Source organism: Vicugna pacos, chromosome 22 (genome assembly GCF_048564905.1).
Source record: "Vicugna pacos chromosome 22, VicPac4, whole genome shotgun sequence".
NCBI classification, from domain to species: domain Eukaryota; kingdom Metazoa; phylum Chordata; class Mammalia; order Artiodactyla; family Camelidae; genus Vicugna; species Vicugna pacos.
Genome location: NC_133008.1, coordinates 26295044 through 26549561, shown reverse-complemented (window position 1 = coordinate 26549561; position 254518 = coordinate 26295044). Strand labels below are relative to the sequence as shown.

At 51.3% G+C, this 254518-nt stretch overlaps 9 protein-coding genes, 3 long non-coding RNA genes and 1 other non-coding gene across 40 annotated transcripts; 5 read left to right on the top strand and 8 right to left on the bottom strand.

The window, feature by feature from the left end:
* Nucleotides 1-23883: 23883 nt before the first annotated feature.
* On the bottom strand, nt 23884-25627 carry TIMM29 (translocase of inner mitochondrial membrane 29). Its single transcript, XM_072947719.1, has 2 exons — nt 25480-25627; nt 23884-25404 (listed from the first exon to the last, which is right to left on the bottom strand). Exons 1-2 carry the CDS (start codon nt 25571-25573, stop codon nt 24716-24718), a joined length of 783 nt encoding a protein of 260 aa, XP_072803820.1. The 5' UTR covers nt 25574-25627; the 3' UTR covers nt 23884-24715.
* Nucleotides 25628-25695: 68 nt separating this feature from the next.
* On the top strand, nt 25696-30982 carry YIPF2 (Yip1 domain family member 2). 6 transcript variants are annotated; one of them, XM_072947715.1, is made up of 10 exons: nt 25696-25810; nt 25961-26016; nt 26408-26562; nt 26645-26725; nt 27722-27809; nt 29074-29190; nt 29275-29441; nt 29520-29702; nt 29790-29917; nt 30012-30982. In XM_072947715.1, exons 2-9 carry the CDS (start codon nt 25986-25988, stop codon nt 29898-29900), a joined length of 933 nt encoding a protein of 310 aa, XP_072803816.1. In that variant the 5' UTR covers nt 25696-25810; nt 25961-25985; the 3' UTR covers nt 29901-29917; nt 30012-30982. The 6 variants fall into 6 exon arrangements, with proteins under 6 accessions (XP_072803816.1, XP_006206553.1, XP_015096531.1 ...); XM_006206491.4 differs by having other exon boundaries at nt 25698-25810; nt 26411-26562; XM_015241045.3 differs by lacking the exon at nt 25696-25810 and having other exon boundaries at nt 25817-26016; nt 26411-26562.
* CARM1 (coactivator associated arginine methyltransferase 1) lies at nt 30377-68186 on the bottom strand. Of its 4 annotated transcripts, none has more exons than XM_072947711.1 (16): nt 67838-68186; nt 45583-45708; nt 43551-43657; nt 42500-42604; nt 40188-40298; nt 38929-39106; nt 37292-37382; nt 37025-37106; nt 33524-33609; nt 33250-33339; nt 32634-32771; nt 32455-32544; nt 32215-32378; nt 32036-32140; nt 31736-31804; nt 30377-31609 (listed from the first exon to the last, which is right to left on the bottom strand). In XM_072947711.1, exons 1-16 carry the CDS (start codon nt 68055-68057, stop codon nt 31467-31469), a joined length of 1905 nt encoding a protein of 634 aa, XP_072803812.1. In that variant the 5' UTR covers nt 68058-68186; the 3' UTR covers nt 30377-31466. The 4 variants fall into 4 exon arrangements, with proteins under 4 accessions (XP_072803812.1, XP_031545654.2, XP_072803813.1 ...); XM_031689794.2 differs by having other exon boundaries at nt 32036-32113; nt 32266-32378; nt 67838-68185; XM_072947712.1 differs by lacking the exon at nt 31736-31804.
* Nucleotides 68187-69526: 1340 nt separating this feature from the next.
* On the bottom strand, nt 69527-84688 carry C22H19orf38 (chromosome 22 C19orf38 homolog). The gene is made up of 9 exons (XM_015241043.3): nt 84661-84688; nt 79532-79640; nt 79047-79147; nt 77731-78039; nt 75679-75771; nt 74904-74931; nt 74110-74153; nt 72966-73000; nt 69527-70147 (listed from the first exon to the last, which is right to left on the bottom strand). Exons 3-9 carry the CDS (start codon nt 79075-79077, stop codon nt 70001-70003), a joined length of 687 nt encoding a protein of 228 aa, XP_015096529.1. The 5' UTR covers nt 79078-79147; nt 79532-79640; nt 84661-84688; the 3' UTR covers nt 69527-70000.
* Nucleotides 84689-87585: 2897 nt separating this feature from the next.
* Nucleotides 87586-90466, top strand: TMED1 (transmembrane p24 trafficking protein 1). Of its 2 annotated transcripts, none has more exons than XM_015241042.3 (4): nt 87586-87864; nt 88595-88692; nt 88886-89015; nt 89438-90466. In XM_015241042.3, exons 1-4 carry the CDS (start codon nt 87682-87684, stop codon nt 89654-89656), a joined length of 630 nt encoding a protein of 209 aa, XP_015096528.1. In that variant the 5' UTR covers nt 87586-87681; the 3' UTR covers nt 89657-90466. The 2 variants fall into 2 exon arrangements, with proteins under 2 accessions (XP_015096528.1, XP_006206349.1); XM_006206287.4 differs by having other exon boundaries at nt 87591-87864; nt 88832-89015.
* DNM2 (dynamin 2) lies at nt 90216-172904 on the bottom strand. 8 transcript variants are annotated; one of them, XM_072947709.1, is made up of 21 exons: nt 172544-172903; nt 144082-144155; nt 133705-133854; nt 132133-132336; nt 130201-130299; nt 126715-126875; nt 123733-123875; nt 119242-119377; nt 117785-117852; nt 117020-117158; nt 114577-114663; nt 112919-112989; nt 109617-109668; nt 108690-108701; nt 104853-104966; nt 99455-99564; nt 96820-96931; nt 96111-96275; nt 93859-94091; nt 92568-92822; nt 90216-90602 (listed from the first exon to the last, which is right to left on the bottom strand). In XM_072947709.1, the coding sequence occupies exons 1-21, from the start codon at nt 172702-172704 to the stop codon at nt 90563-90565; spliced, it is 2586 nt and encodes an 861-aa protein (XP_072803810.1). In that variant the 5' UTR covers nt 172705-172903; the 3' UTR covers nt 90216-90562. The 8 variants fall into 8 exon arrangements, with proteins under 8 accessions (XP_072803810.1, XP_072803806.1, XP_072803805.1 ...); XM_072947705.1 differs by lacking the exons at nt 90216-90602; nt 117020-117158 and adding exons at nt 91084-91980; nt 115655-115793 and having other exon boundaries at nt 172544-172904; XM_072947704.1 differs by lacking the exon at nt 90216-90602 and adding an exon at nt 91084-91980.
* On the top strand, nt 101832-109087 carry LOC140688470 (uncharacterized). The gene is made up of 3 exons (XR_012063195.1): nt 101832-102146; nt 107681-107821; nt 108991-109087. It is a non-coding gene; the product is annotated as an uncharacterized lncRNA (long non-coding RNA).
* Nucleotides 123319-123391, bottom strand: TRNAD-AUC (transfer RNA aspartic acid (anticodon AUC)). Its single transcript has one exon. It is a non-coding gene; the product is annotated as a tRNA-Asp (tRNA).
* Nucleotides 133851-134725, top strand: LOC140688469 (uncharacterized). Its single transcript, XR_012063194.1, has 2 exons — nt 133851-134012; nt 134256-134725. It is a non-coding gene; the product is annotated as an uncharacterized lncRNA (long non-coding RNA).
* Nucleotides 172905-175086: 2182 nt separating the features above from the next.
* QTRT1 (queuine tRNA-ribosyltransferase catalytic subunit 1) lies at nt 175087-185211 on the bottom strand. Of its 2 annotated transcripts, XM_072947691.1 has the most exons (10): nt 184796-185208; nt 184508-184576; nt 184274-184412; nt 178950-179028; nt 178737-178852; nt 176087-176225; nt 175764-175839; nt 175562-175671; nt 175386-175473; nt 175087-175299 (listed from the first exon to the last, which is right to left on the bottom strand). In XM_072947691.1, exons 1-10 carry the CDS (start codon nt 185036-185038, stop codon nt 175147-175149), a joined length of 1212 nt encoding a protein of 403 aa, XP_072803792.1. In that variant the 5' UTR covers nt 185039-185208; the 3' UTR covers nt 175087-175146. The 2 variants fall into 2 exon arrangements, with proteins under 2 accessions (XP_072803792.1, XP_072803793.1); XM_072947692.1 differs by lacking the exons at nt 178737-178852; nt 178950-179028 and having other exon boundaries at nt 184796-185211.
* An 8488-nt stretch (nt 185212-193699) lies between these two features.
* Nucleotides 193700-219299, bottom strand: ILF3 (interleukin enhancer binding factor 3). Of its 8 annotated transcripts, none has more exons than XM_072947695.1 (21): nt 219165-219299; nt 214949-215047; nt 209317-209520; nt 208513-208742; nt 208188-208365; nt 206089-206236; nt 204560-204651; nt 204079-204174; nt 203335-203446; nt 202817-202914; nt 202136-202247; nt 201923-202033; nt 201367-201566; nt 200866-201033; nt 200319-200456; nt 200065-200241; nt 199814-199967; nt 199614-199667; nt 195883-196248; nt 195008-195136; nt 193700-194401 (listed from the first exon to the last, which is right to left on the bottom strand). In XM_072947695.1, exons 3-21 carry the CDS (start codon nt 209317-209319, stop codon nt 194265-194267), a joined length of 2703 nt encoding a protein of 900 aa, XP_072803796.1. In that variant the 5' UTR covers nt 209320-209520; nt 214949-215047; nt 219165-219299; the 3' UTR covers nt 193700-194264. The 8 variants fall into 8 exon arrangements, with proteins under 8 accessions (XP_072803796.1, XP_072803795.1, XP_072803794.1 ...); XM_072947694.1 differs by having other exon boundaries at nt 209317-209414; nt 214996-215047; XM_072947693.1 differs by lacking the exon at nt 214949-215047 and having other exon boundaries at nt 209317-209414; nt 219165-219207.
* A 157-nt stretch (nt 219300-219456) lies between these two features.
* LOC140688468 (uncharacterized) lies at nt 219457-221035 on the top strand. The gene is made up of 2 exons (XR_012063193.1): nt 219457-220681; nt 220759-221035. It is a non-coding gene; the product is annotated as an uncharacterized lncRNA (long non-coding RNA).
* A 6469-nt stretch (nt 221036-227504) lies between these two features.
* Nucleotides 227505-253929, bottom strand: SLC44A2 (solute carrier family 44 member 2 (CTL2 blood group)). Of its 4 annotated transcripts, none has more exons than XM_072947689.1 (22): nt 253801-253929; nt 239954-240002; nt 237209-237282; nt 237003-237087; nt 236356-236440; nt 236015-236125; nt 235866-235926; nt 235637-235760; nt 235436-235519; nt 235230-235342; nt 233753-233884; nt 233562-233661; nt 233384-233476; nt 233130-233214; nt 232278-232540; nt 232098-232192; nt 231346-231449; nt 231166-231239; nt 231010-231080; nt 230762-230850; nt 229580-229664; nt 227505-229111 (listed from the first exon to the last, which is right to left on the bottom strand). In XM_072947689.1, exons 1-22 carry the CDS (start codon nt 253829-253831, stop codon nt 228990-228992), a joined length of 2130 nt encoding a protein of 709 aa, XP_072803790.1. In that variant the 5' UTR covers nt 253832-253929; the 3' UTR covers nt 227505-228989. The 4 variants fall into 4 exon arrangements, with proteins under 4 accessions (XP_072803790.1, XP_072803791.1, XP_072803789.1 ...); XM_072947690.1 differs by having other exon boundaries at nt 227505-228732; XM_072947688.1 differs by lacking the exon at nt 253801-253929 and adding an exon at nt 240431-240646.
* Between the last annotated feature and the right edge of the window lie 589 nt (nt 253930-254518).

Below are 254518 nucleotides of genomic sequence, written 5' to 3'. Positions count from 1 at the left end.
AGGCAGGAGGCGGGCGGGAGGGCTTGGCCGAGGATAAGCAGAGCCGGCTCCTGGGCCAAGGGCGTACCTGGGAACCGCTTTCATCCCTGGTCAGGGGATGGCGGTACCTGTTCGACAAAGCTTGGCGGGCACCGGCCGTAGCTGCCTTTTCTGCAAAACCTACCTATTAATTAACTTACTGATTAGTTTAGCAAACTGAGCCCCAGCCGCAGGTGCTGCGGCACCGGACAAAGATCTCAACCTCTGTGGTGCTCACGGTGTAGTGGGGGAGGCAGGCGAGAGGCAAGAGAACTAAGTAAAATACACTTTGTTGAAATGGAGACATGGAGGGTCGTGAAAATGTTAAATGAGGCAGCTTGGGAAGGCCTCGCTGCGAAGACCTTTGAGTCAGGACGTGAGAGCAGTGAGGGAGATAGCCTTGTCCAAGTGTGAAGGGCAGGAGCCTCTAGACGGCCTCGTCTCTGTTTTGAAGATATCTGCAGCCCAACCTCATTAAGTCTTGCAACCGGACAAACGCTCCTCCAGGTTAAGCCCTGCAACCTGTGACTGTCCCTATCTCTGCTTTTCTCAGGCTTGCTCTACTTCATTTTTCAAGTCTCAACTGACTCACCACCTCCACCAGCCTTGCCTCCCTTGATCATTGCCTCCTTTAACTTTCCTTCACATTTCTTCGGTACCGTACCTCTTTATTATTGTCTGTCTCCCCAGCTCAAGTTAAATGACACAATATTGTCAATTTTAGTCCCTAGTGAATACCAAACATCTAATGTGGTTTCCCTCTCTGCCACATGCTAGATATTTAAGAAAAAAAATTTTTAATTAAAAGAATACTAGAGACTGTCCGTTGAGTGTGTATCATACCTGCATCAGATCTTTGGATTTTTCTAAGCCCAAGGTGAGTCCCTTGCAGCATAGAGCAGCAGGTGAGATCTCAGGCTGAAGTCAAAAAAACCTGGATTGAAAACCTGGCTCCATTGTTAGTAGCTGGGGGATGCCAGGAAGGGTTTTTGGACTCATCTACATTTCCCTTTCTTCACCTGTAAAATGGAAGCCAACAACAGCACTCACCTCCACAGGCTGGTTACGAGGAATCCGTGAAAGCAGGCCACCTGGGACTTCCCAGAAGCTTAGCTCCTGATGTTGGGTAGTGTATAGTAAATGGGCAAGTGGGGTCTGAACTTTGGTCTCTCTCATTCATTCAAGTAGTATTTCTTAAGCGCCCTCAACATGCTAAACACTGAACTGATCATAGGCCTGCAGTGATGCACGGAGCAAGCAGGGTTCTGGGCCATGGAGCAAACAGTCTAGCTGACTCCCATGTTGATCACACTGATACAAGGTAGGAGAACCTAAGTGCAGTGGAAGAAAAGCCCAGGGTACAATGAGGTCATAACATGGGGCCTTCCTGGGATTGAGGAGTCAGACCTCTCCGAGGAAGAGGCGTGTATGCCAAGACCCAAAGGAGAAGGGCACTAGATGGAGAAGACAGGATGTGCCAAGTCCCTGAAGAGGCAAACAGCGTGGGAACAGATGACCGCCGTGTGGCTGTGAGGAGGAGGTCAGTGGCGGCAGGGCGACGGTGAGAATCTGGAGCTTTTTCTGGAGCACAGTGGGAAGCAGCTGAAGGCCTTTAATCAGGAGAATCCAGCTGCTCTGGCTGCAGGATGGAGATGGCTGGTGGGGCAAGGAGAGAAAGTGGGGAGTCCTTTTCAGCCATTGCACTGGAGAGCAGTGGAGAGGGTGGGGCTTGCACTAGAGGGAAGGCAGTGCAGGTGGAGAGAGATGGAGGTAGAGTGGATAGAAATGAAAGAAGTGAACCTGAGAGGTGAGGAAGGAGGGCCCAGTGTAAATGCCAGCTTTCTCTGCAGCCAGGACACTGGGGACATGGACAGTCTGGCAAGGAAGGATCAAGAGTCCTGTTTTAAGGACAAGATGTCTTTAGAAAGGCAGCTATGCTAACCACTGTGTCACCAACACAACAAGATGTCTTTAAGGAGCAATCGTATAGACCAGTGGTTTATGGCTGTCCATACACTGAAATCCCAGATTAAGTAAAACTGATGCCTTTAACAGCTATACTTCTGTCTGTGATACACCATGAGTTAATTTTTGTATACGGGATGAGATAAGATGGAAGTTCATTGTTTTGCATAGGGACATGCAGTTGTTCTGGACTGTCTGCTTCCTCATTGAACTGCTTTGACACTTTTGCCAAAAATCAGTTGACTGAGACAGAAAGTGTGAGTCTGTTTCTGAACTCTGTATTCTGTACTTTGATCAATACGCCTCCCCTTGTGCTAAGACCACACTGTTTTGATGATTGTGGCTTTGTAGTAAGTCTTGAAAGCGGGTAGTTCTTCAACTTTGTTCTTTTTTTAAGTTGTTTTGGTTACTCTAGATCCTTTGCATTTCTGTGTAAATTTTAGAATCAGCTTATTAATTTCTACCAGAAACCACGATGGGCTTTTGAGTGGGATTGCACTGAATCTGTAGACCAATTTGGGGAAAGATGCCATCTTAACATGGCATCTTAACAATATTAAATCTTTGAATCCAGGAACATGGTGTATCTCTCTGTTTATTTAGGTCTTCTCTACTGTCCATTGAACTTGTTCTTTTCAGGCCTCTGCTACTCCACTGTCCCTGTTGGAGTCACAGGGACCTGTGTGTTGCTGAAGGCAGGAGACAGTTCTCCACCTTCCTGGCCTGTTTGCCACAATTGACACCTTCCCTCCTTAGAGCAGTCTCCACACCGCTTCCAGGGCGCCACACACTCCTGGGTTTCTTCCCACCTCATCTTCGGCTCCTTTGTGGCTTCCTCCTCTTAACACTGATCTCAGACCTTGGTCCCCTGTCTCTTTCACCCCCTTGGCTTCTGGTCTTGCAACCTTAAGAAGTCATCTACATCCTAGGTATCTACCCAGAAGAACTGAAAACAGGAACTTGAACAAATACTTGTAAATAAATGTTCATTGTCCTGCACTGTTAGTAATACCCAAAAGGTGGAAACAGTCCAAAAATCCATAAGCAGATGAGTGGATAAACAAACTGTTGTATGTACATTTGATGGAATGCTTAGCCATAAAAGAGAGCAAAGTCCTAAGATGTGCTACAAAGTGGATAAGCCTCGAAACATGCTAAGTAAATGAAGTCAGACTCAAAAGGTCAGGCGTCGTGTGAGTCTATTTATTTAAAATGTCCCAGACAGGCAAATCCATACAGACAAGGCAGGTTGCCGGGGCTGAGGGCCGGAAGGGAGGAACTGCGTGAAAGGGTTTTATTTGGAGATAATCAAAGTATTTTAGAACTAGAGGGAGATGATGCTGACACAATGTCGTGAATGTGCTGAATATGAGTAAATTGTTCATTTTTAAATGTTTAATTTTCTATAATATGAATCTCATGTAATTTTTTTTAATCTACGTGCTAATGGTTTCCAAATGTTTATCTCCTATCTGGACCTTACCCAGAAAACTGCATATGAGACACCACCATCTGAATATTTAATAGGAGTTAAAGTTTCAGTCCCACCCTCTTATGCTAAAAACCTTCCAGTGACTCCCATCTTGCCAAAAATAAAAGGGAAAGACTATCAAGACAGACTGGAAGACAAGTTTATACTATAGCACAGGGAACTATATTCAATATCTTGTAACTTATGGTGAAAAAGAATATGAAAACAAATATATGTTCATGTATGCCTGAAGCATTATGCTGTACACCAGAAATTGGCACAACATTGTAAACTGACCATACTTCAATATATATGTGTGTGTGTGTATACAAAAAAAAAAAAAACCAGGAAGGAAGTATTTGAAAAGACATCTGATAAAAGATTGTTATCCAAGCATACGAAGAACTCATACAACTCCACAATGGGAAAATGAACAACTGAATTACAAGCACAAAAACCTAAACAGACACCTAACCAAAGATGGCAAATAAGCATATGAAAAAATGTTCAGCATGATATGTCATTAGGGAGTTGCAAATTAATACAGCAATGATATACCACTACACACCTATTAAAATGGGAGAAATCCAAAACGCTGAAAATACCAGGTGCTGATGAGAATGCAGAACAACAGGAACTCTCATTCATCGCTGGTGAATGCGAAATGGCTCAGCCAGGTGTCCGTCAGTGGATAACTGTGTAAACAAAACATGGGGTAGCCATTCGATGGAACATTATTCAGCCTTAAAAAGGAAGGAAAGTCTGACACGCTCCAATGTGGATGAACCTTGAGGACATGACGCTGAGTGAAATAAGCCAGACCCCAAAGGACAAATACCATATGGTGCCACTTACATGACTTGTCAAGAATAGGCAAATTATAATAGAGGTAGGAAGTGAGTAGAGGTTACCAGGGCCTGGGGCGGGGGGGGAACGGGGAGTGAGTGTTTAATATGGACAGAGTTTCAGTTTGGGAAGACGAAAAGGTTTTGAAGATGGATGATGGTGATGTTTGCACAACAGTGTGGATGAACTGAATGCCCCTAATCTATACACTTAAAATGATAAAAATTTTTGTTATGTATATTTTACCACAATTTTTAAAAGTGGAGAAAAAACATGTTACCTCTGGGGAAAGCTGAGAAAATGTATGAGGAATCTCTATTATTTTTTTTTTACAATTGCACGTGAATCAGCAAAGATCTTGATAAAATTTTCCCTTTTAAAAACTGAAATCAATATGCAGATAACCAGTCGATCCAACAGTATTGTCTGCTTTGGCTGCTGTAGGAGCCTGCTGTGTCTACGGTACTGTGTCTCCTTCAGATTTTTTTTTTAACACAATTGTGAAGATCTTAAATTTTCCGTGTGATAGAAATTCTCATAAACATGCTAACGTGAGGTTAAACGAAGCAGAGCTGCAATCGCATTTTCTTCGACGTGTTTAAGCTGCCACCCAGGGAAACCAGTGAGACGCTTAGGGTGATGTTTACGAGGAAAATGGGCTCGAGGCCTGCCGTATTCCTTTGGCTCTTCAGTCTCTCCCGCTCTTGTGCAAGTGTGTGTGTGTAATCACACGTCCTGTGGCCCTTCTGGGTCCTGGCCGCTGGAGAACCAGCAGGAGCAGGAGTGAGATCGGTCAGTGCCCGATCAGGACGAGGGGACCGTCTAAAATATGTCACCCTCTGTGAAGGCGTAGGAACAACACACAACATTCTGCAGAACTCACTACCCACCCCCTTTTATGCCACGAGCTGTATGTCTCAAATGCTTATTTAGCTTGACCCGGCTTTCGGCGCTTATACGAATTGGGGCAAATGAGTAGATGAGCAGATTGGAGAGGATGCAAGTCCCTATCAGTGCTCTCATAAGAAACGTTGGGTCCCTTCTCTGTTATATCATACCTCAGTTGCTAGAAGAAAATTAAAAGGAAGGCCGTCTTCCCTGCTGGGATCCACAGTCACGCTGGGTGGCAAGATAATTCAGTACAAATGACTTAATCCCTCATTTGGTTTATTTACCTGTGCTGTGCAACTTCTCCGCCCCTGTGGGCGTTATGTTCTAGATAAATGCACAGAGACTGAACATTAGCGTGTGTGCTGAATTGCCAAGGGGGCTCAAGCCTGGAGAATTTTCTGGAGGTTCTGAGACCCTATGGGGTGGAACCCTGGAATTTTTTAAATAAAATGCCCAACATGAGTCTTACCGTCAGTGATTTCAGTGGGGCAAATCCACGGATTCCACCTGCTTACCCAACCTGCTTGCTCATACAAAAGGTGAGGGTGTCTCCAACAAGTAATTCACAACTAGTGTGGCCATGCGATTCATTTAAAATGACCATCTTTTTAACTCTAGATTTAAATGTGTACTGGAAAACACATTTTTAATGTGTTTCTCAGAATCCTCTGGAGGGCCTGTTAACATGCCGGCCGCTGGGCCCAGCCCACGGAGCATCTGATTCAGCAGTTCCAGGGCAGAGCCTGAGAACCTGCATTGCCAGGCCCCCAGGTAACGCTGTGTTTGGTGATGAAATCCTCGCGCTAACCTAGCAAGATTCAGGCCGTTGTCATCCTGGTGCCCTTTTCACAAGTGAGGCAGCTGAGCCCAGAGGTTTAGAAGCTTGTTGTGGGTCACACATCAGGGGTAGGGGGTTAGGGACGGCAGGCCCTCTCCAAGCACAGCTCTGTCTGGTCCCTGGGAGGAGCCACCATCCAGGAAGGCAGACTCCTACACCCTTTGGGGCCGAATGCATGTATTACCCGTTTACTTTAAATGCACCCTTGAGTGGCTCAGAATGAGGCCCTGACTTTGTCAAGTGGCCCACAAGGCCCTGCCTCCTCCAGCCTCCTCGATGGTGGTCCTTTCTCTACCTGCTTCGAAACAGCAGCTATATACACTTAACTGGAGGCCCCTTTTTGTCCTTTGTCCCTTTCTGGTCTCCTGGCATTTGCACACCATTCCGCAGCCTGCATGCTCGCGCTCTGCCTCCCTCCTTGGCTTCCTACACAAGGACTGGGCTTAGATTTAGCTTCTACCCCGCCCCAAATGGTTAGACACCCTTCCTCTGTTGGAAGAAATAGGGACATTTAGGGGGGAAGGGAATCCTTTTTCAAAAGTATTGAACGGATGAGCTTAGCAAGCCAAAGGGTGTTTAATATTAATTAAAGATATGAATATTAGCAACAATAGCTAACTCTTGTATCGCAATTCCTGGGTGCCAACTGCTATTCTAAGCCATGAATATGTAAATTTAAATGTAACGGAAATGCCAGTTGGTACAACCACTTTGGAAGACAGTTTGGCAGTTCTTACAAAACTGAACACACTCCTATCATCCAGCTCCTAGGTATTTACCAAAATGTATTAAAACCTGAAGTCCACACAAAAACCTGCACGTAAGTGTTTCGAGCCACTTTATTCATAATTGTCAAAACTTAGAAGCAACCAAGATGTCCCTCAATAAATGAATAGAGGAACAAACTGTGGTAAATCCAGACAGTGGAATATTAGCACTATAAAGAAACAAGATCAAACCACAGAAAGACATGGAGGAAACTTAAATGCATATTTCTGAGTGCAAGAAGTCAAACTTTAATGGCTACATCCTGTGTGATTCTAACTATATGACATTGTGGAAAAGATGAAACTGGAGATAGTAAAAGGAGACACACCCCCTCCTCCCAGGTTTAGAGTGGGAGGCAGGAAGAGGTAGAGCACAGAGGACTTTTAGAGCAGTGAAACCATTCTGTGGGATACAGTCAAGATGGATAGGTGTCATTATACATTGGTCCAAGCCCACAGAATGTGCAACACAGAGTGTGGCCCTTCATGTAAACTGTGGACTCTGGGTGATGGTGGTGTGTCAGTGTAAGTGTATCATTTGCAACAAGTATACCAGGCTGGTGGGGGATGTGGACAGTGGAGGAGGCTATGCATGTTGCGGGTAAGGGGTCTATGGAATATCTCTGTACCTTCTGCTCAATTTTGCTGTAAGCTTAAAACTGCCCTAAAAAATAAAGCCTGCTTTAAAAAATAGAATATACAAAAACATGAGTGAACCCTAATGTAAACTGTAGAATTTAGTTAATAATAATGTATCAGTATTGATTCTATTGTAACAAATATCAATTATAACCAATGTTAATTGTAACAAATGTTCCACATCAATGCAAAATGTTAATAATTAGGGAAATTGGAAACTCTGGGGCAGAGGGCTGATGGGGAGAGATTTGTGGGAATTCTGTACTATTTGCTCAGTTTTTCATAAACCTAAAACTGCTCCAAAAAAATAAAGTCTATTTATTTTAAAACCTATATGTCCATGTCTGGAGGGAACTAGTATTTAATGCTAATCTACTGTTATAAAGTATTCTACATTTATATGACTTCAGAGGCTCATATAGAAAAGGACACCCTTCCTCCGTTGTCCCACATCCAGTTCCAACACCACAGGGGAGGCAGATTTGCATATTTATTTGTCTATTCTGTAGATTTCCAATGTTTGGAATCCTGTTTAAGGTTTTAGGCTGCCTTCAATACTTTTGAAATACAGATATTTCCTATTTTTAACCCCCTTCCAGGTTCCGACCACCAAAAACTGTCTCCAGACTTGACCAGATGTCCCTTGGAGGGCAAAATCATCCCCCATTGAGAAGCACTGATTTAGGGACCTGATTTAGGGTAGCATCTAAACATCTTTTACATTCTCTTGTTCACGAGAGGATCACAGCAGAAGTGATCGTCCCCCAGCCCCAGGGTTTGTACAGACACACACATGTCACCAGTGGAGCCTGCAGCGGGGCATGAGTGGGAAAGAGCCAGCTGGCTGTCCCGCCCGGCCCCTCTCCATCCACCTCCTCCCTTTCTTCCACTGACCTCATTCTGCAGTGCAAATTATGCCTGGGAGTGGCATCTGCGAGACTGTGGCAGAACAGGTTGTCCAACCCTGAACTGGAGAAACGAAACCCATCTCTGCCCAAGCCAGTGTTTCTTGAACAGGGTCCAAGCAGAAGCACCTGTCAGCAGGGGGACCTTGGGAAAGGCGCTGTGGGGTGGGTCCTCCGTGGCTCTGCTTCTGCTAGGGAAGCGCTTCACTGTCCTGGGTTCATCTGGGTCTTACTTATCCCTGGGGCTGCTCACCAGGTGTTCTAATGACTTTATAAACCTGAGACACACCTCCAGGAAGGCAGGAAGCACCTCTTAAAAATTGAGAGTAACTACCACCCCACACTAGTAGGATGGCTACAAGCAAAAATAATAATAGTAAAAACAAGTATTGGCAAGGATGTGGAGAAGTTGGAACTCTGGTGCCTGTGGGTAGGAATGTAAAAGGGTGCAGATGCTGTGGAAAATAGTGGGGAGATCCCTTAAAGATTTTGAAAATAGAACTACCATGTGATCCAGCAAATCCCACTTCTGGGTATATATCCAAAAGAACTGAGAGCAGGACTCAAACAGATGTCTGTACACCCATGTTCAAAGGAGCATTATTCATAATAGCCAAGATGTGGAAACAACCCTAGCGTCCATCATCAGATGTATGTGTTCCATCCATTCAGTGAAATTTTTTTTTCTCACTTCAAAAACCAGAATGTTATAACTGGCATAAGCATTTCCATTGCATCAAAAACAACAAAATACCTAGAAATAAACGTAACCAAGGAGGTTACCTATACTCTGAAAACTGTAAAACATTGATGAAGGAAATTGAAGATGATACAAAGAAATCGAAAGATATCTTGAGCTCTTGGATTGGAAGAATCAACATTATCAAAATGGCCGTACTGCCCAAAGCAATCCACAGAGCCAACGCAGCCCCTGTCAGAGTACTCGCGACATTCTTCACAGAACTAGAACAAACAATTCTGAAATTTATATGGAACCCTAAAAGACCCCGAATTGCCAAAGCATTATTTTGTAGGTCTTTTTTTTCTTTCTTTCTTCTTTTTTTCTCTTTTCTTATGGTTCGATGACTAGAGCAGTCCCTTTAACATTAGTTGTAAAGCTGATTTGGTGGTGCTGAATTCTTTTTGCTTTTTTCTGTGAAGTGTTTGATTTCGTCATCAAATCTGAACCAGAGCCTTGCTGGATAGAGTATTCTTGGTTGTAAGTTTTCCCCTTTCATCACTTTAAATATATCGTGCCACTCCTTTCTGACCTGTAGAGTTTTTTGCTGAAAAATCAGGTGATACCGTATGGGAGGTCCCTTGTATGTTATTTGTTGCTTTTCTCTTGCTAATTTTAATATTTTCTCCTTATCCTTAATTTTTGTCAATTTGATTACTGTGTGCCTTGGTGTGTTCATCTTTGGGCTGATCCTGTGTGGAACTGTCTGCACTTTCTGGACTTGGGTGACTGTTTCCTTTCCCAAGTTGGGGAAGTTTTCGGTTAGTATCTCTTCAAGAATTTTCTCAGATCCTCTCTCTCTCTCTCCTCTTTCTGGGACCTCTATAATGCAAATATTAGAGCTCTTCATGTTGTCCCAGAGTTCTCTTAAACTATCCTCATTTCTTTTCATTCTTTTTTCTGTTCTGCAGTAGTGATTTCCACTAATCTGTCTTCTAGCTCATTGATCCATTCTTCTGCCTCATTTAATCTATTCTTGGTTCCTTCTAGTGTGTTATTCATTTCAGTGATTTTATTCTTTGGCTCTGTTTGGGTATTCTTTATATTTTCCAACTCTTTGCTAAAAACTTCACTCTGTGCATCTATTCTCCTCTTGAGTTCTCTGAACATCTTCACTATCATTACTCCAAACTCTTTCTCAGATAAATTGCCTATCTCCTCATCACTTATTTCTTCTTCTGGGAATTTATCTCTTGCCTTGGCCTGGAAGATATTCCTCTGCTGCCTCATATTGTCTGTTTTTCTATTTGTATTTTTATGGAGGTTAGTCATGTTTCTCAACTTGCAGAGGTAGCCCTCTGTGGGCGATGTCCTATGCGTCCCAGTGATACACTCTCTTGTCCCCCAAGGGCCAGGATCCACCTGGTCCCGGTGTAGAGTCTGGCCTGTGTGTGTGGACTCCTTCCACAGGCTTTGGGATTATTGTTTTCTTATTTCTGGTATCTGCCTCCTGGTGGATGAGGCTGGACTAGAGGCTTATGCAAGTGTACTGGCAGGAGGAGCTGGTGCCTGCCCACTACTGGGTGAAACTTGGTCCTGGACCTCTGGTGGGCAGGGCCATGTCTAAAGGTGTTTTGTGGCTCAGGACGTCTGCTGATGGGTGGGGCTGTGTTCCCACCCAATGTGTTGTTTGGTCTGAGGCTTCTCAGCCCTTAAGCCTACAGGCTGTTGGGTGGGGCTGGGTCTCAGTGATAACAATCCAGTCAAGATGTCAGCCTCCAGGAGAGCTCTTGCAGATGAACACTTCCGGGGTGTCCACCACCAGCTTTTATGTCCCCTGGGTGAGCCACAGATGTCCCCTACCTCTCCAGGAGACCCTCCAAAACCAGCAGGCAGCCCTGGCCCTGGATCCTATGAAATCACTGCCTTGGACCTGGCACATGCGAGATTCTGTGTGCACTTCCCAAGAGAGTGAAGTCTCTGTTTCCCCATCCCATGAGGCTCCTAGAGTTAAGCCCCGCTAGTCTTCAAAACCAGATGTCCTGGGGTCTCTTCCTCCTCCCAATGCTGGAACCCCAGGCTGGGGGGCTGATGTGGGGCTCGGAACTCTCACTCTTGTGGGAGGGCCTCTGTGACTTAATTATTCTTCAGCTTGTGGGTCGCCCACCTGGGGGATATGGGGCCCGATTATATCGTGAGCACGCCCCTCCTACCATCCTGCTGTGGTTGTGTCTTTATGTTTCCAGTTGAAGATCTTTTTTTCTAGTTCCAGTCTTTTTTTCCCCCATGATTGTTTAGCAGTCAGTTGTGGTTTTTCCATACAGCAGAATATTATTCAGCCTTAAAAAGGAAGGACATTCTGACTCATGCTACACCGTGAACGATGTTATATTTGTCTTTTGCGTCCACATGGTATACGAGGTCCCTAGAGTAGTCAGGTGCAGAAAGTCAGAAAGTAGGGTGGTGGGTGCCAGGGGTGGGGGAAGAGGAGTTAGTGTTTAACAAGGGCATAGTTTCTGTTTTGGAAGACAAAGTGACTTCTGGAGATGGATGGTGGTGATGGCTACACAACAGTGTGAATGTGCTTAATGCCACAGACTGTAACCTTAAAAATGGTTAAGATGGTCAATTTTATGTTCTGCATCCTTTACATCAATTTTTTTAAAGCTCATAAGCAGTAATAAATCCAAGCCATACAGCTAACGTCTGATGAGTGGATGCAGCCGAGGTCCTTGGGACCCACACCAGGTGGCTGAGCAACTCTGTGCAGAATCTCCAAAGGCGAAGCCTCAGCCGGAGATAATGAAGACTTGACGTTGCTGGGTTATCCAGGCTCCCTGGGGAACCCTGGAGTCGGTGTTCACCGGCTGGAGATGATGACCTCTGTGTTTATGGAAGGCGCATGCGGGCCCCCATCATGATGCTCGCTACCTGCCCATCTGAGATCGGTGCTGCAGCTCACACCACGGGATGGAAATACGAAAGCACCAGCCCGGCCCTGAGTCACTGTGCAGGTGTGTTAATTACCGCCAGGGGACCTTGCTGATGAGAGCTGGAGGAAGGAAAGCTAGTTTTCCTTTTAACAATCATCTGCTGTCCCTTTGATGTGCTGTTATCAGACACCGCCAAGTTGCCTGCTGTGTCATCCCAGACTCCCCAAAGTCCTGGCCTTAGGTTTTTTCCCCTCCATTTTTAAAACTTCCAAAAGAATAAAGTGGAAGAAGCCATGGATTCTATTTCTAGGGCAAGGTGAAGAGAGCATTTCTTGCCATCAGAGCTTCTGGAATCTTCTTAGGCTGGAAGGACTGGGCCAGTGTCTGTACTGAGCTCAGCTGAAATCCTGAGCATGACTCTCAAGGCCCTCTGCCCTCACCTCCGCCAGTTCCCACCACTCACTCACCCCAGCCACACTGGCCTCCTCACTGTTCCCCCAGCCTGCCAGGTACAATCCTGCCACAGGGCCTTTGCACCTGCTGACTTTATGCCTGGAACCTTCTTTCCCCAGATATCTGCACTGCTCCTCCCTCAGTTCCTTCAGACCTTTGCTCCAATCTCAACGTCTCTGACTGCCTACTTAGGGTTGCAGCCCCTCCCTCAGCAGTCAGCTTTCCCGGTCCTCCCTTCTCCACAGCACTTACTGCTTTCTTTCTCTGGTTTCCTTATTTACTATGTCAATAGTGTATTCACTGTGCCAACAGTCCATCTCCCTGTCGCTTGTGCCCTGCGCAGTAGCACTTGAGCCCCGAGAGAGCGGGGGCCTCCGTGTTCATCAGTGTGTCCCGTGTGTCTGTAATAGTGCCTGGTGTGTAGTAGGTGCTTAGAAAACACCAGTCAAATAAACGAATTCACCTGAGTCCTGAACCTGTGGGGGTCTGATGCTATCTCTAGGTGGGGAGTGGGGAGCAATGTGGATCTTATCCTTAAAAATGTGGTTGTGCATTTTGACCTGCCCACATTCCCCCCTCCACCCAGGGGCTAACACAGAGGCTGCCTTCGGTTTCACCCCCATCAGAGCAGTCCCGGGGCTGGGGCAGCTTCCCAGATGGCATCTGTCAAAAGCTATAAAAGCATATGCTACCCACGGCCCTCTGGGACATGTGATGGCAGAAGGGGCGAGCAACAGAACAAAAGCCTGGGGAGAGGAAATGAGGTTGGAATCAAAATGGCACACTAGGAAAAAAATCAAACACCAAAGAAGGCAATAAGGGAGGAATTAAAAACACGAAACATGCAGGTCATATAGAAAAAATAGCCCAACGCATCTCTCTGCAGTGTTTCTGCAGCATTGACCATGGCAAGACCCTGGAGATTCTAACATCGAGAAGTCTCCATTGTCCTCAGGGATGTGTTATCCACCAGGCATCTGCGACAGTTCACAGAGATTTTTGCCAACCTGCAAAGCACACCCAAGTTTCAGTGTTCAGAGTTTTACTGGGGTTTCATTACATAAGAATCTTTGACTGAATGCTTACCTGATGGAATCATTGCCCACATGGCTGAATCTCCAGCCCTCCTGCCCACTCTCACCCCAACTCCTGGAGGTCAGGCTGAAATCACATGTCTAATTATATGGTTGGTCTTTCTGGCATGGACAGCCGCCACCCTGAGTCATCGAGTTAGCATAAACAATCACGTGTGTTCCGAGGGGCCCACCAAGAAGAGCCACCACACTGCTGTCACTTGTGGGATCCCCAGGGTATACAGGTTACCTCTCGGGAGCTAGGACAGAGGCCAGGGCTCTCTTTGGTATCTTCACTATACAATGTTACGCTTCAGTTTAAAATTTATTAAGATAATAACTCCATATCTAGACCAATTGAAATAAAACTGTGGAACATCAAAAACAAGGAGGCAGCCTTAGGATCAGCCAGGGTAGCAACAACGACAGAGAAGCAACATCTGAGGCCAGAAGACAATGAATCATATCTTCAACGAATAAATAAATTTTTAATTTTAAAAAACCAAAGTCCATCTTGGCCCTGAGAACAATTTTAAAGAACATAGTCAAAGGAAGACATTTTCATTCAAATAAAAGCTGAGAGAGTGCCACCAGCAGCCCTTCAAGGGTGTTCTTCAAGCAGAACAAAAAGTGATCCGATACTATATGTAAAATAAACAAGATCCTACCTTGTAGCACAGGGAACTATACTTGATATCCTGTAACAAACCATAACAGAAAAGAGTATGAAAAAGCATATATATATATATAACCGGATTACTTTGCTGTACAGTAGAAACTAACACAATATTGTAAATCAATTATACATCAATTTTTAAAAAAAACTTAAAAAGTGATACAAGAGGAAAGGGTGGAGAACCAAGAAGGAATGTTGAGAGAGAAAGAAAGGAAGGAAGGGAGGGAGGGAGGAAGGAAGAAAGAAAGAAAGAGAAAAAAGAAAGAAAGGAAGGAAGGAAGAAAGAAAAGAAAGAAAGAAAGAAAGGAAGAAAAGTGGTAATTATGGATAAATCTAAATGCTTGTTGAGTTTGGAATACTAGTAATAGTGCAGTGTATTTTTGAAGTTGAAAATAAAGTTTAGAACAACTTTTTCTTAAGTAGTATGGTGGCCAGAGTTGAGCAGAGGTTTCTCCAGCCTAGGAGACAGACCAGGTCTCTGATGTCTAGGTTGGAGACATGACACGAGAAACCTGAATGCACAAATCACTCTATGATCTTCTTGCAGCAAGGCAGAGGGTGTGGCATGAAGCCGAAGCCTGGGAAGGTGTCCTTTGCTAAGATGATGCTTCAGGTGGCACCTGAAGAAGGACTTCATGCCTTAAGGCAAAGGGCAGGACCAGTGGGAGCTGGGGAGAGAGAGCCAGCCTCTCAGCACAGCTGGGTTGTGGGAAAATTAAGAGCTTCCTGGGTATCGCATGTCAGAAGTGGTTTTGCAGCTCACCCTCTGCCCTGCCCAGCAGCTGAATTCATGTATCTGGGTGCACTGGGCTGGCTCCATTTGCATTCTGAGCCCAGCCCAGGTGTGTGCAGGGAAGTTTGCTGGGGTTTTTTGGTTTTTTTGGTTTTTTAGAAGAAAGAAGTTATGTTTCAGCACAGAAGACAGATAGGAACTAACTTGAACAAACCTGTCATCTGAACAAAACAGGTGGCAGGGGATTAAATAATTTTGCTTACTTTTCTGACGCCTCAAAATAATTTCGAATTTAAAAATATTTTCTCAACAGCACTAATCATCAGGGGACTGCAAATTAAAACCACAGTGAGAGACCACTTCATACGCATTCGGTTGTGGAAAAATTAAAGCGCTTTTGCATTGCAGGTGGGACTGTGAAATAGTGATGACAACCACTGTGGAAAACGGTAGGCAGTTCCTCAAAAAATGAAAAATAGAATGACCATATGATCCAGCAATGCCACTTCTGGGTATTTACCTAAAAGAATTAAAGCAGGGACTTGAACAGGTATGTGCCCACCCATATCTGAAGCATCGTTAATTCACAGTGGCCAAAAGATGGGAGCAACTCAATGGCCCATTGATGGACAAATGGATACAGAAAATGTGGTCCATCCATACAATGGAATATTATTCAGCTTTAAAAAGGAAGGAAATTCAATAGATTTTTTTTTTTAAAGTTTCTGCTGTATAGCACTGGGGACTATGCTCAGTATCTTCTAGTAACCTTTAAAGAAAAAAATATGAAAACAAATATATGTATGTATATGCATGACTGGAACATTGTGCTGTGCATCAGAAATTGACACACTGTAACTGACAGTACTTCAATTAAAAAAAAAAGGAGGAGGAAATTCTGACACATTCTCCAACATGGATGAACCTTGAGGACATCATACTAAGCAAAATAAGCCAGACACAGAAGGACAAAGACTACATGATTCCACTTATATGAGGTCCCCAGAAGGGTAAGATTCACGGAGACAGAAAGTAGGATGGGGGGGGCGCCAGGGGCTGGGGGAGGGGGAGTTAGTGCTCAATGGGGACAGAGTTTCATTTTGGGAAGATGGAAAAAGTTATGGGGATGAATGGGAGTGATGGCTATACAGCAATGTAAATGTGTTTAATGCTGCTGAAATTGACCCTCAAAATGGGTAAGATGGTAAATTTATGTTATCTGTACTTTATCCTACTAAAACTAAAAAATTGGTTTCACAGGAGTTTCCAGACTAGGACACTGGTGTGATATTATTATTAACTTAAGGTTTCACACTTCTAGTCTCCTGGACGCTCCGTTTAACTCCCTAACCACTTAACATTTAAGTAGTTGTCTTCTCAGTAGCCATTTCAGGGCACCAGCTTCTAGCTCTCCCACAGCAAAGCAAGAGAAGAGTGGTCTTATGCAGGTAGCTCTGGGTGTGAGGGTTGCAGGGAGAAGCCACCAGGTTGAGTATTTAATCCGTCTACACCCTGAACAAAAGATGCCTCCTTCCCGCGGCGTCTCAGACTCGCACCGGGAGAGATGGAGCTGGTAAACTGCTGGAAGTGACGTGGCTGTGGGGCCAGCATGTTCTGTCCCTGCCGTCACTCTTCTTTATTAGCTCCCCAACCCACGCTTCCATCTATCTCCACCACGAGTAAAACAAAACAAACCCTGCAAATCTGAAGAAGGCAAAGCTGGCGTGCAAATACGCAGCACAGAAGGCTTCATCCAGAGTCTGGTGAACTCCAGAGTCTCTTCCAAGCAAAAATTCCCTACCTAGAGGTTGCTGACCACAAATATCAAAGGGCAGATGGGAACAATCATGAGGGAGAGCCAGCATCTGCACTGCAGGAGCCGGTTCTTTGAAACCTCTCTTCATCAGATGGGGTGCTGGCTCCTGGAGGGTCCTTTCCCACGATTTGAGCTGCCAGGCCAGATCCTGCCAGGAATCGCCAGCTCCAAGCCAAGGCAACAGCTCATCCCTGCCGTCAGCCTTAGCCCTGCTCCTTTTGGGTAACTCTGCCATCACTCCATTTTCAACAATTTCATATCCCTGATTTTTAAAAAATTGTGTTAAACATCTATAACATAAAATTTACCATCTCAACCATTTTTAAGTGTACAGTTTTTCAGTATATTCAGTATATTCACAATGTTGTGCAGCCGATCCCCAGAACATTTTCATCTTGCAAAAGTGAAACTCTGCCACCATTAAATGCTAACTCCCTAGCCCCCATCGTCCTACTTTCTGTCTCCATGAATCTGACTGCTCTGGGGACCTCAAGCAATTGGAAACATACAGTATTTGTCCTTTTGTGAATGGCTCATTTGCTCATATCAGCAAGTTGTTCCCAAGGTTCATCCATGTTGGGGCCTGTGTTTGAACTTCTCTTCTTTTTAAGGCTGAATAATATTCCATTCCAAAACACATTTCGCTTGCCCAGTTGTTTGCTGATGGATACTGGGGTTGCTTCCGGTGTTGTACATTTGATGGGTTTTGACAAATATGACTCATCGTGATGGTATTGCTGGGGAGTTGCTAGGTTCTTCTGGCTGGTCTAAGAATTAGACTGACATGAGGCAGATGAACAGGAGGAAATCAAGCAAAGTTTGATAACGCATACACACAGGAGAGACCCAGGAAAACTGACTCACTCGCCAAAAGTATTTTAACTGTAGTAGCTTTTATAAAACTCTGGAAAGGTAAGTCTTACAGGATTATTTCAACACCCAAACGGCTGTTTATGGAAACGTCAGGAGGCTTTCCATAGCGCTGTTCCCTCAGCAAGGCCACCGTTAGCTCCCTCCTGAACTCTGGGAGATGTTATTTACCAAAATTTGGTTTACATTTAGCTTTTCAGGGACATATGACCTGAAAAGAAGTATCCAATATGATGCTGCCTGGCTCTCCTTCATTGTCCTCCTCACGTGTAAGTGATCAGAATTGGGTCCACTTGCAAATACAGTTGACACTTGAACAACATGGCTTTGAACCGCTCAGGTTCACTGCTACACAGATTTTTTTTTCAGTAGTAAATACTACAGTACTACACGAGCCGAGGTTGATTTAATCCGAGGATGCAGAACATCGAATACGTGGGAACCACAGATAGGGAGAGCTGACTATAAATTATACTTGATTTTTTAAAATTTTATTTTTTATTGAAGTGTAGTGGATTGACAATGTTAGTTTCAGGTGTACAGCCAAGTGATTTGGTTATACGTATACATCTATATACATATATTTTCAGATTATTTTCCATTATAGCTTATCACAAGAAATTAAATGTAGTTCCCTGTGCTATACAGTAGGACCTTGTTTATATGCAATTTTTGACTTCATGGAGGGTTGGAGCTCCTAACCCCCTCATTGTTCAAAGGTCAACTGGTATTCTTTTTTTCCTTTTCCATTATAGTTTATTACAAGATATCAAATATAGTTCCTTATGCTATACAGTAGGACTTTGTTGTTTATCTATTGTATATGTAGTACTTTGTATCTGCTAATATCAAACTCCTAATTCCTTCCCCTACTTTCCCCTTTGGTAACCACAAGTTCGTTTCTTATGTCTGTGAATCTCTTTCTGTTTTGTAAATAAATTCTTTGTATCAATTTTCTAGATTCCACATATACATTATATCATATGATGTTTGTTTTTGTCTTACTTCACTTAGTATGATCATCTCTAGGTCCATCCATGTTGCTGCAAATGGTATTATTTCATTCTTTTTATGGCTGAGTAGTATTCCATTGTATATATACACCAAGTCTTCTTTATCCAGTCATCTGTCTATGGACATTTAGGTTGCTTTCAACTGTATTCTTTTTTCTTTTAATTTTTTTCAGGGAAGTAATTAGGTTTATTTGTTCTTTTTATTTATTTCTTGGTGGAGGTACTAGGGATTGAACCCATGCTAGGCAGGCACTCTACCACTGAGCTATATCCTTCTCCCATCAGCTGTATCCTTAGCATGCTCTCCTGCAACCTCCTCCAGGTGCTCACCCTGTGAGCATTTCCTTACTCTCAGCTGGCTGTTACCTTATCGATCTGGTGGTGTTGATGATCAACTAAATCTCTGTTGTACATGTATTTTTGTTTTCTTTGAATTTTTGCTTTATTTGACGTTGTTTGAACATGTTTTGAAGCTTTTAATAAAAGGCATTATGTCATGTGCAATGACTGTCAACTTGCTTTTAACTTGCCCTGTTATGGTTGAGTCTGGTGTAGACAGGCACGAGGATATGGTTCATTCCTTCTCACTGCCGTAGGGTATCTGCTGTGGCCTGAGTGTGTCCCCCCAGATTCATAAGTTGAAATCCTCACCCCCAGAGGTGATGTTATCAGGTAGCGGGGCCTTTGGAAGGAGTTCAAGTCATAGCATGGAGCCTTCATGAATGGGATTTAGTGCCTTTTAAAGATGCTCCAGACCAAAAAAAAATTTTAATTAAAAAATAAAAAATAAATTTAAAAAGCAAACAAAATATAAAAGAAATAAAAAAGATAAAAATAAAAAATAAAAAAGAGAAAATAACAACAACAACAACAAAACAAAAAACCAGACACTCCAGAGAGCTGCCTTGTCCTTTCCACCAGGTGAGGACACAGCGAGAAGGTCTGCAGCCCCGGAGCCAGTGCTCGCCCAGCCCTGCCAGAACTGTGAGCAATGCATTGCTGTTGGTAAACCAGCCAGTCTGTGACACTCTGTCTGGCAGCCCAAGTGAACTAAGACCGCAGCCCAGCATCTGGTCACACCACACTTCATCTGATTCCCACTGATGGAGACAGAATCATTTTCTTTGGACAGTCTTGAGTGCCTCCAGGCGGACCTGGAGCGCCTCTGGGAGACTCGGACGCATGCTCATGGCAGTTGCAGATGTGCCCACCCCAGGAGCCATCCTTGCATCGCTCTGCACTATTGTCTGATGTTCTCCCTGGCAGCTGCACCAGTTCACCCTCCCCACCACTGTGAGACCTCCCTTTTCTCCACCGCATTACTGATAATTGGTATCGTCAAGCTTTAAAATTTTTGCCCATCTGATGGAAAACTGGCATTTTTGTTGGGATTCCCTTCCTACTTTTCCAAGCTGACTCAGGTCAGCATGACTGCCCAGGTGAGACTAAGAGTAAACCATAAGTGTTCCACTTAACTAGCGCCATTGCCTCATCCAGGGACTCACGCGGTGCTAGGAACTGAGACCTCCAAGAGCCTATCAACAGCCTCTCAAATGCTTAAAGAATACAAATATTAATCACCGAACAAGCTTTTTGAAAAAAAAATCTGATTATCTACTTAGCATTCCTTATTATATCCTATCCAATGATATCTTATTATTGGGGTATCTACCAAGTAACTTACTTGGATAGATTTTTTTTATTCCATTTAACTTTACTTCCTGTATTGTTAAAAAACAAAAATATATATTTAAAAGGCTCTAGGGGAGTGGGGATGTAGCACAGTGGTAGAGCGAATGCTTAGCATGCACAAGGTCCTGAGTTGAATCCCCAGTACCTACATTAAAATAAATAAATAAATCTAAGTACCTCCCCCTAAAAATAAACAAACAAACCCAAACATCCATCTTTGGATGAACGAATAAACAAAATGTGGTCCATCCATACAGCCATTCCTTTACATGGTTGAGTGGAATCTTATTCAGCCACGTAAAGGAATGAAGCCCTGACACACTTCGACATAGATCAACCTTGAAAACATGATGCTCAGTAAAAGAAGTCAGACCCAAAAAGTCATATGTTGTACGATTCCATTTATATGAAATATCCAGAATTGGTAAATCCATAGAGACAGCAGATTGATGGTTGACAGAGGCTGGATGGAAGGCGGTACTGGGTGATATTATTTTGGGGTGATAAAAATGTTCTGGAACTAGACAGATGTGGTGGTCTAAACACCGTTGTGTCGTATACCTTAAAATGGCTAAGTTGATGTGAATTTCACCTCAATAAAAACACCAGCAAACAAACAAGCCAACGGACATGCAATTTTACCCTGGCTGTGTTTCCCTTCGTCAAAGTGAGTTGCGTAAGAGAAAAAGGGGTTGGGGGAGGGAATGTCTAAGGCATCTCTGACAGTGGATCCAAGAATTTCTGGGTGCATCCTCATATGTGTACAGGCCCTGTGGGAGCTTCTACTTCCCCTGACTCTAGTCTAGCTCCTGGCTGCGTGCCCCTCAGGTCTCACCTGCCCCAGAGGCGGCCGTCGTCATGGGTGTCACTCGTTTGTACTAATGACTGGCCATTTGTATCAGCCATTCCGTTCAGGTCTGCAGCAGCATTGAAGCCGCCCTCCGGAAAACCTCAGAAGGGCACATCCGGGGCTTCTCACACAAATGGTGGTGAGTTCTCCAGAAACTCCAGCTGGTGGGTTATATGCAGCAATGACAGCATCCGTGGGATGCCTATGTCTCATCAGCTCCAAGTAAGATTGCAAGAACTGAAGCACCAGGCTCCATTTTTTCAGCCCCTGATAATATGATTGAGTCAAGTGTTGATCAAAAATGATAAAACCATTGGATGGAAAGCCGACAGGAAACCTAACAGGGAAGGGCCCAGTCTTGGGCAGTGGGACAACCAGACATAGTGTGCCTCTCTGTGTGCCGCGGTGGTAAGTCCGAGCACCCACTGGGCAGGAACCTGCTGGAACAGTTAAAGGTGATTTTAATCAACCTCTTGAGTAGTGGTTCTCAGACTTGGTTGGTTATTGGCATCACCTAGGAAGATTAAAAACCTATGGTTGCCCGGGACCCAGCCCAGGAATTGACTTAATGGTCTGGAGAGTTAATATTCCCCAGGGGGAGCCAGTGTTGAGTTGATTCTGAGTTAAGAGCTGATCACAAGAACTGCGGGGGATAAGGAACAAACTGGATGACACAGCAAGCTGGCAAATCCAGGAGGGGGGGCACACTTCGAGACGACTGAAGCCATTTTTCAAACAGGTCAAAGGTATGTGTGTGTGGGAACTTCTCTAGATTTAAAAGGGAATTAAAAGACATAGTCACCAAATACAATGTGTGGATCTGGTTTGGAGCTGGGCTCAAACAAATGAAAGTGTCCAAAGACATTTTGAGACCATCAGGGAGATGTGATCATGGACTGGCATCAGTTTAAGATGAGCTAATGCCGTCAGGGCAGAGCAAGTCTGGAAATGCCCACCGTGCACACCAGGTGATGTGACTGGAAGGACAGCTGCAGGGCCAGGACTAGGGTGAGGGGCCCAGGGCACAGGACTTAAGGAGGTGCTTCCTCTCAGCGACAGACTCTGCACTTGCTCAACCCCAAGTCTGCGTGCCTCCTTAAATCCTGTGCCCTAGTCCAGGTCCTAGTACCTTGGGGACCTCCACACAACTTCCAGAAAACTAGGGAATTCACAAGCTTCCAGGGTCAACCGGGCAATCCTGCCCCTCCCTGCTGGAAGGAACGGTCTCCGCTCACAAGGTAGATGCAAGTTCCAGGGATGGAGGTGGCCTCGGCGTGCAGCCCTGGCGTCGGCCACCATCTACTTGTCATCTCTAAAGAGCAGTAAACAGAGAGGTGTGCTGACTGCACTGCCTCCACTTCACCGAACAAAAGCTGGGTTCTGCGATTCCCATCCGGGCAGAGCCGGGAGGAGCCCGTAAGAGCGAGCCGGCTTCTCTGAGCCAAGCCTCTGCCGCCCTCTGCTGGCCGCTCTCAGTACAGCAGCCGGCACTGAGGACAGACCTGGAGGCCAACTCCCAGACTGGCTTAGAAATGATTAAAGCTCATTCATGATAAATTTTAAGGAAAAGAGAAAACTGGAAAATGTTCATGTTAGTCAGGTGTCTTTTGGCTCCAGGCTCTGTCGGGCCTCCCTTTACTGAGCACTGGCCTGGGACAGCCTGCTGGGCGGCAGGTGAGACTGAGGAGCCCGGGTCCCTTCACTGCCCAGGTGGAACAGGGCATGCATGTAGCTCTGGCATCTTCCCTGCTCAGCCACACCGTGCAGTTCAAGTGCCTGCTGGGTACCAAGTGCTTTCTGGTGGCTTCTGATTTTTCTAACAACCCTGAGCAGATTCCACTCCTGTTTACAGATAAGAAACTTGGTAACCACAAGTTTGTTTTCTATGTCTGTGAGTCTGCTTCTGTTTTGTAAGTTCATTTGTATCCTTTTTTAAGATTCCACATATAAGTGGTATCATATATTTATCCTTGTCTGATTTACTTCACTTAGTATGATAATCTCTAGGTCCAAACATGTTGCTGCAAATGGTATTATTTCATTCTTTTTTAAGGCTGAATAATATTCCCTTGTGTGTGTGTGTGTGTGTGTGTGTGTGTGTGTGTGTGTGTGTGTGTGTGTGCGTGTGTGCTTGCGTGCACGCACACACACACACACACCCACCCCCCAGCTGCAAGTCAGAAGTGGTACTTAATAACTGACTCAATGACAATGTGCAGTTCACTTTTAATACTTCTGATCACGGTGAGGAACAAGTCTCATTGTGATGCCAGTGCCTCATAAACCTTTCCCTGCAGTTGGTTAATCTCTCTTGAACAGAGATTTAGGTCCAGAGCCTTCAGCAGGTAACAGTATAGGACCATAATTTACTATCAGTTTGTTTTCATTGCATTATATATGTATGTATGTATGTATGTATATATGTATGTCTTATTTGTGGCCAGTGATAGCAGTATTTAATTTCTGCCAGGATGTTGTTAGGGTCAAAGAGAGTACTTTGATAGATGAGTTTCAGGATTAAGTCACAGCGTTGGGAATTACAGTTTGAATCATGATCCTGCTGCAGCTTTGGAAAAATAATGTATTTTCCCTTTTTCCTTTGTAAAATGGAGATACTAACATAAAATGTTCCCCTGCCCCCAAAATAAGGATATAAAAATTACCATGTGTCTAACTCACCCCACAGTATGAATGGAAGGTCCAAGTACCAAAACTTCAGAGCGAAACAGATAACCATAACGTCACAACAAAGATGGTTGTTTCAACTCCTGGTTTATTAGCTAGCCACAGGCCACCTAGGTGACAGAGGTAGCCTCATTCCTCTAATACTTTAGTTTTAAAAATATGACTTCTATAACCCAGCTATGTACACCAACATATTCCTTTCCATGGGATTGTGTATTTTCAGGGTTACTGAAGTATAACATCACCAGAAGCTAAGATTTCATACTGATTTCTAGGTCAGAAAATGCTTTATCCCTCCAAGTCACTTTAACATCACTATCAATACACATATGGTAAAAAGCAGGTTGTTTTTGCAAAAAACTTTCCTGTAAAATCCAGTCATACAATTGTCAATCTCCTGGTTTGTATTGCTTATATAGACCATTACCATTTGGGGGAAGCTGGGTGAAGGCTACCAGCATGCCTCTATTATTCTTCCAGTTTCTGCAACTACAATTATTCCAACATTTTAAAAGATGTTACTCGTGGAAATAGAGGATCAACATTTCAAGTTCTTAGGAGAGCTTGGAAATCACCCAGTAACTGTGATACCTCAGTTGGAAACCGTGAAGCCCAGAGAGGAAGGCTTATTTACGCAGAAGGCTCATTACCAGCTCTGGCAGTGATAAACATTACAGGGCATATCGCTCTGCTTTCCCCAACTCCTAGACCAAGGAGGCGCTGCATTAGCGGTTGGCTTACAAGGAATAGATGAGAGGGAGGCCCCCAACTCTGTGAAAACCCAGGGAGAGAACTCCACACATAATTTATGTCAATCACTCTGCATCTGAGGCTCGCTCACACCAATTGCACAATCCCAGGCGAACATTCTGTCGGGTCTCAGAGCCGTTCCCCACCAGGTTTCATCTCGCGACCTCTGATTTCAGCATCGAGTCGGCCTGGCTCAGGGCGAGCTGGTCCTTCTTCTCCTTCTGTAACATCTGCTCCTCCCACAGCGCCTGGTCCACCTGATCGTCGGTGAGCACCACAGGCTTGTATTTCTCGTCGAAGAGCCGCTCATTGGCCTCCGAGTGCAGCTGATGCGGCCCGACGACGCGCAGATGTACCGGCAGGTAGAGGAACTCGTCGTCGTTGATGTCGCAGTCGCGCATCCGGGCCCCCAGAACCCACCAGCGGCCCACGAAGCCCACGTCCAGGATCCGACCCGGGAAGTCGGTCCAGCGGGGCTGCAGGTAGCGGCAGCGGGCCTGGTAGAGGCTGGTTTGGGCGTCGAAGGGCGCCTCGTACACAAGCGAGAAGAGGCCCAGGCTTACGTGGCGCAGGCAGCCTCGACCCCGCAGCCACAGCAGCCGCTGCACGTGCGCTTCCGAGTCGCGGTTGCGTGTGGCGGGAGCCAGCAGCAGAAGGGTCCCCGACGCGTCGAGCAGCGCCTCCTCGAAGGCCGCCTCGCTCGGCGCCAAGGCGCAGCAGGCCGCCGCGCCACCCAGCAGCCCCACGTAGACCGCCGCCCGCCCAGGCCGGGCCCGTGCCGCTGCCGCCGCGTCCCCGCAGGCCTCGGCGTAGTCCCGGAGCAGCGCCCGGGACCAGGCACCTGAGGGGAGAGAAGCGCGATGGGAGCAGCATAAGGCTTCGGCCACCCACCCCGTCGCTTCCCGCCGCTACTCACCTAACCGCGCCCACACGCCAGGCTTTGCCGCCGCAGCATCAACCGCCTCTTCCCGGCTTCGGGACCAAAATCTCTTCAGAGCGGCCGCAGCCATCCTCTTCCGGCTTGGTGTCCTCTCTCCGAAGAGAAACGCCAGGTGTGCGAAATAAAAGGCCCGGGGAGTCCCTTCTGGGCAAACGCCAGCATTGCCGGAAGTGGTTTCCCATCGGAACGGGATAGAAGACGGACCCACGCCGGATGTTGCTGTCTGGTCCGAGGGGGTTGTATGTAACGGGTAGGCGGGTCGCGCAGGCGCAGAGAGGCCGCGCCACGCCGGTTGAAGTAGCCTCAGGTGAAGGGGGCGGGGGTACACCTGTGGGGCAAGAACGGCGAGTTCACGCCGTGCTGGGTGTGGATCCGCCTCGGGGCTGAGAGCTAGCCTCCAGGAGGGCCGCCTAGTGGGGTTGCGGGTGGGCCTGATTGGCCTCTGTCCTCGGAGCAGGATGCAGTGACGCCCCTGAGCGACCATGGCAGCGGCGGATGAGCTGGCCTTCCACGGTGAGTGCAGCCGCGACCTGGCCCGACTCCTCTTACCTACACTGGCCAGAACCTCCCATCCAGGTTCCAACTCAGATCTAACCCGAACCTCGGTCAGCTGTGAGCCCTGCCCCAGGCATGAAACGCACCCCTAACTCGAGTCCCGCACCAGCCCTTAACTCAGACCTCTAACCCGAGCCTGTACCTCGTCCCAGAACCAGCCCTCAATTGCGGTCCCGTATTAGGAATGAGGGAACACACCTCCTTACCACTCTCCAAAACTGAGGAAGCTGTGCCCTGTGACCACTGAAGTGGTCACGGTTAGTCTTGGCTCCCAGCTGAGCGGTGGGCAAAACCAAATTGTCTTGACACTTCCCCCCCAAGTACACCTGTGCCTCGTACTCCTTCTCAGCAGAGTTTGAGGAAGCCACTAATCTGCTGGCCCAGACCCCAGATGCGGCCATCACCAGAAGTGATCAGCTGACCCCCCAGGGTCACGTGGCTGTGGTCATGGACTCAGGTGGCAGCTATGGAGCTGACGACGAGGTGGAGAGTGACAAGGCCGCGGTGAGTCCCATGAGTCTCGTGCCCCGCCTCTTGTCTAGCCCCCACCGCCCCCTACCCCCCACTGAAAGCACCCTCTGTGCAGCTCCTACAGGAGGAGAAGCAGCAGCCTGGTTTCTGGACCTTTGGCTACTACCAGAGCTTCTTTGACGTGGATACCTCACAGGTGATGCTGGGAAAGGTGTTGGGATGGGGTTTGGAGTCACACTTGGGGTTCAGCCACTTGTCACTGAGCACTTCCTGCGCACCAGGCCCTGAGCAAGTGCTGGCAGTACACTGGCAGGAGGACAAGAACTCCCTGGGCTGGTAGAGGTCACCGTGGCATACTGCAAGGATTATGACATGACTGAGACTCTTGGGAACACAGGGGACCCACAAGACATGGTGGATTAGGGAAAGGCCTCCTGGAGGAGATGAGGAATTTGCTGAGACTTCACAGAGAAGGTAGACTGGGGCAGGCAGAGTGGAGCCTAAGTGTGTTCCAGGCCCAGGGAAGAGCACACACAGAGGACCAAAGGTGAGAGAAGAGGCACAAACTTCTGCAGAGGCTGTCACTCAGTCTGGAGAGTGAGGTGGGGCACAGACAGAGAGAAGCCAGATCACCAAGGGCTTCATGGGCTATGTTGAGGAGTCTGGGTTTTATCCTAAGGGTGCTGGGGAGTCATGGAAGGGTTTAGAGCAGGAGAGGATTGAGGAGCATTGAACGTGGATCAGAGGCCCCAGGCTAGGGTGAAAGATGAGGGGAGGGTAAACTAGGGCTGCAGAGTAGAGGTCGTGCTGGGAGATGTGGGAAGAATGAATGCCCAGGAACTGTTGACTGTCCTTATTGGGGTGGGGGAAGAGACGAAAAAGGGGACTCTAGGGCAACCAAGCTGAGAGGAGGGGGAAGCAAAGAAGGTGGCAGGCTCAGAAGTGTCCTTCAGAGTGGTGGGACACCGGGATACTGAGTGGGGGCTGGCCAGGGGAAGGGGCTCCAGGCCATGGGAATAGCCCATCAAAAACCCAGAGGGGAGAGAGGGAGGAGTCCTTCCTAGCAGAGGGGGAAGAGAGGAGGTGGAGGCCAGCAGGGAAGGAGCATCTAAGAAGCTAGACCCCTTTCCCTTGTGGGTGGTCAGGAGCCCCAAGCAGGCTTCCATCCTCGGCCCCGGCCTTCCCCCTCCAGGTCCTGGACCGGATCAAAGGCTCGCTGCTGCCCCGGCCCGGCCACAACTTTGTACGACACCATCTGCGGAATCGGCCAGACCTGTATGGTAAGTGAGGGTGTGCGTTCAGTTCATTCGATTCTTCATTCAACAAGTGTGGACTGAGTGCCAGGGTCTGGTATACAACTGAGAACAAAGCAGCGTCACTCCTGGAGAATGTGAAACTCAACACTCCATTCAGGGAGAAAGAGCCAAAAAAGGCTGTGGAGGGCGATGGGGCTGGGATGAATGGCAGAGGGTTTGGACGGTGAGTTGCCATGGGTTGGTCATGGGGGGCCCTGCTGAGGAGGGGAGGGAATGAGCTGGTTGGTGTGGGGTCGGGGCGGGGAGCCCTAGGGGAAGAACACTATGGAAGCGCTCAAAACCCTGTGGCAGAAACACACCTGAACTGCAGAGCAGCACTGTCACTGGACAGTACTGAGCTGCCTGGAGGCCAGAGGTGACAGGACAGACCACACAGGCCTCTAATACTTTCATGAGAAGGGACGCTAGTTGAGAGCCCTGAGGTGCTCGGGCCTGTAGCGGGTGAGGGCAGAAGCTGGGAGACTAGGGAGGAGGAAGCTGCCATGGCCCAGGCACAGGATGATGGGGCCTGGCCTTGGAGGGGAGAGAGGTGTGGTTGAAGTCTGGCATGTGTCATAGATGGAGCCCACAGGATTTGCTGACACACTAGATGTGGGCTGGGGGCACAAGAGACAAGGATGCTCCCGAGTGTTCTGTCTGCACTGCAAGGAGGGAGCCACTAGTTATTAAAGGGACAACCCGGGCTGATTCTAGGGGAGAGAGGGGGTGGGGTGGGGTGGAGACGCCCACATGGAAATGTTGAAGTTAAACCCCAGGCTCATGGCAGAGGCCCGGACCTGAGACATTGGGGGTCATCAGCACAGAGGTGGCAGAAGACTCAGAAGTGGGACAAAATCACACAAAGGGTGACCACAGGGAGAGGGCTAAGGATGGGGCCCTGGCTGGCTGCCCACCGTTTAAGAATCTGGGAGTTAAAAAGGTTGAGCTGCTGCTGTTGAGACAAAAGCAAGAGCAGAAAATTCGGGAACCACATGGAGAGCGTTTCCAGAAGGAGGGGGTTTCAGCTACAACAAAGGCTGTTGAGAGGCCAAGAAAGATGAGGTCTGAGCACCAGCTCTGGATTCAGCCACCAGGTGGTCACTGGTGTGATGCCAGCTTGATGAGTTGGGTCAATGGAGCGCTGGGGGTGGAGGCGGCCTGGGGCTTGGGAAGCAGCTGGGACAAGATGGGACAAGACACCTGTCCTAGGAGCTCCCGCCCTGGGACCCTGACCACACACCGCCCGCAGGTCCCTTCTGGATCTGTGCCACACTGGCCTTTGTCTTGGCCATCACCGGCAACCTGACCCTGGTGCTGGCCCAGAGGAGGGACCCGTCCATCCACTACAGCCCCCAGTTCCACAAAGGTAGGCAAGTGGGCAAGGCCTGGTGCCTGGCAGGGCTGGGGGTGCTGTGGGGCCCTGGGGGTGATGCCCTGCTTTGCCCGACAGTGACCGTGGCCGGCATCACCATCTACTGCTACGCGTGGCTGGTGCCACTGGCGCTGTGGGGCTTCCTGCGGTGGCGCAGGGGCGTCCGGGAGCGTGTGGGGCCTTATACCTTCCTGGAGACTGTGTGCGTCTACGGCTACTCCCTCTTTGTCTTCATTCCCACCGTGGTGAGTGGGGCCTGGGGACGGGTGGGCCCCAGGGACCGCGGAGATGGCCTGGTAGCCAGCTGCCTGTGTCGCCCCCAGGTCCTGTGGCTGATTCCTGTCCCATGGCTGCAGTGGCTCTTTGGGGCCCTGGCCCTGGCCCTGTCAGCTGCTGGCCTGGTGTTCACCCTGTGGCCTGTGGTCCGTGAGGACACTAGGCTGGCGGCCACGGTGCTGCTCTCCACCGTGGTGCTGCTCCACACCCTCCTGGCCATGGGCTGTAAGGTAGGGGTCCGGGGGGTCCTGGGCTGGGCCTTGGGGTCAGGGGCTGGCTCTCTGGCTCAGACACTGACCTCAGGGGTCTCTGTTCAGTTTTACTTCTTCCAGCCGCTGCCTCTGGAGCACGTGGCGCCTCCCCACCAGGCCATGTCTCAGCCCCCAAACACCCTGCCACCCACGCTGCCAAGGTCCATGGCAACCTAGGATGGCTGGAGCCACAGGTGAGGAAGTGTTTCCAGCTGTGGCTGAGGGGGTCTCCGTCCCCCTCCAAGATTAGAAGTCATGGGGCCACTCCTAGGAGTTTCTCTCTTTCAGGCCCAACGTGAGGGGACGCCTCCGCCTGTCCTGCCCCCGAGATGGTGATTGAAGTCTCCCCTGAAACCTCAACATCATTCTGCTACTTTCCAGACTTTTCTTACAAAGCAAACACTTTTATTTTCTATGCAAAGGTGATTCAGAGAATTTATATAAAGGCGGGAGAGGGGCAGCACAGGGAGCTTCCGGGGCGGCCATCACCCCATGGGCCGTCTGCCAGGGCGGGTGGCAAAGGGGCCACCCCAGCCTCGGCTGGGCTTGCTCTTTCCGGAGTTAGTGGGCCCTGGGCCTAGCCTGAGCTCCGCCACGTCCGAGTCTGGGGTGTTAGAAATGGGGAGTGGAAGAAAATTGCCTGTGCTGAAACATACATTTCCTTCTTTATTTTGTTTTTTTCCTTTTCCTTTTTTTTTTTTGGAGAGGTCCCTGCAAGGCCCCTTCCCAGGCTGGGGAGGGACCAAAATGCCATCATGGTATTAGGGACTGGAGCATCTACAAATACTGAAGGGGATACACAGGCCTAACATTAGCTACGAGGAGAAAGGACGCCTTCCATGACAGACCCTTGAGGTTTCTGCGTCTGCCCCAAGTGGCTGACGGTGACCCTTCCCTCCAGGCCCAGGGCCCATGGGGCCACCTGTTCTAGCTCTTGGTGCGGGTTGGGGAGGGAGCCCTGCAGGGGCTCAGGGACAGGACAGCAGCAAGACGCAGGGGCCGAGGACGGAGGGCCTTCCCGACAGCCGGGTGGGTTGTACATTCAAGTGTGAGGTGAACCCTTTGGTGGGAGGGGGCCGAGGGGCTTCAGAGGCCCGGCCCCACCCCATCCTGAAGACTCGGCAGGGCCGCCCCTCACCACTGAGCCTCTGAGTGGGGGAGAGGGGCTGCTGGCTCGGCCCGGCCGGCCTGATTTCTCAGAGGGTCTGTGGATTGACACTGGTTCTTTTTGTAAAAAAATAAAATTAAAAAAAGCAGCATGTCACGCCCATTGTGACCAAGGCCTGGTAGTTGAAGGGGAGGCCCCGCCCAGCCCAGACGGCCTGCCCACTGGAGACAGGCAATGGGGGCGGCCCAGGGGATGGGCGGGGCGGCAGCTGCCCACCTCCCTCGGGCCATGCCTGCAGCTGTCAGGCTCAGACACGCCTGTTACAGAAGATGTCAAACCCAGGTCAGGGTGGAGAGGGCAGGAGGGGGCAACAGGGCTCCCACGACATGATCGTGTGTAAAATATGGCAGCGACACGCGCTCAGGGCCAAGACTGGGGGGAGGGCAGTGGGGTGGGGGCGGCGGCGGCAACGTTGTGTAAAAAAGTGTTCAAGTTCCCATAGCAAAGAGGGCTGTGACCGGGTGTTTGGGCTTCTCCAGCACAGGGGTGAGAGCCGCCTGGGTGGAGGGGTGGGGTGGGCAGGGTCTTCATTTGGTTTCCTGGTGCTGTCAGTCCGTCCCCGCCGGGGGGGGGGCCTAGCTCCCGTAGTGCATGGTGTTGGTCGGGATGGACATGGGCGAGGCCATCGAGATGGCGGGGCCGCCCATGGTGAACTGGCTGTTGACCGCGTAGTGGGCACTGGAGCTGCCGCCGCTGCTGCCCTGAGCGCCAGAGGACCCTGTGGGGCAAGGCGCGGGCACTGAGGGGCCGGCTCTGCCCTCGCCCGCCCAGACCCAGGCAGAGTCAGAGAGAGAGAGCGCGGCGGCGCACACCCTGGGACCCTGCTCCCTGCGCCCGCCGTTACCTTGGACAATCCCCGTGCTCATTATGGAGCCCATCCGAGAGTGGGTGTGATTGACAATCCCCGTGTTGGCTGCGCAGCAAGAGGGAGGAAGGAAGGAAGGGAGACGGCGTCACCGCCCCCAGCCTGCCCGGCCGCGTGCCCGGCGTGGTGGGCGCTCAGACCCAGGCGTGGGGAGGAGGGTGCGGCGGCGACGGCAGAGCGAGGCAGAGAGAAAGGGAACGGAGGTCCTCAGCCCCGGGAAGAGGAAGAGGTGGTGCTGGAGAAGGACTGAGCCCCACCGCGCCGCCCACCTGCACTCACCTAAAGGGATCAGGTTGTTGTGGCCCACGCTGGAGCCACCAGCGATAACACTGCTCAGGTCGTAGGCGGTCGGCATCCCTGTGCCAGGGAGGGAGATGTCAGGGGCAGGGGACAGTGTCCTGTGCAGGGGTTGGAGGGGCCTGGGCCACCAGCGTTTGCCCAGGGAGCACTGGCAGGGGTGACCAGGAGGTGGCCCCGCCACCCGCCCCGCCCGCGTGGGGCCAGCTCACCAGCCACGGCCATCCCGCTGCTGAGGTTGTACGTGCTGCCGGTGTTCCACATGTTCTCCGAGGGGGACGTGTAGTGGGAGCCGGGCGGGGGCGAGGGCGTCGTGCCTGTGTATCTGCAGCAGAGACAGACCTGTGGGCAGGGCTGTGGGCCAGGATCGTGCCCCTGCACAGGCCCCGGGCCCATCCTACCTGAAGAAAGGGTTTTTTAGGTCCAGGAGGTTACTGGATTTGGAGCCCGTCTGGTCTACCTGGGCCACAATACTGATGTCGTAGCTCTGTCTGCAGAGAAGGCAGGGAGCGGCTGCCCTGAGCTGGCTGCAGGGATGGACAGACCCCTGCCTCCCCCAGCCCCGGGTGGCAGCTCACACCTTTTGTTGGCAATAAGCAGACATGTCCCTGAGAGCGTGTCCCCGGCCTTGGCGAACAGCGGTGACTGGAACAGGCACCGGACCTGGTACCAGTGGGTCAGGGGCTCCGTCGGGGCCGTGGACAGCCACACGGTCATTCTGCCAAGCAGGGACAGGCGTCCACTTGACTGGGCTGGGGCCCCCAGCATGTGCACCTTGAGCTCTCCCCAGGCATCTGCCCCCTTCCCCCCGGCGGACCCCTGGGGCTCTGGAGCCAAGACAGGCTGGCTGCCCGGGAAGTCTCAGGCACACACCTGAATGCACCCCACACACACAGACACACACACACGCAGCACCACAGCCATGGGCACCCACTCACCCTGACATACATGCTAAGAGACACAGATCAGGTCCATGAAGAATAGTCACTCAGAACACGGGAGATAACCCCCCACCAAGAGTCTCCTGCTTGAAGGCCAGCTCCCACTGCCTTTTGGAAGGGACAGTGGAGCCTGGAGGAGTCGTGTCCTGCCCTCCCAGCCCCCAATTTGTCATCTAAGCCAGCCAGGCCCAGGAGCCTCACCCGCAGGCAACCTTTGGGGCCTGGGGCAGGGGCTACATGCCCTGCTGCACTCACATGGAGCCGATGAAAGCAACGTCAAACCAGAAGGCCAGACCGTGAACTAGCCCAGAATGCAGCATGTGGAATTTGAATGGGATTTCTATCCTGGAAGGCAAAGGGCAGCGATTACAAGGGGAGCTGAATAGGCGCTGCCAGGACAGAAGAGGGGTGTCCGGTGTAGCGTGTTGGGTCCCTGCCTGCCCTCCCTGTGGCGCTGCCTGAGGGAACCGGCTGCAGCCCCACACTTGGCGGAGTCAGGTTCAGGGGGACAGGACGTGGGTGCAGGTACCTGTGCAAATCTCCTTCTTTGGCTTCTAAGAAGTTCACCGTGTACTTGACAGACTTGGCCATCAGGATCCGGATGTCAAATGTGTCCTGGGAGAGATCACAGCTGTGAGCTGGCTTCAGCCAGGGAGGCAGCAAGGAAGGGGAGAGCCCTGCCCCTCTTCCTCAGTCTGGCCGTGGCCTCTAGGCATTCAGCTAAAGGCAATTAGGTGGCAGCTCTCAAAATGACAACCACTCATCTGCATTGAAGACTTGGCGGTTCCACTTCTGGGTTTTAACCTACAGATAAATGTGTGCACGTACAAACTTACACACGTAATTACAGATTGCCTATAGTAGTGACACATGGGAAACCGTCAAATTAAACCAACAATGGTCCATCAATAAAAGACTGTATATGAAAAAAAAAAAAAAGAGGATGTTTATGAACAGATGGGGAAAGATCTCCAAGATAAATTGTTAAGCAAGTTCACAAAAAAAGCAACTTAGAGAACACTGTGCTGACGTCCACTCCCAGCTATGATGGAGATTTTGCATCAGACTAACGCTCCTGCCAAAAACTACACAAGCTGAATAGAAATAAAGGGGGAAAACCCAGTTGTTTGAAAGCCCTGGAGAGCAACCACAGCAGCCACAGCTCTGGGGCCAAGATCCTGGAGGGAGATGCTTTTTGGCCTGTGTCTTTGCTCCTGGGGTGGGGCCTTTCAGCGGCTTCCCTGGGTGGGGAAAGCAAAATGGGGGCTCAGGGTTATCAGGAAGGCAGCTAGGACCAAGGGGCCAAGATGCTAAAGAAAAGGGAGATGTGGAAATACAAGGCGGACGTTCTACACGTGCCATTTGCCAGTTCCTGAGCTGCATGTGGGATGGGAGTTAGGGAAACCAAGCAGAAAGCCATTTCTATGTGATTAAAAAGCTAAAGAAAGGTTCAGCAGCACACTGGTGCTGGGACGCTGGTACCGCTGAAGACTATGCCCTAAAGCAGCGGTTCTCAAAACCTGGTCCTTTCCAGAACACCCTCAAGGTCAAAATTAGTCTCACAGTAACATGAGATGTTTTCTGCCCTTTTCGTTTGTTTATTCACCGGTGATATTACAGGAATCCAACTGTCTTCTATTAAGCTAGACATTCAAGAGATTTGCAAATTAAAAATGATGCTATTCTTGCTGAAAAGTTTTGGAAAATAGTTTTCTTTTTAAAAATATTTATGTTAAAATGTAATGGGTTTATTATCTTTAAATTACCTGTAAGTGTGTATTTTCAAATTTCTTGGGTTTAGTTTTTAATACCAATAGATATTGATGGTGTATCAATCAATATAATGCACATGAACAAAAGTTCTTTGGGATCCTACATGTTCGAGAATGTAAAGGGGTCCTGAGACCAAAATGTTTGAGAACCACTGCCTTACAGGGAAGCCAGGAAATACACCAGCCAAGCAGAGTCTGAAATGCAGCCTCCAAATATCTCAAACGCCTCACTGGACCAACATGATCTGTCCTTATGGCTAATTGCCTGAAGAAACACAAATCCCTGGAAAGAAAAACAACATTCAGGGCCTCTATAATTTTCCATCCTGGTATTCAATGACCAGGCACACCAAGAAACAGGACCAAAGAGCCAAAACCAAGAATAAAGAACAGAAATACACTTAGCGCTTATCCAGACACTAAAAGTGATCCGAGACTTATAATTAATATGTTCAAGAAAAAAGGTGAAAAGATTTCACAGAGAACTGAAAAAAAAAAAGCAAAATGAAATTCTAGAACTGAAATTAAGAATTAGAAAATTGGAGGTGGGTATTGAATGAAGGCAGTCAAGAAGTACTACAAACTTCTAGTTATAAATACTAGGGATGTAATGTACAACCTGATAAATATAATTAACCCTGCTGTGTATTATATATGAAAGTTGGCAGAGTAAATCCTAAGAGTTCTCATCACAAATTTTTTTCAAAAAAAACCAATTCTGATTAGACATAGCATAGAGGATTGGAATTGAGAGACAGATCAGGAGAAAACATGAAAATTATGCAATTGGGAGGGAAAAGGACAAAACATACAGAAAAGAGTATAAGAATCATGTGAGACGTGGTGAAAAGGTCTAATGTGCACATAATCAGAGTCCCAAAGGAAGAAAGAAAACGGGGAGGAGGTACTGCTTAAAGAGATGCTGCCCTAGAGCCTCACGGAACTAGTGAAAGACAATCGAGAGGGGGAAGCCAGTAATACATACTTTAGTAAAACAGCAGATGGAAAGAACAGAGTTAAAAGGAAACAACACTCAGGATAAACAGAAAAATAGCAAGATGCTAGACTTATAGCCATAAAGACCAGTAATTACATTAAACATAAATGGTCTACATATCCTAATTAAAAGATAAAAAAACTGTCAATCTGGTTAAAAAACAAAACCCAAATATATGCTGTTTACATGAGATAAACCTTAAGTAATAAGGTCATAAAATGGCTGAAAGTAGAAGGATGGAAAAATATGCATCATACACAGATTAACCAAAGAAAGCTAATGTAGATAAAATGTTATCAGAAAAAAACAGACTTTAAGGCAAGAAGTACTACTAGAGATAAAAAATAGACACTTTTGCTAGGGACAAAAGGCTCAATCCAACAGGAAGATATAAAAATAATCCTAAAACGGTACGCATCTGGTAATAATGTCAAAAAATACAAGGCAAAAACTATCAGAACTAAATGGAAAAATAAATCTACAATCAGCTATAGGAAAAGCAGAAAAAAAAAAGTAGAGTCAGAGAAGACGGTAAATAAATGTCACCTAAGTTACATTAACATAACAGTGTACTCAGGTGATTAGTATACATTTTTCTCAAGCACACATGGAATATAAACCACATACTGGGCATAAAGCAACCCTCAACAGATTTCAAAGGACTGAAATCATGCAGTGTATGTTCTCTGAGCACAGAGACGGTGAGACAGAACAATATATTGATTATGCTTACTTCGAGAGAGAAAAGTTTAAAAAATATACATAGATATTTGTATATGCACATTTAAGCATAAGGCTTCTAGAAAGGCACACAGCAAAGGCTGTCTGCCTACAGGAAAGAGAACTGTGTAGCGGGAGACAGAACTGGGGATGCTTTTCACTTTTCTCCTTTTTTGGTTTTTGAACCAAGGGTCTATACATCAGTTCTAAAATCTCAATGATTAAAATCAATCAAATAAAATCAGTTTACCAAGGATCAGTTCATCTAATAACAGTCCACAGGTTATATATATATAAATAAGTACTGCGTGCTTAACGTGTGCTTAGCACTCTACATGCACTGCCAGTTTATTCCCAGCATCCCTGTGTGAGAGCTCCGAGCAGGGGCAGCTCAAGAGAGACCAGAGGGCGGCAGTGGCTCCCCTATCGCTGCACAGCTTGCATAAAGCCTGACAGGAAAGCCCATGCCCCACTCCTGTCACCCCAGGGGAGGGCCGTGGCCAGTGCTAACTGCAGTAGTGCCCTTGGGGCCCCCACTCACCACCACAGGCTGCCGGAAATACTCATCCACCGCAGCACCTCGGAGGGCTGACAGGTCCACTCCATGGAAGGATGGCTGGTACCTGCAGAGAGTCCCCCCCCCACCCCCAGGGCAAGGTCAGCAGCAGCAGGAGACAGGTGGGGCAGCCTGCCTTCTCACCCAGCGGGCCCTCGTCCAGCCCGAGTCTTTCAGATCCTACTGAGGATGAGGAAGGAGAGAGAGGTGGGGCCAGCCCTGAGAAGGCAGGACACCCAGGGGCACACTCACCAGAAGTTGGCCTTGGTGAACTGCTCCATGTAGAGCTGTTCATCCGTGAAGGGTGCGAGGTGGACATCACCAATGGTGGGGAACATGTTTCCTGGGAGTGGGGGCAGGGAGGGGTGCTGGGTCAGGGTAGGACATCCAGCAGGGCCTGGCAGAGCCTCTAAAGGGCCCCAGGACCCCAACTCTCAGCCTCCCCGGCCTCTCATTCATTCATTCACTCATTCATGCAACACAGGTACGGAGCGCCTACATTGCCTGTGGCAGCAACACCTGACGGGCACAGTCTCACTAAACCTGGGTAGACAGCCGGCTGGGAGGCAGGAGGGCAGGGCAGGGTCCTCCCTCCATGCGACTCAAGGAACAGGCAGATGGGTCAGAGCCAGCGGCAAGGAGAGCCTGGGCTCAGGAGGCCCCGCCTACTCTGGGGAGGCTAGGGCCCCAAGTCACCTGGCCTCCAGATGTGGGCCTCCCTCCCTCCCTCCTTTAATTCGAGGCGGGGGGTCCCTGAGGCGCTAGGAATCTGCCTTTTCAAGCCTTCCTTCAGCTGCAGCCACTGGGGTGGGGGCAGGGAGGTGCTCACTGGGCCAGAGGCCACAAGCCAGGCCGCCTGCCCAGGAGGAGCTGCAGGCCCCCTGGAGCACCCAGGCAAGTGTCCCCAGCCCTGAAGGCACCTCAAGTCGTGGGCTAGGGGGAGGGTTCCCTTTAATCTCCCCAAAGAGTTTCCTGAGATGGAAGGAAGCCACAGTCACGCAGGCTGGGGGGATAGTCAGCCCCAGGATGCAGCCGTGCAGGCAGCCTGCCCAGTGGGGCAAGCGAGCAGCTGCCCACCGGAGCCCGACTCCCGTCTGTCCTTCCGTCCCATAAGGAGGAGCCCACGCTCTGCTGGGGCTGCCACCCTGGCTGGCCTGGCCCCCCAACAGGGCAGAACAGAAGGAAAGCAGGTCTCAGACAACCCTCTGGGCAGCCTGGCTTCCCACTCTCACCTGGGATGCAGGACACCTCCCAGAGCAGACCTCGAGGCCGGTCTCCCCACAGCCCGACCCTTCCCTGCCCTCCTTCGGGTGTCACCTGGCCAGGCCCTCTTGAACCAGACCCCAGTGACACAGATGGGCAAGTGTAAACAGTGACCCAGTGACCCAGAAGCACAGACTGGCAGTACAGTGACACAGACAGGAGGCCACAGACACCCTCCAATGCACAAGATGCCCCACCCTGCCTCCCTGGCTGAGGAGCACAGGGGCCTCTCAGGCTGAGGGCAAGATCTACACTGCTAGGAGTGAAGATGACAGGTCAGCTCCTGCACCGACCACATCCCAGCTGGACACTGTCCCCCACTGGGCACTAAACGGCAGAGGCAGCCCAAAGGCTCTCTGCAGGCCTGAGGGGACCCTTCCATGCCCTGGCTGAGCAAGCTGGCCAGGTGGATGTCTGGCCTTGTTTGGGGCCCAGCCAGCTGGGGTCGGGTTGGGTGGGGAGCAGGGGTGAAGGCCTGCCACTGCTCCGGGAGCTGAATCCCAACTGTGCCCACTGGGCGGCAGGCAGGGGCTCTCCAAAGGGGCCCCAGTGGGCGCACCGTGGCCTCCAGGCCCAGGGAACCCCGCCCAGGCGGCAGTGGCCTGTGCACCGGCAGGGACACTCACCTCCAGGCCTCAGGTACTTCTTGGCGTGGAGGTAGCTCTCGAGCATGCGCTCATTGAAGAGCATGTAGCCCATGGGCTCCGAGATGATGATGTCCACCTGCTCAGGCAGCGAGACCTCCTCCACCTTCCCAGGGATGACCACGATGCGGTCGGTGAGGTTGTTACTTTTCACCAAGACCTAGGGGCAAGCGAGCCACTGGGGTCATGGGGGGGTCCTCCCAGGGGCAGGCCTCCATCCACACTGGGCCACCAAATTCCCCTCCACCTCCTTTGTCAGCATCCTAACTATGGCCGTGATCAGCCACGGCCCGCTAGGAGCTCACTGCGGCCCCAGCTCCCTCTCAGGGTCTTCCCTCCTGTGGCTCCCCAGCCCCTGATGTCACCATGGGGGTGAGGACAAGTAGGCTTTGCTACAGCCACCAAAGTCAAACTTGGACACACCTTCCAACCCAGTGAGTCCAGTGCTAGGAATGTGCCCTACAGACGTAATCGCGCACAGGAGAGGGGACACGTGTACGGGGCCTTTGGGGCAGCATTCACTTGTGCTGCAGAGACTGAGAAGCAGCCTAAGTGGCTATTGCAGCCTGTGCCTGCAATAGTCCGTCCAGGTAAAGGGATGCTCTGTAGCAGCTAGAAAGGGTGAGAAAGCTCTTTACAAGATGACACCAGTATATCCCAGACAAAAGGGCAAGTCACGGTGCAAGGTGGTGACTGTACGTTCACGGAGGGGCTGGCGGGGTGGATGGCCGAGGCAGTTGGGAGCCAGGGGTGGGGGACGGAAGCACCCTCACGCTTTACCCTTTGTAATTTTAGGTTTTAAACTTTGTGAATGAAGGCTTTGGTGCAAAAAAAAGCATCAACTAACAAAATGAAATCCTGTTGTTATCTACCTGTCAAGTGGGGCTCAGAGAGGTGGGCTGCGCGCCTGCTTGCCCAGGGCCGAGATCCCACCCTGTTCGCTGTGACTGCACACAGCCCCTGAAGCATGAGGCTTTCAGTCTCTGAAGACCCCAAACCGCCCCTGAGCCTGGCGGGCAACCACCAGTCATGGAAGGGAGATCACCTAGGCCTGACAAGCCCCTCCCCTGAAACCACTCAGTTTTGGGGACGAGAGACCAAAGTAGAGAGTGACATCTCCAGTCTCCCCGGATGCCGGGGTCAGGTCTCCAAGGGGCTCCCCACAGGGCTGGCCTCCCCAGGTTGGAGCAGGCCCAGAGCTGGGGGACGAAGACAGGCGGGGTTCCCAGAGGGCCACTGACCTCGGCATGCTGGGCCATGGTGCTGGCCTCCACCGCGTAGATCTTCCTTGCTCCAGCTTGGGCGGCGAAAAACGACAGGATCCCGGAGCCACAGCCAACATCAAGAACGATCTGAGGGAGGAGGGGAGGTGAGAACAAGAGGGTGAAGTGGCGGCAGTCATGATGGACCCACGTGTCACGGGCACTCACTCACTGAAGACCCACCCACTGAGCACGCTCTGGGCTCTGCTCCCCCTCGACATGGCCAGCCGCCCACAGGCTGCCCTCTGGGAGCCCCCTGGAGCATGTGGGTGCCCCGCAGGGTTTCTATCGGAAGGTGGTAGAAGGGGACTTCCAAGGACAGCTAGGATGTGAAGACCAGTACACACTCTCAGATCTGATTCAAGAAGGAAAGGTTGGGGCCGTCTATGCAGCATGTGGGAACTCATGTTCATGAGGTAAGGACACCTCCGAGTCCCACAGCACAACTCCTGAGATGCAGGGCCACCCGGCCAGGCCCACAGAACGGGCAGGAGGTGAGCAGCCCCCGACCCCAGGTCGGGCATCCCTGCAACCTTGGAGGAGCCCCAAGGAAAGCTCCTACTCGGCCCCAACACTGCGGCCCATGGGCCTCTGGATCAGCTGGGCCGAGGTCCTCCCCAGACACCAGCACGGAGCTGAGAGGTGTCCTTCCAGGGCCTCTGCAGCCCTCATGGGGAGGAAGGGGCTGGTGGCAGCACCTCCCGACTGCGTGCTGAGCCCCACCTGCGGAAGCAGCCAGTGGCTCAGCTGGGCCAGGTGAGCAGCGCAATCCCTGGGACCAGCCAGTTGCCCACTCAAGGGCTGCTGGCGCCCACGGCTCAGGCTCTTGAAGAGTCCAGGCTACTGTGTGGTAGATGGTCCCACATTCTGGATTCGTCTGGTTGTTTCCACAGGAGTGGTATCAGGATAAGCGTTTCTGGCAGTGGCATGCCCGCGCTAAAGGAGACCTGCTCGGGGTGCAGTGGCGGGCACAGGGGCAGCGGGGCACCGGTGCTGTCGGGTGGGAGGGTCTTGGGTGCCTCTCAGAGTTCCAGATGAACCAGGACATGGATCTGTGTCCCAGGAGAGCTCGAAGGGGCTTTGCTGAAGGAACGTGGGCTTCCTGGGCCACAGGTGCTGCCCCAGCACGGCCCACGCCAGCCGCCAGGGCACAGGGATGGCCTGGCATGAGCAGGACTCCTCCCAGGCTGCAGGGCTCAGGCCCTGCACCCAGGGGCTCAGTGACCCGAGGGGATTCTCAGCAATGCTGCAGGGGTGTGACCGAGGCACTGGACAAGGCATTCCAGGTGGATCACGTGGAAAGTCCCTAGGATATGTCCAGAAAACCACAAGCTTCTACTTGGTTAAAAAGGGAAAACAAACTCTAGGCCACAGGAAGAGCAGGGAAGAAACTTTCACCTCTGAATATATAAATTCTGGACTGCTTGGTCTCTTTTTAACCGGGAGTATACAGTTGAGCCTTGAACAACTCAGAGGCTAGGGACACCAACTCCCTACCCAATAGGAAATCCCCATATACATCTGGACAGCTGGCCCTCTATACCCGTGGGTCCTCGTCCACAGATTCGCCAGCTGTGGGTTGTGCAGCGCTGTAGGACGCATCTACCGAGAACAGTCTGCGGATCAGTGGACCAGTGTGATTCAAACCCAGGCTGTTCAAGGGTCACTGAATGCTACTTGGTAATAGTAAGAAAATTTTAAAAGAAATTGGAGAAGTAACCAGGTTACACTCCATCCATGTAACAAAAGTGCATCCTAAGACATAACATTATGTGGGGGAAAGTATTCTGCAGGAAGAGAATACAGAATACAGTCCTATTTTGTATATATATATTCAGAAAAAGATTAAATATGAAATAACCCTAAAATATATACATACTGATATACACATGAAGAGTAATTTGTTTCTTATTCTTTCTTGGGGGGAAGGTAATTAGGCTTTTATTTACTTATTTTTTAATGGAGGTGCTGGGGATTGAACCCAGGACCTTGTGCGTGCTAGGTGTGCTCTACCACGGAGATATTCCACTCTCCCCCGCGTGGGAAATAATTTGGAAGAGACCTTTACTGTTGGCAGTGGTCGTTTTGGAGGGAAATGAAAGAGGCCTTTTGAGCCTATCTTATCCACACTGGGCTTTTACAAAAAATAGATTTTGCTTTTGTAATCCAAAAATATTCAAGACAAAAATCAATGAGCAAAGGAAAAAAAAATTAGAACCAAAGCAGTGACACGGGCACGGAGCTGGGGGGGAAGGGAGGGTGGCAGGGCGGATGCGTGAGGCCCGGCTCACCTTGTCCTTGAAGTCTGTGTGGTTCTGCAGGATGGCGCGCTGGTAGGTGCCCGTCCGCACGTAGTCCTGCATCATGTTCTGCTGCTGGGACAGGTAGCCATAAAACTGGAACAGAGACAGACCAATGGCACAGGGCACGCGGCGCACAGATGGCCGAGGCCCTGGTGGACCCTGCGACAAGAGGGGCCCCTTCGGGTGGAGATCTCCCCGGGGAGGCCGCACCCCTCTGCCGGCCTGGACTCCATGGCCAGCTGCTCCGGGAAAGGGAGCGGGAAGCTAGAGGAGGCATCCCCCAGAAGGGACACCACCACCATCACATCACGGTGGCCAAAGGACACAGCTGGATGATGCCTTGACCTGGAAGCCACCCAGGAGAACTCAAGATATGCCACAGGCGGAGTTCTGGGATCGAGGGCCACCTGCCCCAGCTTAGGGGCCCCAAAGAAGCAGAGAAGCAGATCGAAGAGAACCCTAGAACTCAGAGCGCCAGCGGGTGAGGTGCTGCGGGGTCTCTCTGTAAGACAACAGGCGATCAGGAGGCAGCGTGGCACCTGGGCAGGGGCACAGGCTTTGGCATCAGGCAGACCTGGCTTCCCATCTTGGCTCTGTTGCAAAATAGCTGTGTGACTTGGAGCAAGTCACTTAACCTCTCTGAGCCTCAGTTTTCTCATCTGTAAAATGGGACAACAATAGCACTTACCTCCTAGAGTTGTTGGGAGGGTTCAAGTGCTTCCGTATGTGTAAAAGTTCTTGGACTAGTGCCTGGCAGGCCCTACATGTCTGGGACACCGAAACTGTGCTATCACTACTCAAAATGCCTGTGGCCCTGAGCTTCACCTGCACTCAAATCCTTCCAGCAACCCTCCTAGGCAGACACTGGCATCTCTGTTCCACAGATGAGGAAACTGAGGCCCAGTAAGGAGGAAGCCCGCCCGAAGTTACTCAGCAAGTAAAGGGCAGAGCCAGGACGTGAACCCGGGTGGGCTTGCCCTGTGCTGCGCGGCCTCTGGGGGCCACCAGGGGTGGCCTGGCCCGGGCGGGACATACCCACCTGGAAATACTGCACAGCAGAGGACTCCTCCGTGCGCTCGCTGAACACGGACCGCTCCAGGGTGTGGCCCCGGCAGGTTTTCAGGATGTTATAGAAGGAACAGAAATCTGGAAGGGGGAAGCCAGGTCATGCGTGGCCGTCTCAGGGATGGTGGTGGGGTCTGTCTAGGTGTGCACCCCGACTTTTTCACCTTGAGCACAAATGATTTGGCAATTTCTTTCTCCCGCCTCAAAAAATGTTGAAGTCTAAGGAAACGAAGAAGGGCAGCCAAGCCTGCCACTTGGTGGCTGACACCGGAAAAGGCAGGCCTCCCACACGTGTTCCGCGCGGCTGGTGGGGGGCAGGGGGGACCCTGTGCACTGCTTCACCAAAGGGCAGTTCCACCAAAGCCTTTAAAGGGCATGTGCCCACCAAGCCGGCGTCAAATCCCTAGGATTCACCCCAGCAAATAACCTTAAGTCCACCCTCAGCTCACATCACTGTCCGTGGGTGGCAAGTGGACACAGGGACACCACCACCTCAATATCCAGTAAGAGGGACTGGATGGACCCCAGAGGACACAGAGAAGCAGGTCAGAGAACCAGCTGCCAGGGGTCTGCAGGACTAGATGTTAACACAGCAAATGAACTACATTTATTAACACAGAATGATGACCACGGAACTGTATAAAGAAAAAAGGCAGAACAAAACCATGAAGCCAGATATGGTGGTGGGTGCCAAGAGAGGGGGTGGGGAGTCAGCGTTTCATGGGGACAGAGTTTCTGTTTGGGAAGACAAGAAAGTTCTGGAGATGATGGTGGGGACAGCTGCACAACAGTGTGAATGTGTGTAATGCCCCTGGAGCCACACACTTAAAGATGGTTGATGGTAAATTTTACATTATGTGTATTTTAACACAATTAATTAAAAGATAATGTCTTAACATACAGTTTGGGAAGTTACAAAAAAGTTCTGGAGATGGATGGTCGTGATAGTTGCATGATGTGAATACACTAATGCCACGGAAATGTACACTGAACACGGTTACCATGGAGACAGCCTGCTGTGTACACTTTACCACAATTTAAAAAACTGATAGGGTTGAAAGGGAAAAGAATACAAAGATGCAAAGAGCAGAAAAAGACTAGAGGGATTTATAACATCAGCTCTTAGCGATAACCTCGGAGGTGTTTCTGTAACTTATTTTTTTAAACACAATTTGGGTTAATTACGTACAGAAAGAAGGAAACAGAGGGTGGAGCTGGAGTGAAGGGATGCTTCCAGCGGGAGGCGGTCAGCACTCTGGTTGCCTTCTCCCCACCTGGCCTTCTCCCAGCTCTGAAGCCACACCGTGTGAGGGCAGGTGGCCCTGAGGGTCTGGGCCGTGGGGAGTCCCCTCCCACCACCGGGGGCACTGAGATGGGTATGAGGGCTCTGAGGGGCAGGCGGCCTCTCCACCCTCGGCTATCCCACCCGAGCCCCGGCACCGACCACCAGGCCCACTGACCGTAGCTCTGTGGGGACCAGGCCTGGTTGCTGGCCCTTCGAGGGGTCTCCAGCCCCAAACAGCTCACCACCTCCCCTGCGGACCCCGAGCCGGAGCCACCAGCAGCACTCGCCTGGGGCCCCATTAGCCCTGCTCAGCGACCTTGTGGGCTCCCCAGACAGGGCTGCTTAGAACCCTCTCTGCACTTGAACAAAGCCTCCGCTGGCCCCAGGCTCTCGTCTCCCCCATCCACTTCTGTGGGAGGGCTGTGCCCTGGGCCCCTCCTCACAGCCTCCTCCCGGGGGGGAGGGCGTGGCCGGGAGGACAGGACAGGCCAGGCCTCTCTGAGGAGGGGACACATGAGCTGAGCCCAGAAGGACCCCATGGAGCCGGCAAGGTCTGGGGTGGAGCGTCCAGGCACGAGGACGTACTCTCTCCACGGACACAGTTCTATGTGGGGATTTGATTTGTGATGTCAGTGGAGTATCTGCCGGGTCGGATGGACAGCCTAGGATTTAACCGGGCTCCGGGTGTGCCATGTGCAGCTGGGACGGAAGGGACACGTACCACTGGGTGTGGCGAACTGGATGAGGACACTGTTGCAGCCCAGGGTGATGATGAAAGACTGCTTGCCCACACGGCTACACTCCGTCTCACGGGACACCGAGCACTTGAACACGCAGACATCTTCGTCTATGAGAGGAGGGAGGCTGGTGTGAGCCGACAGGTCCCTGGCCAGCTCAGCAAGGCTCCCTGTTGGCTGCCTTTGTTCAAGTCCTGCCCCCGCCATCCTTGCCCTCCCTGCTCACAGCCCCCCAGATTCCTCCAGGTGACGCAGAAGGGCTGGGGAACAAAGGCCCAACTCCTGCAGCTGGGCCTCGGGGGCCCCACTGGGTTCCTGTGACCCTCTGACCCCGCCAGACTTACCCTGTTCTCACTGGTGCCTCCCCACCTCAGTCTCCACTGAGCAACTCGGGCTCTGGCACCAGGACCTGCTCCACGAGGGAATGTCCTGGCAGAGGTGCCCCCGGCCCCACAGTGCCTGGCAGCCCCCACCTCAGCCCTGGTCACCCTATGGACAGCTGTCCTCTCCCACTGGACAGGCTGCATCCTGTGTCCCCGCTGGGGATGCTGATCAGCTACCAGCTGGTCCTCAGCACGGCCGGACAGGCAGGGCCCATGGCAGCACCTGCATTCATCAGCCCTTCAATGTCACATGGGGGTATCGTCGGCCTTCAGAGCTGACTGGGAGTGAGTGGGGGCAAGAAAGAGGTACTGAGGGGCACCTCTGCCTCCTCCGGCTGAGCCCTCTCCTTCTTGCCAATCCTGTGAGTGTGGCCACAGAAGCTGGAAAGCCAGGCCGGCATCCAGGCCTTGCCCACGTCACTGAGAGAGTCCCCGGGGCTCTCATTTGTCAAGTGGGACTAATGGTGGGGCAGGCGCAGGGCCCAGCAGACAAACGCAGGAAGCACTGCCTCCCCGTCCTGTCTCTACCACTGATACCAATCACTCACTCAGCACGGGGGGCCCACCGCAGGGGAACCGTGAACTGTAGCATCATCAGGAACAGGACAAACCGAGCTGACACTGTGGCCCAGATGTGGGGCGGTAGGACGGACACCCTGATCAAATCACGAGGGTACCACAGACAGTACCTGATCACGGGGCAGTCTGCAAGACAACCTCCCCGATCGCCTCCAAACGGCCAAAGTCAGGAAAGATAATAATTGCTGGGAACAATTCTAGAGTGAAGGAGACTAAAGAGGCATGACCATCAAATGCCAGGTGTGATCCTGGACTGTGGCCTAATGAAAACCATTGAAAAGCTACAAAGGACAACTGGGGAAACGTGTGAACTGCAGGTGCTACAACTTAAAATGATCTGGATGGGACAACAGCATTACTCTGGAGAATGCTCGTATTACTCAAAGACGCATATGGAAGTAGAGTGAATCCCTGTGATGTCTGCAACTTGCTTTTGAGTAGCTCATCAAATACACAGCAACAACAAAATATATTTACAGAGAAGCATGAGTACAAATGTGACAAAATGTTCCCAATCACCCCATGACAGCCAAAACAATTTTGAAAAAGAACAAAGCTGAAAGACTCACACTCCCTGATCTCAAAACTTACTATCAAGGTACAATAATCAAAACAGGATAGTACCGGCAAATGGAGAGACATATAGATCAGTAGAATTAGAGTCCAGAGTAAACCCTACATTTATAGTCAGTTGATTTTTAACAAAGGTGCCAAGAACATTCAAGGGGGAGAAAATAGTCTCTTCAACAAATGGTGCTGGGACAACTGGGTCTCTCCGAGCAAAAGAATGAGGCTAGACCCTTACCTCACACCATATACAAAACCAGACTCAAATGGATCAGTGACCTAAATATAAGAGCAAAAAGTATAAAATGCCTAGAAGAAATTCACAACAGAGGGAGTAAATCTCTAAGACCTTGGATTTGGCAGTGGATTCCTAGATATGACACCAAAAGCAAGAGTATCTAAAGAATAACTATATAAACTGGCTTTCATCAAAAGCTTTTTATATTGTTGGACAGTATCAAAAAAGTGAAAAGACAATCTACAGAATGGGAGAAAATACTTACAAGTCATGTATCTGATAAGGACCTATTGTCCAGAATATATAAAGAACTCTTAGCAAAAAGATATTCCAATTCAAAAATGGGCAAAAGACTTGAAGAGATGTTTCTACAAAGATATGCAAATAGCCAGCACATGAAAAGATGCTTGCCATCATTAGTCATTGGGGAAATGCAAATCAAAACCACAGTTAGATGCCTAGCAGGATGGCTATAATTTAAAACAAGAAAGGGGAAAACAACAAATGTTGGCGAGAAATTGAAACCCTCATAACCCTACTGGCGGGAACTTAAAATGGTACAGCCGCTGTGGAAAATGGTTCAGCGGTTCTTCAAAAAGTTAAACACAGAATTACCACTTGAGTCAGCAATCCCACTCCTAGGTACAAACCCAAAAGAACTGAAAGGAGGTATTCAAACGAATACTTGTATGCAAATACTCAAAGTGGGACCACTCACAAGAGCCAAAAAGTAGAAACAATTCAGATGTCCATCAACTAATGACTGGATAAACAAAATATAGTCCATCCATACAACGGAGTATTATTCGGCCATAAAAAGAAATGAAGTCCTGACACACGCCACCACAGGGATGAACATGCTAAGTGACGGGGGCCAGGCACGGGGGTCACAGGGGTACAATCCCATTTGTATGGAATATCCAGAACCAGTAAAGCCACAAAGCAAACTGGTGACTCCCAGAGGCTGAGGGCAGGAGAATGGGGAACCACGGTTTAATGGATACAAAGTTTTTTTTTGGATGATAAAAATGTTTTGCAAATAGAGGTGATGGTTACCTGCACAGTGCATGTACTAAACGCCACTAAATTGTATGCTTCAAAGTGGTTTGTTTTATGTTATGTGAATTTTACCTCAATAGAAAAAGAAAAATGTCCGCAGTGGGTGAATCTCAGCATGAAGGGTGATTGCTGGGCCCCCTGGTCTCCCCTCATGTAGTCTCAGTCCTAAGCCTGGAGGAGAGCCCCTGGGGCCCCAGCCTGGGTTCTGCCAGATGGCCTCACACCTCAGGAGCCAGTGCCACCTTCCTGGGGTGGGGGAAGCAGGGCACAGCCAGCCTCCTGACAGCAGGCAAGAGGGAAAACCATAGTGGCAGGCCAGCCCCAGGCTCACAGCCACGCCACACCCACAGGGGACCCAAGACAGGATGCTCCCAAACCCAGCTATAAGTGGGTCTCAGGAAGGGACCTCAAACCTTGAGGTGGTACCCGGGCCCACTCTTGGGCCAGGAAAGAGAGCCGATCTGTTGGTTGCTCTTGTGCGGCAGCGAGCAGACCAGGGATGGCCTGTTTACAGAGCAGCCTGGCAACCTGACCAGTTGCCCTAGGCACCCCCTGCAACCTGGCGCCAGGCAGGCGACCACAAGGACCTGTGGCCAAGCGAAGCTTGGCTGCATCCAGAGGGCCCAGGCTTGGGCCAGGGAAGCTGGGGCTGGAGGCCACTTGACCTGTCCCATCACGGGTGGGACAACCAAAGCCCAAGGAGCCCGAGTTTTGTATGTCACAGCTATACCCTCAGGGGCCAGTCCCTGGCACACAGGAGGCGCTTGGTGAATACTTGACAAACCACAAGAAAGCTGGACCAGGCTCCTACCCCTTTTAAAAGCCTCAGAAGTCCAAGCTCTGGCACTGGCGGTCAAGGACCCACATTCATCAGCCCCTCCTCTCTCCAGCCCTTTCCCATGGCCACACTCAACGGGCAGGTCCTCAGTGGGCAGGGCTCCGGGCCTTTGCACATGCTGCTCCCCCTCTTCCCTCCCCCACCACCCCTGCCAGCTGATCGCTGCACCTGGGGCTCAGGCTTGCCAGGTGGAACAGCGCTGGCAGGCACAGCCTGACTCCTGTCCCCCCCAGGAGGCAGAGAGCTTCCCCCCCACCCCAGTGAAAGGGCCCAGAGCCCACGGGGCCTGGACTCAGGAATGGCGCAGCCCTGTCCATCAGGCAAGCTCCTAGCAGACTCAAAGGCTGGCACCATCCTCTCAAGTCCCCCCTTTATCAGCGGGTGAGCATGGAAGAAGCAGAATTGGTCTCTGAGCTCTGCCTCCAGAAACCAATCCAGAAAGCACCACCTGTCACCTCAGCCGGTGGATTAGGGGGCTGCGTGCACAGGGCCCGGAGAGGCGGGGGGCAGGAAGCAGGACAGGGGCTGGCAGCTGGCATGACGCTGTAACTGCGGCGACCACGAAGGGGGCTGCGGGTGGGAGGTGCTGCTCCTCCCAGCAGTGATGGGGCAGGCCCACTGGCTGAATGGGGCAGCGAAAGGGAAACAAGCTTGGCCGGAGGAGTGTTAGTCACGCCACAGCCACCACAAAGGTGCCTGCCCTGCTCCTGGACGCGGCCTGACACCGGGGGCGGGCCTGCGCATCTGTCCTGTGGAAGCTCTGAGGCCAGAGGACGAGTGGCCAGAATCGCCAGTGACAACTCCACAGGGAGTGCAGCACTCGGGGTGAGTGGGAGCAGCAGGATGAGTAGAAAACCACCCCATCCGTCTTGCTCCCAGGGGATCAAGGCCCCTGAGCATCCGAGTTAGGAACACGGAGTTTCCACGGGCAGCCAGGCCCAGCACCACCCTGCTGAGACCGGGATGGGGCTGGGAGGTCAGACCGTGAGGAACAACCTCCCAGGGCCAGTTTCTGTTCCTGCGCTTCCCACGCAGCCCTCACAGCACCCTGTGCTACATCTGCCGTCACTGCCCACATTGGCTCAGATAAGCAAAGGCGCTCAGACAGGTTAGGCATCTCGCGCAAGGCCACACAGTGAGTGGCCGAGTGGCCAAGTAGACGGGCCCCAGGTCTGCGCTCCCAGCCAGTGTGCACACAGCTTCTCAGTGCTCCCTGGAGCAGGCAGCAGCCAACTTGACCTGTCAAGGACCAGACAGTAAATATTTTCAGCCGTTTGGGCCGTTTAATCTCTGCTGCTGTCCTCAGCTCCACCACAGACGATGTAAAGGAGCGTGGCTATGCACCCATAAAACCTAATTACAGACTCGGCAGTGGAGTGAGCGGAGACACCCTCCCTGTCCCAGAGCGGGTGAGGACAGCCGGGGGGCCAGACGGATGAGGATCCCCAGGTGGCAGGCACCGCGCCAGGGGAACCGGGGTACTGTGGGAGGCTCGAGATGGCACCTGCCCCAGCCAGGGAAAGAGGCTGGGAACAAATTTTCCAGCAAAAGGAAACAGCACATGGGAAAGCAGAAGAGGGGGGCTGTGATATGGTAATTCATATCAACATATATTTTGTTCCTGTTCCTGGCACAGAGCTCCTAAAACTCTTGGAATTTCCCAAGTGGTAAGAAGGATAAAGGTGTCTTTTATGATTCATGTAAGCCCCTTTCAACCGCTCCGGGGTACGTGACTTTTAGAAAGCCCCTAGGGATGGGGCTGGTTGCCAGGGGGACCAGTCAAGTAATCAGAGGGTTGGAACTTTCAGTCCCCCTCTCCTCAGTCTCCAAATCCCAATGATTTAATCAGTCATGCCTGCATAATGAAGCCTCCATAGAACCCCAAAAGGACACGGTTCGGGAGAGCTTCTGCGTTGGTGAACGTGTTGGGGTGCCGGGAGGGTGGTGCACCCGACGAGGGCACAGCTGCCCTGCTGCTTCCCACGCACCTTGCCCTACACATCTCTTAATCTGGCTGTTCCTGAATTGTATCCTCTTATATCAACCAGTAATCTAGGAAGGAAATTGTTTTCCTGAGTTTTGTGAATTGCTGCAGCAAATTAATCGAACTGAACTTGCGATTGGCATCTGAAGCGGGGTGTGGACAGCCTAGTGGGGCTGAGCCCTCAACCTCTGGGATCTGACACCACTTCCAGGTAGACAGTGCCAGAGAACTGCTTGGTGTGCGGGGACACTCCCCAACACCTGGTGATCATAAGTGCTCAGTGTGAGTCCTGAGAGCAGGCGACACACACAGGAGCAGTGTTTTTCCTTGTACGAACCCAGCAGGGAGAATGGGGGTGACTGGGGCCGCAGGGCTGTGGCCCAGGGAGGTTGCAGAGGTAGACTCCCAGGCAAGACAGGCGATTTGTAGGAAGGCTATGGAGAAGCTGAGAGGGACTTGCAACTCAGGAGTCTGGCTGCCCTCACAGCCAGGGGCAGCACCAGAGGGACCACGTGCTGGAGAGGGCCAGGGCTGCAGGAGCAGGAGAAGAGGGAGGCTGGGAAGCAGGTGGCTGCTCCCTGTCCAGCACCGCGCCAACCTGGATGCCCCTCCTCGTTGGCTCTCTGAACAGCATCACGGGGACCCAGGACAACAGAACCTGGCGGATGCTGAGGCACAGAGGCTCCCTGCTCGCCACCCTCATTCCTGAGCCTAAACCAGGCCCTGGCACCCAGGAGCGCCTCGAAAGAGCTGGCGGCCTCAAGGAGAGGCAGATAAACTCTCCTGGGGACACTCACCAGATGACCTAGAGGACATGCCAACCTCCAGCCATCTCCCAGTCACAGCACCTAATGCAGTGATTTGCTGCAGTCTCTCCTCTCTCTCCACCACTTGCACCTCTCCATAGTTTCCTAGAAGCTTCTAGAACAAGCCCAAACTCCTTATGGGGCTCACAAGCCCCTTGACACGCGTCCCCTATACCCAGCTTCCCATCGAGCCATGCTGACCTCACCAGCCTCCAGACCACGGGCAGGACTTCTGTCCAGCCTCCGTGCTCCTCTGACCCTCCCTGGCATTCCTGCTCTCTTCCCCCAAGTCCCTGCCACCTCCTCCAAGGTTCTCCAGCACTTCCTGGACGAGCCCCGACTGCAGGGTGGCTCCTTATTTAACGGCCGCCTTGCACAGACCCAGGGCTCTGCACGTGGGTGGCCCAGCACCCAGCACCTGGGGATGCTGACCTGCACGTCACCCCCAGGGCCTGGCATCAGGGGGCTGGGCCCCTTCCCTGTGTGCAGGAGGCAGCCGGAGAGGGGGTCCTGGTGCCCGAACCCTGATGGCGTGCGTGGCCTGGAGAAGCTCACTTAACTGCTGAAAGCCGCTGGGCACTGGGCGGCCCCATGATGACTACTGTGCTTTTTCCCTCTCCCCTCTGCTCTGGAACTAGCAGGGGGTCCTAGGGCCCTTCAGGCTGGACAGATCCGAAGTGTAAGATGAGGAACTTTGCCTCCCAGAGGACAGAGAGGTGGAACGCAAGATAAGAAAGCAGCCACCAGCTCAGGGGGAAGAAGCGCGCGCACACACACACACACACACACACACACACACACACACACACACACGGCCACATTTCAAGTCCCTGCCTCTCTAGCGGGAAAACTATTACAACCACAAATGTGGAATAATTAAAGCTATTTATCTTGGCTGACTTGGGGGCGGGGGAGAATGCTCGTTCAAATGTGAGGTCTTTTATTAAATCGCCTCATACTGCCAAATAAAACACAGGTTGTTCACCTTCCAGAGGAAAATATTCCACAGGAGAGGAGAGCGGGGTGAGGAGGAGGACGAGGTGTGGAAAAATCAAGGTGTTCCCCTCGGCCCACCCGCCGGCAGCCCTCTGCTCAGGCCATCGGCTCACTGGCGGCCCTCCCTGCAGCCTGCCCCGTGCCAAGCGTGGTGCCAAGTGTGGGCACCAGCAGTGAACAGACTGGCCAGGCCCGGCCTTCCTGCGCTCCCAGGCGCCACAGGGAGGCAGCCGGCACCAGGGAGAAGACAGGGCAAGCCGGGCTGGAGGGAGCTTTGGGGTCGGCTACACGGGTTGCCTGGTGCAATCCGGATCATAGGCTGCCTTGGGGAGGTGGCAAGTCAGGCCCTGTAGGACGCAGGGCTCACCTTCCTTCAAGGGCCTCCTGTCTCCCAGAGGCCCCAGGTCCCAATGCCCTGGCAGCAGGAACCGGGTTTCCAAACTGTGAGCACCAGGCGCTTCCCTCTGTCCCTGGTGGCATGGCCCCCAGTTTCCAGGTGAGGGGAGAGACCCTTCCCTTCTCATCCAGCAGGAAAGGCCGAGAGGGCAGTGGTTAAAATGATGGGCATCAAGGAAGACCTGGGATCAGTGCCAAACATGCTGCCCTCCAGATGTGTGGCTGCGGGCCTCAGTTTCCTCCTCTGTCCAATGGTGATCACGGCACAGCCCACCACCTGCCTTCACCCTTAACCTCAGAAGCCCCATCTGTGAAATGTGGATAAAATGAAGGTAAAACCCTCCCTGTGGTGAGGATTCCCTGAGATAATGGAGGTAGTAGTAAGGGTATCAAGTACTTAATAATCGGGAGCAGCCATTGTTACGGTCTCGGAAGAGAATCCTGCCCCAGGAATCCTAACCCAGCCTGGCTCCCTCTCTGCTGTAACCTAAGCCGGCTCCTCCAGTGCTGTCCTCGGAGACGCTCCGAGCAGCTGTTGCCACACTGCCCAGTCCTGGGGTATTTGAGGACCATGAGGTCACCCTGGGCCCCTCTGGCTTGGCCCTGTCCCGGGTGAATCCCAGACCGGCACCCCTTCCCGAGCACCCAGAGCTCCCGGCACACTGTGGTAGCCCTGGTCTGGGCATCTCTTCCCAGGGCGATCTCTTTGAGACTTCCAACCCAGAAGTGCCCTTGTGGGGCCTTATTCTATAGCTCTGCTTATAAATGTCTGGAAAGATACACCAGGATACAGGATATCCACTGAATGAGTGAATGAAGGTACAGCCGATGAAAAGACATAGATCTCAACCTGGGGACGCTGCCGTGTTAAGATGACTGAGCCGCACTGTCAGGGGCAGACGGTGTAAAGCACACGCGCCGTAGGTGTAAACCTGAGAGGAGGGGAGCCGGGAGGGGAGGGGCCAGGCGCACTGCGTGCCTGGGGCTTGTCTAGAAAGAAACACCTGAAATGACTTCAGGGGCCATGTCTGGAAAGGAGGCGTGCTCTTCAGTGGGCACCCCCTCTCCATTGTTTCAACGTGGAGAACTGTGAGCATAGTGGGTTCCTGCGAAGATTTATGCCTGCAAGCCTGTATGTGCCTGAAAAACCGGGCAGGAAGGTCACGCCAGAAGGCAGCGTGGAGGACAGGCCCGGAGTGGGAGGGAGGAAGAGATGGACTTTTCATGTCACACCCTCCTCAGCAGTTTGAATTTCTACCCTGTTCCCCAAAGATAACCCGACCAAAGGCAATCGTGACAGCAGGGGAGGCCTGGCACCCACTCAAGTGGTCTGGGCCCCCTGGGCCCTCTCGGGAGTGAGCAGGGCTGACTAAGCACCCCGCTCAGACCCGGCTCCCGAACTGGCCCTGAGCAAACCCTCCCCTTGTCAAGTCCATGGCTTCTCAGCTGGTGACTGTCTCTCCCAGAGCAGGCCAGCACCCAAGCCACCCCCCTCAGTGGGTGTGACGGAGGACGGGCCGCAGGCGGGGCCAGGCCAGGGGACTGGGGCACCGGAGACTTGGGTTTCTTTAAGACCAAGGCAGTCCCTCTCCCCCGGCCAGGGAAGCCACACAGTGAGGTGTAGTTCCCAGAACTCCAGCTGTGGAGTTCGTTAGACCCAGGTTTGAATCCCGGGCTCTGCCACCTGGACCCCCACCTCCCATGGCCACAAGCCTCAGCTTTCAGGTCTAGAAAAATAAAATAATAACGCATCGCTCAACACTGGCATAAGGACTGACATACCCTGTGCCCAGACCAAGACTCACAGGCATATAGCAGGTGTTCTGAGCACAAAGCACACATCTCAGGCCCTGTGTCCCCAAGGTACTCTGGCCAGAGGCAGAGATTGGAGTGTCCCAGAGAGAATTCTGGTCACAAGGCTATGCTGGGCCCAAGACTAGACATCAGGCTCCCAGACCAGGCTCTGCACAGGCCTCTCAGACACAGAAGCAGTCACCTGGCTGAGGCTGAGGGCACCAGCTGCACACCGTGCTAGGGAAGGTCTTTTTATTTTAGGCTTCAAAGGGTCCAGGCTGGGTCTTCAGGCTACATCAAAGGGCCCCTCGTGAAGGCTAACCACCAGGGTCAGCTGAACGTGAGGTTACCTCCCGGGGAGGGGACAAGACAGGGGGCCCTTTGCTCCACGGGCAACATTTAAATTCTTAATGTGGGGGTGGAAGCTCGTGGTGTTTGCTGTATTATCTCTCATTCCTTTGAAAATATTTCACAGTAACAGCAGCCCACCCCTTGGCTGGCAGGCTGACCATAGCCTGAAGGGCCCCCACACCAGAGACACCCAAACCTCCTAAGTCAGCACTGGCTTCAGGGCTTCAGGGGCCAGAGAGGGGACGTCAGCAGGGACCCTTCTCAAAGGGCTGGTCCTGGGAGGGGGGCGCTGAAGGGGAGCATCTCTGCCTTCAGGGGTTGGAGGCTTCTGGTCCTGCAGGCCTGGTTGAGGGGGCCCGAAGATGAGTCTAACTATGGGGTGTGCAGAAGGGCAACCACAAGAGAAGAAGGACCAGACAAAGAAAAGGCTGGGCTTTCCTGAAGAGACCACTAGAGGCCCCGGCTGGGCGGGAGCCAGTATGTGCGAACGTCCCCCCACCCATGCTAATCAGCCCGCAGCCCGGGGCTGTGTGAGCTACAAAGGGAACAGCAGATGTGCGCTGGGTTCCTGGGCCCCTGAAAGCATGGGGGCTTAGCAGATAATTATGGGGGGGTGAGGGGGAGCACAGGCAACAAAACCAGCCGCCACAGACCCTCGCTCCACAGACCCTCGCTCCACGGGGCTGGGCTGCCAGCCCCCTCAGCCCGGCCTTTATTCTCTGGCCGTGACTTTGAGGCTGTTGCTGTATGTGGTACCAGGCAGATGCCTAACACAGTGCAGGGCCTCAGTTAATGCTCCCAACCACCACCTTCCGGGGCACCCCCAGCTCAGTCTCAAGAGGGGAAACTGAGGCACTGAGAACTGACATGGCCCAGCCTGGGGACCTGGCAGCTTGTCAAAGACAGCCAAACCTGACCCCAGGCTCCGGGGAGGACAGCAAGCCTGGGAGCTGTGGGGGACCCTGATCAGGGCTTTGGGAAGGACATGGGCTCTGGGCCCAGGCAGACGGAGGCCTGGTTGGTTGACCATGGATGGCAAGCGCCAACCCCTGAGCCCTCACTACAGGGAGGGGATGGTGCCTGCCTCCTGAGGCTGGGTGGCGTCACTGAAGGTCTCCACCACCTGTGACAGCAGGAGCTGGGCAGGCAGTGCTCTATGAGGACCAAGGTGGGCAGGGGAGGCCTCAAAGGCTGGGCTGGAATGAGGCCTGTCAAGGAGCAGGAGGAGCACAGGCTCAGGGTGGTGGGCCCACTCTGCACGCCAGCTTCTGCTGCTGCCAGGGACGGTGCGCTCAGCCAGTTAGTGTCTGGGGAACACATTTGTGTTCTCCGGCCAGTGGAGGGGCCTCAACCCTCAGACCAGGGTGGCTACAGGGAGGCCAAACCGGAAGAGGCTGGAGGACAGGGCGGAGGAGTGATGGAGGGGACAAGCTCAGGGGACTGAGGCCCACTTGGAGCCCCAGCAGAGCCCCATCTGGACAGAAAAGTCTGACTACTGGCCCAGAGAGGGAACAGGATGTCCTGAGGCCCTCCAGGAGTCCCTCCGGCCCTGTCTCCGGGCTCAGAGAACAGGATGTTTGAGTTAGGAGGGCCCCTTCCCGCCCGGCCAGCAGCTGCCTCACCAGATGTGACTCCAGATGTGGCCCAGGCAGGAGGGGAGGAATTAGGCAGGAATGAGGAAAGACCGGCTTTGGGCTCCACAAGGGCCACTGTCCTGACATGGGACACGGACTAGAAGGGCTGGGGGCTAATTCTCCTTGATGGCACTGACTCCTCACCAGCGCCCGAGGGACCCAGGGCTGAGCTAGGGTGACAAGGCCAAACCGGGGCTCACATCCGACTGCCACCCACCACTGGGTGCCTCAGTTTCCTTGCTTATAAAACAGGGGAAAATCTGTGGCCACGCTGGCCCCCACGGGACTGGCCTGACAGGCAAGTCAGTGAACGCAAAGTGCCCAGCACGGCTCCCGTCTGCCCCATGTTTATGCTCAGCAAACGTTAGCCTGGCAGGGCCTGGAAGCGCCAATAAGTAGCGCCTGGGGGTGGGGATGGGAGGGAGTTGAGGCCAGGAGTCCCACCAGTATCCCGACCTGGGGCTCATCCAACACTAGGGACGCCAACCTCCAGTCACACCGAGGGCTCAAACCAGAGTCAGGCTCTGTGGAGGGGCCTCCAGGACACATAAGAGAAGACTGAAAGCCCCAGCCTGCTCTGCCTTCCCTTCCAGCTCAGGGAAGAATGTGGCAAGTTTTCTGGAATGTCTCTCTTGGGTCTGCAAGAAGCCCCCTAACCTGCCTTTGATTATTTATTCTCAGGCCCCCTGTGGGGGGTGGTCAGGAGAGCATCCCTTTTTCATTAGAGCACTGATCTGCCAGGGTCCCCACGGCCCACCCACCAGAATCCCACCGGTTCCTGTGTTGTCAGGGAGGATTCTATACACAAAACCATTGCATGAGTAACGCATCCAGCAAAAATGAACGCCAGCCACAGGGACACAATTAACGGGGGACCAAATCTGCCAAACAATCTTAAAGAAAACAGTTGAGACCCACTCTCACCAAAGCTGTGGGCGATGAATCGTTTGAAAGAGACAGACAAAAAGAGGGAATAAAAGGGGTTCTCCCCCCAAAAATGCAAGGAGTGGAGGTGGGGCCCCCACTCTGGCCACCAGTCTGGACCTGTTTTCAAGAATGCTCTGCCTAGAATCAGGGGACAGACCCACCTGACCAAGCAAAACCCACCCAGAGGCTGGGGGACAGGTTCCAGGTATCACTTTGGGTGGCGGTTACAAGGCTGCACACAATCGTCAAATGCACCTAAGGCCCGGGCATCTGTGTGTGTTGATTAAACAATTAAAATAGGTGATCTAAAGAATAACCCACCCCAGGAGACATGTGAGGGCCACGGAGTCTCCGTTCCAACTCCTGCAGGCCTAGGTGGAGCCTGGTCTCAATTTCCTTGGTTTCAATTTCCTTCATATAACTGGTTTTCAGGGAACAAAAGGGGTGGGTGTGAGAGAGTTAGGGACTTGGGATTCTTAAACCAAAAGTCAGAGCTGTGTAGCGTAACAAGCTCAGGGTAGGCGCCATGGTTTCTCTGTGTAGATGTGAGGGGTGCCAACGGCCCCGCCCTGCACTGTTCCCAGGACCCTGAATACCAAAGCTTCCCAAGCCAGTCCCGGAAGTGAGAAAACAGGAGCGTGAATGCACAAAGTGAGTCATCAGGACCAGGAGGGGCTTGGGCAGGATCGCCAAGGCCACCTCTTATGCCCCTCCCGGCTCTCCCCCTACTTGTCCCAGGCTTTCATGATCACCCCCACCTGGGACACAGCGCCTCTTCCAGACCACTCAGCACGGGTGGGAGACCAATATCTTACACCATGTTATTCAACTGCTGGGTTCGCGAGGCTAAGAGCAGCCCTCAAAACCACTCTCCATTTTCCAGGCGGGAACTGAAGGGAGAACTGGGGTCACTTGGCCGGGGTCACCTGTCCAGGGTCACAAGGTCAGGTCAACTCAAGACTCCAGGCTGTATCTATGCCAATCATGACCTCCAGCTGCTTCTGATCCAGAGAAGGCTGCTGCAGACCAGGAGGGGGAAGGCAGAGCATTCCAGCCCAGCAATGTAAAGCAGGCCTGCCCCTGGGCCTGACGAGAGACAGGGACCCAGGAGAGCACGACTGACCCAGAAACAGAGTGGACCCCAGCTTCCCGGGAGAGGCCGGCACCCCAGCTGAGCCACTGCCCCCCGCCCTGGGAGTTCCCTCCTCCCCACCTCAACTCTCTCTGCCTGGTGGCCTTCTACCCTATTCTCTTCAGGTTGGCTCCTGGGCTACTTCCCCCCAAAGCAAGGAGAAGGGGTTCCTCATCCGCTTTCTCTCTGCTCCCCAAGAGTGAGCCGGGGCGGGGGATGGTGTCTGACCGCGCAGGGCTGCGCCTACAGGCACCAGCCAAGCCCCTCAGTGAAACCTCCCCACCAACAAGGAAGCTGAGATTCGGGAGGCTGAGTCACGCGCCCAGGACTGCCCTGCAAGGAAAGGACGGGGACAGAACTGTGCTTGAGCCCAGGCACAACCACAGGTGTCACTTCCCTCCCTGGGGAACACTCTGGGAATAAGCGCCAAGCCCTTTGCTGGGGCCTCCCCCCGCTCGCCCGGCTCCAGCCACACTGGCTGCTGGCTGCCCTTGGCCGTGCGGGCCCACAGGCTCAGAACCAGCCGGTCTTCCCACCTGCTGAGCAAGACACTATTTTAAGCACTTTACTTCTATGAACTCACAACTCACAGCAACCCTCCAAGGTAGATGCTACAAAGATCCGCATCTTACCGGCTGGGGAAACTGAGGCAAAGTTTGCCGTCCCACCGACGCTGAGGTGCTCTTCTCCCCATGGCTTTAATGCCCCATTCTGGGTGGGACCAACCCTGACCAGCCCCCTGGCCCCTGCCCCCACTTCAAGCAGCCCTGCCCCCAGCATTCACAAGCCTCAGCTCATTTTATCTTCTTCAAGGCACTGACCACCAGCGAGTCTGGGTGACTGCTGACTTAGCGCCTGTCACACACACACCCTGAGACCCCCCAGTGTGGTCCCATGTGCTTACCCCCAGCTCTTCAAACACGACCTGGCGCTCGGCGGATGCTCAGTATATTTTTGCTGTTTAAAGTTAGACAGATGGTAAAGGACCGCGATAAAGAGACAGCAAGGCCACTCTGAATACGTGTTTCCAGTGAAAGAATGAAAGCTGAGGTTTCCTCATCTTCAGGGAACTGCTGATGGGCCCTGCCACCATGGGTGAGGTCAGGCCCCCACTCCCTTCCCACCCCACCCTCCCCAGACCCACCATCTGCCCAGGTCCACCCTCCCCGACCCAGCCCTCAGAGGGCTGCTCCTCCGAATCAGAAATCTAGTGACCTCTCCTTGGCCCTCATGTCCATTCAAAGCCGCTCCCGTGTCTGGACACACACACACACACACACACACAGCCTCCACCTCTCCCACTGACCACCCCCATCCCTCACAAGCCAGGGGCATCGACTCCACTTCCCAATCTGGGGCTGTCCTCCAGTGGCTGACAGCCTTTCCCGGGTCCCCCTCTGAGGCCAGTCGAAAGCAAGGGAGTCTCTCCCCAGAAAAATGCAGAGACCCAACAGCAGGGCCACGACCACAGTTTACCGGAAGCACATAGAACTAAGCATCTTACAAGCGTTCCCTCCAGAGAGGTCCTGCTGTCACCCCTGTCCTACAGCCAAGGAGGCGTGTCCAAGGTCACAGCCACTGACTCTGGTCCCTCTTCCCTTACGCAAACTGCATACTATTTCAAAGGATCATGGGATACCGCCTCAGGGGCCCTCCAAGGACTTCAGGTTGAGAGCCTCAGCTCTGAGCTGCCCAAAGTCCCCCCAAGCCTCCAGCCTCCATGGGAGCAGCCAGGTCTGGCCTTCCATCCCTCCCTGTCTGGGATGCGTATTTCTCCCCATGTCCTGGCCAACTCACCATCTCCCAGGCTCCCCGGGAAAGGAACCATGCCTGCTGCCGAGAGTTCCCTTGCCTCCCTGACTCTGCTAGATCTGACCTGGTCCCAGGCCTGGCCCCTCAGAATCACCAGTGAGTTCACACCGTACTCCTACTTCCGCAGAAAGGCCCTGCAAGCACACCTTCTCCAGACCCCCACACCTACTGCCAGTGCCTCCTTGCCAGGTGCTGCTCATGGCGCCAACCACTTTCCACCTGTGGTCTCACATACAACCCATTGTGGGTATATGCCAGGCCCTCAGTCCCGGCCTGAAACACACGGGGCCCAGTGTGTTTCAGATGACAAACTCGTCAGCTTCGAAAACAGGTAACAAGGTACAGATAACATGAATTATCCTCAGCAGAGTACAGGCAACATCTGTAACCAATCACGTCTTTGCAGGGAAACGTGTGAATAGTCATCCTGAACAGGATCCACTGAGATTATAGTGAACCCCACGAGGCAGCTCAGCGGGGATTTTGCCCGAGTTTGGGTCAGGTAAGATCTTGCTGTCAAATGAGCAGGAAGTCAGGTCTTCAGAACTCTGGCATTCCAAATTGCCAGTGAGGGCCGGTGGGCCTACACAGGAGAAGGGGAAGGCGAGGAAGAGGAGGGGCTTGGAAAGTGAGCAGTGGGCGGGGCCCAGGGCTGGGAGCCAGGCCAGCTTGGGCTGGGGTAACAGCCCCCAGCTCCACAGGGCTCAAACCCAGCCACCCAGAGGGAGAACAGGGGCCGAAGAAGGGTGTGGGCTTAGGGTAAGAGATGTCTTCCCATAGCCGATGGAAACCCAGGTTCAGAGAAACATCTCTATTAAGAAACAAGTCACTGCAAGTGACAGGGCAAATGGCTAGTGGTGCAAGGCCTGTGCTGGGGTGGTGGCAAGGAGAGAGGGGACTCCAGCCAATCGGGGTGCCTGCCCCTTCTGAATGTGGCACTGCCGCCCAACTCCACCTTGGGGCGTGCAGGCCCAGGGTTGCCAGCTGTTCTGAGTTTTCAGAAGTACAAAGCCAGATTTTAATGTGAAATCACCCGATTTTAAAAACACCGGGAGTGTCCTTTTATTTTAACCACACAGTGGAGCAAACCCTTCCAGCAGGTCACTCATGACCCCTGGCTGTGGGTCATGGCCTTTGCCATCTCGTCCCCAGTGCCCCGGGCAGAATTCCAAAACACAACTCCTGGCCTCTGACATGCTTCAGAAACAGGCTAAGGCGAAACTATTCGGTTACTTTCCTGTTGTGTTCTCTAGTCGGGAAGCTTCCACAGGCTTCTCTCCTCGTTCCTGTCTACACTGTAACCTGCTGCCAGAGAAACCTTCAGAAATACCATTCTTATCACGTGAGGCCCTCGTGAAAAACAGGACGCAGCTCTTGACCACACTGTTACCCATCCTTCAGTTCCTCCATTCCTCACCAGGCTGGTCCCACCTCCCCACCTGAGCATCTTTCCATAAACCAGTAATATCCTTCCCAGAACTCTGGTGGCTATATCCACGTCCTACCTACTGTGGCCAAGGTGACTGCCTCCCAGTGTCCATTCTCCCTTTCTCCCACAGAATGAGAAACCCTGAAATTAGCTGAGCACAGAGTCACTCAGACTGAAGACTACATTTCCCAGGCTCCCTTGCAGCTAGTGGTGGCCACGAGACTGCACTCTAGCCAATGGGATGAAAGCAGAAGCATCCAGGGCCAGCTTCTGGGAACCTTCCCTAACAGATACCTGGCAATGCCCTTGGCATCCTTTGTCCCTTCCTTTATCCTGCTATCTGGAAACCAGGGTGTAATAGCTGGACTCCAGCCACCACGTTGATCCACAATGAGAAGACCTCACCCTAGGACCTGCAGGGTCCTGGGTCCAAGGACTTCCTGGAACAGAGCTTCCACACCAGCACTGGTTCGCCAATCTCTAGGCTTTAGCACAAGAAATGAAATGTCGTCTTGCTCAAGCCACTGCTACACACAGATAAACTGAATCCTAACCATCCTTTCTCATCGAAGCAGTCTGCAGTAAAACAGACGGTCCACCAGCTGTGAACTCGAGAGCCAGCTCTGCTGCCTGCCAGCAGTGTTATCTAGTCAAGCCCTTTTACCTCTTTTTTTCCAACAATAAAATGGGAGTAGAGTCCCTGACTCCCAGAACTGTTCTAAGGACCAGTGGTAACACACAACAAGGGTCATACCTGTCAGGCTTACTGGCCCGCACAGCCCAGAAAGTGTACTCTATTTGGCCTGAGCAATCAGGACACTTCACAATCAAAACAAACAGACGTACACAAAGGGCTTTTCGGCTTTTCTTAAGCTCTGGCAGATCTGCCAGCCCTGTCTGGGGCGGAGTCCCAGCGTCCTCCTCCTCCTCCTGCTGCTTCATTCATTCACCCCAGGGGTCAGCAATCTTTTACTGTCAAGGGCCAGTAACTAAGTATTTTAGCTTTTGCAGGACTCTATGCTCTAGAATATTCTTTCTTTGGGTTTTTTTTTTCTTTGTCACTAACCCTTCAGAAATGTATAATACTCCCTTTGCTCTCATGGGTTAAAAAATTAGCCGTAGGCTCCACCTGGCCTACAGGCCATCGCCTGCCCACAGGCCTTTATTTATACTATTATCCTTTCCCCAGCGCTCCCACTGTCAAGCATTTGCATCTGTCACCACAAGTGTAATAACCAGGGCCAGGCACACAGTAAGTGCTCAATAAATGGCAGCAGCCCGCAGTGACTGGCAGCACCACTGAAACATGAATGCTTTTGATGTGACTAACCTTCTGGGTTGTCATCCCCGCTTGACACTGAATGTCCTACAGGCTGGGCACAGGACGGGCTCTTCCAAGCCCTCCTGCCGCCCCCGCAGCTGTCGGGGCGGGGGTACTGGGAGCGGGACTGAAGGGGGTTGCGGGGTGCCTGCCTCTGCAGCAGGCTGCCATTCACCACCTTGCTTTTACAGAGGGTTTTTCTCTGGGGTTTCCGTCCCCAGGCAGGGCCCCCCCGAACTGAAATTTATCCCCCGTCAGAGCCAGCCTTGCTGAGCATCCCTCCCGGCCAGCGGGGCGGGGAGAGGACAGTGAACCAAGAAAGAAAAGCAGCACAGTCATCTCCAGAAAGGCCGCCGTGGGGCTGAGGAACTGAGAGTCTGTTCTGCTCGCCGCCCCACAACGGGCTTCCCCAAGAGCTGCCTCCCTGCAAGGGGAGGGCAGCCCGCGTCCAGGAACACCAGAGGCTGTGCCAAAGCTTCCTCAAGGCCCGGGAAGCCGGCACCTCTGCCCAGAGAAAATGGCCTGGTTTTGGTGGCTGCCATATAGCCAAGGCCATGGACACGGGCCAGGGGGACATCAAGTGGCAAGGAGTGGGGAGGGTTACCTCCCTGCAGGGTGACTGGGACGGGCCCTCCGCAGCTGTTGTCTCTTCCACACGGAGGGTGCAGACGTCCAGGAACTGGCCTCACGTCCTGCCATCCACACCCATCTCCCAGCCCTGCCGCCTGAGACAGAAGTTGCAGCCCAGGGGTCCCTCTCCCCTCTGCTGGGGGCACGAGGCGGCTGGGCAGCCCTGCAGTGTAAGGGATTCCCTCCTAGAAAAGCCAGCTCTTCATTCCACACCATCCACAGCCAGATCTACCCTTTACAGCCCAACTCCTTGCTCCACACCCCAACGGAGCACTTCTCCCACATTCCGGGTCCCCAGTAGCATTATTCCCGTCGCAGATGTGCAACCGAGGCTGAGCACAGGTAAGTGTCACTGCAGGTAAGGAAACAGGTGTTGCTGCAGGTGAAATGACTGGTTTGAGGCATCATAGCTGGTGACACACATCAGTCAGACTCCATGTTCAGTACCCTCACCAGCACCCAAGGACACCTCTGGCTCACCTCTCACATGTGAGGCACTGGGAGATCCGTGCAACTGTCTTGGCCGACCCCTCACCCCACCCCCACACAGAGTCGAATCCCGAGAGAGTCTGGAATCACAGGCAGCTCGCGGGACCCCGCCTCATGAGGGACAGTGAGCAGAACAGGGCTCCTGATGCCTTCTCACCTGGCCAAGGCATTCAGTTCCCAGGAGGGTCCAGGTTGGAAAATGTTGAGGCCAGGGAAGGAAGCTCATCCCAAGAGAAGGCCTAAAGCTCCTCCCAGCAGTGTGGTGCCCCCTCAGTGCCCCTCGCCCGCCCAGAGGTCACATCCCCACACGTCCCCCCAGGGGCTAGACCATCTCTGACTTCTCCGGGGAGACTGTCGGCCAGCCTTCCATGCCCAGCATGCTGGGCCTGCTCTCAGATCCAAGACTTTGCACTCCCCCGGCAGGCTTCAGAGCAGTCCCTCCTGGGGTGCCCGCATTCTTCGGCGGGCTGGGGACCTATGGCTGCCTTGCCCGCCCCGAGCAGTCACCTGGCCAACTCTGAGGCCATCACCCCACCTGTCATGGGAGCAGGTGCTGCCTCCAAAGAAGTGTTCGTTTATCGAGCAAACATGCTGTGCCACACAGTCACACAGTTGGTGTCATCACCAACTGCCACTGAGGAAACTGAGGCCCAGAGACCCACAACTACCCGCAAGACACCTGTCTAGCCGATGTCATCGACCCTAAAAATTACAGCTAAGCCCTAACCCCCGGAACCTGCGGCTATGACTTTATTTGGAAAAAGGAGTCTTTATAGACATAATTAAGGACCTCAAGATCATCCTGGATTTAGGGTGGGCCCCCAATCCAGTGACAGATAACCTGATAGGAAAAGACACAGAGACACAGGGGACAGCCACGTGAAGACAGTGGCAGGGACTGGATTTCTGTTGCCTCAAGTCAAGCAATGCCTGGAGACACAGGAAGCTGGAAGGGTCAAGAAAGGACTCCCCTCTAGAGCCTCTGGAGGAAGTGTGGCCCAGCCGACACCTTGACTTTGGACTTCTGCCCACAAACTGTGAGAGGATACGCTTCTGCTGTTTAAGCCACCCATTCTGTCATGGCAGCCCTGGGAAACTAACACAGCCAGGCTTGGCCAAGTCCAGAACCCACACTCTCAAGCCCACGCCACCGTTACTAGAGTGTATAGAGGGAAAAAAATTCAGACCCAAGACTTTATCATCCTAGACTGAGGATCTCAGTCTGAGAAACATGGACTTTCTCCTCTTGACTAATGCTTTAGTTAGAAACCACCTGTAAAAGAGAAGGGTCACCTTTGTAACTAATAACAATTTCGAGTATATCCACAAAACAAAGACACAAAAGAAAAAACTCTCCCAGGGAAATACGTTAAGAAGACAGGAGATTATGTGCAGAATATACGGGAAAACCCGGCACTGTCTTCCTAGTAATTCCAAAAAAAGTAAAACAGTTCTAAGAGCAAAAGAAGTTTATTTACCAAAGAAAAGACAAATCCCCTGGAACCTCTTTGAGGATCAGCCATGGGACCCTCATTTGACAAGCATTGCCCAACTTTGTTCTGTACCCAACTAATGCTTGTCAAATGAACAGCCATACTTATGATGTGGGCAGTCCTGCTGGGCTTACGTGTCTGTCCTGAGCTCCGATGCCCACCTGGGATACCCTTCTCTCTCATCTGGTCCAAGAAGACCCAGCAGAAAAGAGGTGCGATACTGGGGAGACAGACACAGCTCCATCATTTTGGGTTTTCCAAGTTGAGGGGCAGGGAGAATCCTGTGTGTGAACCCACTGCTCCACTGTCTTCCCTTCAGAAAACCCAGTTCCCAAAGTGGAAAAGAATTCACACTGGCCAAAGTCAGTAAAGGCCACCTCAGTGACTCCCCAGGGCATCAATGCAAGAAACCGGGAGAGACAAAGCTGAATGTAACATAACAACAAAACGTGAATGAGGAATAGACACGCAGAGAACGGATAAGAAAGAGTAACAAAAGAATGAAAAAGGATGGACTACAAAGGCGGGGGACCCTTGGCAAACGCGCTTGTGATTTTTTTTTTCCCACCGAAATGTCAGTTTTGAAACTAGCTTCTGAAAATGTAACCAGTTTCTCACATCCCCCAGAAGGAAGATCGGACGACAGTGGCGAGAAAGGCGGCAGTGATACCTCTCACTTCGGAGCCGGGCATCAAGAAGGGGCCCTACCCGTACACGTTTCCACGAGGTGCACATCCAGAGGCTCGCACCACCCTCGCATGGGCCCTCTCCCCAGAGAAGTTTCCCACTAGGGGGTCCGCAAAGCCAAGCCCTCCAGATGGGTGGAACGGGGTCCTCGAGGCCACCCCAAGCTGGGCACCACTTTCCAACCGTCCTTAGCAGTCCAGGGGGTCCCTGAGATGGCCTGAGGCAGCCCAGGTCCCTCCCTGCGCCAGGAGGCCACACCCGCCCCCAGACTCCCACGCCCCAGGCCCCCACCCCTCTCACCCAGCCCCCACGCCCCTGGCTTCCTCAGAGTTCTTACCTTTCACTCTCGGCCCCCCACTTCCTGCCCACCCCTCCCAATCTCAGGGCCCACACTACTCCCCCATTTCCCGCTTCCCTCCTTACTCCGGGCACCTCACCTCTGGCCACCACGCACGCCCTCTTTTCTCTCTGCCCCTTGACACCGTTCCTCCACACCCCTAACTCGGAGCCCCCCACACCTAGCTCCCTCGGCTAGGCCCCAAGGACCTCGCACCAGGCCCCCAGGGACCAGGGCCCCTCACCCTCGGGACCCTGGGCCCCTCACCGCGGCCGCGATCCTCCCGCCCCGGGCCCCCGCCCTCCCGGCCTCGTGCGCAGCCCGGCCCTCGGCCCGGTCCCGCGGCCCCGCACTCACGGCTGTAGAGGGCGATGCCCGCCGCGTCCGGGCCGGCGCGCACCTCGAGGCGCAGCGCCTGCTGTTCCGCGTGCCGCTGGATCTCGCCGTTCGCGTCGCCGATGGTGAGGAGGCGGGCGCCGGGGAACACGGACACGGCCCCGCAGGGCCCCGCGACACCCGGGCCGGCTGCCCCCGCGCCGCCCACGCCCGGCCCTGCCGCCGCTGCCGCTGCTGCCATCTTAGATCCGGCTCCAGGCCCCGCCGCCGCCGCCGCCGCCGCCGCGCCCGGGCCCAGGCCGCCGCCGCTGCCGCCGCCGCCGCCGCCGCCGCCGCCGCCGCCGCGCAGGCTGAGGCCGAGGCCGAGGCCGAGCCGGGCAGCGCCGCCTGCCGGCCACGCGCCGCCTCGCCGCCACCGCCACTGCGGCCGGGCCCCGTACCGCAGCGCCCCCTGCCGGCGGCCCTGGGCTCTGAGAGGGCGCACGCTGGGGGGCGGGGCCGGCCCCTCCTCGCCCCGCCCCGCCCCACACAAACGGTCGCGGCTTTGTGAGGTGCCTCCGCCGCCCAGCAACCGCGCGGGTGGGAGCGTACGTCAGGAGTGGGGCTCGGCCGCCCGGACACGCCCCTAGTCCTGGGCCCCGCCCCCAGCGCGACGCGGCTCGAACCGCTGCGCTTTGTAAGGCGGTGAGGCTGCGGAGGTCCAGGAGGGCGGGGCCGGAGCCCGCGTCAGGGGGCGGTACTCGGCCTGTGGACACGCCCCTAGCCCCGCCCCGCGCAAGCGGTCGCACCTTGTGAGGTGGCTCCCCACCCACGGGAGCGGCGGGGGCGGGCCTGACGCCGGGCCGCTCCGACACGCCTCTGAGGCTGGACTCCGCCCCTGGTCCCGCCCGGCTTTGTGAGGCGGCACGCTGGGGGGCGGGGTCCAGCTGCGAGGAGACCCCGCCCCTATGCCAGTCCTGCTCCCTCCCACCCGGTCTTTGTCAGGCTCTCGGTTCTCGAGGAGGGCCGGAGTAAGGGGCGGGACTAGGACGCAGGGACACGCCCCAACCTGTGGCCCCACCCCCAGGCCGCCGGCTGGAAAAGCAGTTTGAGGGACGACTTGGCCTCTGCACACCTCTGCAACCCCTTTCGGAGCAGTCACCCGCTCCTTCTCTCTTCCCCATCATCTCCATCCCTTTTCTCCAGCGCCCTCCTCCTCTATCCTTGGCCCTTTACCGTCTTCTTCCCTACAGAAAATTCTTGGACCCTTCCTTTGGCCCCTTTCCCACCCCACTCACTCCCCCTTCCCCAGTGATGGCTGGCCAGTGAATCCAGCAGATCAGGACCAAGTGCCACTTTCCATATGCACACACACACATACATCTTCCCTCCAAATATTCCCTCCACTGCTTCAGGGCCCCAGTTCTCTCTGGGGGGTTACAAAGGAACTTCCCATTTCCAGTTGCCACTTTTCCCAGGACATTGACTATTTATTCTCCCCAATGTCCCTCTACTCCCACTCCCCATCGTTCCACCTCCTGTACTCACCAATGCAAGGACTTTAGCAGAGACCCCACGTAGCACAGTCCCCCTCCCCGCACCTCCATGGGCCTCCCCAACACCAGGGCCTGCACCCTGACTGCGTGCAGTTGAGTGGTACTCCTTCCACCCAGCAATCAGTGACTGGACCTCTGAAACCCAGGGCTTGAAGGATTACACTCCATACAAGCCTTAGGAACAGCTCAACACATTATTATTAATAACTTAGGCATGCCAGCAGGGCACACAAACTATATAACCCCCCAGGTACCCATGCTCCCAAAACCCAGTCAGGTTGGCCAAGTCAGGTGTGACAGGGGAAGGAGGAAACCAGAGGGGTGTGCGGAGAGCTCAGACTTTGTAATGACGTAGCTGAGGGTCAGAAGGGACCCTCACATCACCTTCCCTGGTGATCTGAGAAGCTGGGAATCCAAAGAGAGGCTTCCTGCTTCCTGTCCAACCTCCAGGACAAGGCTTGCACCCCCATTCCCACTCCTGCTCCTCTGTAAGGACGGTTCCAAGGCCAAGGGTCCTCTTCATCTCTTCTGTTCACTTCCCTGAGAAAGGAGCAGCCAGAAGTTCCCAAAGTAGCTGGAAGGCCCTCCATAGTCCAGCCAGCTCAGGGAGAGGGCTGAACGGAGGGCACACACAGAGAGAGGGGTCCCCCTAGCAGGCCCGGAATGTGATGAATTCCTGAGGCTCAGGTGAAGATGATGTGGAGGTGGGTCTCTTCCGGGGCCCAGAGTTGCCAGGTGTCACAGTAGAGCCTGAGGGAGAATCCAGAGTGGCTGCATCTCCTTCTAAAGACATTTTCTTTGTCCATGAAAGAAAAATAGAGAATCAGGTGATTTGGGGTTTCAGAATCTTGGGTTGCCCCATGTTCTGAGCCTGAGACTCCCCGAGTCCATCAGCTGTCATCTCAGCCCCCGCCCCCACACACAGACACGTGTGCACACCACACAGTTTCAGAGCCCTGATCCTGCCATCTGTCCTGCCTTCCTCTCTGCTGAATAGGGAATCAGACAGCCTGGGTTCAAATCCCAGCTCTACCTCTTCCTAGTGGTGTGATCAACCCCTGTGTGCCTCAGTTCCCTCTTCTGTACAATGAGGGAGAATGCCAGTACCACCCATCCTGGGTTTGCTAGGACTCATAAAGATGAAGATTATATGGCATTATTTCTATACAAAATGTCCAAAATAGGCAAATCCATAGAAGAGACAGAAAGTAGAATGGTGGGTGTCAAGGCCTGCAGTGGAGGTGGAACAGGGAGTTGGTGTTTAATGGGGATGTAGTTTGTTTTGCAAGATGAAGTTCTGGGTATGGGTGGTGGTGACAGTTGCACAATAATGTGAATCTACTTAATGCAACAGAATTGTACACTTAAATATGACCAAAATAGTAAATATCATGTATATTTTACAATGATTTTAAAAAAGAAACTAGAAAAGATCACTAGAATTTACTGTTAAGGAAAAGAAGCACTGTGCATAGCAGTGTGGTTAGCATGCTGTCATTTTGTGTTAAAAAGTGTGAGGATATAGACTTGTTATTTTTGCCTTTGCGTCTATTTGCAAGAATCTCCTAATGGTGGTTACCCATATGTGTATAAAAGGGGGAAACCGGAGGGTGGACAGGGGTTAAGTAATAGAAGAGAACTTTACTATACGTATAATTTTGACATACGGATGTATTTCATATTCAAAATTTTTTAATTAAGAAATATATTTTTTAAGTCACCAGGACTAAGATACTGAGAAATAAGTTATTTTTCTCCTTGCTTTTCTGTTTTCCATTGTTTCATTTTAAATGCCTTAAAAGAGGGGTGGGGAAAGACAGAAATCACCAGGCTGGTGCCTTGAGCGGTTTGGCTTCTCACGGAACGGTTTAGAACTTGCTCTGCCTGCCAGGTTTTTCTTAACAGCTCAGATTTGTTCCCTGAGCTGAGACTTCAGAGAGCTGAACGGGCCGGTGCCAGGCCCCTTGCTTACCACCATGTGTATACCCGTGAAGGGGGCCAGTCTCCATCTGCTCTGGCACATCACCGGGTGAGGTGGGCTGTCTCTTTTTCTCTCCAAGCTTGCGCCTCCCCAGGACTCCCCCATACAGCCCCCTCCCACTCATCCACTCCAAAATCAGTGCCGTGTTTCCCATCCGCTGAATCTACCTGACCTGCATCTGTGCGCTTCTTCCACCTCCGCTGCCAACGCGCTAGACCAAACTACCCACCACATCTCATGTCTGAACTATCACAGTCGCCTGCGCTCCGGTCTCTTAGCCTATCTGTCCACGGCCCCCACAGCCTATCCTCCTCGCAGACGCGAGAGGGCGCCTGTGAGCACGTAGCTCGGGTCACGTCCCTCCTCTGCTCTGAACCTGCCCTGGCTCCCACCTCACTTGGAGTAAAAGTCAGACTTCTTCGCGGGCCCCCCCTCGACTCCTCACTCCGCTGCACCCAGCTCTACTGGGCTGTGCCAAGAACGTGTCCTGAGAATGGATCCATCCTCCGCACCACCTCCTGCTTTTCGTTTATCTCTCAGAAGTCCTGGGTCTCCCATCTACGTCAGAAGTGAGCTCCCTGGTCACTCCTACCCCACGTGGCATCGTCTGCCTCCCCCTATAGGATTAAGAAACTCTGAGGGATTGAGGGCCTCGTCTTGTTCTTGTTCAGATGCCCAGGAAGGCTAGGTTGAACTCGTCCAATCCTCACCTTAGCCCTGCTCCCCATCGTGGTGGAGACGCACCCGGCCCCAGGCTCCCTGATGACAGTACCAAAGCATCCACTTCTACAAGTGACACCCTGAGGCCACCTGAAGTGGGAGCACCTGCACCCCAGACCTGAGCCCCTCTGCGTGGAGAGGAGCTAGCTGGACTTTCCCTTCATCCATGGTGTCCATGGGTCAGATATCTTTAATTTAGTTAAAAAAAATTAGTAGGTGGAGTTTCTAGTTCAGAAGGAGTGCACGCTTAGCATGCACAAGGTCCTGGGTTCAACCACCAGTACCTCTGCTAAAACAAACAGACAGACAAACAAACCTAGTTACCTCCCCCACAGATAAATAAATTTAAGAATGAAGAATAATAATTTGTACCCCAAGGCCACCACAAGATGCAGCTGTGCAGAGGACTCCCACTGAACTGGATTCAAATCCCAGTCAGGACACTGTGTGATCTGGGGGAGCAACACCCCTTGCTAAGAGGGGGGTGTGTGGTGAGACCCTTACCCCTGAAAGGGAAACCCATGTCTGGGACATCTAAAACTGAACACAAAGACAAGCTTTTCTTTATACCAAGAGGGGACCACAGTGTGCATTGGGTTGTCACAAGGCTCTATGACCCCAAAGAAGCCACCAGGTCGCCCTGAGTCCCCTGTCACCATTCTGAGTGCAAGGGCAGCGCAGACCCCCAGGGGCCTGCCCACTACCCCACTAGGGCCTGGATAACGCGGCCACTGCCAGTCCCCTGGAATTTTCCAGAGCCAACTCTCAGCTCACAAACAATTCCTGCTTGGTGATTTTCCCAGGTCCCTGAAGCTCAGGAATGGTAGGTCGGCTCAGCCCGGTGGTAGCCCCCCACATTCCCATGGTCAGGACAGTCAGCATAAAACCGGGACCGAGAAACGGTACAACTTACCGAGATGGTAAACAAGGTGTTATCGAAGGACATGTCTGGAACAGAAACAGAGAAAGCCAGGCCAGGGGCCAGTTCAGATTTCCTGCTCACTGCCCTCCCCACACACCCACAGGACCCAAGTCCACCCTGAGGAAGGGCGTGCGGTCCATCACCCAACATCCTCTTTGGCCCCTTCCAGCCCATTCTGCAGGGTGAACCATGCACAACTACAGACTGAACCTCTTCTGATCAGAACTCTCCTTCCAGGGCCTCTGGCTGCCCTCTGGAAAACGGGTGACTCGTCTCAACTCTCGTTTTCCGGAACACCCCTCAACTCCTCTGCCACCCTGGGCTCTCCCCCTAATCTCCCACTCGTCACCCAGCTACTCCCTGCTGCCCTGTCAGCCTCTGATCAAACATCACTTCCCCCGGGGGACCACCCTCCTAGCCCAGACAGGGTCCAACCCCTGTGGGGTATGAGCTTGTGGACAGAAACCACCTCTGTCTTGGTTATTGTTGGAGCCCGCAGATCTCAGCACATAGTAGGTGCTCAAGAAATGTGTGGGGCAGTGAAAGAAGTACAGAGAATGGAGTTTTTTCTGCGGGGGGGATTTCACAGGGTGGTGGCCTCTCACCCCCTGGTGGCAGCCGGCAGAACTTCAGCTTCTGCACCACAAGATGGTGCCAGGCACCCAGGTGCCCCGGGGCGTGGACAAGACAGATGCAGTTCGCCCCACCATGGAGCTGATGGTCCAGTGGTGGAGACGAGCATTACACATATAAGCATGCAATGAGTACTTAATTGTGTTTCTACGGAAGAAACTGTGGTGCTGGGGGAATGGAATTAGAAAGAGCAGACCCTGCCTAGGGAGTCAGGGAAGGCTTTCTGGAGGAGGTGACCTTTAGACTGAGACCGCAGGGAAGAAGAGTGTTCTAGGCAGAGGGCAGAGTGAGTGAAAGGCCTGAGGATGGGGCGAGGAGAAGTGAGAGGTGAAAGCTGGTCAGTAACCAGGAGAGGAGGGGAAGAGGGAAGAGGGCAAGGGTGTGTTCTCTACTCTAAGGGAAGTGAGCAGCTGAAGAAGAGATTCAATAGCGAGCAATGAGACCTGATGGTGTTTTGAGGCAATGACCCCCTGGCAGGGGACGGTAACGGGGAGGCACACACCTGTGGTGGCGAAGTTAATCTGGGTCCAGCAGGATTCTCGCTCTCTGCAGAGGCATTTGGGAGAAGGTGATGACTTGTCTCAGGCAGGAGTTTTGTTCTGGGAAGCCCTAGGCCCAAACTTGGCCCTTCCTCCCCACCGACCCCTGCATCCTCTTGGAATCCCCTCAGATGGAAATTCTCTTACAGGAGCCCCACCACTAGGTGAAGTCAGGATTTGATCCCCAGGGTTGCTGGTTCTCAGCCACCAGGCAGCGCACTGTCCACCCCTCTCTCAGAGCGGAGAAACCGAGGCCGGGGCCAGTTGATGGATGCCCAGGAACCAGGGCCACTGCCTACAGGCTACACTGCACAACCCCAGGGGCACCACTCACCTCCCCCTGGTCCCCCACCACCTGTGGATTTCTAGCCAGATTACCCAACACTTTTTGACAGCTGGCAGTAAAGAGATGTAAGGAAGTCTCAGCCTCATCTGTAAAATGGGACTATTCACAGCGCCTGCTTCCAGATCTGCTGATAGGATCCTGTGAGCTCTGGGTCCAGAGTCTCCGAGCACAGTGCCCGGCACACTGCGGGCGCTGCATAAATGGCACCCTGTTGCTATTAAGAATCACTCCCACCAAAGGACGCTGTTCGGGGGAGGTTTCCATTCCCCTCCAGGGGAAGTACCTGTCTGTCCCCTCCTATCCCCAGAACCCCATCAGCTCTATCTTTAACATCCATCAGGAACTCCTGCCTTGGGACTGAGTTTTCTTTCCCCCAAACCGCCCTCTGAGGGTCTCCAGGGATGGTCTCACCGTTTCTTCTGCAATTGTTTTACTTTAACTGGGAACAAAAAATAAAAAAAAATAAAAAGCATTTGTTAGATTTTGGTCCTCGTTGCAAAAAGCCAAGAAACCAAAAAGTCCCCGGTACACATTCAGCCCAGCCTTGCCTTCTCCCCTGGCAAATTTCCCACTCAACAGGAGAGCTGCTGAAGACATTTTTTTTCCCAATTGCATGAGTAATGTGTGTTGGTAAAAACTTCAAACAAGGTACAAGCATGTTAAAAAATTTTTTTTTAAATACTGATTTCAGTAAGTGCCAGGGGCTGAGGGGAGGGAGAATGGGGAATCAGTGTTTAATGGGGACAGAGTTACAGCTTGGGAAGATGAAAACAGATGGTTGCACAAAGTAAATGTCCTTAATGGCACTGAACTGGACCCTTAAAAAGGATTAAAATGGTAAATTTTATATCATGTATATTTTGCCACAATAAAAATATTTATATTATATATTATAATATATATTTGTTATTACATATATAAGTATATATTTCATAATTATACATTATATATAATATTATGTATTATATAATATATTTATTTATGTTATAATATAAATATACATATACATGTACATATACATACTATATTTAAATTTGCCCTGCCACCACCATCATAGAAATTATGGAGGGTTCTTCAGTGCTAAGTTTTTGGATTAAGAACTCCCAACTGTGTGCCCGCATGCTCCTAAAAATGGTTGTGGGTGGGAGAGCATTTCCACATCCCGGAGGGCTATGCCTGCTGGTACCTTTCCTGACGACCACGGCAACAACCACCAGCCCAGCGAGGAGGAGGAAGGCTCCAGCCAGGCTCAGCGAGAGTGCCAGGATCCAGGTGGGCACTAGAGGAAGATGAGAAAAAGAGAGTGGGCAGCTCATGGAGTTGTGGGGACCCAGGGAGAAGGTGGGACATCCATCATTCCTCCAGGCTACCTTTGGAGAGCCAGCCCTCCCCCTCTACCCCCTGACCATTTTGCTTTGGTGTAGCTAGACCCTGGGGATGCAGCAAACCTGTGTCTGGCCAATTAGCATATTCTCTCCCCCTGGCCATCGTGATTGGCTCAGGGAAAGGCAGGTTGCCCCAGCTGAGCCAATGAAGCTAATTCTGGGCCTTCGGCTAGACCACTGGGAAGAGAAGTCTACTCCTCAGGCCAGTATTACAAATCTGGTAGGATATATACCTGGAGCTCCAAGGTACAATTTTGACACTATGAGAGGGAGGGCCTGCCTGAGAATAAGACAGAGAAGAAAGCAGAGCTGAGAAGTAGCACGTGATTCCTGACATCTTTGAGCACCTGGATCCAGCCATGCCTGAAGTGGGTGCTGTGAACCGACTTCAGTTCAGTGAACCAATGAATCCCCTTTTGTGGCTGAGGCCAGCCTGAGTCAAGTTTTCAGTTACTTGCAACCTGAAGAGTCCTACTAGCTTCAGCCTGGGGAACAGGGGGTCAGACAACACCCAGCCGCAGCCACAGGGTGGGCCCTGGCACCCACACAGAGGTCAGCCGCAGAAGCATGAATCTTCAGTTCCAGAGTTTGCATCTCTGCAAAAGATTCAGCTGCCCCTCCCTAGAGAAAGGGGGGATCTTTCAGGGGAACTGGGAGGAGACACTGTGACCTGAGCAGAGGTCAGGACTAGCCAGGAGGGGAGGACAAGCTCACACTGGGTGTTCTCTGTGTTAGCCCTTGTTCATTCATTCATCTGGGGCAGGAGGGATGTCGTCACCTCCCCACTCTGAGACCACAGGACCAAGGTGAGAGAAGGGGGCCCTTGATTGTGGAACCTGAGGCTGGGGATGACACAGAAACTGTTCTGTCATCACCACCTGTGGGCCTCCGCAGGCAACAAGGTTGTCTTTGCAGCAGGAAAGTTCTGACTGATGGTGACACAAAGGCTCCTACCTCCCTCCTGCTCCTGGATCCAGAGCTCAGGCCCAGCCCCTCTCCTGGAAAGACCAGAGGAAGTCATGGGCCCTTCCAGGGCTTCTGTATCACTCAGACGAAAAGCCAGGGTCCTTGCTGCAGCCACAAGGTCCCGCACAATCCTCCTCACCACCTCCCTGCCCTTGTCTTCCCACCTCTCCTCCTTGCTCACTATGCTTCAGCTGTGTGGTGTGCTTCCTTGTCCCTCAAACACACCAGGCATACTCCAGCCTCAGGGCCTTTGCACAGCCAGCGCCTGGAACACTCCTACTCCAGGACCTTCCATTCTCATCCTTCAGGTCTTTGCTCAAACGTCGCCTCCTCAGAAAGGACTTCTCTGGCCACTCTCCTCTCTATTTAAAAACGACACCCTTCTCAGGCTGTATTTCATCTCTGCCACTTTCCTTGTCCTCAGCTGGCAGACTGAATAATTACCAAACTCCTTATTTATTGTCTGCCCCTATTCCCTTGGAATGTCAACTCTGAAACGGGAGGGACTTTGTTTCATTCACTGCTGAGCCTGTGGGGCCCAGGAGGGTGCCTGGTGCCTAGCAGGGGCTCAGAGATGTTCGGTGGCCAGGAAGGGAGGGTGCAGCAAGTCCTGGAGGTTTAATGCGGGACTTCAGAGTCCAGGGGAATCCCAGCCCTGCCACCTGCGACTAGGTGAGCCGGGCAAGTCTCATCATCGTTTGTGCCTCAGTTTCCTTATCTGGAAAATGGGGAGAATCACTGTACCCATTGCATGGGGTGACTGTGTGGATTAAACAAGGAAAGTGAGTAAGTCTTGGCAAGTTGGGAGCCTGGCTTGTTCTGTGCTGACTTCCAGGTGGAGAGAATAGCACCTACGAAGACTCAGCGGTGAGAAGATTGAGACTTACCTGGGAAAGAGACGTGCACAGGCTCGCTGAGGTTCGACAGCTGGGGCTGCCTGTGCTCGCCGAGCACACCATACTGGCAGCGGAATGGTCCCCTTGGAGCCTCCCTGCTGCCGCCACTCAGGTTGAAGGTGACCCCGAGCTGGTCTGAGGGGGCCTGCAGGAGCTGCACCACCTGCTCCCCTTGGTACAGTGTGAAATTTGCCCCCCGGAAGTCCCCAGGGGCCATGCACGATATGTGGATGGGGTCCTCTTGGCTACTGGGGTGGGGAGGCACCAGGAGGATGGACGGCGCTGGGATCGCCAAAGAGCCTGCAAAGCAAAATGAGGGAGGCTGGTGAGTGGGTGGTTAGAGCAGAAGCCACCCTGGCTGTGTAGCCTTGGGCAAGTGGCTCACCCTATCTGGGCCCTGGTTTTTATGTACAACAGGAGGCTAGTTGTCCCTACCCTACCGTGATGTGGAGGGGATCAAGTGTGAGGCCTCTGTGAGAGGTGAGATCGCTGCCTCTGAGTCATTTTATTATAATAGCCATGGGTATTACACAGTGACACATATACTCGTATTACTATGATCGAGAGCACTGACTACGTGTCAGGCCCTGTTTAGGTGTGGGGAACACAGCTGTGGATGAGATAGACAGACAAGACATGCCTGCTCCAGGGGAGCTGATGTTCTCAAGAGGAAACAAGGGTGCTGGGAAGGCTGGGTTAGCCGGGGTGGCCACACAGGGCTTCCCTGGAGAGACAGCACAGGAAGAGATGGGGTTGAGCATTCCAGGCAGAGGGACCATCTGGACAAAGGCTGGAGGTTGGAAGGGGTGTAGGGTGTTCAAAGAGGCTTAGAAGGGGGTGAATGAGGGGGAGGGGAGGGCAGAGGGGTTCTGTCTTGTTTCCCAGGCTGTGGTGAGGAATAGGATTCGGGGGTACGGCTTCCTGCAGGAGGAACCAGTGTCTCCCCAGCTGGTGAGGTCTACACCAGCCTTCCTTTGCCCAGCTTCCCCCGACCCCCCAGCAGATCCTCCTGCTGCCCCAGCCCTGGAGATAGAAGTCTGCAGAAGCCAAGCGGGGCTGAGTCATGGGGCGTGGGTACCGCTGTCTCGGGTCGGGTGGCCTATCTGATACCCTGAATGTGTGGGTAATGAGGCCGGACAAGAGAAACCCGTGCTCCGGGGGCATTTCCAAGGCTCTGGGGCAAATCTGTCGGGGCTCAGCCTCTCCAGCACCTGGTTTCTGTCCCCTACCCCCTGCCCCCCAGCACAGGCAAGGTGGGCAGGGGTTGGGGGGACAGGGTAGGGGTAGTGCAGGGGCATCAGGCTCACCAGCTGCAAAGAGCAAGACGGTCCAGGGCATCTCTCCTCCCGCGTTTGGCCGGGAAATCAGGCTGAGGCCAGCGCGGCCTGCGGCTCGCTGCCAGCTCCTCCTGGGAGGCCAGAGCAAGGAAAGGAGAACCAGGGCTGATTTGAGCCTACTGTTTCCTCACTGGCAGGAAGTTGCACACACACACCCGAGCACTGAAAGGGACTCTTTCCCCTCCCAACCCCTTCCACAGACACACATCAGACCCTGGCACCTCGCAGCCCCTTTAGGGGCCGAGGCTCTGCAGTTGGGAGGGGAAAATGGACTAGGCTGGTCGGGTGTGTGTTTATGTTCGTTCTTCCCCTGAGAGAACTCCTGGGAAGTACGAGGATTGCGGGTTGTTTGGGAAACCCAGGTCCAAGACACCAAATGTGGCCCAACCACTGCTGAAAGTTGAAACGTGGGCTGGAAGTTGGTAGGGCAGGATGGTTAGGGCTTGGTCTCTGACCTCAGGCAAGATCCGGTCCTTCTTTGAAGCCTCAGCTTGCTGCTCTGCAGAATGGTGCTAAGACTAGTGGACGTTAGCTTCAGAGATCTTGTGGCACCAAGTGCAATGCCTAGTGAAGCCACAGGAAAGAAAAGCCTCAGGAACTTCATCAGCCGGATGAAAAGAAACACTAGCTCCAGAACTGAGGAAATGACACAGTTTACGGCATAAATTGCCTCCTCTGCATAGCCCAGAAACTTCCAAAGGTCTGTCTTACCAGATTTGCTTTGGTCTCTAAACATTTCTGTTTCAAGTCCAGCAGGTCCACCTGGAGGTTTACACCCAGGAAGGATGTAAGCAAGTCTGGGTACACAAAGCTCATTTCAACCTCAGGGCGTTTGCACATGCCACTCCCGCCCCTGTCTGGAACACAATTCTATCAACCTGGTAAAATCCCACTTCTCCTTCAGGTCTCTGTTTAAATATCATTTTTGGGAAATCTTTCCAGATAATCTGGACTTAGAAAAATCCCCTTAACTATAACCCATTGATGGAGGAAATTAAAGAAGACTTTAAAAAATGGAAAGATATTCCATGCTCTTGGATTGGAAGAATCAATATTGTTAAAATGGTCACACTGCCCAAGGCAATCTACAGATTTAATGCAATCCCTATCCAATTACCCAGGACATATTTCACAGAACTAGAACAAATCATAATAAAATTTATATGGAACCATCAAAGACCTAGAATTGCTAAAGCATTACTGAAGAGAAAGAAAGAGGCTGGAGGAATAACTCTCCCAGACTTCAGACAATACTATAGAGCTACAGTCATCAAGACAGCATGGTATTGGTACCAAAACAGACATATAGACCAATGGAACAGAATAGAGAGCCCAGAAATGAACCCACAAACTTTTGGTCAACTCATCTTCGACAAAGGAGGCAAGAATATACAATGGAATAAAGACAGTCTCTTCAGCAAATGGTGTTGGGAAAACTGGACAGCAGCATGTAAAACAATGAAGCTAGAACACACCCTTACACCATATACAAAAATCAACTCAAAATGGATTAAAGACTTAAACATAAGACAAGATACAATAAACCTCCTAGAGGAAAACATAGGCAAAACATTATCTGACATACATTTCAAAAATTTTCTCCTAGAAGAAATAAAAGCAAGAATAAACAAATGGGACCTAATGAAACTTACAAGCTTCTGCACAGCAAAGGAAACCAGAAATAAAACAAGAAGAAAACCTACGGAATGGGAGAAAATTTTTGCAAGTGAAACCGACAAAGGCTTGATCTCCAAAATATATAAGCAGCTCATACGACTCAATAAGAAAAAAATAAACAACCCAATCCAAAAATGGGCAGAAGACCTAAACAAGCAACTCTCCAAGGAAGACATACAAATGATCAAAAAGCACATGAAAAAATGCTCAATATCACTAATTATCAGAGAAATGCAAATCAAAACTACAATGAGGTATCACCTCACACCAGTCAGAATGGCCGTCATTCAAAAATCCAAAAATGACAAATGCTGGAGAGGCTGTGGAGAAAGGGGAACCCTCCTACACTGCTGGTGGGAATGCAGTTTGGTGCAGCCACTATGGAAAACAGTGTGGAGATTCCTCAAAAGACTAGGAACAGACTTACCATATGACCCAGGAATCCCACTCCTGGGCTTGTACCCAGAAGGAAATCTACTTCAGGATGACACCTGCACACCAATGTTCATAGCAGCACTATTTACAATAGCCAAAACATGAAAACAACCTAAATGTCCATCAACAGGTGACTGGATAAAGAAGATGTGGTATATTTATACAATGGAATACTACTCAGCCATAAAAACCGACAACATAATGCCATTTGCAGCAACATGGATGATCCTAGAGAATGTCATTCTAAGTGAAGTAAGCCAGAAAGAGAAAGAAAAATACCATATGAGATCGCTCATGTGTGGAATCTAAAAAACAAAAACAAACAAAAACAAAGCATAAATACAGGACAGAAATAGACTCATGGACAGAGAATACAGACTTGTGGTTACCGGGGGGGGGGGGTAGAGGGTGGGAAGGGATAGACTGGGATTTCAAAATTGTAGAATAGATAAACAAGATTACACTGTATAGCACGGGGAAATATACACAAAATGTTATGATAAATCACAGAGAAAAAAATGTGACAATGAGTGTGTATATGTCCATGAATGACTGAAAAATTGTGCTGAACACTGGAATTTGACACAACACTGTAAAATGATTATGAATCAATAAAAAAAAACGAAAAATCCCCTTGCTGAATCCTCCTATAGTGCATTCTAATTTTCTTTGATTGCAGCCAGCATGCTTGTATTTTCAAGGAATTTGTCCATTTCATCTAAGTGATCAAACTTATTAGTATAAAATTGTTTATATTCCCTTGTTATCCTTTCTTCCCCTAAATTCTTTAATTTATTCAATGAAAATATAGTCTACTGGGGGACCACTAAGGTAGAGAACTTATTATCCTTTTAGTGTCTGTAGGGTCTGTAGCAATGCTTCCTTTTTTGTTCCTGATAATGATAATTTGTGTTTATTCTTTTTTTCCTGATTAGTTTTGCTAGGGGCCAATCAATTTTATTAATCTTCTTTAAGTACCAACCTATGGCTTTGTTCTTTTTCTCTCTTTTCTGTTTTCTATTTCATTGATTTGTGGTCTTATCTTTATTTTATTCTTTCTTCCAGTTACCATGTGTTTCATTGGCTCTTCTTATCCTCGCTTCTTAAGATGGAAGCTTAGGTCATCAATTTTAAACTTTTATCTTCTAATAAGCACTGAAAGCTATACATTTCCATCTAACCACTGCTTTAACTGCATCCCACACATTTTGATATATTGAGATTTATTATCATTAAATTAGAAATATTCTGTTTCCCTTGTGGATTTTTCCTATGACCCATTGGTTATTTAGAAGTGTCACTTAATTTCCAAACATTTGGATTTGGATAGCTTATTGTTAGTGATTTTTAATTTAATTCCTTTGTGCTCAGAGAATATACTCCATGTAATTTTAATTTCTTGAAATTTAGTGATACTTTTTTTTAAAATGCACCTAAAATGAAAGTGCACTCTGTAGTTGCTTGGTATAATATTCTGTAAATATCAACTAGATTAGGTCAGGGTGGTTTGCAGAACATGCTTGAATTTACTGAATTCACCCAGAGTGCAGGGAGGGGTCTGCAATGTCTCCTGCAGTTTCCCAGTGCCTACCAGAGTGCTTGGCACACAGTGAACCATATATATTTCTTGAATGTCTGACCTGAAAGCCAAAGAACATTCATTCAGTCTATTTTTGTGGCTCTCATACACTCAGTCTATTCCTGGGTGTGTATGAGACAGAGTTAGGAGAGATTCCTGGTTTGTTTTATGCCATCAACTGATTCATGAGTGTCACCAAGGGCTCAGGATTGTGTTGGGTGCAGGGGATGCTGTGGTGAAGGAAACATCTCCTGTACTTGGGAGATCAGAGTTCAGTGAAACAGTCAGACAAGCAGACGATGAGAGTCTGGTTGGTGAAGTGCTGTGATGGAGGCTGTCACCGAGGGGAGTTCTTCACTTAGTTTCAGTGAGTTCAGGGAAGGCTTCTGGGAGGAGGTGATATCTGACTCTAAAAGCCTGAGAAGGAGACGGAGGAAGGACGTTCTAGGTAAAGGGAATAGTATGAGGGAAGGGCCTTGGATGTATGTAAGGACTTCATCCTGGGAGTGTCTAATATGGTGCAGGAATCTATAAACTTGGAATTTTGAATTCAGAAAAATAGCCACATATACCTGTCCTGGTCGGCTATCACACAGATGATGCCTTGAAGATACAGGACTGAGGAGTCATGGGAAGGGTAAAGGGGAAGCAGTGAGGGATGGTGACTCTCTGGGCTCAGGGGACTGTTAGCAGCCAGGCCTGAAGTTGCTGGGGTGGAGGAAGCAGTCCTGGAACTTGGAGAGAGCTGGAGTGGCAGGCTTGGGTAGAGAGAGGCAGACCAAGAGGGCAGGAGCCAGGGAATATATACCTAGACTTCCCTCTCCTCCAGCCCTCAGATTTCCTACCAGGGCTGAACCCAACTTGAAATGAGAGGAAATGCAGCCAAGTTGACCTGGCGTGTAGCTATCAGCCTCCCACCCCACCTTGGCCATGGAGCAGTACAGGGAATGGTGGAGAATAGCTCTGGTGGGACCAACACTGCCAAGTACACACCGAATCCTTTGGTTATAATTTCAAGGAATCCCTGACCTCCAGAAGCCGCTCTGCCAACTCCCCATGGTCATAAGAACCCCGGGCTAATATTTTAGGCCAATATGACAAAGGGCAGAGGGACCCTGAACGATGTGGCCTGTGCTGACTGCTCCCATCTCTTCTCTGGCCACTCCCCTCACACACCCCATCCTCAACTCCCTTTTGCCCCTTGAACTCTGAGTGCCATTGACCTCAGAGCACTGTTCTTTCTACTTACTGCTTCTCTCTTCTACTTCAAATCTGAGCATCAATGCCCCCTCCGTGGAGAAGCTTTCCCTGACTCCACCCAGGTGAAACAAGCCACTCCAGCTACCCACCTAGTACTTACTTCTGGCACCTGTGACTACCTGAAATCATTTAGTGGAGCAGAACTAGGATGACAGCTCTGCCAGGACATTGATGGTGTCTGTTTCATTCACAGGGTCACTAAGTACATTTTGTTGAATACTTGGGGAGGGAGAAGAGGGTTTTGTTTAATTGAGGGAAACAAGAATTGCCCATTCACCCCAGACAACAGTGAAAATGATGGAGTCAGTAGCTCGACGGGCCTGTACCTCCACAGAAACATCACCAAATCGAGCAAAAATAGTAAGAATTGTAACAAGGAACTTCTGCATAGCACAGGGAACTATATTCAACTTCTTGTAATAATGTACAATGGAAAAGAATCTGAAAACTGTATATATGTAGTATATGCATAACTGAATCACTTTGATGTACACGGGAAACTAACATTGTAAATCAACTACACTTTGATAAAAAAACCAGTTTTAAAAATGCTGAGAATCAGCTCTAACCCAACTCTGGGAAACAGCTAAAGGTTTACACCAATTAAAGGAAGGCTGAATCAAGAAAAGGCACCTTGAATGGGGCAGCAAAGCTTTGCGGCGTTTCCTCTGCTCTTTCCTCATCTCCTTCCCCAGCACAGTGGAGGCCTTGAAGACAGCAGCCTGTGTCCCCAGGATGGGGCCCTGGTCCCCCAGTTCCTGAGAGCAGCCCCCATTCTCACAGTTTTGTGTGTGTTCTCATATGTCTGGGGGTTACATGCAGGATTAATTTCAGGTACTTGTCTGTTAAACCGAGAATACATTCCTGGAAAACACTGTCAGGCAAAGGAAGAACCCACCACTCTCTGGGGCACAAAATTACAATTGAAAACAACAGAGATGCCAAAAGCTGGGACAAAAAGCTGGGATGAGCGTTTCTTTGGGTAACTAAGGCATTCAAATCACCCATATATTTCTTATAGTAACCTACAATGAAAAAGAGTATGTATGGCTGAACTATTATGCTGTACACCAGAAATTAACACAACATTATAAGCTGACTATATTTAAATTAAAAAAAAAGAAAAAAAGTTAAAAAAAGAAACCCGAATATACTGAGGAATTTAGAAAGCAGTGTGCATGCTCAAGGCAGGACAAATGCTCAGAAAAGACCTGAGAAGACCCTAATGTTTCATCTCTGGCTGATTTCTAAGCTTGGTGTAATCAAGAAGAGAGGGCTAAGGCAGAGTTGTAAACACCCAGGTGAAATACTGAAGGTGTGCCCCACCATAGATCAGCAAAGAGTGGGAGAGGTTTTTTATCATTACTTTTTCTTTTCTCCTTTTTCTTTCTATAATATATAAATAATTCTTATAGCTAAACAACAATAAAAACATGCCAATTTAAAAATGGGCAAAAGCCTGAAAGACATTTCTCCAAAGAAGATATATAAATGGCCAATAAGCACATGAAAAGATGCTCAAGATCCTTAGGAAAATGCAAGTCAGTATCACTATGAGATACAATCTAACACCCATTAGGATGGCTATACCAAAAATAAAATGGAAAATAACAAGTGTTGATGGGAATCTGGAGAAATTGGAACCCTCATACATGGTTGGTGGGAATGTAAAATGGTGCAGCCACTGAGGGGAAGTTTGGCAGTTCCTCAAGAAGTTAAGCATAGAATTACCATATGACCCAGCAATTTCACTCTTAGGTATACATCCCAAAGAACTGAAGGCAGATACTCAAACAAATACACATACATATGTATTCCTAGTAGCACTATTCACAATAGCCAAAGGTGGAAATTACCCAAGTGTCCATCAACAGATGAATGGATAAACTGTGGTATATCCATACAATGAAATACTACTCAGCCATAAAAAGGAATACTGATAGATGCTATGATGATGAACCTTAAAAACATTATGCTAAGTGAAAGAAGCCAGACACAAATGGTCACACATCCCATTTATATGAAATATCCAGAATTGATAATTCCACAGAGTCAGAGTTGTGGTTGCTAGAAGCTGGGGTGATGGGGGAATGAGGACTATCTGTTTAATGGGTACAAGGTTTCCTTTGGGGTTGATGAAAATGTTTTGGAAGTGGGCAGGAATAGTGGTTGCATAGCATTGTGACTATATTAAATGCCAGTGGGTTGTTCACTTAAAATGGTTAATTTTATGTTATGTGATTTTCACCTCATTTTTAAAAATCCACTTAAAAAAGTTATCACCCATTCTCCACAACAACTTCAAAATGTCCAAGTAGTGAGTCTGAATGATAGAAAAAGTTGGAATAAAAGGAATACCAAATGTGACCATACATAATCCTTGACATTACAGAGTGGTTTTACTTCCCTAAGCTCAACAAATGCAAGTAACAGCTGACAGCCACCGAAGAGTAACTGTCACCACCTGCCAACCTCTCTGTCTTCTCTTGACTCAAAATTTCCATCTGAACTTTTTTTTTTTAATCACCAGAGTACATTTCTCCAATGACGTCTTTGCTTATCTGCTTTCCAGCAGGAGGTCGCCTCCAAGTCCTCCTAAGTCAGATTGAGAGGTTAACTGGCGGCAAGACCAGTGGAGGGCGATAAACCTGGAATACAATAGATGATATACACTGAGGGCCTATGATGTGCCAAGCACTAAACAAGCATCATCTCACTTAATCTTCACAACAGCCCAAAGAAGTAGGAGTCAGCAGAGAAAAGCCGAGAAGAGTGTGGGCTTGGGAACCGGGTTGCCTAGTTCAAATCAGGCCCATGCTTTACTTGAGGCAATCATTCCTCTGGGCCTCAATTTCCTCATCCGTAAAATGGGGATGATGCTAGTCCTACTTCATTGGGCTGTCGGTTCTTCTTACCCTGGGCCACTTCATTGTTTACCTGCTGGACCCCAAGCTTGAGACCCTTGGGGTGCAGGGTGAGGCCGCATCCCTCTACTGACTATGCAAGAAATGCAGAGCACTCATCAGCCATGCCTCACCTAATTCTCATCACTCCCAATTTACAGGCGAGGAAACTGACAATGTGATGGTTCTAAGGTTCGAAGGTAATGATAAGTCAGACATGGGACTTGGGGCCAAACTCACACCAGAAACAAGACGAAACCCTCGTTAATATAAGAAGTTTTCCACCTCGCCTGTTTTTTTTTAATGTGCCAGCCCTACGGGTCGCGTGCAGGCCATGCCCAGCCTCTATTTTCTACCCGCTATACCAAGACTGGATATCCCAAAGGTCGTCGCGCGCGGGGAACTCTGGGAAAACCGCAGGAAGGACCCGGCCGCCTCCACCACAGTTGTCTTAACTTTAGCCTGAGAAGAATGTAGACTATGGTATTTATTTATGTAATTTTCACCCGCCAGATTTTGGGATTAGAAGTGGAGGCTTTTCGAAGAAAAAGTCTGTATACGGCCGAGTGTTTTTAGGCACATCAGGCATTCATTCGGGCAGCTAGGCTCTCAGGGGGTCCTTCACGCCTGGCTCCGCGGGCTTCGGACTAAGGAAAGAAGCGGCTGCCAATGAGCTCCGCCGAGTAGCAGAGGGGGCAGGGCTAGCCCTTAAAGGAACCACGACCTGTCAGTAGACCAGAGGGTGACCCGGATGATGGCGGCCAGCGCGGCCCTAGCCTTGGCCTTGTGGCTACTACTGCCGCCAGTGAGGGTAGGAGGGGCAGGGCCCCCGCCGATCCAGGACGGCGAGTTCACGTTCCTGCTGCCTGCGGGGCGGAAGCAGTGTTTCTATCAGTCTGCGCCGGCCAATGCAAGCCTTGAGGCTGAGTACCAGGTAGAGGGTCCCGGGCCGAGGATAGAGCCGAGCCAGGGAAAGAGGGCGTGGCCAAATACGGCAAGCTTTGCATGTATTAAAGAGGGAAGGGGGAGGAGCCCGTGCGTAGGAGCGCGGGGGCGGAGCCAGGGAGAGCGAGACAGAGGGGGCGGGGATGACGCGTGGGAGCGGAAGGGGTGGGAGTAATGGCAGAAGGCGGAGCTAGAATGAGAGCCGGAGACGGGGGGCCATCGGGAGAAAAGAGGGAGTCCTTCAGAAGGCAGGAGTCTCGCGAGTGGGCATGGCCAAAAAGGTTGGGTTCATTGAAGGTGTTGGGGGTGCTTGATCAGCATGCTGCGCCATAAAAGGCGTGGCCAAACTGAGGATTTCTCGGGGGTTGGGCTAAGGGAAAGAGGCGGGGCTCAGTTATCTCCTTTGGGTGTGGCCAAACCGGGGCGTGGTCAGGTAAACGCAGATCAAGGACTTTCGTCGCGCGGGGTGTGGGGGGGTGCGTGACCAGATAAAAGAGCTGATCGCTGGGGCGTGGTATCAATAGGGGCGGAGCCAGGACGAGCGCAGCCAGAGGGGACCGGAGAGGGTAGGACTCACTTGCAGGTGTAGGTGTCAGAGTTCAGGTAGACCCCTGGTGGTGGTCTGTATGGGTCTGTGCTGGTTGGTCCAGCCCTGGCCTTCTCTAGCAGGTGTCTTTGGCCTACCCCTAGCCCTCCACCCGCTCTTACCTGCCCCCCAGGTGATCGGAGGTGCTGGGTTGGACGTGGATTTCACGCTGGAGAGCCCTCAGGGAGTGCTGCTGGTCAGCGAGTCCCGCAAGGCAGACGGGGTGCACACGTGAGTTAAGTCCTTCAGGCTGCCCGGGTTCAGTTACAACCCTGCCCCTCCTCAGTGGCCTCGGGTTACTACTCTGCCTGCCTGGCAAAGTCCGGCTGGCTGGCCACTGAGGGTCATGTCTGTGTGTCTATCTGCCCAGGGTGGAGCCCACGGAGGCCGGGGACTACAAGCTGTGCTTTGACAATTCCTTTAGCACAATCTCGGAGAAGCTGGTGTTCTTCGAACTCATCTTTGACAGCCTGCAGGATGACGAGGAGTTGGAGGGCTGGGCAGAGGCTGTGGAGCCCGAGGAGATGCTGGATGTCAAGATGGAAGACATCAAGGTGCGCCCAGGTTGAGCTCTCTGGCATTGGGCCCTGCCCTCTCGCCTTGGCTGGAGTCTCCCTAGGCCTGACCCAGACTTTGTTACATATTGGTGCCTCCAACTTAGTAACAGAACATTTCTAGGTTTACAAACCTGGTTTTAAGGGCTTAAATAACTCATTAAATATCCATAACCGTCTTGTACATAGGTAGTGTGCTCTAATTATACCCTATTTTACAGTTGGAGAAACTGAGGTCCAGAGAGGTTAATTAACTTGCTCCTGGTGACACAGCCAGTGAGTGGCAGAGGGAGGATTTAGAGTCAGGCAGCCTGGCCACCGAGTCTGTGCTCTGGGCTCTCCCTTCCACTCCCCTGCAACATGAACTGTCACCCCATTCTATAGGACAAAGGCTTGACCCTGCTTCTCCTTCTGTGCCATAGGAGTCCATCGAGACTACAAGGACCCGGCTCGAGCGCAGCATCCAAATGCTGACTCTGCTGCGAGCCTTTGAGGCACGTGACCGCAACCTGCAAGAGGGTAACCTGGAACGGGTCAACTTTTGGTCAGCCGTGAACGTGGCCGTGTTGCTGCTCGTGGCCGTGCTGCAAGTCTGCACGCTCAAGCGCTTCTTTCAGGACAAGCGCCCAGTGCCTACGTAGCCCCCTGCCACAGAACAACAGGGGAAAGGAGGGGCAGCAAGGCGCATGTGTGTGCAACTTGGGGGAGGGTTCCTTCTCCAACTGAGTTTCCTACGAGAAGGGAGGCTGTGCAGTCTGGGCCTGAGGTGTGGCCCTCATGCAGCTCCTCCATTTCTGGGGCCAGGCAGGGAACACTGGCTGGCTCACAGGCCTGGGCCCTCCAGGAGAGGTGGCTCAGTGGCTGCACCTGTTTTCCTGGAAGTTGTGCACGGGGGGGCACTGCAGTGTTTGAATGCAACCCTTGAATTTTCTGGCCCGGCCTCTGTCCCCTACTGTAATTGTGCCTTAGCTGGAGTCTTCCAGCCTGCACCAGCACCGCGTGGTGTGGAGCGGGGCCCAGAAGCAAACTTCCCCTTCCTTTCCCCACTGGCCCTCTGAGGCAGGTCACAGTAGGAGGGGGCTTGCTGCTATGGGATCCCATGCCTGCCTTCCTTCTCCTTGTGGCTCCACCCGAGGCCTGTGCTGCTGCTGGGGGTAGCCTGCTCATGCCAGGGTCCGGGAAGGAGACGTAGCTGCAGTGTTCTTGCCAGAACAGTCACTTTATTGACAGGAAGGGGCCTGGCCCCTCGGCCCAGCGGGGGGCGGGCCTGGTGTGAGGTCTGGTAATAGAATTCCAGGATCGGGACCTGCAGACCACCCGCCCCTCCCGCTCTCCCTGCAGGGGCCCCAGACAGAGCTGAGGGTGGCCCAGCCAAAGCCTGTACTGGAGCCTCACAGAACAAAAGGCGGTCTGGCTTGGGCACCAGAGTCAATAAATTATGGTCAGAAAAATCACAGAGCCTGGTGACTGGGGCTCAGGGACACCGGCCAGGACAGACCTGCCCCCAAGGGGGCAGCCAGGCAGGCGGGAGGGGTCTCCCACGAAGCTCAGAAGAAAGGTCGGGCAGGAGCCGATGGAGGTGGTCGCCTGGGCACAAGAGAAAAATCAGAAAGCAAAGTTTAACTGTGTCCCCGGCTGGGCCAGAAGGCCTGGGCCCCCAAGAGGGCGAAGGGGGAACCTCGGGGGTAAGTCCTCAAGACTGCAGGGGCGGGGAGAGGCCTGACCATTGTTGCAGTTTGAGGTGGAGGGCCAGGATCCCCTCTCCCCTCAGTAATTCGGATGCCCAGCCCAGGCCCCCACCCTGGCCTCCATTAGCAGTGAGGTGGTCAGGGGCTCCCACCAGGCCTCTGTGGGTGGGGGTAGAATGGGGGGGGGTACTTGTTAAGGAGAGTAAAGGCTCTCCCCGCTAGAAGAAGTGAACCCTCCCAAGAGCAGCGCCCCAGTGAGTGAGGTGTGGGGGAGCCCATGCTGGGATGGGTAAGGGGAGTCCTTGTGGGAGGCCCTCTGGGGGAAGGCCAGCACCCATGTCCTCAGCCTGAACATCAACACAAAAGGCTCACACAGCAGCCACCAGAAGCGTCTTCCCTTTATTTTAGTTTATTAATAGGATACAGAGCGCAGGCACTTACAGTGGTCAAACTGAGCGAGTGAGAAGATCTACTCACAGAGAGGCCGCCCGGGGCCCACCCTGTAGGGGAGGCCTGGGTGGGAGCCAAGAGGCCCCCAAAGCTTCCCCACCCACTCAGCCCTGAGCCCAGGCCGTCCAGGACCCAGGAGGAGGAGGGGACCCTGGGAGGAGAGAACGAGGTTGGCCGGGGCCGAATGTTTCGGACCTGGCAAAGGCACCTCTGGCAGCCGAGGCTGGGCCGTGCGGTTAATACGGCCAAGGAAGGAATATGTACAACCTGGGCAGGCGGGTGGCACGGGGCCCGCTGGGCCTGGCTCACCACTGGGAGCTCCCACTGCTGAGAAGCAGACACACTCCTTGTGTCCCCAGCGAGGACTGGGGGCTACAGACACCCTTGGTGCCATTTCTAGAAGGCCTGGTCTACTCAGGCTTTCCTGGCCAGAGAAGCCCCTGAGTGAGTCCCCTGACCCCAGCCTGGATCCCTCATTCAAGATGGCACGCAGGATGCAGGTGCCGCCTCTGCTACCCAAGACCCTATCCCCCAAAGTGCAACACCCCAGCTCCACTCATCCTGAGGCTACAGGGCCCCTCCATTCAGTGCTGTGTCCATCTGGGGATGGGGGCCAGGGTTAGGGAAGAGTCAGGGGCTGCCTGCAAGGAGCCTGGTCCTGCATGAGGATGGGAGGGCCAGGGGTGGCAGATGGGCCCAGACCACCGAAGCTCCTGCACCGAGGGTGCTCGAGGACCCCCGAGAACATCCCCCCCGCAGCCTAGTCGAGCAGGGATGGCTCGGCTGGGCGGATAATGGTGGGCCGGCTGGGCGCAGCAGGGGGTCTTCTGCTGCAAAGAGAATAAAGACAGACGAGGGGGAGACGGCAGTGAGGCCTGAAGCAGGGCAAGGACAAGGACCCAGGGCCCACCACCCCGCCCCAGGGTGCTGCCTGAGGCTGGATGCTCCTCTGAAGGCCGCCAGGATGCTGGGAATGAGGGCGCCAAGCCCAGGCATCAGTACCCCCACCGCCACTCCCTTGTTCTGTGGCCCTGGGCAAATTGCCTGCCCACCCTGGACCTAAGGTTACTCACAGGAGAAGCGGGGAGGAAAGAGCCTGGCCTGCAGGGTGGGGCGAGGCAGGGCAGGGGTGTGCAATGACTTGACGTTATGTGTCCTCAGAAGGGAAACAGGTCAAAATCAGAAGAAGGGGCTCTGTGTGAGGGGTTGCGAGCTATGTGGTGGGCCCACTGCTCAGGTAGAGGACGGGCCTGGGAGTCCAGGAGTCACCGTGACTCCACCACTCTGTGAACTTGGACTCTCTGGGCCTCTGTCTCCCTACCAGCCCAATAGGGATGCCAGTGACGCCTCCACTAACTGCAGGGCCGAAGTGGGTGGTTCTAGAGGCAGACAGCAAGGGGGGGTCCAGCCTTACCTGGGCACGCCGGGGGGGATGCCAGGTGGAATCCGAGCCGGCCGAGATGGGATCTGAGGTGGGGCCGAGAAGGGGTCATTGTTGGCAAACACGGCAGGATGGGGTCCGGGCCGGGATGGGATAGGGGGTGCTGAGAAGGAGGCTGCTGCTCCCACCGGCACAGGAATCAAGGGTGGCCCCGGGGTGGGGCCCCTCACTGCTGGGGGCCGGCCCGGGGGGTGCACGCTGGACACAGGTCGGCGCTGCGGAGTGGGGCTGTGGAGGAAGAAGAGGGTGTGAACTGAAGAAGGTGGGCGGGAGCACTGGCCATGGCAGTGTGGCTGCAGAAGCCCGAGGCGGGGCATGGGGTGCTGGCCACTGTGGCCTTCTCTGTCACATGGGCTGGCACCAGCTACCACCCAGGGAGATGCAGATGAGTGTCTGGTCCGGGCCAAGGGGCAGCACAGAAGCACTGGGACCCTCCGTCCACCCCTAAAACCCTGAGCCAGGAGTCCAGTGCCTGTCCTTGGCCACAAAGGGCTTCTGTTTCCCTCTGGCCTTGCTCCCTCAGGCATTTCCCTCTCACTGGTCCCACCTGGGCCTCCCTACCTCCTCCAATCCATCCCCTGTAGCCAGAAATCTTTCCAGAGCCCAGCCCTGTCAAATGCCTCCAGAGGCTGCAAACTGTCCAGGTGCCCCACAAACTTCCCCTGGGACTGAGCACCTGCTGCCCCACCAGGCTGGATGCTGTGCCCTCCTCCCAAGGAACTCCAAGGCTCCCTGAGGTCTTGGTAGGGCTGGGACCTTCTGAGTTTTCCCTGACTCTCTCCCCCTGCCACCTGCACTGTCACTGCTTAGGTGTCCCTGCCTGATGCTCTGGCTTGCCCATGCCAGGGCCTCATTTCCAGCTCAGCTCTAGGGTGGTCAGGGCAGGGGATGCTGGGTATACTCATGTGTCCCCCCAGATCCTCCCCTGCCCACCGTTCTTAGCTGTGCTCTGTGCTCCAAGAGGCTCACCCCTATGGCTGGGGTCACTCAGGCCTCTTGCCCTCTTTGGCTTCCATGTGGGCTTAGCCAGGGGAAGGCACCAGGAGACAGGCAGGCCTTAAACTCTTCTCTCTCCCAGTCCCTCCAGGCCTAGGTGGGGTAGCAGCCCCCACTGTGGCTAACCCTGGGTGCTGTGCCATTGTGGTCAGAGCCCTGCATCCGGCCCACCCTGTGTGTGCCCTGACGGACACAAGGGAGGTGGGGGGGAGCTGGGAACCTGCAGGGGGCAGTCTCTGCAGCCTGCTGGTGACCGGGCCTCACGGACCTATGGCTGCTGCTGCTCTGGAGCCAGGTGTCGTCAACGGGCGGGGGGACAGGCGTGGACACGGTGCTGGTGCTAATGTCCCCGATGATGTTGAGCGCCTCCTTGAGCGCGTGGTACATGCGCAGCATGTCGTCCCGCCGCTGGGCCTGGTCAGCTGACTCCTCCATGAGGCTGCTCTGGTCCGCCGACGAGTACAGGTAGGCCAGCAGCTCGTGGTGGATGAAGGCCTTCGTCTGGGGGGCAAGGGGCGGAGAGGTCAGGGCTGGCCACCACCCCAGCCAGGAACTCAGCCGGGCACTGCGACTGGCTGCAGGAGCAGCCGCACCCTCGGCGGGGCTCTGTCTTTAACTGAACCGCAGAACGTGGGAGAGGTTTACGACAGGATGCGTTTTCCAGTCGGTTGTTTCTCGGGTCCCTCAAGGGTGCCTGCAAGTATTCTTCCAACCCATTTCATGAGATTCCTATGAAACTTTCTCCTGATATTTTTTCTCTGGCTTTGGTTTAAAAACTGCTGGTTTCTGTTCATTAATTTTATACTTTCTCCCTTCCTGAATCTTCCTGCAGGATATAATAGTTTTTCAGTTACTTTTCTTGGGGTTTCTAGGTACACACACTCACACGTACATGAGCTTCTAAAAATAGGAACAATTTTTCCTATTTTCCTATCACACCTTTAAGTTATTTTTCTTGTCTAACTGCATTGGCTAGTAATGCTACAGAAAGGTTAAATGAAAGTGGAAATGGCCAACTTCTTGATTTTGGAGGGGATGTTTCCAGAGCTTCCTCATTAGGGGCAAGAGCAGCTTTGAGACTAAAATATATCAATTCAATGGGTATATGATATAACAGAATTCTTTTTCTACAATTGTCTTTTTAAGAATAGATATTGACTTTTCTCAAACTTTCAACATGTGGAAATATGATAATGCTGGATAGTTTTTGATTTGCAAACCATGTAAATGCATTAGCTACTCAAACACTAAGATTTTGAAAAGCTGGTAAAAGGGAAAATAAAATATAACCAAAAGATACAGTGAAAACTCCTTTGTCCACTCTGGCCTCCTTAGGCTCCCTGTTTCCTTTCTAGAAAGTAACTGGTCACCAGGTTCTTATATAAACTTCCAGAGATCTCTAGGCATTTCCCTTGTGTTTCTTCACAAATGGAGCTTTCCTGATTATTCTCTTATATCCCATACCTTTTCCACTTAATAATCGAAGTTATTATACACCTGGAGATAGTCCTCATCCTTTTGTTTCTTGGGGTATTTTGGGGGGGAAGGTTGCAATAAAATGGATATTTATTTAATTGATTGTAATAAATGGATAGAGATATCCAATCTTTGGCCATTATAAAACAATGCTGAAAAGAATAACCATGCATGTGCTCAATTTGCACAATGGCAAATGTCTCTGGGAAAAACTTCTGCAAGCAGAATTGCAACTGCTAGGTCAAAGCATACGTGCATTTTAAATTGCATATCTGCAGCACACCGTATAACACAAGTACCACCTGTATGTCAACTGCACCAGGACACCAATGAAACTTAACACTGATCACCAAGGAGGAGACTGAAGAATGTAGCGAAAGGGAAGGGACATGGGATTTCTACTTTAGACCCCGTCACATTAAGAGCTTTTCCACAGTCTCAACACAAACCAAACCTGATCTATACAGCTTTCTGAGTGCCTGGTGCTGAGCCCAGGGCCTGGGGCACGAAGCCCCTAAATCCTCCCAGCAGCCCAGAGCAGGAGACACTAGTACAGCTGTATTTCACCAAACAGAAGCCTAAAGCCTTGAGAGGCTCGGGAGCCCTGTGGGTGGCAGGTAACACCCTTGGGTGAAGGCAGGCTGGGCTGCAGGCCATCAGGAGGCCACTGCTGGGGACAGACTCAGCTTGGGTTTGAATCCCACCTCTCACGCTTCTGAGTGACTCGGGCAGGTTCTTGACCTCTCTACGCCTCTGTTTTCCTGTTTATAAAAGGAGGGTGACAGCAGTCCCTCTCCTAGGGTTACTGTAAGGCTGAAGAAATTTAGAGAAACTGCACATGCATGATGTTAGCTTCAACGACCTGATTAAACAGGGTGTGAGCCCTGTGTGCCTGGACCTTCCTACTTCCCAAGAGAGGCTGGGGATCCTGATTTTATGTTTAAAAGGTGGCGACCCACTCTAGTTTTTAACTTTATACAGACCGTGTTCAGGGCAAATCTGGCAGTGACTGGCCCTGGGGTCCCTGGAGAGGCAGGCACTCACGTTGTTGATCATGAGGTGCATGATGGTCTTTGGCATGAGGTCGCGGATGGACTTGTTGATGATGGCCACATACGAGTCCACCAGGTTGCGAATGGTTTCCACCTGCCGCTCCAGCTGCGGGTCCATAGAGAAGGTGTTCTCCTGGGCTCCATCCTCGTTTTCTGCCTGCAAGTGGGGAAGGGAGGCAGTGAGGGGTGACTGAGCCTAAGATGAGTGTGGGGAGCCCCATTCGCTGGGGATTGCTTGCCCTATCCCACCCACCACTGACCCCCTGGGGCTGGCCCCTGATGGCCACATTGGCACCATGTGACCCTGCCTGCCCCTGGCCTAAGCAGCCCAGGCCTGGGGTGGCCACAGCCCAGGCAGGCTAGATCTCTCATCCGGGGACTGGACCATGTTACTTTGGAGGTCGTGTTCACTCCGCCTCAACAACAGGCCAGAAAGAGAGAACAAAGCCAAGAGAGGTCCCAGTCCATGTGTATCCCTGTCCTAGACTTCAGCTGGAGAGCTTTCTGGGCGCTGATGACAAAACCTTCTCCCCTTTCTGCTTTGTTTGTTCAAGAGGGTATAGGCTACTTGCCTTCAAGGCATTCTGGTAAACATAGCCTGAAATGACCCATCCCTGGAGATGCTGGCCCCCTGTCTTCTCCCAGGTGGAGTCAGCTCAGCTCAAGGTGTGTGGGCTCGGCCAGGCTGGGTGGCCCCTCACCTGGTCCTTCTCAGGGTAGACCCCGGCTCGGAGGAATGAGGCCTTCCAGCTGTCCACGTCCTCCTGGGAGTCACAGGCCAGCTCGATCTGCCGCAGGTCTTTGTAGACGTTCCTGAGGTGAGAGGGAGGGAGGAAAAGACATGTGATTGACCCTGCCCACAGGCCCGGCAGGTGCAGTGAGCTGGCGCACAGGCTCTGGGGTCGGCCTGACAGACCATGATCACATGGGTCTGGGCCATGTGACCCAGGCACTCAAGACCAGAGGCCCCATGATGGCAGCAGCCCCTGAATCCCATCGGGCCAATGGAAGTGCCATAAATTCATGCCTATAGCACCAAAAACCGTACCAAGAGCAGGGGGTACCCAGCGAGTCCCTGCATCTAGCAGCATCCACGGTGTTTTATCTGTGGGCTCAGTCACTCCTCACTTTCCCCTGGGAACAGCCCATCCTTCCTTTATGCTCTCCTGTGGGGGCCAAAGGCTGCCAACAACCCCTCAGAAGTGGGCAGTGTCCACGACACCCTCCCCCAGTTGGGAAGCTCGCGTGTCTGTTTTCAGAGAGGCTGCAGCGACGTCATCCAAAAGAACGTTCTGTGACGGTGCAGACGTTCTCTACCGGCGCTGCCCGACAAGGTGCTTGTTTCTGAGCACCAGGAATGGGATCAGGATGGCCGAGAAAGTGAATTTCAATCAATTTACATTTAAGTAGTCACATGTGACTAGTGGCTACTGCCTTGGACAGTGAAGGTCTAGCTTGGGCCCTGATTAGGTGGGTGGAGCTGTCCAGGGACAGGACCAAGACTCCCAGCAAAGGCTTGTGAAATGCTAGACAAATATGGGTCTGTGAACGGAAGAAAGGTGCAGAGCCACAAGGCTGGAGGAGAAACAGATGGACACCAACCAGCGCTTATGGACAGTATTCTGTATCTACATGCCAGGACTCATGCCATCCTGTCCCAGAAGGCAGGTGTGGCTGAGACGGCTAAGCTGTTGCAAAGCCTTTGAGTGAGACTTGGGTTTGAGGTTAGGCATAAATGGCCTCATGAGACTGCTCTGGACAACCGGCAGTCAAGTGAGTGGTTGCCCTGAGCCTTCTGGAAAGAGCTGAGAGTGAGGCTGGGGGGCATGCTTTGTTGCTCCTCCTCCACCTTCCTGCTGCCTGAAACATCATCACGATGGCAGCCATCTTGGACAAAGAGGAGGAAGTCTGAGAAAGGAGGAGGAGGGCCTGGGCCTAGATAACTGTGGAGTTGCTCAGTGTGCCCAGAATAATCAAAGGCTGGACTTAACTTACGTTAAAAAATAAATAAAGAAAATAAAGAAAAAAAACCTTCTATCTTGTTTCCACTACTATCATTCTGGGTTTCCTGGACTCATCCCTAAATGATACATTAGGTAGTATCTTCACCCCCCTGCACTGGGGAATCACAGGGCCAGGGAGGTGGGATTGTTGCCCAACATCACAAAGCCAGGAAGAGCTGGCCAGGGGGCCTGTCGTATCGCAGAGCCTGGGTTCTCCTGCACACCCTAGGGCTTCTTAGGCAGGGGAGGTGGGGGTGGGGAGCAATGATCATAAATGGGCTATAAAGGTTTCTGGAGCTAGCTGATGGCCAAAGTGGGTCTCAGAATTTTAAGCCAGTCCAGAACAAATATTCTTGCACAAAACAGGTGACTCAGCTGAAAGTGGAGGGTGTGGATGCGCAGTGGGGAAGGTGGTCCTGGGGCCAGCAGGGAGGATGTCAGTGCCTGCCGGCCAGTCATGAAGACCCACCAGGCCCTGGCTGATTTGGGTGGTCCCTCGTTCCCGGATGAGGGTGTGAGTCTGGGCAGGCCCCCTTCCGAGGTCCATGCTCAGCCCTGCCTCCTGCTCTCAGACCTGCTGCCACCTGGGTCTCTTCCTGAGTGAGAGAAGTGCCTTTGCTTTTGCTAAGTCTCCCACCAAAGCACCTTGCGATGGATATACCGAGAGCCTCTTGGGCCCTTCTCTTCTCTGTCTATACTGGCCCAGAGATCTCATCCCATCTAGACTTTAACACCACCACAAAATGAGAACTCCCCAATTCGCATTCCTACCTGGAGCACATTCCTGATCACCAGCTCTTATACCTACCCAGCTGCCTCCTCCACGCCCCATGTGGTGTCTCACAGGCCTCTCTCCCTCAGCATGGCCCAAGCCTGCCTCAGACTGCCCAGGCCTACTCTGCCTCTGCCCCCCTACGTCAGCCGATGGCAGCCCTACAAGAGCTCAGGGTCTGCAGTCACGCCTTTCTCGTTCTCACACACACATCTACCAGAGGTTCTACTGGAATCCGCCCTCCCCCACTTCTCTGTGTCCCAGGCCCCAGCTGGGTCCAGCCCCACCATCTAACACCTGGACCTGTGCAGTTGCTGCCCTCATCCTCACCTCCTCAGTCTGTTCCACTCAAGGCCACCAGGGGGCGCGAGTGAATACAAGTCAGGTCTGGTGGCTCCTGGGCTCAGAAGCCTCCACAGCTCCTGTTATCATTTCATCTTTATTTCAACTCAGAGGGGTGTTCTCTGACCACCCAACAGAAGCATTTTTCTATTTCTTGACTGACTCCCTTTCTGGAATGTGAGACCCCAGGGTAGGGACTGTTCAGAGCAAGCACCTCACCTCTGCTCTGTGTTGAAGATGGCGAAGACGTGCTTGTTGGACATGAAGCCCTTCTCCACGTCACGGATTTTGAGGTTGTCCAGAGGCAGCATGTACTTCTTCTCTTTCTCCTGAGGGTGGAAGGGGAGGGGTCATTATGGGCTGTTCAACTGGGGACCTGAGGATGCCCTGGGCTGGACTCCACCACAAGGACCACTGCCAACATCGGACACCTCCTGTGGTCCTTGCTTTACTTGAACTCATCCACCACCACCCCTTGCCCTTGCCCACCTGTCCCAGTCACTCTGGCTTCTCTGGACATCTCAGAGGCCAGCTTCTACCACAGGGCTTTTGCATCTGGAATGCTCCACGCCTCCTCATGCCCACATGGTTCCCTCCTTGCCTCCTTTGTGCAGAGGGACCCTCCGGGCAAGGCCTGCCCTGACCCATCCCAAACGCTCCCTTGACTTTTCCCCTTGGCGCTTCCCCTTATATATACACACCACTAATGACACACCACTAATCTTGCTTATTGATCTAGGACACCATCTGTCACCCAGACCGACGTGTCAGATCCTAGCCGGCAGGGGCTCCTGTCTATTTGGTTTACTGCTGACACACATTGGATACTCAAAACTGGCTGGGTCTGACTCTCCCCAGAATGCACCCACTGAGTGAATGAAACCGTTAACTGGACTACATCTTCACAGTGAGCCTGTGAGTGATGCACCAGTATGACTCCAATTTAGAGGGGGAGACTGAGGCACAAAGGGGCAGGCAGTGAGTAGGGGCAAAGCTGGAAAGTGAGGCCCCCTCGAGCCGATACCTGAGTCCCAAAGCCAGGGTGGCCCTGTTTAGAAAGTGCTGAGGGCCAGCATGGCAGTCCTGATGGCGGTGGGGGAAAAGCAGCTCAGAGAGGGCCCATCTCTCAGCCAAAGGCACGGGCCTGGTGAGTCTCAGAGCTGAGAGTCGAACCCCAGAGCCCAGCACTCACCCACCACTGTAGACTAAGCACATACAATGGACCCCAACAAGTGCACCGTCATTAGTGTTGTGGTGGGGGTAGGGGGGTGTGCAGTGCATTAACTAGGTTTTCAACATCAGGAAACCAAAGCCCAGCGTCAGGGTCCCCCAACTCCCACGCAACCCACAGTAGCTCAAAGAGCCCTCTCGCACATCCCTGTCAGGGAAGCATGGTGCTCAGAGAGGGAGGCTGGCAGCCCAGGGCCACACAGCAGGGACTTCCAAAGCCCGGTCTGTGTGCTGTAAAGCCAGGTTCTCCCCACTGCCCTCCTGGCCTCTTACCTCCTGGGTGTCTTTGGAGGAGGGAGACCTGCCTCCTCACATAGCAGCTTGCTTCCTTCCCCCGTCTTACCCTGTCCTTTGGAAGGCCCCAGAACAAAGTCTGACCTGGCTGTTGCTTCCAAATTCCAGAGCAATCACAGTGGTGGAAGGGAAGGGGGCCAGGGGCTCCCAGCCAGTGGAGCCCCGCTGAGACTTTCAGAATGACGGAAGGGGAGGCAGGAGTGAGTGACAGGCTTGGTGCTGGGGCTCAGTCCTGAGTCATCAGGAGCCTGTATGGGCCCAGCCCCTCCCCAGCCGTGTGACCTTCGGCAAATCACTTCCTCTCTCTGCCTCAGTTTCCTTGGCTGTCAGAGGTGAGCAGGAGTCTCACCCTCCTGGGGCGAGGTGAGGACAGGCACAACGTGTGAACGTTCTGAGCACGCGCCCATCCCAGAGCTGGTGCTCACGAGGCACCAGGGGGTTTCTTTTGTCTGTCTGTCACCTGTGGGGCTCCAGGGTTGGTCCACCAGGCTCCAGGCAAGGAAGAAGCAAGGCAGAGAGCTCCTCCAGGCCAGGACGCAGTGAGAAGGAAGAGGAGGAGCCCAGTGGCCACAGAATTGGGAACCCCCATTCATGCTGCAGACATCGGAGCCCAAGTGGGCCAGGTAACGCAGGGCCCAGGGCCCTCCAAGCTCTCAGTGAAGAGTCTGGGGGGCTTTAGAAGGGGCCAGGGCAGGAGATGCCGGCTGGGAAGTCTGTGGAAGAGCCAGTGCTGCCCCCACCCTATCAAGTCATGAGGCAGGAAGCTTCTAGTCGGCTGGCCAGGCCAAGGAACTGAGTCACAGTCCATTCCGGCCCCGAGTGAGACGCCACATCTGGAACTGTTTATAGTGTGATTCCGCCCAGAGCGCAGCGGCGGTCTTCCTGATGCTGCCGGCATGCACACTCACACACACACACACACACACACACAGACGCATGCATGTACCCCGCCCCCGCTCCGACCCCCAAAGAGACCTTCTCCTGCGCACAGAGGCCACGGACCCAAACCCGCCCTCCCCTCCACCCCACCCGCTTCCCCCACCCCCACCGCCTCCTTAGGATTTCCTGAAAACCCACAACTTTCTCCAGATGCGAGCTGGCCCCAGCCCTGCCACGTCAGAAGAGACGGAGCAGATCGGCGCGGGCGGCGCAGGGGCTTCCTTGCCTGCTCGGAGGGGCTGAGGTGCGGTGGCCCTGCTGCTGCCCAAGGGGGCCCGCGGGATGGACAGCCGGCCCCGCCAACCCAGTGTTCAGACTACCTGTTCAGGGGGCTCTGAAGGTGTACAGTAGTCTGCACATTGGTTAGGCTGGGCTCGGGCAAGCAGCGCGTCGGGACGGGCCCCCCAAACTTGCTGCCACCTCCAGCCCCAGTGAGGCAGACCCGGAGGTGAGTGTCATTGCCCACCACCCTGTTTCCCACGGGGTAGAGACTTGGACAGAAGATTCTGGAATAAAGAAGAAGGGCCTGGGTGGGAAAAGAGGTGCCAGGGAAAGGCAAGGGAGCCCCGACACTGGCGTAGGGGTTGGGAGTCCTGGCCAAATCGCTCCCCTGCGCCTACCCTCCTGTAACCACCTCTTCTTGCTGATCTGTTAAATAAAGAAATGCTGCTGTCTTGCCTCTCTCTGAGGCGTCTCTAAGAAGGCGGCCTGACCCCAGGGGTGGCCACCCACTGTGTGATTCTGAGGGTCCTTGCTAGGATCCTAACTTGGGGGGTGGGGAGGAGGATGGACACACAGACAGGATTTCGCTCCTGCCCCTCCTGATCTCAGGCTGCTTTGTGTCTGGGGCACGCGCACACAGGGCCCCATTCACGGGTCTGCTGGTTCTCATTACCGCCGGCGGGTGTCCGACCCTCCTCCCAACACTTCCCCTGCCTCTGGGCTGGGCCCCAAGGGAGGGTCTGGGGTTCCTGCTTTCAACGCCTAGATGGAAGGAGAAACGAAAGGCCCCTTCTTGAGCTAAAAATGGGGCTCGCCATGGTGCCATGCAGCACACCACCAGGCTGGGCTTTGGGCCCAGAAGCCCCTCTCTAAGTGCCCAAGGCTGTCGTGGGGCCTGGCGTTCCCACCCCGGGCACCCCAAAGGCGCAAACCAGCTTTCAGCTTGTCTGACAGCTGACGCACTGCAGAGCAGACTGGGTTTCAGACTGCGGGGGCGGAAAGAGAGGGAGAGAATGTGACAGCGTCATCCTCACCGCCCCCGTTCACCACGGCCATTTTGAGGAGCAGATCTGGCCACGCAGGTTCCTTGAGGAACGCCTGACCCTGCCCTCCCCCTCTGTGTCTCAGCCCGGGACGGCTCTGGGGTCCTGGAAACCGTATCCCCTCCCAGTTTAGAAGCAGCCACCCAGAACAGGTCCCCTGGGAGACATGGGGCTCCCAAGACATTCCAGGAATGGGTCTTTGGCCTCGTGGAGTGGGGTGATGATATTTCACCCAGAAACACCCTCCCCTCAGTGGAACTCCTCTGGCCTTGGTGGTGGGGAAAGGTCAGGTGTGGGGCTGAAGTGCCTCAGGTCAGAGAGCATATGCCCTGCATCAACCATGAGGGGACCCTTCCCCACTCTGTGGGGGCAAGTCCCTGCTCAGAGCCTGTTTCCTCACCTAATGGAGTGTGAGGATTCACTGAGGAGGAGGAGAACGCCCTCCACATGTGGCCATGGTGGCCTCTCCTCACCAGTGAGCTTGGCACGGGGCAGGGGCTTCTTAAACAGGAAGGCTACGCAGAGGTCCCGACAGAGCTCTCCCTGCCTTCTCTCTGAGCCTGGAGGGAAACACACACAGCCGGGCACAGGCCTGCTGGTCCGGGGACAAGGTCAGCTGCCAGTGAGGCCCCAGGTGTGGGGGTCATCCCAAGCCCCTCAAGATGGGACAGCCAGGTGGGGCAGCTCCAGGGGTGACGAAAGAAGCCAGACCTCTCCTCCAAGGGCGTGTGGGCCACGGTGGGGGCTGTGCCGGCCCAGGTGAGTGAAACATACAGTGGCTGTGTGACCAGACTTGGGGGCACGTGAGCAGAGCGATGTGTGTGCCTTCCTCGTCAGATGCCTCTTTCCCTTCACTGGGCCACGAGGTGATGGGCATAGGGGCAGCCCTCCTGGACCACAAGGAGCAGCTACGTGTGAAGGCGGCAACGGGAGGTGGAGCCTGGGCCCTGGACAGCCTCACACTCATGGGGATGCAGGCGAAACAGACTGTCTTTGTAAGTGCCTTCATCTGGGGGCCTCTGTCCCAAAGCCAAATCGACAGCCACCTAATAAATACCACCTTGACGACAGGAAGAGCCTGTGGGCCTCTCACTGGGCAATCCAGGAAAGTGAGAGAAACACGGGGCCCGTCACTGGTGACCCACAGAAGCCTGGGGCAGAGTGGCAGCGGGCAGTCACACCAAAGGAGTGGCTTCACTCCCAGGCCGCTGAGTCATGGTAACGTTCTGATAAGAGAACTAAGTGATGAAACGGGACACTCAGGATGGGCTAAGGTGGAGGAGGGACCTGGACCGCAGTGCCCGGGGGTGGGGTGCTCATAACCCCACCCACAGGCTCCTGGAGAGCCCCGCCCAAGGCGGCGGGCAACCCCGCTCCCTGTACTCACTAACCCTGGTGCTGTTCCCAGAGGCCTCCCTATCCTTGACGGGGACAAGCACATGTAGAACATTCTAAACACAGGCACTGTGATTAAGCACCTCATGGCTGCAAGGGCCATTCTACCTCACTTCGCAGATGGGAAACTGAGGCCCACAGAGGCTAAGGGCCTGGCTGAGCCTGTGTAAGTTGTAGACAACGGTACCTCAGTGGCCTGGCTGTGAGCCTGAGTCCCTGACCCCAGGCTGTGACTTGGGAGGGTGGGATCAGTTTCGAGCCTGCTGGTGGCTCCCCTTCCCCCACACCCCTTTTCTCCTCAGGGAGCCCAGCCCCCACGAGGGGCTGGGACACAACGCATGGCACCTTCACACACCCCCCAGCCCTGGCTGGTACCATCCTAAGGGTGAGCTCTGGGGAACAGTGGTGCTCGGGGAGCCTTTTCAGAATGAACAAGCAAGTGCATGAGAGAGAAGCAGGTGTGGGGACCGCCCCACCCCCCGCCAGCTACTCACCTCCTCATCCTTGTACCAGGACAGTGACTCGGCTGTCAGCACGAACCAGTACTCCTTGGAGCCGCCCTTCATCAGACTGATGTTGTTGATGGTCAGCCAGCCCCTGCGGATCACCTGGGGGGGAGGGCGTGGCTCAGCGGGGGACAGCAGCCACCACCCAGCCCTGCCTGCCCCAGTGCAGTGGCCAGCGCCCTTGCCCCCAGCAAAGTGGGAAACCAGGGACCACGGTAGAGACACCTCCAGCCCAAAGCCAAGCAACCCAACTCCACCTTGCCCCAAGCACTTCCAGCCAAAAACCAATGTGGGGCCCTTGGGGAGACAGATGCAGACTCCCTCACAGGACTTGGGGTGATGGGGCACTGGGGCTCCGGGGAGTCCCTCTGCGCCTGGGGTTAGGTTGAATTAGCACAGGTGGCAAAAGGTAGGCCTAGCTAGAAGGGGCCCAGAGGAGGGGTTCTCAGGCTTGTGGGGGAATGGGCCATGTCACGTGGGATGTGACACTGAAGGAATACACTTGTCTTGGAGAGATTCGGGTACCAAGGACACCCTGGGGCTCTGCCCCTCATGCCTTCTCTGGAAGGCAGCTGTTGATGGAGGCTTGGAGGAGCTGCCCAGGCAACGGAGTAGTTCCTCCTCTCCTTTCAGGGGCCAGTCGGAATAGGCTTGACATGCAGCCTCAACTATGCTGCCCAGCTCACTGAGGCAGGTGCTGGGTGGGCACAGGGACCCACTCTGACTGGGAATCCAGGCCAGCCCCCGCCCCAGGGCTCCCCTCCCCATAGACTTTTTTCAGAATATAAAGATAAAGGGAAACTCCGCCCAGAGAGCTGGGCACAGAGGTTTAAGCCTGGGGGACTTGCCAAGGGTCTTGCCCCACGCTGGCTTCAAGCCAGGTGTCGACACATCTGGGTTCTGAGCTGGGAGACCCACTGGATGGGGCTCATCTGGCAGTGGCTGTCATCTGAACAGGAGGCAGAACCCAGGCCTGCATGGGGCACTCACCTGACAGCTAAATGAAGTCACCCTGGCGGGGGGGGCACACTCCCAAATTCCCTCAGCCATGGAGACACTTGTGGGCCGGAGTCCCCCACCACTCTGGACTGGGGACCCTGGGGCAGCGGGAAGCAAGCGGAGGCACAGGCTTGGACGCTTGGTGCCAAGGCAGCAACAAACTGGGCCAAGCTGCAGAAAGTGGGCTGCGAGGGGCCGTGGATGGCTGGGAAGGGCTAGCACTGCAGCCCCCTGGGCGAGGTGGGGCAGGGTACCCAAGATGGAGCTTTGGGGCTGCCTCTGGGGTCTCAGGAGGGACGCTTCATCCTGTCTACCCTGACCCGCCCCAGACCAGCAAATCTTCACAGGGCCACCACACTCTTGTGGATAGAAGTAAGCTCTGAGCCTGAGAGACCATGAAGGTAGAGGCAGCCACAGGGTGCCCAGGGACTCCTGTGCGACATAGAAATCCCTACCCAGGCTGGGGACACCATGAGATGCCACCTGGCAGCCCTGGCTAAGGCCAAGGGTATAGACTTCTCCCTCCCTGGGACAACGACAGCATTTAGGACTCTCACAGCGTCAGGGAGCAGGCAGAGACTGTCAGCCCCAGCAAGGTCATGGTCTCCTTCCTGGGAGCAGGGCGACTGACTCACCCTGGTTTGCCCAGGATGTTGTGGTTTAGCACTGAAGGCCCTGGGAAGGAGCCCCCCTGCATCTGGCAACCGCCCCCAGCGCCAGAGCTTTGCGGGTGTGGGTCCATGCCTGCTTCCTCGCTCCCCTGGGAGTAGGGCAGAGTCTGCCTAGTCTTAGTCCAGGCCCAGAGTGAGTGCTTCTAAACTTCAGTCATTGATCGATAGCTATGGGGCGGGGGAGGCCATGCGTGCTCTGCAGAGGAGAAATTCTCACATGGCAAGGCCTCCACGCTCCCAGGCCCAGCCTAGCTCTCAAGGGGGCAGACGTCTCCCTCCCTCACCTCGGTGGCCTGGCTTGCCTGCCTCCACCCTTGGTTAGTTGAGGTCAGAGCTGGCAGACGGGGGGTTCTGGGGGCTCTCATCGTGCTCCAGGGCATGGGGCACAGGGTAGGGGAAGGGCCCTTCTGAGTCTCAGGGCAAGATGCTGCCAGTCAGGCCTTGAGAAGCCCAGAGGTCCTTTTGCCCTTGAGCCACTCAGAGAGCTGCCTGCATGGGAGCCCAAGGGGATGCAGAGACAAAAATCCCACCCTGGGGAGGAGCAAACTGCAGGCAACAGACACAGGCGCTGAGTCTAAAGGAAAAGGAGCGATTGGGCCTCCTTGTCTGAAAGCCAGACTTGTGCCCAAGGGGCTGGGCTTAGGAAAGGGGAGGCAGTGGGGGAGGGGTGGGAGAAGGGTAAGTGAGGGAGAGGGGGAGATGGAAGAGGCAGGCGGAGCTCCCAGGCTCCAGGCACATGGTGCGGGGGGGCAGGAGAAAGGGCGGCCCAGAAGCAGCAAGGGCAGCAGGCAAGAAGCAACACAGCTGGGCCCGCCTCCTCCCTGGGTGAGGGTCCCGCCTGAGTCTCTTGGGCAGGGACGGAAACCACGGCTGCGAGACCCAAGAGCCACAACCACGTACAAGGCAGGGCTGGGTTTTGCGGCTGGGGGTGCGGAATCTGGCTGGAAAAGAAATGACTAAGCCTCTCAGGGTCTGGGGTGTGGAGAGAAGCACGTCCCTGGGCTGTCTGGAGGGTGGAAACCATCCGGTTCAAAGGGGATTAGGGACGACACATGGGGAAAGTGAGTAACATGGGCCCAAGGACAATCTATTCCTTCCGCCCCTGCCTCCCCTCATGCCAAGCTTTGGCCCTTTTCTATCTTCCAGGTCCTGGTATAGGATCAGCTCGGCTATTGGAAAGATCCTGGGGTCACAGAATATCCCTGCCAGATGGCAGCAGTAGGGCCTACCCAGTGCCTCAGTGGCTGGAGGTGGGAGAGCATCCAGGATAACGAGGCCTCTGTCAGGGTAGGTGGCCCAGGCTGTGATCTCCAAAGTGGAGTGCTGGGGCTGAACCCAAAGGTGAGCACCTTGAAAAGAGCTCAACTCTCGGACATGAGCAGTGCCTGCTCCCTGCTAGGCTGGCTGGGCTGGGCTACACACAGAGGAGGTGTTACCTACAGCAGGGATGGCAAATACCATTCACCGACACCAGTGGGTAGGAACTGCCTGAAGCACTGTGGTGAGAAAGTGGGCACTGTAGGAAAGGATGCTAGGATCAATGAGTGATGTCTGCCAGAGGCAAAGGGACAGGGGCAAGTGGAACAGAACAGCCTAATCCATCTCCACCTGTGCTATGGAGGCAAGAGGACAGTGGCAGCAACAAGGAGAGAGTTCCCTGATCAATTAGTCACGTCTGTCATAGGTACAGAAGGGGTGTCACTTGCAAAGCTATTAAGTGGGAAAAAAAATGCTAAGATTGATTAGTGATGTCTGCCACGGACACAGGAGGTTCTCCATAGTGGCATCTGCACTGGACACACAGTGGTCGCAGTGGCAAGAACATGTTCTAGAAGAGCTTGAGCAAAATCTTCCCACTGCCAGGAATGTGAAAGGAGAAAAGCCTGGGGTGTTAGCTGAGTATTTGCCATCCCTGATCTATAGGAAACTAGGTAAATGTGTCAGGAGCAGGCGGTCAGGTTAGTGTCCGTGTGATTTAGCTTACGCCCAGGGCTACATGAAGTCCAGCATGTATCAGCCACAGCAGGGGGTTTCTGAGTTAGCTTGATTTTTAGTTGTTCTGTTATTGGGGGGGGCAGGGAATATTATGGGATGGCAGGGTCTCCACCACTACCAGGTTCTCTAATGTTTGCTTCCACACTAAGTGAGTACTTACCAAGATCTCCCCCTTTGAAAATGCAAAGTTAGGGTTGTGGGTAAATCAAAGAAGAGCAGGCGAAGGAAAAGAGACGTAAGGGACACGAGGGAATGGAGAAAAAGCAGGAAAAGCACAAAAATGAGAAGAGAGAAGAGCAGGGAGAAAAAACAGCAAAAGAAAAAAAATTACATGCTATTAATTATACTCATGGTGTTAATATTTAATTCATTATCATCTCCCGAAACAAAAAAGCAACAACATATGTATTACCCATGGCAAGCGCAAAAAATCATGCAGTGGTTACATTGCTTTTTCCCAGAGGGCTCTGCGATCGTGCAAGATAAATAGCAGAGCCCCCACCCCAACCCCGCCCGATGTGGAGAAGACAGGGGACACCAGCAGAAATTTTTGCAAAGGTAATTTGTTTTCTTAAGAAGGAAAAAAAAAAGGCATCTAATACTGGCATACATAAAGCTGCTCGTATTTCACAAGGTCTCTGGCTAGGGCATGACATCAAGGTAGAAAACCCTGTATATTGCTCTGGCCTTCGGGTACAGGAATCAAAGCACCCCCAGACTCCCAGAACCGCTTGTCACGACCAGCCTCCTGCCTGACCCCTTCGCACCAGCTCCGAGTCTCTGGGGCCGGGAACCAAATGTGGCTGCACACACCACAGGGATTGGTCTGGCCTTGTCCTTAGTGTCAAGTTCTAGCCGCGGCCTTGGATGTCAGACAAGGCCTTCTGCGTGTGAGCAATTTGCCCCCTGCACCCTGCTGGGGCTTCCACTCAAAGAACGGTTTCCCAAAATTGCAAAAACTAAGTGGAACTGAGAGGCTAGAGGGGAGGGGGATGCTATGAGCCAGGCACTATCACTGGACTCAGTGGTCCCCTAGCGCCCTCCCGTCCCCCAGGGTGGAGCTGCGGGCCGCGCAGGGGTGAGCTACCTGGTTGGGGATGGCTCTCTTCTTGTTCAGCTGCGTGTTCCTCTGCTGGGCGCTGAAACCAAAGCACAGAGAGGGCTCATGCGGCAGGACGCCCGGGGGGACGAGGAGCAAGAGGCCCTCGTGGCTCAGGTGGGGTTCTCTCTCCAATGAGGGTGCCAAGCCCGTCTGCACACAAAGGGCTGCCCCAGGGAAAGAGTGCGGGCCATGGGACAAGAAATCATATCGAGTTAAACCGTGGCTTCGAGGCCCTGATCTCAGCCATCCCTGAGAGCTAGAGCTAATTCCAAGAATCCCTGGGTCTCGGAGCCTCCAAGAGGGCCTATGGGAAGCTGGAGTCCCAGGTGCTACCTCCATGCTGGCTTCGGAAAAACCTTCAGTGCTTGGGGGTCTAACGTGAGGCTTCTGCCTGCTTTTTCCTCCTACCCCTGACCCAGCACCAGGTCCCGAGTGGTCTGACCACAGGGCTGTCCGGCCTGGGAGGTCAGACTATGGGACAGCTGCTCGCCATGAAACTGCCACTCCTCTTCTCTTGGATGGCTCCTGACCCAGTGCAGAGGACAGTCAAGGTCAAGGTGTTTCTACAAGGTCCCTTATCTACCTACAGTCTGAGATCTCTTTTCTTCTTCATCTACGCTGTCTCCTGACTAGCGTGTGCCGAAGTCCCCTGTATCACGTACACAGACACCTGCTCAACTCCCTCCCTCGACTGTCCTAGTACATCTTCTACTTGGACTATCGTAACATCACCTGCGAACAACTGATCTCTCCTGTTACTCAGGGGTCATGTTTTCTTTTCTTATCGTACTGTTTTAGCTGGAAATTTGGATCAACATGAAAAGGCAAACCACCTTGTTTCATTCATTCGTTTACTGACTGCCTCTGCGGTTTTACCTCAAGGTTCAAGTCGGCTGCTGGATCGGGCAGAGTGTGTGTGCGTGTGTGTGTGCACGTGTGTGTGTGTGTGCACGTATTTGTGTTAAGGAAATAGGCTTCTGTTCATAGATCAGTAAAGGGTGGAACCTTAAGAATGGAAACATAGTTTTATCCAGTGAGTTTCCTAAGAGTCACCACATTCACTATAAGGGCTTTTTCTCCAGGCCCTGTTCTTAGTGTTTAGAGGGCAGTGAGAAAGCACCCGAGAACCTCTAAGCATAGGAAGGAGTTTCATCAACAGTGTCTGAAGGAGACAGAGCTACGCCGCTCACAGTGATGCTGAGGGCTGGTGAGTACCCAGATGCCCTACTCCCTGGGTTTTACCCACGCCAGGCAGCCCACACGGCTGCCCCTGTCCCGTGCCTGCATCCAGAGATGGCCCACTGCTCCTGCGCGTGTGCGTGGATGTGTGAGGGGCAAAGTCCAAAGTCTTCCCCCTGGCCTGCAGGTCCTCCTGGCAATGAGGCCTTGACCTCTCACCTCCACCTTGCCTTGGTTTCCCCACACTCCTGCTTCTCAGCCTTCCTTCTCTACCTCTGATGTTCTCTGCCCAAATCTGTCCCTGCCACATGGCTGTCATGACTTCCTTGGGAAGGTGTCTACAAGCCTCACCCCTCACTCCCCTTTCCCACAGCCTCTCCACCTACCCTCCTTTCCAATTCTCATTTTCCTTAGGACAACTGGCTCAACGACCATGTGTTCTGAGCCTGCGGGCTCTGAAAGCACAAGGCCCAAGTCTGGGGCTTGTTCTCTGTCCTAGTCCAAAGGCCTGGCACTAGGCATGGCATTGAGACAGTGTCATGGCTCTTCAGTGGGCCCCTGCAATGTCCCACCCACAGCCGGGGCCTAGGCCCAGGCCGGGTGGAGCCAGGCACCCTGGGCCCCGCCCCCAGCCTGGCATCCCCCGTTCACACACCAGGGAAAAGGCACACAGCAGGCAATACCCACCCGGTCACCAGCTGCTCAGTATAGTAACAGCTGGGGGAAGTGGGAAGGCCCAGGAATCCAGAGGAAAGAGTGGAGTGGTCAAAGGAAAAACAGGAGAGATTGTGAGAAGGAACTGTGGATGAAGTGTGAGAAGCAGAGACATCAAGGTGAGGAAAACAGCAGCAAACCGAAGGGGGGACCAGCATTTTCAGCCCCCATACCTGGCTGCTGAGGGAACAAGAGCAGGAGGGGCAGCCTCCCCAGGCTTGGAGAGCCCACCTGAGAAGTGGTCCCCGGCCAGGGCCCCTCGGCCCTCCCCAAGCAGGCACAGTCCGGCCAGGGCCCTCGGCTCATCTGAGCTGGAGGGGCAGCTTCTGACTGTGCCCCACTCATTCTCTCATTCATTCGTTCCACTCACCTACCACATGTCCAGCACAAAAGAGCTGTGTGCACTGATAAATGTCTACCCAGGTAACTACCTGGCCAGCAGAGACCCTGGACGGGGAGGCCCTCTGGCCCAGCATGCTAGCCTGAGACTGGCTCTCCAGGCCCCTCGACAAGGCAGCCTCCCTGCACCCTCAAGGCCAGGCCGCAAGGTTACCCTCTGGATTCCCACGGGCCGTGCACAGCCCCCGCCCCAGCACTGACCACAATGCATCTTAACTGCCTGGGTGCATGTCTGTCCCTGGCACAGGGCTTTCCTTTGAGGATGGAGACCTGGGTCTGTGCTTGCTCAGTGCTGTATCACAGAGCCTGGTGCAGAGAGAGCACACCAGCAGCATTTGCCAAACAAATACCAGGAAGCTGGCTGCCCACGCCTGCCCTACATCAGCTCCAGCAAGAAGACCTTCATGAGCCATAGGCACAATCTGTGTGACACTCAAGCTCACTGAGGCGGGGGCCCAGGGGCTAATGCCTGAAGCCACCAGCATTTATATTTACATCCCGCTGAAATCAGAGCTTCCCGCTCCGGCCCCTTATCCGAGTGCTATGGAAGGTTCTGGTTTTAAATCTACAGTGTATGGACGGAAGCCAGGCAGATCGTGGAAGCACTTCTGAAAGAGCAGCCCGAGACGCTCCGTGAACGGGCCCAGTGCGTATGGGGAGTCTGGGAAAGGCTCTGAGAAGTCCTGCAGGAAAGGAAGCACTGAATGCTAGTTAGTCTCACCAGTTCCGGAAGCACCTGACCATAGCACTGCCCTTTCCTCCTTAAACTAGCCACTGGGGTGCCCTGTCGGAGATGCGTTGGGGATAACGAGGATGGGGACTGCTGTTAGCCAAGGCAAGCTTCCAGATACGCAGATGGCTCCATTCTTCTCCCGGACAGAGGCCCCTGTGCCCTGGCCCAGGGGGAATCCCAGCTCGACCACCTCCCTCAGGGCCGGGCTCTGAAGGTGGACACTGGTGCCGCCTCGCCAGCTGCTATTCTGAAAAGTACATACTTGGCAAATCCAATGAAGTCCTCGTGGTTCGTGTTGATGTAGGACTGCTCAATATCGATCAGGAGAAGAATCTGGGGGGAAGCAGGGTTCACCATCAGTGAAGCGTGGAGGGAGGGGCAGCTGCGGGAGCACTTCCTGCACCTGCCAGCAGAGGTGGCCCAGAACCACGCTGCTTCTCACGCAGGAGAACAGAGGCCCCCCACCCCTTTCCATATCCTGGGGTACACCTGCATGGGTGCTTCCAAATGTCAAAGACTCACAGATAAGCAAGCCTGGGACAACAGAGCCGAGCGAAGCAGCCCAGTGTGGTGGTCACAAACATGGCCTCTGGGGTGACCCACTGGGGTTGCAGTCTCTGGCCAGCCTTGTGAACTTGGGCCTCCTGTTACTGAGGTGTGGAGTGGGGCAACAAGACCCAATGGCAAAGGGTTAAGTAAGTCACAATCTGCAGTGTTTAGAGTAGCGCCTGGCATGTTCTAAGGACCTCATTAAAACAGCAAAGGTCATTTGACCAGGTGAGGACATTAAAATGAAACACACTGGCACGCAGGCACCCACCAACCAGCTGGGATGTCATCTCAGATAAGGGACCGGCCCTCAAACAGTCCCCTGCCCTTCCCGTCACTTGAACTCTCTGAACCCGCAAGCATAAAAGGGGCCAGATACTAGGTTCTTGGGGGATTGTTGGAAAATGCCATGTGCTCTATCCGTGGGAGCCACTGTTACTGGTTTAAAACACCTGAGTTCTATTGCCCTGGAGCCCTCAGATCAAGCCCGGCAGTGTCGACAGTGGGGCCACCGGGGGCTATGGTGTATCTGGAAGGGACAGTAGCTTCTTGCCAATGACAACAAAGCAGACTGGAATCACTCGAGCTTTTCACAAAACTCCCAGGTTACAGAAGCTACAAGGGAACGGGGTGCAGGCTGAATGGGGGACCCTCCAAAGGGCAAATGAGCCAGTTCCTTCTCCATCAATGTCAAGGGGGGAGGGACTGTTCCAAACAAGGCGTTCTCACGAGTAGGCTTATTTCAGCTCCAGTCTGAACAAACTGCCAGGAGATCAGAGCAGACCACCAGCAGCAGTGACCCAGACCAGGTGTCAGGCCATATGAAGGCAGAATGAATGACAGTCCTGAGCTGAGTAGGTGACAGCTGAGACCCATGCTGCGGCTGGGTGGGGGCACCCCACTCTCTACCTTGTATGGGCTTGGACAGTCTTCACAAGAAAAACTTAAAACACAAAAAGCTCCCAAACGTGTTCTGGCAGGTGAGAGGATAAACAGGCTGCGGTCCATGTTTTTTAACCCTACCAGGCGATCAAGGATGCACTTTGGATGCAGCACAAACATCAGGGATGAATCCCAAGGCACCATGCCAAGCGGAGGGGACAGAGTCAAGAGGCTACTAGAGCCGGAGTCTGTTCACATGACATTCTGGAAAAGGCAGACTGTGTGGACAGGGAGCAGCCCAGTGGTTGACAGGGCCTGGGAGCTGGGGAGGGACTGACGACAGAGGGACACAAGGATGGGGATCTTGGGGAGTGACAGAACTGTTCCATATATGACTGAAATGCTATATGCATTTGACACTCACATAATTGCATAACCAAGGTTCACTGCACATAAAATACACCTGAAAATGAGACAAAAAGCCAGTACCTGGTCCTTGGTTCTCCCCTCCCGTTCCCGGATGTAAGTGGTGACAATTCGTTCTGTCTCTTCTCGCAACCGGGGGTAGGAGCTGAGCTAGGGGGAAATCAGAGTGGCAGCATTGGCTGGGTCCCCATGGCACCGAAGCAATGTGAACCAAACAGAAAACACAGGGGAAGAGGGGTGACGGGGGGGGGCCCACCGAGTCCCCACCCTACTCCCATCTCACAGCTGCTTCAGCTGAGAGACAGGAAGGAGATGGTGGGGGGACGGCGGGCCAGAGAGACTGAGAGTGCCCACGCGCAAGCAGAGATGCTTTTCAGGAATGCAATTCAGAGGAGGCAAGTGGCAGAGAAAGCAGGTGATGGCCATCCTCCCACATCCCCATAGCACTGGATGAGCGTGAGGACACAGTTTAACTAAAGCCGCTGGGCCACCAGGGCGGGGGCCCCCCGCTCAGCACCTGTTCTAGGAGTGGGGGTGCAGCATCCGGGCCGTCTACCTCAGAGGGACCCCCTTGCGGAAAACCCCGATCAACTCTCCTTTGGGATCCACTCCTCCCACACCTCCACTGCCCCAGCCTCTGCAGCAGCAACCAAACCCAACGCACAGGAGCCCACCTTCCACAGACTGGGTTAAGTCCACAAGTTGGGGAAAACTGAGCAAGTGGTCAAAATTACTCGTGGAAAACCTCCTAAGTGCCCCATGATGTCAGAATATGGAGGTCTGCCACTGGTGATGCGTTTCACCATGCTGGTGACAGGTTAGAAACCCACTTTCTCAAGGTGTTCCAGGGATGGGCACTGGACTCTCATCCCTGCTGCCTGCTTAGTGAATGCATCTGGCAACAGCAAAGGCTTCCTGTCCCCGACAGTGGCCCAAACGGCAAAGGTGGAATCCGTGTGGGATTGGACCCCCCACCTTGTGTCTGCTGAGGCAAAGCTGAGATGTCCCCGTGAAAACATTGGCCCGCGGAAGGGGGTTCCTGCTGAGGCAGAGCTTCCCAGATGCTCGGGTTAAGACTAACAATGGGAAGGAGAAAATGAGGGACAAATGCATAGGTGATAATAACGAAACCTTCCGTTACCTTCTCGGCACACTTTTTAATGACTGTGGCCAGTTCTGAGACCACGAGATCAACACACTTCAGACTCGGCTCTTTGAGTTTTACAATCTGTTTTTTCACAATGGCTTCAAAGGCCATGTCGGGGGTGAAGAGCCCCGTCCTGGGTCATGCGGAGGGCGGGATGAGGTAGAAAGACACCCAGGGGAAGTGCAGGCCACACACACGGGACGAGGGACGGGAGACAGAGAGAGAAGAAACGAGAGTCAGCTGGTTAGTGACATGCAAGGAGGAGCCTGCGCCCGCATTTGCCCCAGAAGCTGCTTCGGATCAAGAGGTGTCCTCGGTCCAAGGGATGGGCCTGGTCTGGGGTTTAATTATGGAAGTCCTACGGGTCAGTGTCAGGGTACGGACAGCCCAGGGCAGGGGGAGGCCCTTCAATTCTTATTTGTGACAATGGGCTCTGGGACAGTAGTCTCCAAACCACCTATATTTCTTTCTTCCTTTCTTTCTTTTTTTTCCCAATCTGGGTTTCTTTCCTCTCCTTTTTCCAATCGAAGAAGCTTAAGAAGCAAATGTGGGCTTTTCCAGACTGAGAACAGAAGGATCAAGCAGATATTCTGCCTCAAAGGCCGACCCAGAGCTCCACGGCCATCGCAGACGTGCAAGCGCAAACCGCCCACCGGGAAGCGCTTCAGCTGCTTGGCCAAGGCGTGCCCCCCTGGGCAGCGGCCCATGGAGAGCCGGCGTGTCCTGCCAGGGGAAGGCAGTGGCCTGTGACCACGGGCACAAGGGTGCTGGTGACCTAGGGGATCAGAGGACAGGCTGCCTGGGGGGACAGCACCGCTCCTGAGGCTGAAGGTGGAGGGCAGGGGAGCTGGTAGAGACCATTAGGGGCTGAGCCTGGGATGGAGCGCTCATGATGCTGTTGGTGTTCTGGCCTTTCTCAGCATCTCCGAGACAGAGAAGTGGCTGACCCCAGGAAAGCCTGAGGGCGCCAGGCATTTTCAAGGAGGGGTGAGGGGCAGGGAGGCTCAGGGAGCTTGGCCTCCAGCAGGTGACGCGAGGTCCCTCTCCGCTACCCAGAAGACAGCAAAGCGACAGCCCAACAAAACCCCCATCACATGCTAAGCTTGGTATCAGGGTCCCAGGGAGCCCCGTCCACCAGTCTGGAGTCTGGAGGCCTGGTACCTCCAAAGTTGCACCCAGGCCGAAATGCTCCCGCCCCAGCCTCTGGGAAGAGGTCATGTTCTTGGAAACGGAGCCAATCTGGGAAGGAGAGGTAGGGGACTAGCGGGGCAAAGGCTTAACAGCACTGGGAGCCTGATACCAAACCCCCGTAGCCCCGTTTCCACAAGGCCAGGAGTCACCCTGCCGAGGGTCCAATACCTTACTGGTACACTGCCTAACTGTATTGATTAGCTCCTGGATAACCAGGTCGACACATTTCAGACAGGGCTCTTTCAGCTTGACGACCTGCTTTTTCACAATGGCCTCGAATGCCAAGTCCGGGGTGAAGAGCCCGGTCCTAAAAGCATCCGTACCCGGGGGCAGGGGAGATAAGTCAGAGAGAAACAAAGCACGGTCAGCAATTTCACAGGCACCAGCCGGGTTCCCGAGAAAGCCAAGGTCGCAGCAAGTCTAGGGGTTTGACGAGGATGCCTGCGTCCACTACCTGGAGCCCCCGGGGGTGACGTGAGGACCCCGCGGTGATGCAAGACAGGAGGATGGGAGTGATGATTTTTGCTGGAATACAGTGGGGACCCAGGAGGCTCACGGGGCATCCGAGATGGGGACAAATGCTGGGTTCCTGTGATTGGATCCTGACTCAGCTCTGACTCCCTCCCCACCCCCCAGGGCACTTCTGCAGTGAGCTTTCTTACTTCACTGACCATGGTGACTGGGTGGTTTAACCAATGTTTAACCCAAGGGCAGTGGACAGCCCGGGGACCTACGACACCCACGCAGAACTAAGCACATCTACCCTCAAGTGCCCTGGGAGAGCCAGAGGGAGAGACTTGCAGCTACTGAAAACCACCTTGGTGCCCTCTCCAGGTCTCACAATCGGTGCCCAGAGGTCTGGGGAGACTGACTGGCTGCAGGATGGCACCGTGAAGGCAAAGGGAACATGGCAACTCTCCCCGTGGAACTTGCCTGACTCCGTGGATGTTCTTAATGGCGTAGCTGATCTCCCGCCGTAAGTCTTTCTCATCGAACTCCATCTGAGAATAGACAAACCAAACACATGCAAGGAGGTCCCTGGGGCACCCCAATACTAGGCCTGTATTCGGGGAATGTTATCTTCTGTGTACCATTCGTATTCACGTGGTAGAATATATATATTTTTTAATTTGTTTATTTTTTGGTGGGGGAGGTAATTCAGTTTGTTTATTTATTTATTTAATTAATTGGAGGTCCTGGGGATTGATCCCAGGACCTTGTGCATGCTAAGCAGGCACTCTACCACTGAGCTATACCCCCACACCTAGAATATTTAATTGGCCAAAAAATTTAAAAACACTAAAACTCGATTTCAGCAAGGATGTTCTGAAACTAACATTCATGCTCGTTTGGAAAGAGAATCAACTCGTAGAAATTTTCTTCTGTGCTATTTGACAGTACAAAGAAAGAACCTCTAAAAACATACCTATATAGACGCCAGATAGTTTTAAATGCTCTAGAAATACATCTTGAGAAATTAATCAAGAATTACCAACAGTCACAAAACTATCCAGAATTGCCGAAAGACATGCAAACACCGTAATGTCCAACAATGGGAGACTGGTTAAATGCATGATGAGACAACCATAAAATAAGATAGTATTTTGCGATTCACAATGCACAAAATGTAATTTGAAAAGACGGCCGCCATATGAAAGGACCACAGTATCAAGATACATTTTTTTTTGTAATATATATGCACACGCAGGCATGGATGAACGTAAGTGCTGTGTCTGTGGAGATTTTGCCTGCATTTGCACAGGAATAATTCTCCAAGGACACACACCCATGTGCTAAATGGCATCATCTTTGGGTATTAGGATTATGGGTGTTTTTCTCCTGTTAGCTTTTGTTCTCCTATTGAAAAGAACTTGACTGGTGTTTACAACGGTGATATGTGCTCACTGTAAAAAGTGTAAAACTTCAAGCAACTAAAAAAAAGAAAAAAGAAAAAAGAAAATCTCCAGTCCTAGCACCCAGAGCTGACACTTTTGTGAATATCTTTGCAGCTCTGCTCTGCTAAGACACACATCTAGATGCGTGCGTACGATTTCATACAAAGGATGCTATAAATATCATCTGTACGTTATGCTGTGCATGCTGGCTCCAGAATCTGCTTTTTCCCTTTCAACCACATGCTGGGAACATTTTCTCAAGTGACTTCACCTCTATTTTTTACGTATTCTGCAAAGAACATGTATTGGTTTTTGTCAGAAGAAAAAAATGGGACTCTTCATATAGCTCTGCTGGAAACCTCTAAGCTGTCCGCTCAGAGAAGGAGGCCTGTGGGGATACCTCCCCAGAGCTGTACTCGGCCCACAGCAGGCTTGGGCCTGGAGGCAGGGGGGTGCCTGCCCACTGACAAGAGGTCCCAGCCCGTGGAGCGCTACCTTCACCAGCTCGAAGGGAAACCGCTCATGGAAGATGCGATTGATTCGGGCGCCCCCAGAGAGCTCCAGTGTGTCCACTTGGTCTCCAGAGCCTTCGATCCGCTTTTCGAAGTCCACCCCAAACTGCTGGACCATCCTACCAGGAAAAAGAAAACCCGAACATCAAAGCAGAGCTTCTGGATTATGTCCGAGTCAAGTCACAGTTTACTTTCCTCTTTTCAGTTTTTAGCAGCAAAACGTATGTGTGGGTCCCCAAAATAAAACAAAATCCAGGAGCTGCCAATGGCAAGTACTTGCCACACACCAGGCCTGCTACAATTCTTCATTCACTGAACTGGGGGTGGGGAGCGGTTATAACTCCCACTTTGCAGATGGCAAGAGTGAGGTGCGGGGTTTGGGGGGGTGGTAAGGGTCATAGCTTAGCAACCTTCACCGTGAGACTTGGCCTGATCCGTCAGGACCACGACATGAAAAGGCAGCCCCTCCACACAATTCAATTCTACTGGTTCCTGCCAAATTCCAGGTCCAGACTCCACCACTGAGGGGCTGGGAGGCCTTGGACAGGTGGCTCTGTCCTCTGAGCCACAGTTTCTTCATCTGCAAAGTGGGTTGATTGTAACAGCACATCCACACAAGGTCCATGGAAGGATCTAAGGAGTTTCTAGATTTCATCAACTCAAAGAAGGCACCAGCCCTCATTAGTCCGTACACCCATGAAAAAGGAAAATGCTGCCAATAGTAATTCACCTGAATCTTCTGATTTGAGAAATTAAAAGTGCACACATCATTGATGAAATGTGGTAACGCCATGCATGTCCCTTCAGAACCCAGCCCTCAGAAAGTGTCTCTAAGTGCTGCTGGCTAGTACCGTGACAAGGTGAGCAGCGAAGAACTAAGATATTTATTAGTGCTCTGGTTTTCTTTAGCATTTCTCATTGCTTCCCCTAGTTCCTTGCACTGTCTGCTTTAATAATTTCCCCACTTCCATTCTTCAAATTCTTAATTTCACGTAGTGTGTGGAGTTTCCCCAGAAGGGGAGCTGCTCCAATGGGCACAAGCCCCCCACTGGGCCTGCAGTTCTGCAGCACAGGGAAGTCCAGCTCTTACGGGCAAATACGGCTGATGCCTGCAGGCTGCCAGGGCGGTGAGGCTGGGCCACCAATGAATGGGGTTCTCCCTGAATACCCAGGGGGTCACTCACAGGGTGTCCCAGATCCCCAGAAGCAATCTGCCCACTGGAAGCAGACAGTGTGCACATCTGACTTCCTTCCCAAAGACACACAATGGCCTATGTTAAATGCTGCACTTGGGCTTGGGACCTTGAATGGTGGCTAAACCAGGGCCAAGGTTGTAAAACGCTTAGTGCTACAGCAAAGACAGACCACAGAGCGGGAGAGTGGTTCAGGGCCAGGATGGAGCCTCCGCCACCTGCCACCAGCCTCGGAAGGGGAAAGATGCAGCACACGTGAGCCCCAGCCTCCTGGGGGCCCTGGAGTCGGAGCTGCACTCGTGGAGCCTCTACCAACTGTCATGAGTTGAACAGGGCCCCCCCCAAATTCACGTTGATGTCCTAACCGCCGGTACCTCAGAATGTGAACTTACTGCAGACAGCATCTTTGCAGATGTCATTGGTTAAGATGAGGTTGTATTGGAGGAGGGTGGGCCCCTGAGCCAATGTGACTGGTGTCCTTAGAAAAAGGGGAAATTTGGACGCACATTTGAGGGATAACGTTATGTGAAGATAAGACAGAGACCAGGAACCCCAACGTTGCCAGTAAGCCACCAGAAGCCCTCAGAAGGAACCAACCCGGCGGACACCTTGATTTTGGACATTCAGCGTACAGAACTATGAGATGACAGCTCTCTAATTTAGTTTAAGCTACCTAGTTCACGGTACACAGGAGCCACAGCAAATGAATACACCCAAGCCTGGCAAGGAAAATACCTACAGACAACCAGCACGCACTAGAGACGAAGAGTCCTGAGTTTAGAGCCACAACTGCACATCTAGGGAACACACATTCCTGCTCCGAGTTCTAGAAGGAGAGAGCACCAGATGCAAAGCACAAAAGCCAAGGGACTAGGGCTGGTCTGAAAAATTCCCCCAATCATCTTGGCTGGGGAAAGAACCTGCCAGGGTTTTAAGTGACCTGTGTTCTAGTCACAGGATGGAGCGAGGGGTGAAGGTCATGCTGGTTCCCTGACACAGAGCAACGACTAAGCTGCACCTGGGAGGAGAAAGCCAGGCCCAGAACAACCTATCATGGTAACAATGTTGATAAAAGTAAAAGCAGTGAGCTTTTCCATCACTGGCTCCAACTGAGACCCATTCTGTTCATACTGGGCCCATGTGGGAGCCGGGGGAATGCGCCCAGTAACCAGTCCATGCTATCAACTCAAATTCAAGTGCTCCTCAAGCCAGCCATCCCTCTTGTAGGAGTCAGCCCTGCAGAAATCCTGGCCTTGTGCTCAACGGTGAACTTGAGAAGCCTCTACTGAAGCAAAAAAAATACCCGCATGTCCCCTACGGGCAGCCACAGGAAATGCAAGGTTCTCAATGATGCTTCCACCGCCTACAAAAGGGCAGAACTGGGGGAAGGTCTGGTGCCACTGCGCTCATTCTCTTGTAAGGCGAGAGCCTGAAGGCGGGAACCAGGGTGCGGGGGGGGGGGGTAGTTTTCAAAGCCAACCCTTTGTACACGTGAAGGCAGCCATCTTATAACAGAGGCCGAGGAGGATGTCACCCAACAAGCCATTCAAAGGGACACCCGCTGGCAAGGAAGGGAGAAGCAAAGGCCCCTGCTCGTCGCTGGTCTGTGCGGCCCGCAGCCAGCAGGAGGATCTGGGACCACAGATAAATGCTAAAGCAGGAACAGCAGGCCTCACTGAGGGGCCGCAGATGACAGCCGTGCACCCTACTGTGAGGTCAAAACCAGCCGGACAGGGTCGCAGAGCACTGGGGAGAGAGCACACAAGGTGTTAGGCCCCAGGGGATGGGGACCGTTTGTGGAGGGTGTTCCCTGGGCAGTCTCGGTCAAGGGCCCCAAGAGCAGCATTTTCACAAGGTTCCCCAATGGCCATGTGATATGATGGCTGCTACTGTCTTCCTTTTAGGGGCGAGGAAAGCAAGGAAGGCCCAGAGACCTCTGGCCACCGGCCTGTGGTTGCCCAGCAGGCCCAGGTTCAGCCCCAGGCCACAGCCTCTGAAGGACATGCTAGACCAAATAGCCACCTGAAGTCTGCAAGGGGCCAGCTTGGGCTCTGCAGAAAGCTTTTTGGAATGCAGTTGAGGCTGTCTGATTCTCACCCTGGATCCTACCACTGTGCGTGGCCACGTGGCAGAGAGGATGGGGGGACATCAGGTCTATGATGGCCATAGAGGACAGTGTCCCCCTAGTGTGCCCGTGGGAGGGGTCTTGTGCATGGCACCATCTGAACTGCCAAGGAGCTTCTGGATCCCACTTTAGTGCTGAGGGTCCCTGGCAGGGCAGAAACCAGGAATGTGGAAGCAGGAGAGGCCCTGGGTAAGAACCCAGGATCGTGGGGTACACCCACTCCTCCACCTCATACCTACTGCTCCATCTCACAGCTGGCAGCTGCAGGGAGCACTTTCTTAGATTCAGGGTGAGGATTCTAAGAAATCAAGCAGAAGTTGCCGACAACTCGGCATGGCTCCCTCCCCCATGTCTGTTCTTCCTACAGCAGCCAGAGGGTGCCCGTGAGCATCTGAGTCAGGCCATGTCCTGCCAGTGCTCAGAAACCTCCACGGCTCCTACCTGACTCAGAGCAAAAGCCAAAGTCCTCCCCATGGCACACAAGGCCCTGCAGGCTCCACCCTATTCCCTCCTTGCCTTTACCTCCTCCCAATCTCACCTTGCTCACTCTGCTCCAGCCACATGGGCCTCCTCTAACAGCTGGACACAGTCCTGCCTCAGGGCCTTTGCACTGGCTGGGCCCCATCCCCAGGACCCTGCATGGCCCCCTTCCTCACCTCTTTAGGTCTTTGCCTACCTCACTATCTCAGGGAGGCCTTCACTGACCACTCTATTTTATTTATTCATTTATTTATTTTTTTAATGGAGGTACTGGGGCTTGAATCCAGGACCTCATGCATGATAAACATGTGCTCTACCTCTGAGCCATATCCTCCCCCCAACCACTATATTTTAAATGGCATCCCCATGTCTACCCTTGCACTCCTTAGCCCCTTTCCCCACTTCAACACTGCAGCACTTAGCACACATGATACATGTTCTTATTTACTTATTTTGTTTCCTCCCTCCTCTTCTCCCCTTTCTGAGCACATGGGGTGCCTGCCCAGTTTGCTGGGGTAACCCCAGTGCTCCGGACAGGGCCTAGCACCCCGGAGACTCTGGACAAGTCTTTGTGGAACAAAAGGAGGGAAGACTGAGGATGGGCACCCAGCCTGGCAGCGGGAGCCTGCGGCTGGGTGGAGGCCCCTGTGCGCCAGGCTGGAGGCCGGTCACGTACTGTAGCAGGGCTTTGGTCTTGCGCGTGGGGTCGTCGGGCCGAAAGTTCTTGTACTCCTCCACCTCCTTCTCCAGGGACAGCAACTGGCTCTGAAGCTTGCTGCGCAGGGCCGGCAGTGACTCCCGGATGTGATTGGTCAGTTGCTGTGGGAGAGACGCCAGAGGTCAGAGGTCAGCATGGGCAGGAAGCTGAGAAAGGGCAGGCCGGCTCCGCCTGCCGAGGGCCCATTCATTGATGTGCCCCCAAGCCCAGCACAGTCTCCAGCCGCAAGAGCTGGAGTCACACTTGCACGAGGGGCAGAGAGATGGGGCACAGCTTGGCCCACAGCCTTGAGATGCCGCCAGCAGCTCACGAGGCCTTGGAAGGGCAGATCAACTGGGCTGCTCACACCACGGACCACAGGTAACTGTTTCCAAGTACCAGGCAGAGGGACCCAAATGCTGACCCAGAACAGCCTCCCATAAGAGCAAATTGCCACTCAGTGATAAAAGCCTAGGAAGCCACCGCAGGACCCAGGCACGGAAAGACTGCCACACGGATGATGATGCGTCCACACCATGGGACACTGGTTCGGGGAAGGCACACAGGCACAGGCCAAACTGAGATGGAAACAGCTCACCAAAAAGGACAGAAAACATACATATGATGTGCTCCCTTCCATAAAGACAGGGAGAAAGTCAGAACATCGTTTCATTTGCTCAAACAGAGTGAGGGATGGGTCATGAGAGAAGGGCAGAACGGAGCAGGCGGGAAGGAAGACCCCTCACTGCCGCCCCCTCTCCTCTGCAGTTCTGCTTCTGAACCACATGGACTTGTCAATTATTCACAGATTTTAAAAGGAAGCAGTGGTGCAGAAAAGGTTAGGCAGGCAGCCTCAAGATGGGTCAGTGGAGAAAAAGCTGGATACAGAACAGTGGGTAAAGACATTGCTGTTCAGGTGGGAGAAGGGAAGGAAAAGCGAGGCAGGAGGAAGCGGGGAAGGCAGGAGGGGCACTTTGGCCTCTCCAGTGTCTGGACTGTCTCTAGGAGGCCTGGGAAGTGGTGACACTGGCTGCCTCTGGGGAAGGGACATGTCACAGGGTGGGAGGAAGTGGGACATTCACTATATTTGGACTGTCTTTTTTTTTTTTAACTACAATAAAAAAAGAGAAAAAGAAAATGGCAAAACAAAAGCCATAAAATCAGCTAAAACCCCTAAAATCAGCTAAAACCCCAAAAGTGAGGAGCAGCGTCCTGTGACCAACTGTCATATAATACCAAAGAAATTACAAACTATCCATCAAGCTGGGAAAGAGGTGTGAAGGAGACTCACACTCTGTGGCATGCACCAGATGGTCACCCCAAAGTCCTGTGGCCCCCCCCATGGAAGCTGCAAGCCCCCAAGGGTGGGGATCCACTCCGGTTCCCGAGAGCATCCCGGCCCATTACAGCTGCCCCACTTAGCTCATGGGGCACCAGAGGGGCTGGGGACCACTGCTGCAGGAAGCACCAGGATGTGGGGCCAAGCCCCCGGGAGGCCAGCTGGGCTGCTTGCCTGCGGCTCTGAGGAGGCCCCAGACACCTGCGGGGAGTTTTACTTCCCTTCCTCTCTCTCCGCCCCCTGCCCAGGCAGACCCCTGCTTCCTTTCCTGGAGGGCCCCTTACTTCCCTCTTCGTTCTCCAGAGCTGCCTTCTGGCCACCCTGCCCCGCACCAGCCCTCTTCCCAGGCCCCGTCACTGCCAAGCCCTTGGTCGTGTGTTTATCTGAGGACCTGTTCCGAGTCGGTGCCCCCAGTTAGAAATACACCTTCCCCAAGGACAAGGCCTAGCTCCCACGTTGCCACATGGCCACTGCACGCATGAGGGACTCTCAGGTTGCCGTTTTTAGGCCCTGCCCCCATCCAGGATGCTACCACACAGCATCAAGGGGGAGTTCCTTGCGAGCCCGGGCCACTTGAGACAGCTCTAAGAACCTTGCTCCCTGCTACCATGCAGCTACGTAATTTGGGGACTTCATTCCCCGGAGAAATCGATGGACTGGCACGTGTGCAAAGTGATGTCGTTAACGGCAGCCTTTTACTGACTAGGAACATGAGAAACCAGCCAAGCGGCCCTCCCAAAAGAGCCTGGGTAAACAGACTAGGACCCATGTGTTCAAGGACGACCACACGGTCATGAAAAAGATGGGGAAAGGTTTCTGTTCAGCAGGGACAGAGCCCCAGGAGATATTGCTGAGGGGAAAAAAAAAAGCCAGGGGGAGGGTACCCACAACTATGTGATCATCTATAGTAAGAAAGGGAGAAATATGATTCTCAAAAGTCCTTTTAGATTTTATAGACAGAAAGAAACTCAGGCGGTATTAACAGTGGTGACCTAAAGGGAAGTGCAGGGCGCTTCACCATAGACTTTTAAATACTGGTTTTGTTTATGAACCTTGTGAATATACTACCTGTGGGAAAAAAGAGTAAGAGAAAAGCAATGAAATACTCGAGTTGCCAGCACTGGATACGTCCTGCATTTCATGCAGCACATGCAATGAACACTTAGCAGACGCCAGCCTGAGAGGCAGGGATGGTGGTAACTCCCAATTGATGGACAGGGGAGGGAGGCTCAGAAAGGCTGGGCTAAGCTTTGGATTCAAGAAAGTCAGGCCCTAAAGTCCTCTTGCTTACCTACCATCTAGTGCCACCAGCCTCTCTACCTTGATTCAGGTGAGGCATTCGTAACCCAGGTCATCAGTGTCAGGAACTGTATGCAAACTTCTGGGTATGTGACTAAATAATTACAGTGGTAATTAAAGTAACAGTAACCGTAGTAGTGATGGGAATAAGAGTACTGGTGCCAACTTCCTGAACACCCACTCTTCACCAGGTCCTGAGTCCAATGTCAGCTGAACCTATTTTGCTAAAACAAGTGTTGCTCTAGACCAAGGCCAGTGCCACTGTGGACTGCAGCTGTTGTGCAGTGCACAGCCTGAACAACTGCACAGAACCTTCACTGTACCTGGTTCAGAGTCTTCTGCAGGTGTGGGGTGCCCATGCGGTCAGCCATGTGCCGGTAGGCCGGGTGGGAGAGGAAAAACTTCCTCTCGGCCGCCAGTGCCGCGCGGATGTCCTTCTTGCCCTCGATGTCCTTCTGGCTGCGGTTCACAACGCCGATGTAGCCTGTGGGGAGAGAGAGTCAGGGCAGGGCAGTGCAGGCCAGCCAAGATGCTCAGACACCACTACGAACCAGCCATGAGGCCGGGCAAGGTGCCAGTGGAGACAGGGATCCTGCCCTACAAGTCACTCACAGACTGGGTGACAAGCCGTATTCATGACTCGAAAGCAACACAGAGGATGCAGAACAGTCCCGAAAAGCAACATAAGTGCTGGGAAGAAGGAGATATCACATCTGTCCTGGCATGAGGGGCTGGAGAGAGAAAAGCTTTAGAGAAGATGAAATCCACAGACTGAGCTTTAAACACAAAAAACAATTTCAGAGAGAAGGGCAATGGGGGATGGCTAATCTTGCTGGTACTAATAACTATTCTGAAGCTACTATATTTGAAGAAGTTGGGTTTGTCAGGTCATGTAGGTCCTGAGAGATGCATGAAACAGAAGAGAAAGTCCAAAACGACATCCACTAACTAAGACTCAAATCCAGTGGAGGAAAGCTTGATTATCCAAGGGTCACTGTTGGCAAAGAAACCCAGCTCGGGGTGCCCGCCAAGATGAACTCTCAACAACTCATAGATTTACACATAAAACATAAAACTAGAAATACTTGAAGAAAGCATGGGTGACTTTTCAAATTACTGTATTTGTGTTCCAATCTTCTGAATGGAAATAAGAAAGTTACTGGTGACGACATTAGACGTGAGACTTAGGGGAAGAGGGGCAGAGAGACAGATTCCAGTACCATTCTGCAATGTTTTTAAGCATGAAAAACTGTTTTTGGGATAAAAATGCCAGTTTGAAGAAAAGAGCTACAATATTTAGACATAAGGGAATTGGAAGAGGAAGAGGGAAGGCGGTGGAATTCAAAAAGCCAGAACACGGGGCAGCCCACAGTACAGGTGTACAGATGGGAGTCGTGGGAAGCAGAGAACTTAGCCCTTAGTGGCCCACCCGTGGCGGGTGCTTAGTACAAATGTGGCTGTTGTTATTCACATAATTAAAGCTGGAAAGTGGATTGGGCATAGGTGGCAAAAGGCCTGAAGTCATGAACACACGTATGAACCCCCTTTTCTTAGTGGGGGTCATTTGACATTTTGGGGGGTGGAGGGGGAATGGCACTGGCTGTTTCTTGTCAAGTCTTATGTGGACCTGACTTTTTGTCCTCTCCGTGACTGTCATCATGGCCATTTCACAGATGAGGGAACTGAGGCACACCAAGGAGGGGCCCCTTGCCCAAGGTCTCGGAGAGGATCAGGAGAACCCAGATCTGTGGGAAGCCCAAACTCACAACTGCCTGGGTAACAGGGAGCAGAAAGAAACAGCAGGGGTAGAGACAGTGTCTGCTTTGGTTTGTTTCCTTTGAAGGAGCAGGGGTCCTGAGTCTTTTGTAAGCCAAGAAAAAGGATCCAGTTGGAGGGATTTGGAAAGCCATGGGGTGGAGGAGGAAACAGAGAGAAAGCCTGAGGTTTTAAGTCAGGATGAAGCGTGCAAGGGAGCGGGGAGAGGATGAGTCATTGTTCTTGGAAACACACAGGGGGGCAGAGGAGGGAAGACGAGCACAAGTGTGAGTGGAGGAAGGAAGCTGGGAGGGCCAGCACAGCCACCTACTCGGGGGGCAACGCTGAGCCCAGCTAGGGTCACTCGCGGTCTAAGATGCTGGCCAAAGACAAGTGCAGGGAGCGCAGGGTTGGGGTGACTGTGGAGGGTATGGGGGTGAGGGGGGTCCTGCTTTCCTCTTCAGCACTGAGCCTTCCTGCCTAAACCTCCAAACATGGGCTCGCTCTTCAGCCCCTGATCCCCGCAGCCAAACGGAATTTTGGGTTTTGCCCCTGATCTTGCTCTATCCTGATCCAGGGCTACCCCTTGCTGCTCATATCCCTGCAGAGAGGGGGGCAGGTGGAAACCAAGGTCAGACGATTTTCCCACACCTGGGATGTCACAGGCACCCCAGAAGCAAAAGAAATGACCTAAATGATGCTGGCAAGGCCCGAGGGCCAAAAAGGGCTTACACTGCGAGCAGATCCCAGACAGGAGGACAGGCAAAGGGAAACAGTCACAGAAGAAATGGCCTAAAGAACAAATAAAAACCTCACTGGACACTCAACACTGCGCCACCGTGACAAACGGGGATTGACCTAAGTGTCCAACAAATGGGGACTGAGTACTGGCCCATGCACCCCCATATGAAGGACCCCTCAGGACTTTTAAAGCCATTTTGAAGAGGGTTTGCCTCTCATGGGGATATATTCTGCTAAGTGAAATGGTAAAGCAGGTCACAAAGTGGCATGGCACTGGAGACGATGGTGTCCAAATCAGCTTTGTGAGCTGGCGCGAGGGATCTAGCCTCTCTGTGCCTCAGTCATTTCATCCATAAAACAGGGATAACAGAGCCACTGCTTTGGATCATTATCGGGATTAAACAGGTTCTTCCACGCCAAGAGCGCAGAACAGTGCCTGATATGTAATAGATACTTAGTGTTTGCTAGTCTCATCTTTTAAAAATAAAGTTCCTTAGGCTACTCCTGTCAGAAGGTCTGAACCTGAACCTGAGTCTAACTGGGCTCCCGTCTAGGTCTAATGTCCCCTCACAGGGAACTACAACTGGCCAGATCCTGAGTGTGCGACACGATCTGGTTTCTTCCACAAACAGGCCATAAAGACAGAGCGGCTGGAGGGGGAGCTGTTTGCACAGAAACTTAAGTATTTATGTGCAAAACGATACGCTGCCTAGGATTCACCCGGGAAGGAGAGGACACCAGGAGCGGGTATGCCAGGGTGGGTGCGGTCAGGGATTGAGGATTAGCTGCGTGTGACAAGCAGGGAGGCTGGGCCAGGAGCTCCTCGCACTTTCCCTTCCACTTTCAAGACTGAGAATGTTCCTGACAGAGAGCAAGTACGAACGTTAATAAGAGTCAAAATCCCAGGAACTTCTGGGAAGGAGAGCCGCAGGGTAGTAACTAGGGGGAGAAGTCGGCTGTGGACAATTTCAGTTTCCTTTCTCTGGACACCTGTTTATGTTCCCAAGATGAGTAGCTGTTTGCCTGGCAACTGAAAAATGAATGTATACAAATTAGGAGAGACAGATACCTGTGTTCACTCGGGCAGAGAAAAGAGAAGGGCTGACAATGGAACGGAAAAACAGCTCCTTCTGGGCAACGGGGAAGGGATGTCACTGAGTGTATCTGTGAGCATTTGCTGAGGTTTCAATAAAAGTAACAAAAACTGTTTTCCAAAGAGAGGTGCACCAGCTCTCCTGCCCCTCCAGCCCACCTGTCTTGCATGACCTCCCCGCCCCCACCGGCCCCCTGACCCCGTGGCCCCCCAGCTGTACCTCTTCTCAAGGGGAGCAGTTTGTTCTCCAGGACGTCCCTGGCATCGGTGCCTTCGTCCATCAGGTCGAGCTTGGTGATGACGCCGATGGTCCGCAGCCCTGAAAGAGCAGAGGTCAGAGGGCGCCATGAGGAAGCAGCACGGGCTGGCGACCCTGGGCCACTTGGGGTCCACTTGGGCCCCCCACTTTCACGCCATGTAATCAGGGACAAGCCGTAACATCACCTGCCTGGACCCTAGTTTCCCTCAGGTCAAATGAAGACAGTAACACAACAGTCTAAGGGGGTGGTCCATGAGGATAAGCCTAGCACGGGGCAAACGTTCAACCAGGAAACGCGGACCACCACCGTCACTGGTACGATCAGCACCAGCATCTTGCTGCTGCAGCGTCAGAGAGAAACCTCATGGAACTTGAACCCCAGGTCAGAATCTCCATGCTGTGTTCTCTGGGTTGCGTGCAAAGTCCCAATGTAACGTGCAAACCCACGACGACTGTTTCTAGGGTAACTTCTCACCTGAATGGCCAAAATTCCACTCTGGAACCCATGGAATTCCTCCTCGCTGCAGTTTGCCCAGAATCAAGGGAACCCTGCCGATCAGCTGCCCCCACCGGTGCCTGAGGGGCCCTCTGTGCTAGCCGTGTGTGTGTGTGTGTGTGTGTGTGTGTGTGTGTGTGTGTGTGTGTGCCTGAGGGGCCCTCTGTGCTAGCCGTGTGTGTGTGTGTGTGTGTGTGTGTGTGTGTGTGTGTGTGTGTGTGTGTGTGTGTGTGTGTGTGTGTGTGTGTAAGTACATACGTACATACAGAGGGAAGCCTAGGGAGACCCCTGGTGGGTGCTAAGATGGGTGTTACAGGGGTGATGGCCATGGGCACTGGCATCACCTTTCTGGAGAGTAAAGGAGCCACCACCATGAATACCCACAAAGTTTGTGCCAGGTGGGGAAGGGAGAGGCAGCTCGAAACAGAGAGATTTAACTGGGGAAGGGGTCTAGGGGTATCGACTCTATAGAAAATGTTCACCTCCCCTGTCCTTCCTCTTGGTCACCTGGCTCTAGCCACGCACTGGCCTCCCTGCTGTGTCCTGGGCACCCCAGGGTCAAAGTACACCCCGCTTCTTTAGCACCCACTGTTCGTCTTGCTGAATTTTGCTTCTTTTCATCATTTTGGTCTTGTATAAAACCTCATATCTTCAGAGGCTCCTGACCCCCATCCCACCCTGGCCACCCTTAAAGGGTTCTCTTTTCTTCCAGTGCTGTCCACCACCTGAAGTTATCCCAATGGCTTATTTCCTTGCTGGATTCTGTCTCCCATACCAGAAGGGCCCCAGTCAATTCTGTCCCCAAGGTGGAAACAGAGCCTGGCACATAGCAGGTGCTTAACTGGCATTTACTAAAAGAATGGCCAGGGGAAAAGTTTGACCCAGAATGCCCTGAGCCAGAGATGCCACAGTCTCTACTACTCCCTACTGCCCCAACTTGCTCCATTACCTCATCATTCTTTCCCCTTCCCTGCCTGACCCCTGAGCAGTTATGGAGAGATCTCCAGTCCTCTCAGCATCTCTACAAGTTAGGATTGCTGTTCCCACTCCTGCAGGAGGGACCAAGCCTCAGGGAAACTTCTAGAGGTGGGATTTGGACTCACATTGTACCCAAGGAGGGCTGAGCTTTTCCCAGCCCCCTAAACTAGGTTTCTGCACAGGTGAAGCAGGGACCACCGTGCCCAAGGAGGAATGCCAACTCTCACACAAAGGCCTCCTAGGGGAATGCCCCCTCATCACTGCCAGCCCTCGTGGGAAATGCTGGGTCCCAGGCTTTTTCCCAGGGAGGCCATGTGCCAAACAGAACGCCAGTGACTTGGAATGAAGGAAGCAGGGCAAGTCGCAGTGCTCTGAGGCGCGAGGATAGGGGAGAAGCTGCTGTGGGGCTTGGTGGCTACCTTGTGGGTCGACCTCCTTGGCCAGCTTGAGGGCATCTGAGTTGGCCAGGTCCATGTTGGCGGGGGTGACAGCGAGGATGAGGCTGCTTTCCCGGCTGATGAACTGCAGGATCATGTCCTTGATCTGGTACTCGATGTCTGGGGGCTGGTCCCCCACAGGCACCTTGGTGATGCCCGGGAGGTCGATGAGGGTCAGGTTCAGCACTGGGAGGGAAACCAGAGGGAAAGGCCATCAGAGCCGGGGGAGGGGAGGCACGCACAGCCCTGCAGGGACCTGGCCCCCTTCCCCAAGCACTGGGGGTCAGGCCTCAGGACTTCTCCGGCTGCTCCAACTGGATCCTGACTTTTGACCCAATAGCTCCTTGTAGGATCCCATCCTACAGACACCCTCCCTGCGCTCTATTTCAGTGATACAGGTTTCTATTGGTGGGGGAATTAGGTGTTATTTATTTATTTAATGGAGGTACTGGGGATCAAACCCAGGACTTTGTATATGCTAAGCACACACTCTACCAACTGAGCTATACCCCTCTGCCCATTTTTTTTTTTTAATGAAGTGACTCTTTTTTTTAATTGAAGTATAGCTGATGTACAATAGTACATAAGTTACAGGTGTACAACACAGTAATGCAGAGGTTATACTCCACAGTTATTTTCTGAGGTTATACTCCACAGTTATTATCAGTGACAGTTTTAAACCTGGACGTTTGCATTTGCAGATTGCAATTGCTCTCAATGGCTAAATAAACTGCAGCTTGTCGATTCAGCCAATACCAAGCAATTATTAAAAACAAAAAGATGACATTCTGGTAAGAAACACACTGAGATGCATTTATACAAAAAAGAGGCATCAACGATTTTTATTTTATGCTACGATGTGAGTAGAAGTGGTGGCCCACACAGAACTGCCTACTTATGCATCATGTATCATTTAAAGAACATAGAATATATCTGTAATATCGGGGGTAGGGTAGGTTTTTGCTTTTATAACTTTTGAATATGAGCCAGGTATAGGCATCATTTATTCAAAAATTAAAAACATTTAAAAACTCATCACAGAGAACCCACAGTGAGGCGTTAAGAGCTGGCTGGAAGATTCACCAGATGCCATCTCAGTTAGCAATCCCTGCCACTGCGCCAGATTGTACACGGTTACAGGCTGCTTGTTCTGTTTAAATGATGCAGTTTTCAGATCAGGACCTTATGCAGAAAAATTTCTGGCTTTCTGGCTCCTTTTAAGGAACAAGAGGACTTGGCTGCCTTGGGCTGGCATCGCTGTGTGGCCATCATTCACTTGGGAGCCAAGCCGCAGCTGCCTCTTTGAAAGGAACAGACCAGCTGCATTTTGCCCCTGTCCCCACCACTCCCTACAGTCCTGGCATGCTGTTTTCCTTCGAGCTGCGATCGATTTCTCAGTACCCTGTTCTGATCACAAATGGGAAGATACAGATCAAGAGGGCTGCCTGCTGGTGAAGGAAAACAGGAGGGGGCATATTCTTTGCGAGAGTGAGGCTGACCTGACCCATGACCACCCGGGACCTGCCCCCACGTGGCAGGCCCCTTGCTGCCTACCATGTGGCGAGTAGACCCGCAGGTTGATGGGTACTGGGGAGATGCCTTTGTTGGTCCCCGTGACCCTGTCGGTCTCCGTTTCGATCTCCTGTCGTACTTCATCAAAGTCTGTAAACTTTTTGGACTTGCAGTGCAAAAACTCGGCATATTCTGAAAAGGGAGGAAAGATACTCAAAATGAGGAAGAGAAGCAGTCTCACTGTGGGTGGGGAGCAGACAGCCTGGGACATGTGCTTTGTCCAGCAGAGAAAATGAAGACTCAGTCCCAGGCCCTCTAGGAATGCGGGGAGCAACAGATTCATTCTCTCGGCAAGTATCTGAAGGGGTCCTCCTGAGACCGAGCCCCCTTCTAGACCTTGGGGATTCCACAAGGTACAAAAACTGGCAAAAAACCATAATTCAGGGGAACGGACATTCTCCTGAAGCATTCTGCAAAACTACATGTCATGACACATTATAAGTGAAAAAATAAAACAAAACCACCACCAAGGTGGGTGTGACCAGCACTTACTCTTTTTTTTCCCCCTTTTTTCTTCATGAACGGAACACAAGAGAAATACAAGCATACATCACCCGGAGCGTGGTGATGTACGTTTGATGATGGTGATGGAGCATCTCCCTCGCTGTGGATCAGTCAAGAGAGACACGAACCGCTGCCCTACTGGGACTCTGAGCCGCCAGCGCCCTCCAGTCTCACGAGCCCCCTGGCTTGTGTCCGTGGGACTCATTGTCCTCCTTCTCCAAGGCCCTCGTGCACGATGGGGAACAGGACGCCACTGCTGACCTGGCTAAAGCTCACCTCAGTCTCATGGGGCCCCCTTGACCTAGATGTGAACCCCTCAGGAGACATGTTTTCTGGCCTCTTCAGGGCTTCTGAGCCCAGGGTGTCGGAAAGCTGTCATTAACACTGAGATGAAGGGTAATTTTAAAAGTGACTAAAAGTTCTGGTCCTACCATTAAGCTAGAGAAATCCAAAGCACAGATACGGATAAAGCGGGAATTAAAAAACATTCATCACAGGCGCTGAGTCTATAGGCGTTTATTGTATGATTCCTCGACTTATATAGGTTTGGATTTTCATAGTAAATATTGGAGAGGGGGGACCTTCTAGGCCCAGAGATCATGGCTTCTGTAGTGATGACAGAAAAAATGGAAGTAAGTCTCGCTGACCAACAGCCTAAAAACCTGGCCCACAGCAGAGACGTAGAGGTGTGCACTGCAGCTCTGTGTCTAAGAGTGAAATAGCCTCGATGTCCACCAGGAGGAGACCTGGCTACAGAAATCACAGCACAGATGAACCAGCTGCCTCCAAAGGATGCAGAAAGAGTCTGTGACAGGGAAAGGCCAGGCAGGACTAGAATCTCTACCCAGAGGATTTAACACAGCATAAAGAAATGAATGCAAGGAGGTTCGCCATCCCACCACCAGACCTTAACAAACTGTGGCCAATAGTCAGCCCTTGCTTCTGGTCAGGACCGGCACATGGTCCCCTTTGCACCTCACGAGTGAGCACCTTAGCAGGCAGGCATCTCCATAAAGCCCGTATCACAGATGAGGACACTGAGGTCAGAGAGTTTGTGAAGCGATCTGGCTCAAGGTCAATGGTGGGGCTGGGGTTTGGAATTCAGAGGTAATCTGTCTCCAGGAAGTGATTCTCAAGTCACATGGCCTTTGTGAAGCACAGGAAGGCTCTGCACCTCTCTGAACCTCCACTGCAGGGCTCAGGGGGACTCTGTGGGCTCAGGTCACTGAGGATCTTGTCTGATACGGGCACTGGCCACTCAGGAGCAGGGCAGTGAGGACACTGGCTGGAGGGTGCAGGATCAACCACCCCACTCCCATCAGCTGACCCAGTTCCCAAAGACAGTCATGCTCCAGCCCTCCACAGGGACAAGAGGAAATACTCAGCTGCTCTTCCTGCAGCAGTCACCAAAAATGGAACAGTCCCCCACCCCCCCAAAGCAAACATCAGCTTTCTTCCGGTTCAAGGCCCTGGGCTCAGCACTCGTAAGATACCACCCTCCTTCCAGGACTGTAGGGGAATGTAGGATGAGACAGGGGCTGAGTACCAGGACACAGGCCCTGCCCCTCCAAACCTGCCAGGACTCACCTCCTCCTCCTCCAAGGCCAGCCTGCCTGTTGCCTCTTCCAGGGAGCCTTCACTGACTCCACACCACCTGGCACCCCATCCTACATTTTGGGCCTCCTGCCCTGTCAGAACCAGACTACCCTGGCTCGTGTTTATGGGACGAGAACCTGCCAGCTGAGGCCTCCCAGAGCCCAGTGTGCTGGCAGCCTTCCCTTCTGCTAAGCCCTTTATGCGAGTGAAAGATGTGCAGGAGACGGTGCTGTAAAGCCACGCCTTCTTCCCCAGAGGGTCAGTGGACAGCAGAAACCATACCCTCTGTGCCCAAGAGGAAGGTCCAGGAGCCAGCCAGGTCCACCCTCACCGCCTGCGGTCTTTACTGGGCTCTTCACTTTGGAAACGTGCTAGATTCCAGGGTCACATCAAGGTAAGAAAGCTTCCACCAACCACGCTTCCCCACCGCCCCCAAGAACTGACCCCCCTTAAAGCCAGACCTTGGCCTCCTCTACTTGAAACCCTCCACAGCTCCCACCTCAACCCAGTAAAAGCCATGTGCCCAGGGCCCTGCAAAATTTCCTCCCCCTACCCCCAACTTTGGACCTCAGTTCACTCCCCTCCAGCTACACTGGCTCCCCTGGTTTCTCATACTCCCAGCCCCCTATTCCTGCCTCAGGGCCTTTGCACTGGCTCTCCCCTCTGACTACAGACACCCTTACGGCCCCTTCCCTCTCCTCCTCAGGTTTCTGCTTGAGTGTCACCTTCTCCTTCTCTGTGAGACCTGCCCTGACCCCTAAGTGAGATGACAAACCTCCTCAGTCTCTTTCCCCCCTCCCTTATGATATTCCAAGCACTCGCCACCTTCTAATATAGTTTACCTTATGATTCTGCGTATTTTCTCTGATCCCCATGAGAAGGTCCACCCTACGGGGCAGGGATCTGAATCTATGCTGTTTTGTGTTCCAGGGAGGGGCACAGTGAGCTCACAGTAGGTGCTTCATAATTATGAGCACAACTGAATGGCTCTGCCGGCAAGGTAATACGGCTCCTACTTCAGCTTTTGAGGTGGCCCAGCACCCCCAAGGCCACCAAGCTGGATATGTGGGAGGCTGGACAGGAATAGGGTCTGGTGGGCACACCTGTTGCCTTCCCCTCCCCACCTCCATCCCAAAGCACTTCCTGACAACACAGGCCCAGCCTGGAGCCGGGCTCTGAAGGGGAAGATGGACACAGCACAAGCGAGGCACAGCAGGTGCCAGAGGTGCTCAGAAAAGAGACCTAACATACCAGGAAGCGGAAGGCGCCTCCTGGAGGGGTGGCCTGTCTGACTCAACCCTGGCACACCCCAATGTGACGGAGGCAGGCAAGGGCAGGGGTGGGCAGTGGGCCCGTGCCTGCAATGACCACTCTGAAGTGGGGCCAGTGAACACACTTGCGGTACTTCTAGAAGGAGGTTCTGCCCTCCACCCAGGACTTGCTCCCTGCCTCCCTCAGGTCTCGGCTGAGGCCCCCGCTGAGCACATGGGCTTCAGCAGGGCCACCACCCAGCCCTGTCGCGGCTCTCCACACACCAACATACCATGTGCTCGTGTATCCCCTGCTAAAGGCAAAGTTAGTTGCAAGAGAAGGACTACAGGGGAATTGGTTTTGGTCTCTGCTCTCCCTGGTTGCCGCTTAATGAAACGGAATTATCAAGTGGCCTGCTACAAAGCATCAGGTGCTCAAGTCTAGGAGGACACCCCCAACCCCGTGACTCCCACGTGGGTCCCCACGGTGCTCAACAGCCAAGCCCCCACCTCGAGCAACCCCCAAGCATGCTCTTCAAGAAGGGGCTCTCAGAAGGGAGGTGACAAGCGCAGGCCGCCACCTTCTCGGGGTTAGGGTGCTCAGGCACAAGGAAGCAGCCCCATGGCAGAGGCCACGGCTCCCTCAGCCTGACTTCTCATGGGGTCTCTGGGCCATCCTGGTTTTTGTTTTTGTTTTTATTGAAGTACTGTTGATTTACAACGATGTGTTAGTTTCTGGTGTACAGCAAAGTGATTCAGTCATATATCCATTCTTTTTCAGATTCTTTTCCATTACAGGTCATTACAAGAAATTGAATATAGTTCCCTGTGCAGGACTCTACTGTTTATCTACTTTATATATAGTAGTTAGTATCTGTTAATTTTCAGCTCCTAATTCACAAAACACAAACAGACTCACAGACATAGAAAGCAAACTTATGGTTACCAGAGCAAAAGGGTGGGGGGAGGGATAAATTCAGAGCTTGGCCCTCCTGTTTTAAAGGAGCTCAAGGAGGCACAGTCAGCTCACCCTCCCTACCCGAAAGGCAGACCAGGCCACGTGCCCCTTAGCATTTCTTAAGAATCACCAAGTATCAAGGTTCTGGTGGGACAACTTGCCTTCAGCCAGCCCTGCCCCTCAGGTGTGGAGAGGGCAAGTTGGGCACCACAGCATGATCTGGGGAGGGGACAGGAAGAGAGGGACATGGGAGTACCTAGCCATGCCCACAATGGAACAGGACAACACAGAACCCAGCATTAAGGGTTATGTGATAAAGCAATCGAATTCCATAGTGCCTGGGCCACAGAGGGCGTGCAACTTCCGAGGCTGTCTGGGGTCTCAGTGCTTTGAATGAGGTTTGGGGAGGTTCTGCCCTGATCTCTGTGGACATATTCCATGCTTTATCCACTCTCAACCCAGCAAAGAACAGAAGACCCAGGGTGACCCCTGGCAGCGGAGATGGGGTCTGCCTTCTCCAATCTGTCGACAAATGTGCTGGTCTGGTCGATACGATCCAGGAGGACCAACCTGGGGCTCAAACACCCTTGGGAGACCCCGAGGACCACATAATCAAAGGGACCTGAACTTGAGGGACTTCCAGAGCTTTTAGTCGACCAGAAAGGGGGCAAAACATGTGGCATCTCTCATGTTTGAATCCGTTTGGTTCCCCAGATTTGAGACAATCCTTGAATACCTCCCATTCTAGGATGCCACCGGGAAGATGTGACACTGCGATTTACAATAAGAAGTATGTACCTGGTCTTCCCTCCATTTCTGACCCAGAGCTTCTAAAATCCTTGCAATGTTCCAGTGATAGGAGTGATAAAGGAGTCTTGATATTCACAGGCCCCTTTCAACCACACCTGAGTTTATGTTAGTGTGGTAACTTGGAAAGCACCTGAGGATGGGGGAGTTGGTTGTCAGGGAAACCAAGGATGTGATTAGAAGGCTGGAACTTTCAGTCCCTTGACCTTCGGGGCTAGAGGCTGAATCAAGCACTAAAGTGAATGATTTAATCAACATTCCTACCTGATAAGGGCTCCATAAAACTCCAAAAGGATGGGGTTCAGAGAACTTCTAGGTTGGTGAGCAGGTGCAGGGGCTGGGGAGAGCGGCAAGTTCAAAGAGGGCATGGAAGTTCCGCAGCCCTTTCCCTATGCATCTCTTCCATCTGGCTCTTCCTGAGTTACATACATTCTTTTATAATAAAACGGGAATCCGGGGGGTAAAAGGTTTCTCTGAGTTCTATGGGCCATCTAGAAAATTGATAGAACCCAAGAAGGGGCTCACAGGAACCTCTGATCGACAGCTGGTCGGTCAGAAGCACAAGTGACAGCCCTGGCATCTGAAGGAGGTAGGGGTACAGCCTGGTGGGACTGAGCCCTTAAGCTGCAGGATTTGATGCTGCCTCCAGGCAGGCAGTGTCAGAACTGAGTTAACTTGAAGGACCCCCAATCCGTGTCCACTGGGAATTGGAGACCTGCTGGGAGATGTGGGGAAAAACACACACCAGAGAAGATGACAGCCCCAGGCTGGCCCCCCGGCTGGCCCCCACCTGACCCTCACCAGCTCCCAGCTTGGTTTCCTCATGGAGACACAAGGCCGTGCCCCGCCTGCTGCAGGGTCTATAGGTTTTATAGAACGGGGGCCCTGCCAGGCCCAGGCTCCCGGGAAAGGTGCAGCATGCACAGTTGCAGATAATCCCACCTCAGGGGCACAGCAGCATCCCTTATGGCACGCCAGGCACCAGCCCTGAGCTGATGGGGCCTGTACGGCATGGGAGGCCCTGGGCCGGGCACGGGGGAGAGCAAAGGACAAAGCAATCGGCAGCCCTGCTCTGGGGGCACTGATGTTGAAGCAGGGGGAGAGAGAGACCATCAGAAACACAAAAGAGCAGGACAGTGTCTCATAACACACGCTGCAGAGGAACTAAGGCAGCAGGGCTGGCGGTGGGGCTGACCCGAGGGGGGAGGGGGAGGAGGGGAGGAGGGGGAGGGGAGGAGGGGGAGGAGGAGGGGGAGGGGGAGGAGGCGGCGGCGGCGGCCTGGTGTTCCAGGCAGGAAGCAGAGTGAGGGCGAAGGTCCGGAGGCGGGAACAACCCAGTTGGTCTGGAGGATGAGATCTGGGCACCAAGAGGAGGTGAGGTCCCAGAGGCCATGAAGCCTCAAGAAGAAGGCCGAGAGCCAAGTCCTGACACCTCCTCTCTGGCTCCTGTGAGCCCCAGCCAAAGACAAGGCTGGGAGGGGAGCCTTAGGAGGCCTGGTTGTCCACATTCCACACAAGAACAGTCTCCAGCACCCAGAGTTTACAAGGCCCAGGAGTGGCTCCCAAGGAGGAGCAGGTTCACCCATGAGCCACCAAACTTCCTGGTGGCTGTGGTCTGAGGTAATTTTTAAACCAAGCCGATTAGTAACAGCTCACAGAGACCTGCCTGGATGGGGAGAAGCCGGGTGCCCCTAGGCAATGCAGGAGTCAGAGAGTTAGGGCCCCGTAGTACTAGGGACACCAGACCCCACAGGATGTTACGGCCACACCACAGCCTCATGGGGTGCCACGGGGTGCCAGGGCCACAAGGGCATCACCACTCTCACCCCCATTTAACAGACGAGGGGGCCAAGGCAGAGAGGGAAGCCACTTGCCTGAGGCCCCAAATAGGTAGGGGTGGCAGCCTGGCTCCGGAGTCCTGTCCCTGAGACCCAGCTGAACAGTCCAGTCTCTAGCAGCAATGCAGCCCTGCGCAGCCCCAGCCCTCACTGCACCCTGTGCTGTGCTCAGCTTCCCCACTCTTACAAGCAGGGCGTCTTCCCCAGCCCAGGGGCCTCGGTCATCCATACCTGGGCTCCCCACCATGAGGTCACTCCAGACTGCGCTCACCCCCACCATGACACCGCCCTGGGCCAGGCCCCATCACCTCTCACCTGGTGCCAGGCTAACCTCTCCCTGGCCTCCCCACCCACACTCCTGTCCCTGCCTGTCCCTCCTCCACAAGGCAGCCAGTGGGCTAAGCCAGTCTCTCCATACCCTTAATGCCACTTAGGATCCTAATCCCTGAATTCCCTCACCACACCTGCCAGGATGTGCCACCTCGCACTTGACCGCTCCCCAGCCTCACCTCGCAGCTTCACAACACAGTTGTTGCCCTGCCTAGAACGTCCTCCCTGGGCCCCTGGCCCAAAGTAGACCCAATGCGCGATATACTATCCCACAATGGCCTGAGCTTCACCCTCCTAGCCCGACCATAGCAACCTCATGTCTGCCGCATCCAGTAGGCTGAGCTCAGGGAGGGCCAAGACCCTCAGCATGCTCACACTGCCTCCCTGGCTTTTGGTCAAGGCCCAGCAAAAATCTACTTGGGGCATTAAGACACTGGGAATGCCATGGCCAGGCCAGGGAGGGGGAGTATGCAAGCTGGGACACAGCAAGGAAAGCTTCCATGTAGGACACCCTGGACCCTGCTCCCCCATCGCTCCTCCCAGCCCCAGCCCAGCAGGATCCAACTACGTCTCCATCTCCACGGATGCCACTCCATCCTCGCCTGCCTCAGGGTACCTGCTCCCACCTCCTCTTGGGTCCCTCTGCCCCAGCACAGCTCCCTGTGGTCTCTCCTCCACCAGTGGCCACAGAATCTGGTCGAATCACACCTTGGCCTAAGGCCACACCCCTAAGAATGCATTTAAAACTAGGCTTTCAAGATGACCTCCTGTGTGCCCTCAGGCAAGTGGCTTGGAAGTCTGCTCCCTCCTCTGTAAAACAGGGTGGCAGGAATGGAGATTTCAACATCAATCCAGGTCAGGCACTGGGCAGATGTGCACCCACAGTTCCTGCCCTCAGAGTTCCCACTGGGCTGTCACTTGTCATGTGCTTCTCCTCCCTTCCCCCACACCCAAGGAATTTCAGTTCCTCCACGGTGGGCATCACACTTCAGGGTCTTCACACATAGCACTCTCTGCTAGGAAAGAGAGCTCCCCCTGCCCAGACACACCCCGAAGCACCTGTCAGCGTCAGCTGTAACATCACCTCCTCAGACAAGCCCGGTGATACCCCCACCCCTCCAGGACGCAGTTAGTCACCCTCCCCCCACACCACACACACTCCCATGTGGTGAAGGTCATGCCTACGTGTCTCCCTTCTGGACTCACCCCAAGTCTCCCCCTGTATTGTCCCCCAGCACTGACAGGAGTGCCAAGAGAGAAGGTGACAGGTGGTGGCAGAGGCCCTGAACCGGCTTGCGGCATGCAGTAAGTGCTCACTGGACCACCGCTGGGTGACAGCCACTGTGGAGGTGATAGGGGAGCCCTCCCACTATGACAACACCAGAGACCTTCTAGTGCTGGAAGCCAGCCAACCTGTTCTCCCAGCAAGCTGTCTCCAAACAGGCCAGCAGCAAGCACAGAACACTGGAATGGCACCACTCAGCAAGGGGCTGGAGTGTGCCAGGCACTGTTCTACAGTGAAGAACACGGTCTTCACGGCAACCCACAAAGGCGGTACTATTATTATCTTCACTGTCCAGACAGGAAACACGGCTGTGACCAACAGTCCTTCCCCAGGGACCAGACAGCCAGTAAGCCACAGAATCAGTATCTGAATCTGGGCAATATTAGCTCCCAGACCCCACCCACCAGGGCAGAGGTTTTCCCAGTGTGGCCAGGGCCCAAAAGCATCAGCATCACCTGGAAATTCATTAAAAATGCAGATTCTTACTCCCTACCTCCTACCAACAGACTGAATGGAAAACAAAAACCCAACGGGACAAGCCCTACATGACTGTGATCTCGCTGGCATCTGAAAACCACGGCTCTGTCATTGCCCTTCCCGGCACAGCTGACTGGACACCGGAACTCAGAAACCCAGAGGAGGCAGCCCATCACCTTTCCCCTGGCCTACGATATGGCAGAGCTCACAAAGGGGACGTACTGGACCAATCAGCTGCTGTCTCTCACTAGTGCCACGCCCCCCCCGCAGGTGCGTTGGGCAAAGTCTGAAGATGAAGGCAAGAGGGTGCGGCTAGGGCCAGCTCAGAGTGTAGTCGGAGGCCTGATCCAGCCTGGGCGCCCACTAGAAAGGCAGGTAACCTGGCTAAGCCTCAGTTTCCCTGTCTGTGAAATGGGAGAGTATGTCAGTTGCCTTCCCAGCATGGGGGTGTTTAACATGACCCGTGGTGCTGCTGGCACACACCTAGCGCTGAACAGATCAGTGCTGATATTTCAGGTCAGTGGGGAAGCAGCATAGAGACCCCTGGGGGCCCTGGAGAAAAGAAAGGCCCCCTCCCCAACAGCTCCCCCCTCCCCTTCCAGCTTCTGACTTGAGATGCTTTCCAAGGAGGCTTGACTGGGTTTCATGCTGGGAAACATCCCCATTATTTTTTCAGATTTGTGTGGGAAGAACAGAAATAAACCGAAAGGACAGGAAAAAAATCTGTATGTGGGTCATTCTATATTCAACAGGCCGAGTCTCTTCCAAAAGTCAATGTTGTAGTTAAAAAGGAAATGGTGGGAATGCTGCTCTGATGAAAAGAGGAGACTGGACAATGAAGGATAACATGGATTGATTGGAGCAGCTGCAGAACCAGCCAGGGAAGATATGCAGAGGACAATTGGCAACATGCTTATGGACTGGGCATTAGATAACATGCAGGAATGACTTTTCTTGGGTGTGGTCTGTGAGTGTAAGAGAGTGCTTTTACTGCAAGGGGAGGTGCACTGAAGCATTTCTGGCTGACATATCACAATGTCTGCTACTGATTTTGAAAGCGTTCAGCAGAAACATGTCATCTTCAATAGAGCAAGAAACATGGCACCTGGTGGCCTGGTCACAGCTGAGGACACTAGGGGTGGGTGGAGGTTGGAATCAATGAACTGTGCTTCAACTTCCCGGCACATGTGGGAAATGTGAACCCAAACCCAAATGGCAGCCCAAGACCCGAGGCTCATCATAAGCCCCCTGGCTCCTGCGGGGCACCGCATCCACGACCGTTTCCGGTTGCAGCTGTGAGCCTCCCCATCGTACCTGTTTTTGAGTAGATGAGCTGCAGAATGAGAGGCCGCCGAGTGACAATTCCTGAACCTCGGGGAAGGAAGTCCCTGTGGGAGGGGAAAGGGACAGAAATTACTCATGAGGCCGGCTTGTGGGGGCAGGAAGTGTGACCACATATGGTGGAGCAATCCCCTCTTGCAATCTGGGCGACCTCAGCAAAGACACCAACCCCAGCAGGGCACCAGGAAACACTCTGGCCTTGGAGGGTTCTGAGGCCAAGGAGGGGCAGTGGAGGGACTGGATTGAAGGTTGGTGACAAATGGAACCATTTCCCTTTGGCTGGGTATGCTCCAGTCCCAGCATGCCCAAGGGGCTCTTTCCTTGACAAATATTTGGAACATCTCCCCCAGGCCCAAAAGAGATCAGTACATTTTTTACATACATTTTTAAGATTAATATAATGCCATATGTCTGATATAGAGACTCAAATAAAAGAAAAGTACTTAATGACAAAATGTGATGTGTTTCATGTCCCAGAAAGACAAATCGATAGAGGCAGGAAGTGGATCAGTGGTTGCCCCGGGGGGTGGGAAAGAAAGTGGGGGAGCTTTCTAGGGTGATGGAAATGTTCTAAAACTGCACTGCGGTAATGTTTACTAACACTTACTATAAATTGACTAAAAACCCACTGCATTTGAAATGAGTGCATTTCCTAGCATGTAAATGATCCCTCAATAAAACTGTTTTATTGTTTAAAAAATCCTATGTACTTCACTATGGAAATACTCAGGCACTGCCTGCACTGACCTACACTAACACGCCTACAGTCACGCAAAGTGGGAAGACCGGAAGCCACCCTGGACCACTAAGAAAGGAAAGCAAAAGAGCAGGGGTCCAGGTTGGCACAGAAGTAGAAGCGGCATTTTCAGAGATCACTAACGCCGTGCAAAGGATTCTTCATTCTTTTGTGTAAAATGGAGAAAGGTTCTAGACTCAGGGAATTTTAAACAAGGTTTGCATCCAGATAAATGTTTAGATTACATGGTATTTGTGCAGAACTTGGGCAGGTGCGACTCGCAGAGGCAAGCATCCTTGGTGCTATCTTGCTCCCAGTACTGTGACAACCCCTGTGTCTGGAACCCCTCATGGGGACTCTGAGGAGCCCCAGAGGAGGTTGCTGGTCCTCAGTCTGGGCTGGGAGCCAGAACCCCCGAGAACCAGTTATCCCAATGGGCGGATAAGGGAGGAGGCGCACCCTCACCACACACCACATACTAGGGGGTGCAAGGCCCATTGGCCTGTGGGCGGTCCCACCACACTTATGCAGCACCTCCTCTGGCTGGGCACGAGGACGTAGTGGTGACCACACGCACAGCAGGCTGGCCTGCAAGATGAGGAGCCCTCCACAGGCTGCATGGCTCTGGAGGTCCCATGGGAGCACGGCTAGTAAACAGAGTAGACAGGCCCCAGGATGGGTGGCGGTGAGCAGAGAAGGCAGTCAGGAGGCAACCGTGCTGGTCAAGGCAAGTAACAACCGGGGCTGGACTGGGGGATGGCAAGGACAGAGGGCAGTCAACAGACATTGGACAGAGTCAAGAGGAGTTTCAGAGCCAGCCGGCCATGATGAGGGGACAGGTCGCATGGAGAACCTCAGAGGAAGGGAAGGGCCAAAACAGAGGGAAGAATGCCGCAAGGGCACACACACAAGCCCCCGTGGGGTGAAGCCTGCTGCCTCTGGCAGCAGTCAACCCTCCACACCTTGGGTGCTACCCACAGGGCCACGTTCCTGACGATGACAAACAACCCAGGGGCCACAATGGCCCTGCTCAGAGCACTTCCCGCCCACTTCACATAGCACAACATACCCTGATTGTGACTCCCATTCTCCCATTTGGCAGATAAGGAGATTGAGGAGCAGGGAGGATTCGTGACCTGGCCAAGGTCACGAGCTTGTCCCACTCAAGTACCACTCACATCTACTGAGCACATGGAAGGTGCTGGGGAGACAAGCACAGAAATCCTGACGAGGACCACATGAGATTGGGGGGGCCAAAGGAGACACACTCTGGGGGTAAGAGGGCTTGGGGGCCAGATGGTCAGGGAAGGTCTCTCTGAGAAGGGAAAACAAAGGACCTTCATGTAATTGGGTGCGGAGTGGGCAGGGCTGGGAAACAGCAAGGGGCCACGTGCAGGTCACCAGACCCCGAAGTCAGCTTTTTACCACCGCCCCTTCACAGCGCAAGCAGCAGCCCTGCAGAGCACCTGGAGCACAGGTGGCCTTGGTCCTGGCTCCCTGGGGCCCTTGGCCACCTGGCTCACAGGCAGAGACCCAGGAGGCAGGGACAGGAGACACCTGTGCATCAGAGATGAGGCAGGTCAGAAACCATGGGCGCCGGTCTCCGGCACTGAATCACAACAGCAGCATTGACCGTGTGCAGGTCCTTCCCAAGAATCTCCCGCTCCACCTCTTCCACGTGAGTGGAACGTTTGTCAACGACCAAACAAGACAGGAGCAGTGTGGAAGTAGAATCCCCAGGGTCCCACCGACGTGGCTCCTCCTCGCTGCTGTGCATCATCAGGGATTCCCTTTCCTTGCTGACCCACACTCCACTGCAAGGACGGACCACAGTTTGTTCATCTGCTTACTAACTGATGGGGTTTGGGAGTCTTCCCTGTTGGGGAACAAATAAAGCTGCTATGAACATTTGCATGCATGCCTTTGGTTGACATACGCCCTCGTTTCTCTTGCTGAGTCATAAGGTAGACCTGACCTTGATCAGGCAAAACTCGTCTCTGTTGATAGGTATCAGAGCAGTTGGTTCCCTCTGGGGGAACAGAAGAATTTTCTGGCATAATGACAAGGTCCTCTATCTTGATCTGACCAGTGCACACATTTATTTCAAAAATGAAGGTATACACTTAAGATTAGGACAATATACCATATCTAAATTAAATCTCAAGAAGGTCACAAGTACAAACAAGTCCAGGAAGAAATGTACATGAAGACTCAGATACACAAGCAGAGAGAGAAGACTCCATTAAAATTTTCCCAAGGAGGAAGGACATAGCTCAGTGGTAGAGTGTGTGCCTAGCATGCACAAGGTCCTAGGTTCAATCCCCAGTACCTCCATGAAAATAAATACATAAATAAAATAAAACCGTTACCTCCCTCTTCCCCTAGCCCCTCCCCCCAAAAAAAGAAAAGAAAAGAAAGAAAATTTGCCCATGGAAACAGCACAATCTTGCTAGTTTCCCAGTAAGAAGAAAAGTTCAGATCTAAAGAACTTTAAAGCCCCTGGGGGAGACTTAACTAAATAAATGATGGTCCATCTACGTCACTGTGCAGCCACACACACAAAAATGCTCTTTATCTCCTGACATAGAACGGAACTTCCTTCTGGGTGTACTTAGTGATGAAAACAAAAGGTGCAGAAGAGCGTATGTCTGTGTTTTGCAACTGAAGAAAATAAAAAGCCTCAAAACAGAGCCCAGGGAGGCTGGGGCCCGCTGGGAGGGAGAGTCATTGCATGTCCCGGAACATCTTTGAATTTTGCATCATCCACATGGATTACTGACTCCAAAAAAATCATTTGTTTTAGAGTAGCTAACAGTTGTTGAGAGTTCCCTGTATGCCAGGCAGAAAGCTGAGTTCTTTCTGTGGATTTAACCCATTTAATTATGACAAGATCCAAAGAGGTGGGTCTGTGAGCTCCATTTTATGGATGTAACCAGGCCCAGAGGTTGGGCACCTGCCCACAGTCACTCAAGTCCAGGAGTGGCAGGGGTGTGGACTGAAAACCAAGGGTCTGAACCTCTGACCACCAGGCCCACTGGCCTCTGGGCCTGTCTGTCCGCTGTGGAAGCCGCAGGCATCTCCCTGGCCAGGACCAGGCTTTCCGCCACTGGCGTTGGCACGTGCTGTCCTATGACTGCTCTGGGTGTGTGTGGGGGCCCAGGCCCCATAAGCACATTGGTGACACCACAGACAACAGACAAGGAGAGCCTCAGAAGAACACGAGGGCCAGCGTGATGCCCAAGAGAATTCCAAAAGCTCTGGGCCCTCGCAGGGGAAAGTGGCTTTCTGGGACTGGGATGCGGTGGCAAGTGGGACCTTGCACACCAGGCCTGGGAGTGCCAGGAGCCCTGGGATTCGCTCAATTGTGTTTCCAGAAGCTCCCAGACTGTTGAGTAAAAAGAGTAGCACCACCTACTCTTGGTCTGGACAGCAGCCCCCCCAGAAATCCCTGAGGGGCTCAGTGAGGAGGGGCCTGTCCAGCTGTGCCACCCAAAGGGCTTCCTGGCATACGGCAGCAGAAATACTCTTGGGGCTTTCCTGGCCTGGATGTTGGAAAAAAACTGCCTCTCCCAGACAGCTCTGCCCAGACACGGAGTGTCTACTTATCTGGAGGCAACTTTCAAGCCTCAGTCATCTACTTCCTCCTCCTCCACCCCACCCACACTCCCCAAGTCACCAAGTCCCTCCCTCTGACTCAAGGTGCCCAACTCCTTCCTCTCTCTTCCCTGCTGCCACAAGGGCCACTGTGCACCCAGGCTGCCCTGAATACTGTGTGCCCTTGGGCCAACTTCCCTACCTCTCTGATCTGGGTTTCCCAGTCAGTAATGGGGAAACTCCTCCCACCTCAGAGCGCAGCTGGGTACCAGACAAACAGGAACCCTAGGACTCCCCGCTGCTCTGGCTTGAATGACACCTCTCTAGGGAGATTTCTTCCACTCTCATTCACATCTCCAACCCCTCATATCTCCCTCCTGCACCTCATTTTTCTCCAAAGCACTAACCCTCTATATGTTACCTACCTGCCCCTTTCTGCCCCTCCCCGTCATGTCAGCTCCCCAGAACAGGATCTGGGGTTTATTCTGCTCCTTGGCACACAGTAGGTGCTCAATAAGTGTTAACTATGATAATCTCTGCTCAATTTCTGGTCTCTAATCCATTGGGCCCAGGCCTGGCCCCGGGCCTCTGACCCATCCACCTCCCAAGTTATATGTGTTTATCCTCCTAAAACAGAGACCAGGGCCTCCAAGCCTCCCTAATCTAGAGGCCACATGCCCAATTCCAGGACTGGCAGGGTCCCCCCAGCCCATACCACGAACCCCAGTGCTGTCCCATCCCTAGCTGCCACCCCCAACCTCAGCCTCTGGATCTCCCTTGCACTTCTGGCCTACAAGCCTTTGCAAGGGCTGTTCCCTCTGCCAGTAAACCCTTCCCCTCAGGCTCTGCCCTCCTACCTGCGGGCAGATGTGGTGGACTGCACCCCGCCCTCCTAAATGCAAGCCCCTTCCCACTCCCACCAACGTGGCCTCCAGTGGGGGTCTAGTCCTGTGACAGGACTTTACCCGGACTGGTCACCCCTGGCTCCCCAGCACCTAGAACAGTGCCTGCCATACAGCAGGTGCTCATTAACTATTTGTACGAGGGAAGGAGAAGGAATGTGGACTCTGGAGCCAGACAGCCTGGACTCAAAGCCCAGATCTGCTCCCACCCTGGGCAGGTCTCTGTCCTCTATGGGAACTAGATCAGCCATCTGTGGGACAGGATGCCACCCATCCACCAGGATGCGTGACCTGGCATGAGTCACTCCATACTCTTGGAGCCTCAGTCTCCAGGCTTAACATGGGCCACCTCCCCTTAGAAGGTGACGAGGGCTCTGGGAAAGGCAGCAGGGGCAGGGAGGGAAGGGACTGGCAGGAGGCAGCACCAGGGGCCAGTCAGAACTGCAGGCTGTTTGTTTACTGTCTTCTGAGCAGAGGACAAAGCCTCTCCAGGAACCCTTTGACTTCCAGCCCCCAGGAGGGTGGAGAACGCAGGAACAAAGGAGATCAAAACCCCAGGAGAGGGGAAACATACAGATAGGCCAGCAGAGGACAAGTCAGCCACCCTCACCGGAGCAGCCTGAGGGCAGAAGGCAAGGCAAGCACCCTCGATTGGGATGCCTTCCTCATCATCACAGACTCGAAGGGTCACCTAAAGCCTTGGTGTGGCTGGAAGACCTCCAGCCACAGGAAGAGCCCCTGGGCCAGAGCTCCACGCCCAGCCTGCTCTCTCAGGCTCTGACAAGAACCCATAAAGGGAACAGTGGCCGCCTGCCCAGCCCAGCTCCAACCCCATCTTGGGTAACGTCTCGGCAAACCCAGTAACCCCCAACCACCTGGGCGGCCTTTGTAGTTTTGCTAGAACAGAAATAGAGGTAGTCACTCAGTCTCCAAGGCCTCAACATTCAGCCTGTGCACACTGCATTGGTCCTAGCCCCAGTCCTGCTTCTTTATCCACTCCCCCTCTCAACACCATCCGACAGTAACCATTGGTAACCCAGAGCCCAGCCTGCATTCAGTGTCCCTAGGCAGGTGCCACTGTGTCCTTATGGTCACCCCAAGGGCCAGGCAGGGTGGTTACACCCTGACTCAGACCACAGACCAGGGGATCCTCCTGCCTCTCACCCCCAACCCTGCTCAGCAAGTCCTGCTGGGTCCACCTCCACGCAGCCTGAACGGGCCCATTTCTCTCCACGTCCAAGGCCTTGGGCCTGGCCCACCAGCACTTGCCTGGACCAGCACAATGGCTGCCTATGGACACCAAGGCAGGGCATGGTCCCCTCTGTTCAGAGCCCTCCCAGGCTCCTATTTCACTCAGGTTAAAAGCTCAAGTCCTCCCTGCAGCCCACACAGCCCTCCCCACGTGATCTTCCCAGTCACCTCTCTGCCCTCTCCTCCCCCTACTCTCCGCTCGCTCACTTAGTTCCTGCCACACTGGCCTTCTCCATGTTCCCCAAACACACCAGGCATGGTTCTGCCTCAGGGCCTTTGCACTGGCTGCTCCCTGGACCTGGAACCCTCTCCCTGCAGCATTCACAAGGCCAGCTGGCAACTCCTGGTCAAATGGTCTCCTCCCCATCCCCAACCCTGCTGTGGAGCCGCTCCCTCTCCATCATACACCATCCTGCTCAGCTCTCTACTCATCACTGCCATCTTCTAGTGGTCTGCCCCTTCCCACCCAGCTAGCCATTAGAGTGGCAGCCTCACTGGGACTGGCAGGTTCTCAGGTCTCTCCCCAGATCCCAACACAGAGCCAGTCATGAAGCAGGTGATCAATACTTGCGGGATGAAGGACCGAAACTGCCATTGTACAGATGAGGCAACTGAGGACAATGGGACAGGTCATGGGCGCCTCACTGCCTTTCACAATCCCACACCGGGGTGACACCCTTCACAAAATCCCCAGCAGGCGCTTCCCTGCTCAGGAATCCTGCAGGTTACAGAGCCAGCCCCGCCCTGGGCACTCAGCCAGAGTGTCACCTGCTCCACGGTCTCATATGGCAACCAGGCCAGGAGCAAAAGCAGGAAGTGGCCCTGGGGACCTGGCAGCCCTGACTCTGGGCCTCTCAGACCCAGGCTGGAATCCAGGGGCTGCCATTTCCTTTCTGGACACTCTGTGCAGGTCAGGTCACATCTTTTTGTCTCAGTTTCCTCATCTGTTAAATGAGGACAATGTCACCTGCCTTATAAGGTAGTTTGAAGGGTTTAGAAAAGTTCTTACCATGGTGCCCAAAAGAGACCATCTGCCCCAGACAATCAAAGGAAAACTAGACACAATATGAATCAGATCACATCCCTCCTCTGATCCAAAGTGCTCCCCGTGACCTCCGAGACCCTGAGTAATCACCCTATTACCTCCCTGCCCTCACCCCCACCTCTATCTTGCTCACGACCTTCGGCCACACTGGTGGTTAAGGTACAGCTAGCAGGCCAAACCTACTCCTGCCCCAGGGCCTTTGCACATGCTCGATCCTTTTCTGCCTGGAATGACCATCTCCTCTGAGCCTTTCCACAATCCCGGCTTCCTTTGGTCACTCAAGTCTCAACTCACCTCCTCTCAGAGGCCTGACTGTCCTCTACTGACCCTCCCTGCCCCATGTCACCCAGGCTTCACTCTCCTGAGTGAGTTTGCAAGGACGGCCACTCCCTGAGGCAGTGCTTTTCAGAGTGAAACTGGTTAACCCCTAGAGGTCCATCAGCAGGGAATTGGCTAATCAACCTTGGAACTGGCCCAGGGAGCAATCCAGGCTAAAGCGCTGATAGCAAAGTGTGACATGCAGAACACTGCGTGTCCTCCAATTTTTCTTCCCTGCCTTTGTGGGGACAGTAAGTGTGGAGGTGACACCCTGAGGCCTTCACGGAGGTTGTCTATGGAGTGAGTCTGGGAAACTTTCTGTTCTATAATCTCCAATGCAATATGGATTTTGGTCTTTTAAATTTTTTCCAATAACTTTTATAACATGCAAGTATTAATTTGTAACTTTTCGGTTGTACCAAGGCCCCAAAGCAACTGGTCAGCCAGACTGCATTTCCAAAGGTGATAGGGAAACCACCAGTATTTTGGGAGCCGCGCTCTCAACCCCACCCTCCTCGGGGGCTCCACAGAAACCACCCATGGCTCTGCTATGTGACCTTGGCAGCAAGGTCACTGACATCCTGGGCCCAGTGTCCTTATCTGTGAAACCAGATGTGGTGGAAGCAGGTGGAGACAGTGCAGGTGCCAGGGAGGTAGTGAGCGCTCACCGCGTCTCTATAGGCAGTGAATGGTGGTCAGCCCCACGTGTATTTCTAGCTTTTCGTATGTGATCGCCCAGAGGGGCCCAACTGAACCTGGGCGCAGGATGCTCGTAAATACATAGAAAGGAAAGCCAGGCAGGGCACCGCCCCATTCTCAGCATTCCAGAACCATCCTCCTTGCAGGATTCCTTCCAAGCAAGAGTGTAGGCATTGGCCTCCGGGAACAAGTGCATCTCTCCCCTCCTTCCCAGAGCCTCTCTCAGCACGATGGGGTGTCAGGCTATGAGGAACTGTCAAAGCAGACAGGGGCACAGGGGCACACAAGACAGGACGGCCTTCCTGCCTTTCCCGGGGTCATCTCTTTCCCATCCCCGAAGCCCATCCCTTAGCAAATCCTGTCGCTAACTTCATCATACCCAGATACATCCCCTTCTACCCTACTCAGTCCCAACACGCTTAGTCTAAGTCCCCTGGGTCACAGCCACACTCCCCCACCCCCATCTCCCTGCCCCTGCCCCATGTGTTCTCAGCCCAGCAGCCAGGGAGAGCTTTCCAAACCAGAAGTCAGATCCCGCTGCACAAGTGCTTAAGGCCCACCTGTAGCTTCCAGCATACTTGGATCAAGGTCAGCGTCCTCCTGGAAGCCCACAAGGCCCTGCCTGCAACAGCAGCCTGTCACACTCTGCCATTCCCTGCTGGCTCCCTCCACAAGCCCCTGCTGGCTGATGCCTCCACCTGGGCTCCTCTGCCACCAGACACCCCTGCAGTGTCCTCTACTCTGCCTTTGGACACTGGATGGATGGCCACCTGTGAGAGGTGAACACCACCTCAGGCTGGGCTCTGCGCTCTCTCCATGCTTCCTTCCTGCTTACTGGTCCCTTCCTAGGCCATAAGCTCTACGGAGACAGGAATTCCTGTCTGCTTTGTTCACTGCCGATGTCTGGCACACAGCAGGTGCTCAACAAATGCTTGCTGAGGAGTCAACAGCAAGAGCGGCTGGCATTCCCGGGGTACACATGACACACAAGCGCTGCACTGAGCTCTGTGCATGCAAGTCCCACATCACTCACGGCACGCTTACCAACCCCATTTGTCAGCTGGGGAAACCGAGGTGAGAGAGATTAGGTTACCCGAACCTAAGTCACACCCCTTCCCCAACCAGCAAGGCACCAATCCATCAATTGGCCTCGTTCCTGTCCCTACTACCGGGCACCATCCCAGTTTACCACACCATATATCCAGGAATGAAGACAGAAAGGAGCCCGTGAATGCTGAAGGCAGGATGGCTGGTTGTGGCCGCCTGGAGGGACAACTGGTAAGCTGACCATGATGGCAGAGAACACAGAGTCTGCAGCCGGACAGCTCAGCCACAGCCTTGCTGTGTGACCTGGATAAGGGTTGTCACTTCCTCTGACCACAGTTTCTCCTGGGGTCATAACAGTGCCTACCCCATCAGGTCACTGGCAGGACGAGAAAAACAAGTCACATGAAGCCCAGTGCCCGGCACATACAGTGCACGAGGGTGATGAGCCTGGTGGGAGCTGTCTCCCCCGGCTCCACAGACCCTTCTCCTTGGCAAGATGATTCTAAATCCACTCCCTCTCCAACACAGCTACCCCTTCCAGGGGTCAGCCCTGGGACTAGCAGGCACATAAGCCAGTGAACCCCCAAGGCTCTGTCAAGAGGAGAAAAATAGAAACAACCTAAAAGCTCACGCAAGAGAGTGACTGGATTTAGTGGGACCAAGGAATACTACATAGCCATAAAGAAAACACAGGGCTAGGGAAATACAGCCAAACCAACAATACTAGCTGGAGATGCCAAAACCCTACCTTCAATAATGAATAGAACACTGGACAAAAGATCAACAAGGAAGCAGAAATCGGGAACAATACCATAAACCAACAAGACCTAACAGACAGGTACAGAGCACTCCACCCAGCAAGAGCAGAATACACAGTCTTATCAAGGGCACACGGAACACTTCCCGGGATAGGCCATATTTGAGGTCATAAAACAAGACCAAATAATTGTGGAAGGGTGGAATTAAATCATACAAAGTATGTTCTCTGACCACAATGGAAAGGAGTGAGAAATCAGTAACCGCAGGTGTGGAGATAAAGGGAACCCTTCTACATTGCTGGTGGGAATATAAATTGGTGCAGCCACTATGGAGGACAGTATGGAGGTTCCTTAAAAAAACTAAAAACAGAGTTGCCATATATCCCACTCCTGGGCATATAACTGGAAAAGATGAAAACGCTAATTTGAAAAGATACATGCATCCCATTGTTCATAGCAGCACTATTCACAATAGCCAAGACATGGAAGCAACCTAAATGTTCATCAACAGATGATTGGATAAAGAAAATATGGTGCATATATATACAATGGAATACTACTCAACCATAGAAAAGAATGAAATAATGCCACAACATGGATGGACCTAGAGATTATCATACTAAATGAAGTAAATTAGAAAAAGACAAATACCATGTATCACTTATATGCAGAATCTAAAATAAAGAATACAAACGAACTTATTTACGAAACAGAAACAGACTCACAGACAGAAAACAAACTAAAGGAGAGAGAGAGGCAGGGATAAATTAGGTTTGGGATTAGCAGACACAAACTGCTATATATAAAATAGATAAACAAGGTCCTACTCATATAGCACAGGGAACTATACTCAGTATCTTTTAATAAACTATAATAAAGAGAATATATCTATCTGTTTAACAATCACTTTGCTGTACATCTGAAATTAACAGAACATTGTAAATCAACTATACTTCAGTAAGAAAAAAAAGAAAGGAGGGAAGGAAGGAATCAGTAACAGAAGGAAAGTTTGGGAAATTCACAAGTATTTGGAAATTAAACAACACATTCCTAAATAATCAATGAGTCAAAGAAGAAATCACCAGGGGAATCAGAAAATACTTTGAGATGAATGAAATGAAAGCGTAATATACCAAGTGGTATAGGATACAGCGGAAGCAGTACACAGAGGGAAATTTATAGATGTCAGCACCTATCTTAAAGAAGATTGAGGTTTTTATATATCAAGTATACCTCAATAAAGCTTTATAAAACTTTTAAAATTTAAAATAATTTTAAATTTTTCCTAAAAGAAGAAGGATTTCACATCAAAAATTAATCTTCCACTTAAGAATCTGAAAAAAGAAAAGCAAACCAAACCCAAAGTGAACAGAAAGAAAATAAAGAAGACTAGAGAGGAAACAAAAGAAATAGAGACAATAGAAAAATAGAGAGTCAGTAAGACCAAAGTTGGTTCTTCGAAAAGATTCACAAAACTGACAAACTTAGCTACATTAACTAAGGAAAAAAGAGAGACGATTCAAACTACTAAAATCAGGAATAAGAAGAGGGGATGTTACTGTCAACCTTTCATAAATAAAAAGGATTATAAGGAAATACTATGTCAACAAATTAAATAACCTAGATGAAACGGGCAAATTTCTAGAGACACAAACTACTGAACTGACTCAAAAAAAAATAGAAATATGAATCGACCTATGACAAGAGGTTGAATTTCTGCTCAAAAACTTTCCCACAAAGAAAAGCCTGGCGCAAATGGCTTCACTGGTGAGTTCTAACAAACAGGTAAAGAATTAATACTGATCTTTCAGAACCTTGTCCCCCAAATAGGAACATTTTCTAACTCATTCTGAGGCCAGCATTACCCTGATACCAAAGCCAGACAACAACATCACAAGAAGACAACAAACTGGTACCTCTTATGAACAGAGACTCACACACACAAAATCCACAACAAAATCGTAGTAAACAGAATCCAGTAACATAAAAAAGGATTATGTGTTATAGTCAAATGAGATTTATTCCAAGAATGGTGGTTCAAAAATGGGAAAATCAGTCAAAACGATGCACCACATTAACAGAGTAAATGACAAAACTGTATGATTGTCTCAATAGATGTAGAAAAGGCACCTGACAAAATCCAATACGCTTTCATGATAAAAACACTCAACAAACTAGGAATAGAAGAAAACCTTCTCACCTTGATAAAGGGCATCTAGACAAAACCCACAGCTAACCTCACACCTACTGGTGAAACGCTGAAAGGTCTCCCTCTAAGATCAGGAGCAAGACAAGGATGTCCACCCTCACCTCTGTTCGACATGGTACTAGGGGCCTCGCCAGAGAAGGCAGGCAGAAAAAGAAGCAAAGCCATCCCATGCAAGAGGGAAAACCATTCACAGATGACGTGATCGTGTCTACAGAAAATGCTAGGGAATCTCAAAATTAAAAAATAAAAAAATTAGAGATAACAAATGAGTTCAGCAAGGTTGCAGGATACAAGATCCATAAATAAAAATCAGTTATAGTAGTACACACCAGCAGTGAACAATCTAAAAATGAAATTAAGGGGGAAATTCCACTTATAGTATCATCAAAAGGAATAAAACCCTTAGGAACAAATTTAACAAAAGGAGCACAAAACTCTTACACTGAAAACTAAAAGACATTGTTGAAAGAAATTAAAACCCTAAATAAATGAACACATCTTATGTTCACAGATTGGAAGACTTAATACTGTTAAGATGACAATATTCCCCAAATTGATCTACAGACTCAATGCAATCCTCCTCAAAACCCCAACAGCTTTTTCTGCAGTAATGAATAAGCTGGTCCTAAAATTCAGATGGAAATGCAGGGGACTCGGAACAGCCAAAACAAGCTTGAAAAAGAACAAAGCTGGAAAACTCACACTTCCCAATTTCGAAACTTATTACAGGCACAGAAATGAAGACTGTGCGGTACTGGCATTAGGGTAGACGTAAAACATCAACGGGAGAGATTTGAGAGTCCAGAAACATACTCTTGCATTTATAGCCAAGTGATTTCTAACCCAAGATGCCAAAACTATTCAATGAGTAAAGAATGTTCTTTTCAACAAATGGTGCTGGGACAAACTGGAAAGCTACAAGCAAAAGCATGAAGTTGGACCTCTACCTCACACCATATATAAAAGTTAACTCAAAATGTACCAGGGATGAGGGGTGAGTATAGCTCAGTGGTAGAGCACATGCTTAGTATGGACAAGGTCCTGGGTTCAATCCACAGTACTTCCATTAACAAACAAACAAGGGATAAATTTGGGAGTTTGAGATTTACAAATGTTAGCCACTACATATAAAAATAGATTTTTAAAAAGTTTCTTTTGTATAGCACAGGGAACTATGTTCAATATCTTGTAATAACCTTCAATGAAAAAAATATGGAAACAAATGTATGTATGTATGTATATGTATGATTGGGACACAGTGCTGTATGCCAGAAATTGATACATTGTAATTGACTATACTTCAATTAAAAAAAAAAGTGGAAAAAATTGATCAGGGACCTAAATGTAAGAGCTAAAACTGTAAAATATTTAAAAGAAAATATAAGAGTAAATCTTTATGACCTTCCTGGTTTCTTGGGTAGAACACCAAAAGTATAAGTGGCAGAAGGAAAAAAAGATAGGCTTCGTTTTGATACCAGATGTAAAGAACTTGTACAAACCAACAATAAAAAGACAAATAACCCAATTTAAAAATGCACTAAGGATCTGAACAGACATTTCAAAAGAAGACATCTCCAAAAAAGATATACAGATGGCCAATAAACACACAAAAAAGTCATCATTAGTCATTAGGGAAATTAGGGGAAAAAAATCAGAATGAGCAAAACACCACATCAACACCCAATAGGAAGCTGAATTCAACAAGACAGATAACAAGGAGTGTTAAGAAGGATGTGGAGAAACCAAACCCCACTACAGTGCTGGTGAGATTAAAATGCAGCCGCCGTGGAAAACTGGGGGTTTCTCAATGTTAAACATAAGGACTACCGAATGACTCAGCAAGTTCCCTCCCAGGTAGAGACCCAGAATAAATGAAAAATTTGTACAGCAGCACTATTCCTGACAGCCACAAAGTGGAAACGACCACATGTCCCTCAACTGAGGAATGGATAAACAAAAGGTGGCATGGCTATACAATGGAATATTATTTGGCCATCAAAAGGAAGAAAGTTCTGACAGATATGGATGAACCGTGAACACATTATGCAAAGTGAAAGAAGCCAGACACAAAAAGCCAAAGAGTGTATGATTTCATTCATACGAAATGTCCAGAACAGGCAAATTCATAGACAGAAAGCAGATAAGCCGTTGCCAGGAGCTGGGGGTAGGGAGGGACTGCTGAATGAATACAGAGTTTCTTTCTGGGGAATGAAAATGTTCTGCAGTTAGATGGTGGTGATCTTGAACAACTCTGAAGATACTAGAATCAGCTGGACAGTACACTCTAAAAGGATGAATTTTATGGCCTGTGAATTGTATTTCAATAAAGATGTTATTTTAGAACAAAAGTACAAGAGCAATCCATGTACCAACAAGGCCCATCATCCATCTTTAGGATAAAAACCCCTGTAGACCCACAGAAACCCTCGCAGGAAGGCTCCGGCCTCTGACCACTGCCCGTCCTCATCCTGTCCTCCTGCAGCCTCATCCCCTGGGACCCTGACCTTAGCGGGAGTCTCCATTTCCATGGTGAGTCTGACTAGCTTGTGCCTCCCTGATCTGGCCTAACTCCAAGAGATGACCGGGTCTGTTGGGTCCCAGCTGAGTGGTGGCCCTGGTCACAGTCTGGCACAGAACAGGTTCAGCTACCTGTGCTGAGAGCTTCCGGCTCAGTAATTGAGACACAGAGGAGTGAGTTTACACACAGAGAGAGATGAGTTTCTAGAGCATCTAATACACACCAGGCACTGTGCAAGGGACAGGCGCACACCCAGGAGCAAGGCCCCACCATCAGGGCACTCACCTACCCCCGGGTGGAGGTGGACAATAAACCAAACAGACAGGTGGGACAAGGGCATGGGGTGGCAAGTGCTTCGAAGAAAAATCAAGCAGGGACAGAGGATGGAGTAGTAAGTGTGGGGACATTGTAGCTGAGTGGCCAGGGAGGGCCTCTTGAGGAGACATCTGAGCAGAGGCTGACAGAGCTGATGAATGAGCCACAAGGCTATCAGAGGTAAGCAGCTTTCCAGGCGGGGGTGGGGGGACACATGCAGAGGCCCGGGGGTGGGGCTGTGTTTAACTTGTCTGGGCAACAGTGAGGAGCCCAGTGTGGGTCAAAGAGCAAGTGAGAGAGGATTAGGGGGAGAGGTGATGGAGCTGGGGGAGAGGGGTAAGAAGATCATGCAGGGCCTTCTGGGTGACAGTGAGGACTTTAGTTTTTATACTGAGGGAGCTAGGAGCTATGGAGGATTGTGAGCAGAGGAGGAGCATGTTCTTAAGAGGCTCCATCTGACCACTGTAGGGAGAACAGCCTGCGGTGTGGGAGCAGTGAGGTCAGAAGATGCAAGACGGAGCAGGAGGCGACTGCACTGGTCCAGGTGAGCGCTGATGTTAGAGGGAGTATAATACAGTTATAAAAACTAATAGCAAAGCACTCCCTATACCAACACACAAATTTTTGTGGAAATCAACAAGCTGACTCTAAAATTTACATGTAAAGGCAAAGAAACTAGACTGACCAAAACAATTTCCAAAAAGAACAAAGAAGATGCGCTGGCCTGATTTCAAGACTGACTATAAAGCTACGGTAATAAAGAAATGTGGTTCTGGCCAAAGGACAGACACATTGATCAATGTGCGAGAACAGAGTCCAGAACGGACCCACACAAACACCGTCAACTGATTTCTGACACAGGCAACTCAATGGAAAAGGATGGTCTTTTCAATACATGGTACGGGGACAACTGGACACTCATATGCAAAAAAAACTCATAAACCTCAATCTATATCTCACAAGTCTTACAAAAATTAACTCAGAATGTATCACATTTATAAGGCACACAGAAACTTGCATGTGAATGTTGATATCAGCATTATTCATAATCGCCAAGGACTAGGACAACCCAGCATCCTTCAGAGGAGGGAACAGTTCAACAGATGGTGGACCAGATACACCATGAAGCAATCCTCAGCAACAAATAGGACTGAACTACTGAGGCACCTGGACTGGATGGCTCTCAAAGTGTTATGCAGAGTGAAACAAGCCAGACTCAAAAGACTACTTGAGTCCACTGACATATCCCGGGAAAGGCAAAACCATAGCATGGAGAATCCATCAGTAGGTGCTGGGGGAGGCGGGGGCAGCAGTGACTGCAAAAGGGCACGGGGATTTTGGAGGGTGATGGCAGTGTGCTCTATGCCGATTGTGGTGACAGTTACACAACTCTTTGTATGTTTACTATATGTAGATTACATCTCGAGGGTGGGGGAAAAAAACCCATGAATGAGCATGCTCTCTGTGCTGATACACTAAGATCTTCAAGAAGTACTGTTAAGTGACAACCTCATTGTTCGGAACAGGGTGTAAAGCTGGACAGGAGAGGGGAGAATCCACACACATTCGTATCTGCCTCTGTTTGCACTGAGAAACCACGAGGACACAGGAGACTAGCGAGAACGGTCAGCCACGGCTGTAGGAGCAGGTGGGCAGGAAGCAGGCTTCTCTTTCCATCCTCTCTGATACTTTTGAACTCGCTGCCATGTTGGACATATTACCTATTCAAACAATTATATTAGAAAGGACCCTCGATGTTTCCAAATGATAGCGTAGAAAAGGAGAAAAAGAGTAACTCTGCGGCGAGGAAAGCTGACAGATGCCACCTCAATCAAGAGACCATGGTCAACATGACCCACGATAAGCCGGGTGGGTATCATGGACCCCTGACAGGGTGTGACGAGAAGGCACCTCATCTTCATGGTCTCCTTCTCCAAAACCCGTTGCCCCAGTCTAATCACGAGAAAATGCCAGATAAACCCAAACCAAAGGACACTATAAAACAGCAAGATTATGAAAGGCAGGCTGTGGCGCTGTCATGATGGGTGGAAACTAAGGAGACGTGACAGTTCAACGCATTGTGCGGTCCTGGAAGGGGTCCTGGGGTAGAAAAAGGACATAATGGGGAAAACTGGGGAGATCTGAATAAAGCCTCGCTTTCGTTAATAACAATATTACACCAAGGTGAATTTCTTAGTTGGGAGAAATGTACCAAGGCAAGGTAAGATGTTAACATTAGGGAGAGAAGAGTGTACGGGAGCTCTCTGTACTATCCTTGTAACTTTTCCGTAAATTTAAAGCTTGTTTATTTTCTGTGAATCTAAAATGATTCCAAAATTAAAACTTTCTTAAAAACAAAACAAAGGCAAAAACCCCTCGAGACAATAAATAGTTAAGAACCTGGCATGAGGTGGACACCTTCTAGTAAGGCTTTGGACTTTCAAAGACAGACTTAATCATGGCAGTTGGGGAAGAGGTGTGGGTACAGGGGACGTTCACACATAGAAATACAGAAAAACAATATGCCAAGAGTCACAAGCTCATGAAGGTGGTCCCAAGCAAAGGGCACTAGGCACCTCCACCTTACTCTTCCTAAAGGAGAGAATTTTATTTTACAACGAGTCAATGGTCCAGTAACACTCAGTTAAAAATCACGCCAGCACAACACTTCGCACTTAGTGTGGGGAATGTATTCCAGGTGGGGCCTCCCCACCTCAGAAAGTGGCCTGCTCTGAGCTCCCTGGTGACCTGTGCCAGGCGGTGCCACTGGGAGATGTCACCAGGGCAGAAGCCGCAGGAGGCGGGCCTCCGTCTGAACGGCTTCCGCCCCGATGAGGGGAACTGAGTGTTGCAAGACAAGAAGACATGCCAGCCCCAACCACAGGCAGCCTCCCTGGAGCTGAGTCGGTGGCTCACCACCTCCGGTCACAGGCCCCCAATCATGATTTATAGATTTCTGGGATGCCATCGCCCTGCTAGTAAGAAAAGAAAAACTTCTAAGGGCATCATCCTCAAAGCCACTGGTTCCCTGGCTGCAGGGCAGCTGGGGCCCTCGTAGGTAAGGAGGCTGTGATCCTTCTGGAGGATCACAGCCATCAGCACAGAAGACACAGGGCCCATGGCTGGGACAGAAGGGACTGTGTCCCTGACCCACCACAAGGCTTCCTCCAGGGTTGGCCTGGCCGTGCCAGGGCGTATCACTCAGCAGGCAGGCGTAACCCCAGCTGGGACTGTTCCTGCCTGCTCTGCTCGCTCGCCTGCCTGCCAGTCCCTGTAGACTCTTATCGCTGGGAAAATGTGTCATGGGGCAGAGTCTCCAGGGCTCTTTCTCCTCCATGAGGAGGAGAATTTATTGGGGCCTGGATGGCTCTGCTGGCAACGTGCCTACACCTCACGGGTCTGTGGTTCAAGCAGGTTCAAGGTTAGCCACAGAGTCTCCTGTGATAAACAGAGCAGCGGTTCTCTGTGCTGTAGCACATGCCCGGAACCCCGCCCCGGGGAGGTTTAGGTTGGTCTGCGGAGGGGTCTGGAACTGGGCACTAGTATTTCATGACATCTCCCCCAACAGATACTAATGGGCTGCCAAGACTGCGAAGCCACGAGCCCAGCAGCTTCCTTTCCTTGGTTCTGAGCACGTGGGCATCCATGGGCCGGGGGAGGCGGGCTGCCTTCAAACCTCGAGCCCCTGTTGCAGGAGTGCTCAAGTGCCTGGACAGAGCAGAGCCACTCCTGCCAGGGCCGCCTGGCACCCAGGCAAGAAGCAAGAGTCAGAGAGGGCACCTCCTTGGAAGCCGTGTGGACCCTCGGTCACCAGAGCCCGGGGAAGGGACCCTGCTCAGCCCCATCTCATAGCCAGGAGGCCAGTCCAGAGAGACACCCATGCCTGGCCAGCCTCGGGGTCTTGGCCCGTTACTGGTATTACTCCATGCTGGGAGCAAACCACAGCCCTCCCTTATTATAAGAAGACACACTTGCCCCTGTCCTCCCTGGAGCACCCCAAGCCCCTCTTCTGTTCATGGGGTGGGCTGCAAGCCTCCTAAGACAAGTCCCGGGGCTGTCCCCTGGCCTCCTTCTCAGGGCACATCTGTGCAGTGAAATTAATCCAATTCTCGTTTCTAGGTACAATCATGCAGCAAATACATGGTGCCCCTACTACGTGCCAGGATGGCGAGGAACACTCTAAGATCCCTGCCCTTGAGGATCCATCGTTTGGGGAGTGGGGAGGAAGCAACACAAAATAGTTTCATGTCCTAATGAGAGCTCTGATGAAAACACATCTCCATCCGAGCGCTGGGACCCTGTGTGAACCAGGGTAGGTCAGGGTGAGCCTCTCAGAGGGATGAGGGTGGAGCAGGGACCCGAGAAGAGAGGGGCAGGTTGTGCAGAGCTCTGGACAAAGAGGAGATGCAGAGGAAGGAAGAGAAAGGCTCTGGGTAGGAATGGGTTCAGGGGGTTCAGGGGGATGAGCATGGGGGAGGGGGGAGCAGGTGAGGGCGGGGAGCTGTTGAGGGCCACAAAAGACTGACTGGAACTTCCACCCCAAGTGAGGTGAGAGCCACACAGTGTAGTGGGCAGAAGAGGGACATGCCCTGACTCGGGTGTTCACGGGTACTCTGTGAACGCCATAGGGGTGAGAGCAGGTGCCAGGGAACCAGGGCAGAGGCAACTGCACTGGCCCAGACTATGGAAGAGATCAGGAGAGGGTGAAGTGTGGTGAGGACATGCTGATGTGGGGGCATCGGGAGGGACTGACCAATCCCAAATCCACCCCTACAACCCAGGTGAAGCAGCTGCTGGGCAGCAGCCTGGCTACCACACACAGGGAGGTGAAGCCCACATACCCAGTGCTGGCCACCAATCTCCCCATGTCCTCTTCACTCACATTCTGCACTGGTGTCCCATGTCTGTAGGCAAATCCTGAGGCTGGATGACTGGAAACAGCTCAGCATACATCACCAAGAGGCTGGTGAATGAACAAAGGTGCCTTTGTACTGTGGAGTACTATGCAGTTGTGAAAAAGACAAGAGAGACTCCTATGGATGACAGGGCATGAGCCTTGAGCCGGGGCCCACAGCCAGGCAGGATGAGCACAAGGGAACAAGTTCAGTGGTCACCTGTCTGCTTCCAGGCAGCTCCTGCCTGTCCTCACTGAGGCAGGAAGATGTACTGCTTCCTCCAAGAAGCATTCCCTGTCCACCATTCCTGCCCCAAGGCTCCCTATCAGGGCCTCCATCTTCCACATGTCTCCACTCACTTCTCACTGGAAGGTGCCCCCTGAGAAGAGAAGGACCTCTTGGGCCTTGCTCACTGTGACATCCCCGTTTAAACCAGCCTCTGCTGCTCACTTTGACTGTACCACCCTGCACCAGGGAAAAATATGGTAGAGTGACCAAGTGGGTGAGGACGGAGCTGAGAGGCCCCCACCTGCCTGACCCATTTCTGCCCCTCAACTGTCTCATCTGTACAATGGAATTGACCCCAGGTGACAGTACTCAGTGTCTGGCATGCGGCGAGTGTGTCAAAGACACGGAAAGTCCATTCAGTGCAAGACCAGAGCCACCCCCCAATCACCACTGAAAGGGGCAACTCGAGCAGCTGAGCTGTGGCAGCAGGGACCCCAACAGGCACTGCAGGGACCCCACAAGGGTTTTGGTTATTCCTCAACACCTGGCCTTGTTCCAGAAACTTCTGAGGCCACTCAGAGGTACAAGCACAGCACAGGAAGAGTTAACACTAGACCCTGAAGCCAGGCCATGGGGAAAAGGAAAACCCAATGAAGCCAGGGGTAAGGGCGCTACTCCAGGGACAGGCCAGCAGGCCCAGAGGGGAGGCCTCCATGATGGCTGAGGCCCTGGGTTCAAGTCTGGCCCCTTGGGCAAGCTCCTGTGACTCAGTTTCTTCATCAGCAAACAGAGATCAAGCACTGGGCTCAAAGTGGTCAAGGTGCCTCGTACCTCGGCCCCAGCAAGGATCGTGACTCCTGCAACAACCCCCGGGGGCCCCCTGCCTTCACTCATCCCTCAGGGACAGTCTGGAAGCCCCGAGCAGCAGTTATAAACATTCCAACAGAAGGACCTTCTAGGATGTGTTGAGTGGCTGGAAAACACGTTGCCAAACGATATCATCAAGGTGGGACCAGTTCTGGAAAACATACCAAAAAAGAAGCAACCCGAACCATGCTGTGAATTTTCTACAAGTACCGACCTGCACTACCTACATCAACACATGAGAGGGTCTGGCAGGACAGAGGCCAAACTGGCAATGGTGGTTCCACATGGAGCTGGAAGGGAGGGACAGGGTGGGCAGTGCGTTCTTCCTCATCTGTCACGGTGTCCCTTTTTACAAGAACGCTGTCCTCAGTGTTCTGTATGTGACTGAAAATCGAGGAAAAGCAGGCCTCTGACAGGCAGCTTCCTGACTGCTGGGTGCCCATCGGTCTTGCCTTCACTTGCCTCAGTCCCCTTTCCACATCTGAAGGGGGCACCTGCGGAGCCCTCTGTTCCTACACATCCCTCTGCCTGGGGCACTCTTCTCCCGGGGCCTTCGAGGGCCTGGTTCCATAGCAGGGCTCACTCTGACCGCCTCGTCTGAAGCAGTCCCCGCCTAGGCCCTCTCTTGCTCCCCCCACCATTTTCACTGCACTTCTCCATCTTCAGAATGTTGTCGCTCATTTAATCATTCTCCTGATCTCTGTCCATCTCGGCCCCCAACACCCAGCACAGAGTACAGACTACTTAAGGCCTGCTGTCAGACACATGGCTGATAACCACTAAGGACCCTGAAAGTCAGATGTCGCTGCATCCACCCCCAGGGTACAAGTGCCAGAGTGTCCACTACTGACCCCACTGCCGAAAGCCACGGACACACCTTCCCAATCCCACCATCCCTGGGCATTGGGCTCTGGAGGAGACAGGCCCAGCTCAGGCCCTGCTCCTGCAACCTTCTCTGTGGGACTTCAATCCAGCCCCCCCCCAGGCCTCAGTTTTCTTACCTGTAAAGCAGGGACTGCTGGGACCACCTGGGCAGATTTTAGACCTGAGTCCCTGGGGCACAGCACAGGGCGATTCTCCACAAACATCAGTTCTTACTGTGTCATAAACATCCAGCAGCAGGTGAAACCGGAGGGCCACCCAGCCCGCTGCCCAAGGCGAAGGGGCTCCAAGGGGGAAAAATCCCCAGCACTGAGCAGGGACCGCGCTGCCAGTACTAACAGGAACCCCAAATGTACCTGGAAGCAGGACTCATTTCTCTTCAGGGCCATTCTGCTTAGAGGTAGAGCAATTTTTTTCTTTATTCGGATCGTAGCTAATGGCCTATAAATACCTCATTATTGGCTTGCATTTTTCACACAAGCTTTAACACAATAAGGGCTTAATTACAGCATGCGGTTGGCAACCTCAGAAAATTAAGGGTTAGATGCTGTCCCCATTTTTTTATGCAGTCGAGGAGCCTGTAATTTTGGTATTTTCATTCAAATCGGGCAAAAGCTTGGCAGATGCGGCTCTGAGCCAAAGTGCAAACACGAGAGAGAGAGAGAGAGAGAGAGAGAGAGAGAGAGAGAGAGGGAGAGAGAGATGGAGAGACACACACAGGGTTCCACTCAGTGACAGCCCCTTCCGCCCCTGCTACCTTTGAAAACTCCAAATCTAGAACTGTCCATGAGGCCGTCCTCTGCCCTCACCCACAATCAATCGGACTTACAACCAGGGGATTTCAATGTGTGTACCTAGCGAGGGCCATTATTCCCAGACAAATAACTCTGAAAAGCATTTGGGCAGCCCAGAGCTGAGCTCTGGAGAAATCTGTCTTCCTGGTTACAAACATAATCCCAAAACGAAAAAAAAAACAAGCCAAGAATCACGTGGGGAGACAACCCACGTTGGGAGGTTCGGGGCCGTACATCTTTCCAGGCTTTTGACTACGAAAATACAACCGTTTTGAATAAGGTGGGGTCACACGTCCACTTGGTCCGGGCCCTAGCAGGTCTCACGGCTTTCTGGGTCATTAAATCCTCTTCTAGATCACTCTGGGGAGCTATTTCCTAGCTGGCTGTCGAGACACATTGTTCGCTTAGCCAATTCGCTACTGTTAGGCCTTTTTACTCCCAATTTCCCACCATCACACACTAAATGAGCGTAAAAACTCTCAGGGCCAAATATTTGTTCTCAGCCACCATTCCCACTTAGAAACAGCAGGAGCAGGCTCCCACTAGCATTTCAGGACCTGGTTCGCCAGCTGGTTCCGGCTGCATCCCAGAGCTGAAACTACATCGATGGGCACTCAATGAGTGTTTGTGCTAAAGTGAGGTGTTACTTACAGAAATAAAGTAATCACGAATTCCTTCTCTTTAAGGAGAAAGAAATTAACAGGGGATCTTCAGCGTCCTGACCAAGGGCTATACAAATGCACCAATCTGATATTTCACAAGGATTATAGCTCATTTGATGCTCAACCCGCTCCCAAGAGAGAGGGACCATCACGACCCCCATTTTCCCAACAAGGAAACTAAGATCCAAGAAGTGAGGCCATTCAAGGTGATGGGCGGCAACGCCACCACAGCCACATTCCCACAGGCTCCTCCAGACTCCCCCTGCTCCGGGTGGCCCAGGTTCTACAGACCACACAGAAAGGCACTTCGGCTTTACCCAAAAGGAAGGACAATGGGAATAGGAGCTGTCATTTCTAAGATCTGTTGAGGGACAAAGCAACCCAAAGGGCAGCCCATGTGCCCACCCTCAGTGCAGCAAGGACATGAGCCAATGGTCACCTGACTCGCATTCATCCAGCGCCCACCATGTGCCTGGGGGCAGCCCCATGAGACAGCCACGTCCCCTCAGGGACACATCACTGAAGATCGAATGGAAACGCAGCTGGAGATGGTGGAATCTGTGATCAGCTGCTTCTTGTTAAAAGAAAAACAGTATCAGGCTGGACATGTGTCCGCAGGTACTACTCACTGAGAACATGGAGGTAAAGCTGCAAATCAAAGGCAAGAGCACTCACCTGGCCCAGGCCCAGGCCCAGCGGGAGAGTAACAAGGCCACCGGCAGCTTTCCCTCTACTCAGGGCTCTCCCTGGTCCCCAAGGCTTGGCGTGGCCGGCACCCCACCCTACTCCATTATCTACCCAGCCTCCACTCCCCCTACTCTCCCACTATACTGTCCTCCAGGCACACTCTCAACTCAGGGCCTTTGCACTGGCTGTTCACACAGTCTGGGATGATCTTCCCCCAGATCTCTGCTGGTGGGTCCTCCCTTACTTCCCTAAGGCCTTCCCTGACCTTCCTCATTTAAAACTTTTGAAACTGCAATGTCCCCCTACCCTCTCCATAATCCTGCTCTTTCTTCCCCCGGAAACAGTTATCACCTTCTACCTTGTTTCTTCTTTATCTGCTCCCTGCTGGAAGGCTAGCTCCCCTAGGGCAGGGGTTTTGGTGTCTTGCTCAGGGCTGTGTCTGAAGCCCTACAACAGAGCCCTACACAAGTGAACTTGCTCAGAAAACATTTTTCAATTAACAAATGAAAAATGCGTGCCATTTTAAGTGCTTTTTCTGCGCCACTCTTCGAAGCCCCCTATGTGGTCTCATTTAATCCTCACTCCACCCTCAGTGACAGGCAGGGAATGCATTTATCTGCCCTGACAGGTGAAACACACCCAACCTGGTGCCCTGAATGGGACCCAGGAGTTGATACTGTTAACAGCCCCATTTCCTAGCTGGGAAACTGAGGCTCAGAAAGGAAAGGCTCACAGGATCAAGCCCATGCCTGGGAGGCCTCAATCTCAACTTCAGCCTCTCCCTCCTGCTCTTTTCCCTGAGGAAAAACTTCCAAACCCCTTGCTTCTTGCCAGCTCCCAGAGACTAAGTAACAAGACACCAGGGAGCCACATCCCCCACCCACGACCACTGGCCGGTCCAGGGCGGGAGAAGACTTGGGTCTTAAACTCAAAGGTTCCCAGGGCCAGGAGCCTCCAGGCCAATGTGAGATGGGCCCGAGAAAGCACAAGGAGGAGTGGGGACTGTGGCAGCTCAAGTGGCCACTCCTAGTCTGATAGGGCAGCCCATGGCTTCTGAGATCCAGGCAGTTGGTGGCAGGTGAGACACAGGCCCAGGGAGGTCAGAATACTATGACTATTAACAGCAGCAGCCACGCGTACCAGGTCCACACACCCAACACCGTTAGCTCACCCAGTCCCGCTAGAAGGGCCTAGTTATCACCCCATTTTCCTTGGCCAAAGTCACCCAGCCAAATGTGTTGGAGCCAGGCCTAGGGCCCAGAGCCTGTGCGCTACGCCACTAAACTCTAAAGATCTTGGGTATTTGCTAGCGCTACCAAAATCCAATTTTGATGTGAGGTCTCATTTTTAAATGTTGGCAGCTAATTAAAACAAAACATTTAAATACCGTACTGATGGGGCAAGCCAGCTTCAGCCCCAGGGTGACCAACCTGCAACACCTGGTACAGGGCTGAGCCATCCGGGCCACTCTCACTCGGATCACATTCTTAGAAAACCCACAAGGGGGAGGCAGGGAAGCACAGCAGCCCATGCTGCCCCTGCAGGCCCAGAACCTGACACGCTCTCGTTTGTTCCCTGAAACTAGCTGGAAGAGCCTCTGTGTGAGTCCATGGTGCCAGGGAGGAAACGGTCCTCAGCTTCAGCACAGTTCAGCCAAAGTCACGAAAAGAGGGATTCAAAGCGAGGCCCGCCCGACATCCCCCGATGGCAGGGTTTTGTAGCTGAGAAGCCTTACCTGCACTCCAGAAACAAAGAGCAGTTGGCTCTGAGCACCCCATACCCAGAGAAAGGCCTTTTTACAGCTTTGGTTCTTGAGCCCTGTATTAACGCCCTTAACGACCTAGGTCACACTGTAGGCTCAGGGAGGAGGATGCCACCAGAGCCAGCTCAGTAGCAGTTGGCAGTGGCTAGATGCCCAGGTGGGTGGGAGGGAAAGGTGAGGGCCAGAGGGACCGAGGAGAGGTGGGGATGGGAGAGAGACCCGGGGTCCCTAACCCAGAGCCCTCAGTCCCTCACTGGACAGCCTCAAGCAAGAATGCACAGCTCTCTGAGCCTCAGTTTCCTGCTCTAGAAAATGGTATCACAGCAGTGCCAGCCACAAAAGGCTTAAATGAAGTCCAGAGGGCAGAACTTTAGGGCACTTTAATTCGGACTGGCTTCTGTTGTCGATATGAAAAGAATCAGACTAGGGAATAACAGCCCCATCCGTGTAGACCTGCTGTGTGCCAGGCACCACGCTAAGTACACACTTTCAACACATCATCCTTGCAACAGGCTTGTTGAGGGTCCATCACCTCATTTTTATGAAGGGAAACTGAGGCTAAGAGAGATCAAACACCCTGTGCAAGGTGACAAGGCAGAGGAAATGAACAGACCTTTGCAGACACCCACTGGAAGCCTGGACAGGCAGGAAGATGGCCAAGCAGGGGTCCCAGAGCCCAACCAAAGGCTCAGCCCAGACCCGGCGGATCCCAAGTCCACACCTTTCCGCCACAGTGGACAGAAGGCAATGTGCCAGAGACAAAGAGGCAAAGGAGGAAATTCATGCTGCTGGGAACAAAACCCCAGGTCTCTGGGAAGGCAAGGGTGGGGATGGGTTCCCAGCTGGGCTCCACTGAGCGCCAGCCTGGTGGCCTTGGGCAAACAGCGAGTCCTTTCTGAGCTAAACCAAGAAAGAACTCAGCCTGGGGCCTGCTAGATGAATGTTACCTCTTAACACTGATAGCAACAACAGTAACAGTAACGGTGACTATGACATGATCATTTGCAGCCAGTCTCAAATGGAGTCCTTCCCAGAATGGAGAAGTGGCTACCCATCTGGGAGGCAGAAGGGCAAGAGGTGGGGGAAGGGAGAGGGAAGAACCAACTGCCCTCAATGGCCACAGGAACCATTCTCCTCCTTTAGCTTCCAGAATCCTGGAAAGAGCCCAGAGAGGAATTTGCCCACTGGACAGATGGGCAAACAGACTTCTCAGGGCTGCCCAAGGAAGGCTGTGTCCCAGTTCTTGCCACTGAGGCCTGATTAGGCAAGTTACTTCCCAGGATCCAAGAAAGGCCCCCAATTTGCAGGTTTTTGCTTGAGAGCTGGCCCCTATGTTCCAGTGCCCCAGAGACATCCCAATATGGGCCAGGAAAGAGTCCTGGAGAAAGTTTCCCCCAGGGTCCTACTTTCAATTGAGAGGAGTTCAGGTCCCATCCTTCAGCTCCCTTCTCCTCTGCATGCTCCCACCACTGCCAGAGGTTGGGTCAGACAGTCAAGGACAGCTAGGGCACTGACAGGCAGCCTAGGAGAAGGACAGACACCAGGATAGACAGACAAAAGGATCCACTAGGAAGAAGGAGCCAGCGTTCACCAAGCACCAAGCTGACGAGTCAGCCCAGGACAGCCAGCCAACAGGGTCCCCTAGGGTCCAGCAGAGGCCAGCTGGGGCAAAGCAACAGAAAAAGAGCTCAGTGTTAAAGTCTGTGAGGGGCACGGATGGGCAGCCAGACAAGATGGGTCATCCTGAACAGCTCGCCAGGCAGCAGGGGGCTGCCCTGCGGTACTGGACAGATGGACAGCCAAATGATGGTGGCGGAGAAGCCTGTCCAGGACAGAGAGACAGCTAACCAGACGGCAAAAGCTGCTCCAGATAAATGAACAGCCAGTCAGACTGCAGGGGTCGGCCCAATAGATATCTAGGTGACAGGTTTCAGAAAAGGGAGACCTACACCTGGCACACAAGCAACCAGATGGCAGAATTCACCCACTAGAGCTAGAGACCAGAGAGCAGGTGGGGGTCCACTGCCCTTCCTGGCCCACGCCCCCCGGCCCGTGAGACGCCCCTGGGGTCTGGGCCGGCTCCCTAGCCTCTGCAGGAAGCCCTCCGCCCAGGACGTCCCACAGGGCCCGCCTCCCTGTCCCCGTCCCCGTCGCGGGCACGCAAGCGCCGCAGTTACGCCGGCGGCGCAGGGCGCGCCATTCCCGGTCCGCCCTCCGCGCCCTAGGCCGCCGCCGCCCGCCAGCCACCGCCGCCGCGCTCGCTCACCGGCCCACGAAGTTCTCGAGCACCGAGCTCTTGCCCGCGCTCTGGCCGCCCACCACGGCGATCTGCGGCAGGTCCAGGTGGCAGCTCTGGCCGATGGAACTGAAGGCATCCTGCAGCTTGTTGACCAGCGGGATCAGCTCTTCCATCCCGCGGTTGCCCATGGCGCCGGCGGCCCCGGCCCGAGCGCCCTGCGCTCCCCGCCCGCCCCTGGCCCTCAACGACGCGGCCCCGCGGCGTCTGCGGCCGTTGCTCCCCGCCTGCCCGGCCCTCGGCGCGACGCCCGCTCCCGGCTCGGCCTCACGGTCGCCGCCTCATCCGGTTCTCAGGCGACACCCGACCCGAGCGACCTCCCGCCCGGGCCCTGGGGCTGCGCCCGAAGCCCTCGCGCCGCCTCCAATTGGTCGGCCGCGCCGTCACTCCTGGACATAAGCCAATGAAAGCGAGGCACGGGCTTACGGCCTAATGAGCCTCCCCACGGGGAACCATCTCTCGGGCTCATTGGAGGCAACAACTGTCGCTGTTGTGCAAGAGCCAATAGAGGAGGGAAGCGAGTCGTCCAGGCCGGGAGGCGGTGTTTCGGGAAAAGCATGTTGGCCCCGCCCATAGGGTGGAGTTCCCGGATGGCAAGAACACTCGCCAGTCTTATTGGTAGAAGGACCCGTCAGTCAAGGAAGCTGACCAATGATACTAGGATCGATTCTTAAACCCTGGTTTGTCACTTGACACTACTTAGTTTCCTAAAAATTTCCTATTGGTTTATATAAATATCACTCTGTTCCATCAGCCAACAAATCAAAAGAGGGTGGGCTCTAACCGCTGAGTCTTGACTCCGATTGAAAACTGTATCTGTCAATCAAAGAATATCCCGTTCTTACTTGTGCTTGTTGGATGTCTGTCAGTCTTCTGGAGCAGAGGGTAGGCCGACAGTACTCGCCAACACGCGCCACCTCGTGGTAGGACTCAGTCATGATTGTCACTTGTGAGTTTTTGGGCTGTAAAGAAAACTACAAGTCCCAAAATGCATCTCGGCCCTAGGCTTGCAAATCAGCTCCTTGCGCGGGGTCCCAGTACACTTTGAAGGTGAGAGGCGCTGTTAGTGGTTCCTAGGGGAGAGGAAGTCTAGCACGCCACCTGGTTCCACTTTCATTACTATTAAGTCACACCTCCAGGCCCTTGCTAGGCCCACCCCTAGGAATATCTTCTGCTCACGCCTGTCCTGATGCAGCTAACGCTCCAACGCTGTTTCAACGCCTCTTCAACTTTAGCACATCTTGGGTATTTTTGAGTACACAATTGAAAGGTAACGGATCCTCTCCCCAGGAAAAGACATGCTATTTTGTAGGCAATGTTGGGGGTTCTGGGAAACTGGGACTCTTGGCCACTTGGAAAAGAGGCCAGGGATAGGTGGAAGGATTTGAAGACAACTGATTTGATTCCTCTGGACATAGAAGGGCCAAAGAGAAGCAGCCCAGTAAGGAGCCAGGAGCAAAGGAGGTGGGGAAGTGACAGGGCACAGTGGTAACAGGAGAATGGAGAAACAGTGAGTAGGAGGATGGCAGAGTGGCCAAAGTTATATGCCTGCTCCATGACCCAAAACCCCAGATCTCAGAGATAGGCAAAAAAACAATCGACAGTGTCTGGCACTGCAAACTTAAGCACAATCACAGAAACCTGGAAACACCCTAACTGCCCATTTATGGAGCTTATTAAATAAATACTATGCAGCAGCTGTAAAAAAAAAGACTGAGGAAGTTTTCATGTACTGACATGTAAACAATTTGAGATATACTCAGAGAAAGGGAAAAAAGCAAGGTAGAGAATTGCACGTAAAGGATACTGACATTCATGAAAAAATATGTACATGTGGAAAATTGCTGAAAGAATATATCAGTTGATCAAAGTAGTTGCATTTTTATGATATTTGAATTGTAGATCCTACACATGTGTTACTTTTTCAATTTAAAAAACCTTATCTTCTAAGAGGACCAGCTGTATAATTGGCCATATTTGGATTAGATCCTGAGCCTGTTTATTTGCTGGGTGATAATGACCAAGTGACTTCATTTCTCTGAACTTCAGTTTCCTCATCTGTAAAATGGAGCACTATAAAGTTGCAAGAATTAAAGACACTTGACAATCGTTTAGAACAGTGCCAGGCACAGTGTAACTTCTACTGATAATGAGATTAAGCCATATGTCTGAAGAGTCAAGGCAAAGAGCAGGTGTTCTGGAGCCCGACTGCTACTTCCTTGATGGTGACGTTGGGCAAGCAACTTCCCCCTCTCTGGACCTATAAAAAGGGGAAGGACCAGAGTGCCCACCCCCCAGGATGGCTTAGGGTACCGAGCAACAGGGAAGGGATGCAGATCCCACTGTGGGCACTTCCTACATGCTAGGTTTCCAGATAGCAGCTGTTGCTATGGTTACTTGCTATTATCTATGGGGGTTGGGGGTGAGGGGTCATGGACCCCAGTAACACTCAGACCAGTAAAGGGACCAAGACAGACCACCTCCCCAAGAAGACACGGACATATTCTATATTATTTATAAAAAAAAAAATCCTTCAATATCTTACATCCTCTCCCTCCCTCCCCAAAGTGAAGTCAACCCAGTGTGATTCCCACAGAGGCCAGGGCTTCGGTGGCCCAGGCGGGACAGAGGGTGGGGTCCCCATACATGGTACCCATGAAGTCCCGTACGAAATCAGGGAAGCGCTTCTCCACGATGCTGGCGCGCACGGCACTCATCAGCCGCAGCTGCAGGGCGGAAGTGTCAGCATCAGCCACTCGCACAGGGGAGATCCCCGTCCCCCTTGCCTTACCCATCCCGGCCACAGGCCCACCTGATAGGCAATGTTGTGGACAGTGAGGTGGTGCAGAGCGGCCGTGTTGTCGCTATGGAGCAGTGTGTGCAGGAAGGCTCGGCTGTGCCTGGGGACAGAAGGTGGGGACTCAGTAGTCCGGGTCCTGCCCCGCTCCCGGCCCTCCCCCTACCCCCCAAGGCTCCGTCCTCCCCTACTTCTGGCAGGTGGGACAGGTACACTCGGGGTCTATGGGACGGAAGTCTTTCGCGTACTGCTTCTTCTTCAGCTGCAGGTTCCCGGTGGGCACCAGGGCGGAGCCAAAGCGCTGGAGGGTGGGCAGGGGGAGGGCAAGGTGGGTCAGCCAGCTCTTCACCCTGCCCGACCTCACCCAGGTCTTCCTCCTGCCAAGGGCCTCACCGCTGTCCGTGTGGGGAAGACGCAGTCGAACATGTCGCATCCGAGAGCCACGCAGACCACCAGATCGGTGGCATAGCTGGGGGTGGGGCCAAAGGAGGGGGAAGGGGAGAGAACCTCAAGCCCTCCTCACACACCCAGGCCCCCCTCAACCCTCAGCCTCCCCAGGGGTTGACACGGGCAGAACCTCCCAAAGCAGAGGGCCATGTCCACCTAAGTCCCCTCCCAGGCAGGGCTGTGTCCTTCCCGACCCAGACCCCTAGAGACAGGGGTCCCCAGGAATCCAACCCCTAGAGGTTGGGCTGTCTCCCCTCTCCTCCACATACCCGACCCCCATCAGGTATCGGGGCTTGTCCTTAGGCAGCCTCGAGGTGCTCAGTGCCACCATCCTCCAGAACTGGCTCTTGCTCTCGCCCCCGCTCAGGCCCCCGATGGCAAAGCCTGGCACATCTCTCTTGGTCATCTCTGGGGGTGCAGGGGCAAGGTCAGGGGCCACCAGGCAAAAGGAAATAGAGCTTGCCCTCAGAGCACACCCTGTCCAGACCTCCACAGGCCCCCAGAAGGGAGAATGTCAGTGTGAGAGAGAGAGAGAGAGAGAGAGAGAGAGAGAGAGAGAGTGTGTGTGTGTGTGTGTGTGTGTGTGTTGGAGCTGCCGGTGATCTCAGCTACATTTATCCAGAGCTGGCTGCATGTGAGGGCCTTCAGCACTCAGAAGAGGCCCAGGGCCCATGCTCCCCTCACTGAAACCTAAGATGAAGCCAGATGTGTTTCAAAATCCAGAATTTTCCAGATTTTATTCTTTTGTTTGAGGCGGGAGGAGGTGCTAATTTAAAATTTTAAGTTAATTTTTAAATAATTTTAAACCTAATTTAAAATAATAACTTAGGTTTATTTATTTATTAATATCACCTTTTTTTAATGGAGGTACTAGGGATTGAACCCAGGACCTCTTGTATGCTAAGCACAGGCTCTTCCACTGAGCTAAACCCTCCCCCTAAAAATTTCCCATATTTTTTTTTAAGTTTATTTTTGGTGGGGGGAGGGTAATTAGGTTTATTTATTTAATTTTAGAGGCGGTACTGGGTAGTAAACCCAGGACTTCCTAACATGCAAAGCATGTGCTCTACCATTTGAGCTATACTCTCCCTCCTTCCAGATTTTAGAACAGCGCACATCCTACCTGGTGAATAACAGCCTTTCATCAAACTCTGTAACATTTCTACAGGAAAATGTGTCAAGACTCATAACTGGGGTAAAGAACCATGGAGGTCTGCTCTTGCCACCAAACGACTTGCAAATTCCAGCAGGTTTTGGATGTTAGAAGTGAGTAATTAGGCTCCAGAATTGCAGAGAAGGGGCTGCAGGTATGCACTGTGGTTGAGGCGTGCAGAGTTTAACCCACTGGCCCTAGGCCACACATGCCAGAGGCTGGATTCGAACCCGAGTCTGGCCTCAAAGCCCAGACTTGTCTCTGGCCCCAGCTGCCCAGTTCAACCCCAGGGAGGCCTCAGCACTGACAGAACAGGCCCAGTTTGGGGCCAGGTTTTGAAGCTGGAGTGAGCAACAGAAACATCAGGGGATGAGTTGTTCAAATGCAGCTTCCCAGGTCTGCCTTGGCCCTGGACTCAGATCCAGTCATGGGGTGAGCGCAGGTGGTTCTGGTGCAGGCGAGCCTCAGAGCACTGAGAGGCGCCACCAGGACCGGTGCTTGTGAAACGGCAGGTGGCCAAGAAATGAGTTTGATGGGGCGAGACCAGGTGGTTTTTTAAATGAAAGATAATAAAAAATATCAGAGAGGATTCCATGTATGAAGGTAAACACTTCACAAAGCCTTGGTTTCTACTTTCATATATGTCCACACATGAAACATACTTCTGACTGTGGGTCTCCATGAAAAAGAGTTATTGGGGGGTGGGGAGGGACGAGTATAGCTCAGCAGTAGAGCACGTGCTTAGCATGCACGAGGTCCTGGACTCAATCCCCAGTATCTCCTTTAAAACAAAAAAGACTTTGGGTCAGGCGTGCGGGACACAGATTGAGGACAAAAGGAATTATCAACAGGATAATCTTCACAACAGCACACACTGATGCCGGGTGCAGGTGGGACACCTTGAACAAATTTTCCCATTTATTCCTCACTCCAACCCCATGACATTGGGAGTATGCTCCGATTTAATAGAGGGTGAAAGCGAGGCTCAGAGAGGCCAAGCCACCAGCTCAAGGGTGCCCAGCCATGAAGCAACAGATCAGGGGTTGGATCCAGCAGACTCCAGAATCCAGAGTCTTGCCCATGACACATCACTGCTTTTGAGCCCCCACCTCTGCCTCCACTTTGTTTCCATGGCCACAGCCTTGGCTCAGGCCTCATTGTCACTCTCCCCCTAGGCAACTACTCCAGCTTCCTCTTTGGGCCTTCTGCTTCCTATCCTACTGGGATTTTTCTCCCACTCTCCCCCTCAACAGCACCCCATGGCTCCCCAGAACCTTGATGTGATGTCCCAGGGCCTCCACCGTCAGTACAGTTGCCCCTGACAGCATGTCTTACTCCCCAAGGATGGAGTGGCAGTGTACCAGTTAATGCTTAGGTTCTAGAGTCCGAGGTCTGGGTTCAGATCCCAGATCCGCAACATCCAAGCTGTGTGGCTGGGTGTAAGTAACTTAACAGCTCTGGGCCTCAGTTTCCCCTTCAGAAACGTGGTAGTTCCCGCCTTACAGGATGGTTATGAAAACTCGATGGGTCAATCTCTGACCAGCGTTTGGCATACTGCCTGGTGAACACCCCAAAATGGATAGCTATTGTTATTCTCCAAACACATTCTACTCCACGCTGTCTCAGGGCCTTTGCTTCAATGGCTTTTCCACCTAAAGTGCCCTTTTGCCCATTAACAACCACTCTCTCAGCACCATCGCAAGCCAGGCCCACGTGGGGCCCCCCTGCGAAGGAAAAGCCCTGGTCATGTTGACAGGTGGCTTTACCTTCAAGGCAGGTGGCCCGGAGATCTGCATCCAGCCCTCCTTGGATGATGGCGAAGAGGTTCTGTTTGTCTGGCTGCCGATGAGCTGCAATGCACCGGTCCAGCCAGCGGACTGATCTGCAAGAGGACCGCAGTCACCAGCCATAGGGGCCTGGTGAGGGGCATGGAGACAAGGCTGCAGGACCAGCACCCCCTCCTCTACACATACACACACCTATACATGGCCTCTTTCACGCGTGGCCCCGTCACAGTGCTGCTGACCACATCATCCAACTGCATGATGATGTCTGAGCCTGGAGAGTGAGACAGGAGCACAGTCACTGGGAAAGCCCCCCACCCACCCGCAAGGGGACAAGCTGGACCCCAGGAGTCCCTCTCCAGGTCTTGCTGACTCCCACTTAATCCCCTAGTCTGTTTATACAGGAACCAGAGGGAGCTTTTCAAAATGCACATCTGTTCTTGCCACCCCCCAGCTAAAACCCTGCCCTGGCACGTAGAATAAAATCCCACCTCTGCAAATTCATCCTCCAAGAACAGAATGATGTGTACACAAAGTGATTCATCGTGGTAGGATGGGGAGTAGCAAGACAGGAGTCCAAGTGTCCATCAACAGGGGTCTAGTTGAATGAAGCATGGTCCAGCCCTTAAGGGAATATTCTTTCCCCTAATCCCAAAATCTAGAAATTTCTCAAAATTAAAGGATTTTTCTTATATTTATGGCATACTCAGAAAAACCTGAGACAGTTATAATCTTTTTAAAAACCCAATATAGTTTGAAGATTCATAAGCATAATGCAATAAAAATGAAGTGTGTGCCATATCCAGCAACTCCACTTCTGAGTATATACCCAAAGAATTGAAAGCAGGGTCTCAAAGAAATATTCGCCAGCTCATGTTCATAGCAGCATTGTTCACCATAGTCAAAAGATGGAAGCAACCCAAGTGTCCATGGACAGGTGAATAGATAAGCAAAATGTGATACTGACATTCAATGGAATATTATGCAGCCTTGAAAAGGGAAGGAAATTCTGACACATGCTGAATGTAGATGAACCTTGAGGACCCATCATGCTAAGTGAAATAAGCCAGTCACAAAAAGACAAATGTTTTATGTTTCTACTTACATGAAGTGCCTAGAAGAGTCAAATTCATATAGTAGATGGGGAGTGCCAGGGGCTGGGAGAGGGAGAATGAGGGGGTTAGTGTTTCATGGGGACAGTTTCACTTTGGGAAGATGAAAAGAGTTCTGGAGATGGATGGGAGTGCTGGCTGCACAACAGTAAGAATGTATTTGATGCCAATGAACTGGACACTGAAAAAGAATAAAGATGGTAAATTTTATGTTCTGTGTATTTTACCACAATTTTTTAATTTAAAAAAAAAAGTCAAGTGTAATACCACAAAGGCACTTGCCCCAGACTCTACTGAGATACTGTGTAATAAATGGTATATAACTTTTACTATCTTTCTGAAATGTGAAAACTCTGAATTCTGACACCTATCTGGCCATAAGAATTTCAGATTAGAGTTTGTGGATTTATAGGTTAGGAAAGCTCAAGGAAATATGCCAAGATGTGTCATTATAGGGAAAAAGCACAGTGCATAAACTAGCCAAAGATCAGGCGATTTGATAAGCAATAAAGATTTTAACTGCAGTGGACTGAGACACATCGAATACATTTAAACCCCTGAGTTCATGATGATCCTGAAAAAACAACCATCAGTTTGTCATTGCTAGAGGATGCTAAGAAATCAACCCATGAAAACTAGTAAATGAGGGGAAAGAATTAAATCCATTCTTCCTATGTGAACTTAAACTACTTGGTCTCCCAGGAAAAAGTGAGAACAGAATGTTTTTTGTTTACAGAGGAAATCTGGCTAATAAATGAAGAGAGAATGGCAGAATTAGAAACGCACCAGTTTGCAATTCCTAGTAATGGTTCCCAGGAGGCAGGTGTTAGGTGCCCCCTGGTGGACATACACACTGTGAGCCCTCTTGCCAAAAGGAACAGGACTCCAATGTGGCTCAAACCTCTAGAACCAAGTACCAACCTACAGGAAATCCAGAGGGTGGAGGAAAACTGTTACGTGACACCCTGGGGATGTGATTAGCAAAATTCAGACCCTGTGAAACACTATAGGGCTAAGGAACCAGTTTCTTCAAGAAGTTAATTGCTTAAAAAAAATTGGAGGGGGTAGGGTATAGCTCAAATGGTAGAGCGCACGCTTAGCATGCATGAGGTCCTGGGTTCAATCCCCAGTACCTCCTCTAAGAATGAATAAATAAATAAATAAACATACTTACCCCCCAAAAAAAACTTTAAAAATAAAAATAAATTTAAAAATTGGAGGGAGAAACTATATAATATGTAATTTAATGTAACATATGAAAAGAGACTTAAGAACAACAAAGACCTACTGCATAGCACAGGAAACTATATTCATTTTCTTGTAATAACATATAATGGAAAAGAATCTGAAAAGAAAAAAATATGTATGTATAACTGAATCACATTGCTGTACATCTGAAAGTAACATTGTAAATCAACTATGCTTCAAAAACATTTTTGTTTAAAAATAAAATAAAATAAAAGAGACTTAAGAGATCTTTCAAATAATTGCAGTATTTGCACATTACTTGGATCCTAAAATAGATAGTAAGAAAAACTGACACTTATGAAACAGCTGGAACTTTGAACACTGGCCAGATATTTGATGTTAATGAATTACTGTTAATTGTTTTTAGGTGGGATGACAGTACTGTGAATTGTTAAAAAAAAAATCCCATGTTTTTGAGATACAAAATAAATACTTATAGATGAAATGGTAGGGTGCCTGGGATTTGGTTTGATTTAATACAGATGATTTAAGAATATTGAGCTAGAAAAAGAAAACCAAAGCAAAAATAGTTAAAAATTAAAAAATAAACAGGATACAGGGAGAGGGTATAGCTCAGTGGCAGAGCGCATACTTAGCATGCAGGGGGTTCTGGGTTCAATCCCGAGTACCTCCTCTAAAAATAAAGAAATCAACCTAATTGCCTCCCTCCCCATAAAAACAAACACAAAAAAAAGGTAAACAAAGTAAAAATAAAACTTCAAAAATAAATGAATAAATAAATAAATCTAATTACCTCCCTCCCCAAAAAACAAACAAAACAAACAAGAATAAATGTAAGCTTGCAACTATCAAAAAATTGAATCAATGAAGCATATCTATTAATTGGTATGTTATTTAGCTATAAGATGGAAAAAAGTACCAGTGCATGCTACCTCAAAAACAGTGACAAACCTCAAAAACATTATGCTTGTCCACTAACAGATAACTGGATAAAAAAGCTGTGGTATATTTACACAATGGAATACTACTCAGACATAAAAATGAATAAAATAATGCTATTTGCAGCAACATGGATGGACTTAAAGATCATCATTCTAAGTGATGTAAGCCAGAAAGAGAAAGAAAAATACCATATGTTATCACTCATATGTGAAATCTAAAAACAGAAAAAAAGAAGACACTAATGAACTCATCTACAAAACAGAAACAGACTCGCAGACACAGTAAACAATCTTATGGTTACCAGGTGAAAGGAGGTAGGAAAGGATAAATTTGGAAGTTTGAGATTTGCAAATGTTAGCCACTATATATGAAGAAATTTTTAAAAATTCTGTATAGCACAGGGAACTATATTCAATATCTTGTAATAACCTTTAATGAAAAAGAATATGAAAACAAATATATGTATATATATGCATGACTGGGACACTGAGCTGTACACCAGAAACTGACACATTGTAACTGACTATATGTCAATCAAAAAAATTATGCTAAGTAAAAAAAGCCATTCTCAAAGACCACATATTGTCTGATTTCATCCATGTGAAATGTCTAGAATACACAAATCTATAGAGACAGAAAGGAGATTAGTGAGGGCTGGGTAGTGACTGACAATGGGTACAGGATTTCTTTTGGGGATATAAAAGTGTCCTGAAATTAGAGTGTGGCGATGCTTGTATAATTCTGTGAATATACTAAAAACCACTGAAGGGTGCATTTTAAATGGGTGAACTGTCTGTGTATCATATGTCAATAAAGCTGTTTAAAAAAAGAAAGAAATCAATAAAACAGAAAGCCGACAAATGGAGAAAATAAACAAGCCAAAAGCTGGTTTTTGGAAAAGATCAACAAACTCAAAATCAATAAACCCCTACTAGACTGATTGGGAAAGAAGAGATCACAAGTTATCAATATCAGGAATGAAAAAGGAGTCATCACTACAGATTCTATAACATTAAGAGGTTAATAAGAAAAAGACAAAAAAAGAAAAAAAGAGGTTAATAAGAGAATATTATGACCAACTTTATGCCAAGTAAGTTGAAAGAAAAGTTCAAGGAACGGCCAAATTCCTTGAAAAATCCAACTTACCAATTCTGACCCAAGATGATAACACAAAATCTGAATAGCCCTATCAACATGTCAAATAAATTGAATCCATCATCAAAAACCTTCCCACAACTGTAGGCCCAGGGGAGTTTAATGGAGAATTCTACGAAACATTTAAAGATGAAATAGCACCAATCTTAGGCAAATTCCAACAAAAATTACAGGAGAAGCAATGTGGGCTGGGATATTGATAAAACATAAGGGTTGTGACCTGGTGATTGTTGAAGCCCGGTGACAGGTCAGAAGGGTTGTGTCTGTTTTGGTATACACTTGAAATTTTCCAAAATTAACAAAAATACAAGGTACAGAAGAATGTGCCATAAATGGCATGCTCTCATCATGGAAAAAAAATACAATAGATTTGAACTTGCTTGTATTTGAATAAACTCTGAAAGAATATATAAGAAACTCGAAACAGGGGTGACCTGTGGGGGTGAAAGGGATGGACAGAGGATGGGCATTGTTTCCTGCACATGTTTTTACATAGGAAATATATAGAAAATGCATTATTGTTCAGTTTTCTTTTCCTTAAAGACAATTCGGGGGGAGGGTACAGCTCCCTGGAAGAGTGTGTGCTTAGCATGCGTGAGGTCCTGGGTTCAATCCCCAGTACCTCCATTAAAACTTTTTTTTAAGTAATAATAAAATAAAATAAAAGACAATTCAAAACTCATGAGTCCCTGCAGGATCTGCCCCCAACACCTCTCTGTCCTCACCTTCTATGAGACTGAGAAATGTTCATTGTCTTTATCAAGGAATGGGGAATATTGATGCAGATGGGAGGGGTCTAAAGCCCCCCCAATACCTCCTTGTTGCCCCCATTATTTCAACATCTCTTTGACCAGCTAATTTGCTATTTAGGAGAAATAGGGAGATAAAAGTAATACTAAAAGCTACTATATGTCAGGCACTGTGATAAGAGACTGACATTAGATCATTGTTTTTGTGAACTATCCTCATCTGGGTTGGCCCAACTGAGGCTCAGGGAGGGGGAGTGATTTGCCCAAAGCCAACCAGCAGGTAAGGAGAGGGCCCACCTCACCACCACCTCCGAAAGGCAGGGAGAGGGGCGGCTCCCCGGGATCCGCTCACCCAGCGCGTTCTGTATCTCCACGGACTTCTCCGGGCTCAGAAGGGTCTCCTCACCGTCGTAAGGGGATCGAAAGCGGACACCTTCCTCCGTCACCTCGGATAGGGACACCAGAGACACCATCTGGAAGCCGCCGCTGTCCTGAGGGAAACCCCACCGCGGGGCTATCAGGAATGGAACTGGTAATACCCATCCCCAAGGAGTACCCTTGGATCCCGGTTCAGACCCCACCTTACCGTCAGCAGATTGTGGGGCCAATTCATAAAGCCGTGGAGACCGTGGGCTTTCTGGATCAGCTCAGGGCCCTGGGTTGGGGGAAGGGTCAGGTTAGAGGGCTCATGTTGGAGGCAACAGGACTGGCCAGCTTCGTTCCTCACCGGTCCCTCACGCCCAGCACAAGGCCTGGGCCACCCGGGATGCTCGATAGGTCTTTGTCGATTGACTTTTGGAGGCGTACCCGGACCTAGGGAATGCCTGGGCTGCCCGCGCTCCGCCGCCTCCCTGCCCGGGCAGAACCCACGCACCGGCCTCAGACCCAGATGGTAGGTGTTGCCCAGGCAGATGCGGCAGCCCAGGGCGTCCAGCTGCTCGGTCGTGATGCCCTTCATGGTGGCCTGCGTGCCCACTGGCATGAACACTGGAGTAGCCACGGGCCCGTGTGGCAGCCGCAGCTCGCCTGCCCGGGCCCTGGAGCGGCTACATTCGGCCACCAGCCGCATGATGCGCGGGGCGGACTCCAGGGAAGTTGGGCTAGCGGCTGCCGCCATCTTGCCTGCCGGAACCACGTGGGCGGCGGAACACCCTGGGCGGCGCCATGTTGGCCTGCGTCACGTGACGGGAGACGCGGGCAGGAGCCTTGGAAGAGCGTCAGACGAACCATGGAAACGGACGCCGGCGCGCTCCTCCTCGCAGGGCGTTCAGTTCCGTTCCACAGGCAGAGAGAGCTCTGCCGCGAAGTGCTAAAATTGTATTGGTTTGGAAGCCCATTCCTTTCACTCCCTCGCAACCAAACCCTCTCTAATCTACAGTTTTATCCTCCATCAAGTGATACTATTAGACATAAAGGCATTGTGAATATTGATAACAGGATGGATGTATATTGATTTTTTACACAATGCCTGAGACAGGCTTTTGTCTCTTGAACATTACCTTGCTCCAAGGGCTTAGAACAGGACCTAGCACGGTACGTACTCAATAAACATTACTTTGTTCAATGAAAGAAGAAATCACAGATTTACAGAAAGGGAGACTCAGGTCCAGAACCTGGTTACATTAATTCGGTCATTCATACAGCGTACCCCTACATATACATCCCCACTAGTGTCAGCCTCCATGCTGCACAGGGATGAGAGAGGCTGGGTCACGGGTTTATTAAGCACTGGCTGTGTTCAACTAATAATAATAGCAATATAAAAAATATATAGTCTTATGGTTGGAAAAAGAGCCGACATCCGTCATGGCCAGCAGAGGGCGCATATGCCCCAGAAGCCTTCTCAGGATCACTGGCCTGAAGCGGCCTGATCTCAGCAAGACGAACCTAGAAGCCTTGGGCTAGTAATACCAGTTTCTCAGGGTGCTAGAGTCCTCATGAGGACACGTCTGGAAAACACCCAACAGTGAGGCCTCACTGCCTGTTGCTATTATCAGCAAAACTCCTCTGATATTCCTGTGGATGCTGGCTCATATCTTCACCGTCAGTTGCTCTGAACTTCCCCAAAGTTAAAGAACCCTTCACTGATACCCATGACTGTATATCACATCGCCTGTAACTCATATTGTGCTTTTAAGAACCTCTATACCTTGACAGGCCCAGCATCGTCCTCTTTTCTGAACTCTCATCTTCTCTTTGGGAGATACCTCCTTGACATCCCCACTGGGTGCCCAAAACAGCTCATGATTGTCCCCCCAGGCTTGCCTACCCACCTCCATCTTCCCCTTCTCGGTAGCAGCAGCACAATCCTTCCAGGAGCTCAGACCAGAAACTTTGGAATGGTCTTTAAGCCCTCACTATCTGTCATCCCTACATCTGATTAATCAGCAATTCCTGGTTGCTCTTCTTTCAAAATCTATCCAGAATCTACCACTCCACAACCCCTCCCTAGCTCTCACACTGGTCCAGTCACCAGCATCTCTTGCCTGGCTAGTTACTCCTCACTGGTCTCTTGGCTTCTGACCTTTACTCCCTACAGTATATACTGGATTTCTTGGATCTGAGGACTGGAGCCTTTCCATAATTTTGAAAAATTCTCGGTTATTCTCTCTGAAGAGCTGCAGTTGCCTGTAACTTAGCCTGCAGCACAGGTAGCTGTGAGCATGATGAGAAATGCTGACTTGCTTCTCCTCCTGAGAAGTTAGCCTTGCAAAATTCAACATGTTTGAACTGAGAACTTCTTAAAAATATGTATGTGTGTGTGTGTGTGTGTGTGTGTATGTATATACACACATTTCCATAAGGAACAAGAGTACAAAATGGTGGTCTTTGGAGTTTGTAACTATGAGAGTTTTCATTGAACTGTACTTTTATATTTTATGCACTTTTCTTCATTTGTAATATTTCATATTTCCAAATGTATAAAAAATTCAGAAAGGGTAAAAGGTGGACAAACCTAGTCCCACCTCATCCCCCATCCACCCACTTTCCATCTCAGCCTTCCCTAGACATGTTTTTATCAGATTATTGTGTCTTTCTTGTGTTTTCTCATGCAAACAGAAGCAAATATTAACTTAAATACTTATACACATCTCTTTAGACACAAAAGGAGGCTTGCTAGTTACCCTGGGGGATGCACTTCACTTTTGGTTTACACCTTGGAGGCCATTCCATGTCAGTACATTGTTCCCTTGTTTGTTTGTTTTTTTTTTCAACAGTTGCCTAGTATCCCAAAATATGGGTAGACCGTCACTCACTGTGGGATCTCCCTTCGATTCTCTCTTGATTTGTGAGTAATTTTTTGCTTCTACAAAAAAGGCTACAATGAATGATCTTGTATTTAAGTCATTTCACATGGCAGTAAATATATCTTTAGGAAAATTTTCTGGTGACTAGGTCAAAGAATATAATGAGATCCTACCCAAATGCCCTCCATAGGGTTGTGGCATTTGCTCCTGCACCAGAAAGCAGTGTATGGAAGTGCCTGCTTCCCCACAGGCTCTCCAACACAATTTCAACTGGTAATTCCGTGTCATTTTTAATGTGCCTTTCTTTTATTTCCAATGAGGTTTGGTACCTATTCTTCACTTCCACCTTCTTGAAACATACTTCCTATAGCTTTTCTGGCCTCATTCTCCTGATTTGTTGAACTATTTCTTTTTAATTCTCCTAAATAATAATAATAATAATAATAATAATAATAATAATAATAATAATAATAATAATAATAATAATGAAGAAGAAGAAGAAGAAGAAGAAGAAGAAGAAGAAGAAGAAGAAGAAGAAGAAGAAGAAGAAGAAGAAGAAGAAGAAGATGATTAAGAGCTAATACTGCCAACACTAATGGAGCAGGTGCCACTGTGTGCCAGGTGTCAGGTAATCCATACATTGTCATTGCCTCATTTGGACTCTCACAGTACAATGTGGTAGGTATTGTTATTATCTCCATTTTATGAATAAAGTAATCGAGGCAGAGATATTTACTGACTTACTCATGGTTACTTGATTACTAATCAAGGAACAGGAATTGAAATCTAGTCCTATCTGAGCCCTGTGAAGCTACCCTCTTATACAGCTTCTTTTCCTGAAGAAGGCAGTGGTAGCGATTGTGGCCCAGTGCAGGGGTGAAAGGGTTACAGCCAGAGGAGGAACATGGTGGGGGGCGGGGATTCAGGCTCTGCCACTCAGAAACCAAGTGACTTTAGTCGGGTGGTGGCCACTCTGTGAGTCTCATTTTCTTCATCTTTAAATTGAGGCAGAGGGTCATTATGAAGGTACACAGTAAATGCCAAAATACACACATGAGTATATGTGCAGTAAACATTATGGAGCACCCCCACTCTGTGTGAGACACTTCTCACTGCTGGCACCGTAGCAGTGAACAAGTAGACAGAAACCCATGCCCTGGAGGGGTGAACAAGAAAAATGTGTAAAATACATCATGCCTCAGGTGATTATGAGTGTTGGGAATAAAGAAATCAGGGAAAGAGAGGAGTTGGGAGGTGACAATTTAAGTAGGGTGGTCAAGACCAGATCTACTGAGAAGGTGGGATTTGAGTTAAGGCCCGAAGGATATGAGGGAGGCATCAAATGAGAGGGCATTTCAGGCAGTGGGAACAATGAGAGCAAAGGTTCTGGTGAGGTCGGAATGTGCCTAGATCACTTGCAGTGCAGCAGGGAGGGCAGTATGGCTAGAAGGAGTGAGAGAAGGAGCGGAAGATGAGGGTCAAAAGATCAGAGTGAGAGAGCCTGCAAAGCCTCTGGTTTGCGGTGAGAATTGTGGCTTTCCCCTGAACTAGATGGAAGAGTGGGGGTTTCTTAGAGGAGCGAGGAGTGAAGAAAGCTTTTTCTATCACCAGAGGTAAAATGGGGGATGGAGGTGGGGTACAATCAAGTTCAGTGGCAACTGCTGTAGGGTTTTGGCGCCGCTCAGCAGGGAGTGTAGGGGACGCCACGAGGTCTCCCCTTGACGCGGCCTCAGCACTCTGGACAGCGCCGCACGCGTCGCCCAGAGACCAGAGAAGCGGTAGCGTTAGGGGCGGAGCCTGCGGAAGCGGCCTATTAAAAGCGGCGAGCTCTGCCCAAGGGCACACCCTGCAGGGCGGGGCCGCGGGCGGAGCTTGATAAACTATCCAATTACAAGCGTTTGCTGACAGCTCAAGGAAGCAGCGGAAGACGTTAAGGGGCGGGGACACATGAGGGCGGAGCCTGTGTAAAACTTATATTTCGACCGGGGCCCGTTGATTGGGCACCGAAGAGGCAGTGGTGCGTACGAGGCGGTCCTAGGGACTATAGCAGGGCGCGGTTCTTGAAAGGGTGATGGTTGCAGAGGCGGGGGTTGGTTTCTGAGCTAAAGTGAAGGCCCGCGCACGAGACCGGGGTTGGGGATCTCAGTAGATCCTCCAGTTTCCCCTTCCTTGGGGTCCCAGCAGCTGCGCAGAGGAGTCCCCAAAACTAGAAGGAGGGATTTGGCCTTAAGGAGTGGGTACTAAAATCCTGGGACCCAGAAGGGAACGAGTCGGGATTCTGGGTACAGAGTGGGAAATCCAGAACCTCTGGACAAGAGTTGGGTGTTGGAATATCTCCGACGTTGAAATAGGGGTCCTTGGAGCCCTGGTCGAGTGATCGTCCCAAGAGCCTGGCTGTTTTCTCTTGTTTATCCAGCCGAGGGTGGAAGCTGTCCTGTGATATTCTTGCCCTCCATAGACCTGGTGCCAAAGGCTAGCTTTTTTGGGAGACACTGCGAAGGCTAGGGCCCCAAGACTTGGCGCTCTCTGTTAAACGACCCCCGCGGCAACTCTCTAAACGTTCCTCCTTGTCTCCCCACAGCAGAGCTGAGAGCTAGTGAGTCTGGACCCCTCTCCATCCCGTATCTTGGGCAAAGTAATGTGTCTTTCTTGGTCCCAGTCAGCTGTCTGGGATATGTAGCTTTAACCCCTCTTGGGCCTGAAAATTGGTCTCTCACCAAGTTCAGGGGACTTTGCCACAAAATCACTCTGAAACTCAGCTCAGATATTTCAGAACTCTTTGCTTGTCTCCCAGTCTTCATTCTAACCTCTCCCACACACCTTGTTTTTGATTGTTCTAAAGCACCACTCTGCCTGGGTTCTTCCCAGCTCAGAATCTTTTTGGAGATCCCCACTGCTCTCAGGATAAAGAACTCCTCTGCTTGCCTGCCACGGCCCAGCGCCAGGCGGCTCCTGGCTGACATCAAGCAATACTTTTTCCTTTTTGCAACCAAATGCCTCACCCATCTGACTTCAGCAACCTTAAGTTCTTTCCCACTACCCAGTAGCATTTTTGTACATGCTGTTCCCTCAGCATGGCATATCCTTTGCTCACCTACCTCAGCACATCTTTAGGTCCCAATTCAACAGTAGTGTCTCGCTTGAGACACAGAATGCCTTCCCTGACACCACCCCCCCCCAGTTGGGACAGGGCCCTCTTGGTGCCTGGAAGCTCCATAAGGGCTGGGACCAGGGTAACTGCCGTATTCCCAGTGCCTAGTACAGGACTGATACATAACGGCCAATAAATCCATGTAGAGTGAATGAAACAAACACACACATGAAGTTTCCATTTATTCCACGATGGGTTAGAATGAGCATCCGAGCCAAAAAAGCTTGCTGCATTGTTGCCCAAAATTGTGTCCAGAGGTCTCAGAACAGGTTTACAGAGGGAAAGAATGGCCAGAGTTGGGCTCACACATGGACACTGAATCCTGAGGCTGGACGGCCCAGCTGCAGAGGTCCAGGCCTGGGTCCTTAGAGGCAGGGCAAGCTCTGCTACTAGATAAAGAATGGCCAATGGTCAGAGGGAGAGCAAATGTTTCCCAGCCAGGGCAGGGGGTAATCAGTCAGCTGGGTGGTAACTTGAGGTCAGGGTGCACACCAGCCTAGAGGAACAATCAGGGCCCCAGTGACTCCTCTAAATCTAGAGAGGTGGAAATCCTGGATTTGTCTCCCGTATTACTGCTCAGAAGCCTCCTTTGGTCCCAGGTCACTAACCCCCAATCACTCCCCACTGGAATCAGTTCCAATTCCTTGCAAGGCCCTATCCCTCCCTGTGACATTATCTTAGCCCACTGTGATCTGTCAGTCATGTGCTTTTTCTACCTTTCCTCCAAAGGCATCCTGGGCCCTCCAGGGTGGTCTCCATTCCTGAGTCATTGATACCCATGACCTATCCACCAAGTACCCTATCCTGATCAACTTGCCGAGTGTGTGGGACACTGATGCTTCCTGCTGGTGCTCCTGGTGCTCTCTGTTGGTGACTGAAGGATGCATGACATCATCCTCCAGCAACACGTGGGCCAAGACATCTCTCCATCATAGGCCAGCTATTGCCTTCCATGGTCCTGGATGAGGAGGAGCTGGAGAAGCAGCTCTGCCAGGCTGGCTTCCTGGGCTTGGAGGACAACAGGCCTGGGATGGCCTTAACCAGCTTCGAATGGGTGACACACCAGCAGCAAGCTCTTCTCCGTGCTCAAGGTGTCAACCTCATCTTCCTCAACCCAGCTCCCTGCAGTGGCAGGTCCTAAGGGTTGGAATGCTGTCATTGGCCAGCTGCCTCACCACCACTGAAGACCCTGAGCAGAGTTACGGTGCCAAAGGATCTGTGGTCATGAGCTGTCTTCTCAGGACTGGTACCCACCATGCTGCAAAGATGCTGCTGACTCCATGCTGTCCAGATCTGACTACTGTAATCCTGACGGTGGCAAACAAACTCCTAGGGCTGTGCTAGCAGTAATGGGGGTGAAACCTTCACCCAACCTTGTATTGGGTTGAATGTTGTCCCCCAGAAGTGTTATGTCCAACTCCTAATCGCTGGTATCTGTGACCATGACTTTATTTGGAAATATACCGCTGTAGAGGTATTTAAGGATCTTGGGATGAGTGCATCATTGATGAAGGTGGACCCCAGATCTGATGACTAATGTCCTTATGTAAGGAAGGGGATCTGAGACACACTCAAAGGGAGGTCATGTGAAGATGGAAGCAGAGATTAGAGTGGTGCTCCCACAAGCCAAAGGACACCTGGAACCATGTGAAGCTAGACAAAGCAAGATCCTGCTTGCTCCTCGGGTAGTGCTGTTTTTGGCAATAAATTTGTCCTGGTCATGGGAGAAACTCAGGCATCCATCAGAGACAAGCCGCCCTGCCCTTCGCCACAACAGAGGAACATGGCACCAAGTCCTGGCTGTGTGGACTTGTCACTACACCAAGGTGACCGGAGACAGCTTTTCCCACTGCCTTCTTTGACCTTGAGATTCCTTCCCTTGTGCTGGTCTGCATTCAGAAATTTGAATGTGGTAGTGGTGGTTCCTGCCTGGAAAACCAACAGTGAAACTGCACTGAGGATGCACATCCAGAGCTGCAGGCATTTGACAGGTGGTGCCAAGGTGTTCCTCCCAATGGATTTCTCAGTGACACTGCTTCCATCCAGTCTTCATCCCCTCACCTCAAACACAAGGTCCAAATGATTTTGTGTAGGTCTCTTTGTCCCAGACCTTGGACATGTCTGGGAGAGGAGTTGAGGTTGGAAGCCATCCGTCAGGTCTGTCTCGTCTCCACTAATACACACACTTGACGGGTCCTACGGGAATTCAGGTCCACCTGAACGTCTGCACCATGAGCCCCGATCCCCAAGCTGGGAGATTTGGTATTGAGGTCTCCCCGACTCCAGCAGGAAGCAAAACTCCTTGAATGTTTTCCTTGGGTGCCGAACACTTTCCTTTCACCTCCCCCAAGGCAAATCTTCATCCTTTGAAGGGACACTGGACTTTCTGCCTCAACTGAGTGATTCTCAGTCAATAGTTTGCACTTCTCTCAGTGGCCATGGTTACCAAGCCCTGGAACCCAGACCTTGAACAGCGCCTGCTGAGCAGGTGAAGAGACAAGATGGGTCCCTGCTGAGATGCAGCCCCAGGCCTCACCGCAGGGCTCTTTCCAGGCAGGTGGAGTTGGAACCTGGGTAAGGCCAATCCACACACTGTCCTGACTCTCTCCCTGAGGCAAAGCCAGAACCGAGAAGGGTTGCTTTGGGGGTGGGTTCCTCCACCTGTGCACTGCTTATATTTAAGTGTAGAAAGTTCAGTACCATCCTTGGCCTCTACCCACTAGGTGACAAATGTCACTCAACCACTGCAAAATTGCCCAGGATCAAGAAGCACTCCTCCAGAGAAACCTGTGAGAACAGGGCTGAGCCACTGAAAAGAACCCCAACAGTGCACTGTGCAGAACACACTTGTGCGGGGGTGGGGTGGGGTGGGGGCAGTACCAGGGAAAAGGCTGTGGCCACTGCAGACACAAAGTGCCATCCCGGCTAAGATGGTCCTGTGGCTAATTTCCCAGACCTTGGGGTCGTTCAGCCAGATTCAACTGGGGTTTTTCAAATTGGGTTAAGTGGAACAAAACTGACCAAACCTTTATTCCACAGTGTCTTGAAACTGCGCTTAAAACTATACCAGAATTTATGGAGCAGAAAACAAAAAGCATGCTGAATTGTGTGAGCAAACCCGCCAAAGCAGTGTGGGCCTCCGCAGGCAGCTCCACAGTCCGTCGGGATAGCTGGCACATGAGGTGACAAGCTCCCAGTTAACTGGATTTCTGGCCCAAGCCACTAGGAGTGAAGGTGTCTAGAGGCCTAGAACTGGACCTTCTCTGGTGACCAGGGACTGCCCTGCTGCCCCCGCCCCACTTTCCTGTGCTGGGAACAGAGTGGAGGAACCTGCCCATCCCGCTGCTGGTGGGCCAGACACCCAGGCCTACGACCGGCGCGGAGTTTTGTTTTCTTTATTTGTCTACATTCAGCTTAATTCAGATGTACTGCCTGAATGATCCAGACATACAAAACACAAAACAAAACAAAACAACAAAAAAAAACCTCACTCTTCCCCATTGGTTTTTAAAATAAAATTTTCACTTATAAAACTGAAACACTAAAGCATTAAAATACAGAAAGCTCGTTTAACTCACTTCACAAAAGCATTAACAGATAACGTATCCCTTCTGTAACTATTTAAAGATAAACTGAGTTAACACTAACACCAATTGTAAATAGACAGAGGGATACTTAACTGCGGAAACTGAAAAAACTATTCAGACAAAAGTCGTAATGGCAACTAACAAACCACTGAAGACACAGAGTCCCAAACACAGCTAAATATGGGTCACAGGACGGGTCACAGGAGTGACCAGCTGCACCTCACAACACGGCAACGTGGACAGGGTGGGGCGGCGGGGGCCTGGAGGGGCCAGTTGACATGTTAACTGTGATGAATAAACTGAATCTTACAACGGGGGGTAAGTGCAGAAGGTACAAATCTTCACCCCTCAGGGGCTTTATCTGTACTGGTAGTTCATGCTGTGATCTGCATTTCTGCCGTAGCCCCCTTGTGATGACTGGTAGGAGCTGGGAGGGCCGCTGTAATTCTGGCCGGACCCCGGGGAGTTGTAGTTCGACTGTGACGAGTAGCCTCCTAAGGGAGAGAGGGGTGGGTTAGAGGTGAGGGGCACAGGCCTGCCCCAGTCAGAAGGCAGGACGCCAGCCAACAACCTCAGCCGAATCTCACAGCGAGATCGCAGCAGGGCAGCTGAGCAGACTCCACTCTGTCCTGCCAAGTGCCTTTCCAGCGTCACTGGGTCTAGCTGTCACAAGAGCCCTGCGAGGCAGGACTGTCAAACCTGGGTTTATGAGAGGTGGGGATCTGCAGTCCCAGAACTGTAACAGGGGGCGGCCTGACACAAGGCTGAGCACGCTGCCCCAAACCAGAGCCCCAAATCAGGCTCTGCTTGGCCCTCGCTGCTGTTTTCACGCTGGTGCCAATGTTTAAGAGCAGAGCAGTTTCTGGATGTCTGGCTCAGGGAAGAACCCAAGATTAGAAGCGTGTCTGAGCCCATGTTCTCACAGGGTCCTGCATCTCCCACTCCCTGTTCTTACCCACCTGGAAGCCGAGCGGCAGCTGCTCCAGCGGCCCCGCCTGTGCTGCTATCTGCCCACCCCAGGCCACACCCTTTCTATGGAATCCGTGTGGCCCCTGCTGACTCAGGTCCCCCTGCAGAGCGGCCTACTGCCCCAGGCCCACCTTGTTTGCCTTGGTATGAGGAGCCGCCCCCAGAACCTCCGCCGTAGCCCCCGTGTGACCCTGGGTTGTAGGACGACCCGCCTGAGCCGTAGCTGTTCCCGCCGCTCCGGCCTCCACTCCCACTGTAGTCTGGGGGAGAGAAGACAGCGCAGTTAAGGAGCCTTGACCAAGACACAGCTGAGGCGGTCTAGGTTCCTCGTGTGCGGCCCTGGAAGCGGCAGGTCCTTGGCAGATCTCCCTGCCTTGACTGCTTAAATCTGACACACCTCTGTCCAACCAAAGTGCCAGAGGCCATGAAGCCCTGCAACGTCACCACATTCTGGAGCCCAGTTCCATCCTGCCTTCCCACCTGTTCCTCCAACCTCTCCTCTCCCACCCGGCGCCCCCTGCCCGGCCCAGCACAGACAGAACAACTGTCCCGTCAGGAAGAGCGCACACTCATGCGCCCCGAGCCGGGCCACCAACATAGCCACAGCCCACTGGGTCTGTGCATGAGGTGGAAGGAGGGGTGGAGAGGGCAGTAAGTAATTCAGGATCTGCTAGGGGCTGGGTGCAACACTTCTCCAGACCCCATCTCTGGAGGTGATCTTGCAGTGGCTAGCCGGGGCTCACAGGCTCCATCTACCCTTGGGCCCCAGCCTCAGCCCACTGCCTCCAGGACCTTGGAGAAGGCAACAGGGAGGAACCGCAAAGACCTGGGCTGGGGTGACTCTGTCTCCAGGATTTTCCTAAGGCCTGCCCTGCAGCCAGCACCGCCTGACATTATTCCAGTCCCTCAAACACAGGTCGGGGCAGTGCTGAGCTTCTGCCACTTCACGGGATGCGCCGCCGGCCCGGACCCCGGCCAGGCCAGGGGGCTCTGGAAGCCAACTCACTGAATTTGCTCTCGTAGCTGTAGTCTGATCCGCCCCCACCTCCGGGGGAGCTGTAGGAGTTTGAGTAGGAGGAGTAGTTGCCTTGTCCATGATTATAGCCTTTCTGCTTGCCCTGCGGGGGGCCGTAGTTGCCATATTGGCTCTGGTTGTAGGACTGCTGCTGGCCTTGGTGAGACTGGTAGCCTGAGCCGTAGGAGGGCTTCTGCTGGCCCCCGTGCGGCTGCTTCTTCCCAGCATGTTTCGGGGGCACCGGTGAGTTGTAGTTGTCACCTTGGTAGTAGGAGCCGTAGCCAGAAGAGCCACCACCTCCCCCGCCGCCGCCACCACCGGCATTGCCAGAATGCCCTCCGTTGCTGTAGAACTGACCTAAACAGGAAGGCAGTGGATCAGGCGCAGGATTGGGGGGATGGGGGAGGGGAAGGAGAGGGAAGGTAGCAGCTGTGGGCCCTGAAGGCTGACCCACAAGCCCACTGCCCAGGCTGGACAGAGGGAAAGAGGCTGGAACACGAGAGCAGTGGCTCTGGTCCTTCAAACAGCCTGGTATGGGCTGGCCCAGCCTTCAGCTCGACTCACCCATTGGCTGATGACAACAATGGATCTTTGCCAAGCAGCGGCACGACAGCAGCTTTTGCAGTGGATGTCAACATCACAATGACATGGGCTCCGAGAGCGATGACATTCGCCACTAGCTGGCTGCTACCCAGAAGTCCCCAACGGTGACATGAAAAGCAAAGCCCCAGAGAAGCAGCTGGCCACCGCCACCTCCCCGCTGCTGTGCTGGGAAGAGGCTCTGCACTCACAGGCCTGGGTGAACCCAGGAGATGCTCTTTAATGATGCCCCTAATACCAATGTTTTCATTCCAAGAAAACCAAACAGTCTGACTTGGTTCTGGGAGGAGCAAATGGAGACTCAGCCAAATGACTTGGGCATCTCTCTGCTGTGACTGCACAAACACTTAATTTAAGCAGTGATTCCAGAGCCTCGCGGGGAAAGGAGACTAAGGCTGGGATCTGAACACCCAGGCGGGGGCCTCAAGGTACTGCCTTAGGTGGCCCTCCAGAGGGCCCCTTCTTGTTCCCAGCACAGCTGCCGGGCACAGGCGGGACTGAGCAGCAGGACTGACAAGCGTGCAGTGAGGATGCCACATTCTCAGGCCCTGGAGCCGAAAATGTCACAGTGGGTACCCCCCTCCTCTGGTACCCCAGAAACAGGTTTGTTAACACACCGCCCCCACCAGATGGACCGACGGGGGATGGGTCAGCTAAGGCAAGGGGGGAGAAAGAGGACGGGTCACATGCCGGCGCTCTGGCCCAGTCGGGTACTCCCCAGTGTTCACGCAGGGGCAGCGGAGCTCCTTGGGTTCCTGGAGCAGGTGGGCCTGGGCACACCTTTGCTGGTTGGTGCTGCCCCTACCACAGTGGGGGCTGGTGCCTGGTCCGACCACTATGCCCAGGGAAAGGGCAGGGGATGGGGACACCCCCGTACAGCCCATCTGCCCTTCCCATATTTAACACCAATGGTCTCCTGCCTTTAGGATAGGGTTAATTTGGGAATCCTCAAGGGCCTTCCACCCGCTGGAGATGTACACCCCACACCGTTGTGCTTTTGGGCGGTTTGAAAAATAATTTGGATAGAACTGATCTCTGACATCAGTTAATTTTCTCCAGACCCCTCACCCCCACCCCCCAGCCCACTGCTCAACTCACAAAGGCAAAACACCAAGGGGAAGGATGTGTCCCACAACACAAGGGAGCAAACATGCGAGGGCTCGGAGAGAAGGCTGGAGGACAGGACGTCCCCTTCAGACCCCCTCCTCAGAACCCTGCCACCTCTGCTGCCCCGCAGCCTGCACAGGAATGAATGAAGACGCCAAGTATTGAGGGCTTGTTACTTTAACATGTATTGATTTAAAAAAAAATAACGGGGAGGGGAAGTTTTTAACGTCATTTCAGGATAACTATTTCCTGGTATAAAAAGACATTATTCTCAAACAGTAACTTTCTAAAAAAAAAAATACATCATGCAATCCAAGTTTTAAAAAGTTTCACTGAATGTTTCAAACCCCTGGGAACAAATTATGCAGTAACCGTTTTGACCAGTTTTTTTTGCCTGAATAAACGCAAATCTTGCAAGTCAACACAGACGCAGGCTTTGCTGCAAAAAGAACTGCTAACCAAAGCCCAAACTACACTCACTCCCAAGGGGAGCTGCCGCCAGGAAATGGGGGTCTCAAAGAGCCAAAATGCCTCCGTGTGCCTCTCTACACACAGGGAGAGGCCACAACTCAAGTGTGTACCCTAAGGTGAGAGGGCAGTAGTTTTCCAGCCTTCTGGAATCTGCTTCGGCCATATGCCTAGCAGCACAAGCTCCGCTGAGGCTCGGCTCTTCACCGGGGAATTGCCCTAAGTATCAGGCTCCTTCTGCTTAATTATGTGTAAACCCCATTTAGGAAAAAAAAAAAGGAAAAAGAAAAACCCCTCTAGAATCCCATGCATTTGCAGCTGTGATTAGGACTTGCAAAATTCCACGTTCTCTCTTCCTTAAAGCCTGTCTGTTTCTTGCAGTTAACGATGGAAGCACAGTTTTGATACCTTTGAGAGTTCACCTCTAGCTAAAGCAGCCACAGAACATCGCATCCCCGAACAAGAACCCACCAGAGCATTTACAAGAGGCGGAAGAGGTTAACTTAGCACAATATACAATTCCCCAAGGTTTCCAACGTTTTACATGCTTTTTAAAAAAAGGCTAGCTGCTCTGGATTCAGATGTGGTGAAATCGTTACTGTCAAAGGCATCAATCAGATTTGGGAATATGTTAAAAGGTTAAAAATTCATACAAAACCTGCTGTAAATTAAGACAAAGGTAGATTAAAATGCATTATTATCTGTCTCTTAAATAAAGTAATGCTTTCCATAAAAAGCAATGGTGGGCTTTTGCCTTGATGCTGACCAACGCTGGCTCTAGAATTCTGTGCAATTCTGCACAAAAACGCATTCTCAGAAAATTGTTTTCCACTTATTGTGAACTTCAATATGACCAAGTTCAAAGGCAAATCACGGTAAAAACTGCCATTGTCTTAAATTCTGCAGGCTAAGAGTTTCAGACAAGCTGCGGTGACAAGCCACGGTTGAGAAACCCAGTGAAGCACAGGGCACAGCACGGACACTTTGGGTTTTGGAGTTCGAGAAAATTGGAGTAAAAAGTTGATTTTGTGTGCAATACTTTTAGATGCTCTAGGAAGACCCAAAATCATGATAGCCGTAGCAGTCTGTGAAAAAGTCACCTACAAAAGGGGGAGACAGAGCAGAGAAAAAAAATTAGAATTCTTTCGAAAAATGGCACAGAGCGCCACATTTGAAATTCATGTTTTAGATTTCTCTGCTCCTGTAACCCCCCAATGAAGGCTCCTTCTCAAGACAAGAGCTGTGCACTGTCAGAAAAGCATATTCACAGGATTGGTGCTTCGCATGGCTTAAAGCAGAGAAATTTAAAATTTTGACTTTTAACAAACTTTCAAGTCACACAAGCGTGTGTTAACATTTAAAGAGTAAACTACGCTTTTGCAGGACGGGGGCGATGCAGGACCGCCTGACCTAACCACTGAGAACAGCTGTGAGCCGCCCTTCAGCCTCAGGGAGGCTGCTGAAGTGGCCGCCCTGCTCTAACTCAGGCCACAGGAGCTAAGCTGCTGCTTCTTCCCAAGCTCAGACAAAGAGAAACACACACTTACTGTAGCCGGCGGTCGCCGAGTTGCCTCCATACCCGTAGCTGCCGTACCCGGCGCCTGGAAGGGAACAGACAGGGTTCACCAGGTGGGGAGGCTGGTCTGCCGGGCCCCGGATTCTTCAGGCATCTCAGCCGACCCCAGGGGCCCACGCACCCCAGGGAGCAGGCCTGGCCCACAGGGACACTCAAGACAAGGGTCCTCACCAGCATTCATGTAGCCTCCATGGTTGGCACCACCAAATCCTCTCCCTCTCCCTCGACTGCGGATGTTCCCTCCTCTGCCCCGGCCTCGAAGGTTGGGGGGCGGAGGCACCTCATTGTGCATGGGGCCCCCCATGCCGAACCCAGGGTTATGTGGCTGGACGGGAGAGAAGACACACAGGTTACATTCACCTCCCACTCAAATCACCAGCAAATACATGCCAAGGCCAGAGATCTCAGGGGTGACCGCTCACCTTAGCAGCAAATTTCGGTCCACCTCTCACAGGCACAGGGGCTCTCTTCTTCTTGTTGGCCTCAAGGGCAAGAGGGGCATCAGGGAACAGTTTTTCTAGTGCAGCAAGGGCGGCATACGCTTTGGCCACCTTTTTGTTTGAGCCAGCACCTTGAAACTTCTGTCCGTCCACCTCAACCTGGGGAAAACAGATGCGTGTTGGCAGTGACAATGCTTCCCTTGGGACAGGACTTTCCATGGGAAGGAACCACTCACCTCCATGACGAAGCGCTTGTCATGACTGCCCCCTGTCTCTGAGATGAGCTCGTACTTGAGGCCACGCCTCTTCTCATTAAGCTCCATAACAGGGTTCTTGCCGTGCTTGGTCAGGATCGGCCCTTGCTGTTTTACGTTCTCAGGGAAAACAGAAAAGAAAACCAACAAACTCAGCTAAGGGCTTTCCAGCATGTGGGGGAAGCCCCTGCTCCATTTACTCTGCTGTCCCCCTCACCACTCTGATCTCCAGAAGTCATCTGTGGCCTTCCCAGCAGTGGGACCACCTCCACCCACACCCCATCTCTTGGGCAAACACCATGTCCTTCACTGAGGGCTACCTCAGTGTAGCCCCAGACATGAGGTCAACACAGCAAGGCCCTCTCAGTCATGGCTCAATGGCTCACACCCAACTCCCTCCCCAGGCTCCTGGACTAGAAGGCTACTCTCTTCGGGGAAATCAACAAGAATCAGTAACCATCCTGGCTCATGGCACACAGGGCTGCCTGCTCCTTCCTGTTGCTCAGTCCAGTACCCACCACGTGCTCACCTCGGCAGTGGGGTCCGAGGGGAAGGCAGCGCTGGGGGTGGAGACAGCTTCCACCACAGGTGGAGGGGCCACCACGGCCGGCTTTGCCTCCGTCTCCTCGGCTGAGTCCTCTCCCTTGCTGGAGTCTCTGCCTTCGGCACCCGTGGGCAAGCCCATGTCCTGTAACACCTACAGAAGGAAGATCCACAGAGCCCCTGGTGAGGAAGGGCTCACCCACACAGGTCCCCTTCTGAACCCAGGATCCTGAAGGAGACCCTGGTGCCCAGCCACATTTGGGGACCATGTTGCCTCTCAGTCAGTGATGATGGCATTCTTGCCACATGTGACTGGCCATCGCTCAGAATCTAACTATCTATCAGTGTTCAAACACCCTAAGCCCTGTGCTGGCCACACCCAGGACCTAAATAGGGAATGATGGCTCTACAGGGGCCCAAAACCAAGGCCACGTCTCGCTGTGTGGGGGACAGGAACACGTTGCACATCGCTGCCGGCCACACTCACCTTAACAGCCACATGCAGCTTGGCAGTCTTTTTGGACGGTCCAGAGGCCTCGAATGAGTTGCCGTCTACCTCCACAGACATGGTGAAGATGGGGGCATGGACTGGGCCAGTCTGGGAAACCAGTTTGTACTGCAGCCCTGGCTTTAGCTGGTTCAGTCTCATCAGGGCGTTCATAGCTTGGGGAGGCTCTGCCTTCTCCTCTGCAGAGAGAGCACAGCATTGTTCTGGAAAGTCAGTCAATTCTGAGCCCAGGAGGGGGAACTTTTGACGGGCCCCTGCTGCATGACGTGGAAGAGCAGGCAGCAGACGGCAGCCACATGGGCCCAGGTCCTGCCTGCACAGCTCCCAGGCACACAGCAGCCTGCGGTCACCAGCTGAGGCACATCCACCCTACTTGTGTCCTGTACCCAAGTTATATTTAATCATTTTTAAAAGGACTTAAATACCACGTCTGAGAAAATGAATGCAAAAGCAGGCATCTCACCACTCTGGGGTGAACCTTAATTGAAGCCAGATGGAGGCTAAAACTAAAAGGACTACGAATGAATGCTTGTACCTTTCTTCTGAATCTTCTTCTTCTTTTTGCTGGGAGACTTTTCCTCCCCATCTTCCTCCATTGGGCGTTTCATGGGCGTAATGGCATAGGTGGTACTGGGGGGTATTTGAACTGAAAGGAGATCATGATAGAAGCAGCTGAGAATCGAGTCTGGCCTCTACTGGGCATCCACAATGACACGGCTCACCTGGGCATGGCCCACAGCATGCTTACCTATGTAGTCCACTGGGTTTTCATTCTTTGGTTTCTTGGGCATCTTAGAAGGCAGAGGGTCCATACCCAGGACTTTATGGAGCTGGCCAAACGCAGCAAGTCGCAGAGCGTGCTGGAGAAGGGGAAGAGGAATTTGACTCAGCCGCTCTGCGTCCCCAGCCAACCTGTGTGCGCTTACTAATGCCTTCTGGAAGGGGTGGGAGCTGAGGGAGTTGCTAATGGTCTCCCCTATAGCAGCAAGGGGTCCCCCAACAGCCAGGGGAGGGCCTGACAGCCAGGGCCCAGCCTTGCTGTGGGGGAAGGCCAGCCTGTGACCACCCCCCTCGAGAGGAATACAGGAGACCCCAACCTGGGGACTGGTTGCCACACGGAGCCACGTGGTGGGCCTGCAAGGGGAGGACCCTTGAAGCAGTCCGCACAGCAAATACATCTCCCCACTGAACTCAGTGCCTGAAAACAGCACTCGAGCAGGATGAGGGGGCAGGTGATAACCACGCGTGGCGCCAGGGGAAAGAAGCAGCCCAGATTGGGGCGCCCTGTATCAGGCACAGTCCCTTCACCTTCAATCCCCGACCTGAACCTACAAGTCCAGTGGCTACCCTGAGAATACCCAGTAATGGAACTGGAAGCCAGTGATTACAGACTGGGTAGGGCTCACGTTGGCAATGGCGATGACTATACCTGCGCACTCTGTGTGATATCTTCCCGTTGCTGTCTGTCTAGATGCCCAATAGCATCAGTGGCTTCTTTTTCACAAGGGTCATAAATGCCAGAACCATCTGAAGGCAGGAAACAAGGAAGATATGCAGAGGATTATCTTTTAGCATCTCGGAAGAGTTGTGCTGGCTGAGGGATCCAAGTGCGTTACCCCCCACGCCCCATCCACACCCAGCTCTGGAAAACACACCGAGCTCGGTGACCCACTCAGCATCCAGCCCTTGAGAGAAATAATCCACGTGTCTCAGAGCAAGGAGCTCGCGTGGGAGTGGGTCACCACTGCCCCGGATCCGCCCTGAGTCACAGCTGCGGAGCCGCCACAGGGCTGGATATGATGGTGCAAGAGGGTAGTCACATGCTCCATCCCTAGGGGGACACGGGGCTGCTGCTGCCCTAACCCGGTCAGGGGACCCGCCAGGACATGGCTTCAGGGCCTCAATCCCTGTCTTTTCCCTACAACTTGCAAAGCACAAGGCCCCAACCTGGCATCACGATGCCTGACGCCAGGCATTCCAGCACTCTTCGCAGGGCCTCGCCGGCACCCATTGGTCTGTTGGCTGTGCCAATGGACTTCTCACAGAGAAGCTCGAGGGGCTGAAAGGCAAGAGGGACAGTTAGCCAGTGTCCAAGAGGGAGTTGGCTGATACTGGTGCTGAAAACGTGTGTGCGGATGTGTCAGAGGCTCAAGGGGAGTCATGGCCCTCCAGGTTCATGAACTTGGGACTAAGCCAAAGACTGGCCTCCTAGAGTGGGGCTCAACCAACTTTTCCTTAAAGAGCAGACATTAAATCTCTCAGGCTGTGGGACCAAGAAGCAAAGTCGAGGCTTTTATGTAGGTACTCCCTTTTAAAGTGTAGCCATTTAAAAATATAAAACCATTCTTAATTAGGAGCGGTAGAAATGCAAGCAGATGGCCAAAATTGGCCTGTGGGCCTCAGTTTGCTGACCCCCGTTCAAGGGTAGCTGTAAGCCTCTTGGTGGAGGGAAGCCTGTCACAGTAAGTGTGTTGCCTGGCCAGCTCCCACCTAGGCTGAGATATTCACCCTCCACAGGGGTCCCGGTTGCACATTCACCCCCACCCAGGGTGTCGCACGCAGTACTTGCTGACAGGACACATCAGCCACACCCCGAAGGGCCACTCCAGCCCAGTTACCATAACACATTCTTGGGATCTGGGAGGTCTGCACACATGACCCTGCGGTGGCCATAGCTACAAGATGCCTTACCCATCCTCTGAGGGGACCCCAGGTGGGCACGCGGGTGCACAGGTCCCTCAGGACCCGGATGACAATGACACAAGACTTCAGCCCGTTGGCTCTGGCCTAAAGGAACAAAGTACAGGCTCTTTACACTAAAGCACCTCCCTGAACACAAGGCAAACATGAAAAACACAAGTCTCAGGGTGCTACTTTGTCAAGGGTAAAACAGTGAACATTCACGACCATCAAGTGTGTGGTCAGCAGTGACTTCACCGCATGAAGAATAACATTACTCTTGACACAAAGCAGCAGCTCCCCATCTACTCAGTCACAAGCCTCCTCTGGGGGTGTCAAATTTGTCTATGCGCGCTTCTTTAGCAACTGCACGCCTGCAGGTGTTAAGTGCAGCGCAGTGATCTTCAATGTTACCGAAACTTTATGGTGAGTTAGCCAAGTTAAAACTTAGGAATTCTCTACCAAAAGACAAATAGAAGAACAAAATGCAAACCTGGAACCACTTGGCGTGTCGGAGGGACGCCAAGGCAGCAAGGCATTTCTGCCTGTCCAGAACGTCCGGGGGATCGTTGACTGATAGCGTTTCTATTCATGGATGGAATAAGAAGACAAGGCACAGTTTGACCAAGGGGTTTCTGTCAGGTGGAAAGGGGATGTGGCAGCTTCCTAAAGGGCAGCTGAGGCTCCCAGAATCTCAAGTCATCTCCACCCTTGACCAGGGAAGGAGACGCTAGAGCATGTTTAACTCCGCCCTGAGAGGAGATCGTAAAAATCAGAGGCCCCTCCAAAAAAACAAAAACAAAAACAAAAGTGGGAAGTTACTCTAAAATGAATAATCCTGTGGGGGAGGGGGACAGATAGGTGGATCCTATCTTCTAATAGGCAGTTACCTGGCTTCCTCCCCAGGATCTCCCAATAAATTAGCTATGCTAAAAATTCCATTAGCAAAAACAAAAAACAAAAAAACAAAAAAACAAAAAACAAAAAAACCAGCAAAAAACAAAACAAAAAAACCCCCCAAAAAACCAAATAAAAAACAAAGAAAACAAAAAAAAAAATAGATGGGGGGAGTAGAAATGCACTCCCTCTCTGCTTCCCACAGGCCATCCCCTGAGGCGTCTACAGCAAAGGGGACCACCTCCGCCCACCAGGCGGGACTGCCCTAGCCCCAGCCCTTGACAGAGAGAGTCCTGTTGGTCAAAGGTCCAGCGTCCCTACATTGATAAACTAGAAGGGCTCTAGTAGTTGGAATCAGGTATGGAACCAAAGGCACTCAAAGAACAGCAACAAGGGTGTGAGCCTGTGCTGCAGCAAAGCCGGGGTGTTTGTCGTTTCTGCCATCACGTGTGTGTCAGGGGTTTGGATAAGGCCTGTTGCCCTTACCTGGCTGTGTGAGAGTTGACTGAAAAACAGCCACCCAGAAGAGATGTACGAGGGGCCCTGGGTGGACTTTGATTTGTGAAAACACTGTCAGTGTCTGAGGTTCAAAATTTGGTTTGAAAAATCACTCAATTGTTTAAAACTTTATCCAAAACTCTGCATCAGCTCTTTGCTTTTCGATCACTGCGACAGATTAACAGCAGCCAATGGAAGAGGACAAACGAAGAAGCCCTCGGTTCTGCTGCAACACAAGCTGTTTACACAAGTCCAACGTGATGTTCATGCAGAAACCATCTGGTTGTCTTCCCTAATTTAAAAAGCCTAAAATCACCAGGGACACGCTTTTCCAAGGCCGAACGGCTCAACAGAAAAAACACATTTAACACCAATGAGAACATCCAGAGATTAAGACAAACAAAAATGGTGCAATCCTCTAGGAAAAGTGCTACTCACTTTTAGTGCCAGTGTTTTGTCAAACTCCCAGTACTGAAACTGAATGGGAGATGTGATCTCAAAGTAAAGGTGGTCAGAGCTACACCGCTATATCCTTTTATCAAAGCAGTCTAAAACTGAATAGCACATTTGAATAGTGAGGGAACACCAAGTTTCCAAAGTCCTGCTGGCCTTTCTAAGCCTCCCTACCTCCAGCTAATACTTTCTCCATTTCTTCTCTGACAACAGGGGATGTCAGGTGGATGGTCAGGGACAATGGAGGCTCTTTTGTGTTTTTTATCACAATCGCAGCATCATCGACAGATTGGAGTATTTCGTACTTGTCTTCTGTAACAGCCTACAAAAGAAAATGCAACTCTCACACACACTTTCTCACAGTTCTGTTTAGCTCCTGGTTACTACAGGAGATAGGCCAACTTCCTAGGCTGTGACTGATAACAATGTCCTTAGCTATGGTTCAGAATCTCCCTCTTGCTGACCATTTTCCAAATATCCCAGACAGGAGGTGACGGACTACTTACAGAGCAAAGTGATTTTCATGGGAAGATGTATCACGAATTGTAAGAGTTCAGGCTCTGAGGGGAGATGAGGGTGTGAATCCTCCTTTTGTTACTTGGTAGTTGTGTATCTTTAGACCAATCACTTAACCTCATTAAAACTGTGGTTTCTAATTTGTAAAACAGACTTACTAACAAAACTACACAAGACTGCAGGGCACTTAAACCAGATATTGCATGGAAAGCCCAGCACCCAGCATAGAGAGGGCACCCAGCCACTGCCATTTCCACCCTGGGCTGAGCAGCTATCACAGAGCGTGGAATGAAGACTGTGTGGAATAAAATACTTTAATCATATGATATGTATAAAAGCATGTACTTGCTGCAAATGAGTATGTCTAAAAAGAATGTTCACAATTGTGTGACGCTCACTTTTTTATACCAGTTTATATGCCTTGATTGAGAAAATTCAAGCTTTTATGATTTTTGTTAAGAAAACAAGTAAATATCAACATTACAGGGAGGACAAAGGCACTTCGGAAAATTTAAATTGGTATTTCTCCACCTTGGCACTATGGACATTCTGGGTCAGATCACTCTTGGTTGTGGGGCTTGTCCTGTGCTTTGCAGGACATCGAGCAGCATCTCCAGCCTCTACCTAGTCAATGCCACTAGCACCCGGACTGCCCCCCCGCTGCTGCTGTGACAACTAAAACTCTCTAGACTCGCCAGCTGTCCCCTAAGGTGCAAAATCACCCAGTCAAAACATGTTACGTTGATGATACACTTTATTTATGTCTCCTTAACTCTTCACAAAAGTTGTCATTCCTTCAGAAATATTTCATAAACTTTTTTCACTTCATATATTTTACAGACCAGGAAGATTAACTTTAAAAGCGGACTTCCCACAAACACAGAAAAGCTTAGCGCTTCACTCACCTGCACAGGCCCCCAGGGGTATCTACTGTATTGTATTAGTTTCACATTTCGATTCTGACCTCTTGTCCTAAACCCCAAATTCTCAGTCACATAAGACAAAATGTATGTTTACACATGAAAACGAACACTGTATGTAAGGAACGAGATTTTTTACTTTTGTTTTCACTCTCTTCTTTTGTTTATTCTGTCACTAAATCCTTTTTACTTTTGTTTTCACTTTCTTCTTTTGTTTATTCTGTCACTAAATCCAAGGTCAATGTGTCCCGAGGAGGCAGAGCCTGGCAGTGACACTCAGAGGTCCTAAAGCCCCAGGACTCACCAGGCTGGGATGTGGGGTCAATTACTGAGCTCCCCGCACCTCAGTTACATCTTCCAAAATACTCAGATGATAAAGCCCTATCTCAGAGAGTAATTATGATGAAATGATACGTGTAAAGAGCACCTCTGGCTTAAAACCTGGTGTAGTAAATGCTCAAGAAATGTCAGAGGCTACTATTTATGTAATACTTTTGTAATGAGACAAATTGGTTTTTAAAAAACTTTTTTAATGTCCAGGTTTGGATCAAGAAGGAAGAGTTAGTAAGTGTACTATCTACTCATCCACACCCCCCCCACCACTGGAGTCTGGGCGTGAAGGTCACGCTCAGTGCAGCCTGGGCCCTTCCTGAGCCAGAGCTTTTGGGTGGTTCTGCAGCCTCCTGCCTGCTGCTTATGGAGAAGGCGTGAGCACAGCAGGTGGGTCTGGAGCATGCCTCTTAGCGCACAGAGCAGTTGGATACCTCTTCCTCTGCCCACATCCTCAACAAGCACCTCCTGAGCTCCCCCCACCTCAGTGGAGGCAGTGACACTCACAGCAAGCTGAATGGCCAGGTTGTCAGCCACCTTGTCCAGGAGGGTGGTCGTGGGTTTCTCCTTACACAGCAGCACCAGCTCCAGGTCCAAGTCCCCCTTGAGCAGCAGGCCCTTTGCCACGAGGCCAACACGCATGACGCCCCTCAGGGTTCTGGTCATGTGCTCTGTCTTCTGCTCCCTGAGGGACAGCCCAACACAGGCTCAGTGAAGGATTCAGTCTGGCCAGAACCCAGAGGCCCTGGAAATGCTGGAGTTTCTTAGAAAAGGAGATGCTCAACCCTACACTGGCCAGTCTCCTTAAAGAAAAATAAAACCCCCAACTTACCCGGCCCCTTCTTTGCTGTCATCCTCTGGGGGTACGTCCACGTTCTCGGACTCGGCATGATCGCTGCTGCCTTTCTCCTGCTCATCGATCCAGTCGGACACGGCTTTGAGAGCCCGCTCCGTGTGGGAAACCATGTTCTGGACCGCCTCCAGCTCCTCTTGTGTTGGATAAACGGAAGAATGCTTTGCCATCACATGGCGATCATCATTCACAAAAATTCGCACTGGACGCTAGATGTAAAAACTCAGTTAAAAACAATGCAGAGAGAGCAAGCAACTCGATGCTTATCTTTTAAGTTTTACAATTAAGAATGGTGCTTTATTAATCATACGAAGATGACTGAAAATAAAACTATATCTGAAGATCTGAGAAGGACAACCAAACAGAACAGTTGTTCGTTTTCTAGGCCATGGGAGGGAAAGGGCACTAACTACACATTTCTGTATTATTTCAATTGTTACACTATGTACTATATTAAAAATCAAAATGTCTAATAAAAATGATTACAGAATCAAATGGTGGGGGTGCAAGATAGGTGAAGGGGATTAAGAAGTACAAGCTAAAAGATACAAAATAAGTTACAGAGATGTAATATACAGGGTGAGGAATATAGCCAATATTTTATAATAATATGGAATATAATCTATAATAATATCAAGTCAGTGTTGCACACCTGAAACTAGTATAGTATTGTAAATCAACTATACTTGTTTAAAAAAAATCAAATGCTTTGAAGAAATTCAACAAACATCTTTGTATATGAATGAAGAAACAGTATCTGATTAAGAAGAAAATCTTTCTTACCATTGTTACTCTTTTTTCTGTAGTGTCTGGAAATCAAATTTTTGCTTATGTTTTCAAACTGTGACAGATTTCCTTGGTGTTATCAATACTTCAACTATCTATAAGATCAGAAAATCTTTTTAGTTTCAAATACTTCATAGACAGATGAATCTCAGCAGTCAGATATTCAGCAGGATGAAAGCAGTGCCGCCTCAGGAAGGAGATCTGTTCACACAGCAGGACACATCTTTTATTTCCAAGTAACCACCACTAAGCCAAGGGACAAACAACTAATTACAAATTCTCCAAAAATGAAAACAGCTTGTTTCTAGAAGTCGTGTCTTAACTTCAGGCCCCCACTCAGATGATTTTTACTTTTTTAATTGTCTTTCACTATTTCTTCATATAAAGTATGCCAATTTTTATGAATATATACAAAATGGTACAGGTAAGAATGTTCAGCAAAATCTTCTGATTGAAGAAGGAAAAGAGGGGGAAGAAAAACCGACAACATAATGCCATTTGCAGCAACATGGATGCTCCTGGAGAATGTCATTCTAAGTGAAGTAAGCCAGAAAGAGAAAGAAAAATACCATATGAGATCGCTCATATGTGGAATCTAAAAAACAAAAACAAAAACAAACAAACAAACAAAAACAAAGCGTAAATACAGGACAGAAATAGACTCACAGACAGAGAATACAGACTTGTGGTTGCCAGGGGGGTGGAGGATGGGAAGGAACAGACTGGGATTTCAAAATTGTAGAATAGTTAAACAAGATTACACTGTACAGCACAGGGAAATATACACAAAATGTTATGATAACTCAGAGAGAAAAAAATGTGACAATGAGTGTGTATATGTCCATGAATGACTGAAAAATTGTGCTGAACACTGGAATTTGACACAACATTGTAAAATGATTATAAATCAATAAAAAATGTTAAAAAAAAAAAAAGAGGGGGAAGAAGCTCTGGTCCTTGAGAGTCATGAAGAGATGGAAGGAAAGCAGGAAACAGAGGGCCCAAAAAACTGTCTATAAACTAGAAAGGCAAGAACCTTCTGAAACATCAGGTGGATGCAGCCACTGCAGCACATGGACACACCCATGGGTTCAACTCTGGAGTGGCTGAGACAACTGAAATGCACAACAGAAGCCTTCAAGACAAACGCAGCTATAATTACAATTTTGGACTCTAAATAACATGCTGACTACAACCTACTCAATTCCCACTCTATGCAAACAGTCTGGTCCACAGTGAAATCTTCCAAACGAGTAAACAACAAAAAACCCCCGTAGCATAAAAGGCGACAGATGATCCACCCGTTCCATCTAACCATGTAACAGCTAGCCCCTTCAATCCAAGCCAGTTACCAGCCAGGGCAGTAGGTTTATCCTGGAAAGGCATCGGCTTCAAAGATAAACTTTGACATGACTGGCCCAAACAAGAAATTTCCACAATGCTTCAGGACTACCTAGCAACCTAATTGGAAACTTAAAAGGTTTTAAAGTAGAACTTGAAAATCTAACGGTGGAACCAGAGGCGATGCCCCTGCAGAGCCAGGCAAGAGAACAGGTGGGGGCAAATGCTTCGTGACAGGGGAGGGGGAGGAAAGGGAGAAGTGGAGGATCAGTCCCTGGGCTCAGCTCCTGGATGTGCCTGGGCCCTTGCTGAGCCACTTACAGTAGTCACCAGTGGGAGCTTTTGCAAAGACGTGGCCTGAAACCCGGCCTGCTCAGCCACAATCCATGTGTCCCTGAAGTTCCTTGGAGCTTCCTTCTAACCTGCAACACGGAAGCTACCCTTCTACCTCTTCAGAGTGACTGAAAATAAAATGAGTCAACCTACAGAAAGCATGTAGCGCAAATCCCAAAGACCCTCAAAATCAGGATGGATTTCTACTACCAACAACATGTACATCACCAGGCTGTTGTGAGGACTAAGCTCATGCAAAACACATCCTGTACTAATGAATGACTGTTCTATCCAGTTAGGAGCAAAACGATATTGTGGTTTTGTTGGAAAAGAATGTCTTTTACATATTTAAGATAAATTTATGGCTCAAAATACATGCCTGGTATTTGCTCTAAAATACTCCAGTGAGGCAAGGGAGTGGAGAAGGGAACAAGGATGAGCCAATACTGCAAAATGCTGATACCTGTTGAAGCTGGGGGATGGGGATAGTGAGGATCATTCGTGCATGTTTGAAAATTTCCATACGGTTTTTAAGTGCATAGGAAGAAGTCTTACAGAAATGCAGCCATGACAAGTAATCTAAAATTTAAACTAAAGCTCAGAAAACCAATTCTAAACCAGCAAGCAGCTGGCCATCAGAAGTCACAGCTGAATGGTGAGGAACTCATGTTAAAGAGCCACCAGTTCTGGCCATATCTATACTGAAACTTCATCAATCTGACATTGAAGGATGATGTTTAAAACTGTACTTATTTATTCAAAAGTATTTGGCATGCACTTCCCCCATGCTAGATGCAGGGACAGTGATGAACACAGCAGGTAGGACCACTAGTGCACCCCAAATAAAGGAGAAATGCATTCCCACCAAGTCCAACATGGTGCCAGGAGCCAATGCATCAGTGTGCACTTACCATCTCTTCATCTTACATTCTTTCTCCACCCTAGATATCAGATGTAGAGACTTTAAAGTAACGAAGAGTTTAAACTGAGATCCCAGGTGGCTAAGATCTTCTTGTTCAGGGCTTTGTAGGACTGATAGTCTAAAACCTACTAAAAGGAGCTTCTGGAGAAACTGGCTGATTTGGCACCTGACACAGAAACTATGGTGGGTGAGCCTGGGCCACACTGCAGTGTCAGAAAGCAAGGAAGTGCTCAGAGATTACTGTAGGCTTGTCCAAAAGACAAGGGAGCTGACTTGTGAAGGCTCCCACTGGCTACCTTTGGGGCAACTGAATATCCAAAAATAAAAAATAAAAATATGCTTCCATCTGTATGGAGGTCTCGAATCCAGCAAAACAGCCAAACTTAATCAGTGGTTGCTTCTGGGGCATGGTGGTAGGGAACACCTGGGAAGGGGTCCTGGGAGCTTTCTGGGGTGATGGTCATGGTCTACATCTTGGTAATATTGTTGGGGATATACACTGGGCAAAACCCACTGAATGATACACTCAAGAGCTGTGCATTTACTTCAAAAGAAAAAAAGACCTGTAAATAAATACTGGACTCCAGTAAATATTTAGAGGAAAGACTACAATTTTCTGATACTTTGAAAAGCACCATAAAAACAAAGCAATCATGTTAACTATATTTCAATAAAAATAAGGTGGACTGAAGGATGAACAGGACAGATGAAGAGATGCGCGAAACACAACTTAAGTCAAATGTCAATGGCTGAACCCAGGGTATGGACACAGGAAGGTGTTCACTGCAAAACTGCATCACCTTTCCTGTATGTTTGACATTTTCATAATAATGTGTCACAAATATACAACTAACATTGATTCAGCACATTAAACATACACATGAGTTCATAATGATACTTCTTTGCCACCACTGGAGATGTCTATACCCTAAGCCCATACTCTGAAGGGACTGAAGTTCACCCAGAGTTGATTTGGAGCATCTCTACGAAAAACACCATCTGACAAACAGACAAGGCCAGGAATAGAACACCACTCTTCTATCTCTGGGGGACAGGATACTCACTGTGTAAAACATCAGCCCACCAGAAGCCCTCAAAGACATGCACGTGCCCCCAAATGCTCCTGTCTGTAGCAAACATCTTGCATGGAGGTTTCCATTTACTGTATTCACTGTTAAAACTCAGGAAGGGACTCCTAAAGGGATTCACTGGGCTGTGGCTGGCTCTGACCACCACCCTCGGCCCATCTGTGATCCTTTCATCCCTGGGTCCACCTCCCTCAGACAAGGCTTTCGTGGTGATGTAGGTAGAAGCACTTATTGAACTAAAACTTTAAAAACTGGAATCAACGTTTCTTTGCAGAGCAACAAACCCGGCCTCACTTGTCTCTATGTAAGCCTCGATCTGTCATCCCAATCGGCCTCTCAGAAGCCAGCTGCTCTTGTCTTAAGTACCAGAGGATACATCTCATTTAACCTCATTTTCAAGATTTTTAGCAAGGAACACTGCTGGTGAGAAACCCACCACATCCACCTATAATAAGCAACACTCCAATGCCCCCCGCCAATCTAACTTTAAACGGAAGCCATGAAAGGCTGCCCAGAGCTGCTTATGCAGCCTAATTCAGGATTCAAACCCGAGCCCAAGCGAAGACTGATTTTTACCAGCCCAGCCTCTCTGAAAAGAAACCCAAGGAAAGAATAAGTGAAGAGGCAAGAATCAGGATCTTAACCTCTGTGCGGTTTGGCATGTTCTAACACGCAGGGATCAGGTTTCTTTCTTTTGTTCTCAAAACCAGCCCACCCACAGCATGCAGACTTACAGAAGTTTAAACCACAACGTGAGGTGCGATGACCAGCTTTCTGACCTCTCACTAATTAGAGTATGACTATACTGACATTTGCTGTAGGGAAAGAAATGTGCCCAAGTCAGCATGTATGGATCAACAAGTGTTTGTAGACTGCATGAACAGGTGTAGCTACAACACCTTAACAGGTATGGCCTCATCTATCTTCCAGAGTGGCTTCCCCAACCCAGGGTATTTCACAAAACTTTAGAGTCCAAGCCATTCTGGAGAACTGTCCTTAAAGTGTATGCTCCTCTTAAAGAGACCTGATTAGGCTTTGAAACCTATAAGGATCCAATTCAGCTCCTGGTTCCCTGGCCTCTGGATATAATCCTACCCTGGAATGTGAAGTGAAATACACACATGCAATTCTTTAGTGACTCAAACTTTTAAAAATTCACATCATCAAGGACATATGGAAAATAACTTTAACAAAGCAACCAGTAAGAAGATGCCAATCTAAAATCTGGTTATGGATACCACTCTGAGAAAGTTTTACATCTAAAACAAATGTAAAATCCAGTGTAATGGTTCCCAGTTCTGTCTGCAACAGTGTTTTTACTTGGTCCATAGGGAGGTATAAACATTTTTACAAATATTTTCAATTTAAAGAAGTATCCTTTAAGCGTTTTTCTTTCTTTCTTTCTTTTTGCTTATTTTCTTCTTATATGTTGGTTAAAACATTTTTTTCTTATGAAAAGGTGGAAATGGTGTATGATAACTAATTTAAAATATATTTTAATTTGCAAATACATTTTGTTCCCCAAAATGATTCTGGAACTCCAACTGGTCTGTGACACCCAGGCCTCCAGGCCCAACTGTACTGTGGAACATCCACAGGTCTTAGAAAGAGAAACCCCAGCTTTGTGCCTACCTGGGCTCTCCAACCTGGCTGCTGTGGGACCTTCAAGACATCGCTTTACCTTTTCAGAGCAAGGTCAAAAATGAGATTAAAACACTACCTAGACCTCAAGAGCTGCAGATAGTAAGGCTTAAAGGTGACACAGTGAGAAAATGCTCTATCAACCATAAAACTACAAATGCAACGTACAAAAGGAGTAATTTTAGCTACTCTTGGATGAATCAACAGAAATGTTTGAAAATTTCCCTGTGAGAAGACACGGTATCACAGGAAAAGATTTAACATGACTCTAAGTGGCACTTATCAAACTCTCTTTGCAACATGCCTTTCAGGCAGCAAGGCGGTGAGAGAAGCCAGCTTAGAAATCCACACCTGGCGGTCTCAGGGGCTGAGGCAACCTTCCCATGTATCTCCACGGGGAAGCCTAAGGTTTAAAAAAAGAAAAAGTTTCTAGTTAAGAAAAAAAAAAAAGACTGCCTCTCAAAGGATGCTAAACATTAACATGAATTTTTAGTAGGTAACGGTTTCTTTTTTAAATGAAACTTTTGAGATAGTGTAGCTTCTTGTCCGGTGTAAGAAACAACAGAGATCTTCAGTGTACTCTACCCAGTATACCCCAATGGTAACATCTTGCAGACTCTAGTACAATATAACCACAATACTGATATTGATACAATCAGATACAGGCTGCTGCTGTCACAAGAATCCCTCCTGTTGCCCTTGTACAGTCACATTCACCTTCCAACTGCGTCCCCCAAGCTCAGCCCCTAGCAACCACCAATCCATTTACCATTTCTGTGATTTTGGCATTCCAAGAATGTTATATAAACAATTTTAGAGCATATGACCTTTCAGGACTTGTCTGTCTCATGAATACCCGCCCCGAGAATCATCCACGTTGTCTAGGTATTGAGTTTGCTCTTTTTTTTTTTTACTGCTAAGTAGTATTCCATGACAAGGATATATCATAGTTTATCTATTCATCCACTAAAGGGCATCTGAGTGGGTTCCAGCTCTTGGCTATATAAATAAAGATGCTATGAACATTTGTGTATAAATTTTTGTGTGAACATAAATCTTCATAACTTTGAGATAAATGCCCAGGAGTGAAACTGCTGGGTCATATGGTAGCTGCCTGTTAGTTCCATAAAAAACACTGAAAATGTTTTATAAAACACTGAAAGTGTTTTTCCAGAGCCAAAGTTTCAGATTTTATTTTTTTGCTGTTTTTTTTTGGTAGAGGGGAAATTAGGTTTATTTTATTTATTTATTGCAGGGAAATAACTAGGTTTATTTATGTATTTATTAATGGAGGTACTGGGGAATTGAATCCAGGATCACATGCCAGCTAGGCATACTCTCTACCACTGAGTTTGGTTTTTATTTTTTTTAAGTCTAAGGTTTCAAAAAAAAACAATTTAACTAACTTCATCAAAATCGATTCAAGCCACCTTCTCTCCACTGAGTTCACACATCCACTCTGTGAAGCAGTGGTCACTGGTGAGGTCTCAATGGGCAGCCCACAGACCTCCCCTTCCTGTTAACAGGGCAGCTAGTATTCCCTCCTGCAAAGATTCTGCACAGCTCACTCACAGAACAAATATTAAGTGCCACTATGAACCATGGAGCCAGGCTGGTCATTTCCATATTAGGGACATTTAAACTACTTTTTTTAATTATATACACATACTAAGGATTATTAACCTGTAAAAAAAATCTAACTGTACCACTGACAAGCAAGCGTAATTTGCCACGTTCATTCTTTACACATACACACACACACACACTCAGATAAGAGGAAGAAAGTAGTTCAAAGGCAACCAGCAGAAAAACAAGCAGCCTGGAAAATTATACCGAAAAGACCCTATCCTTGAGCTTGAACCACAATCCTAATAAAAGCAATACAAATGGCTGTTTCCAAGGAAAAGTATCATGAACCTCAAATTGGCCAATAGCACCACTTCTCACTGATCACCTCAGATTGTAAAAATAATCTGGAGCAAATTTACACACTCTAATAAAAGGATGCACAGTCAACTTTGTAACTAAACAATCCTTTGTGGTCACATATGAACAAGTAAATTCACTTTTGCATTAAAACTAGCAGCTACATTTTCAATTACTTCATTACATGAACATTCAGTGAGAAGAGAAAAAAATCAGATTTCAACTGCACATCATTTCACAAAACATCTGAAAATAGGAGATGTTAAAAGTCTTGACTGAACTTCCAACTGCAATTTATAATGGGATCACCTATAAAGTGCTGTCTGGGGGAAAAAAAAACAACCCAGGGATTTAACAGAACATAACTATGGCAAGAAACAACTTTTTCTAAGTCAGCTCACTAACAAATATAACAAAGACTCCCTAACAAAAATATGCCCGCCCTGCTTTCACTATTATTTCTGTAATGCTGTTAGCACCACAAAGAGGCAGCACAGACATACCCTAAGTTAACAAAGTAGGAAGAAAAGTAGTTGTTTCAGACAAAATTGTCAAATGCTGCAGCAGGGAACTGAAGTTAGCCTCATCCCTTCAGGGCCCCAACCCCATTTCACTAACTGTGCAAACTCCTGTCAAACCCCTTTTTGCCTCTAACTGCTGACTCCACCTCTCCCTCGGTGGAGAACTTAACCAGGGGAGCATGAAAACAAGCACATTTGTGACAACAAGGTATTAGCAGCCACTTTGCCAATGTGGGTTTTTTTGACAAGAAAAAAATTTTAAGGAAAGTAACAGATAGCCTGAGACTCCTCACTTCCAGGAATATGGGCCTCCAAAAAACCCTCAAGTACACTAGAAGGAGCTAAAAGAATTTTTACCTGCAGGCATAAATTCAATCAGGAAAAACAAAAACTGCAAACAATTAGGCACCACTCCACTTCAGGGAGAGGATGACTCCGAGGCTTGCCAGAGCTCCAGGAGGATAGGGAGACTGATAAATCAGTGCCCAGTGCTGGCAAGGCCAAGCCTGGCAGTAACTGCCAGCCTCCAATCAACTCCAGACAACACTAGGGTCTGCACAGATTCCATTCACAAATCCCAGGGGCCAGGAGCTGTCCACATGGCCAAGAGACAGCTCATGGGTAAAGATCCCAGGGTTAGGGACAGGGATAGTAGCACCTGCCAGTGCCCTGGGCCTTCCTCCCCCCATTCCAGCTGTGAATGAGCCTCTGGTTCCCACACTTCATTCACAGCCTGAGAGGCTGCTGTAACTACATCCCACCAGACCACACACAAAGCATAGTGGCAGCACTGTGAGCAATCCATGGAGATTCCCAGCCACAAATACCTGAGAAAAGGAGCCCAAAGTCCTAAATTTGAGTCCTAACTTCGAGTTGCGTTTCCCATAGACACCAAATTTGCTCCCAAACCACTCATTTTAAAGAGGTCAGAACCCTGAGCAATCAAAAAAATCCAGAATCACCGAAATAACTAAATTCAATAAAAGGTAACTGATGCTTCCTTGCTGATCCATCAGGTCCCCTAGGCAGAATCCCAAGCAACTTTCAATTTTGGAAATATTAAGAAACGGCTTACTCCCCAAGTTTAGACACTTAACTGGAGGAGCGCACGCTGATCACTGTACACCCAAAATAATTCCTCCAGGTGGAGGACTACCCGGGGTCAAGACAACCCTTAGAATCTCAGTTACTCAATTACTTGAGGAAATAAGGTAGAAAAGGGTTTTAACCTCTCACGTTTGGGTCTCAAGTCTTTGATAGGGAACCCAGATATCGCACCAGCTCACCGTTTGGGGGGAGAATACAAGTCCTAAGCAGTATGGAAAAAAATTTAACATCAATGAAACACCCCAATTTAAAAAAGGGAAACTTAAAACTCTCAACTAAATTTGGATCCTGATCTGGAGGAGGCCAGGCCAACCAGAAATTTGGGAATCCCATGAACTCACAAAGGCCTCCTCTACAATCCCTGTTAAGGACAGGGTTCCAGGGAAGGGGTCTGCCTCTCCGCACCGCCTAAGGACAAAGGCGGAGACGTTTCCCGCCTCGGCAACCTGGGACCCTCCTGAAACCCGGGGCGGGACAGGGACAAAGAGGAGGAGAGGTGGGGGTAGTAGTCCCTGCTGCGCGGGGCAGGATGCTCCCTGCCAGAGGGGGGTGTGTGCTCCCGGCACGTGCGCGCGTGCGCGCGTGGCGCCGCAACAGACAAAGCCCGGCCCGGGGGAGGCGGCGGCCGGGGGCCCCGTGCGCGCGCACCCCCCGCGAGAGGCGCCGCCGCCGGCCGAGGGGCCGCGAGGGGGGGCAGATGCGCGCGCACCGGGCCCTCGCCGCCGCCGCCGCCATTTTGTTTCCTCGGCACAATGGGGGAGAGTAACGGCTGAGCGCGGGAGAAAGGCTGGCAAGGGAGGAATGAGCCGGGCGCCGGGGCGAGAGAGCCAGGCGGAGGTGGGGGGCGCGGGGCGCCTCAGGCCTTGTCACCGCGACTCCTCAGCAGAGCCCGCGCTGAGTGGGAAGACGGGCGGGGGGAGGGGGAGAGGCGGGAGCGGGCCCGGCAGCCGCCACATTGACGCTTACCTTGTCCGCGTCCCCTTCCCCGACAGCAGCCGCTGCCCTACTGCCACAGCCCGCCGGGGTCTCCCCCAAAAAGCCACGCGGTGCGCACCGGGCTGCTGAGTCCAACTGCAATGGCGAGAAGAGGAGGAGGAGGAGGAGCCGGGGCCGGGGGCGAGCGGGCGGGCGGGCGCGCGCGCGCCGGGGAGGTGCGGGGCCACGTGACTGGCCGGAGCCCCGCCCCCTCGCCGCCGCGTTGCCGTTCGACGCAGGCCCAGCCGGGGAGGGAGGGAGGGCCAGAGGGAGAGAAGGAGGCGGGTCCTAGTCACGTGACAGGAACGTAGACGTTACGTATCTTCGGGACGTTTCCCTCCCCTTTCCACGCCTTTGCTTGATCATGTGACAGTGACGAAGTCAGAGCTCTCCTTGGCCACATGATAAGGGCTTTGGCTGCTTCCCTTTACCTTATTGGTAGGCCTGCATCATGTGGCAACACCGCCGCTCTTTTTTTCAATTGCGGTTTTTGAGCGGCCATTACCACGTGACACGGCGAGGGGCGGAGCCTCCATGCGGTTGCCAGTTTGCACGCCTGCGCGGCCGCCATCTTACACCGGTCGCCATGAGTACGTTGGCGGAAACGGCTCTGAGAGGCAGGCGCGTGAGCGTCCTCATTGGGGTTAGATCTCTGTAGAGGATATTCGGCCTCCGTGTAAGGCCGTCCCACGGAAGTTCCTCCTCACTGCCCGAATCTCCCGCGAGAGGCCGAGCCGACCCGAGGTGCGTGTGCGAGGAACAGCCGAGCCGAGCTCGTTGCTTCTCCAGGGCTGGAGCCGGCGAGCGTCCCGGCTCTTGTTGCGAACTTCCTCTGGTGTAGCGTCCAGCCGGACTGCCGTGCCGAGAGCCTCCGAAGGGCACAGCTAATTTGGTCTTAATCTTCCAGTCCCCTTTTCACAGATGGAGAAACTGAGGCCCGGTCCAGAAAAACGCCCGGCTGGAGGCTTAACGATCTTTTGTGGGATCGCGGGGGCTGCGACTGAAATGTTCGGCCAACCACATCCCGGACCCATAAGTAAAGGCACGGGAGACCGAGCACCTTCTCTTTACAAGCTTAGTGTTGTTGAATCCTCCTGGGCGCCTCTTGAATTCAATACCCAGTGTGCAGTCTGTACCTAAACTAAGCCCCGCTCCGCTCCATTTCAGGATCAGGCTGGCACGTGCGAGGCTGTGATTCAGACGCTGCCGAGATTCGGAACAAGTAGTTGGAAAGGTTTCCTACCTGAAGAAGATGAGAGGTCGTTCAAGACTTACAGCCTGTTAACGGATCTTCCTTGTAAAAACATAGGCATGGTGCGGCTAATCCGTTAAGGATTCAAGAGCCAATGTTGCCCTAGGTTTGAATCCCCCGGTGTAATAAGAATAGTGCACTTGTCTGAGACTCCGTTTCCTTATCTGTAAAATGGTGATAACTTTTTTCTTAAAAGCACTTGGCACAATTCTTTGCGCAGAACAAATGCCCCAAAATTATGGCTATTACTGAAAAGGTAAGATGTAAAAATAGAATTACAGAATGAGTGCACGCTGTACCTATCGCTTTTCATTTTATTTATACTTTATTTAGGCTCTTGAACCGATACTCTGTTCACACGGTGTAAAATGTTAAATGGGCAAAAGGACGTGAGAAGACAATTTGACTCCTCCGGATACCCTCCTTTTTGACAGCCATTGTGAAGCTTTTTGTGTATCTCTACAGAGAGGTTTTATTTCCAGAGATGCTTACTTATATCTTTATTGGTGTTTTTAAGATAAATAATAGACATTCCACATCTTGCTCTTTTTTTTTTTTCATCTACTTGGAGATCTTTCCTAAATAAAGATTGAAAAAAGTGTTGGTCAAATGAGTGGGGCATGTATTCCGACAAAATTAGCTAAAATAAATTTAGGTTTTTCAAGGTCACCATAACAATAAAGATGATAACTGCCTTCTGCACTAAAGTTAGAGATCAGCTACAGTTAGAGATCAGCTACCTCTCTGACACCTGAGACGGGCTCAGAGATGGGGCAACTTGACTAAGCTAACAGCGCTACCAAGTGGCAGAACAAGGAAGGTTTCTAGTTTTCTGACCTTTATTGGGAGGGACCCAAGGTTACATTGCTAAAGAAGTTACTTTTTGAGCCTCTCATTCCTCTAAGGCATGATAGGCGTAGATAGAATCATGGTTACAAAGGCTCCATGGGAGAGCCCAGGATGGATCTGAAGAGTTTTTGAACCTCAAAAGAGTTGCTGGAGTGGCTGGTATGGAGTGCTGAACAGTTGTGGTCATGATTGTTACCTATTGGACTGGTGTCCATTAGGGTCCTTTTAGTGAGTGAGGTGATTCATTGAGATGACAGCAAAACCAGAACTCTATTAAAAGTGTATTCTCTGTGGACCCACATCTATACCCCACCCAACAGGAGCTGCTGAATAAGAGGTTTTAAGCCCAGCCTTCTTTGTCCATGTCCTTGGTCACCACTGCAAGATGGAGACCTAAGATGCCATCTGCCCCTTCTCATTCGTGCATCTCCACCCTGACCCAATCTCCCACCCTTGCCTTTCCATTAACCCATGGTTAACAACCCCCCTGTATGCATAACCATTCTGTTACCTCCTTGCCTTTGTTAACACCTGCCCCGCCCCTGTAATCTGGCTAAATCCCCTCTTCCTCCTCTCTCTGCTACACCTGCCCCCTCATTGGTTGAAGAGAGATCTGACCCTCTCTTGTTGTCCCTCTATCTAAATAGGTTCTGCCATCCTCCGGGACTTCAGTGTCTTCATGAACATTCTCTCCATCCCTTACCTTCCTAATCTTCAAAGATTTCTCCTCCTTCAGTTCCCCCTAACCCCAGAGTTCCCTGATCACACCCAAGATCTCCGCTTGAAAGTTCTTTGAACCATGCCTGCTGCCTTCCCACCCTCTGAGTAGAGTGGACATAGACTGACCACAGTGCTTTGGAGAACCACCCCGCTCCCTTGCTCAATCTTGTCAGATCCCCAGTGCTGAACACTGAATCTAGGCCCATGGCCTAGCCACAGTGATTGACTTAGGTGTAACTGGCCAAAATCAGGCCAGTCAGAGCCAGTGAGCACCAGCCTTGGAATTTGGGGATAAGAGAAGCCATCATTTCTCTGATCTGGAAGCCAGGGAAGTACAAGGTATGGTTGGGGGGCAGCGAGTGTTTCCTTGATGAAAGAACTTGACAGAATGAAACCAATCTGAAAGAGCTAAGCCAAAAGACAGAGCAAGAAAACAGCACAATGTTTCCTCCAAAATTAAACATAAGATTAACGTATCATTCAGCAATTTCACTTCTGAGTATATAGTCAAAAGAAATGAAAGCAGGGACTCGAGATCCTTGTACACCCATGTTTATAGCAGCAGTACCAGAGGAAAGGTGGAAGCAACCCAAATGTCCATCAGTGGGTAAATGAGTGGATAAACAAAATGTGGTTCATCCATACAGTGGCATATTATTCAGCCTTAAGAGGAAATGCTGACACCTGCTACAACATGGATGAGCCCTGAGGACACTTTGTGAAGTGAAATAAACCAGTTCCCAAAAAGGACAAATACTGTATGAGTCCACTTATATGAGTTCCTAGAGGAGCTAAATCCATAGACACAGAAAGTAGGATGGCGGGTGCCAGGGGCTGGGGGAGGGGTGGGGGGGAGTCAATGTTTACTGTGGACAGAGTTCTGGAGATGGATGATGGTTAACCCAACAATGTGACCTGCACACTTAAAAATGGCCAAGGTTTAATGTTGTGTATACTTTACAAAAATTTTTTTTAATTTTAAATTTTAAAAGATGACGGGGGGAGGGCATAGCTCAATAGTAGAGTACGTGCTTAGCATGCATGAGGTCCTGAGTTCAAGCCCCAGAATCTCCATTAAAATAAATACATACAAACCTAATTCCTCCTCCCTCAAAAACAATAAGTAAAAAAAAAAAAAATTTAAAGAGGAGGAAAAGAGCAAGAGTGGAATCACATTGTGGCCACATCTTTTGAGCCCCAGAATGTTGAGACTTGGGGAAAATAATGCACATAGCCGTGCACAGTGATGCTATCATTTGGGCTGTGTGTAGGACCCTGACCACCTTGAAGGTCATCATCTTCACCCACTGGGACCCTCCCTGCCACCCTGATATTCCTGCTGCTCTTAATGCTTGCTCTCGCCTCAGAGCAGCTGTTTGTGGCTTTGATCAGCTTGGCCTTCTTCCCTTTTTGTCCTGAGAATCAAGACTTGCCTTTGGGGAGTCACCTCTCTGCTGCTTTTTCCCATCTCCCAGTCTCTGCCCAGAGCCTGTCTGTTCAGAACTCCTGGCCCAGAGACTGGTTCAGAGATGGCATTTCACCAAGACCAGCCAAAGGAGAGGCAACTCTGGGACTTCCCTCTGATCATCTGAGAAAAAGAAGTTCTGTTGGGGCCACTGGGTTGGGAGGATGGAAGGGCAGGATATAGTTTGATGTGTCCTTTCACACTTTGTTCCTTCCTTCATTCAAGCACCCTCTCACCCAAGGGCCTTTGCACTGGCTGTTCCCTCTGCCTGAAGCACACTACCCGCAGTATTCAGAGCTCCCTCCCTCCGTCCCTCACTTCTTTCTGCCCTCTGCTCCAGCATCACATCCTCAGAGAGCCCTGCCTACCCTGACCACCCTTTCTTAAAGAGCATTATCCTGTTAACCCACTTTATTTCTCTTCAAAGTATTTATCACTGCGGATTTTGTTTTGTTGTTTATTATCTGTCTTCCTTGCTAGAGAGTGAACTCTGAGACCAAGAACAGGGTTCCTGTTCATTCCCTTATATCCACTACATGAAGTGCTTGGCTTAGAGCACTCGAAATGGCCAATGCAAGGAGCGCTTATGTATGGGTCAACAACTGCCTCCCCCTACCCTGTGCCCAAGTCAGTCCAGTTTCACAGGTAGGTAATATATTGTTTATCCAATCCTAAGTCTACAGCCTGGTAAATTTTTGCAGAGTATACATCTGTGTAACTACCACCCCACTCAAGATAAGGAACATTGTCAGCACCCCAGGAAGTTACCTCCAGCCAATCACCAGGCCTCTTCTTCCATCATGCTCTAAAATCTTATAGAATTGAAAGGCATCTTTGTGGCTGTTCATTGCCCGGGCCACTATGAGTTTTCTGCCAGCCTGTAACTGGCTTGAACACCTGTGCCTGCTTGCTTCTTTTCTAAAAGGGCAGCGGTCCTCTCCCCCTGGCCTGGCCTCATCCTGGATCATTCTGGAGCCATATGTCTCAGAGAAGCAAACTGCAAAACTGAATGCCCACCACCAGAGCAGAGAAGAGCTTGAGTAAAGTCTGCTGATAACTCACAGACTGTCTCTGGGTGCCAGAGGAGCTGGCTTTGGAGGGCTTCCAGCCAGGAGCAGCTGCTGGGACACAGTGAAAAAACCATCGCATGGATCTGCTCTTGTGGAGCTGACCTAGAAGTGGGGGAAGGCAATAAACAATGAGCGAAGTATATCCTATGTCCACAGTGGCAATGGCGAAAAAAATTGGGGATTGGTGGGCAGGGCTGGGATGGCTGCAGTTTGAAGTCAGATGGTCTGCAGGAAAGTCCTTCCAGGGAGTCAGACGACCTTGTCAAGCAGTTTGCAGGATGGAGGATGTTCTAGGCAGAGGGAACAGCCAGTGCAAAGTCCCAGAGTTTGACTGTGCTTGTGGAAGGAGCAGCAAAGATCCCCAAGGTCTGGAGGGAGGAGGGGAGCAAGCACCATCCAGGAAAGGGTAGAGAGGTCCTGTAGGGCCCTAGCGACCCACCTGGGGACAGTGGCTTTCACTCTGGGTGCATTGAAAGCTATAGAAGAGATAGGACCCCTCCTGCATCACTTGTGTACATGCGCTCAGGTCCTTGCTCCTCTCCGACAACCCCAACTAACACTAGCTTTCCACCTGCACCTCACACCTCAGAGAGCCTAGGGAAAAAAGAAAGAACCCCCACGACCCTTGTAACATTCCTTGTTCACGCAGTGCTCTCCCATGCTTTGTGCACAAAGATGACTTCTCACACCTTCATTCTCTCAGCTTCCCACATCTCTCCACGCACTGCTCTCTGCCGATGACCTTCCGTCTTATCTGAGCAAACAGTTGTTCCCATTCATATTCTTCCACCACGAAAGCCAGGAGTGCTTATGCCCACATCCCTGCCTTCCCCCGTTCCAGACACCCCTCTCTGACTCTCCCCACGTGCACTTTTTCTCCTTCTCCTCTCCCCGGGGCTCAGACCTGCCTCTCTCTCTCGAGGGCAGATGGTCTCAGCCAGTCCTGGGACTTAAAAGACCACCAAAAAACTGGGCACTCCCGATGGCCTGTCTCCAGCCTGTAAGTCCCCCTGAGGTCCAGACCCACCTGTGCAACCATCTATGTGACAGCTTCCCTTGGAGGTGTATTCAGGGAGTCCAAAATCAACCTACCTGCCCGGATCCCTTCGGGTCCACTTTATCGTTTCTCTGCACCCTTGCCAGGGCTTTGTGTGCTTTTGCTCAACTGCCTGTACCTGCAACTCTTCTTCAGAGAACTGCCGCTGGGCTCTGGGCCACGTTGCCAGTGCACACTCAGAGAATCAGAAGTGCCTGGGAGCTTACATTTCCCCAGGCTGCCTTTAATCAGGAACTTAGTGCAGGATGGCTTGGAGACATCACTCATCCTCCGGAGCTCCCCACGAGATCAGGCGATGTCTGCCCTCTGCAGGACTCTGCCTGGGCTTGCCTTCTCAGCACTGCTTCCTCCTGCTTCTTTGGCGTCTTTCACATTCCATGTGTAATCAATCAGATCATCTTCTCTTCCAATTATATCCCAGACTGCATACTTTTCATCCCCTTCACCAAGACATATCATCATGTACCCAGATTAGAGCAATAGCTTCCTCACTGGCCTCTCGGCTTCTATTTTGCTAACACTGTGCACTTCCCCAGGCCAGGGACTGTGCCCAGCTGTTAACGTTCATTCAGCTGCGTGAATACTGAGTGCCTGCTGTGTACCAGCACTCCGTCCTGCCCTGGGATAAGGTACTATAGAAGAGGCAAGAACCCCTGTCCCCTCTGAGCTGACATCCTGAGGATGGAGGCTGACAATGAGCAAGGGAAAACACAATGAAATACTTGCAGATTGTGACAAGCACCACGAAGAAAATAAACAGGGTGACGCCATTGCCAGGAGAAGCCAACTTTAGATGAGCAGGGAAGGCTTCCTGGAGGTGATCTCTGAGCTGAAAGCAGGACCGTGAGGAGCTAGCCATGGAGTCAGGTGGAGAGCATTTTAGGCACAAGACCTGGGGCCCTGGCAGCTGGATGAGTCAACAAGGAGGAGTAATGGGGCAGATGGGGCAGGGCTGACTTTGGCTTTCACTCTGAGGCAAATGGGAGCCATGGAGGGTTCTTGAGCAGAGGAGGGATGGAATTCACTCAAGGGTTTGCAGGCTCCCTTCTGTGCCTATGGGGGAAACAGTGAAGGGGTGGATGACAGGAGCTGGGGACCAGGACAACAGACTGCACTGGTCTCAGGGAGTGATAATGAGGGCTGGGAGCTGAAGATCTGGGGAGAAGTGGGCAAGTTGAATAGTCATTTTGGAGGCAGGGCTAACAGGAGCTGGGAGTAAGAAAGAACAAACTCAAAGACCTAGGTGAACAAGCAAACCCTGTCTGTACAGGGTAGAGGGTGAGGGCTTTGGGATCAAGGAGACGAACTTCTCAGCTCCTTTTCTACTGGACAACCTGAGACACATTGCCCAACTTCCCTGCCTTAATTAATGAGTGGGGAGAGCATGTGTGCAGGTAAGAATTTCTCCCCAAATGGTAGCTATTCCAGAAGAAATTCCGGGGTCAGGGATGTTGGTTGCGGGGAGAAAGGCAGTTAACATGGTTGGGCAGTTGGCCCAGAAGCGACTGTGACAGACAGCTGGCACCAGGGGGCAGTAGTGAGCCTCCAGGCAGCAGGGTAGGATGGCTTTGCAGGTTTGAAGCCCCTGGACTAGACTGTGGGTCCCAGATGCCTTTGCCCAGGACGGGGACAAAGCAGGCCTGGGGGCACGTGTCCAGGCTTTGTGCCGAGAAGGTAGGCAGGTCATTGCAGCCTTCTGGAGTCTACAAATCAGAACCTAATAAAGGGCATCTGTTCAGGAGAAACTTGAGCTGCCTGCAGGGTGGAATTTAGGTGGAGACGGGCCAGCAGACAGAGGGCTTCCTGCCCTCCCTCCTTCCCCTGGGGAGAGTCGCCCCAGCTCAGAGGATCCCAGGGCAGTTAAAGCTGGGGTTCCCCACTAGCCTCCCACTCCCCCAACAAACACTCCAGGCCCAGGCTCTGTACAATAGGCACTTTATTAGTGGTTGGAATGCAGTTACATGTAGGGGTGTGCAGACAGAATGGGGGAGGAGGGGCAGCAGGCACAGGAGACAGAAACCCCAGGCTGGGACTTCTCTCTCTCTGGGATCCCAGATCCGGGGGCCTTGGGATATGGCGAAGGGGGAACTGGGACACCAGTTCCCCTGAGTTTAACAAATTTGGCAAATTACACTCAAGGCGAGGTGACTGGGCAGGGAGGCCCCATTTGCCCATCTCCTCTCCCCCTGAAATCCTCCCTTCAGTGGATTCAGTTTCTTTTCTCTCTTACAAAGAGAGCTGTGTCAATAACTGGCATAGAAAAGGGGGAAATTCGGTCCAACCCCGCCAGCCAGCCAGCCAGCAGGTTTCCATTAAGCAGTTATTAGCAACCTCCTCCCTCCTGCTCCACACCAGCCGCCCTCCCCCAACAGTCCCACTCCCTCTTCTCCCAACAACATCTCCCGCTACTGCCTCCTGTGCCAGGGGACACCCCCACCTGGGCACACACACTCCCACCCCGTCACATCCAAGGAAGGGACATCGGAAAGCATTCCTTAGCAGCCCCAGCTCAGCCGTGAAGACAGAAAAAAGTTAATAGACCCTTTAATGCAAGTCCAGGCTGAAAAAAAAATAATAAAGAAATTCCTGGAGTGGCAAGTAGCCAGCTGCTCAGCCCTGGAGAGGGTCCTGGCATCCTGGTCAGAGCACATAAGTGAATGGGGGGGGGCCTTAGAAGCTTGAGCTGACTATGGCCACCGCTCCTGCAGATGCAAATGTTGTCCTGTCATAAGAGGGAGACAGGATGCGGGAGGCAGAGGACAGAGGCCAACCCCCTCGCTGGGCTTCTTATCTGAGCCGGGGGCTGAAGAGACTCATTGCACTGTCTTGGGGGGGCCACCGTGAAAACTCCAACTGGCCCTTGGCATAGGGAGATGCCCCAATCCTCCAGGTTCCCGGAAACTGGTGGTAACTGGATGATGGGGGGCGGGAAGGGGCGGCAGTGATAGGACATCAGGTAAGCCCGAGGGGCCGGGGTTCTGATCCGGCTGCCGAGCACCCGCTGTGAGACTTCCGGGGAGGTGTGGGAGGGCGGGGCATTTAGGACTCTGCCGGCTTCTTGTTGGTCTTTTTCAAAAGCCTCTTGAGGGTGGGAGACATGAAGTAAGGCCTCTCGGCCGTGCCATCGTTCCTCTCCAGGTCCTCCACTGCAGAGAGAGGCCCCAGAGCAGGCGGTGTGAGCAGGGCCCACGGGCAGGGGCCTCCGGGGACAGGGCGGGCGGACGGGGGCCACAGAGAAGCCTCAGAGGGTTAGGAAGCAAGAAACACGGGGATGGGAGGTGGCAGACTGGGAACGGGACACACACTCGCTCCCCACTCCCAGGCCAGGAAGCCCCCACATGCACCCCGGGTCTACAGGGAGGAAACGAGGAGGCCTGCCTGGCCCCCAAGCCAGCCTCCCCTTCTACTCCTCCACGTCGGCCCGCTTCCCCTCCTCCGCACTCCCCTTCAACAGGATGTCTCTCAGCTCGGGCGACATGAAGTAGGGTCGCTCCTGAGAGCCGTCATTCCTTTCCAGGTCCTCACCTGGGCTCCCCCCAGGAACCAGCAGGAGGAAAGTGGGGTAGTCAGGAAGGGAGGGGAGGAGGGAGGCAGGGAAGAACAGGGAAGCCAGCAGGCATGGAGGAGAGGCAGAGAAAAGAGAAAACAAAAACAAAAGAAAACAACAACAAAAAAACAAAACAGACAGATGGAGAGACCAGAGTTAGTGGCAGCCACAGATCCCCCCAACAAAGCCAGAAACTCCAAAGCTGAGGGCCCAGGGGCAGAGAGTTCCAGCCACAGCCTGGACCCGGGGACAATAGGATGGAGCAGCTCTGAGTGCAGAGGGAAGCCATGGGGGCATGCCGGGGCCCTAGGATGAGGGACAATCAGGCCCTGGGGTGGCTGGGGGCACCAGGCATGCCAACGTGTAGCCCCATCGGAGGGAGATGTTCTGCCCAACGGGGAGAAGGGAGTCAGGGACCATCGAGGGTCAGGGGAGGGGTCACTCACAGAAACAGAGGAACAGTGTATCCACACACATTCCGTAGACGCTGAAGAAGCCGTGCGCAATCAGGTAGGAGCCGATGATCACCGTCTGGACAGGAGAGACAAGCTGTTCCCACCCCTGCTCCTGCCTAAGGCAACCCTCCTGGGTTGGAGTCTCGCCATTTCCTTGCTGATAAGCCCCTCCTCTGAGGCCTTCCTCTGGCTCCAATTTTATGCAAGTTTAAGACATGACAGGTTTAACACTAGTCTGTGTCTATCCCATTTATTGCTAGATCCCCGGACATTTGGAGACTCACAGAACCTTGCTAGGTACCTGTAAACATTTACGGGCTGAAGTGAGTGGACTTCAGAGATTAAATAACTTGGCCATAGTCACTCATCTTAGAACTAGCAAATAGAGAATGAAGATAAAAATCTAGGACACTGGGCCCCAAGGCCTGCTCTCAGATACCGTACTGCCCTTTGAGTGATGCCTTAACCCATCCACGGCCTCATCACCTCCCTGCCCCTATCTCCACATCCTCATCCCTTCACTACCTCCACACCAGCCACATTGATTTGCTCACTGTTCCTGGCATAGTCCCTGCACGTCCCCTCTGCTTGGATGTTGCCTGCATTGCCTTCAGATCTTAGATGTGACGTAACTTTCAGGGTGAAGCCCCCGGACTCCCACGCCTGCCCAAATCTTCCACCACAAGCTCTAATAGTCAGTTCCCTGTAATTCTGCCCTGCGGCACATACAAGTTTGCAATCACACATCAGCATCAACTAATGTTTACTTATTCCTGCACGGTAAGGCCTCTTTCCTCATAAAGGAAAAGGTCCATCTCATGCCTGGAACAGAGGACGCATTTAATAAATGTTTGTGGCCTGAATTAATCACCAGTTCCCCGCCTCTGAACCCCATCCACATCTGTTTATTTTTTGAAGGGGGGAAGGTAATTAGGTTTATTTAGATATCTTCTTCTTCTTCTTCTTCTTCTTCTTCTTATTATTATTATTATTTGTTTTTGTTTTTAGTGGAGGTTCTTGGGATTGAACCCAGGACTTTGTGCATGCTAAGCATGTGCTCTACCACTGAGCTATACCCTTCCTGCCGATCCATATCTGTCTAGTCAAAGGAGGCCAGGCGAGTTCCAACAACTCCTTCTCCCCAGACCCCTGTCCATCCCCAAAGGTTCATACCAATATAGGGACCCAGTAGTAATTGAGGGGTGGTGCTGTGTCCTGCACGATCCTGATTCGATGGGTGAAGAAGAAGAAAGCCAGGATTCCTGGAGAGGGATGAGGGTTCTGGATAAAGGAAGTAGCCCCCACAACAAGACCCCAGGGGAGAAGATACTCATCACAGAAAATGTGGGGGCCCAAAAGCAGTTCACAAGTGTCCCCAACAGGCTCCCTGCAGCTGGACAGGCTGGGTAAGCGGCACTCACCCACGCTACCCACGATCAGAAGTTTGCCCAACAGGAAGAGGAAGTCAGTAACTTTGTCCAGGACGGCCACTCTGCAGGGGACAGAGGGAAGCAGGCATGAATGATGATTCAGAGCCCTGAGGAGGAGGGAGTTGCTGAGAGGGTGTTTTCCCTGACCTGATGATGTTTCTCATGAGCAGGAAGAAGGCATTTCTGGCCGAGGTGCAGAAGTTGGTGCCATAGATGGCAATCTGGAGGGAGGTGGGAGGGATGAATCAGGCCCACCGGGTGGGAAATCAGGGCTTCTCCCACCCAGCAGGAGCTGCGGGATTACTTCCTGGTCCCAGGCCTACTCACCATGATGTAGGCATTTCTGTTGAGGAATTTGATGAATTTCTCCAGGCACCAGAAACAGCATTTGAGACAGGTCATGAGGAACTTGGCAAACTTGTTCTCCGCAGCTGGCAGACAGGGGAGGGATGCAGCGGTGAGAGGGGACCCCACTAGCCTGGTAAGACACCCCCCAGACCTCCTCCTTACAGGAACTTGCTACAGCCCTGGACTCAGAGCCCACCTTCTCCAAGAGAAGGTGAGAAGAGACTTGATCCAGGACCCTTGGGGTCCTGCCCCACACCCTAGTAGGAACTAACCTGGGCTGGGACCCTCAGCCCCGCCCCCCTTTTTAAAAAGGGGCACTCAGCCCAGTCTCCAAGACAGGGCTCAAAGACAACCCACAACACCACCCCAGCCCCACCTTCCTGACAGAAGCCAATTCTTTTTTTTGACAGAAGTCAATTCTTGATGCTTCTCTGGCTCTACCCAAAAGGTCAACCAATCCCATCCCAACCCTCTCTTCAGAAGCCAGTGGTGGTTCAGGACTCTTGTTCCTGCCTCCTCAGCAATATGAACACCACTCATTGGGCTCTCAGCCACGCCTCCATCATAGGAACCAATCACTCAAGCCCCTCAGCCCCACCCTTTCCCCCTCTTTGGCAGGAACCAATCCCTGCCTCACCATCTTAACCCCACCCCCACACAAGAACCAATCCCAACCTGCCCCTTAGCCCCGCCTACTATGGGAGTCAGGTCCAACCACATGTGGGCCATACCTTTCAGGCGCTGATCCAAGTATTCCAGCATCACTCGGATGATCTGCACAATGGCCAGGATGAGGGCACCAAAGGCCAGGGAGCCTGTATGATACCTTTGGGCCAAGGGGGTGGTCAGTGGCTAGGCCAAGACTCTTCCATTCCGTCTCACTCCCACTCCCAGCCCATCTGGGACCCCACCTGAGCGCCCGGCCGAAGGCAGAGAAGAGCGGGAAGGCAGGTAGGTCATCCGGCTTGTTCAGGGCCCAGTAGTAAGAGGCGAAGGCCCCAGCCAGCGTGACCTGGCCCAGCGCCAGCACGAAGTTGGCCAGCCAGAAGAACATGAAGACATTGAAAATCTGCAGGCCCAGGAGGGCTCGATGGTAATTTGACTCACCACCATAAAAGGCGAACTGACAGTAGGCACCAGGGCACAGGCGGGATTCGTTGGAGGAGGGGAAGGTCTGTGGGAGGGACACAGAGTCACATCATAGGGGCTGGGGTTCAGAGTGGGCTCTGGGCATCAGGTCCTGATCAGGTAGACAGTAGGGTGGGACGGGAGTCATAAGGATCAGAGTTAAGTCAAGAGATTGGGGGCTTAGGATAGGGGCTTGCAAAAGGGGTTCTAGAAGAAAGATTAGGGTTCATGGTTTCAATGGGCATCAGTGAGGTGGCACAGGCTATCTCGGGGCTCAATGGAGTGACCATGTGGACAGATCATGAGTGGCAGACATCAGTATGAGGACCACAGGGGTCAGGTTAGGGCCTTGTGAAAAGCAAGGAAGGGGTTCTAGAAGCAAGAACTGGCCATTAGGGTTAAGAGAAGGGTGTGGGAGCAGGAAATGAAGTCAAGGGAGAGAAAGGTGGGTGGTTCAGCACTTGGGTGGGGGCAGCTGCCAGGTTGAATCCTTCCCTTCCATGCCCCCAACATCCAGCACAGGACATACAGCAGACACCAAATGTTTGTTCAATGGTCCCAAGTGGAGATGAGAGGCTTCAGATCATCTGTGGGCTGCTAGGGAAATAGCCATCCCCCCACCTCCGAACACCCACCTCAGGGTTGCAGGTTTTCCCAGCAACTGAGCAGGCAGTGTCACTGAAGATCTTATAGACGGCTTCGTTGGAAGTGGACAGGAAGCTGGAGGCTTGTTAAGGAACCCAAGGTCTGGGATTAGGGATTCCAGGGGCACCTGGGGAAGAATCCATTCCCCCACCACGTTCCGGCCTTGTCCTCAAGCTGCAGGTCACCTCCAAGTTAGGCACTTAGCCACCCCCAGGGTGGGAGATCGGGGTCTGACAGTGGATACATAGCAGTGCTAGCCCAGTAGGCGATGCAAAGACACAGCAGGAAGAAGGTGACCAGTGGGTACAGCAAGGAGCACATGACGTATCCCACAGCCCTGTGGAGGAGCAGAGACACAGGCATCAAGGCCAGAGCAGCCCTGGGACCACCCTAGCCTGATCCCCTGACACCCTGGCACCCACCTGCTGGCTTCTTTGATGAGTGCAATGGCGATGAGAATTCTCTTCCGTAGAAAGATGAGCAACAGGATGATAATAACCTCGAGGATGCTCAGAATGATCACTGCAGGGGGCAGAGGGTGACCGAATCTGCTACCTGCCTGGGATCCCCACCCAGGTCTCACTGGGGGCAGGAGTGGGGAGCTGGGACTCACTGAAGGCCATCCAGGTCTGGCGCAAGTGCAGGTATACGCGGAGGTCTGTCTGGAAGCCAAGGTCCACCAGGGAGATGTCGGAGCCGGCCTCACCACGCAGTCGAGCGTACTCCATGTAGCAATGAAATATTCCTGCATGGGGGAACCACTGTGCTACGACTGCCCTCAGCCCACCAACTGCTCCCCAGTGTTGCAAAGCAGGTACAAAGCCACTCCCATTTAACAGAAACAAAAACCAAGGCTGAGAAGGGTTGCCACTGCTTGCTCCTGCCTCAGGGCCTTTGTACTTGCTGTTCCCACTGCCTGGTACAGTCTCTCTGCAACAGGGTCCCTCACATCCTCCAATCTCTGCTCAAATGTCACCTCATGAGACCTTCTAGGATCCCTTCTCCCATGTAGAATCAGACCCTCTCACACTCTGATTTCTCATCTCCCTTCACTGCTTTGACATCCAAGAGGATTTCTGGTAGGTTTCTTGTCCATCTTGCCCATATCCTCAGGAATCTAAGCCCCATGAGAGTAAGGATTTGTCCTGTTTTATTCATTGCTATGCCTGCTAAGCCCAGGACCTAGAAAACTGCCCAGAAAACAGTAGTCACTCATTAAATGAATGAATGTCAGGATACTGTGTGGTCTGAGACTTTACTGACCACTTTGCCCCCTTGTATAATGATTCATGGGTGACGGGGGAGGATATGGGTGCTAACATTCAGTGGGGCAGCTTTAGGAATTTTCAGAATTCTCCTTAACTCTCTGTAGAAGAAAATTATAAAATACAGATAAGTACCAAAAAATGAGTCACCTAAACTGCCAGCACCCAGACAGAAGCCACTATTAATATGAATATTTTAACATCTGTATCCTCTGATTGGGTTGCATGTCTGGCATCTTTCCTCCTGGAAAGTTTAAATAAATAAACAGAACAGGAGGCACTGGGTTCTGAGCACGGCCTCTGGGTTCCACAGGCCTCAGATCTCCAGGGCCCTCCTCCATTTCTCCTGGACACTATCTTCTTCTCATTAAGCATCCTAACAAGTAAATACTAATTATGCCCATTTTATAGAGGAGGAAATTGAAGCATGGAAAAGTTGAGTCTCTCGCCCAAGGTCACAGAGCAAGGAATTGGCAGAGCCAGTGTTTGAAACCCTGGACTTCCTAGTGTCACAGCATATGGCCTTAACCACCGTGCTAAATGGTCTGCTTGAGAAGGCCTTTACTCTTCGATGAAATACAGATCCCCTCCTATTTTGGAAGATTATGATTTAACCCATCTCGCAGGGATGAGCACTGAGGTTATTTCCAAGGGTCTGCTCTCATAAACAAAGTTGAGATAAACATCTTCACAAATATTTCAGATCAAAGATGGAGGATGCCTGATGGCTCAGGAGAAGATTCTCCATGGGCCACTGACAGCTCAAAGGGCCTAGGCATTTTGCAGACGGTGGGGAGGGGAGGGCGCAGGGAAGAAGAGACGCACCATAGCCCAGCACCAGAATCACCATGACGATCATCACCCAGACCATAATGCCAGCCAAGAAGCGGAGCAGGACGATGAACAGGAGGCTTATCACCATGGCGATGACCAGGCCTCTGGGGGATAAAATGAGGGCATGAGCGGACCCTTTCCCCTCACCAGTCTCAGACAGGGCAGCCCAGGGAGGGCTACCTTCTCTCTCCACTTACATGACAATCCAGTACCAGGAGACGGTGTAATCTTCAAATATCCGCATGGCCAACTGTCGGGCCTCCAGGACTCCATTGGCCTTCCTGGGGGAAGACAGACGAGGATTAGGTCAGACCTGCCTCCCTTCCTGGGCCAGCCCCAGGGGATGCCCTGTCCCACCCAAGAAACGTGATGTGGGCATGGTAGGTTATGGTCCTCACTTGGCGCCTTCCACCAGCTCCGTAATGTTTTTCCGAGCACCGAGTCCATCCTCATAGGTCGTCTCGTTGCCCACCATAAGGACCCCTTTGTGGGTATGGATGGCAGGGAAGCATCGCTGGGCCACTGCATGGAGCAGGGGATGGGACCAGTCAGGCTGAGCCCCTGAAACCTCCCCATGCCCCTCCTGAGCTCACGGGACCACCTGAGCTCATGGGACCCCAGACTCACAGGGTTTGCTGGGGGTGAGGACAGCGGGGCAGTCGCCATCCCGGAGCACCTCAGCCACACCCTGCCAAGAGAGAGGGAGTGGGTTAATTCTGCAGGTCGGCACTCTCTACCTGCCCCTGCCCGGGCTCCAAGGACAGCCACCCGCTTACCTTGTTGTTCTTAAAGCCAGGCACACAGAACTGCTTGTAGTATTCAAAGTCCTGGGATTTGTGAGCATTCAGGTAGGTGAGGTAACGGTTGGGGCATTTCTCCACACAGATCTTGGAAGGGCAGAAGGCAGGATTGGGTAGGGTCAGAACGGACACCTGATCCCCTCTCAAGACAGAGGTTCCACCTCCCCCCCCTTATTCACCAGGGAGAGAGAAAGGCCTGGGATTCACCAGGGAGAAAGAACGGACTGTGAGAGAAGCTCCGGCTATAGAAGGAAAAGGACCTGATGATGGAAGGAGGGGTGAGGGGACGGGAAAGAGGCTGGGAGGGGACAAGTTACCTGTGGGGTGGGACACTGGAATTCCAGCAGGACCAGAGGGCTGGCACACTTCACAATGTTGAAATAAAACAGGTAGGGTTTGTTCCTGGGGTTGGGGAAGGGAGATGGAAACTGTCAAGACTTCTTAGTCAGCCTGTGTAATATACCTTAATGAAAACAACAACAACAGTAGCAGCAACTCCATGCTGGGTGCTGTTGTAAGCACTGGACATGTATTGGCTCATCTAACCATCACAACAGCCCCATGAGGGTGAGACTCTCATGATCCCCACTTCAGAGATGAGGAAAATGAGGCCCAGAGAGGTTGAGACACTTGTCATAGGTCACACATCCAGGGAATGGCACAGCTTAGATTAAACCTGCTCTTTACCTCACCTGTTCATCACCACCTGACATCAGACTGGGGACTATCTCCTCTCTGTCTTCCCCCTAATATGTGGGCCAGCAGAGGACAAGGCTCTGAATGTCTCATTTAGTGCTGTGTCCTAGAGCAGAGGCTGGTGATGGTGGGAGTTTTATAAATACTTGTTGATCAAACTAGTGGATGGATGGAGGTGGGGGAAACCTAGAACCTTCTCCCCAGTGCTGATAAAGGTCTCTCACCCATTCCTCCCCAGCCCCAGCAGGCGCCAAGGAGACAGACTCACGCGTTTTTTGTGCCCTTCTGCCCGCAGAACTCGCCTCGGCTATCAGTGGGGTAGATCACCTTTCGAGGGTCCCCATGGGTCCAAGCTGTGGAGGGATCCAGGGATGCTGAGGCACTGCCACCCCTTAGCACCAGCCCCACTCTGCCCCAGAGGCTAGGCTTGCCCTCCCACCCTGGAACCCCAATACCCTCCCCTCCTCTGCTCACCTATGATGCCTACAGCCACATAGCCCACAATGGCCAGGAGGAGGAACACACAGCAAATGATATCTGTGCAGCCCCTGGGGAGCAAGGGACCACATCAGGGTGGGAGTACTGGTGTCCTGTATATCATGAATTCATCCTACCTTGCACACATACACATATCCAAGGGCTATTTGGACACATGTTCCTGAAGGGTCAAAGGGCACGTGTATTTTAAATGTTAACACCTTTCACTGCAGCACTAGTTACAATTGTCAAGATATAGAAGCAACTCAAGTGCCCATCGATAGAAGAATGAACAAAGAAGAAGTAGTGCATATATATACATATATAGGAATGTAATATATAACACATATAATATATAATGGAATACTACTCAGCCATTAAAAAGAGTGAAATCTTGCTATTTGCAGCAACATGGAATGGACTTGGAGGATATAATGCCAAGTGAAATAAGTCAGAGAGAAACAATGTATGTTATATGTAAAATCTAAAAAACAAAACAAATGAACAAACAAAACAAAACAGAAACAGACTCATAGATGCAGAGAACAAACTGGCAGTCATCAAAGGGGAGGTAGGGGGGACAGAGGAAACAGGTGAAGGGGATTAAAGGTGCAAACTTCCAAGTATAAAATAAATGTCATGGAGATATAATATACACATCAGGAATATAGTAAATAATACTGTAACAACTCTGTATGGTTACAGATGGTAACTGGCCTTATTGCAGTGACCATTTCATAATGTATAAAAATATCAAATTACTATGTTGTATACCTGAAATTAGTATATTATGTTAGTTATAACTCAAACATCCCTCAAAATAAATTTTAATACCTAATGCTATATTGTCCTCAAAGCAGGTTGCAGCAATGTTCAGCTCTCTTTGGATTGAGTGCCCATTTCCCCACATCTTTACCAGCATTACATATCAATGTTTTTAAAATTTAAGCTATTTTGTGGTGATCATTTTGCAATATGTAGAAACAATGTATCACTATGTTATGCACCAGGAACTAACATAGTGATGTAGGTCAATTATACTTCAAACAAAATTCATAGAAAAAGAGATCATATTTGTGGTTACCAGAGGAAGGGCAGGGGGGCATTGGATGAAGGTGATCAAAAGGTACAAATTTCCAGTTATAAGATAAATAAGTACCGGGGATATAATGTACAACATGATTAAAACCATTAACACTGCTGTAGGTTATATACAAAAGTTGTTAAGAGAGTAAATCCTAAGAGGTCTCATCCATAAGACTTTCTCAAAAGGAAACATATTCTTTCTTTTTCTTTTCTTTTCTATCTATGAGATAATGGATGTTCACTTAACTTATTATGATAATCATGATATTTGGAAATGAAATCATTATGCTGTATACCTTAAACTTACACAGTACTATATATCAATTATATCTCAATAAAACTGGAAGAAAAATGAAAAAAAAAACATGTTTCACAAACCATGTTAGCATCTACTCAATTTTTTAAAACTATTTCTTTATCATAAGATCAAATGTGAACATGATAAAATTTAAACCATACAGGAATGTATGTAATTAAGAAATGTCTCCCATAGAATTCACCTTACCATGAGTAACCTCTATTAATGGTTTATTGTGAGCCCTTTATTTATTGGTACAAATGTTTTCCAAAAAAATTTTTTTTTTGCTGGTGAGGGTATAGCTCAAGTGATAGAGCACATGTTTAGCATGCACAAGGTCCTGGGTTCAATCCCCAGTTACTCCTCTAAAAATAAATATATAAATAAATAAGTAAACCTAATTACCTCCAAAAAAATTTTTTTTAAATTTAATTCAAGCATGATACATTCACTGTTTATGTCTTATTTTTTCACTTACTAAATTGAGAGGGATCCAAAAGAAAAAAAAGATTTAATTAAAAAAAGTTTTTAAAGAAACAAAACAAATTTTTTAAAGAGATGGATCCACATCACTACTTAGAAAGGCTCAAGTACATTTTACCAGCTGTGTAATATTATAACCTAAGGATGCACTGTTGTAACTAGTATCTAACTAGTTCCAAAAGATGCAACCCAGATTGTTGGTTTTCACCATTTTCAAAAAGGCAGCAGTATCATACATTTTTGTCCATGTATGCAAGGTTTAGTAGGAGAATTATTTTCCTAGAATTTTAATTGCTAAAACAAAGAACTGAACATTAAAAAAAAAATTGCATTTCTAAGTTCCCTCCAAAAAAGACTATCAACTAGTTTCAGAGCAGACTATAAGTCAATCTTTTTTCTTAATTGATGTAACAGTGATTTATAACATTATATTTCTACTTCTGTATATTCTAGTGTGTCAGTCTGCTATGTATGTGTGTGTGCATGTGTGTGTGTGCGTGAGAGAATATTTTTAACCTCTGCCAATCTGTGACAGGGAAATTCTATTTGGTTATTGTTTTGTGTTACTTTCCATTACTTTTCAGTGAGTTTGAGCATTCATTTCTCCATTAACTCCATTTTCGACAGCATTTCTTGTTCTATAAATGATCTGTTCCAGTCTTTTGCTTGAATTTTAAAAGTTCATTTGTAAAGACTCTTTGTATATTAAGGAAGTTTTTCTTATTGTTCTTTTATCTTTAAGTTTCTTTATCGTTAAGTTGCAAATATTAATCACTAGTTCGTTGGCGAACAGATGTGGAGCTGTGTGTAAAGAAACAGGGGTGGAGGCAGTGTTAGCAGAGACCCCTCCCCTCCCAGGAGCCCAGAGCCCTTACCTGTTGTAAATGGGTCCTTTGAAGGCGGGGTCATACTTCTGTGGTGTTCCTGAAAATCAGCCAGACGGACCAAGATGGGACTGGGAGATCACCCTTCCCCAGAGGTCCCTAGGGGTGTCTTTGGCCACGGGAGGAGTAAGATTCAGAGATCCTGCGGATTTTCTATCAACTGGCGACCACTCACTGGGAGGGGGCTGGAAAGGGGGCCGCCAGCGAGCCCGGTGGAGAGGGGAGGGTCCAAAATAGGATCTGGAAGGTTCCCACAGGAGTACTAGGGAGGTGGCAACGAGGCTCTTCGGAGGACGGAGTTTGGAGGGGCCTCCGGGTGAAGACTGGGGTGAGGGATGCTGGCAGGTGATGATGAGGGGCCTACAGGAAGAGATCTGAAATTCCGCTCGCCCCTCAGCCCCCATCCTCGTCCTCCCGCTGCCCCCTCCAAGTTGCCAGACCCGGGTGCGGGCGGCGGGCGCTGCCTACCGTGCTTCCCGTAGTAGTGCTGCCGCTCGCCCGCCATCCCTGCAGGTGCCCAGCCCCGCCGGCCGCCCGCCTGCTCCCGTGCCCGCTTGGCCCTCGGGTCCCGACGCGCGGGCGTCCCGAGGGAGGGACCGAGGGACCGACTGGCGGCGGCTCCTCCCAGCAAAGAGCCGGGAGGGGCGGCCCAAACCGGTCAGACCGGCCCTAGTGGAGCGGCTGCCTCCGGACAGACTGGACCGCGAAACGGAGGGAGGCAGGGAAGGAGGAGGGGGCCGGGCGGGGCGGCAGCTGCTCCCGCCACTCACCCGCCGGGCCGGATTTAGCCCTCCCCGCCCGCCGCCCGGCCCCCACCCCGGGCACCCTGAGGCAGCGCTCCGTGGCCTGGGTTCCCCCCACCACCCACCAGGCGACACCGCCTAGAACAACCCTCCACCCTGGAAGGCGCCTGATAATTGTCCCATTCTCCAGGTACGGAAGCTGAGGCACAAGGAGGTTAAATCTCTAGCCAGGCGCCACAAAACCGGCAGTTGGTTTTGCTGAACTCAAACAACCAATTATAGCCTATTCAGGCTGAAAACTCTCAAACCAGTGGTGGTGGTGGGGAGGGTGTTTGTTTCTTCAGGTCTGCATTCTTAAAAAAATTAAATGCCAGGAGTTAAATATTTGTAGTCTATTTAAAAATCCACATCGCCAGTCTCTTTAAAACGGCGACTTACAGTCCCCATGTCACATCCCTGCCTGGCTCTGGTCCCTCTGTGGCCCCTGAGGCTACACACCTGCGCTAGCCATCCCTGCACACCCCCACAGTCGATAATCCTGAAGCCACTGTTTTGGAGAACAAGTATTTACTGAGTGCCTACTGGCTGGGCACCAGGAACAGGGGCAAATGAGAGAGACCCAGTCTTGTGGGTCTGTCCTGGTGGAGCTGACATCCTTCTGGGTGCATTTGAGCCAGAGGATATTCAGGCCAGTGCCTTCCTTTCCCTGAGCCTCAGTTTCCTCAATTGTGATATGGGGCTAAAGCATAAAGGCAAAATCAGCCAAAACTAGGTACGGGTACTAGGAGATATTCAGCTAGCGCAGATGCACTATATTGTCAGTGTAGGGGAGTTCAGCGGATGTGGGGGTATACAGTAGGTATGGGGGTACTGCCAACATGGGGCATATAGCCCACATGGAGGTATACAGTTAGGGGTGTTTAATCAGTGTGGGATATACAGTAGGGTAGTGGTATACAGCTGGTGGAAGGTATATAGTCAGTGTGGGGTTGCACAGCTTGTGTGGGAGTACACAGCCCCCACGGCTGTATCCTCCCTTCATCATGTGCCTGTTCTCACTGCATCTCTCAACAACCCTTGGGCCCAGTTGTATATTTACAGTACAACCAACTATACAGAGCATACAGCAAGCAAGGGTCTAAGTGTGGTTATATACAGTTGGTGCTTAATTGTAGCTGCTGCCTCAGAGTCAGGCACCCCCTGGTGGGGCTCTGGTCACCAACTCAGCTTGTCCTTAGAGAAACGTCACCTCCCCCTCCTAGTGGCTTCCAGCTGTGGAGGCCCACCTGCCCCCTGGCCCACAGGCTTGAGCAAACAGACAGTCAAGGCCCCAGGCTCAAAGCCATGCCCTTGAGTGACCAGGCCTCCCAAAGTAGTCCTCTGGTTGCCACAGTCCCACCCAGTCCGAGCGGTGCCCAGGCCACAGCCTCTCCTCTTCCCAGATATACTCGGTCCCCTGGGGACACACTGGCAGACGCAGGCCTTCAACCACCAGCTCCACCCTGATGATGCCCAAATGTGGACCCCTGGGAGTAGGGAGGGCATAGCTCAAGTGGTAGAGCGCATGCTTAGCATACACAAGGTCCTGGGTTCCATCCCAGTACCTCCTCCAAAAATAAATAAGTAAACCTAACAATCTCCTTCTCAAAAATTTTTTTTAAAAATGTGGACCTTTGGGGAGGGCCTCACCCCGAGCTGCATGTCCCTGTGACTCTGCCTGCCAGAACCCCACAAGGGGTCTCATGGGCACCTCCCACTCAGCATGGCCACATCAAGCCCTTGCGTGTCCCCCAAGCTGCCCCAAGTCAGAAGTGCTCAGGCTGGAAACCTGGGATACCTCTCTGCTTTATATCAGCTTTGCCTTCAGAATTTGTCTAGAATCCAACTATTTCTCACCCTCTCCTCAGCCCCCACCCTTGTCACACGGCTGTCATCTCCTGTCTGGACAGTGCAGCTCCCACTCTTGTCCCGCACTGTTCCCCCAACAGCGGCCAGAGGAGCCTGTAAACACCCAAGTCAGGGCACATCCCTCCTCTGCCCCGAACCCGGAGGAGACTCCCATCTCACTCTGAGGAAAAGCCCAAGTCCTCCCTGCAGCCCACGAGGCCCTGCCTGCTCTCCTTGTCACCTCCCTGACCTCACCTCCTTCACTCTCCTCTCGCTCTGTTCCAGCCTCGCTGGCCTCCTGGCCATACACAAGCTCACCAGGCACAGTCTCCCTTCAGCACCTCTGCAATGGCTGTTCCCTCCACCTAGAAAGCTCTTCCCCGTGAGACATCTACGTGACTCCACCTTCTTCATACCTCTGCTCAAACATCACCTCCTCAGAGACTTTCTCTGACCGTCCTAAGACAGCGCCCTTTCCCCCTTTCCCCTGTTACCCTGTTTCATTTTGTTTCTTACCACCTAACACCATTCATTTATATATTGGTTGTTTACTGTCTGCCCGCATGTTTACTGCACAGGGCAGGGACTGATGTCCGTTTTGTTCAGAACTATGTCTCCAGCACCCAGCACAGCACCTGGCATAGAACAGGCCGGCAGTCAGGGTTTGTTAAATGAATAACCACAGCATATAATCCATGTATGCATAGCTAAAACTGAAAATAAAAATGCAGCTTAAAGGGGATGGGGGATAGCTCAGTGGTAGAGCATGTGCTTAACATGTGTGGGGTTTTCAATCCCCAGTACCTCCATTAAAAAAAATTTTTTTTAAAGCAAGGGAAAAAAAAGCAGCTTAGAGTTTTCCAGGTGCCCATATTAATTTGCAAATTTTATACATATAAGAATTTAATATATATTAAGTGTGGAATTTCTAGCTGGCAGGGAAAGGATAAGCAGTCACTAGCTTTGACTTTGCATTTGGAAGAAAATGAAGTTAACTCCACCTCCAACACCTTGCAAAACAAATTCCATGTGGATTAATCATGCAAATGTAGAAAACTGAAAACCATCACAAGTATGAAGGGAAAACACAAGAGCATATTTCAACCTTCTGATAAGAGGTGAGACCAGTAAGATGGGTGGAGGAGAGAGAAGGCAGCTCAGGAGGTTTCTAGTATCAGCCAAATAGCAGCCAGATTGGCAGTGGGAGCCGTCAGATAAGAACGGCTTGTGCTAACCAAGGAATACCTTTCAGACCCTGGCTCAGGGCTCTTTACCAAATAGGCACTCCTATTAACAAGCCATTTTTCAACAGAGAAAACCGAAGGTCAGGGAGAGGAACCTGCATGCCCAGTACCCTAGCAACAAGTGGTGGGTCCCTACTCCAGTTTTGATGGGTGAATGGGAGCCACTGAGGGTATTTGAGCAGGAGCATGACAGCATGTTCAGGCTGGAGAGGCGAAGTCTCCATCAGTTCTCAGGGAAATTTGGTGGCTGTGGCTGGGACAGTTGAGCTATGGCCTTGTAGTGTGAACTTGTCAGATGGAATTAAAGATGCAGAGCTAGGCGCCTGGTGTAGCCTTGGCTCAGGGCCTTGCCTTGTGGGTGGCTCAGGAAATATAAGAGGGAACATTGGTACTGTCATCTGATGAGTTCCATTAGCTCTCATTTTAACATTAGCCAAGGGGAGACAGAGGGAGGGGCAAAGCGAATCCTAATGGTTTGATAATTGAGCCTGATTCAAACCCTGCAGGGTGGAAACTTGCTGTATCTTTGCAACAATGCCCCAGTGCCTCTCTGTCACTGGTTTACTGAGTGCCAGATGCTCTTCAGAAACATTACACGGTTTACCTCAATTCACCCTTACAGCAACTTTGTGGGTTGATCCCATTTGACAGATGTGAAAACTGAGGCCCAGAGAGACATAACATGCTGGGGCCACAAAGCTGGTGAGCCACAGAGCCAGGCCACCCTGCTCCCGAGTTAGTGCTTATACGAGGTTCCTATGGCTGTAAGCTGTGACCACCAATTTGGCAGCTTAAAAACAACACAAATTTATTATCTCCAGGTTCCAGAGGTCAGACATCCAAAGTAAATCTCACTGGGCCAAAATCAAGGTGCTGGCCAGGCTGCAAGCCTTCTGCAGTCTCGGAGAATCTTCTCCCTTGTTAGGTCTCCTCCTCTGACTCCCCTGCCTCCCTCTTTTCTTTCTTTTTTAATTCCTTTTTTTTTGTGGGGGTGGGTAGGTAACCAGGTTTATTTATTTATTTATTTTTACTGGAGGTTCTGGGGATTGAACCCAGTACCTCTCGCATGCTGAGTACATGCTCTACCACTGAGCTATACCTTCACCCTCCGTCTTTTTTTTCTTTTTTCTTTATTTATATACTTATATTACAATATATTTTAAAAAATTGAAATATAGTTGATGTACAATATTATATATGTTACAGGCATACAATATAGTAACCCACAATTTTCAAAGGTTACACTCCATTTACAGTTATTATAAAATATTGGCTACATTCCCCATGTTGTACAATACATCCTTGTAGCTTATTTTATACCTGATAGTTTGTACCTCTTACTCCTCCCCCCTCCATCTTGCTCCGCCCCCTTCCCTCTCCCCACTGGTAACCACTATTTCCTTCTCTACATCTGTGAGTCTGTTTCTTTTCTGTTACATTCACTAGTTTGCTGTATTTTTTTAGATTTTCGCATGTTAAGTGGTATCTTACAGTATTTATCTTTCTCTGTCTGACTTATTTCACTTAGCATGATTCCATCCATGCTGTACGCCAGAAACTAATACATTTTAAATCAACTGTACTTCAATTAAAAAGCAAACCAACAACCAACCAAGCCATTTAAAATATGGGCAGAGCCTACCCAGCTAGCTCGGTCGGTAGAGCATGAGACTCTTAAAATATGGGCAGAAGAACTGAACAGACATTTTTCCACAAGAGGAAATGCAGATGGCCAACAGGAACATGAAAAGTTGCTCAACATCACTAGTATCAGGGAAATGCAAATCAAAATCACAATGACATATTATCTCACACCTGTCAGAGTGGCCATCATCAAAAAGAACACAAATAACAAATGTTGGCAAGGATGTGGAGAAAAGGGAACCCTTGTAACTGTTGGCGGGAATGTAAATTGGTGCAGCGACTATGGAAAACAATATGGAGGTTTCTCAAAAACCTAAAAACAGAAACACCATATGGCCCAGCAATTTCACTCCTGGGCATATATCTGAGCTCTCTTTTCTTTATAAGGAAACTTGTTCTTGGGCCCACCTGGATGAGCCTGGATTCATCTCCCCATCTCACGATCCTAAATTTAATCTCATGTGCAAATTCCCTTTTGCCGTGTGAGGTAACAGAGTAACAGGTTCCAGGAATTAGGGTGCGGACATCTTTGGGGGCACTGTTATGCTGCCTACCACAGTGTGTTAATCATTCAGGCCAGGGTTCGCAAACCATCCCCCATGGGGCAATCCATCCACCGTGTTTTCATAGGGCTCAAAGCTAAGAATGGTCTTTCTATTAAAAAAATTTTTTTTTTAAATTTACAATGTTGTATCAGTTTCTGGTGTCAGCATAGTGATTCATTTATCTGTGTTGGAATGTTTGTAACTGCTGATTCAGTCATATATATATATATATATATATATATATATATATATATATATACATATACACATAATTCTTTTTCATTTTTTTTGGAGGGGGAGGTAATAAGATTTATTTACTTTAATGGCCATATGGGGGATTGAACCCAGGACCTCGTGCATGCTAACTAAGCACACACTCTACCACTGAGCTACACCCTCCACCTGGCCATATTCTTTCTCACTACAGGTTACTGCAACCTATTGAATATAGTTCTGTGCTCTACAGTAGGACCTTATTTTATCTATCCTGTACATAGCAGTTTGTATCTGCCAATCCCAAGCTCCCAATTATTTCTCCCTCCACCAGTCTTTCCATTTTTAAATAACTGAAAAACATGAAAAGAAGACGACGTCTTCATGTGAAATTTCAAATGTCAGGGGCCGTAAGTCTAATTCTCTTGGCCCAGAGCCACGCTCATTCCTTCTCATCTTGTCCAGGCTGCTCGCTGTCATGTTGTCTATTGCCTATGGCAGACTTGAGCAGCAGTGATAAGAGACTATATGGAGCCCTTAGAGCTGGAAATATTTACTCTCTGGCCCTTTACAGAAGTTTATTGCCCCCTGGTCTCTAGGCAGTGAACTGACATGTGTTGAGCCCAAGTCTGCGCCACCCTGCTTCATGGGCTCTGCTGACAACGACCAGAAGTGGTAAGACGTGTCATTCATCCCCCTCAACACTGGGGGGGGGGGATTGACAAGCCCTCTCCCTCTCCAGACTGCCATTTTCCCATGTGGAGAATGGGACTCAAGTTTGCATTTCCTGGTAGGTATTGCCAGGACCTGATGCAGAAAAAACAAATCAGCACAGGTCTGGGGTCCAAGGCTTCCAGAAACGCTAACTAGGAATGAGGCCCCATTTGACAGAGGGGGTAAACTGAGGCCTTGTGTTCCAACCACATAGCTGGTGAGCTGTGCATCGAATCAAGGCCCTGCTGGCTCCAACCCAAGCCTCTTCGTTGGCAGATGCTGGGAGAGATGTGACAATGGTGGGGGAGAAGGTCTCAGAAAGTTGGGCTATAAGACCAGGTTTGGGGAGGGGAGGCAGCCCTTGGGTTCAGGCCTGGCTGGGCAGGATGGCCGGCCCACCCAGTTCAATGGGCGTAGGAGATAAGAGAACAGAGAGAGGCTGCCTGGTCACGATCCTCGTGCCAGGACATCAAGTGGCACCCAGCCCCCGAGGCTTCTGGTTACAGGCCAAGTCCACAAGGCCTGCAGCAGCCCCAGGCCTCGCCCACGCAGCCAGGCTGGCTTACCCCGCCTTCCCAGAAATCTGTGCATGGGTAATGGACATCCCAGCTGCCCAGATAAGTCCCTTTGACAAAAGGTTTGGGGACAGCATCTGGGTAGGAAAACTAGAAGTGACTCCACTGACAGCAATGCTGGGAGCAAGAAATAGAGCACTACTGTTTGCTGGGCACTGAAGCAGACATTTCCTTCCAGGAACTCATTTGATTCCTACAATGAGGCTCTGAGGGTAGATGGCATAATGGAGAAACAGAGGCCCAGAGATGCTTCATGACTTGTCTGAAATCACCCAGTCAGTGGGAACTGGGATTTTGAACTCTGCTCCTGCTCCTCAGCTGTGTACTCTGCAAAGAACTCCGATTAACCGGGCATTTACCATAGACCCAGCTCCAGTGGAGTGCTAGACCTGCAGGAGTTCACTGGTCCCTTGAGGTAGACCTGAGAGGGAGCGGACACTTTAACTCCATTTTCTAGACGGAGAGACAGGCTCAGATATATGAAAGGTACAGACACAAAAGGTTCAGGGATACATGAAAGGGTCTGTGCTGGTACAGAGCTGGGAACAATGGAGCAGGTGTGGGGGAGGAATAAATGAAGAGTTTGGGACTAACATATACACACTTCTATATATAAAATAGACAGGAGGAGGGTACAGCTCAGTGGAAGAGTGTGTGCTTAGCATGCACGAGGTCCTGGGTTCAATCTCCATGCCTCCATTGAAAATAAATAAATATAATTACCTCCCCCAAAATAAAAATAAATGGAATGATAAAATATAAATAAATAAAAAGAGAAAAAACAACCTGAAATGACCTTTTAAAAAATTTTAAAATAAAATAGATAACAAGGATCTACTGTATAGCACAGGGAACTATATTCAATATCTTGTAATAATCTATAATGGAAAAGAATCAGAAAAAGAATATGTATATAAAAATCTGAATTACTTTGCTTTTGCTGTACACCTGAAACTAACACAACATAATTGTAAATCAACTATACTTCAATTTAAAAAAGGAAAAAAGAATGGAGCTGGGACTGGAACACAGTCAATGCTGGGTTCCAGAACCCAGCTGAGAGTCAGAACTCTGGTTTGCTTTTTTTGTATGTCTGTTCATTTATTTAGCACCTTGGTAAAGGCAATTCATGCCCCCTGACCAATGCTATCACTTCTGGGCTGGTCGCCTGGCTTCTGCCATTGCACCCTAGAGGCCAGAGGGCCCTTGTGAGCCCGAGTCAGGTCAGGTCCCTCCTCTGCTCAGAATTCAATGACTCCTATCTCTCTCGGAACAAAAACCCAAGTCTTCCGGGGGTGCACAAGGCCCTGTCCACTCTGCCCATCCCTTCTCTGCCCTCACCTCCTGCCATTCTATATCTCAGCCTCTCCACTCCAGCCACGTAGACCTCCTCAGGGCTCCTCAAACATACTAGACACACTCCCCCACCCCAGGACCTTTGCACAGGCTTTGCCCGCTGCCTGAAACATGACTCTCTTTCTTATTCCATTAGTCAGGTCAGTATGTGGCCTTCTCTGATCCACTGATTTGAAATTTTAAACCCTGCCTCCGGGCCCTTTAGATCACTCCCACCCTTCCTTCTGGCTACACTTTTCTCCAGAGCCCTTCTCTGATAGTCTCAGAATTTTCCTCAGTCATCTTAGTATGTGGATCCCTTGCGAGAATGTCAGTTCCTGGCAAGCGCATTGCCTGCTGTATCTCCAGGGTCGAACCTGGCACTTGGGACCAATGTTTGCTGAAGGAGGTTATCAATGAACTTGTTTACGTTAAGTAATCTGCATGCTTATCAAGATTAAACAACAACAACAACAAACAACTTCTGGCAGCACAAGCCTTTAGACTAAGAAAAATCACTCTCCCTCTCACCCCTGGCCCAGAGCCCACACTTCCTCACATTGGGAGCAGTTCCTCTCACTGGTTTCCCTTTCCTCCTTCCAGAAAATGTCTACATACATAAGCAGATATGTAGCTGTTTATCCCTTACCCCACTGTTTTGTTACACACGCTGTTTCCCACTTTGCTATTTCACAGACTGACATCATTGGACTTTGTTTCCCCAACAGCAAGGTTAGACATACTGCATCTTTTTACAAGCCAACATAGTATCCCACCCTAGGAACAGTACCGTTTCTCAGTAAACCAGCCTGAGGAGCTTTAAAAAAAGATACAGATGCCACATATACACAAAGAAATGAATAGTCTAAGCTCGGGAAAGAGACTTCTTGGCTGTGTTACCTCTGAGCTGGGGACAGCTAGCTGAGGGTATGTGAGGGGTTCTTTCACAGGGAAGGCTAAAATCTGTGCGGTTGAGGGCTTATTTTTAATTTTCAGCCTCCCCCACCCCAACAGAGAGAATATATTAATTTTGTTATGTAAGAGTTTAAAATCTGATTTAAAAATAAGCTTGGGGAGGAGAGGGTAATAGCTCAGTGGTAGAGTGTATGCTTAGTTCGCATGAGGTCCTGGGTTCAATTCCCAGTGCCTCCATTAAAAAAAATAAACAATAAGCCTCCCTTTGGGGATTGACTGGAAAGAGGCAGGAGAGAACTTTCTAGGGGCGATGAGAAAGGCCTTACTTGACATCTGCAAATTTATTCTAAGGGCCAGATATTAAAGGTTTTTTTAACTATTTATTTTTGTCTTTTTTTAGTGGAGGTACTGGGGATTGAACCCAGGACCTCATGTATGCTACGCATGCACTCTACCACTGACCTGTACCCTACCCCCAGATATTAAAGATTTTAAGTTTTGTGGTTCACATATCATCTCTGTCACATATTCTTTTAAGAACCATTTAAAAATGTAAGAGCCACTCAATCCATTGGCTTTACAAAAACAGGCCACAGTGCAACAGTATAAAAATACTTAACACTACTGAACTTAAAAATGGTTAAGATGGGAAATTTTGTTATGTTTTTTAACCACACACACAAAAATAAAAATAATCATAATACTAATAGGCCGTCCTTGGGCATAAGGGACCTCTGGGGGCTGGTAATGTTTTTTTTCTGACCTGGGTACTGCTGACATGTGTGTACCCTTTTATGTACAAATTTTCTACTTCAATAAAAATTTCAAAATATTCCCCTTGATTGGTTCAATTTAAGATGGTCCACCCACAAATGCACAACTTAATGCAACTGTCCCAAAAGACTGAGGAGGTTTCCAGGCACTGATGTGAGGGAGAGATCACCTCCAATACATTAAGCAAAAAAAAAAAAAAAAAAAAAAAAAAAAAAGCAACACAATGTGAAAATGTGAAACACACAACTTTTCGTTCAACAAAATTATCTGTTGAGCACCGACTTTGTTACCATGTGACAGACACTGTGGATACACCTTCAAACTAAACAGATATGCATTCTTGCCTCACAAAGCTAGCACTTTAAGGGTTTCTTAACATTTTTGTAAAACGGGGGGTGGAGCCACTAAATAAAGAATATGTGTAGTTGCATGAGAAGGTCTAAGGCCTAGACCCTGGAAGAAAACACAACAAGTTGCCTTGCAGATATACTGCAAGAAAGAAGTGTGATATTGGGAGAGGGAGCAGGAAGCAGATTTCATAAAGCTATAAAGTCTTTTGTATCTTTTTTTTTTTGAAGCATGTGAATGTATTATCTCTTTCCAAAAAAAAGTTGCAATTAACAATACCCTCTCCTGATAATGTTTTCTAAAAACTCAGATGCCAGCTCCCTGCTGCTGGCTGAGTTGAATTCTCTAGTGAATGGGGCCATGGAATCTACTTTTTAAACAAGCACCATTACTCTTTTCCCCTTAGTGTTCCCTCACCCCATCAGTCTATTGTTTTAGGTTACCTAGAATCTTTTTCCATGCTGCTCATGCCAAGGGTGGGCTGAGAAGTTAGGCAGTGCCCCTTGCTGACATCCGCTGGGGCCAGGAGCCATTTCCTGGCTTCCTCAGAGATGCTGCTTTCCTCTAGATAAGGTGTCTGCTAGGGAGGGAACTTTCTGTCCTGATCAGTCCAGTCTAAGTATACGCCCCGACAGAGGGCTGCCTCTCCATCAGCTCACAGAAAATCCATATCCCCAGTATCCCCAGTCCCAGAGGCCTTGGAGCACGTAGAGGTCACCTGGCAGTGTGCAAAACACTTCCCACCAGTCAGCATGGTCTGCCCAGCCCTACTGATGAGGATATGGAATTTCAGAGAGGTCACCAACTCACCCATGGCCACAGAGCTCATCTGTGTCAGAACAAGGATTTGAACCTATGTGTGTCTGACATTACCCCCTAAGTTCTTGGTGACTGATGGGAAGGCACTAGGGTACAAGGGAAGGATACCTGAGCCACTCTTTGCACATTGTTCCCAAAGGAAAGCTCCCCGTTATCTGGCAAAGACTTCACAGGGCAGCATGACGGCCCTCAGTTTTTGGGTCTGATGAGAATGGACCATGTACAAATTAAGCAAGGACCACCCCCCCAACACACAACTTGGAGGATTCAAGCAATGTGGTCCCTCTAGAGGAAGTGAGGGCCTGACTGCAAGACCCAGCTGAAGTCTCCATCTCACGCTCCCCTGGGCCTCATAGAGATAAATCATTAAGCAACTGCGTGCTTTGTTTGCTGTTCTCACTCCCTAGATCACACTTCTCTCAGATCTTCCCACGGCTGGCTCAACCTCCAGCCTTTGGTCGCCTAAAATAATCCCAGATGACCCTACACATACACACACACACAGTGTCCTGTTCATTGCCTCACTACACTGACAACAACCTAAAATTACCTACTCATTCAAGGATTTTTCCGCTTTGTTCACTGCTGTGTTGCCTCTGTCTGGATGCTGCCTGTAGGATGCTCAGTACATACTTGTTGATGCAATGTTCTCCCAGAGCCCAGGACCAGGTCTGTTAGGCATGTAGGTCCCCTGTCTCAGTGTGGTCCTGGCAGGACCTGGGAGGGTTTACTCAGGCCCATCCATGGCTGGCTCCTTTTGGCCAAATTCAAGGCTGGGTGAATCCCATCATTGTCCACTCTGCCCCAGCCTTGCCTCAGGGAGACCAACGATCTCTCAGGTGCTGCCCACAGGCAGGCAGGACCCCAGATGGATAATCCCAGATCAGAGACAGCCAGCCACACCCAAGGGACACACAGCAAAGACAGCCACAGGGTCTGGGGCTTGGGCCAAAACCAAGAGCAAGGAGGCCCCTCAGGAGGTTGGGGCTGGCAGCTTCAAGCAGGGAGGGGAAAAGTTGGGTGGCTGCCAGGTCCCAGTGCCTCCCTCTTGGCTGGGCTGGGCAGGGAGAGCCTGGCCTCCCCTATCTGTTTCTTTGCAGCCTCTGGAGGCCACAGTCCCTGGGGGTAGGGAGGCACTGCTCTAGTCCTGTTTAAGCTTGCTTATGAGTGGTTTCCGGCCCCCTCCCCAAGGCCCTTCAGTCTCACAGTTTCCAGGAAGTTTCAGTCACACAAGGAGGGGCGTTGGGATCCCCTGCCCCAGGGCAGTGCCACATGGGGCGTGTGCCCAGCTCAGCCCTGGGAACCCAAAATGGGGAAGAAAAAGGAGAAACTGAGGACCGCATCACCCCTCCATGGGAACCAGGGGAAGGAAAGCACCCTAGAAAGCGGGTGGAGAGGAAGCCTCATCTTGGCCTCATCTGGGCCGAGAGGGAAGGCTGCCTTCAGAGGTTCAAGGGAGGGGGTCCCTGTCGCCGAGACTCCGTGAAATGGGAGCTAGCCCCACCTCCCTCGGCCCTTTGTATAGGGAGGGGAAAGTTTCTCAATTGTTTCCTGCTTTCTTCTTGCCCCTTCGCCGGTGGCGCCCTCGTTTCCGCCTTCCCTAGATGGAGGGCGAGACCCAAGGGGCTCCCACATTCGGTCTGTCTAGTCTGGCCTCAGTTTCCCTATCTGACCAAAAGCCCAGGACAGCTGACATCTAGGGGGAAGTGCGCAGGAGGAAGACGTGTACAAAGGAGAATGGAAAAGGAGAGGATCTGGGGAGGTCGGGGCCCTGGTCTTCTTCCCAGCCCCGGTTGCTCTACCTCCCCTCCCCCGCCCTGCATCCGAGCCGCCCAGATAACGGGACCTCCCCTGGCGGAGCATGCGCCGTGAGTCCTGGCCCATCAGCCGGAGCGGGAGCGGGGGCTCCCGAGAGGGGACGCGGGGCAACCTGGCGGAAGCAGGGAGGCGTGGGCTCTGCGCAGAGCAGAATTCAAGGCCGGGAAGCAGGAGGGGGGCCCCGGCCTGCAGCGTGAGTGTTTAAGATCACGGACGTCCCCTACCCACAAGGCCCCCACACAACCCAGCAGAGGCAGCTCCTACCGTAGGCTTCGTCCTTCCGCTCGTCCACCATGGCCGCGGCGGGCGGGGAAGGGAGTGCGAGCCAGAGCGACCCCAGCCCCGGCGGGCGGGAGGCTCCGCCGGCTGCAGCTCCCCGCCCCAGGCCCGGCCCCGCCCCTCCCGCCGGTCGGCCCCGCGGGCCCCATCCAATGGGAGCTCCGAGAGGGCGGAGGGGCGGCACCCGGGGGCGGGGCCGGGCTCTGGATGGGGTGGGGCCCCAACCTTTGTTTCCCATCTGGGCTTAGGAGAGACTCTCTCCGTGTGTTTAGTGGGCAAGAAGCAGTCGTCATTCGTTCAACCATCTATCCACCCATTCATTCGCCAAATAGATACTGAGCGCCGACTATGTGCCAGTGAACAGACAAAATGATGCTATTTTCATTCATCAGATTGGCAAGAATTTTAGTTTGGTAACATCAAGCTGAGTGAGCTGATGCTGTGGGTCAGAATGTTCTCTGGCAGAAAGATTAAATCCCAATCGTCTCCACCCTGTGCGGTTCCTCTCTGCCACTGACCCTGGAGAAGCCATCGCAGGTGTGTATGTATGGGGAGTACGTGCCAAAGAGTGTTACCTGAAGCTTTGATAGTTATTGTAAAAATGGGGGAGGGTATAGCTCAAGTAGTGGAGTGCATGCTAAGCATGCGTGAAGTCCTTGGTTCAATCTCCAGTACCTCCTCTAAAAATAAAAACAAAACCTAA

Bases quoted from the DNA above. Each gene is read 5' to 3' on its own strand.
- TIMM29 (XM_072947719.1), bottom strand. From the start codon at position 25,573: ATGGCTGCGGCCGCTCTGAAGAGATTTTGGTCCCGAAGCCGGGAAGAG. The intron at 25,405-25,479 runs GTGAGTAGCGGC...CTCTCCCCTCAG, and splicing joins TGGCGTGTGGGCGCGGTTAG to GTGCCTGGTCCCGGGCGCTG.
- YIPF2 (XM_072947715.1), top strand. From the start codon at position 25,986: ATGGCAGCGGCGGATGAGCTGGCCTTCCACG. The intron at 26,017-26,407 runs GTGAGTGCAGCC...ACTCCTTCTCAG, and splicing joins GGATGAGCTGGCCTTCCACG to CAGAGTTTGAGGAAGCCACT. The intron at 26,563-26,644 runs GTGAGTCCCATG...CCCTCTGTGCAG, and splicing joins TGGAGAGTGACAAGGCCGCG to CTCCTACAGGAGGAGAAGCA.
- CARM1 (XM_072947711.1), bottom strand. From the start codon at position 68,057: ATGGCAGCAGCGGCAGCGGCGGCAGGGCCGGGCGTGGGCGGCGCGGGG. The intron at 39,107-40,187 runs GTCAGTGGCCCT...GCTTGCCCCTAG, and splicing joins CCATGGCCCAGCATGCCGAG to GTCTTGGTGAAAAGTAACAA. The intron at 37,383-38,928 runs GTGAGTGTCCCT...CCCCACTCCCAG, and splicing joins GAAGTACCTGAGGCCTGGAG to GAAACATGTTCCCCACCATT.
- C22H19orf38 (XM_015241043.3), bottom strand. From the start codon at position 79,077: ATGCCCTGGACCGTCTTGCTCTTTGCAGCTG. The intron at 75,772-77,730 runs GTAAGTCTCAAT...ATCTTCCTCTAG, and splicing joins TGTGCACGTCTCTTTCCCAG to TGCCCACCTGGATCCTGGCA. The intron at 70,148-72,965 runs GTAAGTTGTACC...TCATGGACAAAG, and splicing joins ACACCTTGTTTACCATCTCG to AAAATGTCTTTAGAAGGAGA.
- TMED1 (XM_006206287.4), top strand. From the start codon at position 87,682: ATGATGGCGGCCAGCGCGGCCCTAGCCTTGGCCTTGTGGCTACTACTG. The intron at 87,865-88,594 runs GTAGAGGGTCCC...CCTGCCCCCCAG, and splicing joins GCCTTGAGGCTGAGTACCAG to GTGATCGGAGGTGCTGGGTT. The intron at 88,693-88,831 runs GTGAGTTAAGTC...CTATCTGCCCAG, and splicing joins AAGGCAGACGGGGTGCACAC to GGTGGAGCCCACGGAGGCCG.
- DNM2 (XM_072947703.1), bottom strand. From the start codon at position 172,704: ATGGGCAACCGCGGGATGGAAGAGCTGATCCCGCTGGTCAACAAGCTG. The intron at 123,876-126,714 runs GTACAGTGAAGG...TCTCTCCCACAG, and splicing joins TGCAGAAGACTCTGAACCAG to CAACTGACCAATCACATCCG. The intron at 109,669-112,918 runs GTATGTACTTTT...CTTTGGTTTCAG, and splicing joins GACTTCATTGGATTTGCCAA to CGCCCAGCAGAGGAACACGC.
- QTRT1 (XM_072947691.1), bottom strand. From the start codon at position 185,038: ATGGCGGCAGCCGCTAGCCCAACTTCCCTGGAGTCCGCCCCGCGCATC. The intron at 175,672-175,763 runs GTGAGGCCCTTG...CCCACCCTCCAG, and splicing joins TCTTCCCCACACGGACAGCG to CGCTTTGGCTCCGCCCTGGT. The intron at 175,474-175,561 runs GTAGGGGAGGAC...TTCTGTCCCCAG, and splicing joins ACCTGTCCCACCTGCCAGAA to GCACAGCCGAGCCTTCCTGC.
- ILF3 (XM_072947695.1), bottom strand. The intron at 208,366-208,512 runs GTAAGTTGGGGG...GCTGTCCCTCAG, and splicing joins GACAGCAAAGAAGGGGCCGG to GGAGCAGAAGACAGAGCACA. The intron at 202,248-202,816 runs GTATAGTCATCG...CCCCTTCTCCAG, and splicing joins ATATCACACAGAGTGCGCAG to CACGCTCTGCGACTTGCTGC.
- SLC44A2 (XM_072947688.1), bottom strand. From the start codon at position 240,467: ATGGCGGGCGAGCGGCAGCACTACTACGGGAAGCACG. The intron at 231,240-231,345 runs GTGAGTAGGCCT...ACCTCCCTCCAG, and splicing joins ACAGAAATGCCTACATCATG to ATTGCCATCTATGGCACCAA. The intron at 229,665-230,761 runs GTATGAACCTTT...TCTCCTGTCCAG, and splicing joins ACTACTGGGTCCCTATATTG to ACGGTGATCATCGGCTCCTA.